The 288,358-nt window shown below is 38.7% G+C and overlaps 1 protein-coding gene across 1 annotated transcript; it reads right to left on the reverse strand.

Annotated features, from left to right (window-relative positions):
• Nucleotides 1-354: 354 nt before the first annotated feature.
• LOC149257138 (alpha/beta-Hydrolases superfamily protein) lies at nucleotides 355-152,437 on the reverse strand. Its single transcript, XM_089413647.1, has 14 exons — nucleotides 152,205-152,437; nucleotides 152,037-152,113; nucleotides 151,849-151,929; nucleotides 95,672-95,800; nucleotides 95,443-95,529; nucleotides 95,266-95,319; nucleotides 3,520-3,610; nucleotides 2,817-2,887; nucleotides 2,602-2,671; nucleotides 2,471-2,523; nucleotides 2,232-2,325; nucleotides 2,003-2,100; nucleotides 1,060-1,147; nucleotides 355-892 (listed from the first exon to the last, which is right to left on the reverse strand). The coding sequence occupies exons 1-14, from the start codon at nucleotides 152,299-152,301 to the stop codon at nucleotides 888-890; spliced, it is 1,095 nt and encodes a 364-aa protein (XP_089269773.1). The 5' UTR covers nucleotides 152,302-152,437; the 3' UTR covers nucleotides 355-887.
• Nucleotides 152,438-288,358: the final 135,921 nt, after the last annotated feature.

Raw genomic sequence — 288,358 nt, forward strand, 5'->3', positions numbered from 1 at the left:
AAAGAATACATGGAAAATATATATAAAAAAGAACGCGCAGTACACATTATTGCGTCAAAGAATAATTACATTAGATAATAGATGATGGCAAGGATGAACAAAATATGATTTATATAAATGAATGAAACCACAGATTTCCTGTACATGACAGTAGCTGAAGGAAGTAGCAATGGCCAAATGATACGACTCCAAGCTCTAAGTTTCTGCAAACAGCAGTTAAAGGAAATGCATATAGCCGATTTTAATACGACTCTAAGTTGTAAGTTTCTATAAACAGTATCTTTTTTCCCAAACGAATTAAAAAACAAAAACAAAAAACATTGATGTAAAGTAAATTCACCCTTCACCCACACGTTTAAAGAAAAAAACATTTGAATGTTTTCACATCTATTAATGTTGCCCTAAATTAATGTTCATTCATGCTCAGCGAAGTATGTAACATAATTCCACCCAATAAACATTTGAATCTTTTAACATCTCTGCTAGGATTGCTAGCATTGTCATGTGGGAATATCCACCCTCTATAATGTTCGTTCCAGCTGACTTAGCCCTATTAGCCTTCTCGGGCGCCATTTTGGCCAAGGGACAGATGTACGATTTTCTGAACAGCTTCTCCCCCCCCCACACATATATATATATATATATATATTATGAGAAAGTACGTAACATAAATTCGCGCAAGAGACATTCGAATCGTCATATGGGAATACCCACCTCCATAATGTTCGTTCCCGGTTGATTACGCTATTTTGTTGCAAGCAGATGGCAAGTGGATTTGTAAAACACCCTAATTGCATTAAAATTTATTTTTCTGTTAGTTATACTGCAACGTCATGGTTGAGAAGCCCAGTAGTGGCCACTTCCAACATCGTCTCTCCCAGACCATTTCATTCTGCAAAGCACATACGTTCAAAATAAGTATCTGTTCTTTTTTCCTGAACAACCATACTCCAATTGAAGCTAGAGTGCCTTCACATATCTTGAGAATATTGATTTATGTTGATAAATTAAAGATAATAATAGAAGTTGAGCCTTTAGCATGAAAATTAAGGCATATACCTGCGACTAAAAATCTGTCGAACCAATCACTTGCTTCCCTAACCATGAAAGGTGTCATACAGTGCTCAACACCAGGTTCGGCAATGAACTGGAAATTTAAAGCACATCAACTATCATTTGTTTTCGTTTTATCGTAAAACAAATGATATATATAACAATCATACAAGCAAATGACAGATTCATTACTGTTTATTGAGATTGCTGCAAATAATGCTAGGCAAAGAGGTTAATCTAAAATCTGATATAGCATCAAGAGTCATCCCAACAAATTCTGAAAGCAAGTTCAAAACAGAAACATTTTCTGGTAGTCATGAGGAACTACAGCGAGAAAATTTATGTTTCCACCTTTATCCAAACCTTAAAATTGATTTGACAAATAATATGCTATAGGAACTGCTAGAATGGAAGCCATATTTCTTGGTACAAAAGGAAACCTTTGTAGGAAAGTAAAGAGGGGCCTGTAGTCCGGAAAATTCAGGAAGCATCTATTATCAGCTATTGTGGGTAGAATGCACCCTAAAGGAATATAGGATAAAAGGCTTTCAACTAAACTGGAAAAATTCCTTAACTTGACATGTTGACGGATATGTATGCTTTGATAGAAACAAAATGCGTAATGGAGGAAGAAGAGAAAAAACAAGCATGTGTCTCATATACAGTGATTGAAGAGCGCATCAAAAAAAATTGTACGAACATTTGCGGGATTGGATTTCTACTTTTGGTAGAAACAAAATCCATAATGAAGGAAGAAGAGAAAAAACAAGTATGAGTGTATCGTATGCAAAGTGATTGTAAAGCGCATCAAAACAAAATGTACTGTCATTTTACAGAATTAACATGTACTAATCATCAACAGACTTCTAGGTAAACTAGCAAATTAACCAGGTTCCTGTCAGAGGCAAGAACATAATGAAATTCCAACAAATGAAACTTATAAACACACCTTGAACTTCTCTGAAACATTAGCCTTACTGTAGACCTCAACAGCTCTCGAGCACATGTCTTCCAACCCTTCTACTGGACATCGAGGATCCTCTCCACCTGCCAATATAAGCTGCCACAACTTGAGTAGTGCTTCAGAAGGTAACACACTCCTGACCCATTTCCATCAGACAGTCAGAAGGCATGCAACTAATAATCTTGCAGCAACATAATAAAGCCAATCAGCATACCATTGAGGATCAAGAGTGGGCGAGGTGCAATGGATGGAACTGAAAATGGAGCATCAAATTTATCTGCTAATCCAGGTGCTATTCTGTCCCAAATCTGATTCATAGAATATTTAAGTAGCATCAGTGTTTGAAAAAATGCACAAATGGTTTTATAAGCAACTAGACCAAGAACACCAGGAAAGCATGTCTAGACTATTTTGCTAGAATGGATAGAAAGATAGCTTAAGCCTTAGACATACAGCTTGCACCACTTCAGCATCAATGGCAGCCTTGCCAAGGTTACTTCTGGCCTCTGAAACCAAAGGAAAAATTTTTAAAATAATTGAGCACAATATTAAATCAAATCCAAAGGAAATGAATCTAAGCTCACCTTCAAATACATCCTTTATACTTGCGACTCGGGCATGCCATTTATTGTTGTCTATGGCCCATCTAAAACCCTGCACATCTTTGGCAGACAGTTCTTAAACAGATCTAGATGCCTCAAATAAAGGCTGAGCAATAAAAAAATGAACTCTAAGAGGGTCTTTGTTCAAAAAAAAAATCATCTCTTCAAACTCTAGATAAAGCATGCCCAACAAATACCTGAACCCCAATAATTGGAACTGCCACAGCATATCGTGGGTCAGCAGCAGCAGCAAACCAGGCATGCATTCCTTCAAATCATGCCAAGTTCAAAAGTAAGAATAACTAAATACAGAAAACCAATTGTCCAGATTCAAACATATGGCAATAATATGACATTCATCCTATGTCAAACCTCAAAGCATTTCAAATGCACTGTTAATATATATCATCAAAAAGACATATTGCACGAAACTTCTAGAAACCCAATGTTTTGGAATGTACCCGTACCCAAAACTCCGAAACTCGGCTGAAACTTGACTGAAACTCGACCATTATGTAATCATCTATGAAAGTTAATAGAGACTTGGTTTTCCTTTTGAATTGTCATCTATGGGTCTTATTCATTTTTTTCTTGCAAGATAATGTGTTATTCACTTATTTATAAATTCCTTTTTATATATATAAATATATATGACGTTTCAGCCAACATTTTGGCTGTCGTTTCCATTTTTGGGAGGTGACGTTTCTAAATGTACCTGTTTTGGAAACTCCGAAACGTTTCGACGCTTCATGCAACTTAGCATTAAACTTGGTGATCTTATGTGATTTCTATTACTAACAGATTGAATTCAAACCAAGGCCTTAGACATTGTTATCAATGTAAAAGCATCCAACATAAGGAAACCAAACTGAACGCATTGCATGAAGAGGAAATTCCCACCTCCTAGTGATTCGCCAGTGATCCCTATGTAAGAAGGGTTAATGTCTGTCCTTGCAGAAAGGTAGTCCATCAACTTTATCAAGTCCCACACCTACACACCATAAAATATAAATAATGAACAATCTAACATGAAAGACAATGCATACAAAGATTTGCAATTCAAAGAACTCATAGTACATAGATATAACTATGGAGATCATTAAAAAAAAATACAACTTTCTCCTCGGAATACTGAAAAATGAAACTGAGGTAACTGACATTGGAATGGAAAAAAAGAATAGATGTGCTAGTGAACAACAGAAAACAGAAGACTGACCAAGTGGCATAGTCCATGGATTAGACTAACCTGCAACGAACACTGAAAAAGAAGAAAAAGATGACAAATGGCAATGTTGATACAAGAGAAAGATGTATGCCATTCCACATACTAGAAGAAAAAGAGTGTATTTAGTATTTACAAAGCATTCCAGAGGATATAATAATGCATTTAATAGGATCTACCTCAGGGTAGCAATAAAAACAATTTATCAGACATGGAGTGGTGATGTATATGGGAGAATGAGGCAAGGATGCAGTCGTCATAAGGGAAGGAATAAGAAGAGAATTTATTTTGAGTGGTTGAGATATTCTGGTTATAGGAACTGTCAGGTAGGAAGATGCCATCGAGAGAGCCAGCAACAAGATAAAGGAGAAGCAAGTGAAGGGATAGCTCATCTCCCATGATTCTTGAAGAACTAAGAAAGCAAGGTTTTACGAGTGTGCCAAGTGGAATCAGTGTTCAAGAGGAGTGGTTCTACAGACGCGTAAGGCAAGCACAGAGGTAATCCATGTGAAAGGTGATTTGGAAGTCCAGGACCCCAAGGGATATAGACCTGGTCAGGACATTTACATTATTGTATTTCCCATGAAGCAAAAGGTTCACCAATTTCTTGGAGGTTGGGGGGTCTGCCTAGAAGAGAAGGAAAAACATAAAGAAAAAAAACTGGAGGAGATTGCAGACAAAAAGGCTGAAGGATCTTGACCTGGCAGTGGTTATTTTTCTGAGAGGCATTCCAAAAACCACGACTTCATCAAGAAGGTCGTTAACATAGTGGAGGGTAAGTTGGACACACCTTTGAAAGAGATCAGTTAAAAGCCTATTTACATTGAGGAAAAGGGCATTGATGACTCTACGATTATTGCTAGTGCTTCACTTTGGTCCTCGAGACCCTCTGTTTCTGGTTTAAAAAGTCTACTTTGAAGATCCTTTTATTGGTCTTCCCCTAAGTCACCTTACACGTGGACACGTGACACGCAAATACGAGTCTGACATGGGACACAAAAACCCCCCAGAACATGATATGTAGGACACGTTATATATATATATATATATATATATATATTACACAAATTCTCATGATGATACAAATTCAATCATACATGTACATTTTAACATTATACATATAATCATAATAACATCAATGATACAAGTTTACAACTAGCACTTACTACTACATCAATGACGAACACAATAAATTGACATTCGACAAACAAGAGAAATTAACCATAAACTGCAGTTTTCTCATTAAGTCATCAAAATCAAAATGTATTACGTAGGAACTGAGTCTTGACTCACTCCTAAAGACTCTTGACTAAGAATGCCAATGGAAAATAACAAATACAAAACAAGGTAGACTCTAGAACTCGGAACTATAGAACAAGAAGGAAGCATCTCATAGGCTGCTGCCAGCAGGCTAAAGGCTATGCCTATAGCTCATCAACATCAATACCACCACTTCTCTCTTCTGCATCCTCCTCCTCTGTATCCAATGTAATCTCTGCATCTGTTGTGTGGAGGATGACCCCTCAAGAGTATCACCACCATCAAAAGTGATAGGCTCTAGCACTATCTCATTAAGATCCAAGTTGGCCAATGCCAACTCAACATAGTTGTCTAGACTCCAATCCCATATCATCAAGAAACACATCCCACATCTTTTTCTTTCCCTTCAACCACTCCACCCTTTGCCTGTAAATAAGGCAAAGGTTGGTGTGCACATACACCACTATCTCTTCCCTGGACTGGCAGACCCAAATGAAATTGAAAAAGGGGGCATTACCAATGGTGACATTCTTCTCCTTTTTTTGCCCCTTCCCTACTGCCCTTGATTGAGCCATGAATGCTGTAAAAATAAAGAAAAAATGCACTGCAGTAAGGTTGTGCATGTAAACAAAAAGGACATGTAAACTGTTGTAGCAAAACTTGGAAGAAAAATGGAAGGGAAATCCACTTATCTATAGCTTGAATCACCTCCAAAACACTCCTATCTCCTTTGTTGGTCACTCCCACAGTCCCACAACACCCAAACAGTGAATGCAAATGGACAAATGCGGCCCAATTCCAGCTTTTATCAAGCCCGCAGGTCACTTTTCGGCGGACACGTGTCTGAAAATTGCGATTCTCTCTAGGCACGAATCAAAATCTCTCATGACACGAATCCTGAAATTCAGACACACACCAACAGTGAATCGGATACGTGTCAACAATGAATTGTGTCCAACACGCTGGATTCGCAACACGGGGGGGGGCGAATCTGATGACTTAGGTGTTCTATGCTAGAGCAATTTTTTTCAATTTTTTTTTTTAGATTAGCAATCACATCAGCATAAAGTAAACTGCAGATAGAACATAAACATAAATCGCAGAAGACAAGCCAAGACAAGAGAACGCAAGATGTGGCGCTAGCCAGGGACAAACTGCACAATGTGGGGAAACCCTTGATCAATTCTTCTTTAATGTTCTTCAAAGTTTAGCAGAGAAAGTGAGAGAGATAGTTCATTTACAATAGAAGTCAACACTTTGACTTTTGATATTTATAGAGATCAGTTGAAGACATATTGTTTCAACTGATTATCTAAGGTGACTTCTTCATCTATCATAGTGCTGCATCTCGTCCATTTGCTGCACCTTACCATGTAGCACCATCATACTGCGTCATGCATCATCATGCTGCTCATGATCACTATGCTGCCCATACATCATGTTGTCCATGATATCATACATCATGTTGCCCATGCATCATGTTGCTCATGATCTCATCTATCATGCTGCCCATTCATCATGCTGCCCATGCATCATGATGCTGCCCTTTACTAACATGCCCATCATCCTAGTGCTGTACCAAAATATCACTGAGCTGTTCTCATTGATCCACGAGAGGTTCCAGCACTGTTGGTGCAACCCTCTTGCCTCTTGAATAGCTTGTCCTTGAGGCTGCACCACTGTCAAGTCCATGCTGTCTAAAGTTCTTCTATGACAGCACTTAGTCACCGTGAATAGTGTATCTAACAGTCTCCATGACCTGCATATATATGTCTCCATGAGCAGCGTATAACTGTGGATAGATGTGAGATTATATCTTCCTCTTGACAGCAGTTAGGGCTCTTTTTAGAGCTTCATTATATAGCGTATTAAGGCAGCGAATTAAGCCTCTCCTTGCAGCGATGTATAATCTTATTTAGAACAGCGTATGACAGTGAATAAGGTCAGCGTATTGTTCACATTACCTCAACCTGTGTAATGCCTCCTATAGCTGTAGATGGACCCCTTTATGACTGCGGCTTAGAACAGCGAGTTAGGGATCTCATTTAGATGGCTGGGACTTGTGTTTAAGTCTCCTCTTGACCTGCGTATAAGGCCCTCCTTCGTGCTGTAGATTAGGCTCCTCTCAACAGCAGTTAGGGCCTCCTTTAGTCCACGGATTAGGGCTTCTTTAGACTGCGTATTGCAGCTCCCCAAGACAGCAGACAGATCTCCTTCAATTTGTGGCTAGTGCTCTCCATTTGGCTGTGGCTAGGGCATCATCCTCTCTGCAGTTAGATTTACTGTGGCTAGGGCATCGTACTGCAGCTAGGGCATCATACTAGGCCAGCGTACTCTTTTGTATCTCTCCTCCAAAAACCCAAGACGTGGAGAAGAGATCACATAAAGAGTGTGTGCAAATGACTTCAAATCCTCTTCTATTTATACTAAAACGAAGATGATGAATAGACATTACTATTGGGCTTCTGAGCCTACACAAGTTGCTGGCCGACTTAACAATTTATTTTATAACATAAATAAATTCATAACTTCATAAATACTTATCGGAATCGGATGATCTTTAGATCAATCCTACACCTCTCTACGAGAGGGATCCAATAAAAGTATCAGCTGCCATAAATAAGCTGACCCACATGGAGTTTGGCCCTAGTTGCCAATTTTAACAAATTCAGACACTCACCAACAGTGAATTGGATATGTGTCAACAATGAATTGTGTCCGACACGCCGGATTCGCAACACCGGGGGGGCGAATCTGATGACTTAGGTGTTCCCTTATGACTGTAATGACAAATGAAGTAGCCCAAATATTTGGCCATTTTGTTGTCATAAATACATGGTAAATAAAGTAGGAAACGAGTAAATACTATCTTCTTTTCAGTCCGGTTATAAATGACAGGACTGATATGTCAAGAATTGTAGTCTATGGTGGCAAAAATCTCATCTCAAATTCTTATCTTAGAGCTCCCAACTATGTTTGTAAATATGTACTTCACCCAATTTGGGCATGAATACACAAGCACCTATGTTGCAGGAAACGTGGGGGGGAGGTGCGTTTCCGGCCGGAAACGGGAGCGAAACGCGGTAACGCATTTGGTACGGCCGTGAAACGCGTTTCCGGCCGTACTACCACGTTTCCCGAAACGGAAACGTGGCCAGTACGGCCGGAAACGCGTTTCACGACCGTACAGCCCACGTTTCCCCAAAAACTTGTGTTTTTTTTAATTTTTTTTACGCTGTCTAGTGAGTTCTAGAAGCCTGTCTAAACTTATAAAAGAGAAGTTTGTCTCATTCTCTCATCACACTATTCAGCAAGTCGTTTCTCTTGGAGACTGGCAGTTGTTTCTAGGGTGTTTTGAGCAGTGAGCAAAGTGGCAAGCTCTTCATCAGCAGAAAGGAATTGGAGCACTTATGGTTTTATTCATTCTGTGAAGCGCAATAGGTTGGGCTCACAGAAAGCAGAGGATCTTGTTTATGTGCACTCCAACCTTCGCCTTGCATCTCGTAGGGGTCCAGAATACAACAGTGGTCCTTCTAAAGAATGGGATGTGGATGCAGAGCTCTCTCTTGCTGCATTGAATATTGAGGCCGAATCTGGAAGTGGAATTGGTGCATCATCTTCTTCAGCACCACCATCCAATGTTGAGCATTGTGCTGCTTCTATTTTTGATGAGGATTGTTATGATGAGGATTAGTCTTTTGTCTCTATAGTTCTTGCAGCCTTATAGTCTTTGTTGTACTTGCAGCCTCATATACTAATATAAATAAAGGCTGATTTTGAGATTTTTCCCTTGGATATATAATAAAGGTTGCTTTGGGATTTTCCTATATTTTTATTTTCATTATGTGATCATTCATGACTCATGAATAAATGTGATGTAAAGTTAATCTTAATGTTTAAATGTAATAAATTATAATGTATCATTAATGCTTTATGATTGCACATATATATAATAATTTTTAAATATTTTTAATATATATACATGTATATATATATATATATATATTTATATATATATTCACGTTTCCCCGTTTCCTAAATTTGGGGAGGTCGCGTTTCGTATCGCTTCCCGTTTCGGAAACTCGTTTCCGTTTCCCCGTTTCATGCAACTTAGACAAGCACTTAAAAAAAAACCAAAATTTCAATCAACATCAATGAAAAGGCCTAAATGAATATAATTGTAATTCTGCAATAGAAACTACCACTCCACAAGATAACACAGTCAAATTAGATGGTTAAACTATTACACTCTTTATTCAAAGATCATAGTTTGTTCAACAAAACCGAGATTTTTGGCTTCCATCTAAATGCCAAGATTTGTTTGAATGCCCATTAATCTCTCTAGCTATGAATCAGAGGTTTGCAAGACCAAATACTGAACTAGAGTAGTAGTCGGAAGCTTGAAAACCTTTGGAAGTATGAACGCAAGGAAAGTTCATTGCATAATTATAGAGCAGTTCCAGTGAATGAAAAAAAGAACAATTAATGAAATTTCCAGCGGCGAGGAGGATCAGTGTTGAGGCAGAGAGGAGCAGACCTAACCTACGTAGTGCCTGATCATCTTTCTCAGTCAGGAAGGATCGACATTGTGGCCAGGAGGTGCAGATTTTACCGATGCCGGGATTGCACAGAGCCTAGAGGCTCAGACCTTCAAATTGCTGAGGCATAGGAGGCTGTGGGTGAGTTGCGAAACAAAGCTGGTGGGGAATTGTGGTCAGAATAGTACCTAACAAGGCAAGACCAAGGAGGAGGGAGTTGCTGCTGAGGATTTCTAGCCAAGAAATCTGGATCAGTGGTGCAGTTGCACAAACAATCGAAACGGGGCATCTCAACATTGTCAGAGGGGTTTCCAGAAGGGAAATCGAGGCTCAAAGGGAATCAAACCGAGAACTTCCAGACGGGAAGTTGAGACTCAATAGGAGTCGATCAAAGGACTTCTAGGAGGGAAGTAGAGAGACTTGAAAGAGTCGAAAGAGGAGCAGTGAATTGGCAGTGAATGGGCTGAGAGATCAGGATAGACTGGACGGAACTTCCAAGTTTGTAGTTTGGAAGGCCAGGATCTTCTCCATTCTAGACAGGTATCGCATCAAACACTTCACCTTGAAAATGATAGCAATCCCAGTTGACCCAGCCGAAAATGAGAAGTACGAAGAGGTAATGGCCAGGGATAATTGCATCATCCTTGATGGGGTCAAGGATCATGTGGTACCACATAGTGCCGAAAAGGGTATGAAAAATGAGATGTAGGATGCCCTGAAGAAGTTGTATCAGCATACTTCCGTGCAGAGGAAGATGCTTCTAGAAAATCAACTGCGGTTATACCAAATGCAAAGGGGAGCGCAGATAGATATCTTCCTCCGACAATTGACAGAGATTCGGGACCAGCTGACTTCCATAGGGACCACACTAGATGAGGAGATGTTGGTGAGGACCGCACTTAATGCAGTCTCAGAGGATTGGGAGGTATTTGTCCAGAGCTTACTGGGCAAGTCGAACCTTCCGGATTGGGAGGAACTGTGAACGACTCTTTGTCAAGAAGAGATGAGACAGCTAACCAAGGCAAGGAGTAGCGGTAAGGGAGTCAGAATCAAGAAAGAGGAAGAGGAGGATGTTGCTCTAGCATTTGTAGGAAAGCAAGAGAAACAGAAGAAGAAGGACCTCTCCAAGGTCAAGTGCTTCCATTGTGGGGAACTGGGTCACTATGCGAACCAGTGTCCAAGGAAGAAGAGCAAGGGAGAGGCTTCTGAGACCAAGGCAGCGCCAGCGAGGGCGGAGAAAGAAGTGGAGACAGATGACGATTGTGCCATGAGTGCTCATGGCCCACTTGAGAGGAAGTGGGGAGACATCGAGCTGTAGTCAGACATACTACAGGCAATGAGGGGCAGGATCTTCGAGGTACCCAACCTCTTGGATTATACCTTGCTACGGGAGCCCCGAAGAAGAGTAGTAGGACTGGCAGATGTTGGTAGAGACGGATGCGGATGAAGCGGCAGAGAGTGCTACAGTGTAGGAGTCTCGGGACAGCGCAGAGGCTAGCAAGATGCAACAGTGCAAGAAGCAAGGGAGTATTGCACCAGTGCAGGATGGCACGAAGAGGTGTGCAACAGTTCGAGATGCATGAAGTTGTTGCAGCAACGCAAAGGTCAGTAAAGGGAGCAATTGCTAGCAGTAGAAGGAGCTTCACAATCGGGAGAGTCTCTAGCCTGACAGGGATGTCAGAGTTGGGTGGATCAGTTATTTCCTTCTCAGTAACTGGGTTCCAGTGCAGCAGTTAGCAGTGGCAGTGCTATGGGCAACACGATGCAGCGTGGGGAGAAGGGGATGCAGTGCAATGCAGGAGTGGCAGTGGCCGGACCATGGGCAGCAGCACGAATGCAGAGGGAGCTGTCGTACAAATGCAGCAGTGGCAGTGGCAGGGCCATGGGCAACAGTATAGGATGTAGCAGTGTAGAGGGTGTTGGGCAAGGAGGCCTAGCATTAGCACAGGGACCGATGCTGGATGATCAGGGTGATACTCAGTGAGGAGTATTACTAGAGCACAGTCCTCACTGAGAGGGAGTGTTGATTTGGGGTAGCATCGGATGTGCTCTAGCCATGAAAATTGGTGGAGGCTAAAGCACATGATATCTCCAAGACCCAGAAATGGTTTGGGCAAATTCTAACCAGTGTGGGAGATATTAAAATAATTAATATTTTTAATGGAGTTCCTAAGTCTAAACTTAGGAAAAATAAAATATTAATGGGTATTAATATAAAACTGGGTTAGGAGGTCATGGATCAAGCCAAATCTAATCTTAGCCGTTGATTAAAGATTTAATCTCGGTCGTTGATGGACCAATGATAAAAGTATAAGAGGAGGCTTGAGGGTCAGTTGGAGAACACACCAAGAGAGATCAAGAACTCGATTTTCTGGGGCAAGGTTTGCTGAGGAATTTGAGTGAGTGATCAGAGTTGTAGCTAAGGGGCAGTGAATACATAGCAGAGAGGCAAAGTGAGTACCGGGAGGATCAGTGCAGAAGCCGGGAGAGGTTGACATAGAGCTCGCTAGAGGCCACGCAGAGGCAGCCAGAGGCCATGTAGAGGCAACCAGGAGCTGCGCAAATCCAGAGAAGGGCCAGCGTGTGAGACGTAGAGGCTCCAGAGGCTGACGCAGAGCCTAGAGAGGTTGACGCTGGACCAGAGAGGCTGACGCTGGACCAGAGAGGCTGACGCTGGGCCAAAGAGGCTGACGCGGAGCCTAGAGGCAACGCTGGAAGATTTTTCGTGGGACAAATTGGGAGCTGGAGAGCCAGATAGGGTGACGCAGTCCCTATTAGAGCGACGCAAAGCAGCAAAAGCTGCATTGTTGTTGTGGGATCGTTCATCCGGTGATTTAGCTGGAATATATGTCTCCGACTGAGAGGTACTATTGCCAAGGGTATTCTCTGTTGTGTGAGTCATTTCTAGCACCCAGGTTGTATTGTGAAACTGCATAATAATAAAACCCTCTGAATAGCTGCACTAGTTTTCTCGCATTGGGTTTTTCCAGGGACATTAATCCAAAAACAATGGTGTCACTTGTGTGCTTGTTTACTTTCAGTTGCTAATTTGTACGTGTTGATATTGTGCTTGTATTTATTTTCAATATTTACGTGGTAAATAACTTGTTAAGAAATTGAACAAGTAGGAAGAAATAAATCAGATAGCATAGGAAGAATTTCTAACAAGTTAAACTTAGAAATTCCAACATGGTATCAGAGTGTGGTTGCAAATCACAGGATAACTGAAGGCATCAGCCGAGCAGAGCAGCAGCAGTAGAAATAGTTGTCCTGAGTGACAGAAGTTGTTCTTAGCAAAAAGCAGCAAGGAAGGGGTGATGCAGAGAGCCTGCGTTATCAATTCGAACTAGGAGGAGGATCAACGTTGAGGCAGAGAGGAGTAGACCTAACTGTTGAAGCCCCGAAAATCGGGTCTACAACAAGGTGGGATACCCACCCGGTCCGGACCTTGGTTAGCAGCTCCTTTTCCGTTTGGTATAGTGGGTGCGACTGGAGATATGGGACTAGTTTCCCAATTTATGTGTGTGTGTATTGAGAATTGATATTTTCTTTCTAATAATTTCTAAGTAAAATACTTTTATTCTAAATCTAATGTAATTGTAATCTAATGAACAGAAATATCTGATTCTAAAACTAACCCGAGATTTAATCTTTCAGTTATGTGATCTAAAATGATTTCAAATGGCAATTGGTAATAAAAATCATTCAATTGCTATGAGAAAAGAATTCAATAAAGATAAACCATTTCGTATAAAAAGTTAGATGAAACGATTGTGGAAAACATATCGCATAATAAGTTACTCATATATTAAGCATAAATAAATAGCTATCACCGTACAGAAGTGCCAAATGATAACTCAAGCATTCAAGCATTCATATATAAATAACAAAACATGAATATCACTTTAACACATAAGCAGAAATCATTAAGAGATAAAAGTACCATTTATAACTAGTTCTACTCATGAGCTTCAACAATAATGATTTATCTCTTCTTAATCCAACATCTACTAAGAGTACAAAAGTGCAACATCAGTAGTAGATATTAAACGCAGATATCAATAACTCATGTTCCATTCATTCATCAAAACCTCCTCGGAGGGTGCAAAAGTGCATGTTCTGAGGACAAGTTTTTGACAAATTTCAGGACCCTTCTCTAAATGCATAACAAGGGTTTAAATACTACTAGCTAAATCTAAAAATAATTTATTACAAAAATGTAGGATGCGGTTTATATGACCATCCTCATTTCAGGCAAAAATAAATCAAAATTAAAACTAAAACTGAATCTAAAACTAAAACTACCAACTAACTATATATGTATCTATTCCTTGTAGTCGCAAGCGTTCGGCATTTGCCTGAGGAGAGTTGGCTGGCCGACTTCCGACTTTAGCTGTCCTGCGGAAACGGAATCGTCAAGTGCTGGCGCCATCTTCTCGACATAATTAATGATACATTTAAGAGTCATGCACTGGCTGTGTGGTTTTACCAAGTACATCCAGTAAGAATCCCAATTCAACTTGGTTAACCTTTTGATGGACTCTGCTTTCTCTTGAGCCTTCTGTCTCCAGCTTGCCTGTAGATGCTGTACATTTGGTAAGTACTTACATACCACTTGAGGATATCCTTGATAAATACCACTGGTTTTTAGAATTCAGGTTTTGCTTTTCGCCTTTAGCACTTTTTCTTACAAATTTTCGGGCTTACAGGCGATTGAGGGATTAGAGGCTTTTCTTTTCGAGGGGTTTTGCCCAGCGATGCGCGATTAGTGCTAATCGCGCATCGAAAACTGCCTCCGTTTCTCGATCCATGCTTCCCTGGTGCGATTTTCGCCTCTTGCGCGCTTTTTGTTAGAGGATATAAACCTTAAATTTTGTGGAAAGAACGACTCCATGAGTTCTTGGTTCTGAGTTTTAAATTCTCTATTCATGATATCAGCATTATCCAGTACCCATTTGACCATGTCCGTGTATGGAAGATTTTTAGGCCTAGACGTTATTCGGTGCAAGAACGAACATGCTAGTTCTGTAATAGATGCCTCAGACGACCCGCGTGAATCTGCAGTTGCTGTAACCTCCATTACTCTGGGATTTTCTTCCTCAAGTAGGCTGTGCATGCTTTCCCAAGTAGTAACACCGGCATCTCTGTTGCAGGTGGTGTCTGTGTACAAGGGCGTCATTTCTTTATCTTCAGAACTTGGAGCTTTACCCTTCTTTCCCATAATATTCTGAACACTGCTATGTATACTTCTCTGCTCTTCGCTCCTGTAGTTTACAAATGAGGTAAGAGTAATGATAAGAAAAAGGTGACGGGAAAGCTTTAAATGCCAAAAACATATAAAATATATCACCCTACGTGAAATGGCTCTTCGATCAGATCAAAACCATATTTCATTAATGATTGCCAACTAACTTATTAATTAACATTAACATGCATAACTGGGCATCGATTTATGGAAAAAGCTTTTTCGAACAACGAGCCCTGTAGATCTGCGATAAGGCGATTTTGCGATTTGCTTCGCAATATCGCGGATCGCAATATCCTACTCCGTTGCGTGTGGCAATCATCCATTAACGTGTTTTCTGCGAAATGCGATTTGCGAGACTCGCCATCGCATATCGGCGGTTTGAGGCATTTCACCTTAAGTGATATTTGAGGCATGCGATGCGATAAGTGTCTTTTAATGCGTGATTTCGCATCGCAATTTCACAATCTTAGGATTCTGCTTGTAGGAAAGTATCCATTACCTTTTTGCGATGCAACGCTCTTTATTGAGAAAGTGGATTTATTCGAACTTATCATAAAACTTAAGTCTTTTTAGATTTTTCAGGTATTATCCTAAGTTTATAATAGTAAGTTTTATTCAAAAAGGAAATACAAGCACTAATTTATTTATTTTTATTTTTTTAATAAGGGTCCCCACTTATTTAGTATTAGTGATAAAACTAAAAAAGAAGGGGGGTTGTTGCTGGCCACAACATTAACCTACACAATGCCCAGTCATCTTTCTCAATCAGGAAGGATCGACGTTGTGGCCAAGAGGTGTAGATTTTTCCAATGCCGGGTTTGCGCAGAGCCTAGAGGCTCAGACCTTCAAATTGCTGAGGCATAGGAGGTTGTGGGTGAGTTGCGGAACATAGCTAGTGGGGTACTGTGGTCAGAACAGTACCTAACAGGGCAAGACCAAGGAGGAGCGAGTAGCTGCCAAGGATTTCTAGCAAAGAAATTTGGATCAGTGGTGCAATTGCACAAACGATCGAAATGTGGCATCTCGACATTGGCAAAGGGGTTTCCAGAAGGGAAATCAAGGCTCAGAGGGAGTCAAACCGAGAACTTCCAGACGGGAAGTTGAGAGACTCAACAGGAGTCGATCAGAGGACTTCTAGGAGGGAAGTAGAGAGACTTGAAAGAGTCGAAAGAGGAGCAGCGAAATGGCAGTGAATGGGCTGAGAGATCAGAATAGACTGGACGAAGCTTCCAACTTTGTAGTCTAGAAGGCCAGGATCTTGTCTATTCCAGATAGGTATCGCATCAAGCACTTCGCCTTGAAAACGATAGCAATCCCAGTTGAACCGGCTTAAAATGAGAAGTACGAAGAGGCAATGGCCAGGGCAAAGTGCATCATCCTTGATGGGGTCAAGGATCATGTGGAACCACATATTGCCGAGAAGAGTACGGCAAATGAGATGTGGGATGCCCTCAAGAAGTTGTATCAGCATACTTCCGTGCAGAGGAAGATGCTTCTAGAAAATCAGCTGCGGTCATACCATATGCAGAGGGGAGAGCAGATAGATATCTTTCTCAAACAATTGACAGAGATCTGGGACCAGCTGACTTCCATAGGGGCCACGCTGGATGAGGAGATGTTGGTGAGGATCGCACTTAACGCAGTCTCAGAGGACTAGGATTTGTCCAGAGCTTACTGGGCAGGTCGAACCTTTCGGATTGGGAGGAACTATGGGCGACTCTTCGTCAAGAAGAGATGAGACAACTAACCAAGGCAGGGAGTAGTAGTAAGGGAGTCAGAATCAAAAAAGAGGAGGAGGAGGAGGCTGCTCTAGCATCTACAAAAAAGCAGGAGAAACGGAAGAAGAAGGTGTTAGCCTCCTGTTGCAACAGGGTTTCATCTTTCATGATTGACATTTTTACATGCCAAATATGTCATACTTTGCAGGCTACAATGTTCCATATTTCCACAGGATACCATGAAGTGTGCTTAGTCCAAATGCCACTGCTATATTCCAATTTTGATGAGTTGTTCCAGTTTTGAAGAGTTTTTTAAGGGAGGTCCAAACAGTCTAACCTTGGTCTCCCTAGGTTTCAATTTCCTGTTTTAGAATGTAGAGAATGCATCTGACCAAACAGTTTAATCTTGGCAGATCTGTAGATAGGTAGAGAATCAAAGGGACCCAACTGCTTAATCTGGGCCTTGGCAGAAATAAGTGTAGATTTAGATAGGAAACATTCAAAAGAAAAATTGTAAAGCTAGGTCTGCAAGTCTAAGTGCACCCAAATCAAAAGAAGAAAAAATGTTAGGTGAGTAGGCTGGGTAGGTAGCTGTGAGGTTGCAGAATGATGATTTATGATCAATTTTGTGTTACAAAATGTTTTCTCTTCAGATCGCAGTTGCAGACAGTTTTTCATCTGGAGGAGCTCGAGCTAGACATAACTAACTTCCCCTTCTTCTCATTTCCCAAGTCACTTACTAATTTCCCAAAGAGGTCAAGATCTGCTTGGTTCCTCTTAGTTCATCATCTTCCATGTCATTTGCCTTAGTGGAGATCTGCTTCGCTCAAGGATTTCATTTCTTTACAAATTCTTTTCCCCAAAATTAGAGGCAGAAATAGCCAAGTTGAAAATATCCATCCCCCTCTCAAAACTTGCCAAACACGATGTATATAGGCAACAAATTCAAAGGTCACTTCAAATTCCAGAAAACAAAGACGATGTAAATGTTTTGGATGATTCCCCTGAACTGTTGTTTGGCCCAGAAGTCAATGGAAAGTCAACACATGGACCTGTCCCACCCTTTTATGTCAGTTTGCATATACATGACAAAGTTTTGCACAATGCTATGTTTGACTCAGGGGCATCGCACAATCTAATGCCCAAAGCAGTTATGGAAAAACTGAACCTTGACGTTACAAGACCTTACAAAGACTTGTACTCATTTGACTCAAGTCAAGTGAAATGTCTAGGCCTCATCAAAGACTTGTGTGTTTCCTTAGTTCAATATCCAAATAAGACCATCCTCATGGATGTAGTGGTTGTTGACATTCCACCAAAATACGGTATGCTCCTATCAAGATCATGGGGAGCAAAGCTTCAAGGATCCCTTCAATTAGACCTTTCCTATGCCACCATTTCAGTCTTTGGGCAACCAAAGAGACTGTATAGAGAAACGCTGATGAAATATGTGGTGAGTAGTGAGAGCAAGCCTGAAAATTTTCCCATTTATTCAATCCATTCTGATATGGATTCCTTTATTTTGTTTAATGATGATACAAATTCTCCAATCGATAATGAGCCCTTGGCTCTAGAACAACAAGCACACATCAATGAAGAATCAGTTGCACACACTAGTGAAACTGTCACAACAGTTAACACAACCAGCATGGTAGAAGAACATCCCCAAATAGAAATTGTAAATCTTCCCAATCCTAAATTAGCTGAAACTCTTAGTACAAACCACAAGCAAGAAATCACTTGGTATTTAGAGTTTGATGGCTCTGTTAACAAGTTAGGAGCAGGGGCAGGTGTCTGGATTCACAATACATATAACAACCATGCAGAAGGTCATGCCTACAGGCTGAATTTTAAATGCACAAATAACATGGCAGAGTATGAGGCTCTGCTGTTAGGCCTTAAACTGCTCAAAGCACTAGGAGCTGCTAAAGTGTCTATTTTAGGAGACTCTGATTTAATCATACAACAGATGAAAGGTAATTTTGTTACCAACGACAATAGAATGAGAGCCTATAGGACTGCTGCCACTAATATACTCAATGCATTCACTGAATTCAAGCTTGACAAAATTTCAAGAGAACATAGCATTCATGCACATAGCCTAGCCACCTTTACTAAGTACATACAAGCTTCCTTTTGACCCAAACCATCACTTCACAGCTGAAATAAAACATAGGCCCACTGTCCCAAATAACATCATAGATTGGCAAGTGTTCGAAAATGACGTCCAGATCAATAATTTCCTTACCCTTGAGCATGAATTTTCAAATATCAACATTGACTTGGATGCTATGACAGATTCGGAATAGCAAACAAATGAAGGTCAGCAAGCTATAATAGCTGCAACAGCCAAGCAAATCCTGAACCGAACTGCTTTTGACAAAGAAAACATAGAACAGCTGAAACAAAAGCATTCGGAAGACATTGCCAAAGAAGAGGCAGAGATCATTGACTTGAAGGATAACTTTCTGCCTGCTGGCCTAACCCCATTAGAAGACATGTTTGATGCCAATGACGTTCCTAGAAAGCCAAAATTGCAACCCATTAACACTGATATAGAAGAACACAATATTGGGACGGCAGAAAACCCTAAAACGATCCAACTATCCAAAAACTTGCCACCCGATCAAAAGCCCAAATACATTGACTTGTTCAAAGAGTTCCAAGATGTATTTGCTTGGAGCTATGAGGATTTGAAATCCTATGACACCTCGGTGATTCAACACACAATCCCCTTAAAACCGAACCAGAAACCCTTCAAACAGAAACTTAGAAGAATCAACCCTATGCTTCTTCCCCCAATTGAGAAGGAAGTAAAGAGGATGTTTGAAGCAGGCATCATAGCACCCATCAGATTTTCTGAATGGGTATCCAATCTTGTTCCTACAAGAAAAAAGACAGGCGAAATCAGACTTTGTGTAGATCTCAGAAATTTAAACCAAGTCTCCCTAAAAGACCATTACCCTTTGCCTAAAATGGACCACATCTTGCAGAGAGTAGTGGGGTCATCTAGAATCTCTTTGTTAGATGGTTTTTCAGGTTTCAACCAAATACTTGTTCACCCGGATGACCAGGACAAAATTGCTTTTACCACACCGTGGGGAACATTTAAGTATGTAAAGATGTCATTCGGACTTAAAAACGCTGGTGCAACTTTTCAACGAGCAATGGATATTGCATTTGCCAAAGAAATACATGACTTCCTAGTTGTCTATCTTGATGACTTGACCCCATTTTCCAAATCTGATGAAGAGCACCTCAAGCATCTTAGGCAAATTTTCATGACATGTAGGAAATATGGCATTTCCTTGAATCCTAAGAAGTCCCTATTTGGCCTAGAAGAAGGCAAGTTACTTGGCCACATTATATCAAAAGATGGGATTAGAATTGACCCTGAAAGAATCCAAGCCATCCTCCAAATTCCATATCCAAGAAACATAAAAGAGCTGCAAGCATTCCTTGGAAAGATCAACTTCCTAAGAAGATTTATTCCAAATCTAGCTGAGTTGATACGATTGTTAAGCAACATGTTAAAGAAGGATGCCAAGGTAAGATGGTCCCTGGAAACCAAGCAAGCATTTGAAAGTATCAAAGCTGCATTAACCCAAACCCTTGTACTCACCAGCCCGCAGTTTGAGAAAGATTTTATCATATTTTTGTTTGCGTCTGATCACACAATAGCCGTTGTCCTTTTGCAAAAGGATGAACAAGGAGCTGAAAGGCCAATCGCTTTCTTCAGCCGAGCCTTAAGAGACGCCCCTTTAAAGTACCCAATCATGGAAAAACAGGCTTACGCACTTGTTAAAGCCATCAAGGATTTCAGAGTGTACATTTTATGTTCACATGTGATTGCCTATGTCCCACACGCTGTTGTAAAAGACATATTGACCCAAGAGGGATTAGAAGGCAAAAGAGGCAAGTGGATTGCAAGCATCCTTGAGTATGACATAGAAATAAAACCAACCAAGCTGATAAAGGGACAAGGTTTAGCCAAACTGATGTCCGAAACAAATTTTCAAGCCTTAGACATTAGCCAACTGGACAAAGAATCGGAGCTGGCGACTCCACAGATCAGTGAAATATTTCTGCAATGCCCTTGGTACACTGATATTTGCTTTGTATTGTTAAACCTGTGTGCTCCCCCAGGATTGTCCAGGACCAAGAAAAGATTTTTGAAAATGAAGGCTTTAAAGTTTTGTGTAATAGATGGTGCATTATTTTGGAGAAATCATGAAGGCATATTGCTTAATTGTTTAACCATGAATGAAACTAACAATGTCATGAAAGAATTCCATGCAGGTGACTGTGGAGGACATCTATACTGGAAGTCCACTGCTGATAAAATTCTAAGGGTTGGTTTCTATTGGCCCTCTCTTTTTGCAGACATAAAGAGGTTTGCCATGTCATGTCACAAATGCCAAATCTTTGAGGGCAAGCGAAAGTTGTTACCCCTGCCCCTGAAACCCATCTCAACCGAACAACCTTTTCAACAATGGGGTCTTGACTTCATTGGAGAAATCCATCCCTCTTCCTCAGGCCAGCACAAATGGATCCTAACAACCACTGACTATTTCACCAAGTGGGTTGAAGCCATTCCCTGCAGACAAGCCAATGACACCATCATTATCCAATTCCTTGAGTGCAATATCCTTTCTAGATTTGGCTGCCCTGAGAAAATCATCACTGACAATGCCGCTGCCTTTAAATCCAAAAAGATAATCAATTTCTGCCACAGATTTCATATTACCTTGGGCCACTCTACAGCCTATTACCCTCAAGGTAATGGCTTGGCCGAATCATCTAACAAAAGCCTCATCAACATCATAAAGAAAGTGCTGGAAGAGAACAAGAAGAACTGGCACAAAAAGCTGGTAAATGCCCTATGGGCAGACAGACTCTCGAGCAAAAGATCCATTGGGATGAGCCCTTATGAGCTAGTATATGGCATGGAGGCAAGATTTCCTTCATCCCTGGGCATTCCTACTATCAAATTGTTACAAGAAATTCAGGCTGAACCAAATGACATTCAAAGAAGGATTAATCAGACCATTCATCTTCAGCAAACCAGAGAACAAGTTTATGACAGAGCTCAAATTTTGCAAGAAAAGCTTAAAAAAATGTTTGATAGAAGAGCTAAGGCTGAGGATTTCAATGTTGGTGACAAAGTTCTGAGGTGGGACTCAAGAAGAGAAGACAAAGGAAAACATGCAAAGTTTGATTTTTTATGGAAAGGTCCATTTGTTGTTTCTGCTGTTCAGGGAAATAACACATATTTTCTCAAATCTGTAGAGGATAGTTCTGCCGAAGAGGGCCCTGTCAATGGCCGTATGCTGAAGCATTACCATGACCCCTTTTAAGGGACACAATGCAGTATTGTATATATCTTTGTACAGTCTTATTTGTATATATCAGCACTTTGTTTTCATTTTTATAAGCAGGCCGATTGTTTAAGAAACAACAGTAAACTTTGTAAAGATACAACCGATGCAAGTATTCCAGTTTTTAAAGCTATGTTTCTACACCAGTTTTCAGCAAAGTATTAAGAGGAAAAACTGTCACATTACAAGCAATTCATGGTAGAAAAAGAAATGTTTACAGTCAAAGCATTGTACATAATCATCAAGCACGCAGAAGAAAGCAGGCGATGCCATACAGTTCACAGTAACTCAGTGGAGGAGAGAATGGTTCAGATTTCAAAGTTTTACATTTTTAGCAGCCAGAACAAATGTTTCCAGTCTACAACAACCATAGAAGATCAAGGCAGTCTGACCTGCTGTTCTTGACTTTTCACAAGGAAAAACCATCCCTAAGTAGAGCCACTGTTAGCCTCCTGTTGCAACAGGGTTTCATCTTTCATGATTGACATTTTTACATGCCAAATATGTCATACTTTGCAGGCTGCAGTGTTCCATATTTCCACAGGATACCATGAAGTGTGCTTAGTCCAATGCCACTGCTATATTCTAATTTTGATGAGTTGTTCCAGTTTTGAAGAGTTTTTTAAGGGAGGTCCAAACAGTCTAACCTTGGTCTCCCTAGGTTTCAATTTCCTGTTTGAGAATGTAGAGAATGCATCTGACCAAACAGTTTAATCTTGGCAGATCTGTAGATAGGTAGAGAATCAAAGGGACCCAACTGCTTAATCTGGGCCCTGGCAAAAATAAGTGTAGATTTAGATAGGAAACATTCAAAAGCAAAATTGTAAAGCTAGGTCTGCAAGTCTAAGTGCACCCAAATCAAAAGAAGAAAAAATGTTAGGTGAGTAGGCTGGGTAGGTAGCTGTGAGGTTGCAGAATGATGATTTATGATCAATTTTGTGTTACAAAGTGTTTTATCTCTTCAGATCCCAGTTGTAGACAGTTTTTCATCTGGAGGAGCTCAAGCTAGACATAACTAACTTCCCCTTCTTCTCATTTCCCAAGTCACTTACTAATTTCCCAAAGAGGTCAAGATCTGCTTGGTTCCTCTTAGTTCATCATCTTCCATGTCATTTGCCTTAGTGGAGATCTGCTTCGCTCAAGGATTTCATTTCTTTACAAATTCTTTTCCCCAAAATTAGCCTAAGGTCCCTTACCTTAGCGCTTGCTTATCATTTCCATATTAACTACTAACTCTAGTATATAACTCCCTATCAGTTTTCCCCTTCCCCCACTAAAAACTATGTATATAAAACTCCCCTATGTAAATATCCCCTCCCTGGCAATATAGCCATATTTCTCCTAAGTCAGGGAAAGAACAGTCCATCAGGGGCTGTTTTTAGCCCATCCGTGTCATAGCAGGAGTTAGATGACACCTGGTCATGCTAACAACCTCTCCCGCCCACACAAACCTCCAAAAAAAAACCATATTTTCCCCTTATTCCAAAGTTTCACCCCTGAAAATATTAATCCGCGCGCATTAATCCACATAACCCACAAACCCTGCCATTTCCCTAAGTTCTAAACCCACCGCCGCGCCATATTAAAATTGGAATATTCCCTGAATATTCTCGCCCCTTATCCCTCCGTTGCCTCGTCCCAACCGCCAACCGTTAGATTGCCCGCCCCACAGATCTACGGTGGGCGGGCCTTCCTGTCCTCCGACGCGCCCGAAGGTTAGCGTCCAGGAGATGGGCGGTATTGCCGCCGTACTCCCGCCACACGTCACCTCCTGGGCTGTGGCGGAGCCCCCTCTGACAAAACCACTCATGCCCAAAGGCAGTGCGCCCCAAAACCGGAAACCGCCTCCTGCCCAGTGACGTCACCCGCTTGCGTCACCCCCCTGCCCAGTCACCATGACACGTCATCTGCCTGCCGCCTCCTGCCATTGTACCGCCGAGTCACCCCACCGTGCTGCCACGTCACCTCCGTACGTGATGATGTCATCATGCTAACGTCATCCCGCCATGTCATCGCTGACATCATCCGCCGTACGAGGTCCCACCTGCTGACGTCATCATCAGTTTTTGGCGCGAAGGGCGAAAATCGCACTCCGGAGCCCCGAATCAGTTTCTGAGGCAGTTTTTGATGAGCGATTTGCGCCTCATCGCTGGATAAAATAGGCCTGAATGGGGAATCTTTAGGGAATCTTTTCATTACGCAGCCCCTAGCAAGCCCGAAAGGCGCCGAATGACCTGTTTTCCTTCGCAGAGCATTCAGGAAGGAGTCGAAGACAGTTTAAAGGAAGACAGAGCCGAACAGCGGCCATTAAATGTTGATTTAACGCATAGCACAGGAGAAGAGCGACCCAATTCATTTGCCAAAGAGTATCAGATGGAAAAGAAGAGCCAAAGAGTATCAGTCAAGATTTTTTAGGGGCTCGAAGCACCTGAACATTGATGAGCCCCCCAAAAAGTCAAATCAAGAGGCGTAAGCCCATCATTGCCCTCAAATCACAGTTAAAGCTTTAAATGCAGACAGACAGCAAAGAAGCAGAAACCCATACACATTTATTGCAGAAAACACTGCACCAAGCCACCGAGGACTACATCATTTACTCAGTTTTGATACGGCAGCCCTCAGCGCAGCCCGAGATATTTTTATGCATTTATTTCTGGATAGGATTAGGTTAAAGTAATCATCTTTCGTTCAGACCTGTTTAGGTCAAGTTGTAATAAAAGCAGTTGTAGAGAGTTTTTCCCTATATATATCGCTCTCTACATTGTTTCAAGCGGTTGGTCAATTGAGAATTTTCACTAGAGACTCGCATTGTATACCTGAGTTTTTCTATAACCAAAGATTGTTGAAAGCTTGGAGAGCAAACTGCCTGTTGTTAATGAATGTTTTGAAGATATGAAGATGGAATTCTTGTGCTGCAGCCTGAAACAATAAGTGCATCTTACCTCTGTTTTATTGTTCACCACTATCTAAATAGCAGAAAGAAAGAATAGCTTAGAATTTGTTTAAATACACTCTATGCTCAGTTTCTGCTATTTCCTTATGTTTTCCTCTGAATGAATTGGTTATGAATATGAATTCCTCCTGGCTCATATTTACCCCGATTCACCTGTGTTTGCCAATTATCTAGGGATTCTTAAATGCCCCTAGGTAGAGCTCTGTTACCTCCATCTGTTAAGCTGATTGAGAGATTCTTAACTGCCTCTCATTACTTAGCATTCATTCCATCATTTAAACCTGAAACGTTGTTTCATGCGCAGCTATCTTGCTCCACCTTCCCTTATTGTGACCAAGGAAATGCACCAGCAGTCCTCCTCCTCGACTCCACGCCCAATGGTTTGAAACCCTCAGACTATGCTCTGCCTCTCTACCTGAAACATCAATTTTCCCACCAAAACAGAACAAAAAACCCCTGAACCCAATAGCTAGCCTAAGATCATTTTCAACAAAGCTAAAATCCCAAAGAGAGAGCCCTCTCTGACTGCAGGTGGGCTAGAACCTGCAGTCCAAAGTTGGTTTGTGGTTACCTCGGCCGTATCCTTTCCGGAGCTTAAGGACAACCTGAGTGATAACAGAAGGACCTATCCAAGGTCAAGTGCCTCCATTGTGGGGAACTGGGTCACTATGTGAACCAGTGTCAAAGGAAGAAGAGCAAGGGAGAGGCTTCTAAGACCAAGGCAGCACCAGCGAGGGTGTAAAAAGAAGTGAAGATAGATGACGACTGTGCCATGAGTTGTTGTGGCCGACTTGAGAGGAAGTGGGGAGACATCGAGCTGTAGTCAGACGGACTACAGGCAATGAGGGGCAGGATCCTCAAGGTACCTAACTTCTTGGATTATACCTTGCTACGGGAGCCCCGAAGAGGAGTAGCAGGACTGGCAGACGTTGGTAGAGACAGATGCGGATGAAGCAGCAGAGAGTGCTATAGTGTAGGAGTCCCAGGACAACACAAAGGTTAGTAGGATGCAACAGTGCGAGAAGCACGGGAGTATTGCACCAGTGCAGGATGGCATGAAGAGGTGTGCAACAGTGCAAGGTGCATGAAGTTGTTGCATCAACACAAAGGTCAGTAAATGATCTAATATTCACCCTATGAGTGACATCAGTTAAAGATTTATTGTTTGAAGGTATTACAGACTCATGTGCTGGTGTGTGTTCTGTGTTATTGAAGCAACGGATCGATCAGATTGCCAATACACAGACAATAAAATGGAAAGACAGTAAAGAAATGCAGTAAGCAAACACAAAGACACAAGAATTTTAATAAGGAATTCACCCTATTCTCCAGGGCTACATCTCCGATCCAGCTTTCAGTGGTGGCCTTATTTTATTGTGTCTTTAAGCAAAGAATTACAATACAGGGACTCAATGTGAGTTCTCCTAAAGCAGGTTTTTCTTGGCAGGGTGGTTCTTGGATTCCCCAAGCCACTGGAATACACAGACTCTTCTTCTTCCTACCAGCTCTGTGACCTTCTGGTCTACAGTGGCAAAAGCCCAATGTGGTGCTCAGCCCGGACAGATTCCTCTATGGAGTTGCTTGAATCTCTCAAGCTCTCTGGTGCTTGATGTTGCCGCTAGTCAGCTCGGCCCTCTATCCTCTTTTTGCTTTTGCTTCACTGTCTTCTTTCTCTGTGTATTCCATCCTCCTCTCGGGATTCTGGTCTCTCTGTCTTCTTTTTTCGTCTCTCGCACTGTTCCCCGACTTTACTTGCTATTTTCTTCGCTGTTCATGGCTTTGAAGCCATTTGAACTCATGCCCGTTCGATTCCTCTTCCGCCTCTGTCGATTCACCTTCTGTAGCTGCGCCTGGAGTTCCCAGTTCAGCGTCATCATGAACGCTCAGGGAGTGGCCACATGTCCTCCTCTAAACAGCGCCAGCCTGCTTCGTCGGTTCGTTTCTTCAGTTACGTCGTGGATGCGTTCTTCCTCCACCGTGGCGGTCAAACGGATTCCAAATCCTTCTAAAACGCGGCTCATTCCTTCATCAATTCCGCTTCCTCCATCGGGCTCGATCTCAGCTATCCGATCTGGGGCCTCCAGATCCGATGCCATACGCACGTCCCGCGCGGTTGACTTGCTCGACCGATAACGCGCGATCAACGATGGTTTTCTCTCACCTCCGCTTGCCACGCGTCGATCGTTGAGTGGGATCGCTCCGCTTCCATCCAAAACCACTTACCATTTGAGGGCGCCCCAATCAATACCGTCGGTTTCTAGAGCGCAGGTCCCGCCTTTGTCCTTTTAGCGTTGTTCGCCTTTTTCGCCCGCGGTTCTCCAGTTCCCCATGCGTCCGTGTGCTCGAGCTTCCTCCATTTCGGTCCTGTTCGCCCAACGAGTGCATCAAAATCCACCTCCTTTGCCCGATCCAGGGCTCCCAGGGGCTACTTTGACCTCGCGCAGTCTCCATGGGCCTCAGTCAGCGCGCTTCGACCGAGGTCCTCGTCATTCCACGCTGGCTTCCATTGCCACTGGTTCAGAGGTGTTTTTTGACCGCAGTTTTCTGAATTCTTTAGAGATTTGTCCCGACCTGATACAGTCATGGTTCTTTGACAATCTTTTATGGATCCAATTCGGATCAGTAAAGGGAGCACTTGCTAGCGGTAGAAGGAGCTTCAGCATCGAGAGAGTCTCTAGCCTGACAGGGATGCCAGAGTTGGGTGGATCAGTTACTTCCTTTTCAGTAACTGGGTTGCAGTGCAGCAGTTAGCAGTGGCAGTGCTATGGGCAGCACGATGCAGTGTGAGGAGAAGGGGACGTAGTGCAGATGCAGGAGTGGCAGTGGTAGAGCCATGGACAGCAGCACGGATGCAGAGGGAGCTGTCGTACAGATGCAGTAGTGGCAATGGCAGGGCCATGGGCAGTAGTATAGGATGCAGCAGTGCAGAGGGTGTTGGGCAAGGAGACCTAGCATCAGTACAGGGATTGATGCTGAATGATCAGGGTGATACTCAGTGAGGAGTATTACTAGAGCACAGTCCTTGCTAAGAGGGACTGTTGAATTGGGGTAGAATCAGATGTGCTCTAGCGATGAAAATTGGTGGAGGCGCTAAAGCACATGAGATCTCCAAAACCCAGAAATGGTTTGGGCATATTCTAAACGGTTTAGGAGATATTAAAATAATTAATATTTTTAATGGAGTTCCTAAGTCTAAACTTAGGAAAAATAAAATATTAATGGGTATTAATATAAAACTGGATCAAGCCAAATCTAATCTTAGCCATTGATTAGAGATTTAATCTCGGTTGTTGATGAACCAACGAGAAAAGTATAAGAGGAGACTTGAGAGTCAGTTGGAGAACACACCAAGAGAGATCAAGAACTCGATTTTCTGGGGCAGGGTTTGCTGAGGAAATTGAGTGAGTGATCAGAGTTGCAAGTGAGGGGCAGTGAATATGTAGCAAAGAGGCAGAGTGAGTACTGGGAGCATCAGCGCATAAGTTGGGAGAGGTTGACACAGAGCCAGCTAGAGGCCACGCAGAGATAGCCAGAGGCCATGCAGAGGCAGCCGGGAGCTACACAGAGCCAGAGAAGGGCCAGCGTGTGAGACACGGAGGCTCCAAAGGCTAATGTTGGACTAGAAAGGCTGACGCTGGGCCAGAGACGCTGACGCAGAACCTAGAGGCAGCACTGGAAGATTTTTCATGGGACAGACTGGGAGCTGGAGAGCCGGATACGGTGACACAGTCCCTATCAGAGTGACGTAGAGCAGCAGAAGCTACATTGTTGTTGTGGGATCGTTCATCCAGTGATTTAGCCAGAATATCTATCTCCGACTGAGAGGTACTACTGTCGAGGGCATTCTCTGTTGGGTAAGCCATTTCTAGCACCCATGTTGTATTCTGAAACTGCATAATAATAAAGCTCTCTGAATAGCTGCACCGTTTTCCCACATTGGGTTTTTTCGGGGACATTAGTCCAAAAACAACAGTGTCACTTGTGTGCTTGTTTACTTTCAGTTGTTGATTGTAAGTGTTGATACTGTGCTTGTATTTATTTTCAGTATTTACATGGTCAATAACTTGTTAAGTAATTGAACAAGTAGGAAGAAATAAATCAAATAGCACAGGAAGAATTTCTAACGGGTTAAACTTAGAAATTCCAACGGATATAGGGTTGGAGCCCTTGAGGTTGGTGCCTCAAAATTGACAAGGTTGGAACCTTAGAAGTCCAATTCGGTGCTTGGAAAATACATGTTGGAGCCTGGGAGATTGAAGATCGGTATCTTCATCTAGGGTTGGAGCCCTACATATATTGTAATTGATTTATTGTAAAGAAGAAATTAATAAAAGCATTTATTCTTATTTTTCATTTTGTGCTCTAAATATAAGTGATCTAACTGGTAAAAGTAACAATTGAAAAGAAATATTGATTCACCCCTCCTCTCAGTATTTCCAACAATTAGGATCAGAGCCAGTACCTTCACTCAAAGCCTAACAACTTGAAGGTAGATCCTTAGAACACAAATGGCAAAGACAAAGGAAGAAAACCTCCAATCCTCCTAAAGATGTCTCTTCCTCAACCATGAAAACTGAAAACAAGCAAATTGGGAAAGTTCGATTGTTCAATGGAAACTTTGATGTATGGAAGTTAAGAATGAGAAATTTCTTAATGGCTCATGGCATTGGAGTATGGGAATCAATGATTATTGATAGCACTATGGATGGTGAATCCAAGGAGTACAATACAAGAGCAATGAAGACAATTTTGAATGGGCTACCAAATTATATAAAGGCCAATTTGGAAAAATGTTTGTCAGCAAAAGATATATGGGACAAACTTCATGACCTTCACTCAAAAGGAGCATTGACTATGACCTCTAGTCAAGAAGATGATGGAAAGAAAGAAGGAAATCCAGAACCCATCAAGGAAGCTGAAAATAAGAATGATGACATCAAGGCCAAAGAAGACCTAGAAGAAGAAGAAAACAAAGAAGACTTTGAAGAAGATCTCCTAACTAAACTTATAGCTGCCATGGAAGAGATTAACAGTTTGAAAAAGGAAAATGAGGAACTTAAGAAGAAAGCACAAGATGGTGACCAAGACAAGACAAGGAAGGAAGTTGACCTTTTCAAGCTTCAAGTACAAGAAAGAGATGAGGATCTCACCAAACTTAAGGAGGAATTTCATCAAAACAAAAGAAAGCATCATGAAGAAGTCATATCCATGACAAATAAATTGGATAAGGCAAAGAAAAGGGAAGAAACTTTTTCAAGCCACCTTGAACAAAGACTCAAGAACTTGAACAAACTTGAAGCAGAGATGGGTCAATACAAGGAAGACGTCTCCTCTCTTAGATCTCAACTAGAAGAAGCAAGGAATGAAGCACAAGGAGCTGAGAAGGTGATGGAAGCTTTGGCATTCATAGAAAGACAAGTTGATGAAGCAGAAAAGGAGAGAAACACCATGATATGCCAACTAGAAGAAAAGGAGAGAAACACCATGATGTGCCAAATGGAAGAAAAGGATGATGACATCACCAAGTTAAGATTAGAAATCACTTCTCTTAAGACCCAATCATGTGAAGCAACCAAAATGAAGGAAGAAATTGTCTTTCTTAAAGAGGAAGTTGACTTGTGGAATAAGAGCTTGAAAAGTTCTCAAACCCTAGATGACATCCTAAGTCATCAAAGGTCTCCCCTTGATAAATCAGGCCTTGGCTATGCAGTGAATCATCAAGCAAGAATGATAATGCTTCAAACAAGAAGGATGTGATGAAGACAGAAAAGAATGTTGATGCTCCCAGTTCCATCAAAGGCAAGGAGAAGAGTCAAGACAACTATGGAAGAAATCCTACTCCAAGGAGACTTCCAGAAGCTGTCAAGAATATAAAAGGCAATGACTATCATCAAAGAATCCCAAGGCAAAAAGACTTCTGAAGTACATCAATGAAATATTCATCTCCCAGGTACCAAAGTATATTTCTTGGTTATTGCTATTCTTGTACAAACTTTGGGCATATGGCAAAAGATTGTAGGGCATATCACAAACACAAATATAATGGTCCCCGTCAATGTCCTAGAAGAAATTTTGCAAGAAGAAGTCATGATTACTCATTCATAAACAAGATGGAGTGCTTCAATTACCATAACATTGGACATATGGCATGTGATTGTAACTCGACTTTGTAAAAATTTATGAATCTACACATCAGAAATCCGACTACAATCATTGGTTTACCATCTCCTACTTGTTTTTACATTCAACAACTTATTTAATTATTTAAATAGCGATGAAAACACTATTCCAGACTACACACACATACAGATCATGAACTGAAATGAAATGAGACAAATACACAAGGGACACCGTTATTTTTGGACAATCGTCCCCGGAAAAACCCAATGCGGGAAAACCGGTGCAGCATATAGAGGGTTTGTATTATTAAGTAGATTTTTGAATACAACTAGGGTGCTAAAATCCAACTCACCCAACAGAGAATAAACCCAGCAGGAGTACCTCTATCCAGAGACAGATGAATAAACCCCACAAGTGACTGCGTTGTTCCCAGTGCTGGGCAGCAATGGCTGCTCCAAGCTCTGCACTGGAACTGTGTCACCTCCTCTAGGAGCTGCGTCACTGTGACACTGCGTCAGAGCTCTCCCTCTGCGTCACTGCGTCAGAGCTCTCCCTCTGCGTCACTGCGTTAGAGCTCTCCCTCTGCGTCACTGCGTCAAAGCTCTCCTGGTGCTTATTTGCCTCTCTGTTATGTATTCTCGGCCTTGGACTGAAGTCCCTCTACCGAACTGCCCCTCACTGCAATAGATCACTTGTTCGATTTTCTCAACAAACCACGTCCCAAAAAAATCAAACTGACTGGTCTCTCAAGTGTGTCTCCAATTGACCCTCAAGCCTCCTCTTATACTTTTCTTGTTGATGAATCAACAACTGAGATTAAGTCCCTAATCAACGGATAAGATTAAAACAGATTTGATCCCCGTCAGTTAGAAACTTCTCACCCATATTTTTATTAATACCTATTAATATTTTTATTTTCCTAAGTTTAGACTTAGGAACCCATTAAAAATATTAATTATTTTAATAACTCCTCATCCTGGTGGAATTTCTCCAAATGATTTCTAGGTTCTAGAGATCTCATGTATTCTAGCCCCCCTCCACAAAAATTCGGAGCTAGAGCACATTTGATGCTACCCAAAATCAACAGACTTGGGTCCCTACACAAGCTAGAATCATGACAACCAAGCCAGAAAAAAAGTTACACAAATATGGAGAAAGAAACAAATTGGATCTGGAAGTTTCTTGGACACTCTAGCCAACAACACATGTTGTTGATTTGATGAAGACATCAAGATATGATATCCCAAGTGTTTGATGATGAGACTCTGCTAAAAGGGAGACCATGCATATAGTTAGGGGGAGCTTGGGATCATTCTTGCAGAAGCTATCCGTGAAAGGGCCCTATGAAATCCTTGATGAGTCACTCATGGACAATTATCCCTTGATAGATCATCTCTCGGGAGAAACTCCATTGAAGAACATGATCCCTTACTCATCGGATGGACTATTGTTCAAGATTTCTTCCATTTGAACACTAAGCAAGTAATCTTTCTTGAGGTAGAGGAGTTTATGCAGATAGGGGGAGTTGGTTCATCACATGTAGAAACTATTGAAGTTTCTAACTCTACTTAGTTAGAAACCCTCCATGTACTTTATCTGATTTATTCCTACCTACTAGTTATTTTCCTTAACAAGTTATTTACAATGTAAATACTGAAAATAAACACTAGTGCATGCTCAACATATTACGGATCAACAACTAAAAGAAACAAGAACAAACACGCCACATGACACCATTATTTTTGGACCATTGTCCCCAAAAAAACCCAATGTGGGAAAACCGGTGCAGCTATCTGAGGGTTTTCTTATTAAGCAATGTCAGAGTACAATCTGGGTGCCAAAACTGGCCTACGCAACAAAGAATTTCCTTAGCAGCTACACCTCACAGTTTGAGAGAAATCTCTTGGCTGAAACCCCGGAAAATCCTTCCAGCAGCTCTTCAGCACAAAACTGCTCCTGCAACCCCAGCGTCTGCCCAATCTGGACTGCGTCAGCCCCTCTTTGTCTCACGATGGCCCTGCGTCAGCCTTTCATGGACTGCGTCAGCCCCAAGAGGCCCTGCGTTAGCCTTTCTTGGACTGCGTCAGCCCCAAGAGGCCCTGCGTCAGCTACGCTGGCCCCTCTGGTGCTTTGCATAGCACTTAGCTACCTCTGCGTGGCCCTGCGTGAGCCCTTGTTGGCTCTGCGTCACTCTCTTTGGCTGTTGCGCTGCTCTCCCGACACAATCTCTACCTTCTCTATTTCTCTGTACTCAATGCCCCTTAGCTACTCTCCTGATCACTGATTCTATGTCTCTTAGCAAACCCTGCTCTAGAGAATAGAATGACTAATCACTCTGGTGTGTTCTCCAAGTGACCCTCAAGCCTCCTCTTATACATTTCCTGTTGACATCTCAACGGCCGAGATTAAGTCCCTAATCAATGGCTAAGATTAGATCTGGCATGATCCATGTCTTTTGGACCACTCTAACACAGATTCATATTAATACACATTAATATTTTATTTTCCCTAAGTTTAGACTTAAGGACTCCATTAAAAATATTAATTATTTTAATATCTCATGATCTGTTTAGAATCTACCCAAACCCTTTCCGGGTATTGGAGATCTCATGTGCCCCAACCTCTCCATCAAATTTCGTGGCTAGAGCACATCTGATGCTAACCCAAATCAACACTCCCTCTTAGCGAGGACTATGCTCTAGCAATACTCTTCACTGAGTATTACTCTGATCATCCGACATCAGTACCTGTGCTGATGCTAGGCCTTCCTGCCCAACATGTTGTACTGTTGCCCATGGTTCTGCCACTGCCACTGTTGCATCTGTACGACAACTCCCTCTGCATCGTGTTGTTGCTGGTCCTTTCTCCTAGCACTGCATCCGCACTGCACCTCCTCTCATCATGTTGCATCATGCTGCCCACTGCTGCATTGCAACTCAGTTACTGAGAAGTAACTAATCCTCCAACTGACCTCCCTGTTGGACTAGAGACACCCACTGATGCTAAAGCTCCCTCTGCCGCTGACAAGTGCTCCCTCTCTCTGACCTCTGCGCTGCTGCAACAACTCCCTGCATCTCACGCCATTGCACACCTCGTCGTGCCTTCCTGCACTGGTGCAACACTCCTGTGCCTCTTGCACTGCTGCAGCCTGCTAGCTCTGCGCTGTCTTGGGACTCCTACACTGTAGCTCTCTCTATCGCTCCATCCGCATCCATCTCTACCCACTCAGCCAATCCTGATACCTCATCGGGGCTCTCGTAGCAAGGTCTAATCCAAGAGGATGGGTACCTCAAGGATCCTGCCCCTCATCGCCTGTAGTCCGCCTAACTACAGCTCAATGTCTCCCCACTTCCGCTCAAGTGGTGTGTGTGCACTCATGGCATAGTGATCGTCTATCAAAACTTCCTTCTCTGCCTGTGCTGGCATTGCCTTAGTCTCGGAAGACTCTCCCTTACTCTTCTTCCTTGGGCACTAGGTCGCATAATGACCCATCTCCTCACAGTGGAAGCACTTGATCTTGGAGAAATCTTTCTTCTTCCGCTTCTCTTGCTTTCCCTCAGATGCTAATGCCACATCCTCCTCCTCCTGCTTGACCTTGATCCCTTTGTTGTCGCTACCTGTCTTCGACTGCCGTCTGATCTCTTCCTGGCGATTAGCTGCCCACATCTCATCCCAAGGTGGGAGAGTCCCTCTGCCTAGGATACTCTGGACAAACACTTCCCAATCTTCTGAGACGGCATTCAGGTCTGTCCTCACCATAAGCTCCTAATTCGGTGTCACTCCTATAGCAATCAACTGGTCTCAGATCTCATTCAGTCCTCCGAGGAAAGTGCCAATCGATTGACCCTTCTTCATTTGATACGACCTCATTTGGGTCTTGAGCAGCGTTCTTCTCTGCACAGAAGTATGCTGGTACAAGTTCTTGAGAGCCTCCCACATCTCAACTGTCGTTTCCTTCTCGGTTATATGTGGTACCACATGATCCTTGACCCCATCAAGGATAATGCACTTGGCCCTCGCCATCACCTCTTCGTACTTGTCACTATCATTGGGGTCGACTGGGATAGCTATAATCTTCAAGGCGAAGTTCTTGACACGATTCCTGTCAAGCATTGATAAGATTTTGGGCTTCCAGACTAGGAAGTTCGATGCTCCGTCCAATCTATCCTGGTCTCTTACCCCATGTAGTGCCATGACGCTCCTCTACTTCCCTCCTGGAAGTTCTCTGTTCAACTCCTTTGAGTCTCTACTTCCCGTCTGGAAGTTCTCTTCTCGACTCCCTCTGAGTCCTGATTTCCCTCCTGGAAATCCTTTTGCCGCTTGTCGAAATGACCCCTACACTGATCGTCTTGTTCAACTGCACTGCTAATCCAGGTTCCTCAGCTAGAAACCCTCGGTAACAACTCCTCTGGCCCTACTCTGTCAGGCACTATTCTGACTACAGTACCTCACCAACTCCACTCTACAATATTTCTGCAGCCTTCTAGACTCCAGCAACTACCTCTCTGTGAATTGCGTCAGCCCCTCTTTGCCTCATGCTGCCTCTATGTCACCCCAGATGGCCCTGTGTTAGCCCTGGGATGCCCTGCGTCAGCCCTCTGGCCCTCTGCGTCAGCAACACTGGCCTCTCTGAGGCTCTGCGTAGCTCCCGGCTTCTTCTACGTAGCTCTGGCTAGCTCTGCATCACACTTCTTGGCTTCTGTGTTGCTAGAAACAACTTCTGTCACTTCGGGACAGTTGTTTTTTGCTGCTATTGCTCTGCTCGACTAATGTCTTTTAGTCCCCCTGTGATGTGCAATTACGCTCTGATACCATGTTGAAGTTTCTAACTCTACTTAGTTAGAAACCCTCCATGCACTTTATCTGATTTATTCCTACCTACTTATTATTTTCCTTAACAAGTTATTTACAATGTAAATACTGAAAATAAACACTAGTGCATGCTCAACATATTACAGATCAACAACTAAAAGAAACAAGAACAAACATGCCACATGACACTATTATTTTTGGACCAATGTCCCCAGAAAAACCCAATGTGGGAAAATCGGTGCAGCTATCTGAGGGTTTTCTTATAAGCAATACCAGAGTACAATCTTGGTGCCGAAATTGGTCTACCCAACAGAGAATTTCCTTAGCAGCTATACCTCATAGTTTGAGAGAAATCTCCTGGCGGAAACCCCGGAAAATCCTTTCGAAGTTTCGGCAGCTCTTCAGCACAAAACTGCTCTTGCAACCCCAGCATCTGCCCAATCTGGACTATGTTAGCCCCTCTCTGTCTCACACTGGCCCTGCGTCAGCCTTTCTTGGACTGCGTTAGCCCCAAGAGGTCCTGCATCAGCTCTGGGAGCCTCTACATCAACTACAATGGCCCCTCTGGTGCTCTGCGTAGCACTTGGCTACCTCTGCGTGGCCCTGCGTGAGCCCTTGCTAGCTTTGCATCACTCTCTTTAGTTGTTGCGCTGCTCTCCCAACACAATCTCTACCTTCTCTGTTTCTCTATACTCAATGCCCCTCAGCTGCTCTCCCGATCATTGATTCTATCTCTCTTAGCAAACCCCGCTCTAGAGAATAGAATGACTGATCACTCTGGTGTGTTCTCCAAGTGACCCTCAAGCCTCCTCTTATACTTTTCCTGTTGACATCTCAACAACCGAGATTAAGTCCCTAATCAACGGCTAAGATTAAATCTGGCTTGATCCGTGTCTTTTGGACCACTCTAACACAGATTCATATTAATATACATTGATATTTTATTTTCCCTAAGTTTAGACTAGGGACTCCATTAAAAATATTAATTATTTTAATATCTCCTGATTTGTTTAGAATCTGTCCAAACCCTTTTTGGGTATTGGAGATCTAATGTGCCCCAACTCTCCATCAAATTTCGTGGCTAGAGCACATCCAATGCTACCCCAAATCAACAGACACATCTACCATGGACCTCATTGCTAGAAGGAAGAGCATCATGAAGTTGGTTTTGGGTAGCATCGGATGTGCTCTAGCTCCAAAATTTTGTGGAGGGGCTAGAACACATGAAATCTCCAAGACCGAGAAATCGTTCTGTGAAATTCTACCTGGATTGCTTTTTATTAAAATAATTCATATTTTTAATAAGGTTCTTAAGTCTAAACTTAGGAAAATAAAAATATTAATGAGTATTAATGAAAATATGGGTGAGAAGATTCTAAGTGACAAAGATTGAGCCTAATTAAATCTTAGCCATTGATTAGGGACTCAATCTCAGTCGTTGATTCATCAATAGGAAAATTATAAGAGGAGGGTTGAGGGCCAATTGGAGATACACCAAGTTGATCAGTCAGTTCAATTTTTCTGGGGCATGGTTTGCTGAGAAAATCAAACCAGTGATTTGAGTTGCAGTAAGGGGCAGAAGCAGAGATTTGGATTGAAGAGGAAGTTCCGAGCTAAAGAGTACGTCGTAGAGAGGCAGCTTGAGCATTAGGGAGGCAGCACAGAAGCCTATGCAGCCTAGAAGGGGCTCACGCAGAGTTGACACAGTCTAGAGGGGCTCTTGCAGTGGCAGTGCCGAGTATTCGTCAGTAGTTCAAGATTTTGCTGGAGAAGCAAGGTTTTGAGCCGGGAGGGTTGAACAACAGTCTTCTTCCAGCAAATTGATCCAGCAAAAGAGGAGATGCAGTTTTCTAGCGGCAAGATGCTGACCCACGCAGTGATTGCATAGGGACTTCGCAGTGTTTGCCGAGAGGGTATCAGATCACTCATTGGATCAGTTGTGACTTGGGGAGCGAGGTAAACCCTAGAATGTATTTCTTTTTGCTGTGATTTCTCTGTGAGGTTCGCCAGTGTGAGAGCCAACCTGTTGTACTTAGATTTTGCTTGCTTGATAACACAAACCCTCTATCTGCTACACCGGTTTTCCCGCATTGGGTTTTTCCGGGGACGTGTTGTCAAAAACTAACAGTGTCCCTTGTGTGTTTGTCTCATCTATTGTTTTAGTTTATGATCTGTATGTCAGTGTAGTCTACAGTAGTGTTTATATCATTGTTTATCTAATTAAATAACTTGTTGAATGAAATAATAAGTAGGAGATGCTAAACTAGTAACTGCAGTAGGGTTTCTGTTTGTAAAGATTCGGAATTTTTCACATGGTATTAGAGTGATTGCATCATAGGATACTGAAGCCATCAGCTGGGAGATCCAGCAAATCTGCTGCAGAGAGGCAGCTGTCCCGAGTGACAACATTGTTCCAGAGCCTAAAACGTAGAGGAAGGGTGATGCAGTGTAAAAGAAGTGAAGCAGAGGCTCACGCGGTGCCTGTGTCAGCATTCTGAGCCAGGAGAGGGTGACACAGTAACTGAGAGGAGCTCACATAGTGACTATGTCTCTGGGCCAACACAGAAGCAGAGGGGCAGATCGGGCTCACGCAGAGCCTTGTCATCTTTCTGGACCAAGAAGGAGTGACGTAGTGGCCAGGTGGAGTTGATCTAGCTCACACAGTGGCTGCGCAAAGCCTGAGGAGCTCAGATTCTTCAGTTGTTGGGGCTGAGGGAGCAGTGCAGATCAAATTTGAGGGGTGGGTGGGATGTTGTTGCTACTGTTGCGGAACAATGTCTGAGGAGACTGAACCAAGGTAGAGGGAGTCACTGCCTTAACAGATTTCTTGCCAAAAAAATCTAGATCTAGGTTGCGAAGCAGCAGCAAAGGAGGATCGGAGAGGGGTGATTCGACATTATTTGGCAGAAGGATTTCCGTGAAGGAAATCAGGACTCAAAGGGAGTCTAGAGGGAACTTGTCCCTTAGAGGATTTCTAGCGCTAAAGAAATCCATATCCGAGCTCTGCTAGGGAAGCAGCAAAAGAAGGAGAAGAGAACCTGTTCGACACTCATTTGAGCAGAGATGGTAGTAAATGGACTGAGGGATCGGGACAAATTGGATGGAGCATCCAACTTTGTCATCTGGAAGGCCAGGATCCTGGCAGTCTTGGACAAAAATCGCATCAAGGATTATGCCTTGAAGATGGTTGTTGTTCCAGTCGATGCTGATCCTCTCAAGAAATACAAGGAGGCTCAAGCAAAGGCGAAGTGCATGATTTTGGACAGGGTCAAGGATCATGTGATCCCACATATTGCTGAAAAGGATACAGCAAGGGAAATGTGGGAGGCCTTGATCACCTTGTATGAGGGAACTTCCGCTCAACGAAAGATGTTGCTTGAGAACCAACTGAGATAGTATCAGATGCAGAAGGGAGAAGAAATCGATCCTTTCCTTCTTAGGTTGCAAGGGATCCAAGACAAGCTAACCTCCGTAGGGTCTACACCAGATCCTGAATTCATGGTCAGGACTGCTCTGAATGCAGTCACTGAAGACTGGGAGACCTTTGTCCAAAGCATCATGGGCAGGGCTTCTCTCCCCAATTTGGAGGAGCTGTGGGCAGCGCTTCGACAGGAAGAGATCAGACGATTAACCAAGGCAGGAAGTAGCGACAAAGGAATCAGAGTCAAGGAGGAAGAGGAGGACGTGGCTCTCGCATCAATGGGATAGCAAGAGCAGTAGAAGAGGAAAAAGAAAGACTTATCCAAAGTCAGATGCTTCAGATGTGGGGAACTGGAACATTTCGCAACTCAGTGCCCTCGGATGAAGGGCAAGGAAGAGAAGTCTAACTCAAACATTTCTCCAGCGAAAGCTAACAAGGAGGACGATGATGAGGATTTCGCCATGAGTGCTCATGCACCTCTAGAGAAGAGGTGGGGCGATATTGAGCTGTAGTCGGGAGGACTACAGAAAGTCTGAAAACTTCGTCCCGAAGTTAGAGTTTTAGGTTTAAGGTTTTAATGGACATGACTTTTTCTATCCAGGTTCCCAAGCTATTCTAAAATCATCCTATCCTTCCTAATCTCTTCTGCTCCCATCCTATCCGTCCTCTACCGGAGTATGCCATGGCGTCAGTTTCACTGACCTGACCATTCATAAACTCTAAGGTGACAGCGTCGGCTATACCGACCTGATTCCCAGTAGGCATCCGGTAGTCATCATCACACATCTAGGGGAGCGTGATCCGCACAGTCCTCCCATGACTCCAGGGTTCGAAGGATAAACGGTGGGCAACACCTCCACCCCTCCTAGTAGAATCTAGGCTTAATACCCTATCATAGAATCACTTGAAGCTTTAATTGTTCTGAGATTCTGTCATCACGTGGTCATCCCGGTAACTGTCTATTACCTGCAATCACACACTTATCCATGCATCCGTAAAATGTGCATCAGCATATTCAAAATAACTCACATATTATTCCCTTATGAATTCATCTATGATACTACAGTACAACATATTTTGCCATATTCCATGCATGTCCTTTGACTTTCATCTAGAATGTATACACTTCCTGATTTCTAACCCATTGATCATATTGACATAAATAAGTAAATCAGATCCATAATATCTTAATTTCTATCAGAAGAAAAATTATTCAACTGTCTTAACTTTACTTCGACAACTATAATTTAGTAAAATGAACCACATATATTGTTTTGGTATCCATGTACCAGCAGGAATTAAACATATATTATGCCACAAAATTTCATGTTTATCCATAATTATTCAAAATGTTTCTGAGTCTCTGATTGTAGTGCAGTAAATATATACTAAACATAGTGTAAAGTTCTTCAAAATGGACATAAATTAGGGTATCTCTTACATATGTCCTCTGTATTTTCCCAAGTTGCTGATCCAGGACTATACTTGTCCCATTGGACCTTAACTTGGTCCACCAGGCAGTTCCTTAGCTGTCGAACTCTACGTTCCAGTATACGTAACGGTTCGACTGTTATGACTCCCTCGTCCGATACCTGCAATTCCTTCCATTGAAGGTTATGAGATAGATCAGCTATATAATGCCTTAATACAGAAACATGAAATACATTATGAATTCTATGCAGGTGAGGTGGCAGGGCAAGACGATAGGCAACAGGTCCAACTCTTTCCACGACTTTAAACGGTCCAATAAATCGGGGTGACAACTTTGTCCCTTTTCCGAATCGAATAGTACTTTTATTTGGTTTGATGCGGATGAAGACTTGATCCCCTACTTCATACCTCCTATCAATTCGGTGAGCATCATCATAACTCTTTTGTCTATCCTGTGCTTCCTTTAATCGTTGTCTAATTTGTCTTACCTGCGCTTCCATTTCATGGATTAATTCTAGTCCTATTATCACTCGATCTTCTAACCTGTCCCAACTTAACGGTCTTCTACAAGGTCTGCCATATAAAGCTTCAAATGGAGGCATCCCAATCGAACTGTGGTAACTGTTGTTGTATGCGAATTCGACTAAGGGTAAATACTTTTCCCAGTGTGATTGCTGATCCATCACATACATTCGCAACATGTCTTCAAGTACTTGATTTACTCTTTCAATTTTCCCATCAGTCTCAGGATGGTAAGCAGTGCTTAAATTTAGCTAAGTACCTAAGGCTGTTTGCATGCAAGTCCAGAATCTGGAAGTGAATCGCGAATCTCTATCGGATATAATCTTCTTAGGTACTCCATGAAATCTGATAATTTCATTTATGAATACTCGAGCTACGTCAGCAACATCGTAAGTATCTCTTACCGGAATGAAATGGGCGCTTTTAGTTAATTTATCCACCACTACCAGAATGACGTTGTGTCTTTGAGAAGTAAGAGGTAGTCCAGTGATAAAATCTATAGAAATGGTCTCCCATTTAGACATAGGAATGTCGTGGGGTTGTAAGAGGCCCGCTGGGTGACAATGATCTGCCTTTACTTGCTGACATTCCAAACATTTTGCAACAAATTGAGTGATATCACGCTTCATGCCTGCCCAAAAGAAGAGTTTCTTGGTATCCGCATACATTTTCCCTACTCCAGGATGAGCACAATATACTGCTTTGTGGGCTTCCCCAAGGATGGTATCTCGAAGATCTTTATCATCAGGAATATACATCCTTCCATGGAATCGTAAGATCCCATCGTTTTCTAATTCATAACCCTCAAATTTAGATTCTTTTGCCCTAATACCCTCAAGACTTGCTCTCACCTTTAAATACCAGCTGTCTCTTATAAGATGATCCAGTACTCGTTGTCTTAAGTCTACTTTAATGGGTATGAGAGAGAATATCCGAGGTCTCCTGCTTAAAGCATCTGCTACTACGTTTTCTTTTCCCTTAATGTATGATATTCCGAAGTCATACTCACTTAGGAATTCACTCCATCGCCTTTGCCTGGCATTTAAGTCTCTTTGGGTGAACAAATATTGTAGACTTTGATGGTCGCTTTTAAGTGTAAAACTTCGTCCCACTAGATAGTGTCTCGAAATCTTTAAAGCTAGCACTATAGCGGCTAATTCTAAATCGTGAGTAGCATAGAGCTCTTCATGAGGTTTTAACTTTCTGGAAGCATATGCTATCACTCCCCTATCCTGCATCAACACTGCACCCAGCCCTTGCTTGGATGCATCAGTACATTCCGTAAAGTCTTTGCCCATATCAGGGACTCTTAGGATTGGTGCACTGGTGAGTAGTCTTTTGAGTTCAGAGAATGCTTTATTACATTCCTCGGTCCATTCATACTTAACACCTTTACGCTGAAGGGTCATAATTGGCTTTGCGATTTTGGAGAATCCCTCCACAAACCTTCGGTAATAACCGGCTAAACCCATAAAGCTTCGTATCTCATGTGCATTTTTCGGTATTGGCCAATCTATGATCGCTTTTACCTTCTCAGGATCTACGGAAATCCCTTCACCTGATATGATGTGACCCAAATAATGAATCATTTCCTGAAAGAAAGAACACTTGGATAGTTTTCCATACAACTAACGTTCTCTAAGGCAGGACAATACTATCCGCAAATGATCTTCATGCTCTTTCTCATTCTTGGAATAGATGAGAATATCATCTAAAAAGACTTGCACAAATTGATCAAGGTATTCACGGAAAACACTGTTCATAAGATTCATGAATACGGCTGGCGCATTTATTAACCCAAATGGCACCACAGTAAATTCATAATGTCCAAAACGTGTTCGGAATGCAGTCTTAGAAATATCATTTTCGGAAATCCTTAGCTGGTGATATCCTGATCGAAGATCAATTTTTTAAAAGACAGCAGCTCCTTTCATTTGATCGAAAAGATCATCGATTCGAGGCATAGGGTATTGATTCTTTATTGTAGCTCAATTCAAGTCTCGATAATCTATGCATAATCTTAAGGATCCATCTTTCTTCTTCACAAAAATTACAGGAGCGCCCCAAGGTGATGTACTGGGCCGAATATGCCCTATATCGAGTAGTTCCTTCAATTGGATTTGCAATTCCTGAAGTTTTGGAGCTGTCATTCTATAAGGCGTTTTAGAGATCGGTTGGGTACCTGGTTTTAATTCAATAGTGAGATCCAATTCTCTTACCGGGGGTAATCCAGGTAGTTCCTTTGGAAATACATCCGGGAATTCGGCTAACACTGGATATTGTTCTAAGGATGGCCCTTTTTCTTGGCTTACTTCTTGAATTGCATAAGCCTGACAACCTTTTCTTAAACAACGCTTTACCTGCATTGCTGAAATGTAGCGTAAAGAAACTTCCCTCTTGATTCCTTGAATTTGGATTACTTCTCCCTCATCATTTATGCCCAGAATCCTTTTCCCATAACAATCCACCCAAGCTTGGTGAGCTTCTAGCCAATCCATACCTATGATAAGATCATACGTTCCTAAAGCTGTGACATAAACTTTCAGTTTAGTCGAACAGACCCCTAGGTCAATTTTGCATTGATCCACACTTAAGCCCACAGTTTGGAGTTCTCCTGAGGCCATTTCCACTTGGTGGAAATCATTTTGTCTACGAGCTGCCAACCCACATTTGTTTAATGCATATGACGAAATGAAACTATCTGTGGCACCTGTATCAAATAAAATTTTGAGTTTTATACCGTTGATAATACCTAAAGATTCCACTACAGTGGATTGATGGGCTGCTTGGTCATGGTTGACTACCACATGAATTCTATGATTACCTCGATTGGTTGATATCGGCTCCTTTCCAGTCCTATGCAATATATTTGATGAAGCTTCTGGGCAATCACGCTGAAAATGCGGTCCCCCACATCCCCAACAATTGAGCTGTGTTGATCCTCTTGAATCAAGGTGTGAATTTCTAGAGAACGAGCTTCGTCCTCACATGTTGATTCCTCTCGCACTTCTTCCTCTACCGGCAGTCCCTCGCGATGCCCATGGTCTGGTGTTTGATGATTCCGCGGCTATAGTGTTTACTGCCATGGGAGCTCTTGTCCCCACATTCGGGGTAAACCTGTTACCATAAGGTGGCCTCGAGCTACCTCCTCTGAAGAAGTTTCGGGGAGCCTTCCCTGGAAATCCTGATTGTAAAGGCCCTGCTGGCCCCATATCTTTTTTGATTCCAAGGTGCTCTTCTGCATAACGACCACATTCGACTGCCTCGGCTACTGATGATGGTTTCCACATGCTTACCAAGGCTCTGATGCGAGGATTTAACCCAAATATGAAGCGTTCAGCTTAACGTTCATCAGAATCTAAGTAGTGAATGTATTTTACAAGCTCCATAAACCTTATCTCGTACTCTTCCACTGTTTTATTTCCCTGAATTCATGTATGAAAGGCTCTGGCTTGCTGTTGTTGAAAGTATGGAGGTAAATACTTTGCGCGGAACCTTTCCTCAAATAGTTCCCAAAGGACATTATCCGATGTAAGGTGCAGCTGCTTTTCCAGATTTCCCCACCAAATCAAGGCACTTTCCTTTAGTTGAAACACGGAAATTTTTGTTTTTGCTGAAGACGAATATTCTCTTAACCTAAAGCATCGGTTCATTCCTTCCAACCATGCTTCAGCGCGTTCACCTGCTCAACCTCCTGAGAATTCTGGGAGTCTAATTTTCTGAAGCTCCCTAGAAATGTCTTCTCTCGATCTTCTGGGCTCAAAATTATTTGGTTCTGCTGAACTGATGGCTACATGTTGAAATTCCCCTTTGGTTTTGGCCTTAGTTGATTCTTTTAATGTTTCCAATAAGGCTTCCAAAGAATTCATTATCACAGTCAACTCTGGCGCTGGGTGATTGATGTTGATGATGGTCTTGGCAGTGAGGATGGTGATGGGGATGATGATGGCGACGGTGGCGGCATTAATGGTGGTGATGCTGCCTGATCACGTCGTCGTCGCTTATACGTCCTTACCATTGTAATGGTTCCTGAACACATAATAAAATTCCGTAAAAATTAAGGTGGACAACCGAATTTAACACACAATTTTCTTTTGCAACTTCACATTCATAAACGGGTATAGTTTTGCTATTTTTACCCGCTAGGCGGATCTTACTGGTACCGAGGTCAAGGAGGGTGGTCTCGCGACCTCCTTGTCGTAATGCAGGGTATTCTATCATAATATGAATAATGCAGAAGTGTATGGTTATTAGCTCCTAAGGTAAGACATCTAAAGTTTATTCACCTAATAACATCCATGATATTCTGTATATATTACTTGGGTACGGATTAAATCTATAAAAGGAAGGGTTGTTTTGGTTCCATATTAGTTTGACCTTTAGCCGTAAAATTTTACCATAGATATGTCATGATGAAAATCTAGAAGAGATACAGTTCAGCAGTATATCATAAATAGTAGATTGGTTTTAAACGGAGGAAATAATTAGGATAAAATGTGATTATGAATTTTTAGAACTAGTTTTGTTTTAAGAATGACTCCGTCAAAGGATATAATTAGTATAATTTTGTTCTCTAACTGATGCTTTTGAAAAGTAGTTTTGTGAATTGCACATAACACTTTAATGGTTGATGTAAGTGCAAATTTGACTGCAATAGGATTCATGGAAAAATTTTGTGCTACATACCGGAGAACCACACTCATAGGCAAGGAATAACTAGTCTAACAACGGGCTACTCTCAGATAGTCTGTACAAGTACTGTGCTTTAAAATGATGATGACTCTTCTTGTTAAGGTTGTAGTGAGCTACGCTGACCTGTAGTAACACTGTAACCATGCTCATTGTATAGAAAGCTGCTTAACTTACTTATGTAAATACCGTCACACTAGTTCAACAGTGAATCAGTAATATGCAGTTACTCATACGTAGAAAGGTGATGACTATATTAGTATCTCCATTGATACACTCTTACTTGTGTTATAAGCGTAATGATTGATTACTGTGAATACTTAGCTCCATATCCTGTTGCTAACACTAGTGATTACATATATGGGATTTGATCATAACTATTAAGCACCGTATTATAACTAAGGATATAGCAACTATTTACCGAGTACTGTTACCTTTAGATACCTGTAGCTTAAACGTATCCCTATAGATAAGTACTACATGTTATCTTATCAATAAAGGTCAGATTTCACAATATTTGGCAGAAAACTTGCATAGATATTACCTGAGAAATTTAGTTGTTCCTGTCAACTGGAAACTGGCAATCCTAGGAGGCTATGAATGATCAACAACATATCCGGGAACCTATCAAGTTAGAATCGATTACTGTCAAGGAACAAAAAAAAGAACCTATTTAGAAGGGTTCACCTCCCTTTGGAAGGGGTGTATAACAACTTGCAATGGTGACTAGGCTAATGCTTGTCTTGGACAGTTGACTGCATTTAAAGTTGATCTAGCAAAACAGATAACAACTACAATATATGAGTATAGAGAAGATGTAGGTTTCGTCCAGACTTGGATGCAAGGTTCTATAAGCAATGGCTTTGTTTTCTGCTGAAAAAAATGTTTGGAAGCTGCTACATTGAAGAAGATTATTCCTCTACCAGAAAACCCTTTTGAAGGTTTTGATGATGCTTTAATTGAAGAGATTGATGCCCTTTGTAAAAAAAAACTTCTGTTAAATCAAGAACAGGTATCAGTCAGGCTTTGATCGTACTGGGAGGAAACCAGGGCTGGATGCCTTCTGGTAATCCTGTGTTTGCTGAAGCAACAAATCAACCCCTTTCATCAAATCAGTCGAACGGTTTAGTAGTTTATTCATGCAGTTCAGGTGCCTCATCAATATCTGCATCTGATAGCCTGCCGGCATATCTGCAGTCTTTGCACGATTGGAAATTTTGTTACAGTTCAAGGAAAATATACCTCATTTCCGATTCAGGTTTATTAGTGTGCCTTCATGCTTTCCTGTTTGAATGCTATCGGTATATTTTGAAAATACGTTAATACTAAAGCTTAGTGGCTCTGTTTCCCTGTTGTTATTCCATGTGATAATAGCTCCATTCGTATGCTTTATACAATAATCTAAAGGTTGGTGACAAATTCATTAGCTTCACCCGAGAGTTAAACTTTCATAAAATCGAATCTGATTGTCCATGAGAAGGAAACTCGAGAACACCGTAGCTATATAATGTTAAGCACTTCCAGGCAATCGTTTAAAATTAAATGTTGTCCTGGAACACATTCGTATACAAACAGAGAAACCAATCCCTTCTACACCAATACTTTATAGCCCAGAGTACATGAGTATTAATTAGGGAAACCCCCCCGCAGGTGACATACGATCATCTGAAAAGAGTGGGGCAATGGGATCCTAGGTGACAGTGGTTCGGAATTAACAGAGACCCTGTGCTCATATGAAAACTAATAAATAAAGCATAAATCGACAATCGCATTTCCTTATTTAAAATTAAAAATGAGAAAATTTGAAGCAAGGTTTCGAAAAGCACGAGAAACAGCCGTAGGACGGCGCGGCGAGCTCTGCACACATTTATGGCACACAGCACCGCCGCAAGGAATATCGTCCCGCAATTAAATTTCCTACAGGTTGCTGCTCACCGTTTTTGACTTCTTCCGAACTTTGAAATCCCGCTTGACCTTGCGAGCCACCCAACCAGACATTGAAGGAACACAAAGGAGGCTCCGGTCAAACACGGGATGATTGTTCTTAAATTTCCGTTCACTGAAGCTCCACTCTGAAATTCCTTTGTCCGAACCACGAACTTCTAAATGCAATAGTGGCTAGCTTTAATTTATCGTCACGGACGCGGCAGGAAACAACGGTGTATTTTCAATTCTCTCGGATATTTTCAACTAAAACCCAAATATTTGCTGAGTTTGCGTGAGGAAATTGAATCATGCATCACCAGCTGAACTTCATATGAATGGCACTAAAGGGTGGTTGTTTTTAAGAAAACGAAGCCCTTTTTCGCTTCTCAGAAATGAGGGAAAATCTCGACAGACGCACAAATTGACGAAATTCAAGGACGCGAGCTGCTGTAGTGTCGGAATGATGCCCTAAGGCTAGAATCCAAAGCACAGGAACAGAATTATTTCGCTTGCTTTATTGCAGCTACAGGTGATACAACTGACAGGGAAAGGAAAGAACGCAGGCAAGGGCAATTAAAGAAATCCATTTCATTCACCATATACCAAAGAACAGCGAATTGTGGGCCTGTAAGGTCGAAAAGAGTTTGAACAACTAGCTCTGATACCATGTGTAGTAATCAAAAACTTGAAAACAGGAACCGTAAAAAAATTTGATTTGTACTTACCTGAACTGCTATCTGATCCCGTGAAGTTGATGATGTTGCTGCTGTTTTGCTCCAATTACCCAGGGAGACCAATTCCACCCAGCCTGACTGAGTAGAGACTGGCTGCTCAATCCAGCAAGCTTCTCACAGAAGCTCACTGTCCCCCGTGCCCAGAACCTCAGACGGATTAAAGCTCTTCCAATGGCAGACCTCTCTCACTGCTGAATTTCCTCCTCCTGGTTTCTAACTCCGTTGTTACAGCCCCTTTCTCGGTTCAGACCTCCGGTTTTTATCTGCGGGCCTGGCGGTGGCCGCCCTCCTACCTGCAACCACCGCCTTCCCTCCTCCCGACACGCCTTCCATGCATTTACGGCTCTCAGATATTTTCCTTGCTGTCATATGCGCTTTGTTATAAATATCCTGCTGGTTTATGCGTCCCCTTTTATATAAGGGTGCTTCTTTTGATTTTATTTTTATTATATAGTTTAGTTTTATAAAGTTTAATTTATATATTTTATAAAGTTTAAAATTTATATTTATAAAACTTAATCATATTTATTTTAAAGTTCATCATATCTGTTTTAATATAAGGATTAAAATTTATATTTATAAAGCTTCATCATATTGATTTTAAAGTTCATCATATCTATTTTATTATAAAGTTTAAAACTTTATATAGTGGATTAGTTTAGATGGGTCGTTACAGAAAGGGGTAGGATCCTTGAGGTGCCCAAACTCTTGGATCACATATGGCTACGGGAGCCCTTAATGACAACAGTAGTATGACAGGAGTCAGTTGGTGCGAGGGATGATGGAGCGACAAGGGCAGAGCTAGAGTGCCAAAGTCTGAAGCAGCGCAGTAGAGTGTTGAGCAGTGCAGGAGGCACAAAGCAGATACAACAACAACGCAGTAACATCAGAGGGTCACCACAGATTAGCAGCAAAGGTAGCTTCATCATCACGGGGTATCCAGATTCTAGACTGACCAGCATGTCAGCTTTTGGGTAGCTCTTCAGTTGCTTACTTCTCAGCAACTGAGTTGCAATGCAGCGATTAGCAGTGGCAATGCTATGGGCAACATGATGCAGCATATTGTGAGGGAGTTGTAGTACAGATGCAGCAGTGGTAGTGACAGTGTCATGGGTAGCAGTACAGGTTGCAACAGTGCAGCGGATGAAGGGCAGCAGGCCGAGCATCAACAGCACAGAGGATCGATGTCGTGGATCACTGTGATACTTCTACTGGGAAGTATTGCTAGAGCACATTCCTCGCTAAGATGGAGTGTTGATTTTGGGTAGCATTAGATATGTTCTAGCTCCGAAATTTTGTGGAGGGGCTAGAACACATGAGATCTCCAAGACCCAAAAATCGTTTGGTGAAATTCCACCCGGATTGTGTTTTATTAAAATAATTAATATTTTTAATGAGGTTCCTATGTCTAAATCTAGGAAAATAAAAACATTAATGGGGATTAATGAAAATATGGGTGAGAAGCTTCTAAGTGACGAAGATCAAGCCTATTTAATCTTAGTCATTGATTAGGGATCTAATCTCAGTTGTTGATTCACCAACAGGAAAAGTATAAGAGGAGGCTTGAGGGTCAGTTGGAGATACACCAAGTTGATCAGTCAGTTCGAATTTTCTGGGGCATGGTTTGCTGAGAAAATCGAACCAGTGATCTGAGTTGTAGTGAGGGGTAGAAGCAGAGATTTGGATCGGAGAGGAAGTTTTGAGCCAAAGAATACGTAGCATAGAGGCAACTTGAGCATCAGGGAGGCAGCGCAACTTGAGCATCAGGGAGGCAGCGCAACTTGAGCATCAGGGAGGCAGCGCAACTTGAGCATCAGGGAGGCAGCGCAAAGGCCTGCGCAACCCAAGAGGAGCTCACACAAAGCTGACGCAGTCTAGAGGGGCTCTCGTAGTGGCAGTGCAGAGTATTCGTCAATAGTTCGAGATTTTGCTGGAGAAGCAAGGTTCTGAGCCGAGAGGGCTAAACAACAGTCTTCTTCCAGCAAATCGATCCAGCAGAAGGGGAGACGCAATTCTCTAGAGGCAAGACCCTAGCCCACGCAGTGATTGCATTGGGACTTTGCAATGTTTACCGAGAGGGTGTCAAATCACTCATTGGATCAACTATGACTTGGGGAGCGAGGTAAACCCTCGAATGTATTTCTTGTTGCCGTGATTTCTCTGTGAGGTTAGCCGATGTGAGAGGCAACCTGTTGTACTCAGATTCTGCTTGCTTAATAACACAAACCCTCTATCTGCTGCACCAGTTTTCCCGCATTGGGTTTCCCAGGGACGTGTTGTCCAAAAATAATAGTGTCCCTTGTGTGTTTGTCTCATCTATTGTTTCAATTTATGATCTGTATGTCGGTGTAGTATACAATAGTATTTATATCACTGTTTATCTAATTAAATAACTTCTTGAATGAAATAACAAGTAGGAGATGTTAAACCAGTAACTGCAGTAGGATTTATGTTTGTAAAGATTCATAATTTTCACACATGACAGGGGGAGTAACATACCTATGAAGAACTATTATTGATGAAGAAAATATGATGAAGAGAAGCAGCTTAATAGGGGGAGTATTTGGGCACCCCGTTTTCCATTGATGTCAAAGGGGGAGAAAATGTTGGAAGGGAAAGAATATTGCCATCAATGACAAAGGGGGAGACTGTTGGTCAAGGTTGTCATTGATGTCAATATGGCATTGTTGGAGATGGCAAATACTCTTGTGATACATGCCTTAAACCCTTTCATGATGTTTCCCTAACTACATGACAAAACCCTAAGTACATGTATGCCCTAGATTGGTGATGCATGATCTAAATGCCAATAATACTCTAGAAAATGGCTTAGCCCTAGCACATTGATGCAAGTCCTAATACTTATGATGCCCTTAAGATACATGAATGGAAGCCTATGTGTATGAAGCGCTAATCCTAATGAAGAAGCCCTTGCCCTAATGTCCATGAAAAGCCTTAGATCATTGATGATGAAACCTTAAATGAAGATGCACATGAATACATATTGAAAAGGCACCCTAATCTTGTCGATGCCCATGATACCTTTAAAGAAGCCCTAATCCTAATCAACTTGATGACCTAATTCTATAAAGAAGGAGCCCTAAACATTGGATGCCTCAAACTAAAATCCTAATGGTTGCCATAAATAAAATAATAATGACAGTCTCACAAAATAATTTTATTGGTGGTAAAATTACCCTATTTAAGGATGTGATTGGCATAGGAGTGTAGAGGATTTTTTCCTCTTTCTAACGAGCTATTACATGCCCCCAAATTCCTTACCGTTGAAGAGAAATCAATTTTTGAAATCAGCATATGTCAAAAATTGTCAAACTGTCCAAGCCAACTTGAGTAGGCTCATAACCCTTGGCAAAGAGACGTGTCCCATCAGAATATGGAAAAACCACTATAAATATAAACCTATATTTGTTCATTCAAGCTCAGATTTTTCGGTGGGGACAAGACAAGAGGTAGAGAAGCAGACGCAACTTAGAAAAGCAAGGAAGACAAGTTTGTGGAATTATTCTTGGGTTAAATAGTCTCCCATAGGTTTGAGCTAGGAACAGAAAAGTTGTCGTAGTTGTCGTGGTCGAAGTTGTCGTAGTTGTCGTGGTTAAAGCTGTCGTGGTTGAAGTTGTCATAGTTGTCGTGGTTGAAGTTGTCATAGGTGTCGTGGTCGCAGTTGTCGTGGTTGAAGCTACCGTGGTCGAAGATGTCGCAGCTGCCGTAGTTGTCGTGGTCGAAGTTGTCACAGTTGCCGTAGTTGAAGTTGTCGTAGTTGCCATGATTGAAGCTACCATGGTCGAAGCTGTCGTAGTTTCTGTGGTTGAAGTTGCGTGGTCTAAGTTGTCATAGTTGTCGTGGTTTAAGTGTTGAGTCATTGGGATTGGACAAATAAAGTTTGTTGAAGTCTTCTCTTGAAAACAGAATAGGGCAAAGTTGGAGAACTTTGTGAAGCAACATATTGAAGATTTGTGGAGATCATTGAATACCATGATGCATTGAAGCCATAATGAGGTAACCTTGGAGCTTTTGTTTGGGTGACATGAAGAGCAGTGGCGATACCTTCTAATAATACAAGGTTGTCATTGATGACGTGATGTGGAGACTAAGGGAAGGCATAGCTAAAGATTGACAAGGCTTGTTGAAGAAGACATTGGGAGTCGTGAAGTATAACCAAATACATCTTGACGAAGTAGAGTAAGAGTTGGAGCCCAAGAGGTTGGAGCCTTGAAAAGACAAGGTTGGTGCCTTGGAGGATAGGGTTGGAGGCCTAGAGGATCAAAGCCCTCAAGAAACTAGGTCGAAGCCTGAACCAGATATAGGGTTGGAGCCCTTGAGGTTGGTGCCTCAAAATTGACAAGGTTGGAGCCTTGGAAGTCCAAGTCGATGCTTGGCAAATACAGGATGGAGCTTGGGAGATTGAAGATCGGTGTCTTCATCTAGGGTTGGAGCCCTACATATATTGTACTTGTTTTATTGTAAAGAAGAAATTAATAAAAGAATTTATTCTTATTGTTCATTTTGTGTTCTAAATATAAGTGATCTAACTGGTAAAAGTAACAATTGAAAAGAAATATTGATTCACCCCTCCTCTCAGTGTTTCCAACATTGGGTGGATTGACATTTGCATGGTTTAAATTTTCACACTTTATTCACTTACATGCATGCTTTAAATTGAAAATTTATACAACCTCATTATCACATTTCATTTTTAAGTTAAATTTTGTTACAGTTTCATTTGAGCTTTGCATTCTCTATCTCATTGTTGCTTGGAGCCACAAGCTTACACTTTACTTTGGGCAATTCATCCTTCACATGCAAGCATTTTATATTCTTAACAAACTTTGATTTATTTCCATTTACCTTGGTAAATTGTTTCATGAGCACTTGAATACATGCTTCATTTTTATGCTACATTGTTATCTTGAATATTGGAGCAATTTATTGTCATTGTCTATTTGAAACAAATTTTACTTTCAAGCAAATTACTTGTATCATTTTAATTCATTGATGAGACACATGCAACACTTGTAAGCTAATTTTATTCCTCTTGTTGACCACTATGTGTCAACGACCCATAGCAGTACACTTCCTTTTTTCGCAAAAGGTTAATCGTCATGTCCGTGCCATTCGACTATCATCATCAGCCTAATCATGTTATATTGTAAACCCAGTCTACATGTGTAAATTTTAAATAATCTCAGTAGATCTATGTCATGTATGTAATTGCCTAGGTAAGCCTAATTTTCTACTGATGATCTACATTCCAAAAAGTTTTTTGTCTCACCGATCCATGATCAGAGTTTTCCTTTAGCCTAACCCAAAGCCGGAATGGATTTTGTCATTAGAATCTTAGGGGAGTCCTAATGTGCTAGATCAAGTCTATGTAAAAGTGATTTGGGAATAATCCTAACTATTTGGTTAGGATATTTTATTACAAATTGCTTGATCTGCTGGATTATATTTGTGTCGCAAGACTGGGTAGTCTGTGAGGGTCTACATCAAATGGGTTTTCCCCTTGAGATGTAAAAATGTAAAAATCATGATGTAAAGTATCTTGACGGTTAGAAAAATATTTTATCCTCATAAGTCCTAAGTCGTAAGTCCTAGGTCCTAGGTAATTTTAAATTTTTCCAAAGGCTAAGATCAAGGGTCCTTTAAAAAAATAAATTTTAAGAGGTCCAGGGACTAAGGTTAAATGATTATTTTGCTAAATTTAATGCCCTTGGTCCCTAGGGTTAAGTCAGTCAAAATTTTGAGGAAATTAATTCAAAAATTAAATTTTTGAATTAATTAAAATGCATTTAAATGATAATTTCGAATTTCCTCATTATTTTAATTTCAACGGATGAAATTAAAAGATTTTTTGATCCTCATCAACGGTCGAGATCGCTTTGACAAGGATCCCTCGAACTAGCCGTTGAGAAATTTTTCTTTAAATAGGAGTTCAGTGGTCAGTTGAGATCATTCGATCTTGGAGTCGTGTGCTAAGGAAAGCTCTCTTGTAATCGTTTTTCATGTGCAAATAAAGAAAGACTTTGGGGTTAATCTCTGCTGGTGTTACTCTTCGTGGAAATGTTGTAAGATGTTTTATTTTCATGCATAGATTTATTTTCAGCCATTGATGATAGCTTATTGAAGAGTGATTTAAGCACAGGTATCTTGTTTGGTCACTGGGGTTTGAACGATAGTTTAATTTCTAAACATAATGGTAGGTATCTCCATTAAGATCTGAATTTTATTGTTGTTTTCTCTCTCTATGTTAATGGTTGAATCAAGTTGTGCAGGAAATCCTTGATTTTGAGATCACCAGGCGTTTGGGGAAGTCTTCAGTTGGACCAGCGAACTCGTGGATAGTATTTTCTGAAGAGCCCAGCTAGTTTTGATCCCAGGTTTATCATTAAAACCTCTGTTGTGGATGCATGAAGGGTTTTCTGAAGCACCTCATCTTAAAATTTTAAAAAAATATGTGTGGCATAATGACAAATTTGGCTGCTTAGAGCCTTTTAACTTGTGAATACTGTAATTATTTAGCTAGTTTTTGGGGTTTTTAGTTTCATCCTTGCATATATTGTTTCTAGGCGTTTTGTTTTGCCATTGCAGGTTGCAGATCTGAAGGTGAGGATCAATCTTGAAGCCATATCTAGGCCCTGGAGGGTAAGATCTAACCTCAGAACCAGTTTTTTTTTGCAGGAGTAGAGTTCTGCTACTTGGGGTTTCATTTTTGTTGCGGGAAAATTTTTCGAATTTTCTTTTTTAAACAAGTTGTGTTAAGCTCTCGCTGGCCATCAACTCCTTCATCTCCCTATGCAGATTAGCTCTCCCATCAAACCTTCTGCCTGTCTGTGATTCCTTTTCCCATCTACGTGCTACCAGCAAAACCATCCAGCTCGACGCAGTCAAGTTTCGCTCACCCTCAGCGTGATGCCTCCTCTACGTTACCAAACCTGCAAAAAATCCTACGTAAACTCTCCAAACCCTCCTCATTGTACCTGCGTTCCAACTCGCAGCCACGATTTTCCTTACGCAGCCCAGCTGTCCTACAAAAATTCCTACGCAGCTCTACGTTGCCCATCCACTAGCCATCCCACGCTACCCTTGGCCTCCAACGCATTTTCCTTCCGCATTCAACCTGCAAATAAAAATTCTCATTGCTTCCAAACGCATTTTTGTTGCTTACACTGTGCCTCGGCCTGTTCCTTCCCTCCTCTATCGAGCCACCATTCTCTCCATACCTCACTCCCTCAGCCTCCTGCTACTCACTTGATTATCCGTGCCCACGCAAAGCTTGCTCCCTATCTCCACGCGTTGCTCCCTCACCGCTGCAGCTATCTGCATCCCCTCTATGTGTGAGTTCCACTCTAATATGCTGCCTGCTCATCCACGTTGTCCCTTCATCGACCAAACCTGCAAAACACATAGACACAAACAATGAAACATTTTGGCTTTTATGCATTTAGTTAGGGTTAGTATTATCAGATTGCATTCGATTTTTACGATAACGTATTTTTTTTATGAAGTGTGTTTTATTATATATATAACAACAAAAAAAACAAAAAAACAAAAAAATCGATTTTTATTTCATAGTTATATATTTGATATGGTTGAGTTATTAGCTTTAGAAATAGATTTTTTTATTTACTTTTGATTTTCTTTAACTTTTAGTTTTAGCTTTAGATATATTTAAGTTTTGTTTTGTTTTATTTTTTGATCTTAAAATAAATCAAAAATCATAAAAAATATATAATCAAAAAAAAATCAAAAGAACAAAAAAAAATTAAAAATAAATAAAAATAATATATTGGATGTGCTTGGTCGCTTTAAAATTTAAAGTCTTTTGTTGATCATTTATTGCATTAAGTCTTCCTTAGCAAATTGGGAAGATGATTTTCTAAGTTTATGGATTTAAAGCTTCCTTATGTTAAAGATTTTTGCGGAATTTACAGTTAATTATGCTTAGATTCTTATATCTAATGATTAACAGTGGTTAGCATTTGAATTTCATGGTTGAGTAATGAATTCGCATCTTTAGAAATTTATATGCTGGAGCTTTACTAAGTCATTGAAATTGATCATTATTGCTTGAATATTTTAATGCTCATTGTATGCTAGACATTTCAGTAAGTATTTTCAAGCAATTGTTAAAAGGTTTGTTCATATTTCTATTTCCTAAACAGCAGCAGCAAACTAGTTACTCAATTTTCACTTCATCTAGCGAAGGCACTAGTCTTAAGCATTTAAAGATCTAATCAAATTTTAAATATCAATCAACTGCTTGATTACCCACTGTGTCTCCCAAGCTAGTTGTTTCCCAGTTGGTCTTCCTTTATCCCATAGGGTCTACCGCCCTTAGCCTAGGGAGACGGCTTAAACGCAGAGATCGGGGATCAGGGTGATAGCCCTCGATCTAAGCGTTGTTGCGATGCTTAGACACTCTGTGCGACAACATTTTTTGGCGCCGTTGCCGGGGACCGATTTATTGGGCCTGGGCTTCATGACATTCATCATTCATCTTTCATCTTTCATTTGAGCCGGCAACGACAACATTTTTTGGCACCGTTGCTTGGGATAGATTTTTTTTCTATCCTTGGTTTCCTCGACATTCATCTCGTTTCTTTCCTCTCTTCCTTTCCTATCTTTGACTCCTTCCTTTCGAGTTTTTCCATGTTACACTTTCTGTCAGGGTGGCGACTCCACTTCGTTTACCTTCCGCAAGGGTGTATACTAGAAGACATCCGAGCAGTTTGGTTAATCCTGCTCCTAATCCTGCAAGGGCTCTCATAGTACGATTACACAAACTCTCTTCTCGTACACTTTTTGTTAACCTCGGACAAGAAGCCCTCTCTGATATCCGCTTGCTTTTTACTAACCCGGTCCAACACGACGTCATGGATATATTTGCCCCTTGCGATTTTTCTAACATTCAAGGTTATCCCAATGATATTCCAAAACATGGGATGGATAAATTGCCTATCTTTCAAGGAAATAATGCAATTAGTGCTAATTCGCATCTGAAAGCTTTTAGTTCATGGCTTGGAAAATATGCAAGGGCTACTGATTTTAATCATGAAGATGTTAAAATGACCCTTTTTGTTCTAACCTTGGAGGGCGATGCTTTAGATTGGTTTACGGAAAAGCCTCGAGATTCATTTGATTCCTTGCAATCGATTGTTAATGCCTCTAAAGAAAAATATGGAGATAAGAGAGAAGGAAGACACCTTGTGAAAGCTATTAGCATAATCAAAAAGAGATAGAATGAAACCGCTGAAAAATTTAACAAGAGGTTTAATGATATTATTAAAGAATTACCTCAAGATTATAAACCTACCGACAAATCTCTTCGAGATTTTTATATTGATGCCTTTAGCCCTAAGCCCTCTTATGAGTTGAGACATGCTAAACTTCCTGATTATAGGGATTGTCAAGCTTTAGCCGTAGAGCTTGAAAAGGATAAGGCAGCATCTGGGAAGTCTGAAATCCCAGGTTTTGATAGGCACTCAACGAAATTAAAAGAACCTAAAGGAAAAGAGGTTCAAGAACCTGATAACAACCTTGTTCAGAAATTGCTGCAAAAGATTGAAAGCATGGAGATTAACCAAGCGAAATTAACCTCTAACCATGCTAAGGAAATAGCTACTTTGCAGAATAGGTTGGTCCAAATGGAAAGAACTCAAACACGAAATTTCCAGCCTAGAAATAATAATAATAATCGGAATAATAATTGGCAAAAGAAGGGTCAATCTAGTGGGCAAAGACCACCTAATCCGCTTGAACATACTAATTTGGTCGATGATGCTCCGCCTTATTATCGGGCTTGTGATTCTCTTCATGAAGACCCTACTTGCCCCATCGTTAGAAGAATTTTTGATAATGGAATGTTTGGGGCAGGTAATCAAATAAATGTAGTGGGTAAAGAGTTTCCTTTGTCTATGAAAGACTGGATGGAAGTTAAGGAAAATAGTCGAGATGTTATGCATCCCTCGTCAGCTTTTAGTATAAATAATTTTGAAAATGAAGATGATATTATGGCTAAATTATATGGTGAAAAACCTTCTCCAGAGCAAATCATGGAAATTGCTAGAGATAAAGGTTTAACTTATCAAAGAAGGGATAAAGATCAGAGCGGGAATCAAATTCCCCCTCGAACCTTTAACCCAGGTTCAAACTCTGGATTAGATGTCGATTTGGGAAGTTGGTTTAATAATGCGAAAATCTGGGTTCCTGTCTCCGAGATTGTGAAAATCCCTTCCCAAAGAGCTAAGTTACTAAAAGCTATTGAAGGTCCTCAAGCAAATGTTTCTCAACAGAAAGCCCCGGAGGTTGATTATCACGATGCTCCCATATATTTGCAAAGTTTAGATTCAGATAACAAAGATCATCAGCCTTTCTTTATCACTTTGATGGTTAATGGGTATAAATTGAATAATTGCATGCTAGATTCTGGTGCGTCAGCTTGTGTCATGACTAAGAGGGTCATGGAACAACTTAATTTAAGAGTTTCTAGGCCTTACTACAATATATGTGCCATGGATTCTAAGAAAATTGAAGTTCACGGTCTGATCAAGGATTTACAAGTTCATTTATCAGTTTACTCTAACATTATGATTGTTATGGACATTGTTGTTGTTGATGTGCCTGACGCTTGGGGTATGCTTTTATCTAGAAAATGGGCCTCTGATATAGGAGGGAGTATTCAAATGAATTGGTCATATGCTATGATTCCTTCTCCTAGAAGTGATGGATTTGTGAGACTTAATAGAGAGCCCAAGAGAAGATTTCATGTTGAAGACCCTAAGAGACCTCATAATGAAATAATTATAGAACAATCTGACATTGGGAATTATGCTATCATGTCTAATTTCATAGTTCCTCCCGATGATGAGGTTGATAAAACGGTTGGGGATCTCAATGATAAAGTTTGGTACATGTATTTTGATGGTGCATCGTCTAGGCATGGTAAAGGTGCAGGAATAGTATTAAAATCTCCCCTTGGTCATATTTTCAAGTTTGCCTATCGATTGGAATTCGAAGCAACCAACAACGTTGCTGAATATGAAGCTTTGTTGTTGGGTCTTGAGTTGGCAAAGGCTTTAAGAATTAAGTTGCTTAGCATCAAGGGAGATTCTAACTTAATTATCATGCAAATTAAAAATAAATTTACATGCAAAAATCAAAGGTTAAAGAACTATCGAAATGTTGTATGGGATACTATGGAATACTTTGATGCCCTTGACCTTGAGGCAATCCCAAGAGAGCATAATAGTTCGGCGGATGAGCTTGTTGTAGCTGCTTCTACTTTGCAGTTATCTGATGGGCTGATTAAGGATAAGATAAAAATGGAAGTTATATTTAGACCTTCTATTCCAGATAACTCAGAGCATTGGCAAGTTTTTGATGACGAGAAACAGGTGGTTCGTTTTCTCGATAATTTGGATGAGTTTGAAAATTTTCGGATAGATTCCAAGGAGGATGGATCCGATGATCATGAAGATATCATAAATCCTACTCCTAGGAATGTGGTTGCTTTAGAACAGCTCTTTGATTGGCATGATGCCACAAAGTTGAAAGAGGAAAATAAAATGGATCCAGGCGAATACATCGAGGTGAACATTGGTACTTCTAGAGATCCAAAGATTATTAAAATCGGTAAGGGAACTAATGTTGAAGAAAAAAAAAAGTTAACTAATTTACTTCGTAAATATCAGGATGTTCTAGCATTTTCTTATGATGAATTAAAGGGTTATAGGGAAGATGTCATGGAGCATACTATCCCTTTGAAAGATGAAAATGCTAAACCCTTTCGTCAAAAGCTTAGGCAGATTAATCCTAAGTTAGCCCCTTTGGTTCAAAATGAGCTTTCAAGAATGCTTGCAGCAGTGATTATTGCTCAGACGAGGCATTCAACATGGTGTTCCAACCTAGTGATTGTTAGGAAAAAGAATGGTACAATAAGACTTTGTGTCGATTTTCGAAACCTTAATCTAGCATGTAAGAAAGATAATTACCCTTTGCTGAACATGGAGACTATGTTGCAAAGGGTAACTGGTTCTGGAATGATGTCATTGCTAGATGGTTTTTCTGGATATAATCAGGTATGGGTTAAGAAGGAAGATCGTCACAAAACCACATTCACCACACCATGGGGTACTTTCAAATACATTAGAATGCTATTTGGATTAACAAACACTGCAGCTACATTTCAAAGGGCTATGGATTATGCCTTCAAGGGTTTAATTGGGAAATTTATCGAAATTTATCAAGATGATCTTACTGTTTTTTCTAAGGATGGTATTAGTCATATAAGTCATCTTAAACAAGTTTTTGATAGATGTAGAGACTACGGGATTTCTTTAAAGCCGGCTAAGTCTATTTTTGGAGTAACCAAAGGGAAATTACTTGGTCACATCATTTCTAAAGATGGAATCAAGATTGATCCTGAAAGAGTTGAAGCAATCCAAAAGATTCCTCTTCCCCATAATCTTAAAGCCCTTCGGTCTTTCCTTGGAAAAACAAATTTTCTAAGAAGGTTTATTCCAAATTACGCAGAAGTAGCTAAGCCTATTCAGAGTCTTCTGAAGAAAGATGTAAAATTTGTTTGGCAAGAAGATGGCGAAAGGGCTTTTCAGGAAATCAAAGGCGTTATTGCAAGAGCCCCTGTTTTAGTAAGTCCTGATTACTCTAAGGATTTCATGATTTTCTCTTTCGCTTCTGAAGGTACTGTTGCCGCACAGATTGTCACGACAACGCTCAGACCTGGGGCTGTCACCCTGATCCCTGATCTCTCCGTTTAAGCCGTCCCCCGCGGCTAAGGGGGGTAGATCCTATAGGAGAATGAAGACCAATTGTGGACCAGTTGGGTTGGGAGACAGAACAAGGCGATTTAGCACTTGATTGATTTAGAAATTAATGTACCAATGCCTTTAATGATTAAATGATTAAATAATTGTTTATCAAATGCTGTAGAAATATGAACTTTGTAATTCCACCATTAACAATCATTTATCAAATAACCCAAGCAATGCAAGATATCCAGTAAATTCACAACGCTTATAAATGATCCAGCGGTTAAACTTCCAGAAAAATTAAATGCTTTAAATGATCGTAAAATTTAAATGTTGACCAGTTACCACTTTCACATAGCTAACTTCAAATAAACGTTTGAGTGCACTTAACTATAGAGAAATGGAACATAGATACCACAAAAAACACAAAAAATGAAATTCCAATTTTCAGTTAAGCTTTTCCAAAAAAAATTATTTTTTATATATTTTTTTATATTTTTAAAAATTGTAAGTTTGAAATAAAACAAAACTAATTTAAATCTAAACTAAAGGAAATTAAAAAAAATTAAATAAATCTAATCTAAAAAAAAATTATGATTTTTTATTTTTTATTTTTTTATTGATTTTTTTATTTATTCTAAAATAAAATAAAACTAAACTATAACCAAATCTAATTATAAGACCTAAGCTACAGGAAAATAAAAATAAAAATCTTAACACCTTACTAAAAAAAACTAAATTAAATAAATTCAAAGTCTAATTCTAAAGCCAGATCCTAAAAAAAAATCATGTTTTTTTTATATTTTTAAATAACACAAAACTAAAATTAAAATCTAGACTAAAAACTAAAGTAAACAAAACTTAAAACTATTAAAATCAAATGAAAATCGATTTATATATTTTTATAAAGATTCAGAATTTAAAATCTAAAACTAACAATAATCTAATTTCTAAAACTTAAATTTAAAAAACCTTAACCCTAAGTCCTGACTATGATAATATACATCAACGCATATAACTGCAATCCTAAGCTAAACTGAAAAAACAAAATCGAATGGGTTCACGGGGTTTATGATGTGCGTGTGCAGGTGCATTTAAAGCAAAACAAAAGTTGTTGAAGGGGCGAGAAGAGACGCATGGACAAGCAGGGGCAGAATAAGCTGCGTGGAGGGAATTCGCATGGCAATGGCAGAGCTGCAGATTGGAGCGATGGACGAGGAGCTGATAGCGCAAGGGAGCAACAATCCAAGAAAATCGAGGTGTCTTTTGATGCCTATACACACAGGTCAATTCAAGGAAAAGAGTGACAGCGGAGGAGGATTTATTTTGCAAGGCCGACTGCTACGTGAGGTGGATAGAGCCACGATGGAGCTGAGGATGGCACACAGAACTGTGCGAGGGTTTGAGGAATAGCAACGCGCTGGTAATATGGCAGCGTGAAGGAGAGAGTGATGATGCCGCAGAGGAACAGTAATGAATGCGTGAGGGTGGCTGAAGGCAGAGGTGTGAGAGATGGTAGCACGGAGATAGACTGCGTGAGATAAATTTCGGTTCCTGCAGATTGATGAAACGTGGATAGTTACAGGTTTTGAAGGGAGAGCTGAGCGATGATGGAGAAGGAGCTTCATGTAGAGGAGTGGTATGGCTTGGACAGCCTTGAACCTCTTCAGAAACTTAAAAAAAGATTTAACTCCCTTTGCTTTTGATGAAAACCCTGCAATAAATTTCCAGATTTGACAGTGACTGAATTTGAAACCCTCGAACAGCAAAACGGTGACCCGGCAAAAACTGGTTGTGAGGCCAGAACTTACCCCCCTAGGGCCTAGATATGGCCTCCAACAAGAATCTCTTCCTGCAACCTGCAAAAAACAGAAAAACCAGAGGCAAGATATGCAAGGACAAAACCCAAAATTTAACTAAATAATTACAACTTTTCACAAAATAATGACTCTAAGTAGCCAGATTTGTCAATAATCCACAGAAATACTTTCAGAATCTCAGATTTACTATGAGATACTTCAGAAATCTCTCATGTATTAAAAAATAAACTTAAATGTTAGACCCAGAATCGAAACTGGCTGGGCTCTACAAGAGAATGCTTTGCGGGAGTTGGCTGGTTCAGCCGAGAACTTCCCCAAACGCCCGTTGTTCTTCACAATCTAAATTTCCTGCATAGCTCACTTCAACTATCAATAAAGAGGGGAAAACAGTAGTAAAACCCAAATCCAATGGAGATACCTGCCATTATTTCCAGAAATTTTATTACCATTTAAACCTTAGTGAGTGAACAAGATACCTATGTTCAACATCACTCTTCAACAAGATATTACCAATGGCTGAAAATAAATTTATGCAGAAAATGAATGAAACACCTTACAACATTTCAAGAGAGTAGCACGAGCAAGATTTCAACCCCAAAGTCTTTCTTTATTGCACAAGAAAAATATTACAAGAGAGCTTTCTTCAGCACAAGACTCACAGATCGAATGATCTCAAATGACCCCTAGCACCCTATCTAAAGGAAAAATTCCCAACGGCTAGTTCGAGTGATCCATGTCAAAATGATCTCGTCCGTCGATGAGGATCAAGATATTTTTTAATCTTATCCGTCGAATTAAAAATTAAAATTTTGCATTTGTTTTCTCAAAATTTCAACTTATTTTATTATTTTATTATTTTATATTATTTTATTATTTTTTTAATTATTTTATTTTTATTTATTTATTTTATATATATATATATATATATTTTATTTTATTTTTTTATTTTATTCTATTTTTTTATTTTTAAATTTATTTTTTTAATTTCTTTAATTTTTTTAATTTTTATTTTTTGGATCCTCGAACTTAGCCTTTGGAAAAATTACCTAGGACTTAGGACTTATGAGGGGATTAAAACATTTTCTAACCCTCGAGACACTTTACATCATGACTTTTACAATTTTACATCCGAAGGGGGAAAACCCATTTGACATAGACCCTCATAGACCACCCAATTTTGTGACCAAATATAATCTAGCAGATTAACACACTAGGATTCCCCTAAGATTCTAATGACAAAATTCATTCCGGCTTTGGGGTTAGGCTGAAAGAAAACTCTACCGATCATGGATGGGTGAGACAAAAACCTTCCGGAACGTAGATTATCACTAGAAAATTAGGTCCACCTAGGCAATTTACAGTGTTGTGAAAAGTGTGAAAAGCGCGATTAAATCGCGCTTTTTTCCTAATGCCGATTTAATCGCGCTTTTTATACCAAAAAAGCGGCTATATTTTTTCCGAAAAAAGCTCAGGGTGTCGGGGCAACACATGTTATAATGAAATTTTGGGTTTTTTTTTTTAGTCATTTGGACAGTGGGCGCGCGCAGAAGGAGGAGGAAGTCTTGGAGAGAGGAGCTAGAGGGTTTGTGACCAAATCTAAGTGCTTATAGGACAAATTCAAGAGGAGACCACCAATTTCTCCATTGAAACGGTATGTGGATTAAATTTTTTTTGTTTTCCTTGTTTAAAAACATTGTTTTTCATTGTTTTTGGTTGGGAAACTTCATATGGGCACCATTTTCCTTTTGTTTTCATTGTTTTTAAAGATTTTTTTGTATTTTTTCATTGATTTGGGATGGGTAACTTGGACACATGGACAGCAAGAGAGATATGAAAGATAAAACATGCAATACATTTTTATTAACATGAAATATACATTTATAGTACAATATGTGACTCTTGGGTTTCAGATCCCAAGGTCTCTTGGACTGCTTTGGTCTATTCAGCTTCCACACTAACCCATTTAGGATTAGGTGTCCAACATTCCCCCCCTTAATCCGAAGGGTTATGTATGAGTCCAAGAAGAGAGCTATAATACAAAATGTGCAAAAAATGCATGGCAGCACTACGCTGAATGTGCTCTATGAAATGTTGGTATAAAGGGCGGTGGTTTAAGGATGACCACCAACACTGGAACGCTTAGTGCAGTTCCCGGAACTCTTCCAAAACTGGCAAGAAACTGAAGTTTTCTGCTAGAGGAAGTGATCCTATTGTTTTAAAGAGGGAAACCTTCAACAATAAAAGGGAGGTCTCACCCCGCATAAAAGGTAAAACTTCAACCTGAAAAGGGAAGTCTCAACCTGTGATAGTTTAAGGATAACCAACAACTCTGGAATGCTTAATGCAATTCCTGGAACTCTCCCAAAACTGGCAAGAAACTGAAGTTTTCTGCTAGAGGAAGTGTTCTCAATTGTGTTCCTGGAATTCTTCCAAAGCTGGCAAGAAGCTGAAGTCTTCTGCTAGAGGAAGTGTCCCAGATTGCCAACTGAAGGCATGTTCACGGGCATCTTTGTCTCTGGCTACAACTCTGAAACTGGTGTGGCAGGTTGTGGCTTTGAAGCTTGTAGATGACCATCATTTCCCCCCTTGTCAGATACAAGGTGAGATGATGGAGAAAACTCAACTGCAAGACTGTTCAATATTCTGGAACAAGTTCTGACATGTGTTTGAAATATCTTCTTGGTTGTTGATGCCCATTGCCAAGAAGCGATCCATCCAAGATGAATCTTTGTTCTTGCAGGACGTTTGTCTCTGAAGCATCTGTGTGAAGAATCGCTGGTTTTATGACAGTGCGTACATGGATGAAGATCAAAACAGTGATCTTTCAAATGGCCAACTCGGTCACAGTGTTGGCATTTCACGATCTGTTGTTGTTGTTGTTGCTGTGGAAGAGGGGCAGAATCTGGAACAGCTGAAGGTGAACTGTCATGAGTAGGTGAACTGTCATGAATGAATCCAGCACTCTGAAATTGAATGGGCTTGGCGTAGTCTGGAATATGAAAGGACAAGTCCTTGTCATATCCAAGACCAGTTATGTGCTTGTTGTGGACAAGTTGTTCCCAAGGTCTGATGATGGACTTGGGAAGTGCACACTGAGTTTCTGCATCTGCATGTACAACTGTTGCTTTATTTGAATGAACTGTAACATTATTGACTTGCTGTTGATAGGTGGTTGTTTCAATGTTCTGAACAAAAACAGGTTCAGAATGATGTCTTCTTTTATGTAGCTCTTCTTGCTGTAGCTGTGATTCAAGCTGCAAAAAGTCGATCTTTTCCTGTGCATTACGTAGGCAGCTCTGAATGTCACAGAGAGTGTCTTTGTTGATGTTGACTATGTTTTCGGCACTAGAATGTATTAGTGTGTTCAATAACTCTAATACTCCATAAATTCTTCCCATTTTGTCAAGAAATCAAACTCTGTTAAATACACTTATTTTAACCTCTCTCTTTTTTTCAAAGATATTAGAAGTGGCTCCTCTTTCGATTTGCACCAAGTTCCGGCTGAATGGTAAAATCATACAACTTTTGGAATAAGATGATAACTTCTATATACTTTAATACTCCTTTAGGCAGAATAATTTATCTTCAAAGCTATCTCAATCCAAATTCATAAGAAATATCAAAGATATATGTGAACAAATTATTTTCATCTTCATGGCATTTTTGTAATTATTGTCTTTCTTGTCAAAGGTATGATATGAAAATACTGTAACAGCACCCACTAATACATCATGCTCCTCCACTGTACAAAATATAATTGTGGAAACAACAGTCATCAATACATCTTTCCCCTTTTACGTACAAAATCAAATTGCTGAAACTGCAAGCACTGATATATCTCGTCCCTCCAAGTTACAAAATCAAAATATTGAAACTGTAGTCACTTCAGTTGAAACTAAATCTAAACATGCATCCGTGTATGCTGAAAAGTCGGAAACAGTTGATGAAATTTGGATACTTTGAGACCACCAATCCAGCTCATTCAGTAGCTTCTCCTTTTGGAATGGAAGCGGGCAAGTACATTCGGTATATAGCAGAGCAGGTGGAAGTTCTGGAACGTCTTTACAATGACAGCCCAAAGCCCAGCGCTCTGCGTCGCCAGCAACTCATCGTTGTATGGAAATATATCACAAATTCAAACAAAACAATTACCGTTATCAATGTCAGTAGCTATGGCTCCGGTGCTCTTAAATTTATGCCCGGATCAGAGAAATTTAACTCACCGTAGCGCAGTAATTTGTGAAATGGTAGCAAGAAATTTGATACTAAACTGCTAGTCAAAGTCTCAACGCGCAGGAGTGGCAGAAAATTCAACACAACCATGAACACAGGGCAAGAAAGTACAGATACACAGGTTTTTATATGACCGCATTAGGATTAACGAATATATTAATGAATGCAAGATTCACACCGCACCAAGGCATTCAACGCATACACAATTCATTGTTTTCAGTCCCTAATAAGAACTTGTTCCAACGTATTTTGGCCTTCAAGAAAAGTCAGCATACCTAAAACCATGTCTAGGTCTCCATATACAACGTATGCAATGTCAAGACAATGCAAATTGCATAGTCTGGTAATTCAGGCTTCGCCCGCACCTTAAACCGAATCTTTTGCTGGTTCTAGGTCAAAAGCTACTGAAATTGGACGCGATTCGATCGGAATGAGTTCAGGCTCACATAGAATCCACAAGTTCCCACGCACGATCTCTGAAGTGCTGGAAGTAGTTATTATAACCATGAAACCGCTTCAAGCTAGAACAGTAATACATTTGTGCAAACTACAATACCATTTGATATTATGATCTTCATGAACATAGCATTTCCAAATGGAACAATTACCATGAATTCTTTTGTCAGCAATTGCAAACTGAGCACGTAGTTTCTGTACTTCGCTTATGATAGGAAGCAAGTTCTTTTCCATTGCCTGCATTTGATGGATTTGTTCATTGTTTGCAGCCTTCTCATATTCAAATGCATTCCTCGAATTCAGGAGGGAAGGCCTTTCCATGAGGAGAAACCACTAATAGCTCCACTCCATTCCCATCTACTTTGCAAGCCCCATCAAAATGTAGAGTCCAGAGGCCTTTTTGATCCAATATTTCACTGTAATTTCACATGGGTACCATTATACCAGTGCATAAACTTCACAGACTTTCTTTAACACACCCCGGGCTAGGACAAGAAAAGAGGCAGGATGGCTCTATACCGTGAACATTTCCTTACAAACTAAACCAATTGGAAAAGACGTGGAACTTTAATCAGCCGTAGAGGTATCAAAACCATGCATATCAGTTCAATAACATAACCATGCGTATCAGTTGTCTCAGATATTCACGCATCAACAAGGAACGCTGTGTTAAAAATTCATTCAACGCAATTCAACTTTGGACGGGCATATACCATTCAGCGTTACAACACTACAGGTATATCGGAGTGCAGTACGCCCTTCAACGCATTCAACAGAGCGCATACCATTCAGATCCAGTGCTGTGGAAGTCCGTGGAAAACTTGTGATTGCGCAGTTGTCTGTTTCATTTCTTTTTATTTATTTTTTTTTTTTCCAGACCATGCCACACATAAAAGGTTATTAAGCTTAACTCAATGCAGCATATCCATACAACTCACAGTGGCCATTAAGGAAGAGATCAATCATACTTCAAAGGAGCACACGTGCTATCCAACATATAGCATCGCACTTCAGAATTAACTCAAGAACTTCAACATAAATCGATGAACGCATAAAATTTAATCCTTAATTAATGCATCAAGGACTGCAATGCATATATATGAACCAAAATATAAAAACTTCTTTGCATATGAGGTCAATCAACGCACAGAATTTCACCGAGAGAGCTTGGGATTTGACTTCACAAGTCTGCTTTCACAACCAGCAACGACACTATCAGAACCTTCAACAATCAATTCTTCAAAATCAAACTCGAAAGGCCATCATCCATGGTTGGCTGTCCATTGCAAGTAACCACCATTTGGCAAGTCAGACCAGCGATATTCACTGAGCATAATGGTTGGAGGGCGGCCTATTCAGAGAATAAAACGTATACTGACACCATCTGCATGGAGCAGGCTTCAGGCAACAGCAGTGTATTATATGGGAAATGAGCAGCGTATTATATGGGAAACTAAATTGCTATGGGCAGCGTATTATATGTGTACCAGCAGCGTATTATATGTCAGAGCAGAGCAGAGGAGCAACGCTTTTATATGCAGGTGAATAATAGACAGAGAGCAGTGTTTTGTATGCAAGTGGAGCAGCTAGGAGCAGCGTTCAGGCCAATGGAAGCGTCAGAGCAGGAGAATAATGTCATAATTTTCTATTTGGGGAATGCGCGCAGAGAAAGCAGCTAAAATACTGCTGATAAAACATTCATGAAATGCAGAACTGACTTGCACAGAAAAGCCATAAAACAAATGGCTGAAATTGGAGCAGGACCAGCAATCGCCTGCTCTGATACCATGTTAAACACACATGGACAGCAAGAGAGATATGAAAGATAAAACATGCAATACATTTTTATTAACATGAGATATACATTTATAGTACAATATGTGACTCTTGGGTTTCAGATCCCAAGGTCTCTTGGACTGCTTTGGTCTATTCGGCTTCCACACTAACCCATTTAGGATTAGGTGTCCAACAGTATGACTATGGGAACCAATTTTTTTTTTATTTATTTATTTTAACATTGTTTATGTTTTTTCATTGTTTTTGGCATTTGCCATTTGGTTGGGTAACTTGGGTTTGGAACTTTGGATTCTGGAAATTTGTAACTTGTAATTTTGTAAATGCTAAATTGTAATCCTAAATTCCTATTTCCTAATCCTTATTTTCCCATAGGTTTGCAAATTCAAAGTTCAAAAACAAACATGCCAAGGAAATTGGATCCTTTCTGGGAATATGGTGAACCTAAAGCTCCGAATGATAGAAAAAACTTGAATTGCAAGTTGTGTGAAAAGGAGATACACGGGGGGGTGTACAAGTTGAAGTTTCACCTTGCACAAATCCCTGTACATGATGTGGGGCCCTGTATAAATACAAATTCTGAACTTATCCAAAGAGCAATGAGAGCATTGGGAGAATTAAAGCACACTAGAGAGGCCAAAGAAGAACTCAAAAGGCAACTAAAAAGGTCAGCTGAAGGAAGTGGGCCAAGTGGCACTGGTTCTACTGCAGCGTCAGTCAATCCGGTAGCTGCATCATCATTTTTTGTTCCTCGAACCACACTTGGTTCACCATCTATCGGTTCAATGCTAAAAAGAACAAGCTGACAGGTTGATGGCAAAATTTCTCCTCTAGAGTGATATTCCTTTCAGCATTGTAAGGAATAATCCATTTTTCCAACCTACTGTTGATGCTATTGCCAGTGTTGGCCCAGGGTACAAAATCCCTTCTTATCATGATTTCAGAGGCCGGATTCTTCAAGATGAAAAGCGTGATTGCAACCAAAGATTGGAGGATTTTAGGGCATCATGGGCACAAACAGGATGCACTGTTATGTCAGATGGTTGCACTGACCAAAAGGGGAGAACCCTTATAAACTTCTTGGTTAGTTGTCCCAAGGGGACTATGTTTATCAAATCTGTTGATGCATCTCATCAAATCAAAGATGCAAGAACTTTATGTGATTTGCTGGATGTGTTTATTTTGGAGGTGGGTGAACAACATGTTGTCCAAGTCATAACGGACAATGCTGCAAACTATGTTGCTGCTGGTAGAATGCTTATGGACAGGAATCCTACTTTATTTTGGACACCTTGTGCTGCCCATTGTATTGATTTGATGTTAGAGGACATAGGGAAAATTCTCTTTGTCAAAGATATTGTTGACTCATCAAAAAGCATCACAAAATTTATATAATCATACATCTAAGCTTAGCTTGATGAGAAGATTCACCAACAACAAAGAGTTGGTGCGCCCCGCCATTACACGATTTGCCACGAGTTTCATATCTCTTCAATCCCTCTTGAATTCTATGTGGGATGTGAAGAGAATGTTTCTTTCAGAGGAGTGGCGTGCTTTGTCAATGAGCCGCAAACCAGAAGGAGAGGCCGTATGGAGACTAGTTTCATACCAGGAAGACTTCTGGGCGGGAGTGCAGGAGTTGTGCGCCGTTACTGAACCTTTGGTAAAGGTTCTTCGGTTGGTTGATGGTGAGAAGCCCGCAATGGGCTATTTGTATGAAGCCATGGACAGGGCCAAAGAAGCCATTCAGACCTACTATGATGATAAGGGAGATGATGGGTTTCAGAAACAACTCCTTCTATGGGGAGTGATAGATGAGCGATGGAACAACACACTCCATCGTCCCATTCATGCTACTGGGCTTTTCCTGAACCTTGCATTTTCTTATGCATGTGGGTTTGATTTTGATGCTGAGATCATGGATGGATTCTTATCCTGTGTCCAGAAGATGGTGCGATCTCCAGAACAACGTATAGAGATCTCTAAACAAATTGAGACATATAAGATGGCAAGTGGCACATTTGGCTTTGAGATGGCTATCACTAATAGGACGATTAAAATGCCAGGTATTTTTTAGTTTGTAACTTTGTTTCAAATTTCATTGTCTCTTCAAATTCCATTTTTTTCTTATGTTTATTTAAAATTTTATTTGTAATTTTGTTGTAGATGCATGGTGGAAAATGTATGGTGGCAGAGTACCCCTTTTGCAAAAGCTTGCCGTACGCATCCTCAGCCAAACATGCAGCTCCTCAGGATGTGAGCGCAACTGGAGTGTATTTGAAAAAATACACAACAAGAAGCGCAACAGGTTAACACTTAAACATTTAAAATATTGCAAATTTCCAAATAAATTTTTGAATTCATTAAACAATATTTTTTATAATATTAATTATTAATTATTATTTCATGATCTTTGTACAGGTTGGAGTCCCAGCGACTTAATGACATGGTCTACGTCTACTACAATCTTCGATTGTGGGTGAGGCAACTTGAGAGGACACCTGATGTGGATGCCATCTCATTGGATGGGATTGACACCACTGCTGCATGGAGGGTTGAGGCCGAGAGGCCTCTCATGGATTCTACTGATGATTGGTGAGTGCCGGATGTAGTGGAGGGGGAGGAGGAGGAGGCGCAGGAGGAGTAGGTGGAGGAGGAGGAGGTGACACCCCCTACTTGGGCTACCACTACCACCAGTAGAGGACGTGGTCTACCTCCTGTAGCTCCTACTTCTAGTTCTTCAGCTTCTAGAGCACATCAGACTCCACTGTTATTTCCACCAGCACAGGCACCAGCATCTACATCTAGAGGGAAAGGGAAAGCTGTGACATTTTCTCGCAAGAGGGGCAGAGGAAATCAATAGGATTAGACTTTCATTTTATTGTATATGACATTATGACATGATGAGATACATTATCATATTTTTTGTTGATATTTTGAGGCTGCGCTGGGACTCAGGAGTCAGGACTTACTATTCAGGACATGATTCAATGTTATGTGTGATTTTAGCACTAGAAATGATATTAAACATCTTATATATTAGTTTTTTTATCATATTTATGTGTCAATGTATTTATTTTATGTTGTAGATGGTTTAGATATTAAAAAAATTGAAAAAAATGAAAAAAAATGAATATTTTTGTACCAAAAGCTTTTTTCCTGCTTTTTCCGCTTTTTCCCCGATTTTTCCGATTTTTTCTGATTCGCTCCCTGCGCCGATTTAATCCTGCTCGCGTTTTTCACAACATTGAATTTACATACATGACTCATATCTGCTAATATTATTTGCAATTTACACATGCAGACTGGGTTTACAACATAACATGATCAGGTTGATGATGGAAGTCGAAAGGCACAGACACATCGATCAAGCGCTATCCCTTTTGCGAAAAAATGGAGTGTATTGATATGGGTAGTGGACACGTAGTGGTCAACATCTGGCTCTACTTGGGGACATGTTGCTGCACTGTAGGAATGTGAGAATCCAGAATCTGCACCCACGCAACACACAACCAAAAATAACTAGCATCCATCCAAAAATCATCATATAACATTTAAGCACATGAAAGATATAAGCTCTTCATTTATTAACAAGGAAAGTAAATCTAATCCTAAAACAGAAATAAAACGTTGAAATGACAAGGAGTAGGGTTAGAAATACAATACAAAGGATGCCCCATGGCATCAGATATCATCTTTGAAGAACAGCTTGAGCATTTGGCCATTCGCAGGTAGATCAAGTGTTTCGCCATCCAATCTGCTCAAGTGGAATGAGTTTGGTCCAGCTATATCTCGAATGATGTACGGTCCCAGCCACAAACTGTCGAACTTCTTATGTTTTCCTGGTTTTTCACTCTTGTGATCCCAAAGAAGTACCATATCTCCCACCTGCAAAGATCTAGATCGGGAGAATTTATCAAAGTTTTTCTTAATGTTAGATTGATTTTTACATATAGCATCAAAAGCTGTCCTACGAGCTTCATCTAACTCCACAATCTGATCTATTCTATTCTGAACAACATCTTTATTAGTAGAAAAAAGTTGAAGGAGCTGATAAGCTGGCAATTTCAGATGCACAGGTAAGGTTACATATAAGCCATAAACTAATTCAAAGGGACATTTACCAGTAGCTTTCTTCTTAGTGATCCTATCTGCCCATAAAGCATACTTGATTTTGTTATCCCACGATCTCTTATTATCTCCTACTGTCTTCTTGATAATGGTTATGAGATATTTGTTACTTGACTCAGCCAGACCATTACCCTGAGGATAGTAATTTGATGAATGAGATAAGATAATGCCATATTTGAAATAGAAAGATGAAAACTTTGAAGAACTAAAAGCCTTGGCATTATCAGTAGTGATCTTAGCAGGGATACCAAATCTAGTAATGATATTATTTTCAATGAAATCCATAATAACCTTTTCAGTGGCATTCTTAGCAGAAATGGCTTCAACCCATTTAGTGAAATAATCAGTGGCAGTCAAAATCCATGAGTAGCCATTGCTAGAATTTTCATGAAACTTCCCGATGAAGTCCAAATCCCAATGCTGAAAAGGTGCCTCTACAATGACAAGTTGTAGGGGCAGGGCAGCAAGCTTCTGTTTCTCAGTGAATAGTTGATAGGCTTGACAAGTTCTAACAAACTTATGCACATCAGAAAAAATTGAAGGCCAATAGTAACCAGCTCTCAGAATTTTGTGGGCGATAGTTCTAGCAGCATAATGACCGCCACAAAATCCTGAATGAAACTCAGAGATTAATTTCTTGGACTCAATGTCATCAACACACCTAAGCACTATGCCCTCTGGATTTCTCCACCCAAGGCCATCCTTCATAAGGTAATACTTAGTGGCTTTAGTCTAAAAACCCTTCTCTTATGTGCAACTAAATGGCTAGGACATGTAAAAGATTCATCAAGTAATAAACAATGTCCTTGTACCACATGTTCTCCTGATCTTTGCAACTTCGGTGAAGATAGATCGCTAAGACAAAACAAACCAAGAGTCTTTTCGTTACTTTCAGTGAACATTTGAGCCAAACCTTGGCCTTTGACTAGCTTGGTGGGTCTGATCTCTAAATCATATTTTTGTATTTTAGTAACCCACCTAGCGCGAGTCCCTAAGCAGTCAATTTGAGTTAATATATCTTTAACAGCAGAATGTGGGACGAAAGCAATGATTTTAGAATAACCCACATAAGTTTTGAAGTGCTTAAGAGACTTGACCAAGGCATAAGCTTGCTTTTCCATGGTATTGTACTTTAATTCGGAATTTTGAAGTGCTCTACTCATGAAAGCAATAGGCTGCTCATGACCATCTTTATTCCTTTGTAACAGGACACCAGCAATGGTATCTTCGGAAGCAAAAGAAAAAATCATGAAATCCTTGGAATAATCGGCACTGACTAAGACAGGAGCTCTTGCAATAGCGCATTTGATTTCTTGAAAAGCCTTTTTGTCGTCTTCTTGCCAAACAAATTTTACATCTTTCTTCAGAAGACTTTGAATAGGCTTAGCTATTTCTGCGTAATTTGGAATAAACCTTCTAAGAAAATTTGTCTTTCCAAGGAAAGACTGAAGGGATTTAAGATTATGAGGAAGAGGAATCTTTTGGATTGCTTCAATTCTTTCAGGATCAATCTTGATTCCATCCTTAGAAATGATATGGCCAAGTAATTTCCCTTCGGTTACTCCAAAAACAGACTTAGCTGGATTCAAAGAAATCTCATATTCTCTACATCTATCGAAAACCTGCCTAAGATGATTTATATGACTGATACCATCTTTAGAAAATATAGTAAGATCATCTTGGTAAATCTCAATAAATTTCCCGATTAACCCCTTGAAGGCATAATCCATAGCCCTTTGAAATGTAGCCCCAATGTTGGTTAATCCAAACGGCATTCTAATGTATTCAAAAGTACCCCATGGTGTGGTGAAAGTGGTTTTATGACGATCTTCCATTTTAACCCATACTTGATTGTACCCAAAAAAACCATCTAGCAATGACATCATTCCAGAACAGTTACTCTTTGCAATAAAGTCTCCATGTTTGGCAAAGGGTAATTATCTTTCTTGCATGCTAGATTAAGATTTCGAAAATCGACACAAAGCCTTATCGTACCGTTCTTATTCCTAACAATCACCAGATTTAAACACCATGTCGAATGCCTTGTTTGAGCGATAATTCCAGCCGCAAGCATTTTCGCAAGCTCTTTCTAAACCAAAGGGGCTAACTTAGGATTAATCTACCTAAGCTTCTGGTGAAAGGGTTTAGCATTTTCATCTTTTAAGGGGATAGTATGTTCCATGACATCTTCCCTATAGCCTTTTAATTCATCATAACAAAAAGCTAAAACATCTCGATATTTGCGAAGTAAATTAGTTAGCTTTTTTCTTTCCTCCACACTAGTACCTTTACCAATTTTAACAATCTTTGGGTTCTCAGAAGTACCAATGTTTATCTCGAGATATTCGCCTGGGTCCATTTTATTTTCCTCTCTCAACTTCGTGGCATCATGACGATCAAAATGTTGCTCTAAGGCAACCACATTCCTAGGAGTAGGATTTATGATATGCTCATGTTTTAAAGATCCATCCTCTTCAAAATCTATCCGGAAATCTTCAAACTCATCCAGACTATTAAGAAAACGAATGACTTGTTTTTCATCATTAAAGACTTGCCAATGCTCTGAGTTATCTGGAACAGATGGTCTAAATATTACTTCCATTTTGATCTTATCCTTAATTAGCTCATCAGATAACTGGAAGGTAGTAGCAGCTACGACAAGTTCATCTACCAAACTATTTTGCTCTCTTGGGATAACTTCGAGGTCAAGGGCATCAAAATGTTCCATAGTAGCCAACACAGCATTTCGATAATTCCTTAGTCTTTGATTTTTACTTGTGAATTTATTTTTAAGCTGCATGATAATTAAATCAGAATCCCCCTTAATGTTAAGCAACTTAATTTTCAAAGACTTTGCCAACTCAAGACCCAACAATAAAGCCTCATATTCAGCAACATTGTTGGTTGCTTCAAATTCTAATCGATAGACAAACTTGAAAATGTGATCAAGGGGAGATTTAAGCACTATTCCAGCACCTCTACCATGCCTAGACAATGCACCATCAAAGTACATGTACCAAACTCTATCATTGAGATCCTTAATCTTATCATTAGGAGGAATTATGAAATTAGATATGATAGCGTAATTCCCAATGTCAGATTGCTCTTTAATTATCTCGTTGTGAGGTCTCTTAGGATCTTCAACATGGAATTTTCTTTCGGGCTCTCTATTAAATCTTACAAAACCATCACCCCTAGGAGAAGGAATCACAGCATATGACCAATTCATTTGAATACTTCCTCCTAGATCAGAGGCCCACTTTCTAGACAAAAGCATACCCCAGCCATCAGGCACATCAACGACAACTATAGCCATAACAATCATGATGTCTGGGTAAACTGATAGATGAACTTGTAAATCTTTGATCAAACCATGCACTTCAATTTTCTTAGAATCCATGGCACATATGTTATAGTAGGGTCTAGAAACTCTTAAGTTAAGTTGTTCCATGCCCCTTTTAGTCATGACATAACCTGATGCACCAGAATCCAACATGCAATTATTCAATTTATATCCATTAACTAACAAGCTGATAAGAAAGGTTGGTGATATTTGTTATCCGCATCTAAGCTTTGCAAATATATGGGAGCATCATGATAGTCAACTTCCCGAGTCTTCTGTTGAGAAATATTTACTTGAGGACCTTGAATAGCTTTTAGTAACTTATCTCTTTGGGAAGGGATTTTAGCAATCTCTGAGACAGGAACCTAGATTTTCGCATTATTGAACCAACTTCCCAAATCAACATCTAATCCATAGTTTAAACCAGGGTTAAAAGTTTGAGGGGGAATTTGATTCCCGCTCTGATCTTTATCCCTTCTCTGATAGGTCAAACCTTTATCTCTAGCAATTTCCATGATTTGCTTGGGAGAGAGTTTTTCACCATATAACCTAGCCAAAATGTCATCTTCATTTTCAAGGTTATTTATACTAAAAGTTGATGAAGGATTCATAACGTCACGACTATTTTCCTTGCCCTCTATCCAATCATCCATAGACAAAGGAAACTTGTTACCTACTACATTTATTTGATCACCTGCCCCAAACATTCCGTTATCTAAGATTCTTCTAACGATGGGACAAGTGGCCTCTTCATGAAGAGCATCACAAACTCGACAGTAAGGAGGAGCATTATCGACCAAATTAGTAAACGGATTAGGAGGTCTCTGCTCACTAGATTGACCCTTCTTTTGCCAACTGTTATTTTTGTTATTATTATTTCGAGGTTGGAAATTTTGCGTTTATGCTCTCTCCATTTGGACCAACCTATTCTGCAAAGTGGCTATCTCCTTATTATGATTAATTTCCATGGTTTCAATCTTTTGGAGCAATTCGAGAACAAGTTCGCTTTCAGGCTCTTGAACTGCTTTTCCTTTAGGTTCTTTTAGTTTCGTAGCAGCCCTATCGAAACCTAGGATCTCAGACTTCCCAGATGCTGCCTTGTCCTTTTCAAGCTCTATAGCTAAGGCCTAGCAATCTCTATAATCATTAAGTCTAGAATGCCTTAATTCATAAGATGGCTCAAGACTAAAGGCATCAATGTAAAAATCTTGAAGAGATTTGTCGGTAGGTTTATAGTCTTGAGGTAATTCTCTAACAATACCATTAAACCTTTTGTTAAAGTCTTCAACAGTTTCATTCTCTCTCTTTTTTATTATACTAATAGCTTTCACGAGGTGTCTTCCTTCTCTCTTATCTCCATACTTTTCTTTAAAGGCATCGATGATCGATTGTAAGGAATCAAATGAATTCTGAGGCTTTTCAGTAAACCACTCATGAGCATCGCCCCCCAAGGTTAAAACAAAAAGAGTCATTCTAACATCCTCATGATCGAAATCAGCAGACCTTGCGTACTTAGCCATCCATATACTAAAATCTCTCAGATGCAAATTAACACTAACCGCATTATCTCCCTGAAAGCTAGGTAACATATCTAACCCAAGTGATGGAAGCTCATTGGGATACCCTGGAATGTTAGAAAAATTGCAAGAGGCATACATATCCATGATGTCCTGCCCAACTGGACTAGTAAAAAGCAAATGGATATCAGAGAGGGCTTCTTGTCTGAGGTTAACAAGAAGTGTACGAGAAGAGAGTTTGCGTAATCGTACCCTGAGGGCCCTTTCAGGATCAGGAGCAGGATTGCACAGACTGCTTGGATGTCTTCTAGTATACACTCTTGTAGATAATATATGAAGTGGAGTCACCACCCGGATAGGAAGTGAAACACGAAAAAGCTTGAAATCAGAGGACCAAGGACAGAAAAACTCTATCCTCGACAACAGCGCCAAAAAATGTTGTCGCACAGATTGTCACGACAATGCTCAGACCGGGGGCTGTCACACTGATCCCCAATCTCTCTATTTAAGCTGTCCCCGCGGCTAAGGGGGATAGACCCTATACGATGAATGAAGACCAACTGTGGACAAGTTGGGTTGAGAGATAGAACAAGGTGATTTAGCACTTGATTGATTTAGAAATTAATGTACCAGTGCCTTTAATGATTAAATGATTAAATAATTGTTTATCAAATGCTGCAGAAATATGAACTTTGTAATTCCACCATTAACAATCATTTATCAAATAACCCAAGCAATGCAAGATATCCAGTAAATTCACAATGCTTAAAAATGATCCAGCAATTAAACTTCCAGAAAAATTAAATGCTACCACTTTCACATAGCTAACTTCAAATAAACGTTTGAGTGCACTTAACTATAGAGAAATGGAACATAGATACCACAGAAAACACAAAAAATGAAATTCCAATTTTCAGTTAAGCTTTTCCAAAAAAATTTAGTTTTTATATATTTTTTTATATTCTTATAAAATTCTAAGCTTGAAATAAAACAAAACTAATTTAAATCTAAACTAAAGGAAATTTAAAAAAATTAAATCCTAAAATTAAATAAATCTAAAAATCAAAGCGAATCTAAAAAAAATTTATGATTTTTTATTTTTTTTTTTTTTATTGATTTTTTTATTTATTCTAAAATAAAATAAAACTAAACTAAACTATAACCAAATCTAATTATAAGACCTAAGCTACAGGAAAATAAAAATAAAAATCTTAACACCTCACTAAAAAAAACTAAATTAAATAAATTCAAAGTCTAATTCTAAAGCCAGATCCTTAAAAAAAAAATCATGTTTTTTTTTATATTTTTAAATAAAACAAAACTAAAATTAAAATCTAGACTAAAAACTAAAGCAAACAAAACTTAAAACTATTAAAATCAAATGAAAATCGGTTTATATATTTTTATAAAGATTTAGAATTTAAAATCTAAAACTAACAATAATCTAATTTCTAAAACTTAAATCTAAAAAACAATAACCCTAAGTCCTGACTATGATAATATACATCAACGCATATAACTGCAATCCGAAGCTAAACTGAAAAAACAAAATCGAATGGGTTCACGGGGTTTACGCTGTGCGTGTGCAGGTGTGTTTAAAGCAGAACGAAAGCTGTTGAAGGGGCGAGTAGAGACGCGTGGACAAGCAGAGCAGAATAAGCTACATGGAGGGAATTCATATGGCAATGGCAGAACTGTAGATTGGAGCGATGGACGGGGAGCTGATAGCGCAAAGGAGCAACAATCCAAGAAAATCGAGGTGTCTTTTGATGCGTATACACACATGTCAATTCAAGGAAAAGAGTGACAGTGGAGGATGATTTATTTTGCAAGGCCGACTGCTGTGTGAGGTGGATAGAGCCATGATGGAGCTGAGGATGGCACATAGAACTGTGCGAGGGTTTGAGGAATAGCAACGCACTGGTAATATAGTAGCGTGAAGGAGAGAGTGATGATGCCGCAGAGGAACAGTAATGAATGCGTGAGGGTGGCTGAAGGCAGAGGTGTGAGAGATGGCAGCATGGAGATAGACTATGTGAGATAAATTTCGGTTCCTGCAGATTGATGAAACGTGGATAGTTACAGGTTTTGAAGGGAGAGCTGAGCGATGATCGAGAAGGAGCTTCACGCAGAGGACTGGTATGGCTTGGACAACCTTGTACCTCTTCAAAAACCAATGTTGTTAAAAGCACGAGCGGGATTAAATCGGCGCCGGGAATAAAGCGGAAAAAATCGGCAAAAGCGGGAAAAAAGCGGAAAAAGCGGGAAAAAGCGGGAAAAAAGCATTTGGCACAAAAATATTCATTTTTTTTCATTTTTTTTCAATTTTTTTAATATCTAAACCATCTACAACATAAAATAAATACATTGACACATAAATATGATAAAAAAACTAATATATAAGATGTTTAATATCATTTCTAGCGCTAAAATCACACATAACATTGAATCATGTCCTGAATAGTAAGTCCTGAGTCCCAACTCAGCCTCAAAATATCAACAAAAAATATGATAATGTATCTCATCATGTCATAATGTCATATACAATAAAATGAAAGTCTAATTCTATTGATTTCCTCTGCCCCTCTTGCGAGAAAATGGCACAACTTTCTCTTTCCCTCTAGATGTAGAAGCTGGTGCCTGTGCTGGTGGAAATGGCAGTGGAGTCTGACGTGCTCTAGAAGCTGAGGAACTAGTAGTAGCAGCTACAGGAGGCTGAGGTAGACGGAGACCACGTCCTCTACTGGTGGTAGTGGTAGCCCGGGTAGGCGGTGTCACCTCCTCCTCCTGCTCCTCCTCCTCCTGCTCCTCCTCCTGCTCCTGCTCCTGCTCCTCCTCCTCCTCCTCCTCCCCCTCCTCCTCCCCCTCATCCTGCACTAACCAATCATCAGTGGGATCCATGAGAGGCCTCTCGGTCTCAACCCTCCATTCAGCAGTGGTGTCAATCCCATCCAATGAGATGGCATCCATATCAGGTTTCCTCTCTAGTTGCCTCACCCACAATCGAAGATTGTAGTAGACATAGACCATGTCATTAAGTCTATGGGACTCCAACCTGTACAAAGTTCATGAAATAATAATTAATAATTAATATTATAAAAAAATATTGTTTAATGAATTCAAAAATTTATTTGGAAATTTGCAATATTTTAAATGTTTAAGTGTTAACCTATTGCGCTTCTTGTTGTGTATTTTTTCAAATACACTCCAATTGCGCTCACATCCTGAGGAGCTGCATGTTTGGCTGAGGATGCGTACGGCAAGCTTTTGCAAAAGGGGTACTGTGCCACCATACATCTTCCACCATGCGTCTACAACAAAATTACAAATAAAATTTTAAATAAACATAAGAAAAAAATGGAATTTGAAGAGACAATGAATTTGAAACAAAGTTACAAAGTACAAACTAAAAAATACCTGACATTTTAATCGTCCTATCAGTGACAGCCATCTCAAAGCCAAATGTGCCACCTGACATCTTATATGTCTCAATTTGTTTAGAGATCTCTATACGTTGTTCTGGAGATCTCACCATCTTCTGGACACAGGTTAATAATCCGTCCACGACCTCAGCATCAAAATCAAACCCACATGCATAAGAAAATGCAGGGTTCAGGAAAAGCCCAGCAGCATGAATGGGACGATGGAGTGTGTTGTTCCATCGCTCATCAATCACTTCCCATAGAAGGAGTTGTTTCTGAAACCCATCATCTCCCTTATCATCATAGTAGGACCGAATGGCTTCTTTGGCCCTGTCCATGGCTTCATACAAATAGCCCATTGCGGGCTTCTCACCATCAACCAACCGAAGAACCTTTACCAAAGGTTCAGTAACGGCGCACACCTCCTGCACTCCGGCCCAGAAGTCTTCCTGGTATGAAACTAGTCTGCATACCGCCTCTCCTTCTGGTTTGCGGCTCATTGACGAAGCACGCCACTCCTCTGAAAGAAACATTCTCTTCAAATCCCACATAGAATTCAAAAGGGATTGAAGAGATATGAAACTCGTCGCAAACCGTGTAATGGCGGGGCGCACCAACTCTTTGTTGTTGGTGAATCTTCTCATCAAGCTAAGCACAGATGTATGATTATATATAAATTTTGTGATGCTTTTTGATGAGTCAACAATATCTTTGACAAAGGGAATTTTCCCTATATCCTCTAACATCAAATCAATACAATGGGCAGCACAAAGTGTCCAAAATAAAGTAGGATGCCTGTCCATAAGCATTCTACCAACAGCAACATAATTTGCAGCATTGTCCGTTATGACTTGGACAACATTTTCTGCACCCACCTCCAAAATAAACACATCCAGCAAATCACATAAAGTTCTTGCATCTTTGATTTGATGAGTTGCATCAATAGATTTGATAAACATAGTCCCCTTGGGACAACTAACCAAGAAGTTTATAAGAGTTCTCCCCTTTTGGTCAGTCCAACCATCTGACATAACAGTGCATCCTGTTTGTGCCCATGATGCCCTAAAATCCTCCAATCTTTGGGTGCAGTCACGCTTTTCCTCTTGAAGAATCTGGCCTCTGAAATCATGATAAGAAGGGATTTTGTACCCCGGGCCAACACTGGCAATAGCATCAACAACAGGTTGGAAAAATGGATTATTCCTTACAATGCTGAAAGGAATATCACTCCAGAGGAGAAATTTTGCCATCAACCTATCAGCTTGTTCTTTTTCAGTTCTTTTTAGCATTGAACCGATAGTTGGTTGTGAACCAGGTGTGGTTCGAGGAACAAAAAATGATGATGCAGCTACCGGATTGACTGACGCTGCAGTAGAACCAGTGCCACTTGGTCCACTTCCTTCAGCTGACCTTTTTAGTTACCTTTTGAGTTCTTCTTTGGCCTCTCTAGTGTGCTCTAATTCTCCCAATGCTCTCATGGCTCTTTGGATAAGTTCAGGATTTGTATTTATACAGGGCCCCACATCATGTCCAGGGATTTGTGCAAGGTGGTACTTCAACCTGTACACCCCCCCGCATATCTCCTTTCCACACAACTTGCAATTCAAGTTTTGTCTATCATTCGGAGCTTTAGGTTCACCATATTCCCAGAAAGGATCCAATTTCCTTGGCATGTTTGTTTTTGAATTTTGAATTTGCAAACCTATGGAAAAATAAGGATTAGGAAATAGGAATTTAGGATTACATAATACAAATTACAATTTAGCATTTACAAAATTACAAGTTAATTATTTCCAAAATCCCAATTTCCAAACCCAAGTTACCCAACCAAATGCCAATGGCAAATGCCAAAAAACAATGAAAATTCAAAAAACATAAACAATGTTTAAAAAAAATGAAAAAATAAAAATAAAAAATTGGTTCTCATAGTCATAACAAATTACCCATCCCAAATCAATGAAAAATTACAAAAAATTCTTTAAAAACAATGAAAAACAAAGTTTTTAAAGAAGCAAAACAAAAAAAAATTAATCTACATACCGTTTTTATGGACAAATTGGTGATATTGTCTTGGATTTCTCCTAAAAACACTTGGATTCGCTCCCAAAGTCGACCCAAACCCTTCAGCTCTTTCTTCTTCCTCCTCTGCGCAGCGACAGTAAAAAATGACTTAAAAAAATTCGTTTTTCCTTATTAAAAGCCCACTGCCCGCGCCCTCGGCGCTTTTTTCCGTTTAAAGCGCGCTTTTTTCGGAAAAAAGCGCTATAAAAAAAAACCGGCGCTTTTTTGGGATAAAACGCGCGTTTTATGCGGTATGGTGAAAAAAGCGCGATTTTATCGCGCTTTTAACAACACTGTCAAAAACTTAAAAAAAAAATTTAACTCCCTTTGCTTCTGATGAAAACCTTGCAATAAATTTCCAGATTTGACAGTGACTGAATTTAAAACCCTCGGACAGCAAAACGGTGAGCCTGCAAAAACTAGTTGTGAGGCCAGATCTTACCCCCCAGGGCCTAAATCTGGCTTCCAACAAGAATCTCTTCCAGCAACCTGCAAAAAACAGAAAAACCAGAGGCAAGATATGCAAGGACAAAACCCAAAATTTAACTAAATAATTACAGCTTTTCACAAAATAATGACTCTAACTAGCCAGATTTGTCAATAATCCATAGAAATACTTTCAGAATTTCAGATTTACTATGAGATACTCCAGAAATCTCTCATGTATTCAAAAATAAACTTGAATGATAGACCCAGAATCGAAATTGGTTGGGCTCTACAAGAGAATGCTTTGCGGGAGTTGGTTGGTTCAGCCGAGAACTTCCCCAAACGCCCACTGTTCTTCACAATCTAAATTTCTTGCACAGCGCACTTCAACTATCAATAAAGAGGGAAAACACAGTAGTAAAACCCAAATCCATTGGAGATACCTGCCATTATTTCCAGAAATTTTATTACCATTTAAACCCTAGTGAATGAACAAGATACTTGTGTTCAACATCACTCTTCAACAAGCTATTACCAATGGCTGAAAATAAATTTATGCAGAAAATGAATGAAACACTTTACAACATTTCACGAGAGTAACACCAACAAGATTTCAACCCCAAAGTCTTTCTTTATTGCACAAGAAATAGATTACAAGAGAGCTTTCTTCAGCATAAGACTCACAGATCGAATGATCTCAAATGACGGCTAGCACCCTATTTAAAGGGAAAATTCCCAACGGCTAGTTCAAGTAATCCATGTCAAAATGATCTCATCCGTCGATGAGGATCGAGATATCTTTTAATGTTATCTGTTGAATTAAAAATTAAAATTTTGCATTTGTTTTCTCAAAATTTCGACTTATTTTATTATTTTATTTTTATTTTTTAAAATTTTAAATTTTTTTTTAATTTTTTTTATTTATTTTTTATTTTTTTAACTATTTTTTTATTTTATTTTATTTTATTTCTTTTTTTTTTTTTTTTTTTGGATCCTCGAACTTAGCCTTTGGAAAAATTACCTAGGACTTAGGACTTATGAGGGGATTAAAACATTTTCTAACCCTCAAGACACTTTACATCATGACTTTTACAATTTTACATCCGAAGGGGGAAACCCATTTGACATAGACCCTCATAGACCACCCAGTTCTGCGACCAAATATAATCTAGCAGATTAACGCACTAGGATTCCCCTAAGATTCTAATGACAAAATTCATTCCGGCTTTAGGGTTAGGCTAAAGGAAAACTCTGCCAATCATGGATCGGTGAGACAAAAAACCTTCCGGAACGTAGATTATCACTAGAAAATTAGGTCCACCTAGGCAATTTACATACATGACTCATATCTGCTAAGATTATTTACAATTTACACATGCAGACTGGGTTTACAACATAACATGATCAGGTTGAGGATGGAAGTCGAAAGGCACAGACACATTGATCAAGCGCTATTCCTTTTGCGAAAAAAGGGAGTGTATTGCTATGGGTAGTTGACACGTAGTGGTCAACAAGTACCATTGCTGGTGTCTTATTGTAGAAAAATAAGGATGGTCACGAGCAGCCTATTGCTTTCACGAGTAGAGCGCTTCAAAATTCTGAATTAAAATACAATACCATGGAAAAGCAAGCCTATGCCTTAGTCAAATCTCTTAAGCATTTCAAGACTTATGTGGGTTATTCCAAAATCATTGCTTTTGTCCCACATTCTGCGGTTAAAGATATATTAACTCAAACTGATTGCTTAGGGACTCGTGCTAGGTGGGTTACTAAAATACAAGAATATGATTTAGAGATTAGACCCACCAAGCTAGTTAAAGGCCAAGGCTTGGCTCAAATGATGACCAAAGGTAATGAAAAAGTTCTTGGTTTGATTTTTCTTAACGATTCATCTTCGCTTGAGTTGCAAAGATTAGGAGAGCATGAGTGGTACAAGGATATTGTCTATTACTTGATAAATCTTACATGTCCTAGCCATTTAGTCGCTCATAAAAGAAGGGCTCTTAGTTTAAAAGCCACTAAGTATTGTCTCATGAAGGATGGCCTTGGAGGGAAGAAATCTCAAGGGCATAGTACTTAGGTGTGTTGATGAAATTGAGTCCAAGAAGTTAGTGTCTGAGTTCCATTCAGGATTTTGTGGTGGTCATTATGCTGCTAGAACTACTGCCCACAAAATTCTGAGAGCTGGTTATTATTGGCCTTCGATTTTTTCTGATGTGCATAAGTTTGTTAGAAGTTGTCAAGCCTGCCAACTGTTCACTGGGAAACAGAAGCTTGTTGCCCTGCCCTTACAACCTGTCGTTGTGGAGGCACCTTTTCAGCATTGGGGTCTGGACTTCGTCGGGAAGTTTCATGAAAATTCTAGCAATGGCTACTCATGGATTTTGATTGCTACCGAATGTCACTGAAAAGGTCATTATGGATTTCATTGAAAATAATATCATTACCAGATTTGGTGTCCTGGCTAAGCTCACTACTGATAATGCCAAGGCTTTAAGTTCTTCAGAATTTTCATCTTTTTGTTTCAAATATCGCATTGTCTTATCTCATTCATCAAATTACTATCCTCAAGGTAATGGTCTTGCTTAATCAAGTAATAAAAATCTCATAACCATTATCAAGAAGATAGTAGGAGATACTAAAAGATCTTGGGATAGAAAAATCAAGTATGCTTTATGGGCAGATAGGATTACTAAAAAGAAAGCCACTGGTAAAAGTCCCTTTGAATTGGTTTATGGCTTGTATGTGACTTTACCTTTGCACCTGAAATTGCCAACTTACCAACTCCTTCAGCATTTTTCCACTAATAAAGATGTTGTTCAAAATAGCATTGATTAAATTGTGGAGTTGGATGAAACTCGTAGGACAGCTTTTGATAATATGTAAGAGTCAATCTAACATTAAGAAAATCTTTGATAAAGCATCTCGATCTAGATCTTTGCAGGTTGGAGATATGGTACTTCTTTGGGATCGCAAGAATGAAAAACTAGGAAAACACAAGAAATTTGACAGTTTGTGGCTGGGACCATACATTATTCGAGACATTGCTGGACCAAACTCATTCCACTTGAGTAGATTGGATGGCAAACCACTTTACTTACCTACGAATGGCCAAATCCTCAAGATATTCTTCAAAGATGACATCTGATGCCATGGGGCATCCTCTGTATTATATTTCTAACCCTACTCGTCTTTTCAACATTTCATTTCTCTTTTAGGATTAGATTTACTTTTCATGTTACTAGATAGTTAATAAATGAAGAGCTTATATCTTTCTTGTGCTTAATGTTATATGATGATTATTGGATGGACGCTATTTATGTTTTGTTGTGTGTTGCGTGGATGCAGATTCTGGATTCTCACATTCCTACAGTGCAGCAACAGAGCCAGATGTTGACCACTACATGTCAACAACCCACAGCAATACACTCCCTTTTTTCGCAAAAGGGTAGCGCTTGATCGTCATGTCCATGCCATTCGACTATCATCATCAGCCTAATCATGTTATATTGTAAACCTAGTCTACATGTGTAAATTTTAAATAATCTCAGCAGATCTGTGTCATGTATGAAATTGCCTAGGTAAGCCTAATTTTCTAGTGATGATCTACATTCCGGAACATTTTTTGTCTCACCAATCCATGATCGGTAGAGTTTTCCTTTAGCCTAACCCCAAAGCCGAAATGGATTTTGTCATTAGAATCTTAGGGGAGTCCTAGTGTGCTAGATCAAATCTATGTAAAAGTGATTTGGGAATAATCCTGACTATTTGGTTAGGTTATTTTATTACAAATTGCTTGATCTGTTGGATTATATTTTTGTCGCAAGACTGGGTAGTCTATGAGGGTCTATATCAAATGGGTTTTCCCCCTTGAGATGTAAAAATGTAAAAATCATGATGTAAAGTGTCTTGAGGGTTAGAAAAATATTTTATCCTCACAAGTCCTAAGTCCTAAGTCCTAGGTCCTAGGTAGTTTTAAATTTTCCAAAGGCTAAGATCGAGGGTCCTTTAAAAAATTAAATTTTAAGAGGTCCAAGGACTAAGGTTAAATGATTATTTTGCTAAATTTTATGCCCTTGGTCCCTAGGGTTAAGTCAAAGTCAAAATTTTGAGGAAATTAATTCAAAAATTAAATTTTTGAATTAATTAAAATGCATTTAAATGATAATTTCGAATTTCCTCATTATTTTAATTTCGACGGATGAGATTAAAAGATTTTTTGATCCTCATCAACGGTCGAGATCGCTTTGACAAGGATCACTCGAACTAGCCGTTGGGAAATTTTTCTTTAAATAGGAGGTCAGTGGTCAGTTGAGATCATTCGATCTTGGAGTCGTGTGCTAAGGAAAGCTCTCTTGTAATCGTTTTTCATGTGCAAATAAAGAAAGACTTTGGGGTTAATCTTTGCTGGTGTTACTCTTCGTGGATGTTGTAAGATGTTTTATTTTCATACATCGATTTATTTTTAGCCATTGATGATAGCTTATTGAAGAGTGATTTAAGCACAGGTATCTTGTTTGGTCACTGGGGTTTGAATGATAGTTTAATTTCTGAACATAATAGCAGGTATCTCCATTAAGATCTGAATTTTATTGTCGTTTTTTCTCTCTATGTTAATGGTTGAATCAAGTTGTGCAGGAAATCCTTGATTTTGAAATCACCAAGTGTTTGGGGAAGTCTTCAGTTGGACCAGCAAACTCCCGGATAGTATTTTTTGAAGAGCCCAGCTAGTTTTGATCCTGGGTTTATCATTAAAACTTCTGTTGTGGATGCATGAAGGGTTTTTCGAAGGACCTCATCTTAAAATTTTAAAAAAATATGTGTGGAATAATGACAGATTTGGCTGCTTAGAGCCTTTTAACTTGTGAATACTGTAATTATTTAGCTAGCTTTTGTTTTTAGTTTCATCCTTGCATATATTGTTTCCGGGCATTTTGTTTTGCCATTGCAGGTTGCAGATCTAAAGGTGAGGTTCAATCTTGATGCCAGATCTAGGCCCTGGAGGGTAAGATCTAGCCTCAGAACCAGTTTTTTTTGCAGGTGTACAGTTCGCTACTCAGGGATTCATTTTTGTTGCAGGAAAAATTTTCGAAATTTTTTTTTAAACAAGCTGTGTTAAGCTCTCGCTGGCCATCAACTCCTTCATCTCCCTATGCAGATTGGCTCTCCCATCAAACCTTCTGCCTGTCTGCATGATTCATTTTCCCATCTACATGCTGCCAGCAAAACCGTCCAGCTCCACGCAGTCAAGTTCCGCTCACCCTCAGCGTGCTGCCTCCTCTATGTTACCAAACTTGCAAGAAATCCTACGTAAACTCTCCAAACCCTTGTTGTACCTGCGTTCCAACCCACAGCCACGATTTTCCTTACGCAGTCGAGCTCTCCTGCAAAAATTCCTACACAGCTCTACGTTGCCCATCCACTAGCCATCCCACGCTGCCCTTGGCCTCCAACGCGTTTTCCTTCCACATTCAACCTGCAAAAAATTCTCACTGCTTCCAAATGCATTTTCGTTGCTTACACTATGCCTCGGCCTATCCCTTCCCTCCTCTGTCGAGCCACCATTCTCTCCATACCTCACTCCCTCAGCCTCTTGTAATTCACTCTATTATCCCTACCCACACAAAGCTTGCTCCCTATCTCCACGCGTTGCTCCCTCGCCGATGCAGCTCTCTGTGTCCCCTCTACCGGAAATCTAAGACGCTGCCTACTCATCCACGTCATCCCTTCATCGACCAAACCTGCAAAACACATAGGCGCAAACAGTTAAACATTTTGGCTTTTATGCATTTAGTTAGGGTTAGTATTATCAGATTGCGTTCGATTTTTAGGATAGCGTACTTTTTTTTTATGAAGTGTGTTTTATTATATATATAAAAACCAAAAAAAAACAAAAAAAAAAGAAATCAAGTTTTATTTCATAGTTATATATTTGATATGATTAAGTTTTTAGTTTAGAAATAGATTTTTTTTATTTACTTTTGATTCTCTTTAACTTTTAGTTTTAGCTTTAGATATATTTAAGTTTTGTTTTGTTTTTTTTTTTATCTTAAAATAAATCAAAAATCATAAAAAATATATAATCAAAAAATAAAAATAAAAGAATAATATACTGGATGTGCTTGGTCGCTTTAAAATTGAAAGTCTTTTGTTGATCGTTTATTGCATTAAGTCTTCCTTACCAAATTGAGAAGATGATTTTCTAGGTTTATGGATTTAAAGCTTCCTTATGCTAAAGAATTTTGCGGAATTTACAGTTAATTATGCTTAGATTCTTATATCTAATGATTAACAATGGTTAGCATTTGAGTTTCATGGTTGAGTAATGAATTCGCATCTTTAGAATTTTAATTAATGGAGCTTTACTAGGTCATTGAAATTGATCATTATTGCTTGAATATTTTAATGCTCATTGTATGCTAGACATTTCAGTAAGTATATTCAAGCAATTGTTAAAAGGTATGTTCATATTTCTATTTCCTAAACAATAGCAGCAAACCAATTACTCAGTTTTCACTTCATCTAGCGAAGGCACTGGTCTTAAGCATTTAAAGATCTAATCAAATTTTAAATATCGATCAAGTGTTTGATTCCCCCGCTATGTCTCCCAAGCCAGTTGTTTCCCAATTGGTCTTCCTTTATCCCATAGGGTCTACCCCCCTTAGCCTAGGGAGACGGCTTAAACGGAGAGATCGGGGATCAAAGTGACAACCCCCGATCTGAGCGTTGTCGCGATGCTTAGACACTCTATGTGACAACACCTCTAATTGAAGTTATAATTGCAACTTATGTTGAACACTATTTCATTTTCAAGCATCGCAAATCAATTTCATTGAAGCATTTGCATGTAGCATCACTTTAACTTGGGGAATTAGCACAACTTGCACTTCATATAGGAATTTTAGTATAGGAAGGCCCCAAGCCTCATTAAAATTTTACCTCCAACATAAATTGGTTGAAGTAGACATCTTAGGGATCTTCTACTCCTCTATTGACTCCTCACTATGAGATATGTATATTTGGGCGAGGGTGAGGTCTGAGGATTGAAGAATTAAATTGTAATCTTGTTGTAGAGATAGTTAATAAAATTAATCAAGAGCATTTTCCGTTACATTTACTTTACTTGGCTCTTGATGGTTTGAGTTTTCATATGCAAAGTCTATTCCAAAAGCAAATATTGTAATTTTTTCAAACAAGTGCTTTCTTTTCATGCTTCAAGTCTAATTGCATATTGATGTCTTAGTTTAGCATTTCCTTTCTTTTACATTTCGAAATTAGTTACTAATTTTTGGGTTTTGACAAGATATGTTTCACATGTTTTGATTCATAAAGTTGATTATCTCAAAAGCATTTTGTATCTTACATATCTTGTGCTAACAATTTTTGTTTACACTTCAGGGTTACTGTTAATTTGGGGTAGCATCGGATGTGCTCTAGCCACGAAATTTGGTGGAGGTTGGGACACATGAGATATCCAATACCCAGAAAGGGTTTGGGCAGATTCTAAACAGATCATGAGATATTAAAATAGTTAATATTTTTAATGGAGTCCCTAAGTCTAAACTTAGGGAAAATAAAATATTAATGTGTATTAATATGAATCTGTGTTAGAGTGGTCCAAAAGACATGGATGAAGCCAGATCTAATCTTAACCATTGATTAGGGACTTAATCTCAGCCGTTGAGATGTCAACAAAAAAAGTATAAGAGGAGGCTTGAGGGTCACTTGGAGAGTACACCAGATGATCATTCATTCTATTATCTAGAGCGGGGTTTGCTAAGAGAGATAGAATCAGTGATCGGGAGAGCAGTTGAGGGGCATTGAGTACAGTGAAATAGAGAAGGCAGAGATTGTGTCGGGAGAGCAGCGAATCAGCCAATGAGGGTGACGCAGAGCTAGCAATGGCTCATGCAGAGGCAGCCAAGTGCTGCACAAAGCACCAGAGGGGCCAGCACAGCTGACGCAGAGGCTCCCAGAGCTAACGCCGAGCCTCCTGGGGCTAACGCAGGCCAAGAAAGATTGACGCAGGGCCAGCGTGGGACAGAGAGGAGCTGACGCATTCCAGATTGGGCAGACGCTGGGGTTGTAGGAGCAATTTTGTGCTGAGGAATTGTCGGAAGGATTTTTCGGGGTTTCGGCCAGGAGATTTTTCTCAAACTGTGAGGTATAGCTGCTAAGGAAATTTTCTGTTGGGTAGGCCAGTTTCGGCACCCAAATTGTACTTTGATATTGCTTAATAAGAAAAGCCTTAGATCGCTACATCGGTTTTCCCGCATTGGGTTTTTCCTGAGACATTGGTCCAAAAATAATGGTGTCATGTGGTGTGTTTGTTCTTGTTTCTTTTAGTTGCTGATCTGTAATATGTTTAGCATGCACTAGTGTTTATTTTCAGTATTTACTTTGTAAATAAATTGTTAAAGGAAAAATAACAAGTAGGTAGAAATAAATCAGAAAAAGTGCATGAAGGGTTTCTAAACTAAGTAAACTTAAAAACTTCAAAGTTACTTTGTTTTCTCTTTTGAGAGCATTACATTTTACTTTGAGCAAATATATCTTTTGAGCAAATTCCTTACAAGGCACTAGTTTTATGTTTTTTCTCATGTTAATAATTGGCATTGTTATTTCAAGTTGCTCACATCATATTTGCTCATAAATCCTTAAAAGTAATCAATTTTCACTATAACACTCTCCTAGAAACTCACATCTTTTAACTTAACTTTTCATTAGGGACCACCCCCCTTAGCTAACCTAAGAGATAGCTCAAACGGAGAGAGTAGGGATTAGTGTGACAACCCTTTCTCTGAGTTCCCTACCACCAACCACACCTTGTGGGGTTGAAGGCTTTTCTCACTGACTTGTAGGTGGGTGTAGGCGGCAGGGGTCAACAGGTTCTAGAATGCTGACACATGTCCACAATCAAGGTGCACCCCACCTTGATCAACACATAGGATAGGACCATGAAAAATCACATGTTGGAACTAGGTAGAGCAGATACCTCAATTGTTAGAGTAGGCTGCATCACAAAAAATCAAAGTACTCAAAATCTCCTTAAAAATGAAACCCAGCTTTACTGTTACAAGAGGGACCCAGGATACCTGCTATTTCTAAAAAAGGAATTAAGCATTGAAGCACAACCTCTCTAATTGTCACCAAAATTGGCACCTATGTTGTCCACCATAAAAGGGTATTTAGAAAAGGCGTGAACAATCTGAAAAAATGATAAAAACAACAAAAACAGTAAAGCACATTTCCTTTGATCATCACCAAATGCCCTTTTCAATAAAGGGTATCCAAAAATGTGATCAGTTTCAGAAGAAATAGACTTTATAAAAATAGAAAGTTACACAAAAGCAACTCTAGAAAACTGAAAATACACTTTTGTGGCTCGTCCTCCCATGCATGTATCAAATATTGCACGCTCTGTAATTGCCTTTAGTTGCTGTCAGCACTGTAAAGGAGTTGCTTTGCACTCCCAAATTTTATTTGCATTGAATGTACACTTTAGTCCCACTGGCCTACTTTTGTGATTATTTGTTGTAAATTACTAAAATTATCATGTCTTATTATGTCACATTCAGGCACAGGCAACCTGCTAGACTCAATCAAATTGTCGATGCAATTTGAGCACATTCTATATTACAACATTTTGATCTAACTAAGCTTTGGCTTGCATGCAATAAATCCCATCTGCCGCATGAGCTCATCAATAGGGTTGAACTATACAGAAAGTAATCACTGACAGTTGACTCAAGGATGAATCATGCATAAGGGGTCGGATGTTGTGGGTAGAGATTCCATAGGTCCTAGCTTGAACCACTCTATCAATGCTGATATCAGCTGCAAGATCCACACAAACATCTGATTTATAGTTGTTTGAGAGTTACTACATTCAATTAGGACCATGACTACTTCTCTAATTTGTCCAGCATGCAAATCCTGCCACATGCTTATCTAGGCATATGTTATGGACAATTGCAATTAAAGGGACACTCTTCTACCGTAACCTGATTGTATAAATTGGGCATGTATCAACCCACATAGGTTTAAAATTTAGATTATCATTGTTTTAAATTATATTTAACTGTAAAAAGATGTAATGTCCATTCTATGGAGAATTCGATGAGAGCCAAGGAGATTACCCTGTAATTCTATTCTTTCACACGAGCTAAGAAAGAAAAGTCTGAAGGGTTGTTGCCCTTGGAAATCCACAGTTTTTCCAGTTTATGGGATTGAGCAATTCAGAATCACCCTGTCTATTCAGTTTTGTCTTGTGCTCTATTTGCTTTAATGTCATTTAACATTCAATCACTTACATAGTTAGCACATTGCATTAACACCAATACTCTCTCAAGATATCACAACCTATCAAAACTATTCACTCTTATTAGGAGAGTTCTAGGTAGGAGTTATTCCAACCTATGAACACAATTTACTCTAATTAGGAGTGTTCGGGCAGTACCTTGAGAGAAATAAAGATTAGCTAGGTTGTAGTGCAAATTTAAGCATTTGCATTGTGATTTTGTTTGTATAATTTGATCAAGTATTTTTTCCCATTATTAAGGCCTGAAAATGGCGTGAAATCAAAGAAGCATGGTTCCATGAAGACTTCAGAATAATATCCAACACAAGTAAACAAACAAAGGCAGAAAAAATTTGAAGTTTGAAAGGACAGGAGATTGGAATTACCGTGTCAAATATAAACGGCATGGTCTCGCCAGTTTTCCAAGAAGAAACAAGAGCCTGCAGCCAGAAAATGACAGTCAGTCCAACAAAACGTAACAACATATGTCATTTATAATTTCCGACAAATAACCATATAGCAAGTCCTAATAAAAGTAAATAATGCACAAACTCATTCGTTACATCTCTATATGCAGTTTTATATGTTGCCCGTTCACCATGATAACGAGAATCCACTGCAACTGCAATGTATCCCCTTGAAGCATAGGCCTGCAGAAAAGATTGCAAATTTCTGATAACAGTTCTGGCAATCATAAATGTTTTTTCCAACTATACAAAGCCACCTTCTACCTCAATTTAAAGAATTCTCGCCAAACTAAGTTGCTATGGAAACAGAGGAAATGTTATCTACCTCCAACAATGGCCGCAACCACTCCTTGCATTTGTACGAACTGTGCAAACACACCACAGCAGGTCTTTGTTTTACCTTACTGTCTTTTAGTTTCAAAATAAGTACTGGAAGACGACCTTGCTCACCTGCCTGAGAGTCAACAGATTTAAATTTAGGCAATCAAAGCAATTTGAATAATTCTACTGATAGATCAACTAAAAGTGCAACAGCTGGTCAATTAATTTGTTGCGATTTTGTATTGAACTATTCAAGTGTATGTTCAATTGACTAGAATTTACTAAGGCAAGGTACTTCAAGTTATCCATAATCAAATATGTCAAATTAATTTGGTAAAAAATACCCTTTTCTGATTCAGGGCTGCTTCAGATAACAAAATTTAGAACCTTAAATCCATGTCGATTCTGCTATCCATTGGAAGGAAAAGATGAATACCAATAATATCTGGACCAGTGTACACACTCTACATAGTGAAAAAGGACGACTGACAAACCCTAACACACCATGGGAAGCGCGAGTACGTGAAGTCTACAATTAACTCATAGTTAAAGATGAAGAATAGACATTATTCAAGTGCCAAGCTTATAAAATAAAATGAAAGAACTACAGATTCACTGTATGCAATACAGCTCCAAACTGATGATCAATGATCATGTTGGTTGATGTAGCTCGGACAACTGTGCTGGCCTCAGGTGGTGTCAATGAGGCTAAGAACACAACAGCAGAAAATATCTCCAAGCCTAAATTATTTTTTTGAATGGAAATGTCTTAATTAAATTAATTAATCAGTTTTAATTATTTTCTTAAAGTTTTAACTTAGGGAAATAGATTAATTAATTAGTAATAATTGAGACATGGTCGATTTTCCTTTCAAGATTTCTAGAAAAGTTTCTAAGTGATCTTAACCATTGATTAGATCATTTCAGATCTGGATCTTGGCCGTTGATTTCTCAATGCAAGATTACAAAGGAAATCGATGGGAAGCTTTGAAGATCATAATGATCATTGTGTGAGGATTGACATCAGTGAGGGTTTCAGTAGCAATTAATGCAGTAAATATTTTTGGGGTTTTATTTCATCAAAATTCTTCTAGTTTCCGAGATCCAGAAGAGGAATTCTCCCAGTGGTTTTCTGCAGCCAGGGAGGCCAAGTTATTGAGGTTGTGAGGATTCCAGGAGAGACCGAGTTTTCTCTGAAAGAGGTTGAGAATGCCAATAGGAGGGCCATATTGTTAGTTTTTGTAGCATCGGATGTGTTCTAGTCACAAAACTTTGCGGGGAGGTTAGAATACATGAGATCTCCAAAACCCAAAAATCATTTATGGAAATTCCACCTAGATATAACTTAATTAGATTACTAACCTATTTTTTAATGTTTCCTAAGTCTAAACTTAAGAAAATTGGTTAATTAATCAGAACTAATTAACTCTAAGTGAGAATTCTCTAGAAACTCACACCGATCGACTCCGAGTTGATCCTAGCCCTTGATTAAGTTTTAATCTTGGTCGTTGGTGCTCCAACAAAGAATTAGAAGAAGAAGTCGATGGGCACTTGGAGAATACACCAAAGACACTTGGAGAATTTGATTTTCCAGACTAGCAGCAGTCAGTTGCCAGAGAGTTCAAGCTTTAGTGAAGAAGCAGAGTCAGTGAGGGGCAGGGACAGTGAGGCTGGAGGAAGATTTCCAGATCTAGATAGTACTTTACAGAGAGGCAAAGATAGCCACAGTGAGGCTGACGCAAGGGTTGCGCAGAAGCCTCTATTAGGCAGTTCGATTTGCAGATTCGGGAAGTCATTTAAGAGTTCCGGTGGCAGAAGAATTTCGTAGAGATCAAGAGAATCGTTTCCAGAGTTAGTGGCAAGAAGAAGAGGCAGCTCAGTGTGAGATCCAGGCCATATGGAATAGTGCATGCACAGAGCCCATGCAGAGGGCAATGCAGGGAAATTCGTAGAGGGGTTTCAGAGGCCAGTCTTCAGTGCCAGATTCCCTATGGGGTGAGGAAAATTCCTCACTAGATTTTTGCCAATATTTTTCTCTGTAGGATTGTCATATTTGGCATCCAGGTTTTTGTACTTAGATTTTCTCACTACTGCATAATAATAAAACACTCATCTGCTGCAACGGTTTTCCCAAGATGGGTTTTTCCGGAGACATTTGTCCAAAAATAACGGTGTCATCTTTATGTGTGTGTATGTGTGTGTGTGTGTGTGTGTTAGTATGTTCTCAGTTTCTAGTGCCATTTTCTTCTGCAGTTTATTTGTAAAAATCACAGTGTGAATTATTTGATATTTGTTGTAGCAAATTGCAAATAAATTGTTAAATAAATTAACTAGGAGAATAATTTTCAGTTGTTGTGATAGATGAAATTTTCACATGGTATTAGAGCCAAGTTATCAGCCAGGAAGCTCAAAAGCGGAGTAGAGGGTTTCGTTGTTCAGAGGGAGCAGCAAGCCGAAATTCTCAGAGACTGCGCAGTACCCAGACAGGCAGGCCGAATTACTGGGGCAAGAGTTTTATTTTCAGTTGCAGGTTGGTAGAAAAGTCGAGTTGCCGGGATAGTTACAGCTATCAGAGGGAGCAGCAACAGCTCAGATTTTTTGCTGAGCAGATTTCTGGTTGACACAGAGTGTTTTGTAGCAGCAAAATCAGCATCGAGTGGAAGAGAAATTGCACACACAGAGGGAGATTTCCCTCAGAGGGTTTCTAGCCAAGAAATCCAATTTTCTCAGTTGCAGTAGTAGCTAGCAGATCTACGCATTCCAGGAGGGAGTGCGAGTAGCAGAGCAGCACCAAGCAGAGGAAAGAGTGAGTCTCTAGACCACATCAAAGATGGCCACAATAGAGGTCAGTGACCAAGACAGATTGGATGGTGCCTCCAACTATGTCATCTGGAAGGCAAGGATGTTATTCCTTCTAGATGAATATGGTTTGAAGACCTATGCGGAGAGTGTGGTAGCACTACCCAGGATGTCGATTAGTAGAAGGAGTACAAGATGGAAATGGCGAAGGCCAAGAGGTTGATTTTGGATGGAGTCCGAGATCATCTCGTCTCACATGTGGCAGAGAAGGGAACGACCAAGGAGATGTGGGATGCCTTGTCTGAGCTGTTTCAAAGTTCTTTTGAGCAACGAAAGATGTACCTCCAGGAGAAGTTGAGGAACACCAAGATGTAGAAGGGCGAGAGCATAGATGCCTTTCTCACTCGGATTCAGGAAGTCCGAGATCAGTTGTCAGTTGTTGGGTCAACACCTCAACCCACAGAGCTTGTACAATTGGCACTAAATAATGTCTCAAAGGATTGGCAAGTATTTTTCCAAAGTATCTTGGGCAGAGATACCTTGCCAAGGTGGGACAGGATGTGGTCCGATCTACAGCAGAAAGAGTTGAGGCAGGCTCTGTTGAAGAGCACCATCAGTGGCAGCAGCAGTAAGGGCGTGAAGAGTGAGGAGGAGAATGTGGCCCTTGCATCTAAGGGTCCTAGTCAGGCACAGGGGGAGCAAAAGAAGAAGAAGAAGGACCTATCAAAGGTCAAGTGCTTCAGATGTAGTGAGTTCGGTCACTACAGCACGCAATGTCCTCTCAGGAAGAAGGACAAGTAGGAGAAGCAAGACCAGGCAGCAGTGTCCACGGAGATTGACAAGATGCCCTCCAAGTTGGAGGAAGATTTTGCTACGTTCGCAGATATACCTCCAGGAGTGAGGTGGGGTGATTTGGTGTTATAACCCCAGAGAGCTACAGAGATGAGCAAGATCCATCGAGGAGTCCACCTCATAGGATCATTAGCTAGCTACGGGGGCCCACAATATTCAGTAGCAAGATGGACCAGTGTTAGAGGTGCAGTCAAAATTCCAGAGTGACAGTTGCAAACTAGCAATAGTTAGATGCTGAAGAGAGCAATGCAGAGTTGGCAACAGTGCAAAGTGGCATAGTGCAGAGTCAGCAGCAGCGCAGATTCTTCAGTGACAGTGCAATGGCTAGTATCAGTTAGGACTCAGGAGACAGATGCATCATACTGAACACAATTGATTCAGCATTTCGGATGCTTCCCAGTTGCAGTTGCAACAACAACAGATGAGGGAGTTATAGTGCAGATGCAGGGTTGGCAACAACATAGCAGTGTCAACAGCAGCACAGATGCAACACTAGAGTTGCGCAGTGGTTGGTGGGAAGTATGGCCAAACATCAGCAGCGTGACAGGAGATGATACAAAGACAATGTTGTAGCAGGGTATGGAGCACTAGAACATAGTCCTTGCTAAGAGAGAGTGTTAGTTTTTGTAGCATCAGATGTGTTCTAGTCCAAAACTTGGTGGAGATGCTAAAATACATGAGATCTCCAAAACCCATAAATTGTTTCTGGAAATTTCACCTAGAGATGACTGAATTAGATTATTAACCTATTTTTTAATGTTTCCTAAGTCGAAACTAGGAAAATTGGTTAATTAATCAAAATTAATTAAGTTTATGTGAGAATTCTCTAGAAACTCACACGGATCGACTCTGAGATGATCCTAACCCCTTGATTAAGTTTTAATCTTGGTCGTTGGTGCTCAAATAGAGGATTATAAGAAGAAGTCCATGGACACTTGAAGAATACACCAGAGACACTTGGAAAATTTGATTTTCCAGAGTAGCAGTAGTTAATTGTCGAAGAGTTCAAACTTCAATGAGGAAGCAAAGACAGAGACGGGAAGGGACAGTGAGGCTGGAGGAAGATTTCCAGATCCAACGAGTACATTACAAAGAGGAAGAGATAGCCATAGTGAGGTTGACGCAGAGGCTGCGCAGAAGCCTCTAATAGGCAGCTTGACTTGCGAATTCAGGAAGTCATTTCAAAGTTCCGATGGCAGAATAATTTCACAGAGGACAGGAGAATTGTTTCTAGAGTCAGTGGCAAGCAGAAGAGGCAGCGCAGTGTGAGATCCAGGTTGTACAAATTAATGCCTACGCAAAGCCCATGCAAAGGGTGACACAGGGCAATTTATAGAGGGGTTTCAGAGGCCAATCTTCAGTGTTGGATTGCCTATGGGATGAGGAAAATTCCTCACTAAGTTTTTGCCAGTATTTTTCTCTGTAGGATTGCTCGATTAGGCATCTAGATTTTTGTACTCAGATTTTCTCACTGCTGCACAATAATAAAAGTCTCATTTGTTGCATCGGTTTTCCCAGGTTGGGTTTTTATGGGGACGTTTGTCCAAAAATAATGGTGTCATTTTTATGTGTGTGTGTGTGTGCTAGTATTTTCTCAATTTCCAGTGCTATTTTCTTCCACAATTTATTTTTGAAAATCACAGTGTGAATTATTTGATATTTGTCGTAGCAAATTGCGAATAAATTGTTAAATAAATTAACAATTAAGAAAATAATTTCGAGTTGTTGTGATATATGAAACTTTCACACTTACGAGTTACCAGCATAGCCAAGAGGCTAATTCCATCCAAGTCGTGAGCATCAAAGAGATGGAGGAGCCGCACGTGTGAAGTCGTACAAGTCGTATTTGCCAAAAGAGGTTGTGTCAGGTTGCAGAAGGAAGTTGTGAGCCTTCCAATGGTCAGATCGACCAGAGGAGACGAAGAGATATTCTGTCGGAGCTTTGTTGGGGTTTGGCAAGTAGTATTGTAATATTCATCAATTGCAGAATTTGCTGACAATTAATATGTTATATACCTAGGGGGATAATATGGGGTGCAAAGGGAGGTACCCAAGGGAATAATGTAATAATGGGATGGGCTATAGTAATAAATAAGGTGGTTAACCCGTATCATGTAAGGGACCACAAGTAGTTAGTAATAATGTAATGGGCCCATGGTATTAGATAGATGGTATTGAGGGAACCATGGTATTGATCCATGGTATTGTATGTATGAGGCCTATATAGAGGCTAGAGACTCCCCATTGAGGGATGTCAAGGAATATTGTATGAACAAGCATATGGCTTGTGGAGTGTTCTCCTTCCTTAAAAAGTGAATGTATGGTGTTGCCCTACCTTAAGGGGTTTGATCAATAAAAAAGCATTTCTATCTATATTCCGATCTTGTTATACCACTTGTTATAGATCTGATATTTTCAGTGTCTTATATTTTCATATCAGATCTATAACAAGTGGTATAACAAGATCTGAATATAGATAGAAATGCTTCTTTATTGATCAAAACCCTTAAGGTAGGGCAACACCATACATTCACTCCTTAAGGAAGGAGAACACTCCACAAGCCATATGCCTGTTCATACAATATTCCTTGACATCCCTCAATGGGGAGTCTCTAGCCTCTATATAGGTCTCATACATACAATACCATGGGTCAATACCATCTATCTAATACCATGGGCCCATTACATTATTACTAACTACTTGTGGTCCCTTACATGATACGGGTTAACCACCTTATTTATTACTATGGCCCATCCCATTATTACATTATTCCCTTGGGTACCTCCCTTGTACCCCATATTATCCCCCCTAGGTATATAACATAATAAAACTCTCAGATATGAAGAATTGGTTTTCCCTTCCGGGTTTTTCCAGGAATGTTTTGTTATGAAACCAGCTCACAAAAAGATAGAAAAGATAGTTGAACGCCTTAGAATTCAGCCTCTTCGAAGGGGCAACTTCCTTTACATTACACAAATGAACAATTCTTGGATGATTCAAATGACAAAACCTCCTTTCTATATATAGGAGCCTAAGGAGTCATAATATAACCCAGCCGACCTAACAAAAATAATATAAAGCCACAAAAATAACAATAGAGGGATTCTATGGGGCACAGTAATAACAATATGGGGACAATAGGGGCACAACAATATTAATAAGGAATACAACTACAATAGTAATGGGGTAATCACTAGTATTATACGAACCTAACATGCCCCTCTCCTCCAAAAAAAGTGTTGTCCTCAATGCTTGAGTAGTTCTTGATGCTTCTGTATAAAATTCTCATCCTCCCATGTGGAATCTTCAGTGGATAAGTTCTTCCACTTGATGAGATACTCCGAAATTGATCGATTTCGTAGCTGCCGAGTTCTTGTTTATGTGACTGCTTCTGGTTCCAATATAATTTTTCCTTCCTCGTCAAGTTCTAGCAATATTGTTTGAACTGGGAGCTTGTCGCCTATAACATTCTTTAAACATGAAACATGGAAAACTGGGTGCACTCAAGAAGCTACAGGAAGCTCCAATTTATATGCCATCGTACCAATCTTTTGCAACACCTTGTACGGACCATAATACTTTGGTGATAATTTATTATCCTTCTTAGCTTGCTTGAAGGACATTTGTTTATATGGTTGTAGCCGTAGGAATACCCAATCACCTACATCAAAACTTCTTTCGCTGCGATGTTGATCTGCCTGTTGTTTCATTCTATTCTGTGCCAACACGAGGTTATCCTTAAAGAGTTGGAGGACTTGTTGTTGATGTTCAATGTGATGTTCCACTGCTTGAACCTTAGAATTTTCTCTTAAATATGATGTGATGGATGGTGGTTGATATCCATAAAGTGCCATAAATGGGGTCATTTTTGTTGTTGTATGGAAGGAAGTGTTATACCACCATTCAGCCAGAGGCAACCATTTGACCCATTGTGTCTATTTATCAGATACAAAGCAAGGAAGATATCCTTCCAAACATTTGTTTACTATCTCAGTTTGCCCATCAGACTGAGGATGATAAGATGAGCTATGAGCTAACTGAGTACCAAAACAAGAAAATAATTGTATCCAAAAATTTCCAGTGAAAATGGGATCTCTGTCACTTACAATAATCTTTGGATTTCCATGTAGCTTTTGAATTGTTTCCATAAATGCAGTAGAAACGATACTGGCTTTAAATGGATGTGATAATGCACAAAAGTGTGCATACTTGATAAGTCTGTCAACTACCACCATGATGACACTCTTTCCCTCAGACTTGGGTAAACCTATGATAAAATCCATTGAAACCTCCTCCCAACGTTGGCTTGGAATGGATAAAGGTTCTAATAGACCCGGGGTCTTAATTGTTTCAACTTTATTTTGTTGGCAAACCAAACATTCCGCCACAAACTTTTGAATATCCGATTTAAGGCCATCCCAAAAAAATTCTTTCTTAACCCTGTGGTAAGGTTTTACGAATCCTGAGTGCCCTCCTAAGGGAGAAGTGTGCAATTCCATAAGAATCTTTTGTTTGAGTTGGGAATTCTTACAGAGGTATAAGCGATCTTTGTACCATAACGAATCATTTTTCCAGCGAAATTTATCAGATGTACTGGAATCTTGTTGTAAATTTTGAATAAGTGCCCACACTTCTTCATCATTCTTCCATTCCTCCCTTGCTTCGTTTATCCAATCTGGTTGGATAATAGAAGTGGCAGACAACAATGCTTCCACATCCTCATCCTTTCTTGAGAGTGCATCTGCCACCACATTTTGCTTCCTTTTTTTGTAGATGATTTCAAAGTCATAACCCAACATCTTTGTGACCCACTTTTGTTGCTCTTCAGAGAATAATCTTTGTTCTAAAAAGTATTTAAGGCTATCATGATCTGTTTTTACCTTGAAGTGTCTTCCCATTAGGTAGGGTCGCCATTTCTTAAATGCATGTAATATTGCCAACATTTCCTTTTCATAAATAGCTTTGTGTAAAAAATTTCCCTTGATTGGACGACTTTCAAAAGCAATGGGTCTTTCATCTTGCATTAAAACAACACCAATTCCATTTCCTAAAGCATCATATTCCACAACAAAGGTTTTTGTGAAGTCCGGTCTAGCTAAGACCAGTGCTTGGCACATTGCCTCTTTAAGATGTTCGAAGGCCTTTGTTGCTTCTGGAGTCCATGAAAATGCATCTTTCTTCAATAATATTGTTAGAAGTGCTGTTATTCTCCCATAATTCTTAACAAACTTGCGATAATACCTTGTCAACCCCATAAATCCTCGCAGATGCTTTATGGATGTGGAGATTTTCCATTCCCTAATGGCTTTAATTTTGCTAGGGTCTACCTTAACTCCTTAATGAGATACAATATGACTCAGATATTCCACCTTTTGTACTCCAAAGAAACATTTGGATCTTTTTGCATATAATTGTTTCTCCTCCAATAGTTGTAGCACCCTGTCAACATGTTCAACATGATCCTTCCAAGACTTGCTGTAGATTAGTATATAATCAAAAAATACTAACACAAATTTTCTAAGAAAGGGTTTGAAAATGGAATTCGTCAAACCTTGAAATGTAGAAGGTGCATTGGTAAGGCCAAAAGGCATGACCAAAAATTCATAATGACCTTCATGAGTTCTGTTGTCGCGCAAACTGACACGACAACGCTCAGACCGGGGGCTGTCACTCTGATCCCCGGTCTCTCCGTTTAAGCCTGTCTCCCACGGCTAAGGGGGGTAGACCCTGAGGAAAGATGAAGGCCAACTGCCAAACAGTTGGGCCGGGAGACGAGATGCACTAAAAAGGCTCTATTGATTTGATAGACCAGTGCCTTAAGAGATCTATATGATTACTAGCTAGATGATCGAAGAACATGAACCACGGCCAGCAATCATCAGATAAAGAGAGCAATGCTTTAAATATTCAGTAAAACCACAACGCTCTTCAAACAACGATATCCAGCAAACTAAAAGAAATAAATTGCTTCAAACAACAGAGAAACCAGATATCAATTTCGTGCTCAAATCTCAGCGTGAAAGATACAGCATGCATAAAAAAGGGCTGAAACTGGCAGAATAAGCTTTCCACAAATTTTTAATTTTAAATATTTTTTTTTTTTTTTTTTTTTTTTTTTTTTTAATTTCAAAACTTAAAATCTAATTAATATAAAAATAAAATCATTTAAAACTCTAAACTAAACTAAAAAAAAAAAAAAAAAAAATTTAAATCAAATTACAAAAAAAAATCAAATTAAAGTCTAAGTCTAGAACCTAAACATTTTTGTTTTTTTTTTTTTTTTTTTTATATGATTTAAATCTAAAACAAATGAAACTATAAACTAACTTAAATTCTAAAGCTAAAATCTAAAATGTAAAGCATAAACATCTACTTGCAGACAAACTATACGCTATCCCTTACAATCATAACCTAGCCAAGAAATAAAATTTAAAAAAAAAATATACAAAGGCTGCACCCTAAATTCACCTACGCTAACCTGGGAATGACATGCTACCACGGGCTCAGGCTCAGCGTGAAACACAAAAATGGAGAACCCTACAGCTCACGATATGCCGAGTTTCAGGCTCAAAGAAAAATCGGGAAAGGGGGTGAGACCTACGCTGAATGAGCTCACCCAACTGCAAGAGAAATAGAACGGCAGATTTATGATGAAATCGATAAACTGTAACCACACGATATCTTAGCCGCCGGCAAAAAAAAAATGCGTGACCCAGGCCTATCCAAACGTGACCAAAACATGCGTTAAGATGCAGATATCGTTAAAACAAATACGCAGGGAGATTCGAAATAGCGGGAGCAAGCCAGACCAGCACCGAAATGGTAACGCAGCAAGGGCGGAGGATAATCGACTTACAGCCAAGCCGAAGCCGCAAACGACTATGACGCAGAGAAAACAAAAACAAAACAACTGCAATGAGATGAGACTCAGCCTCAGAAATTCGGAAAGGATGCTTAGTGACAGGTTTCGGATATGCGACGAAGGCTGTAAAGGCAAATGCTGATACGGCAGAGAAGTAACGACCTTCGAAATGCTGGACGATGAGACTCAGCCCCTAAAAAAAACGAAAACGATGCCTTCGGGAAAGCACAAAACGATTGGGAACCGATTTGAAATGTGGAGAAGTGGAACATAAACCCTACGCACGCCCAAGCCCAAAAAATTTAGACAATACGCAGACGCATACGCTAACAATGGAGACTTCGACCTGGCCACGCGAGAAAACACTGAGGAAAATCAAATGCGATTCATGACAGCAGGTCCTTAGCTTCTGAGAGGAGAAATCGATGCATAAATGAGAGAAAAAGACAGCCTTTTGGAGCAAATCGATTTAAGCTTGCTTGGTTTGATGAAATTGCTGAATAAGTTCCACCAGAAATCAAATCATAAGCTACTCAAATCTGAAACCTAAACTGTGTATACATTCACACTTCCATTTTGTTTCAAAACTTTCTCTGTCATATTCAGTGTTGTGCTTGCAGTTTTAAAAGAACAGCAGGGTTTTGTAAATACCTGGGATGGTTTGGAACCTGCAGAACGCACCTTTTCACGCTTGACTTTCACTCTGGCGCAATGTGTTTTCAGCAGCAGCATGGGCCTTTGAAACCCTGGAAAACAGAAAAACAAGAGCCTAGCAGGGCTATGCAAAACTTCAAAATACAACCCTTCAAAAGTAACCTAGAATCACAAAATTTTACAGCCCCAGAACAGCCAAATTTAACAATAATTGCAGCAATATTTTCGAAACATCAGAAATTTGAACTGTACTGTGAACAGAAAGAGAATCTCTCATGTAAAACAGAAAATAAAACTCTTAAAGATTAACCCAAGGCACAAATTAGCTGGGCTCTGCACAGAACAGCCTGTGGGAGTCGGCTGGTTCAGCTCAGAACTTCCCCAAACGCCCACAAATAGCCTTCAGCTAAAATTTTCCTGCACACCTCAAGCAGACATCAGCAAAGAGGGCAAGAAATGCTGCTAGATTTCAAGAAATAATGGAGCTACCTGCCATTATTTCAGAAACCCTACAACATTCAAACCCTAGCACGTGAGCAAGATACCTGTACTCACAATGCTCTGAAAAACCAGCTATTTTAACTGCTGAAAACTAAAACATGCAGAAAAGCAATAATCTCACAGCAATTCCAGAGAGTAACACCAGCCAGTTTGAACCCCAAAGTCTTCTTTATTAATCAGAAATCAGATTACAAGAGAGCTTTCAGTACAGACTCACAGATCAGATGAAACTGAAAATGACCACCTAAGACCCTACATAAAGGAAATGATCCCAACGGCTAGTTTTGGGTGATCCACAAAAATATTATTATTTTATTGCTTAGGGTTTTTGCTTTATGCTTTTTTTTTTTTTTTTTTTTTTTTTTTACTTTATTTATTTATTTATATGAATTTATTATTTTTATTCATTAAAAAAAATTTAAATTTATTTTAAGATGGATCATCAAACCCAGCCGTTGGAATCATCACCTAGCACCTAGGACCTAGGACTCATGAGGGGATTTACAACATTTTCAACCCTCAAGACACATTTCATCATGATTTTTTACAATTTTTACAATTTACATCTCAAAGGGATGAATCCACTTAATACAGACCCTCATAGACCACCCAGTTCTGCGACACAGCTATAATCTAGCAGATTAACATGCTAGGGTTCTCCTAAAGTCCTAATAACAAAATGCATCCCGGCTTTGGGGTCGGGTTTGAAGGAAAACTCTGCCGATCCATGGATCGGTGAGACTAAAAACCTCCCGGGACGCAGATCATCATTAGAAAGTTAGGTCCACCTAGGCAATTCTACATACATGACTCTGATCTGCTTAGATTATTTACAATTCAAACATGCAGACTGGGTTTACAACAAAAATGATCAAGCTGTCGATGACTGTAGGCTGGCACGGACATGTCGCTCAGGAGCTACCCTTCTCTGCCAACAGGAAGGAGGTGTACTGCATGGGTAGTTGACCAGTAGTGGTCAACATCTGGCTCTACTTGGGGACACGTTGCTGCATTGGTAGGAATGTGAGAATCCAGAATCTGCATCCATACAACACACAAATAAAAATAAGTAGCGTCCATTCCCAAATCATCATATGCATTAAGTACAGGAAAAATAAAAGCTCTTCATTTATTGACTAACTAATAACATGAAAAGTAAATCTAATCCCAAAAACAGAAATGAAATGCTGAAAAGACAAGGAGTAGGGATAGAAATACAATACAAAAGATGCCCCACGGCATCAGATATCATCTCTGAAGAACAGCTTGAGCATTTGGCCGTTCACTGGTAGATGAAGTGATTCACCATCCAATCTGCTCAAGTGGAATGAGTTTGGTCCAGCTTTGTCTCTAATGATGTACGGTCCCAACCACAAGCTGTCAAACTTTTTATGCTTTCCTGGTTTTTCATTTTTGCGATCCCAAAGTAAAACCATATCTCCAACCTGCAAAGATCTAGATCTAGAGCATTTATCAAAGCTTTTCTTAATATTAGATTGATTTTTACATGCAGTTTCAAAAGCTGTCCGACGAGTCTCATCTAATTCCACAATCTGATCTATCCTATTCTGAACAACATCTTTATCAGTGGAAAAATTTTGGAGAAGCTGATAGGCTGGCAATTTTAGGTGCACAGGTAAGGTAACATCCAAGCCATAAACCAATTCAAAGGGAGATTTACCAGTAGATTTCTTCTTAGTAATTCTGTCTGCCCACAAAGCATACTTGATTTTGCTGTCCCAAGACTTCTTGTTATCTCCTACTATTTTCTTGATGATGGTTATGAGATTTTTATTACTTGATTCAGCCAAACCATTACCCTGAGGATAGTAATTCGATGAATGAGACAAGACGATGCCATATTTGAAACAGAAAGATGTAAACTCTGAAGAACTAAAAGCCTTGGCATTGTCCGTAGTGATTTTAGCGGGGACACCAAATCTAGTAATGATGTTATTCTCAATGAAATCCATAATCACCCTTTCAGTGGCATTCTTAGCAGGAATGGCTTCTACCCATTTAGTGAAGTAATCAGTAGCAGTCAAAATCCAAGAGTAGCCATTGCTAGAATTTTCATGGAACTTGCCTATGAAGTCCAGACCCCAATGCTGAAAAGGTGCCTCTACAATAACGGGCTGTAGAGGAAGGGCAGCAAGCTTCTGTTTCCCAGTGAACAGTTGACAGGCTTGACACGATCTAACAAACTTGTGCACATCAGAAAAAATCGAAGGCCAATAATAGCCAGCTCTCAGGATTTTGTGGGCAGTAGTTCTAGCAGCATAATGACCACCACAAAATCCTGAATGAAATTCGGAGATTAATCTTTTGGACTCAACATCGTCAACACACCTAAGCACTATGCCCTCTGGATTTCTCCATCCAAGGCCATCCTTCATAAGGCAGTACTTAGTGGCTTTTAGTCTAAGAGCCCTTCTTCTATGAGCGACTAAGTGGTTAGGACAAGCAAGATTTGTTAAGTAGTAAACTATGTCCTGGTACCATTCATGCTCAGCTAACCTTCTTAATTCTGGTGAAGAAAGATCATCAAGGCAGAACAAACCAAGAGTCTTTTCATTACTTTCAGTTAACATTTGAGCTAATCCTTGGCCTTTGATCAGCTTAGTGGGTCTAATCTCTAAATCATACTCCTGTATCTTAGTAACCCACCTAGCACGAGTCCCTAAGCAATCAGTTTGAGTTAATATGTCCTTAACAGCCGAATGTGGGACGAAAGCGATGATCTTAGAATAACCCACATAAGTTTTAAAATGCTTAAGAGACTTGACCAGGGCATAAGCCTGCTTTTCCATGGTATTGTACTTCAATTCGGAGTTTTGAAGTGCTCTACTCATGAAAGCGATAGGCTGCTCGTGACCATCTTTATTCTTTTGAAGCAAGACACCGGCAATGGTATCCTCAGAAGCGAAAGAAAAAATCATGAAATCTTTGGAATAATCAGGACTAACAAGGACAGGAGCTTTCGCGATAGCAGACTTGATTTCTTGGAAAGCCCTTTTGCCCTCTTCTTGCCAGACAAATTTCACATCCTTCTTCAGAAGACTTTGAATGGGCTTCGCTATTTCCGCATAATTCGGGATAAATCTTCTAATAAAATTTATCTTTCCCAGGAAAGACTGAAGGGACTTGAGGTTATGCGGGAGAGGAATCTTTTGAATTGCTTCAACTCGTTCAGGATCGACCTTGACTCCTTCCTTAGAAATGATATGACCCAGAAGTTTCCCTTCAGTTACCCCAAAGACAGATTTAGCCGGATTCAAAGAGATGCCATATTCTCTGCATCTATCGAAAACTTTCCTAAGATGATCTATATGGCTGATACCATCTTTAGAGAAAACAGTAAGATCGTCTTGGTAAATTTCGATAATTTTCCCGATTAATCCTCTGAAGGCATAATCCATGGCCCTCTGGAAAGTAGCCCCAGCATTCGTTAACCCAAATGGCATTCTGATGTATTCAAAAGTGCCCCATGGTGTTGTGAATGTGGTCTTGTGTCGATCTTCCTTTTTAACCCAAACTTGATTATACCCAGAAAAACCGTCTAGCAATGACATCATCCCAGACCCAGTTACTCTTTGCAACAAAGTTTCCATTTTTGGCAAAGGGTAATTATCCTTTTTGCACGCTAGATTAAGGTTTCTAAAATCGACACAAAGTCTTATTGTACCATTTTTCTTCCTGACAATCACCAAATTCGAACACCATGTCGAATGCCTAGTTTGAGCGATGATTCCTGCTGCAAGCATCTTCGCAAGCTCTTTTTGGACCAGAGGGGCTAACTTAGGATTAATCTGCCTAAGTTTCTGCCGAAAAGGTTTAGCATTTTCGTCTTTTAAGGGAATAGTATGCTCCATAATATCTTCCCTATAGCCCTTCAACTCATCATAGGAAAAAGCCAAAACATCTCGATATTCACGAAGTAAATCAATTAACTTTTTCCTTTCCTCCAGACTAGTACCTTTACCGATTTTAACCATTTTCGGATTTTCAAAAGTACCAATGTTAACTTCAAGGTACTCGCCTGGGTCCAACTTGTCTTCTTCTCTCAGCTTCGTGGCATCATGCCAATCAAAATGTTGCTCTAAGGCAACTACATTTCTGGGAGTAGGGTTTATGATATGTCCATGATCTAAAGAACCATCCTCGCCAGAAACTATCCGGAAATCCTCAAACTCATCCAAACGATTGAGAAAACGAACGACTTGTTTTTCATCATTAAAAACTTGCCAATACTCTGAGTTGTCTGGAACAGATGGTCTGAATATCACTTCCATTTTAATTTTATCGTCAATTAACTCGTCAGACAACTGGAAAGTGGTAGCAGCTACGGCAAGCTCATCTGCCAAACTATTTAGACTTCTAGGAATTGCTTCAAGGTCAAGGGCATCGAAGTGCTCCATAGTATCCCACACAGCATTTCGATAGTTTCTTAATCTCTGATTTCTACATGTGAATTTGTTCTTAAGCTGCATGATAACCAGATCGGAATCCCCCTTGATGCTAAGCAATTTAACTCTTAAAGCCTTGGCCAATTCAAGACCCAACAATATAGCTTCGTACTCAGCAACATTGTTGGTTGCTTCAAATTCTAAACGATAGGCAAACTTGAATACGTGACCAAGGGGAGATTTAAGCACAACTCCCGCACCTTTACCATGACTAGAGGACGCACCATCAAAATACATATACCAGACTTCATCCCTAAGATCTTTAATCTCATCATCGGGAGGAATTATGAAATTGGACATGATAGCATAGTTCCCGATGTCAGATTGTTCTCTAATTATTTCATTACGAGGCTTCTTAGGATCTTCAACATGAAATTTCCTCTCAGGCTCTCTATTTAGTCTAACGAAACCGTCACCGCTAGGAGAAGGAATCATAGCATATGCCCAATTCATCTGAATGCTCCCTCCTAGATCAGAAGCCCACTTCCTAGATAACAGCATACCCCAAGCATCAGGTACATCAACGACAACAATATCCATAACCACCATGATGTCTGGGTAGACCGAAAGATGAACTTGCAAATCCTTAATTAAACCATGTACCTCGATCTTCTTAGAATCCATGGCGCATATATTATAGTAGGGTCTGGAAACTCTTAAGTTAAGCTGTTCCATAACCCTTTTAGTCATAACACAAGCAGATGCGCCTGAATCCAACATGCAGTTATTCAATTTATACCCATTGACTAATAAGGTGATAAAGAAGGGTTGATGATCCTTGTTATCAGCATCTACGCTTTGCAGATAAATAGGAGCATCATGATATTCAACCTCACGAATCTTCTGCTGAGAAGCGTTGACTTGAGGACCCTGAATTGCTTTTAGTAACTTGTCCCTTTGGGAAGGGATCTTAGCGATCTCAGACACGGGAACCCAGATTTTAGCATTATTAAACCAATTCCCCAAATCGACATCTATTCCAGAGTTTATACCAGGGCTCAAAGTTCGAGGAGGAATTTGATTTCCGCTCTGATCTTTATCCCTTCTCTGGTATGTTAAACCCTTATCTCTAGCAATTTCCAGAATTTTCTCAGGAGAGGGTTTCTCACCATATAACCTGGCCAAAATGTCATCTTCGCTTTCAAGGTTATTTATACCAAAAGCAGATTGAGGATTCACAACATCATAGCTCCTTTCCTTAACCTCTATCCAATCATTCATGGGCAAAGGAAACTTGCTCCCTACTACGTTTATTTGCTCACCTGTCCCAAGCATTCCATTATCGAGAAGTCTTCTGATAATGGGACAAGAGGACTCTTCGTGAAAATCAGCACAAGCACGACAGTAAGGAGGAGCATCATCCACCAGGTTGGTAAGCGGATTAGGGGGCCTTTGCTCACTAGATTGACCCTTTCTTTGCCAGTTACTATTTCTGTTATTATTATTTCGAGGCTGAAAATTTTGCGGTTGCGCTCTTTCCATTTGAATCAACCTATTCTGCAAAGTGTTTATCTCCTTGTTATGGTTAATTTCCATGGTTTCAATTTTCTGAAGCAATTTGAGAACAAGTTCATTTTCAGGCTCTTGGACTGCTTTTCCCTTAGGCTCCTTCAGTTTTGTAGCAGCCCTGTCATAACCTGGGATTTCAGACTTCCCCGAAGCTGCCTTGTCCTTCTCAAGTTCTACAGCTAAGGCTTGGCAATCTCGATAATCAGTAAGTTTAGCACGCCTTAACTCATAAGATGGTTCAGGACCGAAGGCGTCAATATAAAAATCTTGGAGAGTTTTATCTGAAGGTTTATAGTCTTGAGGTAATTCTCTAATAATACTATTAAACCTTCTATTAAATTCTTCAACAGTTTCGTCTTCTCTCTTTTTCATCAGAGTAAGAGCCCTTACAAGATGTCTTCCCTCTCTCTTATCTCCAAATTTTTCTCTAAATGCATTAATGAGTGATTGTAGAGAGTCAAAAGTATTAGGAGGTTTTTCTGTATACCAGTCATGAGCATCACCTCCTAAAGTCAAGACAAAAAGGGTCATCCTGACATCTTCATTATCAAAATCAGGAGATCTAGCATACTTAGCCATCCATATGTTGAAATCTCGCAGATGGGAATTAACAGTAATGGCATTATCTCCATGAAAGCTAGGCAATTTGTCTATCCCAACAGATGGAATATCATTGGGGGCTCCAGGAATGTTAGAAAAATCACAAGGGGCAAACAGACTCATGGTGTTGCGCCTAACTTGACCCCTAAAGAGCAGATGAACGTCAGAAAGGGCTTCTTGTCCAAGATTTGTAAGGAGTGCACGAGAAGCGAGTTTGTGTGATCGCACCCTGTAAACCTTTTCAGGATCCGGAGTGGGGTTGCACAGACTGCCTGGATGTCTTCTAGTGTACACTCTCGCAGATAATAATGGAAGTGGAGTCGCCACTTGAACAAGAAGTTAAGCACAGCAGAGCTTGAAAAACAAGGACCAAGGACAGAAAAACTCTTTCCCCGGCAACGGTGCCAAAAAATTTTGTCGCGCAAACTGACACGACAACGCTCAGACCGGGGGCTGTCACTCTGATCCCCGGTCTCTCCGTTTAAGCCTGTCTCCCACGGCTAAGGGGGGTAGACCCTGAGGAAAGATGAAGGCCAACTGCCAAACAGTTGGGCCGGGAGACGAGATGCACTAAAAAGGCTCTATTGATTTGATAGACCAGTGCCTTAAGAGATCTATATGATTACTAGCTAGATGATCGAAGAACATGAACCACGGCCAGCAATCATCAGATAAAGAGAGCAATGCTTTAAATATTCAGTAAAACCACAACGCTCTTCAAACAACGATATCCAGCAAACTAAAAGAAATAAATTGCTTCAAACAACAGAGAAACCAGATATCAATTTCGTGCTCAAATCTCAGCGTGAAAGATACAGCATGCATAAAAAAGGGCTGAAACTGGCAGAATAAGCTTTCCACAAATTTTTAATTTTAAATTTTTTTTTTTTTTTTTTTTTTTTTTTTTTAATTTCAAAACTTAAAATCTAATTAATATAAAAATAAAATCATTTAAAACTCTAAACTAAACTAAAAAAAAAAAAAAAAAAATTTAAATCAAATTACAAAAAAAAATCAAATTAAAGTCTAAGTCTAGAACCTAAACATTTTTGTTTTTTTTTTTTTTTTTTATATGATTTAAATCTAAAACAAATGAAACTATAAACTAACTTAAATTCTAAAGCTAAAATCTAAAATGTAAAGCATAAACATCTACTTGCAGACAAACTATACGCTATCCCTTACAATCATAACCTAGCCAAGAAATAAAATTTAAAAAAAAATATACAAAGGCTGCACCCTAAATTCACCTACGCTAACCTGGGAATGACATGCTACCACGGGCTCAGGCTCAGCGTGAAACACAAAAAAAAATGGAGAACCCTACAACTCACGATATGCCGAGTTTTAGGCTCAAAAAATCGGGAAAGGGGGTGAGACCTACGCTGAATGAGCTCACCCAACTGCAAGAGAAATAGAACGGCAGATTTATGATGAAATCGATAAACTGCAACCACACGATATCTTAGCCGCCGGCAAAAAGAAAATGCGTGACCCAGGCCTATCCAAACGTGACCAAAACATGCGTTAAGATGCAGATATCGTTAAAACAAATACGCAGGGAGATTCGAAATAGCGGGAGCAAGCCAGACCAGCACCGAAATGGTAACGCAGCAAGGGCGGAGGATAATCGACTTACAGCCAAGCCGAAGCCGCAAACGACTATGACGCAGAGAAAACAAAAACAAAACAACTGCAATGAGATGAGACTCAGCCTCAGAAATTCGGAAAGGATGCTTAGTGACAGGTTTCGGATATGCGACGAAGGCTGTAAAGGCAAATGCTGATACGGCAGAGAAGTAACGACCTTCGAAATGCTGGACGATGAGACTCAGCCCCTAAAAAAAATGAAAACAATGCCTTCGGGAAAGCACAAAACGATTGGGAACCGATTTGAAATGTGGAGAAGTGGAACATAAACCCTACGCACGCCCAAGCCCAAAAAATTTAGACAATACGCAGACGCATACGCTAACAATGGAGACTTCGACCTGGCCACGCGAGAAAACACTGAGGAAAATCAAATGCGATTCATGACAGCAGGTCCTTAGCTTCTGAGAGGAGAAATCGATGCATAAATGAGAGAAAAAGACAGCCTTTTGGAGCAAATCGATTTAAGCTTGCTTGGTTTGATGAAATTGCTGAATAAGTTCCACCAGAAATCAAATCATAAGCTACTCAAATCTGAAACCTAAACTGTGTATACATTCACACTTCCATTTTGTTTCAAAACTCTCTGTCATATTCAGTGTTGTGCTTGCAGTTTTAAAAGAACAGCAGGGTTTTGTAAATACCTGGGATGGTTTGGAACCTGCAGAACGCACCTTTTCACGCTTGACTTTCACTCTGGCGCAATGTGTTTTCAGCAGCAGCATGGGCCTTTGAAACCCTGGAAAACAGAAAAACAAGAGCCTAGCAGGGCTATGCAAAACTTCAAAATACAACCCTTCAAAAGTAACCTAGAATCACAAAATTTTACAGCCCCAGAACAGCCAAATTTAACAATAATTGCAGCAATATTTTCGAAACATCAGAAATTTGAACTGTACTGTGAACAGAAAGAGAATCTCTCATGTAAAACAGAAAATAAAACTCTTAAAGATTAACCCAAGGCACAAATTAGTTGGGCTCTGCACAGAACAGCCTGTGGGAGTCGGCTGGTTCAGCTCAGAACTTCCCCAAACGCCCACAAATAGCCTTCAGCTAAAATTTTCCTGCACACCTCAAGCAGACATCAGCAAAGAGGGCAAGAAATGCTGCTAGATTTCAAGAAATAATGGAGCTACCTGCCATTATTTCAGAAACCCTACAACATTCAAACCCTAGCACGTGAGCAAGATACCTGTACTCACAATGCTCTGAAAAACCAGCTATTTTAACTGCTGAAAACTAAAACATGCAGAAAAGCAATAATCTCACAGCAATTCCAGAGAGTAACACCAGCCAGTTTGAACCCCAAAGTCTTCTTTATTAATCAGAAATCAGATTACAAGAGAGCTTTCAGTACAGACTCACAGATCAGATGAAACTGAAAATGACCACCTAAGACCCTACATAAAGGAAATGATCCCAACGGCTAGTTTTGGGTGATCCACAAAAATATTATTATTTTATTGCTTAGGGTTTTTGCTTTATGCTTTTTTTTTTTTTTTTTTTTTTTTTTATATATGAATTTATTATTTTTATTCATTAAAAAAAATTTAAATTAATTTTAAAATGGATCATCAAACCCAGCCGTTGGAATCATCACCTAGCACCTAGGACCTAGGACTCATGAGGGGATTTACAACATTTTCAACCCTCAAGACACATTTCATCATGATTTTTTACAATTTTTACAATTTACATCTCAAAGGGATGAATCCACTTAATACAGACCCTCATAGACCACCCAGTTCTGCGACACAGCTATAATCTAGCAGATTAACATGCTAGGGTTCTCCTAAAGTCCTAATAACAAAATGCATCCCGGCTTTGGGGTCGGGTTTGAAGGAAAACTCTGCCGATCCATGGATCGGTGAGACTAAAAACCTCCCGGGACGCAGATCATCATTAGAAAGTTAGGTCCACCTAGGCAATTCTACATACATGACTCTGATCTGCTTAGATTATTTACAATTCAAACATGCAGACTGGGTTTACAACAAAAATGATCAAGCTGTCGATGATTGTAGGCTGGCACGGACATGTCGCTCAGGAGCTACCCTTCTCTGCCAACAGGAAGGAGGTGTACTGCATGGGTAGTTGACCAGTAGTGGTCAACAAGTTCTAAATGCTGTTTTCGGAATGTTTTCAGTCTTCACTCTGATTTGATGATATCCTAAACGAAGATCCAACTTGGTGAAGTAAATTGATCCATGCAATTCATCCAGTAATTCATCAATGACAGGAATGGGAAACTTATCTTTAATAGTGAGTTTGTTGAGCTCCCTATAATCCGGACACATGCGCCATGATCCATCCTTCTTGTGCACCAATACTACTGGAGCAGAGAGAACTTTGACTAGGTTGAATTATACCAGCCTCTAGCATTTCTGCAACCATACGTTCAATTTCACTCTTTTGGGCATAGGGATACCTGTACGGCCTAATGTTTGGAGTAACACTTCCTGGAATCAGATGAATAGCATGATCATGATCACGAATAGGTGGGAGACCTTTGGGAGTCTCAAATACCTTGGAATGATTTTCCAAGACTTTTTGGAGATCTGGAGAAATAGATGATTCCAATGTGGAAACATCTAGCGAACATAATTGTGCAATTACACCTTTGTTGCTTTTTTAGAAGCTTTGTCATACCATTAGAGCTGATTATCTTTTCCGGTTTCCCTGCAATACCCTTAATTCAATTTCCTTTCCTTCCGCAGAAAATTTCATGAAAAGTTCTTGAAAATTAAAAGCTAGTGTACCCAAGGATTGTAGCCATTGGACTCCTAGTACAACATCAGCACCTCCCATTGGAATGGAAAGCATTGGGCTAGTAAATACATATTCTCCCATGGATAGCTTGTAATTATGGCACTTTCCAGAGAAATTTATCGTTCCTCCATTTGCAATCATCACTTGACACTCTGGTGTTGGATGTAGGAAGCAATTCAATTCTTTTGCTATCTTACAATGAATAAAATTGTGGGTACTTCCTGAATCAATCAACACTATTACCTTTTTCTTCTTGATTTGTCCTTCTATCTTGATGGTTTGAGGAGTGGTAATTCTAGCCAATGCATTACAAGATATGGTCGGATTCATTTCTTCTTTATCTAGGCTTTGTTCCTAGAGTGTATCCTCTTCTTTTAACATTTCTTGCTCCTTTTCTTCTTCCTCTTCACAATCTATGTAGAATAATTTCTTCTCATCACACTTATGACCTTTAGTGTATTTGCTATCACAACTGTAACAAAGCCCCTTTGTCTTTTTTCTTCCAATTGTTGTGGTGTCGACCTTATAGGTTGTGGAAGACTAGGGGCAACAACACTTCCATCTTTATAGTTGTGAGTGGTATGCTTCATGGTTGCCATAATTTTGCTTTTCATTTTTCTTGCTAACCTGAATGCCTTCTCTAATGAATCAGGTTCCCAAAGGCGAACATCATGTTGGATATTATCCTTTAAAGTCCCTATGAACACATCAATCCTATGCTCCTCTGGAATATTTTTTACCCTTATGTTCAATTTTTGGAACTCCTCAATGTGCTCCATTATTGAACCCTTTGTTTGAGACTTATCAATTGGCAAAAAAAGAGTTGCTTTTTGTATCCTCATAATGTGCTGTCAATTCTTCCGTAAAAATTGCCCACGTGATAATTTTCTTAGGAGAGCAAAGCCATTGATACCATACATACTGATTTGGTTCCAAATATAAAGTTGCAATACATACCTTTTGTGTGTTTTGCACATTATTGAGATCGAAAAATTGCTCCATCTGTAATATCCATGTTGCGGGATCCTTGCCATCAAACTTCCTCATATCAATTTTTGGAATATGGTGGGTCTTCGATCCAACATTAGAGTCTATGAAATCATGATTAACATTTCTTTTGTTCTCATCATGAATTTTCTTTACTACCATTTCATCATTAGTAAACATTTCTTGTAGAAACTTTGTTAAATCTGTCTTCAAATCTTCCATGCCTGTCTTCAAATCTATCTTCAAATCGTTCATCTTAGCTTCCACGTCATTCATCTTAGCTGCTACGTCTTTCTTTAAACATTCCATCTTAGCTTCTACGCATTTTTTTAAACCATCCATCTTAGCTTCTACATCTTTCTTTAAACCATCCATCTTAGATTCTGTTCCTTTTTGTGCAAGTGACACTTGTTGCACTTGGTCTCGTAATTTTGATATATCATGTTGCATTTCTTCCTCTTCTTCATGAGTCATGCTAGAGCTTTCAGGTTGCTTACTAGGTGTTTGCATTTTCTTTCCTCGGGGCATCAATTACCGATAATAATTCTTTACTATGCCCTTTGAATTCCTTCAAACTAATTTTTCAAACCAAGCTTATGCAAAAATTTAAAAAAAAAAACTACACACATTTTTTTACTTTGTAGGAGTTTGATATTGAATCTGATGTATCTCTGTAATTTCAAATCATCCAGTTTTAAAATTGCGACCTGCGGTAGCCCGTTGAGTCCTCTTTTCAATGCCACCAGTCTGATCCAAATTGGATTCTCCAAGGAAGAGTTATGCACAATCTCCCAAGATGACCTGATTATAGACCTTTCCAGAAGGGTGAAATTGTATGAAGTGCCACGTGTCACTGTTTCGACCTTTGGCTTTGAAAAATATATCCAAGAAACTATAGTTCGTCCTCTTTCTGTACCTTCTTACGAAATTTCAATCCGCTACTCAGAGAGAAAGCTATGATGATTTTCCCCAGGTGACCTATTTGGAATGTAATTTAGTAGTTTGCAAAAAGACCAACTTCCTCGAATCATATCTCCGTAAATATAGTGCGAAAAGCTCTGAAATTCGGACCCGAGGTTCAATGCGATTTCGTCTCAAATGGGTTTTTTTTAGCTTCTGAAACGTCGCACAAAAAAAGTTATAGCGAAAATGCCATGATAACCTATTTGGAGTAGCGAAACCCTAGAATCCAAAGCTCTGATACCAAATGTTATGAAACCAGCTCACAAAAAGATAGAAAAGATAGTTGAACGCCTTAGAATTCAGCCTCTTCGAGGGGGCAACCTCTTTTACATTACACAAATGAACAATTCTTGGATGATTCAAATGACAAAACCTCCTTTCTATATATAGGAGCCTAAGGAGTCACAATATAACCCAGCCAACCTGACAATAATAAAACCACAAAAATAACAATAGAGGGGTTTTATGGGGCACAGTAATAACAATATGGGGACAATAGGGGCACAACAATATTAATAAGAGATACAACTACAATAGTAATGGCGTAATCACTAGTATTATAGGAACCTAACACGTTATGCCAAAAAATAATTGTTGGTTTTCTTTCAAAGTTTCCACATTTTATTTTTGTGAATATTGAAATCGCGTTTTTATTCAGTATTTGCAGTTAAATAATTTTGCTCATAATTAAATACATTGGATAATTACCGATTGATTGCAATAAGAAATATTTTTATTGCTTTTTCACATGGTATTAGAGCATATTTGAACCGCAGATGTTTTATCAAAGTAGATCAACATAGGGGTTGGAAGAGGAAGCCAAGGGTTTACTACCTAGATCAATTTTTGGAATTACTTGGAGGAATTTTACCAATGTTATTTTCTACAAGAAGGAGGCCAAATTAACTAGTGTGAATTGCTAGTTTATCAGTGTGTGCTGTCAAGGACACGTTGTCATTTGTCAGTTGTCAGGCCGATTTTCTGGAGGTAGTGCGAGTGGGTTTCTCTAGTTGTTGGAGGCAGAGAAATTCGTTAGAGTGATTTCCTAGAGGCAATGTGAGTTTCTAGGAGGGACAGTGCGCAACTCCAATGGACATTGTGAGTTCACAAAGGAAGTGTTAGATGCCCAGTAATAGCCGAGATCACTTGCAAAGGAAGACCATGAGGTTTTCCAGGTATTTTTGCTAGCTGGTAGAAAAGATATTTATTTTTTATTTTCTCTTGAGGGCTTCAATAATGGCTTCAACAAGATTGAGGGACCAAGATAGGTTAGATGGCGCATCTAAGTTTGGTGTCTGGAAAATCTGGTAATTGCTTATTTTGGAAGAGCATGGGTTGAAGGAGTTTGCTACGGCACATATTGTTGTACCAACAGATCCTATCATGTTGTATGAGTATCGAAAAGATGATGCCAAGGCCAAGTGTATTATTCAAGATGGGTCAAGGACCACATAGTTCCACATTCAACAGAAGAAGATACAACCAAGAAGATGATCCTAAGAGAGAAGGTCAGAAGCACCAGACAAAATAAGGGAGAAAACATTGTCAGTTATCGCACCTGCATCAGGACAGTCAGAGATGAGCTAGCAACCATTGGAGAGAAGGTCGATGATGAAGAGCTTGTGATAACAACCCTGAAAGGGTTTTAGAAGCCGTGGGATGTTTTGATGCAAGTGGTTAGTGGAAGATCTGATTTTCCCACTTGGGAATGCTTGTGGAACGACTTCACACAGGAGGAGCTTCGACTGAGCCTTGTGAAAGGAAACAATAGTACTAGTAGCAGTTCCGAGCAGAAGGGAGATCACAGCAAGAATATTTCTCTTGTGAGCAAAGGGAAAACCGAAGAAGGGATCCCACAAAGGGTCTTCTTGACCACTACGTGTCAACAACCCATAGCAGTACACCCCCATTTTTCGCAAAAGGGATAGCACTTGATCAATGTGTTTGTGTCGTCTAGCTATCATCATCAGCTTGACATCCAAGACGTTATGTAAACCCTTTTCTGCATGTGTAGAATGTAAATAATCTCAGCAGATCTGTGTCATGTATGTGATGACCTAGGTAAACCTACTTTTCTAGTGACAATCTCCATTCTGGGAGGTTTTTGTCTCACCGATCCATTCTCGAATGGTCGGCAAAGTTTTCCTTCAGTCTTACCCCGAAGCTGGAATGGATTTTGTCGCTAGGATCTTATGCAAGTCCTAGTGTTCTAGATCGATTCTATGTAAAAGTAATTTGGGAATAATCCTAACTATTTGGTTAGGTTATTTCAGAGTTGCGGGGGAGCACCCCCCCCCCCTTCGAACCCGCTCCCAATCCGCACTCCGGGCGGGAGCGACTCGTGAGCGGGTCGGGAGCACGCTCCCGATAAAAAAATTTGTGTTCCCTGCCAAAACAGAGAGCGACTTTGGGAGCGTCACTCCCAGAGCGAAAATTAAAGCCTGGGAGCGATCAGGGATTGATCACTCCCGGGCTTTTAATTTTCGCTCCAGGACCGAAAAGCGCAAAAAAAAAAATCGCGGACGCCAAACAAAAATTAATTTTAAATTTTTTTTTGTTTTATAAGGGCTTCGGGGGCATTTTGTATTTTATTGTGACTTGAATGAGTTGAGGAGAGCCAAGGAGATTGTGCAAAGGAGCGAGGAGCGAGCGCCGAAGAGCAAGGAGCAAGCCTGCAAGGAGGTTAGTAACTTATTAATTTAGTAGTTTAAACTTTAGTTACTTACTAATTTAGTAATTTAGTTTAGTTTAGTTAGTAATTTAATAAATGTATAACTTATTTAGTAAATGAATCATGAATCTAAATAAATTAAATTAATAAATAGTAAAACTAAATACATTTTTAACTTTCTCATTCCCATTCCCATTCCCATTCCCATTAAATTTTGCAAATTCAAAAGCCTACAAATATCAAACATCATGGACCTGGTTATATTTCTTGGCATTTTCTTCTGCTTGGTCCCTTTTTTGGTTATTATGGTGCTAGAGAGTGGGAAACGAAGAGACCAAAATGAAGAGGGGGATGAAAACGCTGGAGAAAGTGGATTTGATGAAAACCCCGGTGAGGAGGAGCTAGAGGAGGGTGAACATGACTCTCAAAAAACTAAACAAGACCAAACCCCATTGTGGAAATATGTTAACAGGCCCGAAGCAGGGAAAGGGGGTGGAACCACTAAATTTCATTACCCCCATTGAAACAATAATTACACAGGTTCATACACCCGTGCCAAAAAACATCTCTGTGGGAAAAGGCCATGGGATGGATATAAACAAATAGGAATCAACACTTGTGCAGCTATGTCAGCAGCAGATAGAGCCAAATACATAAGGGAAGAGGAGGACGCCCAATACAAATCTAAAAAATCAAGGGGTTTCTTTGAACCAAGCTCACAATCACAAGCACAAAGAACTCCTTCAGCATCCTCTCAAGGCAGTGGATATGAAGGCATAGGATCACCAGCTCTAAGGCATAGAACCATATCAGATTTCCTTGATGAGGGGTGTAGGAATGACTTGGATTCAAAAGTTTACAGGTTTCTCTATGCATGTGGGATACCATTCAATGTTCTTCGCTCACCTTATTGGCACGAAATGGTTTCTGCCATAAATGATGCCCCTAAAGGATACAAGAGCCCTGAGTATGACAAGGCAAAAGGCATTGGACTTGATCATGAAAAAGCAAAAATATCACATTCTTTGAATAGAATGACAAGTTCTTGGACTGACCATGGGGTGTCCATTGTATCTGATGGATGGACAAATGTAAAAGACAAGCCATTGATAAGTGTTCTTGTTGTGTCTGTTAGTGGTGCCATCTTTCTAAATGGATATGATTACTCAAAGAAGTTCAAGACCGGCATCAACATTGCAGAAGCATTACTTGAAACAATTGACCATATTGGGCCATACAATGTCATCCAAGTCATCACTGATAATGCTCCTAATTGTAAGGCAGCAGGAGTAATTATTAAGGATAAATACCCCAACATATTTTGAACTGGGTGTTTGGTTCACACATTGAACTTTTTGATGCATGATGTTGTTAAGAACAAAAATAAACAATACAAATGGATTGATGATTTGTACAAGAAAGGCAAACAAATGATAAAATTTATTACAAATCATAGCAATACCCATGGCCTTTTCCGCAGTCACTCAAGATTGGAGTTGTTGAAGATTGTGAGGACTAGATTTGGTAGCTATTACCTCACCTTCAGGCACCTTTTGAAGGCAAGGGAGTCATTGGCTAGCATGGTATCAACTTTATCAAGTCCACACTGGCAGGTATTAAAGGAAAGGGCTACAAATGCAGCTGACAAGCAAGGTTTTGAACTAGTGGAGGAGGCCGCTCTTGATGGTATGTTTTGGTCAAGTGTGAGGCAAGTATTGGATTTCACCAAGCCCATTTATCACATGATTCGGTTTGCAGATACAGATAAACCAGTGATTGGCGAGGTGTATGAGGCTATGAGCAGATGGATACCATGTTGGGGCAAATAAAAGATATTGTTCATAACAAAGATCCCGACTTGTACAAACTTATTCACGATTGTGTGTGTGTACCGTGGAATAAACTTAATCTTCCACTACATTGCTTGGCGTATATCCTTACGCCAAAATACTACTCTACATCTTGGTTGGACCAACCTGCACCAGGGGGTGGGATTAGGACCAAACCCCATTTAGATGCAGAGGTAACTAGAGGATATTTGGATGCATTAGAAAAGTTGATACCTAACAGGGAGGAATGTGCAACTGTGCGCCTTGAAATAGGCAGATACTTCAATGGCACTGGATTGTTTTGTACCTTCCATGCAATGGAAGACAGAGACAGATTTGATTCTCTCACATGGTGGGAAACATATGGCGGCCAGGGACTTTTGCCAAAATTGGCAAAAAAAGTTCTATCACAGGTTGTAAATACTTCTTTTGCAGAGAGGTGTTGGAGCACCTACAGCTTCATACATAAAGTGAAAAGAAACAGACTCAATGTAAACCGGGAAGAAAGCTTGGTTTATGTGCACTATAACTTGAGGTTGTTGAGTCATTACTGTGATCAGGCTTATGAGGATCCAACATACAAAATTTGGGACAACCACCCAGAGGATAACAATTTGGAGGATGGCACTATACATCTTGAAGAACTGGAAGAGGAACTTAGAAGGGATGAAGATGAAGCAGCTGCAGCAGCCATGCCACCTCCACCATCCAGTAGCAGTGCTCGAGTTCCGAGTCTTGTTCCTTTGTTGTCGCCACCTCCATTTACACCCTCACGTGGAGGGCATGTGCCTTCTAGTTCTAGTCGTTGGTCTGTGCAGGAGACTCCTAGAAGACCACCTCGACCTGCTCATACAGGAGACTCTCGTGGCAAGGGCCACATGTAGATTTACAGTTTACCTGTCTTTTCTAGTTTCTATTAGTTTTCATAACTATTGAGTCTTGAGTTCTTGACTCTTTCATATCATAATAATATTTTTTGTAAACAATATATGACTGTGACAATGAAAGTTTGAAGTTTGAAGATGGCAATTATAACTCATTGGTAATGATTGTGAATTATGAATATGATGCTTCGTGAAAGACTAAATTTGTTTCATTTCATTTCATTATTCATAATTCATTTTATAACATTTCATTTCACGTTAACAGTTAGAACTTAGAAATATCTAAGATATTATTTCTTGTAATGGTTAAACTTAGCTTACAAGTACAACTTTGGTGATCAATGATGATAAATGTTATATATTGAATTTTCAATTTTGAAAGTTTGAAGTTGAAACTTTAAGATTGAATTTGATGAATCATGATTCACGAGACTCAATATGTTGTAGTTGTAATATGTATGTTACTAACTTGTGGAGATGGTTGATGAAGATTATAAATTCTAGATGATTGATGTGATATGGTTCAATGATCAATCTATGTTTTTTTATGTTTTTTATATCTAATTCATCATTCTACATGTTTTTGTTGACATATATGTATCAAAATATAAAAAATATATATATTTTTAAAAAATCGCTCTGGGATTCGCTCCAAAACCGGGAGCTTCTGAAAATGTCGCTCCCGCTCCCAAGTAACACTGGGTTATTTTATTACAAATTGCTTGGTCTATTGGATTAAATTTGTGTCGCAGAAATGGGTAGTTTGTGAGGGTCTATTACAAATGAGTTTTCCCCCTTATGATGTAAAAAATATGAAAATCATGATGTAAAGTATCTTGAGGGTTGGAAAAATAATTTATCCCCTCATAAGTTAATTAATTAAATTTTCTAGCCAAAAATTAATTAAAATCCTAAGCCAGAAATTTAATTAATTCTAGGTCCTAGGTAAATTTAAATTCTCCAAAGGCAAAATTCGTCGGTCCTTAAAAATTAAATTTTAAAAGGCCCTGGGACTAAGGTAAATTAATTAGTTTGTTAAATTTTAAACCTTTGATCCTTGGAGGTTAAGTCAAAGTCAATTTTTTTGGAAAATTAACTCAAAAATTTAATTTTTGAGTTAATTCAAATGCATTTAATTAAAAATTTCGAATTTCCCCAAATATTTAAATATTTTTACGGATGAAATTAAAAAAAAAAAAAATTCATCAACGGTCAAGATTGCTTTGACGAGGATCACTCGAACTAGCCGTTGAAGGATTTATCTTTAAATAGGAAGTCATTTGTCAGTTGATCCGTCCGATCTTTTGATCGTGTGCTTGGCAAGAAGCTCTGGTGTAATCTTTTTTCTGGATAATAAAGAAAGACTTTGGGGTTAAATTCTGTTGGTGTTACTCTTCATGGGAATACTGTAAGATGTGTTGTTTTCATCAACGTTGCAAAAATTGTTATTAGAATTAAATCGGCAAGGGGAAAAAATCGTAAAATACAAAAATATTCATTTTTTTCAATTTTTTTAATATCTAAAGCAACTACAACATAAAATAAATACATTGACAAATAAATATGATAAAAGAACTAATATATAAGATGTGTAATATCATTTCTAGTGCTACATCACACATAACAGTGAATCATGTCCTGAATAGTAATTCCTGACTCCTGAGTCCCAACTCAGCCTCAAAATATCAACAAAAAAATATAATAATGTATCTCATATCATGAGTCATAATGTCATATACATTGAAATGAACCAAATAACTAAAGTCGAATACTACTGATTTCCTCTGCCCCTCTTGCAAGAAAATGCAATAGCTTTCCCTTTCCCTCTAGATGTAGATGCCGGTGGAGTTGGTAGTGGACTCTGTTGTGCTCTAGAAGCTGAAGAAGTAGAAGCTAGCGTAGGTAGACCACGTCCTCTACTAGTGGCAGGGGTAGCCTAGGTAGGTGGTGTCACCTCCTCCTTCTGTTTCTCCTCCTCCTCCTCCTCCTCCTCCCCCCCTCTACGCCTTCCACTACCTCTTGCTCTAACCAATCATCGACAAACTCCATGAGAGGCCTCTCGGCCTCAACCCTCCATGCAGCAGTGGTGTCAATCCCATCCAATGAGATGGCCTCCATATCAGGTATACTCTCAAGTTGCTTCACCCACAATCGAAGATTGTAGTAGACGTAGACCATGTCATTAAGTCGCTGGATCTCCAACCTGTACAAAGATCATAAAATAATAACTATAAAAAAAAAATATTATTTAATGAATTCAAAAAATTAATTGGAAATTTAGAATATTTTAAGTTGTAAATTTAACCTGTTGCGCTTTTTGTTGTGTATTTTTTCAAATACACTCCAGTTGCGCTCACATCCTAAGGAGCTACATGTTGGCTAAGGATTCGAATGGCAAGCTTTAGCATATGGGGTACTCTGGCACCATAGCGAGTCTACAATGCATCTACAACAAAATTACAAATAAGATAAACATAAGAAGAAAAAAAATAAAAGTTGAAAGTTGAAGCAAAGTAAGTTATGAGCTTGAAGAGACAACGAAATTTGAAACAAACTAAAAAATACCTGGCATTGTAGTCTTCTTATCAACCACAGCCATCTCAAAGCCAAATGTGCCACCTACCATCCTGTCTATCTCCATTTCTTTGGAGATTTTTGCACATTTTGCTGGAAATCGCACCATCCTCTGAACAGAGGTTAAGAATCTATCCATGATCTCAGCATCAAATAAGAACCCACATGGGTAAGAAAATGCGGGGTTCAGGGAGATCCCTGCAGCATGAATGGGACAATGGAGTGTGTTGTTCCATCGTTCATCAATCACTTCCCATAGGAAGAGTTGTTTCTGAAACCCCTCATCTCCCTTATCATCATAGTAGGCCCGAATGGATTCTTTGGCCCTGTCCGTGGCCTCATACAAATAGCCCATTGCGGGCTTCTCACCATCAAATAATCGAAGAACCTTTACCAAAGGTTTAGTAACGCTGCACACCTCCTGCACTCCCGCCCAGAAGTCTTCCTGCTATGAAACTAATCTGTATATGGCCTCTCCCTCTCGTTTGCGGCTCATTGTCAAAGCACGTCACTCATCTGAAAGAAACATTCTCTTCACATCCCACATAGAATTCAAGTGGGATTGAAGAGATATGAAACTAGTGGCAAATTGTGTAATAGTGGGGCACACCAACTCCTTGTTGTTGGTGAATTTTCTCATCAAGCTAAACACATATGTATGATCATATATAAATTTTGTAATGCTTTTTGAGGAATCAACAATATCTTTGACAAAGGAAATTTTTCTTATGTCCTCCAACATCAAATCAATACAATGCGTAGCACAATGTGTCCAAAATCAGTGTTTTATGACTCCGACCAGGACTCCGACTCGGCCGAGGATCGACTCCGACTCCGACTCCGAATCGGTAATGACTCGGCCTAATCGATTTCAATGACTCGGTCGTTGTAAAAAATACATTAAATATTTATTTTTTTATAAAAAAACATAATTTTAAATATTTTAAACATAATTTTAAATATTTTAAACATAATTTTAAAGATTTTCATTCATGTTTCCAAACACATAGCATTATAATATAGATGGAAGACAACATATGATCAAAGTAGGCTCATGGAGCTTCAATTTCCAAGAGGTGAAATACCTAAACCTTCCATCTCTTCCACGGAAGGTCACAAACTTGGTATCTAGAGATTTACCATTGATCCTCTATGCAATGATTAAAGTCATTCAAAAATTCAAACCACAGCTGGCACTCAGACACAAATGACCTAAAAACCAGGTCAAGTCAAGACATATGTGGTCTGACCCACAGACCACTGTCAACTGGGCACTCTCCAGTAGAATGCCAAAGTTGTCCATTTCAGCTCTTTTTCTGTTTTTGTGAAGGGATTTTTGATTGGTGAGACCAAACTCCAACAAGTAGCTAGGACACAACTACAACATACCTCTACTATTTTTAGGGTAAACTAAATACTGCAGATTTTCAACAGCAATAGCATCTCAGGCACATTTTGTGATTTTTGTTGAACTAATTTGGGGAGCTAGGGCACAAATTTGCACTTCTCAGGCTGTTTTCACCAGCTAGTTGTTAAGGCAAAACTTTATGATCTGATTTTCAAAGAATCAAGCTTCATCTTGTCACTTCTATGGCAGCTAGAGCACACTTTCAGACCTGATTTTTCACCAGAAAGCACAGCTATAGAACACTTTAAGCATATTTTCAGCGTTGGTTTCTTCACAACCAAGTTTTTCATTGCTAGGGCAGCATTTTTGTTAAGTTTCCGAGATCATTTTGAGTTGAAATAACTCATTTTCAGATCCGATATTCTGAGCAGGAGAAGGGCATTCAGCTGGCCCTCAGTCCTGATATATTTCGAAAATATCAACTTCAGATTTGACATTTCTCAGACATGGCTCGTAAGATTTATAATTATCATTTTCCCATTATTGCTTCATACCATGGTTCATGGCATACTTTATGCATTGTGTACTTCATAATAAAATTACAGACATCCAAACAGATTAATTTCACACCACAAATCCAAAAAAAAGTGAATAAAATTTATTTTTTACGCTGCCCAGCCGTTTTCCAATGACTAGGCCTGGTCAATACAGACTCGGCCTGGTTGACCGAGTCATTGATGACTAGGCCGAGTCATTGGATGACTCGGCCTGGTCATCAATGACTCGGTCAACCGAGCCGGTTTGCTGGCCTGGTCACACATTTTTTTACCGGCTCGGTTTGACTCGACCGTTTCCGAGTTGAGCCGGCCTGGTTGTAAAACAATGTCCAAAATAAAGTAGGATGCCTGTCCATAAGCATCTTGCCAGCAGCAACATAATTTGCAGCATTGTCTGTTATGACTTGGACAAGATGTTCTGCACCCACCTTCAAAATAAACACATCCAACAAATCACATAATAATTTTGCATCTTTGATATGTAAAGATGCATCAACAGATTTCATAAACATTGTCCCCTTGGGACAACTAACCAAGAAGTTTATAAGGGTTCTTCCCTTTTGGTCGGTTCAACCATCTGACATCACAGTGCATCCTGTTCGTGCCCATGATGCCCTAAAATCCTTCAATCTTTTGGTGTAGTCAACCTTTTCATCTTGAAGAATGCAGCCTCTAAAGTCATCATAAGAAGGGATTTTGTACCCTCGGCCAACAATTGCAATAGCATCAACAGCAGGCTGGAAAAATGGATTATTCCTTGCAACGTTGAAAGGAATATCACTCCAAATGAGAAAATTGCCCAACAACTTGTCAACTTGTTCTTTCTCTTTTTTTTAAGCATCGAAGTAATAGATGGTTGTGAACCAGGCATGGTTCTAGGAACAAAAAATGATGAGTTAGCTACAGGGTTGGTTGCAGACATTGATGTTGAAATAGAACCAGTGCCACTTCCATATTCACCTCCTAACACCCTCCCTGCTAGTTGCTTCTTCAGATCTGCTTTGGCCACTCTGTCTTGCTCTAATTCTTCCAATGATCTCATGGCTCCTCGGATGATTTCCGCATTTGTATTAGTGCAAGGCCCTACATCATGTCCAACGATTTGTGCAAGGTGATACTTCAATCTATAAACCCCCCCTGACATATGTTGCCCACACAACTTGCAAGACAAGTTCATTCTATCAAACCCTCTATCAGGTTCACCAAATCCTCACTGAGGGTCCAATTTCCTTGGCATGTTTATAACTTGGTTGAACTCTTGAGTTTTAATGTAAGATGAAGTTTGAAGTTGAACCTATGGCACAATAAGAATTGCAAGTTAAAAAATTTAAAATAAAAAATTATATACATGACACAACACATTGAATTTTTGACCCAAAAAAAAACCTCAACACAATCCAAAATGAACCCTCTCCACTCTATGCAACAAAAATAAAAATAAAAACACCATCAAATCCACTCAAAAATCATTGATAATCAATGGGTTATAGAAACTCAAGCAAAAACAAGAAAAAAACCAAAACAAAATGGCAAATTTGGCGCCCATACCTAAAAACCACGGTTTGCCGAAGAAATTTGATCCAAAGACAAAGTTCTCTTGCTTAGGATGCTAAAAGCTCTCATTTTTCTCCTCCTCTGCCCTAGTAGACGCCTTCATCTCCTCCTCAGCTCTCAAACAACTCTGTTGTCTGCTAAAAATGACAAAAAAAACTCATTTTTTTCCTCATAAAACGCATTGTCCCGGAGCCTGGCGATTATTTCCTATCGAATCGCAATTTTTCAACAATTTTTTGGAAAAAGAATAGTAAAAATGGGAAAATGAAAAAATCGTGATTTTTTTATGTTATCTCGATAAAATTGCAATTTTTGCGACACTGGTTTTCATGCATAATTTTTTCTAAATCCAATGATGATAGCTTCTGAAGAGTGATTTGAGTACAAGTATCTTGCTCAATCGCCGGGGTTTGAATAATAATTTAAATTTTGAACGTAATAGCCAGTATCTCTATTTCTCTGAATTTTATTATTATTTTCTTGCTCTTTTTTTTATGGCTAGATTGATTTTTGCAGGGAAATCTTGATTTTAGATCCTCAGGCGTTAGGGAAAGTTTTCAGTTGGACCAACCAATTCCCAATCTGTGTTTTCTAAAGAGCCCAGCTAAATTAGCTCCAGGCTTATCATAAGATTTTTGTTGGTGATACATAGAGGGTTTCGAGTTAGCACCTCTTTTTACAATTTTAAAAATCTAATTTTTTGTGAAAATTTTGATAAATCTGGCTATTAAGAGCCTTGGATTATTAGATCTGGGAGAGGAGTTGGACTCATACTCCTCAAACCTGATAGATCTGTAAATTATTTGTATAGATCTGTTATTTACTTGTGTAGATCTGAAATTTTATAACATAATTTTGAATTTTAACACTTGGGTTTTTTGGATTTTCTCTATTTTTGTACATATTGGGTATTGGGTTTTTCTCTTTTCACTTATGCAGGTATAGATCTGAGAAATCAGCCAAGGAAATCTTCAGATTTGAACCAGAACTAGACCTTGGGGGGCAAAATCTAGGCTCAAAAATTGTTTGCAGAAATAAATCTGAGAAATCATCCAAGGAAATTTTCAGATCTGAGATTTTTTCAAGGAGATCTAGGGGTTTTGAGATATCCCAGACCTAGATCTTGTCCCAAATATTTTTGCATGGCTAGCCATTAAAGATTTTGCAAAAAAATTGAAGATTTGAAGCAAAATAATTTTTCAAAAAAAGAGTTTCAAGTTTTGGGGCTCCTAAGCCCAGATCTACCTTCTCCTAGCCCAACTCTAGCCCTATTGGGCCTAGTGCTAGCCTTCATTGGCCCTAGATTCCCCTTGCTCCATTTCTAATCTGAATATTTAATTTTCTGAAGCTGATCATTGGTGATTTTTTTGCAGAAAAAATTGGTAAAAATTTGTGTTTCAGGTATTGGAATTTTTTTGGCAACTTAGGCAAGTGATCTTCAAGGCCTAGGGCCTAAGGGTTTGATCTCTAAACCCTATTTTTCCTCACTGTTTTGCACAGCAATCATATACCTTTCTAATGGTGGCAAAATTTCATGTGGGTTAGCCTAAAATCAGTTCCTAAGTTGTCTAATACATTAAGGAATTAATTTATTGAGTTGGGAATCCATCATTAAGCCTATTTCATATTTTAATTGTTGACTGTAATAAGTATATCAGATCTGATATAATTTTGGAAATCACATCATAACAGGCTGAAATTTTTTGATAATTCATGTGGGCAAGTTTGGAAAATTTTCGGTAAATTTTTGGTATAAAGATAGCATTGATAGCTTACTGTTTTCATTGTCATATTGTTGTTGTCATAACATTTGTTTGTTGTTGTCCTAAACAATTCACTGTTGTCCTAAAAAACAATTCTCTGAAAGTTAGGAGTTTTAATATCATTGTGGAAGTAACTATCATAAGAATCTAGAAGGGTGATCTTCTTGATTGCAGCAAGCATTTCCCTACTGTCATAAAGTCTTTTTTGCTGCTCTTTTTTATCACTGAAACATATTGGCTGCCATAGATTAAATTTTGAAATTTCAAGTGATTTGAGTTCATAACACAATTCAAAATTTGTTTGACATGTTTGGCTTAGTTTGGCATTTTAATTTTACTCCTGTCATTAGAGAATTTGTTGTTGTCCTAAATCTAATCTTTGAAAATAAGTGCTTTTGGATGACTGTTTGCATAAGTTCAGGTCAACAAATTTTTGGTACAATTATTGGCAATAAAATCCAAGTTTAAACTCCTATTTTCTGAGTTTCTGAATCACATACACACAAGCTCATTGCCTAAAGGAAATTCATTTCACACACTTGGAACAGATAAGTCTAATATTTTAAATTGCCCAAAGGTTTTCTTGTTTGGTGAATGGTAAATATTTTGAAATCTATTGAGCTAAGTATCATTGAAAAGGCTTGCATTCGATTTGGATCTAATAGAAAACTTGGGCTATTTGAATATCTCTTAAGTAGTTTTGGAATTTTCAAGTAATTGTCATTGAAGCATAAATTGGATAAATGCTCTAGTTCTCTTTCTTGACATTAATATCATTATTGGCTTGTGGTTATTATAATTTTTTGGCATATTAGTGATCTTTCTTTAAGAGCATATATCTTGTGTATCTTATTGGCACTTGAGATATTTGGCACTTTGTCTTGTATAAGATTGTCTCTTCATTTCATTAAGTACTCTTGTCATAAAGTTAATCAATACTAAGTACTTGAGTCTTAAACGATCTTACCTCAAGACTACTCACTCATCCCTTTGCTAATCGCATCTTGCATCTCTTTTCATCATAATAACATTTTCCTTAGCAGCAGTTGTCCATCATGTACTTGGTCCTAAATTTCTTAGCAAGATAGTTGACTCCACAAGGCACTGGTATCAATTGTATAAATCGAATCATTTAAGTCTTGCTAGATCTAAACAAGTATTTGGTCGCTCAACTATGTCTCTCGGACTGGTTGGTTCCCAACTAGTCCTCCTTCATTCCATTTTCGTAGGGTCCACCCCCCTTAGTCTATTGTAAGGAGACAATTTAAATGGACAGATTGGGGATCAGGGTGACAGCTCCCGATCTGAGCCGTTGTCGCGGTGCCTGGACATTCTGTGCGACAACAAGTCTAACTCCAAGGAGGAAAAGAAGAAGGACATGTCGAAGATCAAGTGTTATAGTTGTCATGAGTTTGGCCATTACTGTAGCAATTGTTCGCACGAGAAGAAAGGTGACAAGAAGGGCGAGAAGCAGACAGCAGCAGTCGCAAATGATCTTTCTAGACAGATAGAGGATGAGTTTGCACTCATCACTTGCAGTAGTAGTCCAGGAGAGTTGTGGCATAGTGGAATGGGCCATGGGGTACTCAAGGTGACAGGTGTTCTAAATGTGAGCACAGAGCACAATGGTGTCGAATGTAGAACACCTTCTTCACAAGAGGGAGTGTTGGTTGATGTAGCTCGAAAAGGTCTTCTAGCCTCAGGGGGTGTCAATGAGGCTAGGAACACAAGAGAAAAAAATATCTCCAAGCCCAAGTTATTATTTTGAATGGAAAAGTCTTAATTAAATTAACTAATCATTTTTAACTATTTTCCTAAGTTTTAACTTAGGAAAATAGATTAATTGATTAGTAATAATGGAGACATGGTCGATTTTCCTTTAGAGACTTCTAGAAAAGTTTATAAGTGATATTAGCCATCGATTAGATCATTTCAGATCTAGATCTTGGTCATTGATTTCTCAGTGAGAGATTATAAAGGAAATCGATGGGCAGCTTTGGATATCATAATGATCATTATGTAAGGATTGACACCAATGAGGGTTTCAACAACCGTTGAAGCAGTGAATATTTCTGAGGTTTTCTTTCATCAGTATTCTTCCAATTTTCAAGATCCAGCGGAGGAATTCTCCCAACATTTTTTTGCAAACAATGAGGCTGAGTTATTGAGGCTATGAGGGTTCCAGGAGGTCGTGTAGATTTCCAGGAGGGTCGTACGGGTTGCGAGCATAGTCAAGAGGCTAATTCTGTCCAGGTTGTGAGCATCAGAAAGCCAGAGGAGTCGAACATGTGAGGTCGTATTTGCCAAGAGAGGTTGTTTCAGGTTGCAGAGGAAGGCCATGAGCCTTACAGTGGTCAAATCGACCGAGGTGAAGAGATTTTTGCTGAAACTTTGCCAGGGTTTGGCAAGAAATATTGTAATATTGATCAATTGCAGAATTTGTTGAAGGTTAATAAAACTCTCAGATCTAGCGAACTAGTTTTCCCTTCGAGGTTTTTACAAGGACGTTTTGTTCAAAAATAATTGTGTCCATTTTGTGATTGGTTTTCTATCAGAGTTTGGGAAGGCAAGAACTGGTTCTTCACTTATTTTCTTCATCAACTCTTCAAAGACATTCTATTGACCCTTTCCCCACTCGAAACTCTTGCCACTTAGTCTCATTATTATTGTGTAGAGCAGCGCAGTTATTGCTAAAAATAAATCTATGAATTTCCAGAAGTATTGTGCTACCCCATTGAAACTCCTGACTTCAAAGACATTTGTAGTCACCGACCACTTCATGATGGCCTTCATCTTTGCTGAATCTATCTTGAGCTCCCCTCCACCAATCACATAGCCTAAAATTTAAATACACCAGAGAGTGTTATGCAAACTCAGATTTCTTGAGATTTGCCAGTGATTATTGCTTCTTCAAAGTCTTTAGCACTCACATCAAGTGTGAAATGTGCTCCTCCTAGGTAGCATTGTAAACCAATATATCATCCAAATAAACTAGATTAGGGAATAGTACATCATTCACTAATCTCATGAGAGTAACGGGAGCATTGCATATACCAAATGGCATGACTAACCACTCATACAAACCTTGTTTGGTTTTGAAGGTGGTCTTCTAGGTGTCTTTTTCCTTGACTTACACCTAGTAATACTAACAAGTGCCTAAATTGGAACATTTTCAGCACCCGTCCAATACCTTTTTCCCATCATTTTGCCATTTTTCATCCCTTCCTAGTACTTTTTTCATCCATGATTACCCCATTTTTGGTGAAGGTATGAATAATCTCTTTTACGCCACTTTTACACTTGTGCTTATGCATTACGATGTGAAAATTGCCATATTTCATACTGACACTATAAAATAAGAGTGAAAGTCAGGTGTTACAACTCCATTCCAAGCACTGCAACTCCGGTTATAACACGTAGTTGTTGCAACTCCAACCCTAGTCATCGTTGCTGCAACTCCCACACTACCACTTACAAAGATAATGATGTTGCAACTATTATGTGACCTAATGAAGCTATTACAACTCTTGAATTGCCACTTTGTTGCTAAATTTCCCGAACTTTGCCTTGCTACAACTTTGTAATACCTCGCCAGCGCTTTCGTCAACGCTCCAACTGTATAGTCAACACGAGTTTCTCACAAAGGAAGACGATGGAGGAAAGTGGGTGATCAATTAAGGAGGACAACTCACCTACCAACGACACCTAGCTAATCCAAGTCAACATTTGTTCAACAAATACCAATTTCTAAAAACACTGTTGTAAAAGGATAAGTTGCCTGATTCTTTAAGGCTAGCTATGTGATCTTTCACTCAGTTTAGATAGTAACATTTTGTATAAATACCCAGCTTCTTTCTAAACCTAGGGAGAAGAAAAATATTGTTAAAGCGCACTACATAATTTCTATATTTCTTGCAATAAAAAGTCTCTTTCGCTCCAACTATTCAATGGTATTCTCATGATCGGGTGAATTGAAGATTTAACAATACCTCATCTAAGGAGGTAGGGCACCCTCCTTAACCTGGTACTACTTGTAGCATTAGCATATAGTTAGTATTTATAATTTTTTTAATTCGTAGTTAATCACTCTTGTTGCAACTCTGTTATTTTCCTTTTGTTGTAATTTTGATAGTTCTTATGTTGCATTTTCGTTGACTAACTATTATTGCAATTCCAGGTTATACAATTCAGGTATTAGCTTCAAGGTTAATCGATTATCTAATTAATTTCGTGCAGAGTTGTGTATTTCTGGGAATTTCAACTATTGTTGAAACTTGCCTATAGCTTATTTTTGCTCTGTTTTCAACACAATAACAATTTAATGATTGGGAATTGTGCCAATCTAATATCTCAATGTCTGCACTTTATTTCTGAGTTATTTGTTTGTCATTCATTGCATCATAAGCACATGCTATTAGATAATTGTTACAACAATCAAGAATATCATCGTACTCGAACAAGTCACTTTCTGTAGTTGGTGTGTTTACTTTTTGCATGCGTGTTTACTTTCATGCAATTGTGATTTACCTTCCTTGCAATTTACTTTCCTGCAAAGAGTGCTTTATTTCTTGCAAGGTGTGGTGTGTTTGATTAGATCAGTGACCTTTGGAAGCATCTTTATATTCTTCGGTGGCAACATTTAGATTACTACAACCTCAGGACACATAGTCGATTACATTAGAACATATGGTGCACAACAGTATGCAAGTTCCAAACGAATCCCAAATTGACAATTAAATGAGCAAAATTTTGGTCATCTTCCTGAGTAATTAGAAGGATAATTAAAAGGATTGTCAAATACCTTGATTTTAAATCTAGCTTGGTGAAGTATTTCGTTTGTTGCCATGAATCTGACAAATCATCAATCCTAGGTAGGGGGTACCTGATCTTGAGCATAATTTTGCTTAACGCTCTGTAATCAATGCACATTCTCCAAGTCCCATCCTTCTTTGGCACAATTGTGATGGGTGATCCACAAGGTGAGGTACTTGGTTGAATCACACCCCACTCTAAGAGTTGTTGCAACTTGCAACTACTACTTCATTTCGCTTACCTCCAGAATGGACTATTTGCATGGCACAATGTTTAACAATGGAGAGTTCACCAACAACTGAATCTCATGATTCACTTCCCTCTTGGTTGGTATCCCTTTAGACTCTTGGAACACTCCCCTGTATGCCTATAGTAGCCCTTCTAGTTGTTGTTTTTGCTCTTTAGTACACCCCTTCAGGGATTCCTTTGCCCATATTAACTCCTCACTAGAATGGTTTTCTCTTAAAAACAATAAAACATATTTCTTGTTAGAACTAACGAATTTCTTAGATTTGTTGGCAATTATCAGTGAAATTCTGGACTTACCCTTGTGCATGTTGACAATGAATGATTTCCCATCCTTGATGAGGCAGTACTGGTTGGCTATCTGTATGAAGATTGCATCTTCATATACATGTAAGGACTCCCAAACACAACTCCACATACATTAAGTGGAATTACATCCAATTATACTTTATCAATAAAATTAGCACTAATAGCAAATTTTATCCTACACAGTGTTGTTACCTTGATTTCCATATTCGTATTCACCCATCTTAGTGGATATGAGCTAGGATGATCCGGAACCTCAAATCCAAGTTTGTTGAGCAAATCCATTGCTATGAGATTAGCTTGTGAACTTGACAAGGCATCAATCTTGGTCTTCTTGACATATATCTTAAGGTGGAAGAGATTGGTCATCTCCTTCTCTTCCTTGTGATGAATGCTACTTAGATTCACCTCCTTGTGATGATTTGCAGACTATCTTATACACATCAGAGTTGCTTTCCACCTAATTGCTTGAATTTGTGGTGAGAAAATTCTTTTTCTTACCATCCTTCTTCCAATTCTTCAAGTTTAGCTTTGGATGCAATTTCTAGCACTTCTCCTTTGTGTGGCCATCAATGTTGTCGTGATTGCAATGATTGCTAGAATCCTGGCACTAAAGAACGATGGCTATTGTCTTCTTGTCCTTTCCCTCTTTCCACTTCATCTTCCCTTCCTTGGAAGCTTCCTAGTGCTCTTTCTATTTCGAACCACTTGATTTCTTTTTCTTTTGGCCTGTCCTTTAGGTACTGCAAATATACACAAGCCTCATCCACTTTTCTTGGATTGAGCAACATCATATGTTTCCGTAGATGGCTATGGAGTGCATTTGGACTCTTGGGAGAGATACCCAACATGATGGCCATCTTCCTAAATCTAATGGTGCACTCTTGTACACTCTATCATTGCCTCTTCTTGAAGTAGTGCCATTGGATCTTTGGTCATATACATATCTAATAGGGTAGAATTGGGACTTTATGTGTATTTTAAATTCCTCCCACTTAGTTATTGGGAATCTCCTTCCATTCTAAGTGTCTCTGGATGGATTTTCCACCAGGTTAAGGCATGGCCCCTAAGTTGCAGGAAACGTTGGAGAAGGGCCCGTTTCCTGTCAGAAACGAGGAAACTCGTACCGTACGGCCTGGAAACGCGTTTCCAGCTGTGCTGGCCCATTTCTCGAGGAGGAAACGTGGCCAGTACAGTCGGAAACGCGTTTCCAGGTCGTAAGACAGAGTTTCCTCTTCTAAATTGACTTTTTCTTGTATTTTTTTTTTTTTTTTTTCACTTCTAATTTTTTATTGGGCAACTAAAATATCTTCTAGATGCCTCTCAAGTTATAAAAAAGAGGATTTTTTTGAGTGGGGCAGCCTAATGTTCAAGCCTATGGCCCTAGTGTTGATATGCAGTTCATGGTAATGTTAAAGTGACATTCTCCTTTATTTTTCATTTTCATCCTTTTACTTAAATTTTTAACATTACCATGAAATGACTCAGGATGTTTGAGAGTGGTTTCGCCCTCATTGGATTTCATATGGAGAAAGTAGAATTTTAGATCTCACTCAAAATCCAGCAAACTTATCTATTTTTCAAGATTTTAGGATTGGGGGGATTACAATGTTTCCATTGGATTTTGTCATGTACTAGGGTATGGAACTTGTATTTAATCAAGAGAACCAAGCCCTCTATGCAGGGGAGACTCCCAATAATCAAGAGCACGTAGGATACTAGGGTATGGAACTTGTATTCAATCAAGAGCACTAAGGTTGTTCGACTATGTAGGAGGAGACTCCCAATCAAGCATGAGACAAGGAATTAGAAATTTCTTGTGGCTGATTTTGGATATTGTTATTTTCATTATGTGATTATTCATGAGTAAATGTGATGTAAATTTAAAGACTTATAGTTTATGCATTGACAATTTAATCATAATGTAATAAATTAGAATGTATCATATATGCTTTATGATTGCACATATTTCTTAAATGTCCTAATATATATATATATATATATATATATATATATATATTGTGTTTCCCCGTTTCCAAAATTTGGGGGGCTCACGTTTCGTACCCGTGCCCGTTTCGGAAACTCGTACCCGTTTCCCCGTTTCGTGCAACTTGGCATGGTCCTCTAACTTCAGCCTCCCAAATGATATCTTATGTTCCTCAACCAGCTGGTGAAAGTTAGGTTGGAATCACGATTGCCATTACACCAAAACCCACAAGTGTTAGTAAACAATCACATCACCAAAGTTAATGGATCCTCGATAGGTGGTTAAGCACACAAAACACATGGGGAGAACTAGATTTTCTAATGCCCAACCATCTCCCCCCAGTGTGACCCGGGTGTGTTTCAGACTTGAGACCTTTGGCTTTGATACCACTTGTTGGAATCACGATTGCCATTACACCAAAACCTGCAGATGTTAGTAAATAAACACATTTCCATGGTTTATGGATCCTTGAGAGGCGGTTAAGCACATGTAGCGAAACACATGGGGAGCATTGTGTAGAAAAGTGTAACTAGGTTCGATCTTCATAATGACATGTAATTATGATTTTATGTAATGAGATGCAAAGAAGAAAAACAAAATTATTGTATTTCTTGCTTCACAAGTTTCATGAGCAAGAGATTTTATTTTTGAGTCAAGACTCCCATTGAGAGTCTTTAGGAATTATTTGTCATATAGTCATAAAATGATAGAGTCATTGTCATGTAATGAAGTCATGTTACACTTTGTAAAAGGTCAAACTTGTCTATGTAAAGTATCCTCCAAGACCTTGTCACTTATCCTCTTCAAGTCGGCCTATAACGAAGAAAGAAATTGCTAGAAGAAAACACTTTGTAAAAGGTCAAACTTGTCTATGTAAAGTATCCTCCAAGACCTTGTCACTTATCCTCTTCAAGTCGGCCTACAACGAAGAAAGAACTTGCTAGAAGAAGTCGGCCTCCCTACTTGAGATCATGTCGGCCTAAGGGACATGAGAAGATGTGTATAAGTAGCCACACTCAACCTCACTTAGAGGCAAGCAACTCGACAAGCAATTCGATGAAGAGAAGTGCGAAGAAGAGGCCTACAAAGCAGAAGTGCGAAGAAGGGATAGGAAGGATTCTTCTAGGTATAACGAAGGAAGGATTCTTCTGGGTATAGCGAAGGAAGGTTTCTTCTGGGGATAGTGAAGGAAGGATTCTTCTGGGATTAGCGAAGGAAGGATTCTTCTGAGGTTTGTCTTAGGTTATATATTCTCTCCAACATGCAAAGGAAGAAGGAACGAAGACATCACAAGAAGATCGAAAGAAGAACCTGTTGGTAGCCGAAGAAAAGCAATATAGGTCTCAATTAAGGAAACTAGGGTTTCTAATCTAGGGTAAACCTAAGAGACCGAGATTCTCTAGGATAGAGATCGAAATAGAGACCGAGATTCTCCAGAGGAGACCAGTGAGAGCCTAGAGATGGAGATTCTCTAGGGGAAGTCGGGAAGAAGCAGTGTGAAGGATAGAGACCGAGTTTCTATAGAAAGCCAAGGAAAGCAGTTCGAGATCAAGAAGGAAGTCGAGACAGGGAAGAGGCCGAACATCAACGATAGTGACAAGGTTCTTGGGAGGATACTAGGGTCAAGGTTCTTTGTCATGGTCTTGGTATTCGTCAATTGAAGATCTATCAGAAGAATTTCTGATCGGGTTTTCCTCTCAATAGGTAAGAGGTTTTGGCCCTGGCTGACAAGCCTACATACTGTGTCACTTGTCTTCTATTGTGCATATTGGTAATTGTCTTGATGAAAAGAACACAATAATAATATAACGAAGAGAATACTATAAGCTAAAAGGTAAAAGTATATCACAAGCAATTATCAAGCAGAGAAATCTTTTAACTCCTTATGCCCTAGATTTCTCAACATGGTATCAGAGCTTAGGTGTTGAAGTCAAGAAGGGGCATTCAATCAAGAAGACATCAAGCCTCGAAGAAGAATCATAGCACATTCAAGGGCTACCAAGGGCAAGATCTTCAAAACCCTAGATCGAAGAAATCTACACCAGCAAGAGTCTTGAAACCATCTTCAAGAGAGAAGGAAGACTAGAACATTCAAGAAGGATCGTGAATCAAGCTCTCTCATCAATTCCTCAAGAAGCAAATCCTCTATCAACATCAAGATTAAGGAGGAAGCAAGCATCAATTTCTCAAGTAAGTCTATGACTATATCTGATCATATCAAAATGTCTTTTTGCAAGGAAAGCAATAAATTGTTTGGCACTGCAAATTTCCTTGCATGGAAGAAATGACAGACCTAAATCTTATTGAGAATGAGGTCATGGATCACATCAAGGGGTCTGATAACCCAACCTCCAAAGGAAGATACTCCAGCATATGCTAGATTCATTAAGGGAGAAGTGAGAGCCGAGAGGATCCTTATAGAATCTATAAAAGACTCTCTAATCCCATATGTATCAAAGTTGGAAACTGCAGAAGCTATATATGACAAATTGGTAGAGTTGTTTTCTATAAGTACTGCAAGAGAAGTAATCTCATTAAGGCAAGAACTCTACAAACCAAAGATGTCCAAGGAAGATGGAATAGCCTCATACTTCATGAGGATATCAAAAATTCGAGATCAACTACAAAAGCTAGGAGAAGTTATGTCTGATAGAGAGATGACCACAGTGGTACTGAATGCACTACCGAAAGAATAGGGTAACTTCACTTCAAGTCTATATGGGAAGAAAGAGACTCCTCCATTTCAAGATCTATGGTCACTCTGTAAGATCGAAGAAACCAAACTAAAGGCAAAGGTTGATGTAGGACCAAATGAGCAGAATCAAGCATATGTTGCTATGACAAGAAGAAAAGGGAAATTTGGAAAGTTTGGTCCTCAAAAGAAAAAGAAGAACATGGCTAAGGTAAGATGCTATGGATGTCAGGAACTTGGGCACTATAGAAGAGATTGTCCTAAACATAAGAAGGACAAGAGGGATAGGGAAGAAGCCCATATTACTGAGGAAGTGAAAGAACTTGAGACAAAGAAGCTTAAAAAGGAAGAAGTAAAAGATCTCTACTATGACTGAGATGATCTTCTTCACTAGAAGGTACTTTTCACTTGTAATTTATAGATAGGAAGCAGTGTAAATAAGATAGGATGCATCAGATTAGAAAATAGCATCGTGATAGAAGCATTAGAAGTAAGAGTTGACATGGGAAGCAGAAAGAATGTCTGGAATAAATTCTATTGATTACAAAGAATAAGAGCTCTTGGAAACCTCATTGAAATCTCAAGTGATACTTATAGAAAGAAGTAGAGGTCATCATCGACTGGGATCATCATACAATAGTCAATAAGGAAACATCTGTTAGGTGAGGATATGAAAGATCCTCAAGTTTCTCTGATGGAATCCTTATCAAAGGATTCACCGATCTAGAAAGGAAGCAAATGTTTCATCAAGAATTCCAACTCGTGGGATTCAAGGGATGATGGTATGATGACATAACAATGAAGCAGGTCTAAAGGATAAAGCTCTTTCATTCAAAGGAAGTTGTTGCAGGAAGTCTGGATGACCCAAAAGAAAGATGAGGTATGTATGCTTACATAGGTTATTATGAAAGTCATGTCATATGGTTGCAGATAATATGGATCACTATTTCCATCTTGGGAAACATGATCAAAGAAAAGGGGATCTCCTCCTCTAAAAGTTGCAGAAAGGCATAGGTCACACTAGATGAAATCAACATAATATGTTCTCATATGAAGCATAAGGGAGCTGACTACAATTAAGGAACTCTGATTGGAAGCTCCTGGGAATGAAGAGTGTGAGGAAAAGGGGGAAGAGATCATGAGATATGCAACAATGGTAGAAGGCATTCAACATCCGAGACCAAGAATATTTGACTAGGATATCTCCCGGAAAGATATAAAGACTCTGATGAAAGTCAGAAAAAGATAGAGACCCTTGACAATGGATATCTTTGGGAGATGTGTCAACATGTATGCAAGATGTTGATACCTACAGGAAGATGTCATGATGAAAGACCATCACAAAGGACTGCCAAAGGGAAAATCTGTGGATGACTTCCAAGAGGATCATATAGAAGGATGTAAGATCCTTTCAAAAACTATGGCATGAATAATGTTATGAAACCAGCTCACAAAATAGAAGAAAAGATAAATCAACGACTTCAAAATTAGCCTCTTCAAGTGGGCAACCTCCTTTACATTACACTAATGAATATTTCTTCGAGGATACAAATGAAAATACCTCCTTTCTATATATAGGAGTCTAACGGGTCACAATATAATCAAAGCCGACATAACAATAATATTGTAAGGGAACAACAATAACAATAGTGGCTTCTATGGGACACAATAATAATAATATGGGGACTACATGGGCACAACAATACAATAAGGGGCTTGCATTAATAACAATAAGGGGCTGCACTAGTATTATAGGGACCTAACATGCCCCTCTCCTTCAAAAAGTGTTGTCCTCAATGCTTGAGTAGTTTTGGATGCTTTTGTATAAAATTCTCATCCTCCCATGTGAAATCTTCAGCGGGTAAGTTCTTCCACTTGATGAGATACCCTGAAATTGATTGATTTCGTAGCTGTCAGGTTCTTGTTTCCGTGACTGCTTCAAGTTCCACTATGATTTTTCCTTCCTCATCAAGTTTCGGCAATATTGTTTGAACTGGGAGATTGTCACCTATAACCTTCTTTTGGAAAACTGGGTGCACTCAGAAAGATGCAGGAAGCTCCAATTTGTATGCCATAGTACCAATCTTTTGCAACACCTTGTAAGGACCACAGTACTTTGGTGATAATTTATTATCCTTCTTAGCTTGCTTAAGGGACATTTGTTTGTATGGTTGTAGCCGTAAAAATACCCAATCGTCTACCTCAAAACTTATTTCGCTGCGATGTTGATCTACCTGTTGTTTCATTTGATTATGCACCAAAGTGAGGTTATCCTTTAAGAGTTGGAGAACTTGTTGTTGATGCTTGATGTGATCTTCCATTGCTTGAACCTTAGATTTTTCTCTAAAAGATGATGTGATGGATGGTGTATGATATCCATAAAGTGCCATAAATGGGGCCATTTTTGTTGAAGCGTTATACCACCATTCAACTAGAGATAACCACTTGATCCATTGTGTTTTTTTATTAGATACAAAGAAACAAAGATATCCTCCAAACATTTGTTCACTATCTTCGTTTGTCCATCTATCTTGAGAGTTTGAGGAGTGGTAATTCCTGCCAATGCACTACAAGATATGGTCGGATTCATTTCTTCTTTCTATGGGGTTGGTTCCTAGTGTTTATCCTCTTATTTTGACGTTGTGTGTTCATTTTCTTCCTCCTCTTCATAATCTATGTAAACCAATTTCTTCTCAACACACTTATGGCCTTTAGTGTATTTGCTATCACAACTGTAATAAAGCCCTTTTGCTCTTTTTTCTTCCAATTGTTGTGGTGTCAGCCTTGTAGGTTGTGGAAGGCTAGGGGAAGCAACACTTCCATTTTTATAGTTGTGAGTGGTAGGCTTCCTTGTTGCTATAATTTTGCTTTCAATTTTTCTTGCCAACCTGAATGTCTTCTCCAATGAATCAGGTTCCAAAAGATGAACCTCATGTTGAATGTTATCATTTAAAGTCCCTATGAGGACATCAATCCTCTACTTCTCTGGAATATCATTTACCCTTATATTTAATTTTTGGAAGTCCTCAATGTGCTCTTCCATTGAACCCTTTTGTTTGAGATTTATCAATTGGCTAAAGAAGGTGTTGTTCTTTGTATCCTCATAATGTGCTATCATTTCCTCTGTGAAAATTGACCAAGTGACAAGTGGTTTACAAGAACAAAGTCCTCTATATCATACAAACTGATTCGGTTCTAAATATAAAGATGCAATACGTACCTTTTGTAATAGTTTCACATCATGTAGATCAAAATATTGCTCCATCTGTAGTATCCAAGTTACCGGATCCTTGCCATCAAACTTCCTCATATCTCTTTTTCTTTCTTTTAGGAGCTTGATCTTGAAACGATTTTAACTCTGTAATTTCTGATCTCCAAGTTTTGAAATTTCGTCCAGTGGTAGCCCTCTGAGTCCTCTTTCCAACACCATAGGTTTGAACGAGATTGGATTCTTCAAGAAAGAGTTATGCCCAAATTCCTACGATGACTTGATTATAGACTGGTTCAGTAGAGCAAACTTGTATGAAGTGCCACGTGTCACTGTTTCGACCTTCGGCCCTGAAAACGATATCCAACAAACTACAATCTGTCCTCTTTCTATCACATCTTACGAAATTTGAATCCAATGTTCAGAGAGAAAGTTATGATGATTTTACCAAGGTCACCTGTTTGAGATGGAATTCGGGAGCCCGCAAAAACCCTAACTTCCTTGGATCGTATCTCCAAAAAAATAGCGAACCAACTTTTGAAATTTGTACACAAGGTGCAGCATGCTTTCAGCTCAAATGGGTTTTAATTTTAGCGTCCGAAGCTTCATAGGAAAAAAAGTTATAGTGAAAATGCCACTGTGACTTGTTTGAGATGGAATTCTGGACCCTGCAAAAACCCTAACTTCCTCCGCTCATATCACCGAAAATATAGCGAGAAAATATCTGATAATCGGACACGAGGTTCAGCAAGCTTTCGGCTCAAATGGGTTTTAATTTCAGCTTTTGAAACATCGTAGAAAAAAAAGTTATAGCGAAAATGCCACGATTTGTTTGAAGAAGTGAAACCCTAAAACCCAAAGCTCTGATACCAAATGTTATGAAACTATCTCACAAAATAGAAGAAGAGATAAATCAACGACTTCAAAATTAGCCTCTTCGAGGGGGCAACCTCCTTTACATTACACAAATGAACAATTCTTCGATGATACAAATGACAAGACCTCCTTTCTATATATAGGAGTCTAACAGGTCAAAATATAATCAAATCTAACATAACACTAATATTGTAAGGGAACAACAATAACAATAGTGGCTTCTATGGGGCACAATAATAAAAAAATGGGGACTACATGGGCACAACAATACAATAAGGGGGTTGCACTAATAACAATAAGGGGCTACACTAGTGGTATAGGGACCTAACAAATAAAGCAGCATAACATGAAGCAAAGCCAAATGAAAACTGATGGATCACTTTCTGATGAAAGGAATGAGGACATAACTGACTCATGAATGAAAGTGATGGATGGTCTGTGCCCTATGAAGAAGTCCCAAAAGATGAAGACTCCATGACAAGAGAAATTCATGACATCGAAGGAAAAGGAGTTCTTCAAGCAACTGGTTGTCCCATCATCTCCACCTGAGGAGCTGTTGTAGGTCCCTAGTTAAGAGGGAGCCTGGAAAGAAGTTTCTTACTTGGAAGAAACTTGGAAATTCCTAAGCCAAGAGAGAGTTTAGGTACATTCCTTTTGTAGGAATGAGTACATTGCTTTATTGAAATATGTCTTCCCTATTTGAGAGGGAGAGATAAACACGTCATTTTGGTCTTCACTTGGGAAGACAAAATGGAGGATTGGGTAATCATTTGGCATCCAATACTCTTTGAGGATGAGATAGGGCATCCAAGAGAAGAGTGATCGTAGAGAACCGATATTCTTTGAGGACTGGGAATCCAAGATAAGAATAGTCCTGATGGAACACACCTTGAGTACCCAGGTAGGGTATGTTCTAGGAGAGACAATGATGAGTATGTCTATAAATCATTGGTCTCACAAGCATTGAGCTCGAATCTTGTGGAGAGATAGAGTTGTTAGTCAAGGCCTTGGTATGTGACAATGTTGGTTGATATGATGCTATACAAATGAGTTACCAATCATAATTCTTCTTATGAGAAATTATTCAGATTGAGAATGACCAAGTACCATTATAAATACCTCCCTAGTTAAGAGGGAGTGTTGAAAAGTGTAACTAGGTTCGGTCTTCATAATGACATGTAATTACGATTTTATGTAATGAGATGTAAAGAAGAAAAATAAAATTATTGTATTTCTTGCTTGCTTCATGGGTTTCATGAGCAAGAGATTCTATTTTTGAGTCAAGACTCCCACTGAGAGTCTTTAGGAATTATTTGTCATCTAGTCATAAAATGATAAAGTCATTATCATGTAATGAAGTCATGTTACACTTTGTAAAAGGTCAAACTTGTCTATGTAAAGTATCCTCCAAGACCTTGTCACTTATCCTCTTCAAGTCGGCCTACAACGAAGAAAGAACTTGCTAGAAGAAGTTGACCTCTCTATTTGAGATCATGTTGGCCTAAGGGACATGAGAAGATGTGTATAAGTAGCCACAGTCGGCCTCACTTAGAGGCAAGAAACTCGACAAGCAATCTGGTGAAGAGAAGTGCGAAGAAGGGATAGGAAGGATTCTTCTGGGTACAACGAAGGAAAGATTCTTCTGGGTGTAGCGAAAAAAGGTTTCTATTGGGTGTAGCGAAGGAAGGTTTCTTCAGGGGATACCGAAGGATTCTTCTGGGATCAGTGAAGGAAGGATTCTTTTAAGGTTTGTATTAGGTTATATATTCTCTCCAACGTGCAAAGGAAGAAGGAACGAAGACATCACAAGAAGATAGAAGGAAGAACCTATTGGAAGCCAAAGAGAAGCAATATAGGTCTCGATTAAGGAAACTAGGGTTTCTGATCTAGGGTAAACCTAAGAGACCGAGATTCTCTGTGATAGAGACCGAGATTCTCTAGAGGAGACCAGTGAGAGCCTAGAGATCGAGATTCTCTAGGGGAAGCCGAGAAGAAGCAGTGTGAAGGATAGAGACCGAGTTTCTCTAGAAAGCCAAGGAAAGCAGTTCGAGATCAAGAAGGAAGTCGAGACAGGGAAGAGGCAGAACATCAAGGGTAGTGACAAGGTTCTTGGGAGGATACTAGAGTCAAGGGTCTTTGTCATGGTCTTGGTATTCGTCAATTGAAGATCTATAAGAAGAATTTCTGATCGGGTTTTCCTCTCAAGAGGTGAGAGGTTTTGGCTCTGGCTGACAAGCCTACATACTGTGTCACTTGTTTTCTATTGTGCATATTGGTAATTGTCTTGATGAAAAGAACACAATAATAATATAACAAAGAGAAGACTATAAGCTAAAAGGTAAAAGTATATCACAAGCAATTATCAAGCAGAGAAATCTTTTAACTCCTTATGCCCTTGATTTCTCCACGCATTGGATTATCCAATGCCCAACATGTTAAAGTAAACTTCTAACTACTGCAACCACTGATTTAATTTTAAAGCATCAATCTCACCTTGATATGGCTTGATGTCGACCATCACTTCCATGTTGAAAATGGACTATGAATGGGTAGTGACACTCAAACTTGGCTACTCTTTTTCGGGTTTTTCTCTAGACTCATCCTCTGAGTCTTCTTGATCCCTCGACTATCCCTCTGATCTGAGCTCTAAGTTGGAACCTCCATCTTCTCTAATTACAAGCTTGTTTGTGAGAGCCACCATAAGGAAATTCATATTGCAGTCGATATTTGCGACTTGTGCTTCTAACCTCAAGAATCTCTCCTCTATAGGATCTTTAAGGTTATTATGAATAGATTCGTCGGCCATGGATGGGATTTTATGACTTCCTACTTAAATCAATTCTTGGATCCTTTAAAAGTTCCCACAAAATTCTCAAAGAAACCTACTCTGATACCAATATGATTTATAAAATACCATGGATATTCCACTAGACAAATTGTCACAACAAATTTAATAAAAATTGATTGAAATCTATACTAAGAGGGTTAATTTCCTTAGTTTCCAAATTTATTAAGTATTACTTTCTACTCATGCACGTAATAAATGAAATACGTAAAATATAGAACAATAAAATACAGTCATACGCCAAACACAATGAAACCAAGATATGTCATGGGAAATCCTTATGGAAGAAAACCTAGCTGGGAGGTCAAGCTGCTCTACTCTCTCTTTCTCTCTAATGGTAATATTGCAAGTACGAAAGGAGAAGGCACTCTCTATGGAGTTACATGAGATTTGTGGCCTGATACATTGCTACAGGCATTAGACCCACTATGTTAGGCTCTCTCACTCTCACCTTCAAGTTGTTTTTCTCCATTGTGGAACAAGATACAATCAAAATGAATGGAACCCCTTTCCTCATAGTGGCATGGTTATAACATAGCCCGATAGCCAACCAGGGGTAGAGATTGACTCCTACAATTCTCAACTTAAGTTACAACTTTGAACCTTCTAGAGTCTTTTTCATAGTCTTCATGTGGCTAGCCCATTTTCCATAAGTAACAGCAGATGATGTGGCATTCTTTAAAATTATGGTGGTCAATCACAATGGGTCAACTTTCGAAATGCATAACTTTTGCATATGAACTTCAATTGACGTCTTTCTTACACCAATGGAAAGGTCTCTGAGTGTAGAATAGTATCACGGGGTCCTGCGCTTAAGAGACAAAGTTTTACCCCTAAAAATGTCATCTAGGCCTCAGACTGGCCCCGGATGATTTCAGGCCCTAATTCTCCAAACTAGTTCCTACCAACAAAATGCTCCTACAAGTTGATTCCTCCAATTTTCCCACTCTATAAGCATCGATATGGATGATAAATTATACAATGATTCAATCCAGATTCCAACTTGGTGACTTGCATTACAAAGCCAACATTTCTGTTCAGATAATGCCTTATACACCATCTTTATCTCACACTTGTCATATATGTGGAATATTCACAACACAAACCAACAGTGATGTTAATCTCGTGAGGTCACTTACCTCGCACGCTAAGACAAAGTGACTCTTATATAGCATTCTGGGTTGGGTTGGGCTTAACTGACTTTTAGATGTTGAAGTGTCAATCCACATCTGAACCCTGTTGTTGCCCGTCATGAAGAGGGCATGTGGATGATTGGTTGAGTAGTCCAGGGGCCGGGGCATGTCCTGGATTCGTTGCTTAGCTTGTCCCATGTTTTCACATCAGGCAAATCGGAACAATTAAAGCGATTATCTAATTTATATTCAAACAAACACATGAATGAGAAATTCACTTCACCTCTGTAATCAAATAGAGATTCTCTTCTTCTAAAGCAGACTCCAAATTAGCAATATTGCTCCGAGGACAGGCCGCCATTGCCTACAATAGAATTTTGGTGAGAAGATATATCTGAATTCTATGTCATAACCATAAAAAAGTATAAAGATATTATAGATCTTTCACGTATTCAGATGCGATGAAAGTACCTTGCAGAATTTTGGGATGGGATGCGCCTGATATATGGGGTTTGTAACTGGTTTTGCTGGCTCGACGCTCAGTGGCACTGAAATGTAGTTATCGATTTACTCGGTTGATTTAAATTTTATGGCAATGCTATGGTAAGGAAAAAAAAATGAATGGATGAGGAGACTCGCCTATTCCTGCACGTCTGCTGGCCAACACTCTCAGAAATTCTCTTCTCATGTCTTGAGCACCGTCAGCAACGCCAACACCAACATCATTGTCTGCCATTTTCTCGCTCGAGGAAGAGTGTCGAAATCCAGATGGACGAGATGTCTCTGAAACACAATCGTTGAAATGTTTAATGAACTCCACTCCAATGAAATGTAACCAGAGTTGCTGCTCCGGTGAATTGAGTTCATGGTCACTCTTTGACGAGTTGGTTGATCTCAAACCGAGATGCTTCACGTGCTAAGTAAGATTTAATATTAATATGATTCACCTTAAAAATAATTTTAACCTCCTTAGGTTTAAAAATGATTTTTTTTTTTAATTTATCTTTCTCGAAAAATAATTAGAAAACAAAAATATTAGATAAAAAATAAAATTTATAAGTTATGACATTTACCAAGCGTAAAATTATTTCAAATTATTAATTTAATTTATTTGTAATAATTAAATTGTAAATTTATTTCAAATTAATAATTTAATTTATTTGTAATAATTAAATTGTAAATTTATTTCAAATTAATAATTTAATTTATTTGTAATAATTAAATTGTAAATTTATTTCAAATTAATAACTTAATTTACTTGTAATAATTAAATTGTAATAAATTAAAGGAAATTTTAAGAATGTGAATTTATTTTTAAATTTAAAAATCTCGACATTGAAATAAAAAATATAAATTTTGATTTTTTTAAATAAAATAATTTTATTATATAAAATTTAAATAAATTTAACAAATATTTTTTTTAAAATGAACTCCACTCCAAATATTAACCACGATGAATCATACTAGTTGGTTCGAAACGCGTCGACAAAGGTCTTTCTATATGTGATTTACGCCGAAGTTCTGCTTATAACTATTATGGATCACAGAAGCCTCAATTCAACAACTTTAAAATTTTCTTTATAATAAATATCTTCACTTAAAAAGAACATATAAACACACCCAATCTATATACACCTACCTACACCAGAGGTATGCTCGTTTTAACTAGTAAATATATTACCAAATGAATGCTAAAAAGATATATGAAATGAAATGAAATGATATTTTAAGGTCCATGAGACTAAAAATAGTCTATGAGACCATTAGTTCCCTGTTTTTCGCTCTTTGAAATTCACTCCTTTTCCGATTCAAATTGATGATGCGCTGACCCAACCTTCCAACAATCCCCTCGCTAAAAAGACAATGCCAAGAAACTAATGTTAACATGTTCTCATAACTTTCTCTGATGTCTTTGAATGCATCACATTCCAAAATGAAATGTTTTTCCAATTCCACAATGCCAGACGTGCAAAATGTACAAGTCCTTAATAGAGCAATAAGAACCTTTGCCCTCCACGAAATGCTAGCTCCAATGAACTCTTTTTGTTGTAAATCACAGGTAGGGTTGAATTCCTCAATGTAATATTTCTTCTTTCTACCCAACTCTTTTCCCCATACCTTTTTACTAAACTTCTCCATAACAAAATCCTTTAGCTCCTAGCTGTTTGTGGGATAGGCATTGAGGTAGATATTCCATTTTTGCATCCATGTGCAGTTTTGTTTCATCCATGTTTTCTTTCTTTCAATGATGCCTTCATTGAAGATAACATTAGGCCATCTACCTACTCTCATTTGTTCAATTCTTTTTAGGTATCTTATGAGCAACACCATAGGAATTGCTTCAATGGAAGTTGCTCCTGTTTAACTCAACATTATCACATAAGGTATCGAACTTTTTATTTTGAACTTGCTCATGATCAAATGTTTTTGGATTTTCTCAATTTGTTTCCATTTTGAGACGAAAGTGCTGCTAGCCCACAATTCACACCCATATAGCATCACTGGACAAACTAGGAGTCCAAAAAGCACTTTAATCATTTTCCAATCCCATAACTCGGCCTCTCTACATCTATTTTGAAGAGCATATATTGCTTTCCACACTCCTAAAATTTTCTTCTTTCTGCAGTCCTCCCAATTGAGTTTGTTGTTGAAATCAATCCCAACGTACTTGTACTCCTTTACTTCTTCAAGAATGTTGTCTTCAAAGAAGAAAGTATGCTCAAGGGCATATAAGTGCATTTGCAATCCATAGGCCGATTTAGAAATCAATACAATATCATCACCGTTTAAAAGAAGCTTTATCACAAACTACCCCAACTAAACACTATCCTCACCTTGCAGATTTAGCCACTCTTCCAATTTATCAATTTATAGACCAAAAAGAGTGAGAGATAGAAGGCAACCTTGCTTAACTCCAACATCACTTTTAAAATTTTATGAAATACCAACTGAAGTTTTAATTTTAACTTTCACTTTTTCATATCACCATATCAATAAATATATACAATAATATTTATGCCATATGTCACAGAGTTACCTCTTTAATCTTGTGAATGGGAGAGGTGCCTCTTTAATCTTGTGAATGGGAAACGCCACTCTCACATATATGTCATACTTTTATTTTTTATGTGTCACAGGTATATATGTTTTTTTAAATATATTATATTCCATTTTAAAATAAATAATTTATTCTAAATTTTATATATGGGGATATTTTTAATGTATAGATGTGAGATGTACTTATGATAAAATTCAAGTATTAGTATGCAACTCATTAACCTTGTGCGTGGAAAACGCAACTCTGAGGTATATGTGATATTTTTTTTTTATATGTTAGAGGTATATATGTTGGGTATATTTTTTTAATATATTATATTCCATTTTAAAATGAAATAATGTATTCTAAATTTTATATATATGGTGATATTTTTAATGTATTGATGTGAGGTGTAATTATGATAAAATTCAAGTATTGAATAGTTGTGTTATAAAACAATTAAATATTTTAAGATTTTATTTTTTATTTTTTATAATTAAAATTTAGCTAGATTATTTTTCTTAAAATTGTTATTGATACAATTTTTTTAAAGAAGATTGTAATTTTAATATATAATATTTTTAATTTCATGAATTTAAATGTCAAAAATGTCAATTTCTCATAATTTTATTTTAAGTAGTTAGGAAAATGAGAGAGTTGGTTGATGTTACTAGATTGGATAAAAAAAATTAAGGTAAATATTTATGGTAAGTTTATTTGGTGTTTGAAGTGAGCTTTTTAAGTTACAAAAAATAATGGGAAGGGAAATTGGTATTTTTGGAGAATTTATTTTTGCTTTAAAAACAACAAATCTATCAATTCAAAATTGCAATTTCAACAAAAGTTTAATTATCAAATCTTAAAATGGGGGGTGGACGAGTGGGAACAGATCTTTCATGGCCAGGGAGTTGGATAAGAAGGTATCAAAAGATATCTTAAAGATGAGTTTTCAACACATTCTAAGGGATAATGACCAAAAAGCAGATCAATGTGTCAACCAAGGTTGCAATTTGAAGTTTTGAGAATTGATGGTTAATGGTCAATTGATAGCATCCTCCATCCTTTAGTGGATTAAGCATGAATTCTATCCTCAAATATCAAAACTTTTTGTGGGGCGGTGGGAACTGCTAGTCAACCTAGATATGGGGGGAATATGTAGTAATCAAGGATTGTATTTTGAAGTAGGTTATATGCACTACAGGTTTTGTTTAATTTTGGGGCTATATTGGAAGGCATTCATCTCCAAAGATCTGTATATGCTTAGTATTGGTTATATTCCTCTTCGGAGGATAATTTTGGTTCAAGAGTTTGTAGATGATACTGAATTTATATATATATATATATATATTAAATAAAAAAGTAACTCCCAACGTATAGTTGTAATTTTACATTGATACAAATGTTCTCATTACAATCAAAAATAAAAATAAACATAAAAAAGTTATTTTGATTTGGTCAAAGGATCTTAGCTTGAGTGGTTTCTTAAACAATTTGATCCCCAGTTGTGTGGATTCAAGTGCATTTATGAAATAGTTGTACTCGTGCAATTTTGGCATTCAATAGTTTGAACTTATCGATTCCTTAGAAATTCTAGTTCGAGTTAAAAATAAATAAATAATTGTTATTTCAATTGATAAAATCATTATTTTAATATAAAATGGATTGAATAAATGCTTTTAATATATTTTCTTAAGATGATCATAATTTTAATATATAATATTTACAATTCTATCAATTTAAAATGATTTATGCTCAAAAATATCAATTTCCCATCACGTTATTTCAAGTGCCATAGTCTAACTAGCCGGAGGAATTGCCCAGAAAGTTATAGAAATTCTGGTCATATTTAAAGAAAATCCGGCAAGGATTTTTGTAAATCCAAGTTATAGTTGTTAAACTTCAAAATTTTAGGTGTCCTAAACGTTTTTGATGGTGTTGAATCCATTTCCACCATCAAAAACACGATTCAAACGCTATCTCTACAAGATTTTTTGAATTTTTTTTGCCCAAATTCCGGCGACTTTTGACCGTCCGGGCAATTCCTCCGCCTCGTTAGACGACTCCATTTCAAGTTGTTGGAGAGAGAGAGAGTGGGTGTGTGTTGATGTCCCAAGGTTCGAAGCAAAAAACATGTTATATCAAGATTTTAAATTAAATATTTATAGTAAGTCTATCTAGTACTTAGGGTTTGCCATCTAAAATCTAAAGTTCTAAGAATTTAATCTTTTTTTTGTTACTTGAAATAATGGAAAGGGAAATCGGTATTTTTTTGAGAATTCATTTTTGCATTAAAAACAATAAATTCAACAATCCAAGTCCCAAGGGTTAGCTTAGTTGGTTGAGTTCTCGTTGTTAAGTACCTCGCTAGTTGGGAGGTCACAAGGTCAAATCTCCTCGAAGCCCTTAGGGTTAGGCCTTACTTGTTTGGCCGACAGATAGATCCCTTCGGGTTGATCTGCCTAGATTTTTCCCGTGGATGTAGCGGCCACCCAGTGTCGTGAACTACCCTTAAAAAAAGAACAAATTCAACAATCCAAAATTTCAATTTCAATAAAGGTTTAACTAGTCAAATCATAAAACATTTAACCTTATTTTCTATCTACTACCATATCAATGAGTGAAGATATTATCGAGATATTTGACTTTTACCACTACTACAAGCACAAATTGAGGTATTTTCTTTCAACATAGAGAATGTTTTTAAACCTATTACCTCTAGGAAGTGTTATGCATACCCAAAGGCAATGTTAAAATACAAAATTTTAAAAACAAGTATGAAATCTCAACATAGATATATGTGATTGTAGCAAGATAACAAGTCACATTGCATTAATAGGAATGATGTTCTGAATACAACCCACACGGTTGTTATCCACACCCAAAGACAATGTTGAGGCTCACAATTTAAAGAGGGTTACTAATATGAAACAAAATCCCAACATACGAACATGTGACTCTAACAAGATAACATGTAACATTATATTGATATTAACCACAATCCAATGATGGCCCATAAGGCATGGCATTGGGATTTCCAATGATGTTAGTATTGAAGTGAGGAAGGTGTCATTCACCAATACCTAAGTGACAAAGGGAAAACAATAAGAAATGGCATCTAAGTCACTATCAATGCTAGTGTCACAGTGATGGTGGATGTTACCATGAGACAAAGAGTAACTCATAAGGCATGGCACCAAAATGCACCCACAACCATGAATTGAAGAGCCAAATATGACCATAAGGCATGAAACCAAAATGCACCCACAACCATGAGTGGAAAAGCCAAATATAACCATCAAGGCATGACATTGAAATCATTGGTGATATTAGTACCAAAGGAAGAAGGCTAAACATTATAATGATTTCTATACTTTGTAGTTTGCCATCACCAAAACCCAACCAAGCAATCTTTGTTGAAATTGCGATTTTGGATTTATGGAATTGTTGTTTTTAATGTAGAAATGGATTCAATGCCACCATATCCCTTCTATAATAGGATTTTGCAATGCTAATATGTAGTATATGTGATTCCATCAATCTAATTATTACTATCAGATTTCAAGCCAAAAATGTCAATTCATTTAATAATTCATCAATGATAGAAATAGGAAACTTATCTTTGATTGTCATTTTGTTGAGCTATCTGTAATCTAGACACATATGTCATGAATCATCCCTTTTTATAACCATCACCATTAGTGAAGAGAAAACACTCTGACTAGCTTGAATGATGCCAACCTCTAACATTTCTTGGACCATACATTTAATCTCACTCTTTTTTGCGTATAGATACATGAAAGGCCTAATGTTGGTGGTACACTTTCAAGTTGCAAAAGAATACCATATTTATGATCTCAAAAAGTAGGCAGAAGACCCTTAGGCATCTCTCCAATACCTTGGAATGATTGTTGATAACTTTTTGGAAATCTACTAGAGCAAAGGATATAGACTTTTTAACATCTAATCAACACATTTGTGCAATTACATCATGGTGTCCCTTTTTATAAATTTTGTCATGTTATTAGAGTTTATCGCTTTAGAGGGTTTCCATGGGATACTTCTAAGCTCAATTTCCTTTTCTTATAAGGAAAATCTCATGGAAAGATCTTGAAAATTAAGGGCCATTGTTCCTAGTGATTATAACCATTGGATCCCTAATACAACATCAACACTACCCATTTGGATTGCAATCATGATACTGTCTAATAAATACTCCTCCATATTCATCATAATACTATGGGACCTCCTGAACAATTTATGGCACCTCCATCTATAACCATTACTTGAAGCAAGGAAAATTTTAAGGATGGAAAATTTTCTTGAAGTTTAAAACATTGGCGAATCTCACTAATCTCTAATATGCAAACTATAAAATGTTTATTGATGTATTTGTAAAATCATTCAAATTTTTAATGATTTTACATATAGCCTCTATATAATTTTGGCGATTTTTAAGGTAAAATAATTTTATATTCTAAAATTTGGGCGAATTGTCTTTTATAAAATTGGAAGTTGGCGAATCTTTTTTGTGGAAAAATCATGGAAAATTAGCCCACTGGGCGAACATTAGCCCCTAAAATTTTCCATGACTTGAAGTTTTGGTGTTGGTTATACAAGAAATTGAGAAGTTTTTCCAGTCTGTAATTAATGAAGTTATGGGTACTATATGAATCAATCAACATTGTTACCTTTTGCTTTTTGACATATCCTTCTTTCTTAAGGGTTTATGGAGTTTTGATCCCTGTCAATGCATGACAAGATGTTATTGGAGTAGTCTCTTATATGTATAGAACTTGAGACAATTCCTATTCTTAGTCATCTTCCTCTTCACAGTCTATATAGAATCATTTCCTCTCACAACATTTATGCCCCTTATTGTACTTGTTGACACAATTGAAACTTAGTCCCTTTGTTTTTTTTCCCTACATTTGCTAAGGTGTCAAGCTTTTTGGTTGAGTGAGGTCAGGAGAGGGAGCATGATGTTCTCTATATTTGTTAGTGACCACTCTTCTAGTAGCCATATTTTTACTTTCAACTTTCCTTTCCCAATTGAAAGTATGCTCTAGGGATTTAGGATGAAAGAGACATGCCTCATGTTGGATGATTTCCTTTAAATTTTCCATAAATAAATTTAACAAAATATCCTTTAAAATGTTCTTTTCCTTGAGAATCGACCTTTGGAATTGTTGAATGTGCTCTATAGCTGGAACTTTTTGAAGAAGATTTACCAATTAAATAAAGAATGTATTGTTCTTAAGCCACATAATGTGTTATCAATTCCTCTATAAAAATGGACCAAGATACAAGAGAATCTTATTTTCCATTTGCAAAGCCATTGATACCATACAAATTCATCTTATTCTAAAAACATATATGAAATGCTTAACTTTTACAAGTTTGTTGCGTAGTGTATATCAAAGTATTGCTCCTTTTATAATATCCATGTTACAAGATTGTACCATCAAACTTCCTCATATTGATATTTGGAATGAAGTAGTTCCTTGATTTTGACTTGAACCCTTGACAATTTGGATCGTGATTCTGGGATTCAATATTTGTACTCTCTATTTGTGATAAAGTACTAATTATATGTGATTGAGCCTCAACATCATTCTTCTACTTATTTTCATGATTCCTTTGGAGATTTTATAAGAGAATGTTTCTTGTTCTTGATTGTTTTCATTCATGGATTTTTTTATGTCTTCCTCATTCCCATTCATCTTTTTTTCCATTTCATCTATCATTTCCCTTTTAAGTTTTTTATTATTTTCCCCAATATTTTGTTCCATATTTCTAACAGATCCTTTCACCCGTGACAATTCAACTTTCATAGTATTTCTTATTTTCTTAAACTAAATTTCCAACGTGGATAATTGGTACTTGAAGTATTTCGTTTCTTCAAGGGTCATGCATGAGATTTCAAGAGGTTTAATTGGTGTACTAGCTTTGGATATTTTTTTGGAGCCACGTGAGAAAATAATAATAATACCCCTCTTTATCACAACCTCTTGTCACTAAATAAATTGGATCTTCTAATCAAAAGTTATATCATTTGTAAATCCTGTACCTTTAAAACCTTAATTTGGAGACCTTTGTCTTCACACACACACACACACACATATATTTGAGCCCTTATGAATATGAAATTTTGGCTTATAATACTCTAATATGTCTTCTTTGTAATTCTAGTGGTGTGGACAAAATTTGATATTTTGAGTATAATTTATCCTAACTTTCCCAAAACTCATTGATTTTTTACCTCTTCCCAAAAGTAAATGTGTAAGGCTTTCCATGTGCCCAACAAATATGATTATAAAAATTTTCCCTTATGGACTTCCATAGGTCTCATCAGATATATGAAAACTTCACAATCTGAAGTGCACCAGAAAAAAATTATAGTGAGAATGCCAAGATCTCTCTTTTGACACCGATTTCAAGCCCATTTACGAACCCTAGCTTCCACAAGGTATATATCTAAAATTTTATTGAACCAAAATCTAAATTTTTTACACATTTAGATGTTTTCTAAATCTACTCTTTATTTCATAATTTGAATCTTCCTAGGAAAAAAAGTTATACCGAAAATTCCAAAATCACTTGTTTGAAACTGATTTCATCCTATTCACAAACCCTAACTTCCATAGAGTATATCTTTGAAAGTATATTGAGCCATAATAATAAAAAGAATTAACAGACATGCCTTGAGATATCTTCTCCATCCACTCAAAATTTCATGGTATAAAACATCCCAAAAAAAGTTATAGTAAAAATTCCAAGATGAATTGTTTGAAGTAGCAAAACCCTAAGATCATGGTTTGATACCAATGGTTATGAACCATACACCTTAAAATTATCAGTAGCTAATAATTACAGTCCACTTTGAGGGGGAAATCTCCTTTTATAATTAACACAATATCTAACACAAGTTTTTGATGATCCTCAGACTAGGTCTCTTTAGTATATACATAGGAAACAAAGGGTACAATTATAATGAAAGGTTCTAGCCAACATAAAAATATAACAATAGAAATGTATTAACTCAATATATAGGGCTTAAAAAGGGGTTTTAGTGTTAACATTGGGCTTGTCTATTTCTCTTCTCATTATTCAATGCAAACAAAAGAAAATTCCATTTGATCCATACTGGATCGTTATATTATTTTTCATCTATATTGATGCTTTTGGATTGGAAATTTTTTAGGAATCAACTCACATGATCATTTTCACCAGTGGGTACTAGTTTGGATAATTAGGGTTTTAAACCTTCTAGAGGAATTTTGAGAAATTCCTAAAGCTTTTTGGGGAAAAAACTATCGTGAACACTAGATCCCCTTGCATTATTCTACACTTAGACACCTTTCCAATGGTTTAAGAAATACCTCAAGCGAAGTCTGTATACAAAAGTTATGTCGCCTAGAATTTGGCCTTCTTCTTTTGTCCACCGTTATTCAAGAGGATTCCATGTCAACCCCATTACTCATAGAAAAGGGTGTAGCCCTATGACCATAATGAAGAATACTCTGCAATATTTAAGTTATAACTCATATTGAGGGTTGAATGGACAAAATTAACCCTTAATTGGCTATTAAGCTAGGAGGAAAAGGGGTTCAATTCTATGCTAGTGCATTTTGTTCCATAGCAGAGCAGAGTAGCTGATAATGGATAGGGGGAGAAGGAAGAACATAGATATTTTATGTTTTGTAGCAACCCACGGGCCACATGTCTCACTCCTTTGTATTTGCACCATTTCAATTCAGAGAAAGAGAGAGAATAATAGCCTCACCTTCCAACTGGGTTTTTTGTTGAAAGGGTTTCCCAGGCCATATCTTGTGTTATTGTGGTTTTGTGGCTAATTATTCCATTTGTTCTCTATTTTTTGTATTTCATATATTGCATGCATAAGCATAAATAATAATTTAATAAATCTAGGAATCTAAGGAAAATTAACCCTCATAGTATAGATTCAATATTTTTGATATATTTTATCATATTTGTTGTGATGAACTTTCGAGTGGAATATCCACAGTAGTTATGGATCACCATTTCATAGTGACTTTAGAATTTTGTGTATCAAAGTGATAGAGGATGCGAGTGCATTAAATAAAGTACGTCCACCCCAAATCCAACTTCCAAGCGTGGGTAATGTATTTTAAACCATCTATGTCTCATTATTGTTATGCTCATGTAAATATTCAAATCACATACACATAGCAACAATATTAACACAAAAAATTTAGAAGAGTATTGTTGATGTGAAATGGAATCTCAACATATTGATATGTCATTGTAGCAAAATACCTTGTAATATCACATGGAGAACAACCACAAGCCAAACACCATCTATAATACATCATAATTAACTTGATGGGGATGTTAATACTTGAATGAGGAAGGAGGTTGTCACATCAAATTGAAAACTTACACCCGAAAACTAATGCATGAAACAAATAATGTTCACCCCAAGCCAACTTCTAGGTGCAAGTAATGCATTTTAAATCACTTTTGATTCAAAGCACATACACATAGCGACAATTTTAAAACTCAAAATTTAGAAAAGGATTATTGATGTGAAATGGAATCTCAACATATTTATATGTCATTGTAGCAAACTAAAGCATGAAACACAGAATGTTCACCCTAAAGCCAACTTCTAGGTGCAAGTAATGCATTTTAAATCATCTTTGTCTCATTATTGTTATACTCATATGTCGATTCAAAGCACATACACATAACGACAATTTTAAAACTCAAAATTTATAAGAGGATTATTGATGTGAAATGGAATCTCAACATATTTATATGTCATTGTAGCAAAATACCTTGTAACTTCACATGGAGAATAACAACAAACTGAAATATGTCTATAATGCATGAAATTGAAATTCATGATAATGTTAATACTTGAATGAGAAAAAATGTTATCACATCAAATCAAAAGCTTATATATCTCAAAGACAAATTCTAAATTGACAAAAAATAATTACAAACAACTTTTTCAAGAATATCTAACAAACTATCTACTTGTCATTATTAGTTTTAAATAGCTTCAAAATAAAGTTTTAAAATGTCACATTACAACGGGAATAAGGAAAAAGGTTTGGTAGTGAAATCCTAAATAGTTTAGTTCAAACTTTATGAAGGACATATCATGCAAAAAATATCACTTATACCAAGTGGTTAGTATGGTTTGATCATTATATTTGAATTACTCATAAATTGGTTACGTTGTTTTCTAACTCCACATAGAGTGGTCTTCTTGTAACCTTTGTCATCATAATTTTAAATATATGGTAATTTGATATTGCTTTAATTTTTAGATAAATGTTCTTATTAAGTTTTATGTCGAATTTCATATTGTTCTTAAATATAATGTTGAGCTAATCAAATAGCGTAACAACCTCATTTTGAACTCCGAGATTACTGTAATTAATTATGTGGTTTTGATGTAGATCTTCCAAATTAATCACAATGAGAAATTTTTGGCCGACATTTCGAACTAGCTAATGTGGTTCATCTTCAACCACATTAGCTCGTTTGAAATTTCGATCCAAAAATTGCTCATTGTAACTAATTCAGAAGATTGACATTAAAGTATTATGAATTATAGAAGCCTAAACTCAGAAATTATGTTGTTAAATCTTGTAGTGACATTTAAATGTTGTCATTACAACAAACCAAACTAGACAATTAAAAATGTTTTGTATCTAAATATTCCTTCGATAATTAAAAATGTTGAAAAATTGACTAGGAATGTGAGCACTGACTATGATACCATTAGTGGGAATTGGTGAGGCTAACAGGAAATTAGCCATGCCTATTATTGCCGAAAAAACCTCACCCTAGAGATCATTACAAGTTCGCATTAAAATTTGAGGTTTTGGTTTTCACACCAACCGACAAGTCATTGGATAGTTGAAGCAACCACCTACCACATTTATTAGTAGGGGAGGGGTGGTTGTGGAGTGTTGGGTGTGTGTTATATTCTTTTCTCGACTAGCCCCAATATTGAAACTGGGGGGTTAGAGGGGGGCCAGCTAGCCCCCCTTGTCGAGGGGTTTGAGGGGGGTTGTAGCCCCCCTCTATGGGGTCCGGGGCAGCGCCCTGGGGAATTGTTTTTTGGACCCTATATTAGGTGGGTGGTATGGTTTTGTGCATGGTTTTTGCACATGGTTTTGGGCATGATGGTTTTCTGCCCATGGTATTTTGTAGATCCAATCAAGGGAACTATTGTTATGTTCTAATCTAGGGTTAATGGATTGGGGTTTATGGATGCTTCAACATGTATATATATGTATTGTAACATTGAAAGGAATATAATGAAAAATCAATCTGGCAGTCCTGGTTTTTGGATCTAGGGGAAAATCTCTATGTATATCTATTTTATGTTTTATGCTCTCGCCATTGTTTATTTTCTGTTTTTAGAATTCGTATGTAGGTAATTTATGTACGGGGTTAAAACCTACATGGAGTACTCTCATAATTCAATGGGAAGCATGGGAAACTACCATCTTGGAATTTAAGATTTGACCCATGAATGGTGTGGGAAAATGGGACAAAACTTATGGAATATACATCCACATGGATAATCAAATCATACCTAGAGAGCAGTGGCACATGAGTCCGTGGAGTGGCAATTTCACAAGTAAAATTTTTCCATTCCCAAGTGGAAAGTTTACTAGGACATTTTGAGTGTTGATATAAAGTTTCGGGTACCCAAACATGTTAGAACAGTGCCAATTATGGATTGGAAAAATTTTGGTATGTTTTGGGCTCTCAAAAAATGAATTTGCATGTCAACTACTCATTAGGAAACTATAAAACTTACCTAAGTAGTAGGGTTCATGAATTGATGCATGCTATGTGATCATGAGGATAAATGGGAAAGGAAATCATTAGGGATTGTAGAACAACAAATGGATTTCCATATTTCTATGCAAGCCAACTAAGAGGCATTTAAAATATGTGGAGACCCTAGGCTCAATATGAAAATGAGTTCATTGATATTCTTGCAATTGTGAAGGATAGTTGGGTTCACCCATCCCAAATTTATAAGTATTGACAATTTCCCCTTGTGGTATCATATCATGATTGGGGGTGGCTAGTTGTAGAGAGTAGTGGTGCAACTAAGCCTAAGGTCGAGTCTCTTTCTCCTTCTCTTATCGACCTTGACTAACATTTTATGTGCTTTTGTCTTATTTCTTTTCCTTTTTCTTTTATTCCTTCTAGCCCTCTTTCTTTTCTCTTCATTTCTTCTCTTCTTATTCCTTCTCCCCTTTATCATGTATTCAATGTCTCTACTTATGCTCTGAAATTATATTTTAGAAAAATATACCAAAACCAGATTATGTTGATGCAATAAACAAAATAATACTATACTAACACACACTGAATTGTTGTGTTATCCCTTTGAAGTGGCAACTGATAAGTTAACTATGTTTTAGCAATTTCAAAGCAAAGTACAAAGAGGAAAATGAAGTTAAAACATGCCAAAATTTGTTAAATGAAAGTTTAAAATTTGAGTTTGTGTGCCGCAAGGACAATTCAATTCATAGTTTGTGAATTAATGATAATGTTTTCATAGTGTTTAATGTTGGACATGATAATTTGAAAATTAAAGGAAAAACATGGGAAATGTTTATTTTCCTATTAAATGGCCTATCTGTCTATCAATCATTGGGCATTTCATTAAACAAACCATATCATGATCTTCAGATATTGACATAAACTAATAACCTCCATCAATTGATGGAAATATTCACTTTAAATATCTAATGGTTAATTAGCTTATTGGAATATCAGGGTATTGGGCTATCAAGATGCTAAGATGCTAGCTTTTTGGCTATTGTGCCATCTACATTATTAAATCCTCAAGTTATTTCTTGATAATCAACGAATCAAGCTATCAAAGATTAGGATTTTATTTGATCGACTTGTTCATAGTCATTGGCTAATCTCCCCATACTGATGAAATTCGCTAAATGACTATAAATTGATGAACATTTTCTTGTCAATTGTTGTAAATTGATCTATTATCGAGACATTGATCTATCAAGATTTTAGGAAATTTCCTTTTTGACTTATTCATATCATTGTGTTATTTCCCTATATCGACAACACCTAATAGATTTCTACTAATTTATGAACATGTTCCCATTAATCAACTATGAAAATTGTTTGTTATTGGGACTTCCACATTTGTTATAGCTAAGGGTCCAATATGTATTTTTTTTTTATGCAATATTTATACAAATTAATATGAAATTGAAATATAAGCACTCAAGGCATTAACACTAAAACTTTAAAATATCAATCAATAGAGAAATCAATGAACATGTAAGAGAAAAATTCTATAGGGACTCCACTATCTTATTATATATATACAATAGTGTGGGTTTGTTGTACAAGCCATGACACTTAGATAAGTAAAATAAAAGGGGTGGTTGTTGAAGGAATCAACAAAATAATGACACACTAGGTGAAGCAATCATCTCTATCTAACATTCCCCCAAAATCTTATTCATACTTAACGTTAGAGAGCTGATATCACCATAAGTTTTTTTATTTTTTATTTTTTATGGGTACCACCACGTGTCCTTGAATTTGAAATCTTATTCCCACTAATAACTAAAAATTAGGTGATTAACAAACCATCTCTGTGAGCCAATTTACAAGGTTAATTTTCCATAGATTTCAATCCGTAAATGAATTTGCCTAATGCCTTCACTCTAGGTGAGTAAATCAATTTTATGTGTTTGTCCTTCATCTCTATTTAACCCAACATAGCTTCATTTCCTAGGAGCATCCATATCCCTAAAGATACCTTAATATCATACAAGCATAGAGTCGCTATAAGCAAATGTTCATAGCCCTAACAAGTTTGCTTGCATTTCCCACACTTTTCACAATGCTTTCAACTTCCTTTTAATTCCAATTGCAATTTTTTTTTGTAAGCTTGGTATAACCTTTCAATTACTTTTAAAAAATAAGCAGGAGAGACATAAGCAGCATCCAACGCCAAATGGTCTCAACCTACCCATAGGGAAGCCAAGTCTATTGACCATCTTGTTGCGTCATAAGCTAACCAAAATCTGAATAGTTTGAAATTGTCAAACAATGCATGGATAACTTGACAGTCTTTATAATCCCTATTGACTAGTAATATATACTAGATATGCCAAAATTATTTTCTATACATCTAAATACTACTAAACTTAAACGACCAAAACATCATGTTCAACAAGAAACAAATTAATCATCTAAAGATTCTATAGGAGCTAGGTCTTTGGTGCTGGAACCTGACAGTTCAGTCTGAGGCAGAAAAGGAGTATGCTTCTCTATGTGGGTCAGATGATAATTTTGTTGTTGGATCTGGTGTTGGATGAGTTGGAATTCCTCATGGAGAGCTTGAATTTATTTTATAGGACTTGAAGTGCTTGTAGTTATCATCATCAAAGCATTCGTAAGAAGAGTTTTCACAATCCAATATGTAAAAAGAGATTACTGGTACTGAGAACATTGGCCACAAGTGTGGCCTGGGTCTAGAACTCAGTCTCCCAACTCACCTAAAATTTCCTGGTCACTTATAGTGTTGTGATTTACAATGTCGGCTTCCCACTCCTCAGTTGTTTGGCAGGCTTGTGGGTGGGTCATTATTCTATATGCTCTGGTTACTGCCGAGGTGGACCGAGACCTAGTATCAGGCCCATGAGATGTTAGAGTGTGCCTTAACCACCCCCATTGCCTCGACCATGACCTCTCCCTCTAATTATAGGAGGAGTGCGACCTTGATGCATTGTCAAGTGAGCCACACTGCACAGAAAATTAGGATAAACCCTGGGTGTAGGTTGTTGGGAATCACGATTGTCGTTAGACCAAAACCCACAAGAGTTAGTCAAAGATCACATTTCCAAAGATAAGGATCCATGAGAGGCAATTAGTCCATGTCACAAAATACACGGGGAGCATTGGTTTATCCAATGTCCAACAATCTCCCCCCAACGTGAGTCGAGTGTGTATCGAACTCATAACTTGGATCTGATGCCACTTGTTTGGAATCATGATTGTCGTTAGACCAAAACCCGCAGGCGTTAGTCAACAATTGCATCTCCAGATATAAGGATCCATGAGAGGCAGTTAGTCCATGTCACGAAACACACGGGGAGAATTGGTTTATCCAATGTCCAACATAGGTATCCAGATTTTATCAACTGCAGAGTAATGATTTGGAGGTCGCCCGAAGAGGACACGTTCACTTTTTAGATAAATTAAGGCACCTGCATAGGCGACAGGAGCATAGACATGATAGAAACATCCATTAAACCATATTCGAAGTAAGATTTCCTATTTTCATCTCACAAAAAGATAGAAAAGAGAGATCCACGCCTTAGAATTCAGCCTCTTCGAGGGGGCAACCTCCTTTACATTACATAAATGAACAATTCTTCGATGATACAAATGAAAATACCTCCTTTCTATATATAGGAGTCTAAGTGGTCCCAATACAATCAAAGCCTACATAACAATAATATTGTAGGGCACAACAATAACAATAGTGGGCTTCTATGTGGCACAATAGTAACAATATGGGCACTACATGGGTACATCAATATAATAAGTGGGTTATACTAATAACAATAAGGGGTTACACTAGTAGTATAGGGGCCTAACATGCCCCTCTCCTTCAAAAAGCGTTGTCCTCAACGCTTGAGTAGTTCTTGATGCTTCTATATAAAATTCTTGTCCTCCCATGTGGAATATTCAGCGGGTAAGTTCTTCCACTTGATGAGATACTCTGAAATTGATCGATTTCGTAGCTGTCGGGTTCTTGTTTCTGTGACTGCTCCAGGTTCCAATATGATTTTTCCTTCCTCTTCAATTTCTGGCAATATTGCTTGAATTGGGATCTTTTGCAACTTTTGACTAAGTGGCCATACTTCTTCGTTCTCCTTCCATTCTTCCGTTGCTTCGTTTATCCAATTTGGTTGGATAATATAAATAGCACAAAATAATGCTTCCACATCCTCATCCTTGAAGCGTCTTCCCATTCGGTAAGGTCGCCATTTTTTAAGTGCATGTAGTATTGCCAACATTTCCTTCTCATAAATAGCTTGCTTGAGATGTAGCAGTAAAAATACCCAATCACTTACATCAACACATTTTTCACTACGATGTTGATCTACCTGTTGTTTCATTTGATTTTGCACCGAAATGGCGTTATCCTTTAAAAGTTGGAGAACTTGCTGTTGATGCTCGATATGATCTTTCTCTGCTTGAACCTTTTTCTTCTTGATATGTCCTTCTATCTTTTGAGGAGTGGTAATTTCTTCCAGTCCTTTACAAGATATGGTCGGATTCATTTCTTCATGCTCGATTTGATCTTTCACTTCTTGAACATTTTTCTTCTTGATGTGTCCTTCTATCTTGATAGTTTGAGGAGTGGTAATTTCATCCATTGAATTACAAGATATGGTTGGATTCATTTCTTCTTTCTCGATGTGTTCTTCCACTTCTTGCACCTTTTTCTTCTTGATATGTCCTTCTATCTTGAGAGTTTGAGGAGTGGTAATTCTTGCCAATGCTTTACAAGATATGGTCTGATTCATTTCTTCTTCCTCTGGGGTGGTGTCCTGACGTATATCCTCTTCTTTTGATGTTTCTTGATCCTTTTCTTCCTCCTCTTCATATTCTATGTAAAATAATTTCTTCTCAGCACACCTATGACCTTTAGTGCATTTGCTATCACAATTGTAACAAAGCCCTTTTTCTCTTTTTTCTTCCAATTGTTGTGGTGTAACCCTTGTAGGTTGTGGAAGGCTGGGAGAAACAACACTTCCATATTTATAGTTGTGAGGGGTATGCTTCCTGGTTTCCATAATTTTGCTTTCCATTATGTCACAAAGCCCTTTTACTCTTTCCAATTGTTGTGGTGTTGCTCTAAAGAAGGTGTTGCTCTTTGTATCCTCATAATGTGCTATCATTTCCTCCGTGAAAATTGACCATGTAACAAGTTTTTTACGAGAACAAAACCCTTTGTACCATAAAAATTGATCTGGTTCTAAATATGAAGATGCAATACATACCTTTTGTAACAGTTGTACACCATGTATATCAAAATATTGCTCCATCTGAAGTATCCAATTTACCGGATCCTTGCCATCAAACTTCCTCATCTTGCTTTTTCTTGATTTTAGGAGCTCTACCTTGAAACGACTGTAACTCTGTACTTTCGGATCTTTAAGTTCAAAAATTGTGACCTGTAGTAGCCCTCTGTGTCCACTTTCCAATGCCACAAGTCTGATCCAAATTGGATTCTCCAAGAAAGAGTTATGCACAATCTCCCGCAGTGACCTGATTATAGACTAGTTCAGTAGAGCGAACTTGTACGACGTGCCACGAGTTACTGTTTCAACCTTTGAATCTGAAACACACATAAAAGAAACTACAGTCTGTCCTCTTTCTGTACCTTGTTACGAAATTTTAATCCGATCCTCAGAGAGAAAGTTATGACGATTTTTCCCAGGTCACCTGTTTTGAATGTAATTCAGGAGTCTGCAAAAAGACCAACTTCCTCAGATCATATCTCCGAAAATATTGCGCAAAAAGCTCTGAAATTCGAACCCAAGGTTCAGTACCAATTCTTCTCAAATGGGTTTTTTTTGTGACTTCTGAAACGTGACAAAAAAAAAGTTATAGCGACAATGCCACGATGACCTGTTTGGAGCAGCGAAACCCTAGAATCCAAAGCTCTAATACCAAATGTTATGAAACCAGCTCACAAAAAGATAGAAAAGAGAGATCCACGCCTTAGAATTCAGCCTCTTCGAGGGGGCAACCTCCTTTACATTACATAAATGAACAATTCTTCGATGATACAAATGAAAATACCTCCTTTCTATAAATAGGAGTCTAAGTGGTCCCAATACAATCAAAGCCTACATAACAATAATATTGTAGGGCACAACAATAACAATAGTGGGCTTCTATGTGGCACAATAGTAACAATATGGGCACTACATGGGTACATCAATATAATAAGTGGGTTATACTAATAACAATAAGGGGTTACACTAGTAGTATAGGGGCCTAACATCATGATTGTCGTTAGACCAAAACCCGCAGGCGTTAGTCAACAATTGCATCTCCAGATATAAGGATCCATGAGAGGCAGTTAGTCCATGTCACGAAACACACGGGGAGAATTGGTTTATCCAATGTCCAACATAGGTATCCGGATTTTATCAACTGCAGAGTAATGATTTGGAGGTCACCCGAAGAGGACACGTTCACTTTTTAGATAAATTAAGGCACCTGCATAGGCGACAGGAGCATAGACATGATAGAAACATCCATTAAACCATATTCGAAGTAAGATTTCCTATTTTCATCCTGGAAATGAGAATTACCCCCTCCAAAAATGCATGAGGGTTCTTAATGTGAAGGTTTTTAAATTCCTCATGCCAGTAATACATTGCATTCATTGACCTAACAGGAGCCCACTTACCAGAAAATTGCATAAATCTAGAGATATCAATAGAAAAATCTAACTAGTCATCAATTGAAAGACGAGGTTTGTTGACTTCCCTCGACAACTAAGTTTCCAGGTTGGATGAATTTCTAACATTCCCTAGGATATTTTGGTTTTGGGGGCTCTCTACTTTCAATTTTTGATTGGGAGGGTGAGCTTCACCCCCTCCCTTCCTCAGGGGCTCATAAGGAGCATAATTCCACAAAGCGAGACTAGACCAACCAAACCCAGCCATACAGAGAACACAAAATTAGCAATAAACATTGGGCTCATGCGGTGACTGATTTTGACATACCGAAAAGGTCTGAGAAGGAGAGGCGATGACTCCATGATTGCTAGAGTTGGATTTCCCCTTCGAAGAGCTACTCTAGAGCAGTACCACCAAGAGCCTGTGAGACCAACAAGTTTTCCTACTACTGCAAGTTCAAATGGATCAAATTCCAAATGCCCTACTATGAGACCAACGAGTTTTCCTACCATTGTAAGTTCAAGTGGACCGAATTCCAAATACCCTAGAGCCTTTCCCTCACTCTGATTTATTTTCCTTACTGTTCCTTGCATGCTTGAGTTTGTGTAGGTGTGGCCACGCCACCACCCTTGCTATACTCCGATTAATTGCATGTCAGCAGTCTCAATCCCATCATGCTTCTTCTTCCTTTGCTCACGCCAATCGGGGATTTTTCAATCACACTTTTAATTTATATATAGAGTTACATTTTCAATTGGGTGTATAGGAAGTGGAGAGATATTTGAGTTGTTTTGATTTGCTTGGAGAATTACTCTCTCCCAACGTTTTAGCCTAAGGTTATTCCCACAACCAATCATCCTAGATATAAAATATTTAATGCGAGCTAGGTGAAGCTAAAATAAAAACACTCGTAAGAAACCTAATGTCTATTGTGCTAGAGTTATATATAAAAATCCTTGGAAGCGTAGGTATTCCACCATAAATGTAGAAATTTTGGCCATAGGTCAAGAACTTTATGAAAATGATTAAGTATGATGCTTTTGTTTAGGATATCAACAATCATAAAAAACAACCCAAACGTTACCAATTTCATTTTCTTAGGATTAATGGCTCTATACAAAAACATCTTATTCTATAAAGAAAATAAACAAACTAAACAAAACAAGGAAAATGAAAACTTTAGAAATCCTAACTGTACAAATAAATAGTTATCAACTAAAAAGCATGACTAAAAAAAAGTAAAAAAACGAGCCTTGGAATTCATAGGAAAGGAAATACAAAATAAACAAGAATATCCCAACATTGTACAAGATTTAAATCTAAGCATGAAGAATAAAACATATCATATGAGGCTTAAATTTAAATCAATGAAAAAAATTATTCATCATAAAAACCATTAAGATCCAAGGAAGTTGTCCACAATTAAACTTTGATAAGGCACACATAAAAATTGAAAAACAAAAGTAAAAAAAAATGGTGAAGTGTGCTAAAATGAGCCAAATAAATCTACATTTCAAACCTCATATAACTTCAATATTTCACTAACCTTCTTACTTTTTTTGTATCTGCGTTCTTACTCCCTAAGACAATTCAATTTGTCTACCATCAAATTTGTTTACCATCATAAAAATTCAATTGTGTTTATTTCTTAAACTCTAGTTCTCCTTGAATTCAAGGTTGTCATGAATATGATAAGTTCAAACACATACATTTTTCTTACCACAAGGTACTAGATCTCTTTTTATTATCTAAACAGGGGAGAGGTCAGTGGTATGGATCATTATAAAGTCTTATAATGAATGTGATTTGTTACTCTTAGTTAAGCACCAAATATTTCAAATATCAAGAAGGCATATGATGCAAAATGGTAAGAATTAACTAGGGGAAGGTGAGATTACTCCCCCAATAGCATTGGATTCAATATATTTGCATAATGTTGTATCATTCTCTTACAAGTACCTATGGAAAAGAGTATTTTACTCTTAGAACATAAAACAATCACCACTTAGAAAATATGCAACTCTCTCAAATAATTAATCTTTGGTTAATGCACTTTCATAAGTGACGATTTCTTCAAACTCCTCCCAAGGCTGAAATGAGAATGTGAGAGTATAAGATTTAGCACTAAAAAAGATTGACTGATCAATTCTCCTAGAAATTCATAAGAATTCATTTTAAAAAGATTCTTATGTGGACTAAAATTAAGACCTTTATGCCTACTTAATTAATTGATGAAGAAAGGTAATCATTTTAAATATGGCATTTCTCATTTATACCTTATCATTACTTTCATCTTTCTTTTGTATAATTTAATTATACTCTTTGAAGAAAAAATCATTTCCAACATTATTTAGCTACTCATATGGCAGATCTACTAAAGCAATAAGAAAAACTACAAAACCAATAAAACTAACTAAAAAAGACAGAGCAAATAAGAGTAACCAGATAATAAAAAATAAATACAAATCTAAATTAAATGAAAAGTAACAAAGTGAAATAAATATCCAAACCAATAACTATGAATCAAGAAAAAGGTCCAAAAATAATCTCAAACCAAGAAGAGTAACGATATAATAGAAAATAAATACGAATCTAAATCAAATGAAAAGAAACCAAGTGAAATAAATATCCAATCCAACCACTACGAATCAAGAAAAAAGTCCAAAAATAATCTCAAACCAAATAGGCATATTTTAGGTAGAAATATGTAATATTTGCTTTTAAAGCATAGTTCGAAGTTTGTAATTATAAATCCAAAAGTTAAGAATATTTCTTCCCTCACAAACAATGATAAGTGCATTGTTCTTATACTTATTTCAAGGTTGTTTTTTCAAAACAACCCATTGTTATTTTGAAACTAAGTTTATCAAATTCTTTATAAATTATGACAATCTAATCTCTTTTGAAAATGTAAAAAAATTCAAAAAGTTTATTGCCAAGATATTTACATTTGTAAGTTGTTTTTGAAAGTGTGTTTGAGATATAAAAGTAATATGATGAAAGCAATAAAAGTTTTACCATTTCTTTCAAACTAGATCATATAACCTTAAACAAATATGCATTTCTTTTATTAAAGCTAAGTTTAATGAAAGCATATATATGAAAGAATATCAAGATTAAAAAAAGCAATAAAACTAAGCTAAGTCAACTAAACTAAGATAACTAAATTACTCCTACATTATTCAACACAATATTGACTGAAAAGGAATTAAGTAAGATCAAAATGCTAATCCAACCATTCATGTAACTCCAAACATGTAATCATATGTACATCATAAATAATTAGTAGGAATTCAATAATTTAACATAAATAAATAAATAAAATTACATTATTAAGCCTTCTATTCATCATAAACAAGATAACAACATTATTATTTATAGGTAATTTCACCTGAAAAGATTCCTTGAACCTTGATTTAGTTCTATTTTGAAACTCATCATGGTAAATATAAAGTTGGTGAAGGCTAAACATAGATGGATAGGATATCTACTGAAAATGGTGTTGTCTATTGAGGCCACAATTTCACCAGAATCCGACCATTTTTTTCTTCAAAAATTTGACCATAGGAGTGTTTGAATTGTTTTTTTTTATGGTTGAAATGGATTCAACACCATCAAAAACCCCTCGGGCACCCAAAATTCTGAAGCTTGACAGTTATAGCCCAGATTTCCCAAAATTTCTGCTAGATTTGTACCAAAATCATGCCAGAATTTCCACTATTTTCCAGGCAAAATTGTTGCCTCGTTAGACTACTCTAATGAAAATTATCTAAAGGAATCCCAAGTCCTATATCATGTGGAAGAATCTTAAGTATTGATGACAGTTTTAATTATGTTTACAACAAATAAAATATTGACATTACTATACAATAAAAACCTCTTCAAGAATGGTTCTTCCAACTAATTCTCAATTGGGTCATCAAAATTAAGTTGTAAGTTCAACAGTGATTGCAAAGGATTTGTGAATGACTAGTATCACTAATAAGAATCAAGTGGAACAATTTCAAGGACTAAATCTTGTGGAAGAGTTTTAAAATTCATGGTATCATTAATCTTAGAAGACAAAGAAAGACGGTGAAGCATAATCAGTGATTGGAATTGCAATGCTTCATTATCTTGCTAAACCCTTCCAGGTTTATATTTCAGATCACCATCAACTAAGAATAAACAAATTGGATTAAATAACATACAATAATAATCTTCCATAAATTCATAACATAAAACATTAGTACTAAAATACCAACATTAATTATTCAATAGCTCAAAACTTGCAATATGTATACATAAAAAATAAGTATAGAAAAAAAGGAAAATATACACTAAAAATGTACAATTTTTTTTTCATTTTCATTTACATGAAGTTCACCATCATAATGGAGCAATGAAAACTTACCCATGGAAAACTCTTCCAAACAAGCCTCAGTTGAGATATTGAGATCATAATGAACATCATTAAACACATGTGAAGAGTTCACAGGATTAGCATATACCTCATTAGGGTAATGAGTTCCAAATTTAGAATGACATTTGGGTTAAGGTTTTTTCTCGAAAAGAATGTGGTTATCTTCAAATATAAAAGAAACAAAACTTGAATTGGTTACAATTATTTCCTCATTGTGTAGTATCTCATTTTGTATTGTAGACTCCCCTTTGAAATTGATAACATTAGAATATGAGGTAAGCATCATCATAGGGTGAAGTACCTCATTGTTGTCAATGTCCAATGGATCATCAAAAATAATTTCCATTCCTTTCATGTCATAAGATGAATTAGAATGACCCACATCATCATATTGACTAAAATAATATACATGTGATTTGTCAATACTAGCCATACAATGATCATTTACCACCTCATAATCCTGAACTAAATTAATTGAAGATTCATAATTACTTAGTTTTAGAACGGTTTTTTTCCAAAAAGAAAAAAAAATGTATTTAATATCGAAATATATATTGTGTGGTCCCAAAGGACTGTTTCAAAAAAGCTTTAAATATTGATCAAAAAATAAATTGCGAAAAATGATAACACAGTTCAACATCATTTCACCTCATATAGGTCATTGTTTTGCCATAAAATACTGTTTTTTTCAAAAAATTAGAAGTGGAATTCCTTTCCATTTATTTCTTGATCATCCCATAATTCATATAGAACAAATGGACCAGCTTAAAATTGTATTGCCTCTTTAAAAAAAAATTCGCTTGCTAGTTCAACTCTATATGTATGCGGGTATAAGAAGTCCATTCAAACAACCCCATTTTTGTAGAGATGTCCATGAGAATATGATTTATGTTTGGAACATTAACCTCTGCATTATTATTTTCGCATTCAATGACTAGAGTCAAATCTCCAAGGACTTAAATCTTTCTCAAACCAATAAGTCTAGTAGTGTACAAAAGGACCCATAAACCTGTAAATTCAGCTTTAGTGTTTGTATCATGTCTTGGAGCATACTAGAGAAGATAATGATGATGTTGGTTGATTTAAATAACTACTCCTACACCACATCTTGGGGGGTTCCTTTGGATGGCATGACACAGGGCTACCCCGTGTATACAAATAAAAACCGCAGGGCTACCCCGCATATACAAATAAAAACCCACACTTTACTTTGATAGTGTTGGACTTACCCTCTCATATCGCGCTTAACTCTATTACAAACCATTTATAATAGAATCCTTTGTAAACATACCTTTTCTTCTTTTAACACGGCCTCTGCACAGTTATCGATGCATGCCTTTATCGCAATCGGAGTATCGGCTCTCCACGGCCACACTACACATGAACCCTTCCACTTCTGATATGCGATAACGCCAGACTTCTAAAATAATAAACGGTGTCTAATTCCTTATCGGGTCCGCTCCATCGCTCATCGTATTATTTCTTTGCCGATAAAGCTCCATTGATTGTTGGCGATGCGATAACTTTGCTTTATCGCAATCGCTTATGGCTAAGCTGGTGGCTCAAGGTACATCCTCCATCATTGATCTAAACTTCTGATCCAATGGTCCCCGTTCAGTCGCGGGATCACAATCACTCAGGCCTTGAGGCCGGGGTTCTTTGGCTCCACTGCTTTCCTCTGATGCGATATTAAAACTCTGCTCCAGTCTTCATGATTTAATCCTGGATGTTGGTCTTAAAGATCCAGCAGCTGCGGAGTATTAACGCTTCTCTTCTCTTCACTTATGTTTACACCACTCTTCAATGTTTTCTTTGTGGTGTTGGTTTATTTTGGGGTTCCTCGTCCTTTCGCCATTCTGTAATGCGACTCCCTCCTGAGCTTAACTCTGCCTGTGTCTTTATTCACTATCATTCCAGAGTAATTTTTGGGTTCTCCAATTGTTCAACGACCCATTTCCAATACTCTGTCTCACTCTTCTCCTCTCAGTATATTCGTTGAGTTCCGCCTGCATACATATATATTATGAAAATCTATGATTCATTGCAATTTATCAGTCAATACACGAAACACACATTTGTACAGTTTGAGATTAAATCACGGTATATTCATAAATGAATGATTAAAAATTCAGTTTCTTTGTCTCTCTTGGCGGACTCTGCTAATTAGTGGCCTCTATTCCACATTCTGCCCGTAGGCTTACAAACACATTCTAATCTTGGCAAAGAAGAAGAACCCCTCTCCTTCCTCGTTCTTTTTCTTTTCAATACATTATTAGCAGTTTCTTTTATAGTTGAGGAACTGTTCCTAAGTTATTTTTCAGTTTCTCAACGGTTTCCTCTAACAGTTCTTAATTAATCCTAACTTAATCTGTTTGCCTAATTTAAGAACCAACAATGGTTGTGTTAGCCTTAATTTTAAATGAAACAAACTAAAACAAAACAAAACAAAATATTTCCCAGTTGTCGCCTCTTCATTTGGATGGTCATGCATCAGGCTCCCGGGGTAAATTCTTCTTGTGCAAGCACACGATCCCACTGTTGAGAATTTTCTCCAACCAAACTCCTCAATAAATTTCCTAGACTTCAGTTCACCACTTTGGTTTAACCATCGGTCTGCAGATGATAATTTGAACTGAAGTTTAGTTTGGTGTCTAATTTCTTCCATAATGTTCACCAAAAATGTCCTGTAAATTTAACATCTCAATCTGAAACAATAGACTTTGGCAAGCCATGTAATCTAACTATCTCGGTAAAGAACAAATGCGCTACATGTGTGGTGTCACTGGTTTTCCTGCATGGAATTAAATGTGCCATTTTGGTGAAACGATCCACCACCACCATGATGGAATCGAATCCCTATTGTGTCTTCGGTAGACCTAAGACAAAGTCTAAACTGATTGAGTCCCTGATCCAGGTGGATATTGGTGGCCACCTGCCAGGTCCACATGGACCCCCACCATTGTCTTTCTCAGCATTTTCAGTTTCCTTAATTGTAGCACAGTTTACTATTTTTAGCAGTTTTTCGGGTCCTGAACTTCCGGAGCCGTTTTGAGGCCCTAAACGACGTTTTTTTTTGGATTCTGGGGCAACATGGGTCCATGGACCGATGTTGCCTCCCAAAGTGGTAGTACTCGGATAGATCTTTCTAACGAGCTATCGTACGCGTCAAACGGAGCTCGTATGCCAAAGTTACGACCCCGGGAAATTGATGTACCAATTTACCCAAACGGGGCCCACAATTTGGCGTTTCATCTTCTAGGGTTAGGTTTTGGGATGTGAAGGGTTTTCCATTGTTTCTCAACAATAAATAGGCCTTCGAGCCTCATTGTAAGACAGTTCAGAACAGTTCAGAGGCATGTAGCCATCACATCTCTTCTCAGAGATAAGCTACCATCGCCCTAGCTAGTTTATTGCCATTTCTGTTTGTAAGCATATTTCAGTATTTTCCATTAATGAAATGAAGTATTATTTCCGCTGCATCTTTGTGTATATGGTTATCTCTGTAATTTGTTGCGTTCCTGTTTAAATCCGGATCAGTGGTATCAGAGCGGTCTGCTTTTTCTTTGTTTTTCTTTGCATGTCCCCAACAAGGTCGGGATATAAGGAGTTAGGGCTTGAACTGGTTGAACCTTTGCAAGACCAGCCTCGCAAATCCCGACGGCCTCCCATGGTGGACGAGAAGAAAGACGAGGGGGCAGGAGATCCCATCAAAATCTTGCTCGAAGAAGCGCTCGAGCGACAACGGAACGCGATGATGGACAGCTTTGCGCAGATCCTTCAGCGGCTACCCAGAAGCGGCGCATCGGCTTCCAGCAGCTCCTCTGGAAACGCCACACCCTTTAAGGTACAAGTTAATTTTGAAATCCCCATATTCGAGGGTCAGATAGACGCCGATGCCGTAGATAAATGGTTAAATCTGCTAGAGGGTTATTTTTCTGTTCATGAATTTTCGAGTCGGGAAAAGATTGTTTTTGCTCTTCTCAAAGCAGCCCCCCACGTCAAGGACTGGTGGGAAACCTACTGCGAGCAGAAGGATGAAAGTACTGGCTCACTATTTTCAGCCGCAGCCACCTGGGATTCGTTCCGGGATGCCATCAAGGAGCAGTACTACCCTGTCGGAAGCTATGAGGATGAATACATAAAGTGGACCACGCTGCGGCAGGGAAGGGACCAAGACGTGCCGGAGTTCACCAATCTTTTCCATACCCTTCGCACAAAGTTGGGTATCAAGGATTCGGAGCAACATTTGATACTCAAATACCGTGGCTGCCTGCATAAGTACATCCAGGAAGAAATACAGTTCCTAAACATCCCCTCGCTCGGCGCAGCATACCGGTATGCCGTCAAGGTCGAGCAGAAGTTTAAACAAAAGAAGCGGGACTTTGGATCTGCGAATCCAAAGCAGGGGAAAGGTGCCCCTAAACCACAGAACAAAGGACAAAGCCAAGGCGGGACAGCCCAAGACAACCAGCCAAAGCTGCAAGCAAAGAGCAACGCCGCGAAGCCGAGAAAGGACACTGGAAAATGGTGCGAGTTCCATAAGAGCTCCACTCACAACACAAGTGAGTGTCGGGCCAAGCAGTCACTGGTGGCTGAGCTAAAGGTTTCAGAATCAGATGCATGTTCCAACTCTGAGTCAGAACCCGATAAGGGGTATGAAAAAGGGAAGCAGATCATTGATGCGGATCCCAACGCCACTGTTGCTACCGCAAAGATCCAGAAAAATGAACCCGAAGATCCAGAGGAGGAGGAGCGTCTCTTCCACTCCCAGATGTGGGTAAAGGGCTCCCCGATACAGTTCATTGTTGATAGCGGAAGTCAAAAGAACCTCATTTCGGCAGAGGTCGTGAAGCGGTTGGGCTTACCGACCACAGCACATCCACAACCATACACCATTGGGTGGCTTCACCAAGGGCGAGATCTTCGCGTGAGCCAACAGTGTCGCCTTCCATACAACATCAAGCCCTTCACGGATGAGGTATTGTGTGACATTGCTCCCCTTGAAGTTTGTGATGTATTACTAGGACAACCATACTTGTGGAAGCGACATGCTGTGTATGAATCAAGGCCCCGTGCTGTTATTATTACATTGGGAAATAAGTTGTTCAGGATACCAGAGGTAGCACCACCTACCGCCATCTCTTTGATTACTGCAAAACAATGCAGTAAGATCATTTCCAAAACCAGGAAATTTGTTTTCCTGATGATACGCCCTCAAGGGAAGAAGAAGACAGTGGCCGCGGCCTCCAAACGGGGTCCCTCTGCACGGCAGCTACAGATGGACAAGATTGTGGAGGAGTACGAAGACATCTTCACCTCCCCGGCAGGGGTTCCTCTGCACTGTCAAGTCAAGCACTCCATCGATCTGACCCCAGGGGCGCCGCTACCCAATGGACCAATTTATCGGCGCTCCATTCTGGAGAACAATGAAATCAAGAGGCAGATTCAGGAGCTCCTACAGAAAGGTCACATCCGTCCGAGTTCTTCGCCCTGTGGGAGCCCGATAGTGTTGGTACAGAAGAAGGATGGGACGTGGAGACTCTGTATTGACTATCGGGCACTGAACAAGATCACTGTCCGTAATAGGTACCCGATCCCACGGATTGATGACCTCCTAGACCAACTAAAGGGGGCGAAATATTTCAGCAAGATCGATCTGAAGTCAGGATATCACCAGGTACCAATTGAACCCTCAGATGTGTGGAAGACTGCCTTCAAATCCAAGGAGGGCCTCTTCGAATGGTTGGTCATGCCTTTCGGATTGACGAATGCTCCTGCAACCTTTATGAGGCTAATGGATGACATCTTGCGGCCATTCACCAACTCCTTTGTAGTAGTATACTTGGATGACATTCTGATCTTCAGCCAGAGTTGGGAAGAGCACCTCCACCACATCTGACAGGTTCTCCAAACACTGCGGCAACACAAGCTATGTGCCAATTTGGAGAAATGCACTTTTGGCATGACCGAGGTTCAGTATCTGGGATACATCATTGATGAACAGGGGGTGCATGTCGATCCAGCCAAGGTCCAAGTCATTCGGGATTGGCCCTCTCCAACCACTCTAACAGAGCTCCGCAGCTTTCTAGGTCTTGCCAACTTCTACCGCAGGTTTGTGTTGGGATTTTCTCATATTTCTTGGCCCTTGAGTCAAGTCACCAAGGGCGGGCGAAAGCAAAATTCTTTTGGTCTGAATCTCAACAGAAGGCATTCAGGGAGTTGAAGGATCGCCTCTGCACGGCACCAGTGCTCGCGTTACCAGATTTACAACAACCATTTGAGGTCGAGACAGATGCCTCTGACTATGCTATTGGGGCAGTCCTTACTCAACATGGACATCCAGTGGCATATCACAGTGAAACACTTTCAGACACAGTCCGGAAGTACCCCACTTATGATAAAGAGATGTATTCCATTGTACAGGCCTGCCGACAATGGAAGCATTACATTTTGGGGAAGGAAACGGTCATCCACACAGACCACCGACCTCTGCAGTTCATACAGACCCAAGGGAAATTGCAGAATGATCGCCATCAGAAGTGGTCTACATACTTGCAACAGTTTCACTTGAATATCAAGTATAAAAAGGGCAGCACCAATAATGTTGCAGATTGCCTCAGTCGACCACCGATCATGGCGCTAACCACCGTGCTCGACTCTTGCGGGCACGAGACTTCTGATTGGCCACTTCTCTACAAAAGCGACCCAGAATTCGGCCACACATACTAGACACTCTTGGAGGGTCGGCAGGTTGCAGATTTTCACCTCCAGGATGCCCTATTATGCCACCTCGGTCACCTCTGTGTTCCTTCAAGCGAGCGTGCCAAGATGATTTGGGAAGCACACTACAGTCGGGCTGCTGGGCATTTCGGGGTCGAGAAAACAATGGCAGTACTGCAAAACTATTTCTATTGGCCGAATCTTCGACAGGATGTGGGGAAGTACATCCGATCATGTACTGCCTGTGCCATCGCCAAACCGACCATTAAGAAGCAAGGCCTCTATACCCCGTTGCCTACCCCTATTCGACCTTGGGAATCCATCTCCATGGATTACATGTCAGGCCTTCCTTCCACTAAGCATGGAAATGACTGTGTTTTTGTGGTCGTCGACAGGTTCTCAAAGATGGCCATTATGATGGCCTGCAAGAAGAATATCACAACAGAAGCCACTGCTAAACTCTTCTTTGAACGAGTGTGGGTGCACTTTGGGTCCCACAGTCTATCATCTCAGATCGGGACAGTCGGTTTCTCAGCACATTTTGGTCCAGTCTCTGGTCAATGCTGGACACCAAACTCACGAAGTCCACAGCCTTCCATCCTCAAACTGATGGCCAGACAGAGGTTGTCAACAGGATGATTGTGCACATTCTGCGCATGTATAACTCAAAGCATCCACGCACATGGGACGAGAGCCTCCCCTATGTTCAGCACAGCTACAACCGAGCTCTTCACAGCTCCACTGGCCATAGCCCTTTTCAGGTGGGTTTGGGATTCCAGCCACTATGCCCCATTGATGTGGCCATGCCACTTGCAGCTACTCACATGAATTCAGCTCATGTCCAGTCCGAAACAGATAAGGCCACCAGCTTCATTGAGCGCATCCAACATATTCGCCAATAGGTCCATGACATTCTTGAGAAATCAAATGCCAAGTACAAGCAGCGACATGATCAACACCGGGTGCCACACAAGTTTCAAGTGGGCGACAAAGTCTGGTTGCATTTGCAAAAGGAACGCCTTACTGGAGCCTATCGGAAATTGAGACCACTCCGATATGGTCCTTACACCATTACTAAAGCTATGGGAGACAATGCATTTGAGCTCAGCATTCCCCCATTCCTTGGCCTGCACCCAGTGTTCAATGTGGACCGCCTTCGGCCATACTTTCCACCATTGCTAGACACATCCGACATTGCAGAACAACTCAAACCCACAAAATTAAATCCAGAATGCATGGAACAAGCTGCAACTGATCGGATCATGGACACACAGATCAAGAACACGCGCCAACAGCATATCCAACTGTATCGAGTTGTCAAAGCAGGCCAACTCCTTCAGCAGGGCAAGTGGCTCACCAGGGAACAAGTTCAGCAGAAGTTTCCTCATCTCATGGAGGAGCTCAACGCAATGGGGACCATTGCTTCCTAAGGGGGGAGGAATGATCCAGGTGGATATTGGTGGCCACTTGCCAGGTCCACATGGACCCCCACCATTGTCTTTCTCAGCATTTTCAGTTTCCTTAATTGTAGCACAGTTTACTATTTTTAGCAGTTTTTCGGGTCCTGAACTTCCGGAGCCGTTTTGAGGTCCTAAACGACGTTTTTTTGGGATTCTGGGGCAACATGGGTCCATGGATCGATGTTGCCTCCCAAAGTGGTAGTACTCGGATAGATCTTTCTAACGAGCTATCGTACGCGTCAAACGGAGCTCGTATGCCAAAGTTACGACCCCGGGAAATTGATGTACCAATTTACCCAAACGGGGCCCACAATTTGGCGTTTCATCTTCTAGGGTTAGGTTTCGGGATGTGAAGGGTTTTCCATTGTTTCTCAACAATAAATAGGCCTTCGAGCCTCATTGTAAGACAGTTCAGAACAGTTCAGAGGCATGTAGCCATCACATCTCTTCTCAGAGATAAGCTACCATCGCCCTAGCTAGTTTATTGCCATTTCTATTTGTAAGCATATTTCAGTATTTTCCATTAATGAAATGAAGTATTATTTCCGCTGCATCTTTGTGTATATGGTTATCTCTGTAATTTGTTGCGTTCCTGTTTAAATCCGGATCAGTCCCATGGTTTGTTCAGAATGGGTAAGGGCATATACAACCCTGTGTTTTGGCTGTGTCCCTTTGCAAGCTGACACACTTTGCATCTAGTCACAAACCTTTGTACATCTCTGCGCATCTTCGGCTAGTAGTAAAAGTGGTTCAACTGATCCAAGGTCTTGTCTATGCCAAAATGCCCGGCTAAACCTCCATTATGCTTTTCCTGGATTAATTTCTCTCTCATAGAACATTTCGAAATACACAACTGCCCTCCTTTGAATAACAACCCTTCCTGCATATTATAGTCCAGCCATGAACTATTATCTCTCAACAATGGATTTTGGCAAGCTTCATAAGCTTCCTTAAAATCTGAATTTGCCTCATACAAGTCCTTAAGATGTTCAAATCCTAATACTTGTATTGTACTTTCCTGTAGGATCAAATTTCTCCTGCTTAACGCATCTGCCACTTTGTTGGCTTCACCGCTGATGTGTTTCAACACAAACGTAAAACTTTGCAAGAACTCCACCCACTTCGCATGTTTATGGTTCAGCTTATGCTGCTACATAATATACTGCAATGAAAAATTGTCCGAAAACAAGACAAATTCATTAGCCAATAGATAATGTCTCTAATGCTTTAGCGCTTGAACCACTGCATAAAATTCATTGTTATAAGACGTGTATTTCTACCTACTTTCATTTAATTTCTCACTGAAATAGGCTACTGGCTTGTCCTCTTAACTGAGTATGGCACCAATGGCTGTCCCACTGGCATCACAACGAACATGGAAAAGTTTGTTAAAGTCTGGTAATCTCAAAATCGGTTTTTCGGTAATTTTCCTTTTGAGCAGCTGAAAACTCTTCTCTGCCATTTCTATCCAATGGAAAGGTTGATTTGTTTTCTTAATGGTGTCTATCATGGGTGCACAAATCCCACTGAAATTTTTAATAAATTTCCGATAAAAGCTCACCAATCCATGGAAACTCCGTACCTCAAACAAACTTTTGGGAGATGACCAGCTAACTATGGCTGCAACCTTTTCCGGATCCATATTTAGTTCATTCTCAAAAATCATAAATCCCAAATAAATTAACTCTTTCTTGAAAAAAGAACATTTCCTCAAATTTATCAATAATTTATTTTGCTGCCATTTTTCTAATACATACCTCACGTGTCAAAAATGTTCTTCCTTCGTCTTGTTGAATATAAGTATATCATCCAGATATACAATTACAAATTTACCAATGAATTCCTTCAGCATCTCGTTCATCAACCACATGAACGTGCTAGGGGCATTGCTCAATCCAAACAACATAACCAGCCATTCGTACAAGCCTTCATTAGTCTTGAAAGCTGTCTTCCACTCGTCACCTTCTCGAATTTTGATTTGGTGGTAGTCGCTTTTTAGGTCTATATTTGAAAAGTATGCTGCTCCACTCAAATAATCCATCATATCATCCATCTGAAGTAAAGGGAATCTGTACCTGATGGTGATCTTGTTAATGGCCCGGGAATCCGTGCACATTCTCCACTCACCTCCTTTTTTTGGAGCTAAAACAGCCGAAACTGCACAAGGGCTTAAACTCTCTTGAATCAATCCTTTATCCAACAACTCCTGCACTTGCTTCCAGATTTATTCATTATCCTTCGGACTCATCCGGTAGGAAACCTTGTTTGGAACACTGGCTCCTGGAATAAAATCATTATGGTGACTAATGCTCCTCTTCGGTGGTAATTTGTCTGGTAGATCATCTACCACAATATCACTAAATTCTTGCAGCATGTTCTGTATCTCTTTAGGTAAGGCAGTGACTTCAGTATGGACCAATACTGGTTTTGGCCTTCGCACAACTACATACTTCACCTCATCATCCCCCATTTGTCACAAAAACTCTTTTTCACCTTACAGTAGTGCCTTTGTCCCATTGGTTTCTGCAGCATCCTCTTCCTTCATGGGCACTAGGGTATGCTTAATCCCATCTTTAACAAACTTGTAACAATTTGTTGTCTCGTCATGGACGACCTTCCTATCATGCTACCATGGTCTGCCTAACAGAATATGGCACACGTCCATAGGCATGATATCGCAAGTCACCTTGTCGTTGTACTTGCCTATCTGAAAATCTACCTCGCACTGTTCATCAACTAACAATTGGTGTCCCTTCTGCAACCACGACACCTTATATGGAGTTGGGTGTTTTGCTTTCTTCAAACCCACTTTCTCCACCATCTATGTAGCTACCAAATTATTAGTGCTCCCACTATGAATAATCAATTTATAGCATTTTCCGTGTGACTTACATACAGTCCGGAACAATGCTTTCCTTTGTGTCTGATCAGCTACCTCCTTAGCTGGTTTTAACAATACCTTGTTCAACACCAAGGCTTCCCAATCTATGGCATATTTTCCACCTCCTGTGGCGGTGCCTCCGCTTCATCCGGCTGAGCAACATATGCTCCCCTCTGCCCAATTTGTTCATTTTCAGGACATTCAAAAGACTTGTGTCCCCACTTATGAGACTTGTAACACTGATAGGCATTTCCTCTGCCTCTACCATTACCTCTTCCTCACTGGTATGCCCTTCCTCCTCTGGTGTTACCTTCCCTTTGACTCTGTCCCGAAGCCTTCAAGCTACTGCCCTCTTCATTGCTATTGGCAGTCCTACCTCTACCATAACCATGTCCTCTTCTAGCATTTTATTTCCTAGCAATCTTTTATTCTGCCTTCAAAGCACTCTGATAAGCTTCCTCCATGGTCCTGGGGGAAAGAATACTAATTTCGTCGAGGATCTCCATCTGTAGACCATTTACAAACCTCACCGTTTTCTTAGGGGTATCTTCAACATAACCAGCTCTTAGGTTAATTTTATAAAACTCTTCAGTATATTCCTTCACAGTCATCATTCTCTACTTCAGGTTCTGTACCTGTCTGTAAAGGGAAATTTGATAATATTTACGTAGAAACTTACTCTTCATTCTAGCAGCCATCTTGTCCCATCTTTTAATCAATGGTTTGTTTAATCACCTCCTTTCTACCTGTACACTGTCCCACCATAATGCCGCATGTCCCTTCAATTTGGTGACAACAAACTTGATCCTCTTGTCTTTGCTGATTTCTTCATACTCAAAATATTTGTCTAGTTCACTTATCTAGTCTAACAATGCCTCTGTGGACAAACTACCATCATAATTAGAGAGCTCCGGTTTCGGCTTACTGCTAGCCAACAAAACTGACCTCAATAGCTTAAGTTCTGGTCCTTCGTCATCTGACCCATCTGTCGTGGCTATGTTTTCCTCCTCACTGTCATCTCCACCTTCCGGATCTCTACGCCTTCCTACTTCCACCGCTGCCAAATGTGCAGTTAAATTCCTAATTTCTTCTCGTAACCCTTCATCGGCTACTCTTCTAATGGCTCTTCCTCGACCTCTTCTTCCTACCTCCATCTTTACTGAGGGAAAGGAAAAACCTACTCTGATACCAAATGACGCAAGGCTACCCCGCGTATATAAATAAAAACCGCAGGGCTACCTCGCGTATACAAATAAAAAACCACACTTTACTTTGATAATGTTGGACTTACCCTCTCATATCGCACTTAACTCTATTACAAACCATTTATAATAGAATCCTTTGTAAACATACCTTTTCCGCTTTTAACACGGCCTCTGCACAGTTATCGATGCATGCCTTTATCACAATCGGAGTATCGACCCTTCCACTTTCGATATGCGATAATGCTGGACTTCTAAAATAATAAACGAAGCTTAATTCCTTATTGAGTCCGCTCCATCGCTCATCATATTATTTCTCCACCGATAAAGATCCATTGATTGTTGGCGATGCGATACTTCGCTTTATCGCAATTGCTTATGGCTAGGTTGGTGGCTCAAGGTACATCCTCCACCATTGGTCTAAAGTTCCGACCCAATGGTCCCCATTCAGTTGTGGGATCACAATCGCTTAGGGCTTGAGGCTGAGGTTCTTTGGCTCCACTGCTTTCCTCTAATGCGATATTAAAACTCCGCTCCACTCTTCATGATTTAATCTTGGCTGTTGGTCATAAAGATCCAGCGACTGCTGAGCATTAACGCTCCTCTTCTCTTCACTTAGGTTTACGCCACTCTTCAATGTTTTATCTGTGGTGTTGGTTTATTCTGGGGTTCCTCGTCCTTCCGCCATTCTGCGATGTGACTCCCTCCTGAGCTTAACTCTGCCTGTGTCTTTATTCACTATCATTCCAGAGTAATCTCTAGGTTCTCCAATTGTTCAACGACCCGTTTCCAATACTATGTATCACTCTTCTCCTCTCGGGATATTCGTTGAGTTCCACCTGCATACATATATATTATGCAAATCTCTGATTCATTACAATTTATTAGTCAATACATGAAACACACATTTGTATAGTTTGAGATTAAATCACAGTATATTCATAAATGAATGATTAAAAATTCAGTTTCTCTGTCTCTCTTGGCGGACTCCGCTAATTAGTGGCCTCTATTCCACATTCCGCTCGTAGGCTTACAAACACATTCTAATCTGGCCAAAGAAGAAGAACCCCTCTCCTTCCTCCTTCTTTTTCTTTTCAATACATTATTAGCAGTTTCTTTTACAGTTGAGGAACTGTTCCTCAGTTATTTTTCAGTTTCTCAACGGTTTCCTCTAACAGTTCTTAACAAATCCTAACTTAATATGTTTGCCTAATTTAAGAACTAACAATGGCTGTGTCATCCTTAATTTCAAACGAAACAAACTAAAACAAAACAAAACAAAAAATATTTCCCAGCTGTCACCTGTTCATTTGGATGCTCCTGCATCATGGCACCATTGAAGAAGCCCCAAGGATCTCTTTATCTAGATTTGGCATGACCAACACCTAAGATTTCTTTCTCTTTGGATCAGCCCAAAATTCTTTAACCATATTCTCTATGACTTTGCTTGTGATCTTAAGAGGAGGAATGTAACTTGATTACGTTCCCATCAAATGTTATGTACAAAAATATTAGGGAGTGTCTTGAAGCTTTGAACATAACTATCCTCTTTCCATTTCTTGATAAAATCTTTAAGGGATGGATTATTTTGCGCGTTGAATAAGGATTAAATGCCTGGTCCAGTGAGTGTTTCAAATTTAGATTTACAAAAAAACAACAGTTGGGACCAAACCACCCTTGTTTCATAAGATTGTCCCACGTGAGAAATTTATTACTCAGGGCTAACCAAAGAGTAAATTTGAATTTAAGTGGGTAATAATGTTTCAAAATGAAGCGCCACTGCCATTTCTGAGTTTATGCAAGATTATTATCAAAATAAGCTTTATAACCTAGATTTGCATTGTATTCACTAGAGGACAAGTTTTTTACCAGATCAACTAGTTTGGATCATCATCTATAAGACAAATAGGGGAAGAAACCAACAATCTTAAATAGGCACTCCATTATGAAGCCTCTGGTTTGCAGAGAGATAGGTCAATTTTCGATTTCCAAGAACTGTTTCCCATAGGAGTGTTAAAAGGAGATATTGCATGAGCCAAAACATTAATCCCTGCATCATGTAGAAGTCTAATGCAATTATGAGAAAGAATGTAACTTTCACTCCCACTCGCCCAAGGGTTGACTCTCATATGAATGGATCGTCCATTTCCAATCTTCCAAACTGTTGGAAAATGTAACTAGGTTCGATCTTCATTATTGTACTTTGTAGGAATTTACAGGGTAAGTTCCTCAGATAGAACACCAAAGGACACCGCTCACAAACAGATCACAGATCAATACACCAGTACTTTTGACGTGGTTAAAACCCTCAAAGAGGGAAACAGTCCACGGCCTGAGCCAACGCGGCCACTTCAGGCAATTTATTAATAAAAGAATGAAAATTTACATAAGCTTCTCTCATGAACAGTTAACCTACAAATGACCCTCCATGCTCTTTAAATAGAGATCATGGACCAATCGGGTGTTAAGCCACGGATCAAGTGTCGATAATACCGAGGAGAGAATGAACCGTCGGATCACTACATATCGTAACCGTCGGGTTGTAAGTTACAAAATGTACATGGTAAAGAAACACACTTTACCTAACTCTATACTAGACCAAGTTATACTTAACTATTTCCTATGTGTCGGAATATCCTAACATCCCCCCTTAAGAACAACTTGGGATAGGATTGAAGGATTTACAAATACGACACAGTAGGAGAAGGAAGGAGGCACTAGAGCCTATCCCCCCTTAGTGACAACTTCCTGAACTCCAACCATAAATCGAAGTTTAGTGAACTTCGCCTCTGTGATAGCCTTTGTAAAGATCTTTGCAACTTGATCATCTGTTGAACAATATTGCACTTCAAGAACATGGTCGTGAATGAGCTTTCTGATGAAATGCATGTGCAGTTCAATGTGTTTGTTGCACTGATGTTGGACTAGATCTTTGCATAGTTGAATGGCACTTTGATTATTACACCAAAGTGTAGTCGGATGCTACTGCTGAAATCCAAACTCTGACAGGATCTGACGAAGCCATAAGGCTTCCTTACTGGCTTCTACAGCACCACGATACTCTGCTTCTGCTGAAGAAAGAGAAATGGCACCTTGTTTCTTGCAAGCCCATGTAATAGGTCCTGAACCAAGTGTTAACACCCAGGTTGTTCCCTATGACTCCCAAGGGAATACGGCCGGGGTAACCACTAACCAATCTTTGGATCACAGTTTCTAGCCAAACTGTAATCAGAGAGGGCTCTCTCTTTATGATTTATCTCTGTTATGATGGTGTTTTAGGCTAGCTATTATGCTCAGGTTTTGGTTTATGTTTTGGTTGAAGGATTTCTTTCAGGTCTTATGATATACTGTTTAGAGAGTAAAATATCATTGGGCAATGGAGTCTGGAGTTGTGAAATGCTTAGAAATGAAGGATTGGTGGTGCTCAAACTGCAGGGCCAATTTTGTATTTCAGACAAACAAATTTAGCTTAAATGGTGATGTATGTCAACCAATAGAAAGCAATTAAGAATTTTCTATTAAGCTGGTGAGGTGAAAGTGAAACATGTTGCACAGGAGCAAACTTGAATTCCTGTGACAAAGGCCACTGTGAAAGATGTATTCTGAAAGTGCAGCAATTAAGAATTACACTTATCAAGATTGCATCTGAAGAAAACATTGATTAACAACACAGATTGAACTCAGGGTATTCATTGAATAAATCCTGAAAGTTATTCTTTTTCCTTGTTGCTAAATATTTAAAGTTAGATTGGATTTTAACAAACAAAATACATAACAGAGAGAGTTACAGAGACTTATTGTATGATGAAATACACAGGAATCCAGCAGTTTCCAACAGACACCAGTACGCATTCAACACTTCAGACATCCGAGAAATTCCATCACTTTGTTTATTAACTTCTGAAAGGATTACAGCATAAGAACTTCTTCAGGAGAAATCAACAACAACCCTTGCAAGCTCATGCGAAGGGGACTTTATAAGAATGCTTATACAAAATATCTCAGGCATTGAGTCATCCGAGAGAGAAAATATCTTCATAAATTCGTACAGAAAGTAGAAAAGAAGTTATTACAACTTTGAATGCAACATAAATGCTCTTTATGTCTGTCAGAGGATAATTTGACCTTTGGAGGTCATTGAGTCGGTTGAGCCGTTTGCTTTAACGCTGAATAATGTGTCTTTATTTCTTGCTGCGCTGTATTTTCTCGGCCCTGCCACCTGTAGTTTTCTATTTCTGCTTTGTTGGCCGATACATCTGCTGAGTTGGCTCAGCTTTAATCCACAATGCATGCTGATTTTTGTTAAACTGTGCTCTGCATGACAACTGATACTTTTTAAGAAACAAAATTGGTGAGTGGCTCACTGTCTACAAAATCTTTTGTATTGCATTTGTCCACCAGTCTTGCGTAGGGAGTTGATGCCTGAGAATAGCATCCATTGTCTCCTCTGCCTCTGTATACTTGTAGAAATTGGGAGCCACCCCAAACAGGTGATTGATCTCATTCATTATAAAAAATAGATTCTCTACCCTGTTATAGAGAGTATGTCCTGTGGCTGGCCCTGTTTCCTCTGAGGTGCTGGGCTTCTCATTGATCTGACTAGTGGCAAATGTATTGACCCTTTTAGCATACTGGTCATGTGTGAACAATCTCCCTGCGCTGTTCAGTAAGCCAGGGAGCCCTCTGCTTTCTAACACCTGAAACTTTTCCAAAAACCTGTTCACCTCAGTCTGCATATCCTGGGTTCTTCTTTCCAATGTCTGCACTAAGTTTCTCAGTGTGAGAACCCTTTTGACCATTTGGATAGTCTCAGTTCTGTTTGTAATTCCCATGGTAGCTAACTGAGAACTTGTTTTATGGTTAAGTACATTGATCATTCTGGTGGCCACTTCAGGCATATTGCTCAATAAGGCTCTTGATCTGTGAACCTCCTTCTGTGCCTTTGGGATGAGCTCTAATTGCTCATGGATTGTCTCGATATATTGCCATTGCTCATTGATAGATTTACCAATGTTAGCCCACAGCACTATTTTAAGCTCAGCCACCACCTTATCCAACTTGAGCTCATTCTCTAGCTCTTTGATCTTGTCTTTAAGGGCTTTGATTTCCCTGCTCTTTTCTGCCACTTCTCTCTTTGATTTATCATGCATGTCATTGATTTTGGCTAACTTTTCCCTGGTCTCATTTAACTCTGTCATTTGAGCTTCCAGGATTTGGATTTCATTCTTCAGCTTTTGCATATCCAGGCTTTGGGCCTGCTCTGTAGTTGTTGGCGCTGCTGAAGTAGATGTTGCTGTCTGTTCAGTCTGTTGAGGAGGAGGAGCAGTGATAGGAGCAGTTTCCTCAAGATTGATGATCTGAGGAGGAGGCTGAGAGGTCTGACCCTCTTCTCTTTGTTTCAATTCTGCTTGCAGGGCCGCTTGTGTAGCCTCAGATTCTCCCAATTTCTCTTGTGCCTGAACAAGCTGTTTATAAATGGAAATCAACAAATCAGTGGTATCCTGCTCATGCCTTTGTTCGGCTACGTCATCTGTCTGAGGGTGAATGGTAGCTGGGAGTTTGATTTTCTTCCTCAAGGCAGCCATGTCAGCATCCCTCAACTTCAAGATTTCCTGTATTCCTGAAATATCTTTGGGATCATGCCCAATTTCAATGATTATGTCCTCCAAGGACCTTATTCTGTTGTCCTTCGCCTGGGATGATGCCCTCTCCAATTCCAGTTGAGAGGCTGTGGCATTAAGGCTGCTCTTTAGCTTGTAATTTTCTAATGTTTCGTCTGCCAAGGAGGCATACACCATCTCACCAGTCTGTTTATGCAGTTCAATTTTATCCATTGGGTGTATGTCTTTGGCCAGGACCTCCAGGTTGGTCCTGAGGTAATCTGAGGCAGATTGGGGATGCAGTGCTGTGGGCATAAAATGACTCATGATCATTTTGCCTTCACTTACATTAAAGGCAGACATAAGTCTTTGCTGATTGGTGGGAGCCATGTTTAACAGATGATTGTACAACTGTATTTTGATAGGATCACTCCTCCTTTTGATGTCTATAAATTGCTGTTTGATGCTTACTTGTCCTTCTTTTTGCTGGCTGGAGGAGCTGACCTCCCCTCCCATAGTCCTGTCCTGTTCCTGCTGGAAGGAACTTGCTGAAGCTTCTCTGCTGGGTGGGCCCATGCCCAATGCTTGTCTTATTGCTATGTCATCCTCCGAAAAGTCATTCAATCTTTGTCTTTTCTCTCCCTGGTTGATAGATGAAGTCAGAGGAGTTTCTCTATCCCTTTTTCTGCTTAAGTCCTCCTTCTGTGGAGTTTGGAGGACCGAGGCATCAGTGGTGACTTCTGGCCTAGGAGGCACTATGTTCTGAGCCTGTTGCTCAGTGGAAGTTGGAGTATCAATTACTCTTTCCTGCTGTAAGGGCTGTTGTCTGTCATGTTGCCCTTCTTCTTGCTGCAATCCTTGTTGCTGTTGTTGCTCTGCCTGCTGCTGCCTTTCTTTATCTGCCTGCTCTTGAGTCACTGGAGGTGACTGCTCCTTCTCTTGATGTGGTTGCTCTGTCTCCATTTCCTTTTCTTTGCCTTTGCTGGATATATTTTCAGTGGCCTTGGTAGTTTGCTGTTTGGCAGTTGAGGAGGATGCAGCTGCTCCCGCTTGTGTGCTTGGAAGTGTGAATACCTGTGAACAAAGTTCAAGGTCAGCCATCTTCCTTAGATTCCTTAGTGCCCTCTGGTTTAGCTCTTCTTGTGACATGGGCTCTTCTAAGGTCCCTCTCCTCCATTTGTCTTGGTTTGCATATTTTTCAATGTGAGGGATACTATGGTGATCATAGGCAGATAACTTATATTTGAGCCTCCTCATAGTTATAAAATGATTAGGGTCATAGGGAGCCCATAGGAAACTGGTTTGCAGGCCAAGGGCCTCAAGCATTCTCTCTGCTTCCCTCCATCCTTGCTCCCTCTCGTTATAGATAAAATGGCCAAGTTGGCTTTTCACCTTCAACTGTGCTTTTTTGCCTTTTCCTGAAAAGTGAAGCACATCAACTCTGCCAAATTGCCTAAAGTACTCTAGGGAAAATAGCCTCATAGGCACATACTTAGGTAATCTGAATGGAGGTAGATCACACCCATATATCCTGATGACAGTGTGGTTTTGGTAGAAGTACCAATCCCCAATGCTGTAAGCTTTGGACAGCTGAAGAATTCTCTGCATGTCATCAGTGAGTCTCAGAGGAGGTGAGCTCATCAGCATTGCCATAGCTGGATGGATGAACAGATCCATGAATTCACAGTAAGTGTATGGAGACTCAGGTCTAGTGTGGAAGACAGAAGACCAATAGACCACTGATCTGGGATTGCCTTGGGTATCCATTCTTTTGATTGAAAAATGAAATTTCTCATGTTGATGGTACAAGATCAAATGGTAAATGTAGGAGGTGTATCTGAATATCCTATCTCTCCTCAAATTCATCAATTGCTCATGAATCTTGTCTGATATGTAGGTGGCATAGTCATAGCAGATTGGTGACTTGCCAGGAGCAAACATAAGCATCATTACCAGCACAGTTGCATCAATATGCTCAATTGAACTATATCCCAAGATGGGAGAAATCATATCTGCAAGGTCTCTGCCCAGCTCATTGAGATATACATGAACAATTGGAGGGTACATCACAATGTCAGAGTTAACGTATAATTGATTAATTTTGATAATTTGAGCATCTGTCAGTTTATCCCCTTGTTTTATCAGGTTCACTAGTGACAAAGGGACCAACTTCTTCTGAGGGTTGAAGCAAAGCATGTCTCTGATAGCTTGAGGGGTAACATAGAAAAGTACTGAACCAGATGGGTCAACAACAGCCCTCTGAGAAACATCATATTGTTCAGCACACAGGTGGATTAGTTCAGGGAACTGGTTGACCTGAGGGAGCTTGAAAATAGGGAGGAAAGAGTCCCATATGCCTAATATATCTGTCCCTTTTTCATGCTTGGCTTTCAACTCATTCAACAGATGAATGTGGAACTTGCTGCTCATAAACATTTCTTCTGTAATTTGGTAATCCATATCTGCCAAGGCTTGCCATTTCAAGTTCCTTTGAGGGGCATTCAGAGGCTGAACATTTAGTACTACAGGTGTCTCCATTGCACAAGAGGATTTTGAATTGAGTGCAAAGTGGTTTTAATCGAGCAGGAGAGTACAGAGGAATGTCTCTTTACCAGGGAGGTGAAATTATCAGGAACAGAGAGTAGTTCTAGTAAATAGCAATTGAAATACTATTTGTAGTGCAAAATAGGACAAATGTTTGGCCTCACTCTGTCTCTCTCAGTAGTTAAATTCGGTTTGAATGAGTCTGCCGCGATTGCGCAGACAGAGCTTGGTTTTCAATGAAAATGCAGGTAAACAAGGCTCGGCTAGTATTGTTCGAGTTCACAACTGTCAAAGGGGCAGGTGCAAGGATTTCTGCCGGTGAATTCAAGAGTTTTTTCTGTTATAAGCTCTTTTGAGGAAATAACAGACAAAGCAGGTACGTGAAGGATTTATAGCGGAAAATACCTGGTGAGGAGTAGGCAATGGTCACGAATGACAGTGGAATGGCGCGCCGCCGGTCTCCTGGTCAGGTTCTGCAGGTTGGCGGACTTTGGACGTGAAAATCGCATGCAGGTGCAACAAAGTCTATTGTGAGAAAATGGGAAAAACACGAAATTTCACCATAATATTGGTTTTTTTGGACTTTGGCGCGTTTTTCTGCTGACGTCAGCATGATGTCATAGGTGGGGTCAGGGTCGGCTGACGTCATCGGTGAGGTGGCGGGCTCTGATTGGACCACGGGGATGGTGAAGTGGCAGGACAGATCGGCAGATGGTCGGGCGCAACGGTTGACGTGACGGCATGGTGGCAGTGACGTGGGATGATGTGGAGGTGACGTAGTATAGGCGGAATAGCCGAAACCGGAAACAGCCAGCGGTTTCATATCGCACCGCTTATGGTACGGGGGGGAATCTGTCAGACGTACCTCCGACGAGCTGTGGCGGGGACGCGTGGCTGCCGAGTGACGTAACCTTTTTACGGACATCGGAAGATATCCGTCGGATGTGAGACCCGCTCCGATATCAACGATGACCGTCGGATCTGGAGGGCCCGATCCAACGGCTGTCGGGGGAGTGATGTGATCGGTAGATATGGCGGGTAAACAACGGACGTCGGAGCCGCTCCGATGCGATAAGAGCCGTTGGATGTTCAAGCTCCGATCGGACGGCGGTCGGGTCGATGACATGCATAGTGGATATGGCAAAGGCGCGGCATTATTTAATAGTTATTTTCGGGATGCGCGCTTAGGCGGAGGATCATCGGGGTATAGTGTTTTAGTAAGGTTTTCAATGTATTTTGAAAAAACAAATATATGCGCCGAGACTTTGGTTTAAGCGGCGGAAATGGGTTTTTTGGATCTTTTTATGATTTCAAAGGGGTTATGGGTAAAAAGGGGCTTGTATAGGGTTTTTCTTTGCAAATAATGGTTTAATGAGTGGAATGATTTGAAGCAAGGGGGGAAGATGAGGTATAGGTTCATCCAAGTGGCCAGATGTCACTTTGATCCCTAACATAGGACTTATTGGCTATAATGCCAAGGGGAGGGGTATTTATACAAAATTTGGGGTTTATACACCATGGTGTTTAATATTAGTAGGGGAAAGGTGATATAGGGGATTTATATAGTAAAGTTAGAGTTAATATGGATGGGGGGTGGATGAAGGGGGAAAACACTAAGTCTGTTTGTGAAATACTTGGCTTAAAGAGTAGATCAAAATGAAAAGATTTTTACACAAGAAATGTGGCTTTTGAATGAACAAGAACCACCATGAAACCATAATCTTCTTCCATGAATCTCAGCTGATGGGGGGATGTTAGTAATGAAATGGAAGGGGGAGGGAGGGAGGTTAGTCATGCTTCCTGCTGCAACTTGATGAAGAAGAACACCTTGTCAATTGATTGACTTTGCTTTGGTAAACACAGTTAACACATCTGCAATGGTAAAGATAACCTTTCTGCAACCCCAACTACTTACCTAGCTACTTTGCCTAGCATTTTTTATTTCTTCTTGGAGGGTGCACTTGGACTTGCAGACCCTTACTTGCCTTTTCTTTTCTTTGGCCTTTTCTTTGTTATTTCTATCTACTTCTACCCTTATTTCTTCCAAGGTCCCAGATTAAGCTGTTGGGAGCCTTTTCTTCTCTACCTGAACTACTTGTCTGCCAAGATTAAACAGTTTGGACAGACTTTCTTCTCTAATCTACAACTGCAAATTTAAACCATGGAATGATCCAGATTAGACTGTTGGACCATCCATCAAAATTTTAAGTCCATACCAAGCTATAAGCATAGATTGGATTCTCTTGGAAATATGTGATCTTTGAATCATCAAAGCAGAGCATATTTGGCCCTTTCATAGCCAATCATGAAATATGAAACCTATTGGTATAGGTAGCTAACAGTGGCTCCACATGGGGATGGTGTTTCTTTTGAAAGACCAAGAACAGCAGGTCAGATTGCCTTGCTCCTTGATTGCTCTTATCCATCTTGTAGTTTGCTGCTTTGAAGTGCCCAAATTGTGTGCTTTTCTTCTTGGTAGACCTCTAATTCTATTTACCTTCCGCTGGCAGTCAATAAACTTGAAAAAACTGCATTTTTACAATCTAAACAGAAAATAATATATACATCTGCATATATACAAGGGAACCCGAACTGCACTCATGGGAAATAGTCAAAATAGTGCTTCAGCATCCTGCCATTCACAGGACCTTCATCCAAGTCAGTTTCACTAAGACTTTTTAGGAAGTAAGTGTTGTTACCTTGCACTGCTTGGACAACAAATGGTCCTCTCCATAAGGAATCAAATTTTCCATGTTTTCCTTTGTCTTCTCTCCTTGCATCCCACTTGAGGACTTTATCACCAACATTAAAATCTTCTGCTTTGGTTCTTCTGTCAAAGGCCTTCTTTAGCTTTTCTTGTAATACCTGAACTCTGCTGAAAACTTGATCTCTGGTTTGTTGCAGACATATGATTTGATTTATCCTTATTTGCATATCATTTGGTTCAGCTTGGCTTTCTTGAAGAAGCTTCATAATAGGCACTCCTAAGGATGAGGGGAACTTGGCCTCTAATCCATAAACCAACTCATATGGACTGGTCCCAATTGATCTCTTGGTTGTTAGTCTATCTGCCCATAGGGCATTCACAAGCTTCTTATGCCAATTCTTTTTGTTTTCTTCCAGTACTTTCTTTATAATGTTTACAAGGCTTTTGTTTGACGATTTAGCAAGGCCATTTCCTTGGGGATAGTATGCAGTAGAATGGCCCAAAGTAATATGAAATTTGTGGCAGAAGTTCACCATTTTCTTGGATCTGAAAGTAGCAGCATTGTCTATTATTATTTTGTCAGGACAGCCAAATCTGGCCAATATGTTGTTCTCCAAGAACTAAATGATTATTGAATCATTTGCTTGTCTGCATGGGGCAGCTTCAATCCACTTGGTGAAATAGTCTGTTGCTGTTAGAATCCATCTGTGTTGTCCTGAAGATGAGGGATGAATTTCCCCAATGAAGTCCAAACCCCATTGTTGAAAAGGTCTCTCTGTTGCAATAGGCCTTAAAGGAAGTGGCAACAATTGTCTCTTTCCCTCAAACACTTGGCATTTATGACATGATGTGATGAATTTCTTGACATCAGAGAACATGGTGGGCCAGTAGTATCCAGCCCTTAGTATTTTATCCACAGTGGACTTCCAGTACAAGTGTCCACCACAGTCTCCTGCATGAAACTCTTGCATGATATTGTTAATTTCATTTTCAATTAAACAGTGCAGCAATATACCTTCATGGTTTTTCCAAAGCAAATTGCCATCCATCACACAAAATCTTGAGGTTTTCATTTTTAAGAATCTACACTTAGTTCTGGACAGTCCTGGGGGAGCACACAGGTTTTGTAACACATAACAGATATCAGAATACCAGGGGGATTGTTCAAAGGCTACATTGATCTTTGGAGTCGCCAGCTCCGGTTCACTGTCCAGCTGATTGATGTCTAAGGCTTGAAAATTTGTATCTGTCATTAATTTGGCCAAGCCTTGCCCTTTTATTAGCTTTGTAGGTTTTATCTCAATGTCAAATTCCAAAATGCTGGCAATCCATTTTCCTCTTCTGCCCTCTAGATTTTCTTGGGTGAGAATGTCTTTGACAATAGGACTTGGCACATATGCTATAACATGGGAATAAAGGATGTAAATCCTAAAGTCTTTAATTGCTTTGACTAAAGCATAAGCTTGCTTTTCCATGATTTGATACCTTAAAGGTGCATCTCTGAGAGCTTTGCTAAAGAAAGCAATTGGCTTCTCATTTCCTTGGTCATCTTTTTGTAATAGAACAGCAGCAATAGTATGTTGGGAGGCAAAAGAGAAAATGATAAATTCTCTGTCAAACTGAGGATTGGTCAAGACTGGGGTTTGGGTAAGGGCCAATTTTATACCTTCAAAGGCTTGATTGGCTTCAACAGTCCATTTGACTTTTGAATCCTTTTTTAGCATGTTATTCAATAATCTGATTAGTTCTGCTAGGTTTGGGATAAACCTTCTTAAGAAATTGATTTTTCCCAAGAATCCTTGCAACTCTTTGACATTTCTTGGGTGAGGCATTTGTAGGATAGCTTGTATCCTATCTGGGTCAATTCTAATGCCATCTTTAGAAATGATGTGGCCCAATAGCTTGCCTTCTTCTAAACCAAAGAGGGACTTCTTAGGATTCAAGGAGATTCCATATTTTCTGCATTTTAGGAAGATCTGTCTCAGATGTTTTATATGTTCTTGGTCAGATTTTGAGAAAGGTGTAAGGTCATCTAGGTAAATGACTAAGAAGTCATGAATCTCTTTGGCAAAGGCAATATCCATCGCTCTTTGAAATGTTGCCCCTGCATTTTTCAATCCAAAAGGCATCTTTACATATTTGAACATTCCCCATGGGGTAGTGAATGCTGTTTTGTCTTGATCATCAGGGTGAACTAAGATCTGGTTGAAACCTGAGAATCCATCAAGTAGAGAAATTCTGGAAGCCCCCACTACTCTCTGCAAAATGTGATCCATCTTGGGTAAGGGGTAATTGTCTTTAAGGGATACTTGGTTCAGATTCCTCAAATCCACACACAGCCTAATTTCACCAGTCTTCTTTCTTGTAGGGACTAAGTTGGAGATCCATTCAGAGAATCTGATTGGTGCTATGATGCCTGCTTTGAACATTTTTTGTACCTCTTGTTCCATTGCTGGGAGAAGCATAGGATTGATTCTCCTCAGTTTTTGTTTAAAGGGCTTTTGATCTGGTTTGAGAGGGATAGTGTGTTGGATTACAGAGGTGTCATAGGACTTTAGGTCCTCATAGCTCCATGCAAAAACATCCTGGAACTCTTTGAAGAGGTCAATGTATTTGGGCTTTTGGTCAGGAGGTAAGGAAGCAGACAATTTAATTATCTTGGGCTTCTCACTTGTACCTATGTTGCACTCTTCAATGGCTGCATTTAAGGGCTGCATTTTTGGTTTTCTGGGAATATCATTTGAATCAAAGATGTCTTCTAGTGGAGTTAGGCCTGTTGGTAGAAAATTGTCTTTCAGCTCTATGATTTCAGTTTCAGCATTGGCCAGTTCCTCACAATTGATTGATTGAATTTGCTGAATGCTGTCTTTGTTGAAAATAGTTGGATTTAGCATTTGTTTTGCTGTTCTAGGTGATATTGGCTGAGTAGTCTGTTGAAACTGTATTTGTGATGGACTTGCTGACTCAAGTATTTGTGATTGACTTGCTGACTCAAGTATTTGTGATTGACTTGCTGTCTCATTGTCAATATTTAGTCCTGCAAATTCTTGCTGCAGAGTTAAAAAATGGTTTATTTGCTTGTCATCCTCAAATACTTGCCAATCATTAACATTGTTTGGAATGGAGGGTCTGTGTTTTACCTCAGCTGTAAAACAATGATGGGGCTCAAATGGCAACTTGCAGGTACTTGCAAAGGTGGCTAAACTATGAGCATGTAGGTTGTGGGTTCTGGGAATTTTAGCAATTTGGAATTCAGAGAAAAAGTTTAGTACCTCAGCAACAGCAGACCTGTAAGTCCTTAGTCTTTTGTCATTGGTGACAAAGTTTCCCTTTACTTGTTGGATAACTAAATCTGAATCACCCATGATTGAAACCCTGGCAGCTTGTAGGAATTTTACCAACTTGAGTCCTAGTAAAAGAGCTTCATATTCTGCCATGTTATTAGTACATCTGAAATTCAATCTATAGGCTCTGCCTTCTGCATGACTATTTTCTTTATTGTGTACCCAAACTCCAGCCCCTGCCCCTAATTTGTTGACTGAGCCATCAAATTCAAGGAACCATAGAATATCTTGTTGGGAAGGAGATTTTATGATCTGTTCATGGGCTGGTAATGTAAGTAGCAGTTGTGGTTTTTTCTCTAGCTTGTCTTCTAGGGCAGTCTCCTTGTTTGATTGGATTTTCTTGACAACTAAGGCAGTAGCACCATCTAATGTTTGATTGACTGTTGTTTCATGAGTGATACTACTTTCATTGGCATCTTCCTCTTGTATGAATATCTTGGTTTCAACCTCACCTTTTGAGGGAGTAGTGGTATCATTGAAGAGAATGTATGAGTCTATGTCTGAATGGACAGCATATATAGGAAAATTTTGAGGTTTTTCTTCACTGCTGACCATGTACTTCATTAGTGTTTCTCTGTACAGTCTTTTTGGTTGCCCAAACACAGAGATGGTGGCATATGACATGTCTAATTGTAGGGAACCTTGGAGTTTGGCCCCCCATGATCTTGATAACAACATCCCATACTTAGGTGGGATATCAGCAACTACCACATCCATTAGGATTGTCTTGTTTGGGTATTGAACCAGAGACACACATAAGTCTTTTATGAGACCTAGACACTTGACTTGGCTGGAGTCAAAGGAAAACAGATCCTTGTATGGTCTTGTTATGTCTAAATTCAATCTCTCCATAACTGCTTTTGGCATGAGATTGTGAGAGGCACCTGAGTCAAACATTGCATTATGTAATATTTTGTCATGAATATGTAAACTGACATAGAAAGGCAGTACCCCTGTGACTACTGTTTTTCCATCCACTTCTGGGCCAAACAGGAGTTCTGGGGTGTCATCCAGCACATTGACATCATCTTTGTTGCTAGTGAGTTGAAGGGACCTTTTGATTTGCAATTTATAGATGTCATGCTTGGCTAATTCCAAGAGAGGAATAGCTATTTTTATTTTGCCAATTTCAGTTTCTAAGTCAAAGGGTTTTTCAGATTGGGCCTTGTGGTTGTAGGTGACAGTCCTTTCCTTGTTCATTAAATCTCCTTCTAGATTTTTATCTTGACTTTGAGATTTATCCTTTTTACTCATCTCTTGAGGAGTAACATTTAAATTAGGATGAGAAGATGAAGTGTCCAGAGACTGCTGTCTTAAGGATAGCGGTTCAGTGATCTCTTCAACAATCACTTCTTCTGTAGGTAAATTTATTTTGTCATTAGGTTCGGAGACTATAACTCTTTCAGGCTGCTGATTATCCTTTTTCTTTTCGGGCTGGCTGACATTCACAGTTCTGCTCCTTAGCTTGTACTATTTATGGACTTCATAAACAACAGTGTCATAGCCTTGTTTAAAGTCAAAGGATTCCCCTGATTTAGTTTGGAACAATTTGATTTCCTCATCCTCATGATCTTCTTGTGTTAAGAAAACTTGACTTTCACCATCTAGACCTATTAAATTGATTTCCGGATCTTCATTGGGCTCTGCTGATGTGGAAGTTTCTGCATAATTTTCTTGGAAAGGGGGTCTTATTTCTTGTTCAGCACTGGTTTTGCCAATGCCTGGGTTTTGAGTTCTCCTGAAGTTTGGATTCCTAGGAGGGTTGTTTTGTGGTGCTTCCCATGATGATTTTCTTTCAACTGATTCCACTCTATCACCTAATCTTTTCATTCCATTTAGTATGGCATCAAGCTTTTGATCAAAGGCAGAGGGTTCCTCTTTGAAAACAATCCTCTTTTCCAACCTTGCCCTGTTTCTTTTGGCAATCAGGTTGGCTTCCACTGTGACAGCAACCCTTTGGGCCTCTTCAAGGGATTGACAGTCTCTTTCCTTCAACTGATAGGCCATGTCAGGGTCGAAACCATCAGGGAATTTGTACAAGGCTAAATCAGGAGGAGGCCTTAAATTTTGTGGAATTGAGTTATATACATTGTTGAATCTTGCACAATACTCCAAAACAGTCTCTTGGGGACCTCTTTTGATAGTGTCATATTCCCCAAGTATGTGCAGAGGATCTTTCTTCTTCTCCCATCTACTAGTAAAGGCTTGATACAGTTCAGCAGGAGTTGTAATGGAGTTTGCATTCAGGGATCTAAACCAAGTTCTTACATCCCCAGTTAGGCTTTGAACAAACATCCTCATTCTGACACTGTCATCATCTATTTCATAGGTCTCAAAATGGTCTTGCATCCTCTTGGCATGCTGGGCAGCTGTCAGAGGGCCATTGGAGTCAAAATATGAAATTTTGGTTTGGTAATCTTGGGGTAGAGCTGCAGCATTAGCTGGTATCTGCAAGGGTGCATATCTATTGGCCATATTTACAGGATTTGGAGGATTAACAGGGGCAGCTGGGATAATAGGAACAGTGGGTATCACAGAGGTAACAAGTAGGGGTGAACCTAAAGTGTTGTTTAAGGGAATATGTGCAGTGGATGAAGATATGAGAGGGGGACTTTGAGATGTGGATGGTGAACTAGGGGAACTAGGGGTAGACTGGAAAAGGACCTTGCATGGAGTAGGTATAAGGCTAGGATGATCTGGCTCTGAAGTCAAATCAGCAGGCTGCTCCTGCTTTTGCTGCCTCCTAATGTTTCTTGGGATGGTATTTGGATTATTGACAATGATAGGTGGATTAGGGTCAGGATTTGCCCTAGTATGCCGTGGATTTTTCTTAGGAGCCAGCTTCTAACTGTTTTTTAGGATTTTGTAGAAAATTTTTATATCCGCAAGGACTGGATGAAGATTTTGGAATGGCTATATATTCTCAGAGCTAAGATGAAGATTCCCTAAACAAGCTCCTCCCTAAAACTGTTAATGTGATACAGAAACAGATTAAAGGCCTCTTGACTTATTTCAGGCTTGATAGTAGCTTATGGAAGATATATAGTAATTAAAAACCTCAAGCAGTCCCCAGCGGAGTCGCCAATTATGTTAACACCCAGGTTGTTCCCTATGACTCCCAAGGGAATACGGCCGGGGTAACCACTAACCAATCTTTGGATCACAGTTTCTAGCCAAACTGTAATCAGAGAGGGCTCTCTCTTTATGATTTGTCTCTGTTATGATGGTGTTTTAGGCTAGCTATTATGCTCAGGTTTTGGTTTATGTTTTGGTTGAAGGATTTCTTTCAGGTCTTATGATATACTGTTTAGAGAGTAAAATATCATTGGGCAATGGAGTCTGGAGTTGTGAAATGCTTAGAAATGAAGGATTGGTGGTGCTCAAACTGCAGGGCCAATTTTGTATTTCAGACAAACAAATTTAGCTTAAATGGTGATGTATGTCAACCAATAGAAAGAAATTAAGAATTTTCTATTAAGCTGGTGAGGTGAAAGTGAAACATGCTGCACAGGAGCAAACTTGAATTCCTGTGACAAAGGCCACTGTGAAAGATGTATTCTGAAAGTGCAGCAATTAAGAATTACACTTATCAAGATTGCATCTGAAGAAAACATTGATTAACAACACAGATTGAACTCAGGGTATTCATTGAATAAATCCTGAAAGTTATTCTTTTTCCTTGTTGCTAAATATTTAAAGTTAGATAACATATGGATTTTAACAAACAAAATACATAACAGAGAGAGTTACAGAGACTTATTGTATGATGAAATACACAGGAATCCAGCAGTTTCCAACAGACACCAGTACGCATTCAACACTTCAGACATCCGAGAAATTCCATCACTTTGTTTATTAACTTCTGAAAGGATTACAGCATAAGAACTTCTTCAGGAGAAATCAACAACAACCCTTGCAAGCTCATGCGAAGGGGACTTTATAAGAATGCTTATACAAAATATCTCAGGCATTGAGTCATCCGAGAGAGAAAATATCTTCATAAATTCGTACAGAAAGTAGAAAAGAAGTTATTACAACTTTGAATGCAGCATAAATGCTCTTTATGTCTGTCAGAGGATAATTTGACCTTTGGAGGTCATTGAGTCGGTTGAGCCGTTTGCTTTAACGCTGAATAATGTGTCTTTATTTCTTGCTGCGCTGTATTTTCTCGGCCCTGCCACCTGTAGTTTTCTATTTCTGCTTTGTTGGCCGATACATCTGCTGAGTTGGCTCAGCTTTAATCCACAATGCATGCTGATTTTTGTTAAACTGTGCTCTGCATGACAACTGATACTTTTTAAGAAACAAAATTGGTGAGTGGCTCACTGTCTACAAAATCTTCTGTATTGCATTTGTCCACCAGTCTTGTGCAGGGAGTTGGTGCCTGAGAATAGCATCCATTGTCTCCTCTGCCTCTGTATACTTGTAGAAATTGGGAGCCACCCCAAACAGGTGATTGATCTCATTCATTATAAAAAACAGATTCTCTACCCTGTTATAGAGAGTCTGTCCTGTGGCTGGCCCTGTTTCCTCTGAGGTGCTGGGCTTCTCATTGATCTGACTAGTGGCAAATGTATTGACCCTTTTAGCATACTGGTCATGTGTGAACAATCTCCCTGCGCTGTTCAGTAAGCCAGGGAGCCCTCTGCTTTCTAACACCTGAAACTTTTCCAAAAACCTGTTCACCTCAGTCTGCATATCCTGGGTTCTTCTTTCCAATGTCTGCACTAAGTTTCTCAGTGTGAGAACCCTTTTGACCATTTGGATAGTCTCAGTTCTGTTTGTAATTCCCATGGTAGCTAACTGAGAACTTGTTTTATGGTTAAGTACATTGATCATTCTGGTGGCCACTTCAGGCATATTGCTCAATAAGGCTCTTGATCTGTGAACCTCCTTCTGTGCCTTTGGGATGAGCTCTAATTGCTCATGGATTGTCTCGATATATTGCCATTGCTCATTGATAGATTTACCAATGTTAGCCCACAACACTATTTTAAGCTCAGCCACCACCTTATCCAACTTGAGCTCATTCTCTAGCTCTTTGATCTTGTCTTTAAGGGCTTTGATTTCCCTGCTCTTTTCTGCCACTTCTCTCTTTGATTTATCATGCCTGTCATTGATTTTGGCTAACTTTTCCCTGGTCTCATTTAACTCTGTCATTTGAGCTTCCAGGATTTGGATTTCATTCTTCAGCTTTTGCATATCCAGGCTTTGGGCCTGCTCTGTAGTTGTTGGCGCTGCTGAAGTAGATGTTGCTGTCTGTTCAGTCTGTTGAGGAGGAGGAGCAGTGATAGGAGCAGTTTCCTCAAGATTGATGATCTGAGGAGGAGGCTGAGAGGTTTGACCCTCTTCTCTTTGTTTCAATGCTGCTTGCAGGGCCGCTTGTGTAGCCTCAGATTCTCCCAATTTCTCTTGTGCATGAACAAGCTGTTTATAAAAGGAAATCAACAAATTTATGGTATCCTGCTCATGCCTTTGTTGGGCTACCTCATCTGTCTGAGGGTGAATGGTAGCTGGGAGTTTGATTTTCTTCCTCAAGGCAGCCATGTCAGCATCCCTCAACTTCAAGATTTCCTGTATTCCTGAAATATCTTTGGGATCATGCCCAATTTCAATGATTATGTCCTCCAAGGACCTTATTCTGTTGTCCTTCGCCTGGGATGATGCCCTCTCCAATTCCAGTTGAGAGGTTGTGGCATTAAGGCTGCTCTTTAGCTTGTAATTTTCTAATGTTTCGTCTGCCAAGGAGGCATACACCATCTCACCAGTTTGTTTATGCAGTTCAATTTTATCCATTGGGTGTATGTCTTTGGCCAGGACCTCCAGGTTGGTCCTGAGGTAATCTGAGGCAGATTGGGGATGCAGTGCTGTGGGCATAAAATGACTCATGATCATTTTGCCTTCACTTACATCAAAGGCAGACATAAGTCTTTGCTGATTGGTGGGAGCCATGTTTAACAGATGATTGTACAACTGTATTTTGATAGGATCACTCCTCCTTTTGATGTCTATAAATTGCTGTTTGATGCTTACTTGTCCTTCTTTTTGCTGGCTGGAGGAGCTGACCTCCCCTCCCATAGTCCTGTCCTGTTCCTGCTGGAAGGAACTTGCTGAAGCTTCTCTGCTGGGTGGGCCCATGCCCAATGCTTGTCTTATTGCTATGTCATCTTCTGAAAAATCATTCAATCTTTGTATTTTCTCTCCCTGGTTGATAGATGAAGTCAGAGGAGTTTCTCTATCCCTTTTTCTGCTTAAGTCCTCCTTCTGTGGAGTTTGGAGGACCGAGGCATCAGTGGTGACTTCTGGCCTAGGAGGCACTATGTTCTGAGCCTGTTGCTCAGTGGAAGTTGGAGTATCAATTACTCTTTCTTGCTGTAAGGGCTGCTGTCTGTCATGTTGCCCTTCTTCTTGCTGCAATCCTTGTTGCTGTTTTTGCTCTGCCTGCTGCTGCCTTTCTTTATCTGCCTGCTCTTGAGTCACTGGAGGTGACTGCTCCTTCTCTTGATGTGGTTGCTCTGTCTCCATTTCCTTTTCTTTGCCTTTGCTGGATATATTTTCAGTGGCCTTGGTAGTTTGCTGTTTGGCAGTTGAGGAGGATGCAGCTGCTCCCGCTTGTGTGCTTGGAAGTGTGAATACCTGTGAACAAAGTTCAAGGTCAGCCATCTTTCTTAGATTACTTAGTGCCCTCTGGTTTAGCTCTTCTTGTGACATGGGCTCTTCTAAGGTCCCTCTCCTCCATTTGTCTTGGTTTGCATATTTTTCAATGTGAGGGATACTATGGTGATCATAGGCAGATAACTTATATTTGAGCCTCCTCATAGTTATAAAATGATTAGGGTCATAGGGAGCCCATAGGAAACTGGTTTGCAGGCCAAGGGCCTCAAGAATTCTCTCTGCTTCCCTCCATCCTTGCTCCCTCTCGTTATAGATAAAATGGCCAAGTTGGCCAAGTTGGAATTAGTGAAACCAACCAATAGAGGAGATGCTTCAGCACTGTAATGAATCCCAAACTGAACTGTACCTCAAACATAACGAAGTATTCTTTTAGCTGCTTTCCAATGACTTGCACGTGGGTTTTGCATAAACTGAGCAACAAGGCCAACAACAAAGGAAAGGTCAGGACGAGTATGGGTTAGATATAAAAGTTTTCCTACAAGTTGACGGTATAAGGTAGCATCAACTTCAGGAAAATTACAAGTGGCTGAAAGTTTGACTCTAGACTGAAAGGGAGAAGGGGCTGGCTTACAGTCTTCCACGTGAAAATGGCGTAGAATATCACATGCATACTTGGACTGGGAAAGGGAAATACCTTCCTTGGATTGCAAGACTTGAAGACCAAGAAAATAATGTAAGTGTCCTAAGTCTGTCATTTCAAACTTCCTTTTAAGGCTAGTCTTCACATGGTTTATAAGGTTGGGATCACTACCAGTCAGGATAAGATCATCAACATAAAGAACAAGAATGATAAGAGACTTGCACACTTTCTTGGTGTAGACAATATTGTCAGAATGACACCTAAAAAATCCATTTTCTAAAAGAAAGTTATCCATTTTGGCATACCAAGCTCGAGGAGCTTGCTTGAGACCATAAAGGGATTTCTTAAGCCGACATACAAGGTTGGAGTCTGTTTGTATAAAGCCAATAGGTTGTTCCATATAGATTTCTTCATGCAAATCCCCATGCAAGAAGGCGGATTTAACATCCATCTGATGGACTTCCCATTTGAAAGAGGCAGCAAGGGAAAGAACAAGGTGGATAGAGTTCATTTTGGCAACAGGGGAGAAGGTTTCAGTGTAGTCAATGCCTTCAACTTGTGAAAAACCCTTAGAAACAAGACGAGCTTTATGTTTATCAACTTTCCCATCTGGTCCATACTTGGTTCTATAAACCCATTTGCATCTAACAAGTTTTCGTCCCTTTGGTAGAGGAACAAGATCCCATGTATCATTTGCCAATAATGAATGATATTCTTCATTCATAGCTGCTTCCCAATTTGGATGGCCCGAAGCTTCTGTAAAGGTGTCAGGATCATAATTCACTGAAGCTTGAGCCAGTAAAGAAGAGGCTCTATCAAACTGAGAACATGTACGTCTCTGATCTGTAGGATCACCGGCAAGATCACCTGCTGCATCCTGAGTAGCACAGACCCATTTTGGAAGCTGAGGAGCTGAAGGAGGATCCTGAGAAGGTGGGGGAGGATTTTCATCCTCGCTTTCATCATCTGAAGAAAAAATATTTTCAAAAGTAGAAGAGATAGGGAGAGGTGGCACATCCGCCGAACTAGGCTCGTAGGCCGATATATTTTCAGCAAACTTTACATCTCTTCTAATGATAACATTTTTGGACTTAAGTGGAATAAGTCTATATCCTTTGACATCTTCAGAATATCCAACAAAAATACATTTTTCACTCTTAGGTTCTAAAGCTTTATGTTTCTCATCTGGAATATGGGCCCATGCTTCACTTCCAAAAACACGAAAGTGACTTACATCTGGTTTAGTTGAGCTCCATGCTTCTTCTAGAGTGATATTCTTTAAAACCTTAGTAGGAGTGCGATTTATTATGTAATTTGCACAGTTAATTTCTTCTGCCCAATAATTAAGACTAAGTCCTTTAGATTGAAGCATACAATTAGCCATTTTCTTTAAGGTGTGATTCTTCCTTTTAGCTACACCATTTCGTTGTGGAGTATATGGTACAGTATGTTGCATTTGAATTCCATCCTCAGTGCAAAAGTTGATGAATTTTTTGTTAATATATTCTCCGCCATTATCAGATCTTAGCTTAAGAATTTGATGTCCAGATTGTTTTTCAACAAAGGCCTTAAAGGCCAAGAACATGTTAAATACTTCACTCTTGAGTTTTAAGAAGTATACCCAAGTGCGTCTGGAGAAATCATCAATGAAAGTTAAGAAATACTTGTAGCCAGAGAATGAAACAACTGGAAGTGGACCACATAAATCACTATGCACGAGCTGTAAAGGGGCTGAGGCGTGCCAAGAGGCACGTTTTTCAAAACTTTCCCGATGATGTTTTCCAAGTACACATCCGGAACAAACACCATCTCTGCAAGATACCATTGGAAGACCTGTCACCATATTTTCTTTACATAGATTCTGAAGAGAGCGCTAGTTTAAGTGACCAAATCGCTCATGCCAAAGTTTGCTCACTTCATCATTATGAGCAACAAATACCGAGGGAAGATTTGATGACCCAAAGTTGTGAAACTTATACAACCTTGTAGAATCATCAGCAATGCCAGTAGCTAAAATCTGTCTAGGATCTCTTAGGTCCTTAATTACAACATCGTGAGGTGAAAATTCAACGATTTTACCTTCACCTGAATGAGTTATCTGATATACAGATAGAAGGTTGCAGGATAAGGTTGGAACACATAATACATCATTAAACTAACCATTGTCTAGATGAACAGTTCCAGTCCCTACAACACTAAGAGATCTATCATCACCAACATTTATATTTTTGGTGTTACAATCATTTAAAGAAGAAAACATGGCTTTGTTTTTGGCCATGTGATAAGAAGCTCCAGAATCAATGAGCCACTCATGAGAATGAGAAGAAGAAGATACAATTAGTGCATAGCCAGACTGAGATGCTTGACAACCACATGCATAAAGTGCCATTCCTGAAGATGAAGTTGAAGTTGAAGAGTGCTCCAAATGGATGTTATGCTTCTTCATTGCTGCTTCCAAGGCTTCCATCTTCTTAAAGCATTTGGATTCTAAGTGGCCATCTTGATTACAAAAGTTGCAATGTCTATCAGTCTTCTTCCCTTTGTTTTTATTTGTCTTATCATTTTGTTGAAATGATTTTTCATTTTGAGGCTGAGATTGCTTAGGACCCTTGTTTCGTTTAGGACCATTCCTTTTAGGATACAACTTCTTAGGATTCTTTGGATTTGGTTGTTGCTGGGTGGCTAACGCTTTCTTAGAAGAGTTTCCAAGATTAAGAAGATCAAGGTGTAAGAGTTTTTCTTGTTCTCTTATTAAAAAATCACAAAAATAATCAAAGGAAGGGGACTTGTAGTCTTTTCCTTGAGAAATGAAGGCTTCTCTTGTAGAATGGAAGGTGGAAACAAACACAGAGTAGGCTGGTCCCAACTTAGTAAGAATGGAATAGATAAGGTTACTATCTTCTTTCTTAACCTTAACACCTTCCAAGAGAAGTCTAAGGGTCTTGAACTTGGACAAAAAATATTCAATAGAAGAAAAATTATTGGGGTCCAATGTAAGCAACTCATTTTCAAGTTGATGGGCTCTAAGTTAATTTTTGATTCCAAAAACTTTAGTAATCTATTTCAATGCTTCATCAGGTGTATCAAGTTCTGCAATATGGAATCTAAGATCTGGAGAAATAGACATCCCTATCAACCCACGTGCTTGATCTTGCCTATTTTCCCATTTAGCTGCCTTATCTTCATCTTTCGGTTTGGTTTTTTGGCCTGTGGCTATTCTGTAGAGACCTTTACTTCTAAGTAAATCCACAATGTAGGACCACCATTGGAAGTAGTTGGTGTTGTCAAGAATAACTTGGCATGGACTTTCCATTTTAACAGAAACTGAAGCTATAGACTAAGTGTTCCAATGGAAAGATCTCGAAAAATTAGGCTGTTTCAAAAAAACGGTTCTGGAAACGGCTTCCGGATGAAGAAGTTATGTCTTTTTGAAGAAAATTTGATGAAGATGCCGATGAAGTGCGGGAATGTGTGGAAAAGAAAAATCCGCCCCCACAAAAAGGAGACTTGAACTCAAGACCTCTACTCTCATAAATTAGCTTTGGACCAAGTGAGTTATACAAAAAGTTTGAGAGAGAGAGAGAGAGAGAGAGAGAGAGAGAGAGGGGGGGGGGTTGAAGATTTGGGTTGCGTGCTTGCTTTGAGAAAGCTCTTTTTCCCTACAAAACAAAAAAACACAAAACCCAACACGGACATACAAAAAAAACGAACCTTGCGGCTCGAAGTTAGCTTTAGCTGGAAACTAAATATTTTCCTCAATGTTTCTGATTTTCCGAGATCACACTAAGGCGCAGCGGAAAAGAGCATACGCATGAGAAAAATCCTTCCTTTCTGTTTCTGATTTGCCCAGATCGCACAGAGTCACGGGGCAAAGTGAATATGCAGAAATGAAAGGTATAGATCCGGTAATTAAAAAAAGCCAAATAAACCGAACCCGAAATAAACAGAGAGAAAATAACTGTAAACTGCAAATAAACATTGTATACCTCCAGATCTTAAAAATGACGCAGCTAGGGCTACCGGAAACCTTTTCGTGTGAAACGAAAGGGGTTCCTCACTGGAACAGATGCTCCCAACACAACAGAGTAGTCCTCCTGGCCCGAAAGCAGTTAGAAACAGTAGATCTAGGAAACGGTAGTCGGATGCAGTTCTACCGGCTTCAGATTTGGATCACCAACGGATGTGGCCCTCAAATAGCTCTGATACCATGTAGGAATTTACAGGGTAAGTTCCTCAGACAGAACACCAAAGGACACCGCTCACAAACAGATCACAGATCAATACACCAGTACTTTTGACGTGGTTAAAACCCTCAAAGAGGGAAACAGTCCATGGCCTGAGCCAACGCGGCCACTTCAAGCAATTTATTAATAAAAGAATGAAAATTTACATAAGCTTCTCTCATGAACAGTTAACCTACAAATGACCCTCCATGCTCTTTAAATAGAGATCATGGACCAATCGGGTGTTAAGCCACGGATCAAGTGTTGATAATACCGAGGAGAGAATGAACCGTCGGATCACTACATATCGTGACCGTCAGATTGTAAGTTACAAAATGTACATAGTAAAGAAACACACTTTACCTAACTCTATACTAGACCAAGTTATACTTAACTATTTCCTATGTGTCGGAATATCCTAACATACTTGAAGTCAAATTGTAATATATTTGTCAAAAAAAAAAGCAAAATAATTTTTATTATTATTTTAATTGACTTATTAAAGCTTGGGTTTCATGCTTGGGTCAAATGTATAGGTCAAGCCTCTATTGTAGGCTTTAGGTTATTGTCAAAATTAATTTGTAAAGACTCCTCCATCCATCAAAAGTATCCTTGTTGTTGAAAGAATCATCATCAAATCGGCTACCTTCAAAAGGTTACATGTTAGCTCAATTCAAAGTCGCTGGTATTCAAAGTCTCATATCAACTCATTTACGATGATCAAACCACTATAAATATCAACCTAAGTACTTCGCATAAATCACTGTACAGAACTCACATTTTTATGAGATGTTTTTTGATGAACACATAATTTCAGATAAGGGTTTTAGAGACACATGTTTCAATGTCACTACAGGAAAAAGGCTCAGATATTTTCTGAAGTATGATCCTATATAAAAAATGTGCTGTCAATGCAATCACATACCACTACAATGATAAGGGTTCGGTTTCACCACCATGAGAAATTTTTTTACTGTCAATACAATGATGTTATTACAATGGTGTTATCTCAATGAACAAGTCTCAGTATATCAGTGGATGAAGGAGTTTGGGATGGTTGCAAAGATGATCTCTTCAAAGATACAAGCGTGAAGGAGGATGACTGCTACAAGAGCCACTTGTAGCCAAGAATGATAGAGCCGAAGAATGACATACCAAGGTTGACTTGATGGATGGAGGTAGTCTTGAGTCTATGTTGTAAGTGTCTTGGTCGTCTCATATTGAATCTACTAAAGGAATAATTTGTGATTGGGTTTTCCCCTTGAGGGGGGTTTTGCCCTGAGAATGTGCCTACATCTTGTGTTCTCATCTACTTCTTTCTTGGCATTAATCTTGATGATAAGAATAGATAATTAAAAGATTTAATAATAATAATGAAAACATCACAAGTTAATGTCATAATAAGGGAAATTATTTAACTGCCACCTCTATGGATTTTCTAACATGGTATCAAAGTTATGGTCAAATTCAAAGGAATTTTGAAGAACACTTATACAATCTTTGAGGAAAGTTTTGTATTGAATATCTAGCCAACTTAATAAGGAGGGTATACCTCACTCCATAGTAAATCTAGGGTTAATTTGGTATATGCTGATTGAGGTATAATCACTCCTTCAATACCACCTAGAGAAAAGATTTCAGTCATCTAAGGAACATAACCTCTGTGATATAACAAGTTCTATTAGGTTCGTAGCATTTTTGGTAATGGCATAGTATCAACATTTTCAGAAAAGGAACAATCTCAACACTTCTTAAAGGCACAGGATAAGCACATATGCTTCCACAGTAACGATAATTTTGATATGTCACATGAATCGATGCTACTTCAGTCTCACAGTGTGGGTGCCATTTTAGTTCGATGCCACTATAGTGACCTCAGTTCAGAGATGTCACATTGACTTCAATATCGCAATGATATCAGTTCAGAGATCCCACAAAAAGATGATCTCAGTGATACATCAGAGTGAGTGATTCAGTTTTGATGTTACTACAATAACATAGTCTTGGTGATAACACATTGATATTTCAGTGTTGCCACATAAAGAAATTTTTGGTACCTACACAATGAGACAATTTAGATCCTTCCAGAGATTCGGTTCTTAGTATTTCGTGATGGAACAGTTTAATGAAAATATCACCTCGCTATATATTATAGACATGATTTCAACTTGGATGGAGTTCAAATATCACAATAACGCAATACAAATTAGGTGTCTTCACAGTAAGAAAGTTTAGGTGCCACCGCAGAAAATGAAGTTTTGATGTTATAACTATGATGAGGTCTCAGTACTATCACAGTCGTAGGTTCTCAATCTTGGTGGCATTGTAGTGATAAAGTATTCAATGCAAACTCAATAACAAAATCCAGTGACATGGATCTTGGTGTGAAAACACGTGAAAGGAGGATTTGATCCAAAGTCTGTCCTATGATAGGATAAAATTCAAATCTTGTGCGAGTTCAAGTACAAGGTACTAGATCTAGTAATTCAAGTAAGTGTTGTCAAGATGCACATACTAGTCGAATAAGTCATGAAATCAAAGGTGTGTAATCATAAGATATGTGTAGCATAATATTTTAACTTTTCTAATGATCATTGTTTATGACTAGTCTAGAATAAAGATTGCAACATGCATTCTTATCTTCTAGGGATTACAAGTAATCTAGGATGTAAAGTAGAAGTCCTTGTGTTGGAGCCCGCCTTTGTACCCATATGCACCCCTGTCTTTACTCTTTTTACCTACATATTACTCTCCTTTTACCTTTTTGTACTCCACCTTCACTGACAAAACCTTGACATTTTGACACTGGAGATAAAAGCACTTACCATTATTTTTAGTGTCTTTTATTAGGTTTAGGTAGATTCATAAGATCATGCTTATTGGGTTATTTATAACTAGATATCACTTAGACTCGTAGACTTGAAATCTGTTGACAGGTAGCTGGAATTTCAACATCTGGATAAAGACACATGGAGATAGACACCTCATCATCCAAAGTGTTGTTCACCATTATGTACCTAAATCTTGTTTTGTGATTTTGTACTCAACTAAGTAGTTGGTGTTCAATGACTCTCCATGGTTATGTAATTAATACAACAATCAACGATTCACAGGATATCTTGGGTTATCGGATACCAACATCTTCATGCCTAAGATGGAGAGCGGTTTTCCAAAACAGGGCACAACCCAGCTAAGGATCAATCACGAGAAGGATCAATCACAATAAGGATATCATACGACCCATAATAGTTTGATGTTAGAACTATTTGCTATGTATAGAGTAACTAGTTAAGTTTAGTCTTCATCGGTTGTCCTTTTAAGGCCCGATGCGTTTGGTGTTCAGCTAGCAATGAAAAACTATTGATTAATTTTGTAAATAATATTCTATTTAGGAGATTGCAGTATGCCATTTGTATTGACATTTGAACTCTAATCTAATTAAGCTCCAAGGTTAACTTTTCCTGTGAGTATGATGGTTGTGATTTAAATTTTATTCACATTGAGTTAATATAACTTGCTCCAAGAGTGGCAAGGGCCCACCACCTCTGGAAACAAGTCTTACAATTAGTTTAGATCTTAGAACTGTGTTGGTTTAACTAGTTTGTAGTGGAAATTTTGCGTGAAGAATGATTGAAAAAGTTTTGAATTACTAGATTGATTCTGTAATTAAATTCATATTGTGGTGTTGTAGATCTGAATTGACATAAATAATCTTATTTCTCATTTAATTTAAGCCAATCAAGGTCTTACTGAAAGATGTTTTTGGCATGTCATTGTTTCCTTCATGAAATCCTGCCATATAGAAGCATTTATGAAGTATTGTTAATTTGAGTTTATAACTGAAACATTGGAAAGAATTTAAGTTTATATTTTGCATGCTTCTGAACCTTGTAGTGTCATGTTTACATATGAATGCTCAAATATATCTAGCTTCACATTCCTTTGATTGCAAATACAATACAATGAGGGAAGGGTTGAATTGGGATTGAAGTTTGGTGTGCATCAATATAGGATTTCCTAAGTTTTATTTTGATAGTGTTAATTTAAGGTTCGATTTTCCTGAGTTTTACTTTGATAGTGTTAATTTAAGATTCAATTTTCCTGAGTTTTATTTTGATAGCGTTAATTTAAGATTCGATTTTTGTGAGTTTTATTGAAATAGCATTTTCATTGAATTTCCTTGGTGTGGAAATGAATAGAGGTTTGCATTTTGCTTATCAAGTCAAAAGTTGTAGATATGTATGACCTGAGATTTATGTCTAGTGTTCATGCGTTTCATTAGAATAGGATTCTTTGTTTTAGCATCAGAGTGTGTTAATTGAATTTTGCTTTTATTTGACATGGTTTTAATTCTGTAAGTAGTTTATAAGCATTTCGTAATTAGTATGTCAGTGTGATTTCATTGTCAAGAAAAGTTAGTGTTTCAAAGAATGATTTGTTTGGTTTAGTTTTTAAGCTCTGAGTTATAAGGGTAACCTGTAGCAAGCACTTCGTAGTTACAATTTATTTGCTTAGACAAGTGATTTCTCATATGCTTGAATATAGTGACTAGTAAGAAGTGAGGTTTGGTGAGTGAATTCTTTAGGATTTGGTAAGTGAGTCTTTTAAATGTTAGTGGGTGAATTCTTTAAGTATTGTGTTCTTTAGGTTAATAGATAGTGTGATTCTTTGCAGATAGAAGCTCTATTGTTTACAGAACAGAATGGTGTGCTCAATAATGTTTATGTTGGATTGTTTTGAGTAGATAGATTATTATTAAAAGGTTTGAATAAAATAGAATTAGGGTAAATAGGCTTATTTACTTCAACATTTTTAGAAAGAAAATCAAATACTCTATATTTAACTCTGAATCTGAATCAATACGCAATGTGACTCAAAGACTACAATCCTTGGTTGATAATTTAATATTAGGGGATTTAGAACAGCGAATAAAACTCCTAACATTTTTGGCGCCATTGCCGGGGAGTTGCAATTGGTTCAGGTAATAATTTCTTTCACATAGTTACAAAGATATTTGTAGGACAGAGGGCGGGGAGTGTACGGTAAGACGTGAGTGAAGAGCCACACATCCACTTTAGTAGGGGTTGCTACAAAGTCTAGTTGTCTTTGTGGGTCTTTATATTATTTCTTTTCTTATGCGTAGAAGTAAAAGTAGACCTAGAGATATCAAAGGTAGGTTTATTTATAGCACAAAATTGTTTTCATAAGTTTTTGGACTTGTAATAACACCACCAACTAATCCTGCTAATCGTTACGTAGGAATCAGGGAAGGAGAAGTACTAGTAGCAAAGTGGCATCAGAAATGAAACACCGCTTCAAGAAATAGTTGAGTGACCATGAACAATGCTACATGAAGTACAAATTATTGTGGGATCCACTACAGTCACACAACCAACACTAATTCCACAGGTGGAATCAGTAGTAGGAGGAACTCACAAAGACTTGGGACCTGAAAGCACTAAGATTCATTTAGTTGAATCCTTCTATATTCGAGTCAATTCTCTAAAACCTACTCCTGTACCTGCAGTAAACATGGCTAACGGAGGAGGAGGAGAAAACATAAATAATGAGGAAAATCAAGAAGAAACTTTATTCGGGGGAGGAAACAATTACTAAAGGGATGGACCAAGAGGCGAGCTAGAGGAGCCAGAGGAAGATGAAACAACTTTTGGATTTCCTATCCTAGACATCACTAGGGACATCCGAATGAAAAATATTCCATTGGCATCTCTTCCACTCTTTCACGGTATGTCCTTCGAGGACCTAGATGAATTTTTATTCAAATTTGATATTTTGTGTAGAAGTTACAACTATTATAATGATGCACATAGACTCAAATTATTTCTTGCTACCTTAAAAGACTTAGCCCAAAGATGGTTTATGAGCTTAGGGGAACACACCATTTACTCTTGGGACCAAATGAAATCTGTCTTCCTTAAAAAATATCAAGACTTATGCAAAAGTAGGGATATAAATGACATTTATAGGATGCAACGGATAGAAGATGAGAGACTAGAAGAATATCTAGAGAGATTCCTCTGCAACTATCATTAATCAAGAGGGGGTAACCTAGGTGAAAAAACCATTAGGACAATCTTCTTGAAGGGATTAAGGGAAGAATGTGTTGAGATACTTAACCTCTTGAGTGTCGGTGATGTCACTAAAAAACCCTTTGCTGAAGTAAATGAATTATGTTGCACCTACTCTAGAAGTCAGGCCAAGGTAGGTAGAAGACCCCGAGAAAAATCAAGAGATTATGTGCCCAAGAATTCAAAATATGTATCTAATGTTGTTACCAGGGTTGAGCTGGGAAATTTGTTGGAAAACTTTAAAACAAACATTTTAAATACCATTGGTGACCAACTAGACACTCTGAAAATCAAGAAGAAACAAGAGGAGGAGAGAGCTGCATTGGAAATCTTCTGTCCTAAATGCAAGCAAAAACATAAGGAAAGGGAATGCCCTATCAATATGGTTGAAGTATGTGGAATCTGTGCATTAGAACATGCCATTGAAAAATGCCCAGCCATCCCCAGTCCCCAAGCCATTTACAAAGGTGGTATGAAGACTAATGACCCATCTCAAGAAAATAAAAAGCCTCTATGGAGAGGGCCAAATCAAAACATGTATCAAGATCCTAATCCACAAGGCTTCATTCAAAACCAGTCATGGAAATTCTAGCCATATTACCCTCCTTGGAGTAACCAACAACCTCAAAATTCACCATGGAACCAAGGATGGAGGGGAAACTTTTATGGGAATACATTTTAGTCCCAAAATCATCTGTATCCTCAACATCAAGCCATGCCTAACATGCCTTACACACAAAATATCCCTTCGTTTCCACAAGGGTACAACCCAACTTACTATCAGCAACCCTAGCTGCCTCCACCTCCATTGCACCAACTTTTACCCTCAAGTTCTAACTCGCCACCTCAGCAGGCACCACAATCATTTAATCCACCTCGTCATACTTTGCTGCCTGCACAACCGTTGCTAACCCCAATAATAAACCTCCTCAACCTGTGCAAAATATGGAATTACAGCCTTTTCCTACCTATGTTATTACTGTTGTCCCCATAAATGAAATTCAATTAAGACTAGGGAAAACAATTAATAGGGAAAAGTCAGCTGTGATAATTCAAGAGGAGGACCCTCGAGAAAAATATGAGGACAAAATTCACTAAACATAAAATAAAAAAGATGACAAACAAGAAGAACTAAAAGAACCTCCTTACCCGGAAAGGTTACTTGTTAAGAAAACAGAGACCCCTATAGAATATGATTTGGAGACGGAACTGAGGAATGTTTTCATAAAGATACCTCTGTTACAAGCTATAAAAGACATTCCCATTTATACCAAAATCATCAAGGACCTTTGTATCAAGAAACCAGGGAGAAAGAAGAATAAAAATCAGAACGTTAAAGTGGTAAGTCAAATGACAGAAATGATATATGATTTACCATTAAAATACAGTGATCTGGGAAACCCTATGGTAACAATAGAAATTAATGGCACACTTTTACCGAACACTCTTGTAGATTTAGGGGCAGCCATTAATGCCATGACAGTTGACACTATGATATCCTTACAATTGCAAGGAGTTAGTCCTACCCCTATAGTGCTCGAATTAGTAGACAAATCTATTGTTAAACCGGTGGGAATCTTAGAAGATATAGTGGTGACCATAGCTTCCTGGTAGTATCCCATTGATTTTACTGTGATTTCCCCAAAAACCTCTAGGCCTAGACATCCAGTAGTTTTAGGGCGACCATGGCTGGCCACCATTATGCTATCATTAGCTGTAGGCATGGGGAAATGATTATTTCCAATGGGGTAATGGAAAAATTTGATGATGAAAGCCTGAAAAGAACATGGTAAAAGCATTTTTTGATCTAAGTGACAGGCTAACAAGTCTGACACTAACAGGTCCCACCAAGTGAAAAACTCATCATCAAAAGTTGTTCTATGCATGTCCCCGCCTCCAAGGCGTTTCATTAAGTCAGCCCATCTACCCATTCGTGGATCTCTAGGGTTGCTTATGGACAGAGATACTTTGGGATGTAGCACAGGTACCTTCTCGAAGAAGAATGAGCATAAGCTAGTCCCATATCCAAAATTCTTTGTTTGACCCTTTTGCATAGAGGTCAATTGGCTCTTCATGTTAGTCAGAAGAGGTGTGCACCAATCAAACACCGTGGTGAGACATTCCACTGCCAGGCTCATGGACACTCGTGATGCCTAATGCAGCAAAGCTGATCCATTTACGCATGCAATGGTAAATAGAAGAATCCTCAGGGATAAACTTTCCACATGTTTGATTGGAATTTGACTTCCAATCTTCTGTGGGTGTCCAGGACAGTATATATGTACATAGTCTTCTACTGAAAGACTACTTCTTGTCCTGCTAGTTGAATGCACAACCTCCCCTCTTTGGTAGAGACCTGTAATAAAGTAGATGTTTTCGACCTCAATTCATAGAGGCATCTGGTCTATCATGAAGGCATCATCCTCTGCACTCCAGTAGTGGATCAGTAGTTCGAGCAAGCGTGTGTTGGCTTTCATGTTTGGCATTTTGAAGAATTTCAATAAGTCACAACCTCTTAGAGCGTTTAGTGCATTTTGGTCATTCATCACCTCATTATCAATTGTGGTATGCTCTCTTTCCCTCCATGTGATGGTCATACTACAAAATAATTGAGTTTCAATCGTTAATTTTTATGTTTAAACTTTAACTTGCGTACACATGGGTTCCCTTTACACATAATCGCATGTAGGGTCGTTGTATACACGATTTGATCACATCTAACCTACGTGTACGCGGAGATGGATTTTTGGGCATAATTTCCCATAGTCAGAACTTTAAGAAAACTTCTAAAAACTATCACAAAACATTACAAGCATGATTTGACGGTTACTTGATAACTTTGGGGTGATTTGAACGGTCCAATTGTTCAGAGGAAATCTTGCTCTGTTTTTCTCCGCAACACTTTTCTCCAAACAAAAATGAAAAATTGTGAGTCCAAAAGTCATTATATAACTTTGAAATTGCATAATATTTTTTCAAAAATTGATTTTTGTCTCATGGATTTTTTGACCTGTGGGATTGGATTGTCGAGAGTGGGTTGTTTTTCAGGATATTTTTGAGACTTCTTCGAGATGTTATTTCAGTCCCATGACCGCTGACGTGTCATGGCATGTATCATTACTCACTGGCATTTAGGTTAGGGAAAACCATTTTTCGTTGCATCTTGCATACTAGCCTCCATTCAGCGATACATTAGCCATAAGGTCAACCCCATCGTATCTTGGTTAGCAAATCATTTTCACTCACCGATTTTTTAAATCATGATGCGATGTAGAGCCATCCTTTACATGGGCATCTTAGTTAGAACCTCGCTGACATTGGTTGCCCATGCTGCTATACTGAGTAGGCTCGGGAGTCCTCTTTAGTCCCGCCATGACTTATACGTTGAAGACACATTCTCCTTTCTTCCATGCTGATTTCTGGCCTTATACCCTAGATGCTCCTTTGTGTTGAGTTGTACTGCTACATTGCATTTTGACTATTTGCACCTTTTTGGCCTTGATCCGGCTTCACTTGGACTCGTGTTTAAGCCACTTATTTGACCACGTCTTCTACAAAATCAACCATGCAATCACTTAGATTTTTCAACTTGATTCATCCTTTTACCCGTGGAAAGAGCATCCCTTTGAGTGTCCTTGACCAATTTTGCCTCCCTACATTGAGCATAGGAATGTTCCCCTCCGAGGAGCTAGATCATCTATTTCTCTGACACTCATTCTTTCCACTGTACTATAATATTCTTTTATTCTTTTTCCAGCTTAAATAAAAAGATAAAAAAATTATATATTCCAAAAAGAGCGGGAATGGGACAACATTTCCATATTTTTTTGGCAGCTAGAGTCAGTCGTGTCACCCTTGAACAAAGCACTCAAAAGAAAGTCTCTCCTCCATTTTGGCGGGATTTAGTTTTACTTAGGTATGCCTTAACCTTGTTATTGAGTCAGTACTCCTCCGATTGGTTAACTCTTCCAATCATATGGAGAGTTTGCTCATGCCTCCTGCATGACGAACTTATACAGAGTTATCATATGTTGTCGTATAGTCATCATTGAGTCATGCTTTTGTTAAAGGGAAGTAAGCCTGAGTCGGCCTCTCTACGGTGTATCTTGTCCTCTTTTTCATTTGGCCATCCCTGGTTGTTAGTATCATGTTTGTCATCACATCAGTTATATTGGTCCTTTTCTCGTTCTGGTTTGAGAAGGTCACCATTGACTTCTTGCTGGTGGGTCTTGTCCTTATCGACGACGACATATTGCTCTGAGGGCAGGCCGAGAGCCACACCCTAGCCCTATTTTCATTATTGATAGGTCACCTTGTGCTCAACATCGATCAGTATCATGGGTCTTTGACTGAGTGGTTTCCCTTGTGTTCGACATCAACTTTCATTATCACACATTGGGATTCATGCAGTGCCTTGGTTTCCATTTGAGATTTTTGGTGGATTCCTCGCCTCTGTGTCAGCTTTCATTATTGGTTGGTTCAGAGGGTTTCTATCATGCACTAGCTACATCTTGTGTATGCCGGAAACATGCTTCGGTTGGGTTACTACATCTTTTTCATCTGATTCCTTCCACATTACTAGCCTACGGGTTACATTCATGCTAGATTGATGAAGGATGCCTCAATGCCTTCCTTCTAGCAGATCATTTCCTATCGACTATAGATCATTTTCTCTGGGACAAAGATCTAGAGTCCATTTGGCAATACCTTGAGGTTTGCAGTCACTAGTGGCAAATTCCTTCGCTATCAACGATGGGAAACCATCACTGTCCCCTGATTGATAGATTCTTCCAGGTGTTCGACTTCAGCTCATTTATTCGCACTTGTTAGATTGTACTGGGTACCTTGACTCTCATTATCATTATCGGTGAGTAGTCTCGCGTTTGTCAACGGTATACATCAACGACCGTTAATCAAACGTTTCTCACGTGGTCGACCTCAGATCATTTATTCCCATTGTGTAGAAATGTACCATGGCAGTCGGTGAAGACCTTGGGTTACATCAGCATGTTTTGGTTCACTTGTCAATTTCTCTTGTTACTGCTAGTTGCACCATCCACCTTATATGTTGCATTTCTTCACAGCGACATATTATATGCTGGTATCCGAGTTGCGATGTAGTATCATTTTATTCCATCGTGTTCATTTGGTACTATTGGGATCAGTTTTTGACATCAGTGATCAGCTTCATCCTTCAGTATCATTGATCGTCTTCTTATGTGTGATATTCAGATGTGTACTTCTTTTGATCATGATCAGATGATGCATCATGTACTCTTAGTTCTTTATACTTGTATACATATTGGATCCACTTGTACTTGATATGCGGACATGCTTTGCTTTTTCTGAGCATGGGTATGTCCGCCTCAGACAACAGTTTCTTTCTGCTAGTTTATTCCCTGTATGCTAGTTTTCTCTGAGATAAAAGCATGTACACGCGGGTTAGTCAATACCCAACCCACGTATATGTGTTAAAACACTTAAAAAATTAAATTTCCTTAATTATGGGCCGAGTTCATGGGTTTTACCTGTTGATTACCTCCTGTTGCCTGTGGCCCAACTATTTCCAAAATAAAAAACTAATTGGGAGAAGTATAAATAAACTTCTATGGGAAGGAGTAAAGGAGGAGAAGAGATAGAGTTATTATACTAAAATTATCCCTGACTGAATCTGATGAATCCCTGTGCCTCATGCACTTCCCCAAGCTTCAGGAAATCCTTGTTTCCTTGATTATAGATATTCTCCCTCTTGTTTGAGATATCATGGTGTTGGTTATGGAAGAATATTGTTGAAGGTTGGGATAGGACGAATCTGGAGGACAGTTCTGCTTGGAGCTAGAAGAAGAGACTCAGGTGAATTGTCTCCATGTTATTTATAGCTTACTGCAATAAAAGAAATGCTATCTTGTTTCCGAAATTAACTTTGTTTATGCATCAAATTATGTTGTAATTCATATATGAATGTTGCTTTGATGTACGATCAACCATTTGCTTATATGATATAAAGTAAATTTTGTGAATATGCTTTACTTCTATTGATCTGAATTTGAAACTACTTGAAATTTGTTTGCAAGGTATTCAATTCAGAATTAAACATGTTTAAAAGACTTCCATGTCTTGCAGAAAGAAAACACATGAAAATTTCAGCTGTTCATGACCCATTTAAGCATAGCAGAGTTTTTTCCTTTTACTGTTTAACACATTAAAATGAATTTTTTCTGCAAAATAAATCAACCACAAATGCAAAGAAGTTGATAAAGCAGTTCACCCCCTCCAGGGCTACGTCTGCTGGGTCCAAAGCTCCCAACCGGGCTTGTCCTTGTTTTTATTAAATGCTCAAATTGAAAATATAACTGAATAGAAGCATCTACAGCAGAAATAGATGGTAAAAATGGATTCAGAACACTTGAATCCTTCAGGATTGACTATTGGATCACCTCCAATGGATACCTGCAACCCTATCCAGTCTTCACAAAACTGGGCCCTAGTGGCTCCTAGAACTTTCACGGCTCCAAAACCTCTGAAAATGACCTCAAATGACTGTAATACCTATACCAATGGCTTCAGAAGGTCGAAAATACCCAAAATCAAATTTTTTTTTGTCCAAAACCGACTTTCCTAGCCAAAGTTATGGCCATTTAAAGTTTCTCCAATTTTTCCCTAGAAAAACTCCAGCTAACTTTAGTTAACTCCAGATAGCTCCGCCAATTATGGCAGGTCCGCCAAATTTGGCGCTCCTGCCAAAATTCCGCCAACTTAACTGTAGTTACATTTAATGTTTGGTGGTTGCCTCGGATTTCGTGCCTGGCGGAATATTCCTTTTTTATTTTTATTTTTTGAAAAATTAAAATTTCTAATGTTATGGACAAATTCTTCTTTTTGCCATAACTTCCTCATACGGCGACCGTTTTTCGAACAGTTTGTGGCGCCAGAATCGGGAAGACGAGAAATTTCTAGTCATTCAACTTTGAACTAGTTCTAAGCACTTTAAATTTTGAGCATTTTACGACACTTAGGACATGAGCACCTGATCACGCCTCTCCATTGGGAAGCTTTTGGACCCCAAAAGCCTTCAACTACCTGTTAAAGAGGTGAGGGTATAGCTCCCTCACTCTATCCACCTCCATCCACTTTGCCTTGTTCGGTTTTCTGCCTTTGAAACCAACCCGAACATAATCTACACTGCCCCTCCTTGAAGTGCGTGTCCTTCTGTCAAGGATTGTATCTTCTTTCAGCTCATCTAAGAATTCTGGCGAGAAATCTTCTATAGATGGCAGCTGAACAACATTTTCATGATCAGCAATCAAAGGAGGTTCATACAAACGTAAGTTCTCCACATTGACAACAGAATACAGTTGCATGTAGGAAGGCAAATCTAATTGAAAAGCATTATTTCCAACCTCCTTGAGGATTTTGAATGGACCATAACGAATAGGCTTCAGCTTTTTACCTTCTCCTTGCATCCTTTCCTTACTAATGTACAGCCATACCTCATCTCCTTCTTGAAACTTGTGATCGACTCTATGCTTGTCGTGTCTTTCCTTGTACTTGCCTTGACTCTTCTCAAGCTGTTCTTGAATTTGCTGATGTATTTGCTGAATTCTTTCAATGAATGAACGAGCTTTGTCAATGTCACTATGTCCCTCAATGGCAACATCTTTCTCAAGAATGAAATCAAGAGGTGATTTTGGCAAGTAACCAAAACAAGCTTCAAACGGTGAGGTGTTTGTGGAAGAGTGCTTGGCACGATTGTAAGCATGTTGTATGTAGTGCAAATGTTCATCCCAAAGCTTGGGATGCTTGCTGCAATAACCTCTCAAGAGGTGCACAATGGTTCTGTTCACAACTTCGGTTTGTCCATCTGTTTGCGGATGGAAAGCAGTACTTTTCTTCAACTTTGTGTCCATCATCTCCCATAGGTTGGACCAAAAATTCCCCACAAATCTGGAATCCCTGTCATTAATAATGGAAGTCGGCAAACCAAAGTGAATCCATACATGATGAAAAAATAATTCAGCAGTTATAGTTTTCTTACAAGGCATAAGTATACACATTTTGCTGAAACGATCAACTACTACATATAAATAATCATGCTGCTTTCGAGATTTTGGCAAACCTCCTACAAAATCCATAGAGATGCTCTCCCATGGTCTAGAAGGTACCGACAAAGGAGTATACAAACCAAGCTTCCTGTTGCTAGGCTTTCTTGTAGCACATAATGAACAACCTCTTATGAACCTTGAAACAAAATCTACCATGCGAGGCCAATAGCAATACCTTTGTAGATGTGCAACTGTTTTGCTCACACCAAAATGGCCAGCAATAAGAGAAGAATGAGCTTCTCTTATGACATTTATCCTCTCCCCCTGTGGTATACACAACTTGCCCAAATGAAACAACAAATTGTTATGCATGTGATAGTCATTTTCCTCTACATGATTCCCTTTACTCAAGTTAGCATACACATCTTTAAAGTCTTCATCAGATGCATATTGTTCTATGTAACTATCATGTACAATGGAAGCACTCTTAAGTAAAGTAACAGCACCAATAATAGGCCTTGAAAGCATATCAGCAACCTTATTCAAAGTACCTTTCTTGTACCTTATTACCAAATGGAACTGTTGCAAGAAGCCCATCCATCTGAAGTGTCGTGACTGTTGTAACTTGCTTTGTGATTGCAAGTACTGTAAGGGCTGATGGTCGGTATGTATAATAGTTTCTTTGCCCATCAAGTAGTGTTTCCACTTTTTGACGCTTTGTACCAATGCATACAACTCCTTATCATATGTAGGATAATTTACAACAGCACCATTAAAAGTTTCAGAATGAAAAGCAATAGGCTTACCATGCTATAGAAGAACTGCACCCATAGCATAATCACTAGCATCAGTTTGTATCTCAAATGGCTGTCTCAAATTCGGTAATGCAAGGACTGGAGCTGAACTAATCTTCTCTTTCAAAGATTCGAAAGCTTTTTTCTGCTTGCCTCCCCGTTGGAAAGCATGCTTCACACTTGTCACTGCATGCATAGGAGCTGCTATAGAAGAGAAGTTAGAGATAAACTTCCTCCAATATTGAGCTGCACCCAAAAAACTTCTTACCTCTGTTATGGATTTGGGAGTAGGCCACTTCAAAATAGCCTCAATCTTAGCAAGATCAATTCTCAAAGCACCTCCTCCTACTATGTGTCCCAAATAAACCAAAGAAGTCTTTCCAAATTCACACTTTGACATTTTAAGAAATAACTGATTCTTCTTCAAAACATCAAGTACTTTTCTAACATGCATGACATGATCTTCTCTAGACTTGCTAAAAATTAAGATGTCATCTAAGTAGACAATAACGCAATCATCAAGAAAAGGACGCAAGACATCATCCATTACCCACATGAAAGTTGCAGGTGCATTGCACAAACCAAATGGCATCACAAGCCACTCAAAGAGTCCTTGTTTGGTTTTAAAGGCTGTCTTCCAAATGTCACTTTCTTCAATTATTACTTGATGATATCCACTGCGCAAGTCTAGCTTAGTGAAATATCGAGCATCTTTCAGCTGGTCTAGCAAATCATCTATCCTTGGGAGTGGGTAATGATTCTTTACTGTTATCTTGTTCAAGGCCCTGAAATCAACACACATACGCCAAGTGCCATATTTCTTTGGAATCAATACAATCGGTGACCCACATGGCGAAGTACTTGGCCTTATGAAACCCTTGTCCAACAAGTCCTTGATTTGCTTCTTTATTTCAGCATTCTCCATAATAGACATGCAGTACATGCCTATGTTTGGAAGAGGACAATCTAGATGCAAATGGATTTCATGCTGAATCTCCCTCTTAGGAGGCAAACCTGTTGGCTCCTGAAACATCTCCTGATATGCATCAACTACATCATACAGATCTGATTTAAGTTTTGGATCACAATTGTCAAATGACTCATGATTCACATCAACCTTGGGCTTAATCATAAGAAGAACAAAATTCTTACTTGAATTGACCAGCCTTTTTACCTGTCCTGCATTCACCATCGCTATATTTGTCTTCTTGCGATGAGCTCTAACAATGAACTCCTTGCCATCTTTGAACAGATGATATTTGTTTTCATGGTGATGAAAGATAGCTTTCCTTTCAAACAAGTAAGGACTTCCCAAAACAATTCCCGCTATATCAAAAGGTACCACATCAAGTTCAACTGTGTCAATAAAATGTGCAGTAATTGCAAAGCGCAATGTGCACTTTCTTGAAACTTGTAAATTTGCATCCTTGCAAATCCATCCAAGTGGATATGGCTTCGGATGTGGAACGGTCTCAAGTTTAAGCTGCTTGACCAAGTCCTCTGATATAAGGTTTGCTTGTGACCCACTATCAAAAAGTGTGTCAATTTTAGTATGTTTTGAAATCACCCTCACATGAAACAGTTCAATTCTTTCTTCCTCATTAGGAGCTTGTACATGGCAGTTTGAGGTACTAGTGCTGGCTTGAGTTTCAATTTCTTTTCCCTTCAAGTTTTTCAAACCCATGGCTGCAATTTTGGTTTCATCACCTGAATCTTCCCCTAAATCTTGTGGTGTAGATGTAGTAGCAGTAGTTTTCTGTTTCCCTTTGGATTTGTTAAATTGAGGTATTTTTTCAGGATATAATTTCCAACAGTTTTTCTCCTCATGGCCTGGTTTAGAACAGTGTTTACAGATCACTTTCTCACTCTCCTGTTTGACAGATGCATTCTTTTTTCCCTTTCCCTTGGAGGTTTTCTCTTTGATTTTCCCCTTGGGGGGCTTGTTTCTACCCTCTTCAAATGTGTTTTTTCCCCTTGCCTCTAAATGGGTAGCTAGGACACAAACCTCGTCCAGGCTAGTAGGGTTAAACATCAAGATGGTGTGTCTAAGGTAGCTATGCAAGCCACCGATGTATTTCAGCAAGGTTTCTTGGGTCTGTAAATCTACCCCTAACAAGAGAGCTCTTCTCCTGAATTCTTGGGTGTAGTCTTGGACACTCTGACCCTTAAGTTGTCTGAAATTTTGCCAATTCATAATGGCCTTCTGCATGTGAGCAAGAGGATAAAACTGTTTTTTAATGGCTAACAGAAATTCAGGCCATGTTAAGGTAACCTTACCAAATTTCTTGATCTCCTCTTTAGTCTTGGCCTCCCACCAGACCAATGCTGCTCCATCCATTCTCAAAGAAGCCAATTGAATCTTTGTGGCATCATCATGCATATTCTGGATCCTCAAGTAAACTTCCAACTGCCTAATCCAGTTGTCAAGCTTTTCTGCATTCACTTCACCATTAAACATAGGTAATTCGAATTTTACATCAAGCTTCAAAAAAGGACTTTTCCCAGAGGATCTATGCTTATGAACAGAAGAAGACGAGGATGAAGAGGAAGAAGGTGAAGATGGGGGTGGTGGATCACCATTTCCTCCATGTCCTTTCTTGGAATGATCATCATCCTTCTTACCTCCTGAAGAGCCCTCTCCTTCATGTGGATGTTTGGACCCTTCTCCAGCCAGTTTCTCATTTCTTTCTTGGTACAATATCCTCACCATTTCAGTGAGGTCCAAGAAAGCCTTTCTAAAGACTCTTTCTTCTTCTCTTGGATCTGTCTCTGTAGGAATTTCTCCTTCATGTTCAGACATCCTTGAAGCTTCTGCTGAGACTCTTGAGGGTGAAATTGAAGGTGGAGGTGATGGCTCTCTGGCCTTCCTTGACTGAGGATTCTCTCGTTCTCTAGTCAACTGTCCTTCCCCTCTTTTAAGTTTCAACCTGGTAAGCATCAATACTTTGCAAGACAGTTAGAAGATCTTTGCACAAAAACCCTTGCTCTGATACCAACTTGATCTGAATTTGAAACTACTTGAAATTTGTTTGCAAGGTATTCAATTCAGAATTAAACATGTTTAAAAGACTTCCATGTCTTGCAGAAAGAAAACACATGAAAATTTCAGCTGTTCATGACCCATTTAAGCATAGCAGAATTTTTTCCTTTTACTGTTTAACACATTAAAACAAATTTGTTCTGCAAAATAAATCAACCACAAATGAAAAGAAGTTGATAAAGCAGTTCACCCCCTCCAGGGCTACGTCTACTGGGTCCAAAGGTCCCAACCGGGCTTGTCCTTGTTTTTATTAAATGCTCAAATTGAAAATACAGCTGAATAGAAGCATCTACAGGAGAAATAGATGGTAAAAATGGATTCATAACACTTGAATCCTTCAGGATTGACTATTGGATCACCTCCAATGGATACCTGCAACCCTATCCAGTCTTCACAAAACTGGGCCCTGGTGGCTCCTAGAACTTTCACGGCTCCAAAAACTCTGCAAATTACCTCAAATGGCTGCAAGACCTACACCAATGGCTTCAGAAGGTCGAAAATACCCAAAATAAAAAAAAAATTCGTCCAAAACCGACTTTCCTAGCCAAAGTTATGGCCATTTAAAGTTTCTCCAGTTTTTCCCTAGAAAAACTCCAGCTAACTTTAGTTAACTCCAGATAGCTCTGCCAATTATGGTAGGTCCGCCAAATTTGGCGCTCCTGCCAAAATTCCGCCAACTTAACTGCAGTTACATTTAATGTTTGGTGGTTGCCTCGGATTTCGTGCCCGACGGAATATTCCTTTTTATTTTTTTTTTGAAAAATTAAAATTTCTAATGTTATGGACAAATTCTTCTTTTTGCCATAACTTCCTCATATGGCGACCGTTTTTCGAACCGTTTGCGGCGCCGGAATCGGGAAGATGAGAAATTTCCAGTCATTCAACTTTGAACCAGTTCTAAGAACTTTAAATTTTGAGCATTTTACGACACTTAGGACATGAGCACCTGATCATCTATACTACTATATATGTTCGAATTGAATGATTTTCAGGTTTGAAGAACATCGGGAGTTAGAGAGGGTCTGAACCCTGTAGGACCTACTTGAACGAAGGAAATATGGGTACGGTTTCTCTTACATAGTTTGATTATATAAGAATTTTTCCTAAGTTGTATGAGTGTTTCTTGTTGTAGTTTGCTTCTACTCTGATGGGGTTCTAACCCAAAGCCCTAAGGTACTTATTCCTGAAACACTCAGAGGCTCCCAATTGCTCCTAGTATCAGACTGCACACTGCACACTGCCTAGTGTCAGACAGCGATTTCACTGCTTGGTAATCGCAAGGGTGTAATAACGAGACTGTTCGATACAACGAATGTTGGTGTTCTAATATCAATGACAAATTTTGAGGAGGATATGAGTTTGTGAATCAAAGGCAGATTTATTCTCTGAAACCTTGAATTTTTAACATATATGTTGTGTTTTTTTATCAGTCTGCTATGGTATATGCTGTGTGGTTGATACTCCCACCATACCTCCCACTGCCATATGCCCTCCCACTCAGCCGTTGGCATACACTCCAACCTCCACATACACCTCTGATACCACTCCCGGTTTCCGTGCAGTGGAATCATGGTGCCTCACACTACACGTTGCTCCCATATGCAGTCTTCACCGATACGCTGCTTCATTGACATTTGGATCTGTCTTGGCACAATGGCTCCATTAGTGCGATTGTGTTTTGGAATACGCTACTCCATGGTAATATGCAGACCTCATTACCTCCCCTCCACTCTACTCCCATACACACGTTTTTCATTACCTTGAAGAAGTTCCAGTATTACATTGCCTCTATATCCCCTCAGCATCACGCCTATCTGCTGTCATATGCATACAAGCCAACGTTTTATTCAATGCGTTGAATGTTGAACCAGAGATTTGAATGCGTTGAATGTTGAACTAGAGATTTGGGTATATGAGGAGTTGTTTTTGAGTTGCAAATATTCGAAGATGTGACCTACAATTTTTTTTGGCTTGTTGCAATTTCTTTCATGATTTTGTGCCCTTGTTTTGTAAGAAAATGTAGCTAGTTTCTTGGTTGTCATAAGAATTCAGAATATTGCTACTACACTGCAATTTTTTTACATCAAAAGACCATTGTTTTTGCCAGCAGAAGTTTTTTTTTTACAATACACAGGTTTTACAATGCATTCACTGATATCTGTAGTGGGACTGGTTCTCATTGGCAAGGAGAACTATCCAGAATGGTTGCGGAAAATCAAACACACTCTCTTTTTAACGAGGTGTGGAAAGGAGTGTGTGTTGGAGACAAAGACAAAGAGCTAGAACAACATACCTCAGACAAGGAATTCACCATTTGGGAAGATAAGAATAGCAAGGATTATGCATTGATTGCAGCATCAGTAAATGAAGAGGTGAGTCGCCATATTTCACCATTTTCAAATGCTTCCTAAGCCTTAAAAAAAATGAAGGAACTCTATGACTCACACTCTACACTTGAAGTTGTTCAGCTCATGATTAAAATTTTCACCCTTGAATTACAAAATGATGATCCTCTTGCTCTTGCATCAGAAGTAAAATCTATTATGCATGATATCAAAGTCACTAATGTTGAACTGGACATTCCTCTGATAGCTTTTCTCAAGGCACTTTATCCCACTTACTCAAATTATCTTGCGTTGGCATTATGATGTATGTGTTGTATTTAATGGAAACCCACTTGTAGCAGAACAACTCACTTGTATATGGTAACTAGATGAATCTACAAGAGAGATATCAAATGTGACAAAATGCATGATAGTAGTGTTTACAGATGTGATGAAATGCAGGGCAGCTTCAAGGAATCAGTTCATAAGGAAACTCACTCAGATGAAAGATCATAGTATAGTAGGTAAACAACAAAGAATTACAGAATGAAGAAAGAGAGGTATACGCAGGTTCACCATTGACCAAGATACGTATACACGTAGGTTCATTGTATACAAGTTGCATATACGTACACACACACTTTCACGAAAGGAAAAGAGCATATACCTTGGAAGATTGAATTTTTGGTCCGAAGTATTTGGTCCATGGTATTTTGATCCATGGTATTGGTCCAAGTTATTTGTCTGAGGTATTGACCCTAGGTGTTGGGACCAAGGTATTGGTCCTAAGTGGTTTTGGTCCATGGTATTGAGAAAGGCCTAAAACTATAAAAGGAGGAGAAGATCATTAGGCCAAGGTGTGCAAGTATCGAATATCTGATGAAGTGTGAGATCTATTATGCAAGTTATTGGGTTTTGGTGCATTACTGGATCTGAACCAAGGATGTACCTTAGCTAATGATGAGGGATCAGATCTAATGATAGATCAGGATCTTAATGTGTAAAATGAATTATCATTATGTGTTTTTTCTCATGTATATTATAGATCTGAATTTTGACGGATATATTTTTCTGTAAATGATATGATTTGGGTATAACTAAAGTCTATAATAGTTGCAGAATTCTTAATTTATATTTGCAGATATATATGAAAGTTGGCTTTGAGGAAAGCACGTATACACACAGGTTTGACACATGGAAGTAGTGTATAGCTTATAAAATATGTTTTAGTTGCTTCTGTTTGCTGTTGCAGTGTTCTGGGTTCTAGCTTGGGTTCTGGTTACTGTATTCTTGTGACAACATTCTGAATGATCAGATTGATGGGTTGTCAAAGTGATTGATTAATTAAGTTATGGTTGGTTCAAAAGAAGATTGGTTGATGCAAATATATTGGATGATTGAATGATGTTGTTGATGGATCCAGTCTGAAAATTTATGAAACGAGGTCCTTGAAGGAAGAAAGAAGGTTGGAGTCTTCTATAGGTCGGCACCTACTTACTAGAAAACATATTGGCTAGTACAAGAGCTAGGGGGTTGTAACTCCCTTCCAGTAGAAGTTGGAGAATGAGAGAAGGTTGTAGCCTTGTGTAGGTAGAAGCCTACGTACTGGTATAAGACTACACCAATACAAAAATTGTAAACAAAATTTTCTTATTATTAAAAGAAGACAGAGACGATAACAGCAGGTGGTTTTCACCCACATTGGTTTTCCACCTTATATCTTGGTGTTCATGTGTGTTGCTTATGTGTGATGCTTTATTCTTCTTTTATTGCATTGAATTCCTGATATACTGATTAAAGTTCAATACATGATAATTTGGGTAAATCAAAAGATCTCTGCATATACGCTGGTTTCATTAAGTACAGTTGCGTATACATGCTAGTTCACTGAGCTGAAGTAGCGTATACAAATCAGTCTTGAAAATTAAATTGTTAATATGATAATACTGATTCACCCCCCCCCTCAGTATTTTTTCCAACTATTTGTATCAGAGCAGGTCCTTCAGAAGAAGCTTAATTGCGTGAAGGAAGATTCATCATCATGAGTAATCAAGAAAGTGGGGGATCCATCAGACCGCCAATCTTTGATGGGAGCAAATTTGTTTATTGGAAGGTAGGAATGTTGGGTAACGAAGGCCCCAAGTAAGGGTTTTGGGGCTTAGAACCCATAATTTAGGGTAATGATATTGTAAAAGTTCCGCGAAGTGCGCGAGACGCGAAATGTAATAGATCGAGTCAAAGGGTTGTCCGCCCAAAAATGATATAAAATTATAGGAAGTGAGTCGGCCTGCCCATGGTCTGCAAACCATGAGAATGTATAAAGAGAGCAAGGCTCTAAGGGTAGAAGCAGCTTTTTGGAAGATATGATGTGTTATGGGTTGGTGAAAAGTAATAGTTTCTCTGTGTCTATAAGTTGGAGTCAAGGGTGTTAGTGGTTAGATAGAGGCTCCATAGCTATGTGCGCGGAGGCCTGGTTGATCCAGGTGGATATTGGTGGCCACCTGCCAAGTCCACCTGGACCCCCACCATTGTATTTCTCAGCATTTTCAGTTTCCTTAATTGTAGCACAACTTACTATTTTTAGCAGTTTTTCGGGTCCTGAACTTCCGGAGCCGTTTTGAGGCCCTAAACGACGTTTTTTGGGGAATCCGGGGGCAACACAAGGCCATGGAATGGAATGGTGTTGCCCGTTCCAAAAATGATAGTGCTCGGATAGATCTTTCTAATGAGCTATTGTACGCGTCAAACGGAGATCATATGCCAAAGTTACGACCCCGGGAAGTTGATGTACCAACTTACCCCCAAACGGGGCCCACAGTTTGGCGTTTCATCTCCTAGGGTTAGGTTTTGGAATGTTAAGGGTTTTTCCATTGTTTCTCAACAATAAATAGGCCTTCGAGCCTCATTGTAACACAGTTCAGAGGCATGTAGCCATCACATCTCTTCTCAGAGATAAGCTACCATCGCCCTAGCTAGTTTATTTCCATTTCTGTTTGTAAGCATATTTCAGTATTTTCCATTAATGAAATAAAGTATTATTTCCGCTGCATCTTTGTGTATATGGTTATCTCTGTAATTTGTTGCGTTCCTGTTTAAATCCGGATCAGTGGTATCAGAGCGGTCTGCTTTTTCTCTGTTTTTCTTTGCATGTCCCCAACAAGGTCGGGATATAAGGAGTTAGGGCTTGAACTGGTTGAACCTTTGCAAGACCAACCTCGCAAATCCCGACGGCCTCCCATGGCGGACGAGAAGAAAGACGAGGGGGCAGGAGATCCCATCAAAATCTTGCTCGAAGAAGCGCTCAAGCGACAACGGAACGCGATGATGGACAGCTTTGCGCAGATCCTTCAGCGGCTACCCAGAAGCGGCGCATCGGCTTCCAGCAGCTCCTCTGGAAACGACACACCCTTTAAGGTACAAGTTAATTTTGAAATCCCCATATTCGAGGGTCAGATAGATGCCGATGCCGTAGATAAATGGTTAAATCTGCTAGAGGGTTATTTTTCTGTTCATGAATTTTCGAGTCGGGAAAAGATTGTTTTTGCTCTTCTCAAAGCAGCCCCCCACGTCAAGGACTGGTGGGAAACCTATTGCGAGCAGAAGGATGAAAGTACTGGCTCACTATTTTCAGCCGCACCCACCTGGGATTCGTTCCGGGATGCCATCAAGGAGCAGTACTACCCTGTTGGAAGCTATGAGGATGAATACATAAAGTGGACCACGCTGCGGCAGGGAAGGGACCAAGACGTGCCGGAGTTCACCAATCTTTTCCATACCCTTCGCACAAAGTTGGGTATCAAGGATTCGGAGCAACATTTGATACTCAAATACCGTGGTTGCCTGCACAAGTACATACAGGAAGAAATACAGTTCCTAAACATCCCCTCGCTCGGCGCGGCATACCGGTATGCCGTCAAGGTTGAGCAGAAGTTTAAACAAAAGAAGCGAGACTTTAGATCTGCGAATCCAAAGCAGGGGAAAGGTGCCCCTAAACCACAGAACAAAGGACAAAGCCAAGGCGAGACAACCCAAGACAACCAGCCGAAGCTGCAAGCAAAGAGCAACGCCGCGAAGCCGAGAAAGGACACTGGAAAATGGTGCGAGTTCCATAAGAGCTCCACTCACAACACAAGTGAGTGTCGGGCCAAGCAGTCACTGGTGGTTGAGCTAAAGGTTTCAGAATCAGATGCATGTTCCGACTCTGAGTCAGAACCCGATAAGGGGTATGAAAAAGGGAAGCAGATCATTGATGCGGATCCCAGCGCCACTGTTGCTACCGCAAAGATCCAGAAAAATGAACCCGAAGATCCAGAGGAGGAGGAGCGTCTCTTCCACTCCCAGATGTGGGTAAAGGGCTCCCCGATACAGTTCATTGTTGATAGCGGGAGTCAAAAGAACCTCATTTCGGCAGAGGTCGTGAAGCGGTTGGGCTTACCGACCACAGCACATCCACAACCATACACCATTGGGTGGCTTCACCAAGGGCGAGATCTTCGCGTGAGCCAGTAGTGTCGCCTTCCATACAACATCAAGCCCTTCACGGATGAGGTATTGTGTGACATTGCTCCCCTTGAAGTTTGTGATGTATTACTAGGACAACCATACTTGTGGAAGCGACATGCTGTGTATGAATCAAGGCCCCGTGCTGTTATTATTACACTGGGAAATAAGTTGTTCAGGATACCAGAGGTAGCACCACCTACCGCCATCTCTTTGATTACTGCAAAACAATGCAGTAAGATCATTTCCAAAACCAGGAAATTTGTTTTCCTGATGATACGCCCTCAAGGGAAGAAGAAGACAGTGGCTGCGGCCTCCAAACGGGGTCCCTCTGCACGGCAGCTACAGATGGACAAGATTGTGGAGGAGTACGAAGACATCTTCACCTCCCCGGCAGGGGTTCCTCTGCACTGTCAAGTCAAGCACTCCATCGATCTGACCCCAGGTGCGCCGCTACCCAATGGACCAATTTATCGGCGCTCCGTTCTGGAGAACAATGAAATCAAGAGGCAGGTTCAGGAGCTCCTGCAGAAAGGTCACATCCGTCCGAGTTCTTCGCCCTGTGGGAGCCCGATAGTGTTGGTACAGAAGAAGGATGGGACGTGGAGACTCTGTATTGACTATCGGGCGCTGAACAAGATCACTGTTCGTAATAGGTACCCGATCCCGCGGATTGATGACCTCCTAGACCAATTAAAGGGGGCGAAATATTTCAGCAAGATCGATCTGAAGTCAGGATATCACCAGGTACCAATTGAACCCTCAGATGTGTGGAAGACTGCCTTCAAATCCAAGGAGGGCCTCTTCGAATGGTTGGTCATGCCTTTCGGATTGACGAATGCTCCTGCAACCTTTATGAGGCTAATGGATGACATCTTGCGGCCATTCACCAACTCCTTTGTAGTAGTATACTTGGATGACATTCTGATCTTCAGCCAGAGTTGGGAAGAGCACCTCCACCACATCCGACAGGTTCTCCAAACACTGCGGTAACACAAGCTATGTGCCAATTTGGAGAAATGCACTTTTGGCATGACCGAGGTTCAGTATCTGGGATACATCATTGATGAACAGGGGGTGCATGTCGTTCCAGCCAAGGTCCAAGTCATTCGGGATTGGCCCTCTCCAACCACTCTAACAGAGCTCCGCAGCTTTCTAGGTCTTGCCAACTTCTACCGCAAGTTTGTGTTGGGATTTTCTCATATTTCTTGGCCCTTGAGTCAAGTCACCAAGGGCGGGGCGAAAGCAAAATTCTTTTGGTCTGAATCTCAACAGAAGGCATTCAGGGAGTTGAAGGATCGCCTCTGCACGGCACCAGTGCTCGCGTTACCAGATTTACAACAACCATTTGAGGTCGAGACAGATGCCTCTGACTATGCTATTGGGGCAGTCCTTACTCAACATGGACATCCAGTGGCATATCACAGTGAAACACTTTCAGACACAGTCCGGAAGTACCCCACTTATGATAAAGAGATGTATTCCATTGTACAGGCCTGCCGACAATGGAAGCATTACATTTTGGGGAAGGAAATGGTCATCCACACAGACCACCGACCTCTGCAGTTCATACAGACCCAAGGGAAATTGCAGAATGATCGCCATCAGAAGTGGTCTACATACCTGCAACAGTTTCACTTGAATATCAAGTATAAAAAGGGCAGCACCAATAATGTTGCAGATTGCCTCAGTCGACCACCGATCATGGCGCTAACCACCGTGCTCAACTCTTGCGGGCACGAGACTTCTGATTGGCCACTTCTCTACAAAAGCGACCCAGAATTTGGCCACACATACCAGACACTCTTGGAGGGTCGGCAGGTTGCAGATTTTCACCTCCAGGATGCCCTATTATGCCACCTCGGTCACCTTTGTGTTCCTTCAAGCGAGCGTGCCAAGATGATTTGGGAAGCACACTACAGTCAGGCTGCTGGGCATTTCGGGGTCGAGAAAACAGTGGCAGTACTGCAAAACTATTTCTATTGGCCGAATCTTCGACAGGATGTTGGGAAGTACATCCGATCATGTACTGCCTGTGCCATTGCCAAACCGACCATTAAGAAGCAAGGCCTCTATACCCCGTTGCCTACCCCTAGTCGACCTTGGGAATCCATCTCCATGGGTTACATGTCAGGCCTTCCTTCCACTAAGCATGGAAATGACTGTGTTTTTGTGGTCGTCGACAGGTTCTCAAAGATGGCCATTATGATGGCCTGCAAGAAGAATATCACAGCAGAAGCCACTGCTAAACTCTTCTTTGAACGAGTGTGGGTGCACTTTGGTATCCCACAGTCTATCATCTCAGATCGGGACAGTCGGTTTCTCAGCACCTTTTGGTCCAGTCTCTGGTCAATGCTGGACACCAAACTCACGAAGTCCACAACCTTCCATCCTCAAACTGATGGCCAGACAGAGGTTGTCAATAGGATGATTGTGCACATTCTGCGCATGTATAACTCAAAGCATCCACGCACATGGGACGAGAGCCTCCCCTACGTTCAGCACAGCTACAATCGAGCTCTTCACAGCTCCACTGGCCATAGCCCTTTTCAGGTGGGTTTGGGATTCCAGCCACTATGCCCCATTGATGTGGCCATGCCACTTGCAGCTACTCACATGAATTCAGCTCATGTCCAGTCCGAAACAGATAAGGCCACCAGCTTCATTGAGCGCATCCAACATATTCGCCAGCAGGTCCATGACATTCTTGAGAAATCAAATGCCAAGTACAAGCAGCGACATGATCAACATCGGGTGCCACACAAGTTTCAGGTGGGCGACAAAGTCTGGTTGCATTTGCAAAAGGAACGTCTTACTGGAGCCTATCAGAAATTGAGACCACTCCGATATGGTCCTTACACCATTACTAAGGCTATGGGAGACAATGCATTTGAGCTCAGCATTCCCCCATTCCTTGGCCTGCACCCAGTATTCAATGTGGACCGCCTTCGGCCATACTTTCCACCATTGCTAGACACATCCGACATTGCAGAACAGCTCAAACCCACAGAATTAAATCCAGATTGCATGGAACAAGCTGCAACTGATCGGATCATGGACACACAGATCAAGAGCACTCGCCAACAGAATATCCAACTGTATCGAGTTGTCAAAGCGGGCCAACTCCTTCAGCAGGGCAAGTGGCTCACCAGGGAACAAGTTCAGCAGAAGTTTCCTCATCTCATGGAGGAGCTCAACGCAATGGGGACCATTGCTTCCTAAGGGGGGAGGAATGATCCAGGTGGATATTGGTGGCCACCTGCCAAGTCCACCTGGACCCCCACCATTGTATTTCTCAGCATTTTCAGTTTCCTTAATTGTAGCACAACTTACTATTTTTAGCAGTTTTTCGGGTCCTGAACTTCCGGAGCCGTTTTGAGGCCCTAAACGACGTTTTTTGGGGAATCCGGGGGCAACACGAGTCCATGGAATGGACTGGTGTTGCCTGTTCCAACAATGATAGTGCTCGGATAGATCTTTCTAATGAGCTATTGTACGCGTCAAACGGAGATCATATGCCAAAGTTACGACCCCGGGAAGTTGATGTACCAACTTACCCCCAAACGGGGCCCACAGTTTGGCGTTTCATCTCCTAGGGTTAGGTTTTGGAATGTTAAGGTTTTTTCCATTGTTTCTCAACAATAAATAGGCCTTCGAGCCTCATTGTAACACAGTTCAGAGGCATGTAGCCATCACATCTCTTCTCAGAGATAAGCTACCATCGCCCTAGCTAGTTTATTTCCATTTCTGTTTGTAAGCATATTTCAGTATTTTCCATTAATGAAATGAAGTATTATTTCCGCTGCATCTTTGTGTATATGGTTATCTCTGTAATTTGTTGCATTCCTGTTTAAATCCGGATCACTGGTAGAGTCGATAGCTGTGTGCATCAACCCCTGCAGCTGTGTGCGCAAGGCAAGAAGTGGATTGTACTAAACCGAAGATATTATTAAAGATAAGTTGGTTCTGAGACATTGTGTTGATTCTGAATTATTGTGGATCTATTTATATTCTGGGTTATATGTCTGTTATATGATATTAAGCCTGTCTTTATGAATGATGACAATGTGCACTCAGGTATTATTGTTAAATGTTTGCTTAAAGACCTTGTGAATTAAGTCTAATCTATAATAAATCAATATAAACAATAAGATTCGGGAAGTGACGTGCTCGGATCTATGCGAAGGATGGGGATCTGTATAGAGGAGCGTAGGAGCACAGAACAGTTCACGACTCTCTAGACCACATCAAGACATCCCAAGGGTATGGAAATCTAGTTCCAATACCCTCTCCTACTACCTCGGGTAAGACTTCAGTCCGCGCTCCACGAACTATTTCCGAAAGGGCTAATAGTGCGGGATTTGTTTGGCTAATAACTCTTCTGAATGTGGGTCATGCCCCAACAAGCCAAAAAAGAACCACAACCTATCTTCAATCTCTTGGAACAGATGTCTGGGAAATCATGGAAGGAGGATATACATTTCCATCAGCAATTCCTATAGATACGGCAGGTAAAAAGCAATATGAAACCAATGCCAAGGCTGTCAATACATTATTGGGAAGTCTTTCGCAATCTAAGTTTGTCAAAGTTATGCAGCTCAAATCAGCCAAAGAAATATGGGATAAAATAGTTCTAAGCTGCGAAGGAGACTCTCAAGTAAAATGTGATAAATTGAAAACTCTCAGAATTCAATATGAAAATCTCAAGATGCATAACGATGAAAGTATAGCTAGTTACTTCTTACGTATAGATGAGCTTATTAATTGCATGAAGAATCTGGGTGAAGAGATAAAGGAAGTTACCTTAGTTGAAAAAGTTTTAAGATCCTTATCTGCTAAATTTGAATCAAAAGTATTTGCCATAGAAGAAAAGCAGGGTCTACAGACTATTACTATGACACAACTTCACGGAATCTTAACTACCTTTGAGATGAGAAAAGGAGGTCCATTAGATAAGGGAGAAGCCACATTTAAAGCTTCAGCAAAAGGAAAAGAAGAACTCAATGAATTAGGACATATTTCAGAAGAAGAAGAGGAAGTAAACTTTGTTAAGAAGCTTCAACGGGATTCCGTAAGATTTAGAGGTAAACTACCTTTCAAATGTTTTGCCTGTGGTAGAGTCGGTCATTATGCTACCAAATGTCCCCATAAAGATAAATATGATAAAGGGAAGGAATCTGCAAAGTGGAATAGAAAACAAAGTGTAAGTAAAAGGAGCTACTATACTCATGAAGATAGCGATGGTTTATCAAATAGTGATGAAGATGAAAATAGTAATGACTATAGAATTTTGATGGCTTATGAAGATGATGATTTTTTGGATGCTTTAGATGAAGATGAACTTTATGAAAAAATATCTAAACTCAAAATCTATTTATAAGAAAAGAATATGATTATAGATACCTTGACATACCAACTTGCTAAAAGAGAAAAACACAATGAAAAACTAGAATGTGAAATTGTGGGTCTAAGAAAGGATCTTGAGAAAACAAAAGCTCTCAATCTTAGATTTGCTAAAGGATCAGAAACCTTAAATGAAATTATCAAAGTGCAATGTTCTCCTCTAAAAAATACAGGTCTTGGATATACTGAAGAAGCATCTCAATCATAGAAGTCATCAACCTCCACTAAAAGTTATCTTGATGCAACAAAGAGCAGTGAACAATTTGACAATCATCAACAAAGGAATAAAGTAGATCACCAGGTAAATCAGGCTCAATTTACTTCAAGGATGAACATAAGCCACAATCAACATCAGGTAAATCACACTCAATTTGCTTCAAACATCAATATCAATAGAAACTACAATCACCAGGTCAGTAGATTCGATAATCGCAGGAACTTCTTTAATGGTCAATGTTTCTCATGTCATAATTTTGGACACAAAGCTGCTCAATTTGTTGCTTACAAAACCATCATGACTAGAGAAGCACGAAATCAAAGGAATGTGACAGGGATCAAGAAAAGTTCCTATAATAACTTTTCTCTTCTTGAAAATGAAAAAGAATGCTCAATCTGTAACAACTTTGGCCATGAAGAATCTAAATACAGAAGTAAATTTCGGCAAATATCTCAAAAGGAGAAAACTCCATTAAATCCTAAAATATGGAGAAAGAAAGAACCACAAACATAAAGATGTGGTATAGCCCTGTATGTAGAAGGACAAGAAAACCAGTGGTACATCGACAGTGGATGCTCAAAACACATGACAGGTGACAAAGAAAAACTATACTCATATAATGCCTTAGAAAAGGAAAAGAGTGTCTCATTTGGAAACGACACTCCTGCTGTCAAAAAAGGTAAAGGCTCTGTTTTCTTGAAAGACAAAGTTAAAGTTGGGAATGTTATGTATGTTGATGGCTTAAAGCATAACTTGTTGAGTGTGAGTCAAATGTTGATCAATGAAATGTAGTAGTGTTTCGATCAAATGGATGTGTTGTTCGTGAGCTTGATACAGGAGAAACTCTGACCAAAGGTACAAGAACTCCAAACAACCTATACATACTCAAGGGATGACAAAAACAGTGCTATCTAAGCAAAAATGATGAAAACTGGCTATGGCACAGAAGATTGGGACATCTAAGCTTTTTTCAAATAAGAAAATCATGCAGATTCCAGGCTGTTCGTGATCTTCCAGATATCAACATTCTTGAAAATACTATATGAAAATCACGTCAATTCGGTAAGCAAACTAGATCTCACTTCATCGAAAAGGAAGGGTTAGCTACCTCTTGAACTTGTTCATATTGATTTATGTGGACCATCAAGGAAAAAGTCACCTCGTGGAGAAGAATACTTTATATTGTTCATTGATGATTTTTCCAGAATGTGTTGGACAGGTCTTCTAAAGCATAAACATGAAGCATTTGAAAAATTCAAAGCCTTCAAAGCTTTGGTTGAAAATGAATCAGATCGCAAAATCAAATGCCTCAGATCTGATCGAGGAGGGGAATTTACCTCGGATGAATTATTTGACTTTTGTGAACAACATGGAATAAAAAGGTAGTTCTCCACCGCAAGGACTCCTCAGCAAAATGGAGTGGTAGAAAGGATGAACAGAACTATTCAACAAATGGCTCATGCTATGCTAGATGAATCTGGAACTCCTGCAACCTTCTGGGGTGAAGCTGCATTCGCCACCGTCACTATTCTCAACCAAGCAAATGTTTAGGTAAACATCACTCAAACTCCACATGAACTTTGGTATGGTAAGACTCCTACTGTAAAATACTTCAAAGTTTTTGGAAGCAAATGTTACATCAAAAGGACTAATGAAAAACTTGGTAAGCTTGAACCCAAAGCAGATGAAGGTATTCTTCTTGGCTACTCTTCCCGAAGTAAAGGATATAAATGTTATAATAAAATACTTGGGAAAATTATTGAAAGTATTGATGTTGTGGTTGATGAAGCATGCAAAAATCCAAAACAGATAAAAACTGAAGATTATGACAATGAAGGAGATGAGGATCATTTTCCCACTTCAAATCACACTGATTCTGAAGAAGAAACCAATGAAACACCAGAAGAAGAGATAACAATAGAAGAAAAGACTCTGTCCAGGTATGTTCAGAAAAATCATCCAGAAACTCAAATTTTAGGCGAAAAAGGGGCAGGTGTGCAGACAAGAAGAACCATTGTCGAAGCCTCAAGCTATCTAGGATTACTATCTTCCACTGAACCAAAAAATGTAAATGAATCATGTAGAGATGAATGTTGGGTCAAGGCCATGAATGAAGAACTTGAGAAAATTGAAAAGAATAATACTTGGGAATTAGTTCCTAGACCTCATGATAAGAATATCATAGGAACCAAATGGATATTCAAAAACAAGTTGAACGAAAATGGAGAAGTTATCAAAAACAAGGCCAGACTCGTTTGCAAAGTATATGCTCAACAAGAAGGTATATATTTTGAAGAAACATTTGCACCTATTTCTAGACTTGAAGCCATAAGAATGTTTCTTTCTCTTTCTAGTTTTCAGAAATTCAAAGTATACCAAATGGATGTAAAATCTGCCTTTCTTAATGGAGACTTAGAAGAAGAAGTCTATATTGAACAACCAGAAGGATTCATTCTTGGAAATGATGAAAAACTTGTATGCAAACTCAGAAAGGATCTCTATGGTATAAAACAGGCTCCAAGGGCCTGGTATTACTGTCTTGACAAATATCTCCACCAACAGGGTTTTTCAAAGGGGTCAGCAGATAGCAATCTATATACAAAGATTGACACTGGTAAATTGTTAATAATTGTTGTTTATGTTGATGATATCATTTTTGGTAGCAATGAAGAATCCATGAGTAAGAATTTTGCTTCAGTAATGCAGCAAGAATTTGAGATGTCCTTGCTTGGTGAGCTTACCTATTTTCTTGGTCTACAAGTTCAACAAAATAAAGATGGTATTTTTCTCTCACAAACCAAATATCTCAAACAGATCCTAAAAAAGTACGGCATGGAAGATTCTAAACCAGTATGTACCCCAATGGTAACATGATGCAGTCTTAGCTCAAATGATGAATCAGCAATAGTACATCAACCAATTTACAGATCCATGATTGGAAGTCTGCTTTATCTAATAGGTACCCGACCGGACATCATGCATGCAGTGGGAATAGTTGGAAGATTCCAAGCAAATCCAAAGGAATCACACCTTCAGGCAGTCAAAAGGATTTTCAAATATCTTCAAGGAACATAAAACTTTGGTTTATGGTATCCTAGAGATACAAATCTTACACTTCATGCATATATAGATGTGGATTGGGCAGGAAGTGTTGATGACAGAAAAAGCACTAGTGATGGTGCATTCTATAGGGGTTCCAGGTTAGTGTCTTGGTTCAGAAAGAAACAAAGTTCAATTGCATTATCTATAGCTGAAGTAGAATACGTGGCTGCTGCATCTTGCTGCACATAACTACTTTGGATGATGCAAACCTTGCAAGGTATTCATATCACATGTACTCCACCCATCTCCATTCTATGTGATAATACAAGTGCCATTAGTATTTCAAAGAATCCAGTCATGCACTCCAAGACCAAGTAGATACCCATCAAATATCATTTCCTACGTGAACAAGTGGTTGAACAAAAGGTCAAATTGGAGTATGTTCCCTCCAAAGAACAGGTTGTTGATATATTCACTAAACCACTACCCAGAGAGACATTTGAATATCTCAGACAAAAGCTAGGAGTAGTTTCTACATCATCCTACTGTTAAATCCTATTTTTTAGAGAAAGGTGGTTATATGCGAGTTTCATGAGTGTTGTCGCATACATACACGAGTTTCTGTGGGCATAGTCGCGTATATGTTGGTTTGAAGAAAAGCTGTGGGCTAGACTCAGAAAAAAAAGGGGTCTGCTATGGTTCTATCAATTATTTGCTCTGTTTGATGATGGTTTCAATCTGCTGATATATTGGTCCTCATAAAGTTGTTGATCACTTGATTTATATTTGTTTGATGATGATGCTTTGATATCTCTTACTGACATATGCAATGATCAGATCTGATAGTGAACAGGTGGAATAGGTTCAGGGGGAGAACAGGGTTGATGATATTTTGAGAACTAATAATGGACATATACAGGTCGTTGATCTGGATAATGCTGCTGATGGTGCAGATCATATGATAGTTGTTGATGAATATTGTGGTCTTGTTTAAAATATTTGGTATATGTCTGGAAATGTCATGAAAAGACCTAATTTGTAACCCCACTATGCATGATGATGTAATATTTCTTGTTTTTGACATGTATAAGCAATTGGTATATTCCCACTTGGTTGGGTGGATGAGTCACATTTGGTATATCCCCACTTGGTTGGGAGATGGATGTATGTATGAGTCATTGGTGATAGGAAGGTCATTTGTTATGCATGTATAGAGTCATGTTCTTCTTTTAGAACATCTTTTTGCAGACTTTGCTTATGCTCAAGGGGAACATGAACTCGATCATGGGAACTCAATCAACACACTTCAACATATCAGAGAAGTAGCATGCACTCAGGGGCAGCATAACCCTTTACCCTTGATGTCAAAGGGGGAGAGTGACTTGTTGTGGTTGTTGTTGCCATCAAGTCCAAAGGGGATATTTTTGGCATTATGATGTATGTGTTGTACTTGATGGCAACCCACTTGTAGCAGAACAACTCACTTGTATATGGTATCTAGATGAATCTACAAGAGAGATATCAAATGTGACAGAATGCATGACAATAGTGTTTATAGATGTGATGAAATGCAGGGCAGCTTCAAGGAATCAGTTAAGAAGGAAACTCACTCAGATGAAAGATCACAGTATAGCAGGTAAACAATAAAGAATTATATAATGAAGAAAGAGAGGTATACATAGGTTCACCATTGACCAAGCTGTATATACATGTAGGTTCACTATATACAAGTCACGTAATACGTACACATACACTTTTATAGAAGGAAAAGTGCGTATGCCTTGGAAAACTAAATTTTTGGTCCGAAGTATTTGGTCCATGGTATTTTGATCCATGGTATTGGTCCAAGGTATCTGGTTCGAGGTATTGACCCTAGGTATTGGGTCCAAGGTATTGGTCCTAAGTGGTTTTGGTCCATGGTATTGAGAAAGACCTAAAACTATAAAAGGAGGAGATGATCATTAGGCCAAGGTGTGCAAGTATCGAATATCTGATGAAGTGTGAGATCTAGTATGCAAGTTATTGGGTTTTGGTGCATTGTTGGATCTGAACCAAGGATGTACCTTAGCTAATGATGAGGGATCAAATCTAATGATAGATCAAGATCTTAAGGCGTGAAATGAATTATCATTAGGTTTTTTTTCTCATGTATATTCTATATCTCTAACGAAGATATTATTATGTAAATGATATGATCTAGGCATAACTAAAGTCTGGAATAGCTACAGAATTCTGAATTTATATTTGCAGATATATAATCAGGTTGGCTTTGAGGAAAGTGCTTATACACACAATTTCGACACATGGAAGTAGCGTATACCTTGTAAAATATGTTTTAGTTACTTCTGTTTGCCGTTGCAGTGTTCTGGGTTCTGGCTTGGGTTTTTGTTACTGTTTTCTGGTGACAACATTTTGAATGATCAGATTGATGGGTTGTCAAAGTGATGGATTAATTCGGTTATGGTTGGTTCAAAAGGAGATTGGTTGATGCAGATATATTTGATGATTGAATGATGTTGTTGATGGATCCAGTCTGAAAATTTATGAAACGAGGTACCTGAAGGAAGAAAGAAGGTCAGACCCTTCTGTAGGTCGTCACCTACGTAATAACAAACATATTGGCTAGTACAAGAGCTAGGGGGTTGTAGCTCCCTTCTAGTAGAAGCTGGAGAATGAGAGAAGGTTGTAGCCTTCTGTAGGTAGAAGCCTGCGTACTAGTATAAGACTGCATCAGTATAAAAATTGTAAACATAATTTTCTTATTATTGAAAGAAGACATAGATGACAGCAACAGGTGGTTTTCACCCACATTGAGTTTCCACCTTATATCTTGGTGTTCATGTGTGTTTCTTATGTGTGATGCTTTATTCTACTTTTACTACACTGAATTCCTAATATACTGATTAAAGTTCAATACATGATAATTTGGGTAAATCAAAAGATCTCTACATATACACTGGTTTCATTAAGTATACTTATGTGTACATGCTAATTCACTGAGCTGAAGTAGTGTATACAAATAAATCTTGAAAATTAGATTATTGATCTGATAATACTGATTCAAGCCACCCCCCCTCCCCTCTTAGTATTATTTCCAACATCTTGAGTCATTACAAGCAAATGGAAACCTCAAAGATATTACCTTTGACTCCCTTGTGAAAATAATTTTTGAAAGAGAGAAAGATTTTGGGAAGAGGACAACTCCTCAGTATTTTGAAGAGGTTGTGTGTCTTGCACATAGAGAGAAGAATATTGCTCAAGATTCTTCCAAAGGAAGAGGTGGTCGAAGAGGAAGAGGAAGAAATTTCAGAGGCAGGGGGGGCAGACACTCTCAAGGAGAAAAGTCAGATTTTCATTGCATACACTGCAAAAGAGATGGATCACATGATGCATACACATGCAAGTTGCCTTGGGATAGAATTGAGCAGGAAAGAAACTAAACCAAAGGTAAAACTAATGACAAAGAGAAAGGTAAAGCACCTGAATCCGCTCACTATGTTGTGGCACAGTTTAATATTGGAGTAAATGAAGACTTATTTAATGCTTCACTTGCTTCTTGGAAAAATGATTGGTTGCTTGATTCAAGAGAAACTTGCCACATTACTTTTAGAAGAGATTTTTTTGAAGCTGGCAATGTTGATGGAGCAGTATACTTTGCAGACAAATCAAAACTCAAGCCATCAAGGCTTGGCACAATCAGACTTAAATTGCATGGTCTTCCAGACTTTCTTCTGCATCATGTTTTATATCTCTCACAACTAAGGAGAAACTTATTGTCCTTGGTCCACATCCACTAGCAAGGACCCTCCATTCATATGTTTGATGGCAAGCCTGAGGTAAGAAAAGCATCAGACCACTCACTTGTCATGTCGGGGATAGAAGAAGAAAGGCTTCTCAAGCTGCAGGGTACCTCTACTCGTGCACAAAATTTCTCATACAATTCTCATTATGAAGAAGGTACATTTCCATAAAGTTTATTATGGAATTCTATATTTGGACACTTAAACTATGACAACCTCTGTTTGTTGAAGAAAAATGGTGTTATTGGTTTGCCTACAATTCCTAGGAAACTTAAACAATGTGATGCCTGCATTCTAGGAAAGCATAGCAAACAATCTTTTCACGATTCACATTCCAGAGCACATAGAAAACTTGAACTCATTGATTCAGATTTATGTGTTCCAATGATTGTTCCTTCTGCAAATGGAAATAAATATATGATGACATATATTGATGACTACACCAGAATGTGTTGGGTTTATTTATTGAAGAACAAATCTGATGCTTTTCAAACATTCAAGAACTTTCATACATTGATTGAAAATGATGCACAATCTCATATTGGCTCTATTTGCACTGATAATGGAAAAGAATACACTTCAAATGAATTTGAAAACTATCTTGGCCAACATGGGATCAAACATCAAACAACTATGCCTTATAATCCCCAACAGAATGGAGTAGCTGAAAGAATGAATAGGACAATCTTAAATATGGTGCGCTCCATGATGTTTTTCAAAAATGTATAATTGATGTTTTGGGCTGATGCAGTTCCATGTGCTATATATGTAAAGAATAGATTTCCATCTAATGCTGTTAGAAACAAGACTCCTTATGAAATGTGGTATGAACACATTCTTTCGGTAAAGCATCTCAGGGTCTTTGGTTCCACCTGTTATGCCTTAATACCAAAGGTACATAGAAACAAAATTGGTGCAAGGAGTCATAAGTGTATCTTCTTGGGCTATTCAAACACCTCCAAAGCATACCGTCTATGATGAAGTCGATAAAAAGTTTGTTTTATCTAGAGATGTAATCTTTCCTGAATCATCCAAAACTAACAATGTTATTGAGCGACAACTTGATCGCTTGGATAGATTCACAAATGCAAAAACATTTCAAGAATTTGATAATCAGATTCCACATCTTGAAGGGGGGATTCCTATACTAGATCAACCTGTGGAATATTCTTCTGAAGCACTCTCTTCCCTGCATAAAACTCCAACAACAGATGATACTTTGAGTGATGTGATTGATAGAATTGGGAGACTCAATCTTGGTTCAGTCCCAACTCAATCAATAGAGTAGCCTGGAGCATCTCAGAAAGGTCCCCCAAAGTGGCTGACAAAGACACTTGAAAGTGTCCATCCTGATGAGGTTGGAAAGGCAGGAACTAGAAATTCAACCTAACAAAATTGAGGTGATGTAGATGACTTTGATTCACCTGTTGGTATGGATGTTTCTTATGATTGTGAATTTAATTTGTCTACATATTTTGAACCAACTTCCTTCAAAAAATTTGCTTCTCATGATGAGTGGAAAGAAGCAATGCAAAAGGAGTATGATGCCTTGACAAAGAATGGCACTTGGAAGCTGGTTGATCCTCCATTGGGAACCAAACCAATTAGCTGCAAGTGGGTCTACAAGAACAAGTATAAATTTTATGGCTCACTTCACAAGCACAAAGCTAGGCTTGTGGCAAAAGGTTTTGCACAGAAGTAATGGGTCGATTATGAGGATACTTTTTCCCCCACAGCGAAATGGGCTACCATTTGGACACTCTTTTCCCTAGTAGCTCAGAACGGTTGGAAAGTCCATCAAATGGATGTAAAAACTTCTTTCTTGAATGGAGATCTAAAAGGTAATGTTTTTATGTCCCAGCCTAAAGGATTTGCTGTGAAAGGACATGAACATAGAGTATGCAAACTTGTGAAATCCTTGTATGACCTCAAACAAGCATCGCGAGCTTGGTATGAAAAACTAAATGAGCATCTTTTGAAACTCAATTTCAAACATTATGATCTTGATGATGTAACTTTGTTTGTCAAGAAGGTTGGAAAAACAGTTGTATATCTTGTGGTATATGTAGATGATCTTTTGATGACAGGGAATAATGAGAGCTACATTGCATCCATAAAGAAGGAATTGAGGAAAGGTTTTGAAATGATTGATTTGGGCTATGTTCCTATCTTGGTATTGAAGTAACTCAACATCCGAAGTCCATATTCCTTTCTAAAAAATAAGTACATTGGAGATCTATTGAACAGGTTTGGCATGACTGAATGCAATCCTCTAATTACTCCAATGGAACAAAACTTAAAGTTCACATCCATTGAAGGAAAATAATTTGAGGATGCAACAAAGTATAGACAACTTGTAGGAAGTCTCAACTACCTGACTACTACCAGACCAGACATTTGGTTTGTTGTTGGAATCCTTTCCAGGTTTATGCAAAAGCCTTGTGAGGGATATTGGTCTGCAGCAAAAAGAGTTCTAAAGTACTTGAAGGGAACTCAAGACTTTGGACTCAAGTATACACAGGTGGTGACTTCAACTTGATTGGATACTCTGATTCATACTTCGATGGAGACAAAGAAATTGGGGTATCTACTTTGGGTTATGCTATGTGTCTTGGATTAGGAGCTGTCTCTTGGAGATCATGCAAACAATCAGTTCTAGCAGATTCCGCAACAGAGGAAGAATATGTGGTAGTAGCTGAGGCAAAAAAAGAAATTGTGTGGCTCAGGAAAATTCTGGAAGATTTGCAGGTAAAACAAGTACAATCTACTCCACTCATGATTGACAATACCTCGGCAATAAAGTTGGCCAAGAACCCAAAGTTCCATGATCGAACGAAGCACATCAATACAAAATATCATTTGATTCGACATCATGTTGAGGCCAAAACAATCCATCTTTTCCATTGTTCCACTAATGAGCATATTGTAGACATCTTCACCAAAGCACTTGGAAGAGAAAAGCTTGAAAGATTAAGAACGATGCTTGGACTCACCAACATCCCTTCAGATTAAGGGGGGGAATGTTGACACCTAATCATAGGGATTGGGTGAACACTGTAATTAGTTTAAATAAATAATAGAGGAAATGGAGAGTCATTGGGACATGAAACTGAACAGTCACTCTCTCTTGTATATAATATGAACAACCTAAATGAATAATACAATCTCATTTTTGAGGAGTTACCTCCTGGCCCGACAAACCATCTCACCAAATCACCTTTTAAGTGCTAAGCCTCCTACCTACCTTGCCCCTTTGGATGTCTGCAATCATATCTCATTTTCCCTGACCTAGCCTCTTGACCTAATATCCTCATCCAGCAATAACCCCACCAAATCAAATCAAACAACCTCTGCACATCATAACTAGCCTAAAACCCTAATGCATCCAGCTCTCTTGGCTGTGATTTTTTGGAGAGAGCCCTCTCTGGCTTGGTAGGGCTAGCTACCAAGTCAAAATATTGGTCTGTGGTTACCTCAATTGGACTCTTCCTCAACCTTGGAGATCTAGAGGAGTGATTGTATGATTTTAAACCATTCTTCAAACCATCCATCCTAGCTTCCAGTTAATTTTTGGTTACTCTTTGCGAGAATGAAATTTGTTGCACTTGGTGTCTTAATTTTGATATATCATGTTGCATTTCGTCCTCTTATTCATGTGTCATACTAGAGATTTCTATTGGATTATTCAATGTATACATTCTTTTGTTTCGAGGCATTTTAGAACAAAATAGTGATATATATTCTTTAATATGCCCTTTGAATCACTTCAAAATGATTTTTCAAACATAAGTTATTCAAATTTATAACAATACACACATTTTTCTTGCTTTTAGGAGCTCGATCTTAAAATTATTATCTCTCTATAATTTCGACCTCCCAAGGTTTAATTTTTTTCCCTATGGTAGCCCTTTGTGTCCTCTTTTCAACACCACTAGTTAGATCACGATTGGATTCTTCAAGATAAAGTTAGGCCAAATCTCCCAAGATGACCTTCTTATGAACTGGTTCAGTAGAGTGAACTTTTAAATAATTACATATGTCATTGTTTCAGCCTTCAAAACTGAAAATGGTACCAAAGAAACTATAGTCTGTTCGATTTTAGTGATTTTTTATGAAATTCAATTTGGATTCCCGGAACAAAAGTTATGATGATTTTCCCTTATACACTTGTTTGAGACAAAATTCTAGAGCATACAAAAACCCTAAATTCCTTGAATCATATATTTGATAATATAGTGAACCAAGATTTGAAATATTTATGTAAATGTTCACCAAGATTTCAATTCCATGTGGTTGGAATTTTAGCTTCTGAAGCCTCTTCGAAAAAAAATTTATAGCAATAATTCCAAGATTATCTATTTGAAGTAGCAAAAACCTAGCATCCAAAGCTCTAATACCAAATGTCATGTAACCATATCACAAAATATAAGAAACTATAGATCAACTACTTGAAATTAAGCTTATTCGAGGGGGAAACCTACATTTACATTACATAAATGAAAAATTCTTGAATGATTCAGATGACAACACCTCCTTGTTATATATAGGAGTTTAAAGGGTCACAACATGACCAAGACCTATATAACAATAATAATGTAAGGGCACAACAATAACAATAATGGGCTTCTTTGGGGCACAACAATAACAATATTGTGTTTCTTTTAGGCACAAGAATAACAATATGGGGGATACATGGGGCACAATAATAACAATATTGGGCTACACTAGTATTATAGGGACCTAATAGGAGACATTTAGCATCACACTAAGCTCATTTTTGTCTAGAATCTATTCATTAGTGAATAAATACTAGCCTTTATCATGTCTTAGATGAAGTGATGTGGTCATTGCTTTATGACTAGTGATGTCCTTGCAAAGACTCACTTCATCTCTTGAGATATATCTAAAATACATCATAAATACCAATGCACCATATATTAGCTTGATATTTTTATTTGCAGATCAAATATCTGGTCCGTAGATATAGTCATGGACTTGTAGTTCATGTACTTCCAAGAAATAAGGTAAAAATCCTTCATCTTAATTTCTAAGGTTAACTTCTGCTAAAGCTGAAGAAGGTCTTCCATGTGGTGATCTTGGTTTCTCCCTATGTCGCTTACTGCTGCTCTCTCTTACTTGAGAAATCCTTCTCATAATTTTGTTTTTGTTACAATGTTCTTGCAACCTTATTTAGGATATCATAATTTAGTAAACAAATTACAAAGACAAAGGGATATTAAGAAAAGAGAATAAATTAATCAAAGGAGAAGAATATAAGTTACTTATTTTTTGATGGACTCCCTCCTGATCCTTGCTTCCTTACTCAAATCTATTTGCAATCTCATCTTAGCCCTTAACATTAGTTATATAGTTTTCTTCCTTGTATAACTTTTAAGAGCTACGATTTCTTCATCCCTTATATCTTCCATTGACATTTAATATTCCAATTCTTGTATTATGGTTTTATCCTTCAAACCCTAGGGTTTACAGTAAGCCATCCTTTGCCTCCAATGTTTTCTAAAGGATTATTTACTTTTGATCATTGTGATCCTAAGCCTATAAATCAATTTTATTATTTATTTGCAAGTAAAAAAATTATAGTCCTCTACATTTATCAAAACAAATAGTGGTCTATGCAATATTTATCACACTATAATATTGTCCTCTCTCAAAGTTAAACTCCAAACCTCCCCAATAATGGACTCAGACATAGTCACAAAATTTTGTTGTGAAAAAATGAACTCGTTTAGTGGAGGTTTCAACTGATTACTTATCGTGCCAATTCATGGAACTTGTATTCCTTTTTTTAATGTTTGATCATTCATATTGTCATTAGGTTTCATTTATCTGTAGTTAGCACATCAGATTCTAACTATAATTAGAATGAAAGCAAGACCTAGACTTATCCTTCATAGTCAATTTTCCACAAAATAATTTGACCTTCAATCTTCTATGGGAAATAAGTGGGTTTGTCTCTGCATCTCTACTCATGTGGATGATCCACATGTCTACAATATCCATCACAAAATTTCAGGTCTATCACCTTTTGACCTTCACATATGTGGCTGATCCGAATGTCTTGACTAACCAACTTGGAAATTTGAACAATGACTAATCCTGATATATAATAGTGTTGCCATTATTGAAACTTGGTCTTTGCAACCAAACTTGCGCTATGCATTGCAACTTGCGATACAATGATCTGTCTTTGCTTTTTGCATGAGTATTCCAACTAACTCTTCTGAATTTGAAATTGTGACATTCTGACACACAAATGAGTTTGTTACCACTTATGTTTTGTTCTTGATTATGTTTGTGTTTATTGTGTAATATATGTAACCAGATCAAAATTTGAAATCAAATTTGTATATTCCATGTAAGTAAAGGGCCAATCTGACATGCCTTGTTTCATTTTGAAATACAATCCTCCATAGAGCTTGACGCCAAAATTACTCACAAATGTTGTGTCCAAAACAACTGCACCAACAATTCTTCAATGTATGTAATGCAATTAAACCTTTTTTTAGAGATCAAAACTGAGATCAATCACAATCAAATAAACCAAACTAATCACATCAACCATAGAGCTTAGAACCAATTGTTTTTCATGAATTATGCCCACGAATCATAATGATACAAGATATTTTAGAACAAAACAAATTATATCCATATGCCATACCTCAACAATTCTAGGAACTTTGTCATATACTCCTCATTTGCCATTGATCCCATCTTTAACTCATAGAATTCCTTGAATTTACTGTCATAGTACCTTTCTGACAATTAATTCTTCCTTAAAAGTCTCTTGAATTCATGCCAACACAACTACTTTGTCTTGATGTCTCTGACTCGCCAGTTGTTTTGTATCCAACATTGCACTATATTTCATTCAAACATTTGTTGTTGGACATGTAAGTGTATTATGACCAGGTTGACTCATAACTAGAACACTGATATACAACAAATGAGTATTCGAAACCAGTGAACTTCACTCCATATGGCATCCTATAATCTTGACTAGTTACATTATAACATAACTTCTATTTGTAATAATAACTCTTGGTAGTCTTTATGAGGGATAAAAAAAACGCTTTGTTTTAGCCTTATCTCCTTCTGAAATGTCTTTCTCCTCATGTTCTATAAGCTCATTCTCTTTTAAGATGACAAGTACTCTAGTTTCCTCTTATTGGAAGTAATGCTCCCATGTGTTGTTGTGAGTTATCATTGTGAGTTCCCAAGTGTCAGTTTAGAAGTTGTTTCCTATGTATGAGTTTTATTCATGATCTAGATGTGTGGAAGTTAGAGATCTATGTCCTATATATTTGTAACTATTATGATGAATAAAGATATAAAGTGTTATGTTTGGTGTTGTGTGTAATCTCTATCTGATCTCTCTCTATTTTTCTAACATAGTATTAGAGCCGGTACTAGCTTGACTCCCTAGAGGAGGGCCAGGAATATGTGAGGGATCTCGAGTGTTATTGTTTCAGTACATATTAGTATAGATGTATGAGAGTTTATTTTTAGTGTGTGATTTTTTTTGTGATCTTGTGTGTGTAGATTTGTTTGCTTGTTTGCATCTTCTTCAAGCAATTTCAAATCCTTCCATAATCTTGCTATCTGTAAAGTTTTTTTGTGATTATCTGCCTGAAATATGCAAAGTATTTAAATTCATGCCTAGATGGTTTTGTCAAAATTGTGTGCATTGTCATATTACAAATATGAAAAGTTGTGCTCACGAACTGTACATGCTGCTGCACGGATCTGGATTTGAGATATGGATCTGAGATCTGGTGCGGAGGAGTTTCAAGTGGCAAGTGATATATGTCAAAAGTGTTAAAATTGGAGGCAAATCTTAATTTTTCACTTCTACGAGGAAGAGATCTATGCGTCAGATGTTTCTGTTGCAGTCTTGTTCAGATCTCAAAGTTTGGAGTTTGCATTTTAAACTTATTGAGTTTGGTCAACTCAATATGTGAGTGTAAGTTTGTTGGAATTGACCACTCTAACAAATGCTTTGTGAAGATGAGAAAAATCCAAGATAAGGATTGAACCAATTGAACAACTTTTGACCTGTGATTGTGTTTTGTATTGTTTCGTATGTATGTTCCTGTGGTAGATATTTAATGATTATGAGAGAATTGATCAAATTTCCAACAGAGCACGGAGAAGGTTATGGTGTATGAGAAATGATGAATAAATATCATAGATTTGAAGTCTTTTTCAGTGCTCAGATCTATTTGTTTGGAAATATAACAAGTTTACAAGCTGTGGTAGGAAGTTGGAATGTTGGAATTTCTCATTTTAGATTTGAACTCATATATATATATATATATATATATATATATATATATATATATATATATATATATATATTTTATTGTGTGGTGTGTTGTAGTATTATTATGTTCAATTATATTTATAAAAAGGTTTGGTGGTTCTTAAACTAGAAGCCCCATCATCCAAAACATCAATTTTTGTTGTTAGTAAGTGATCAACTTTTGAACACATTTAATATTCAAGCCTCCATCCTAACAACTAACGGATAATTGAAAGTGAAATATCTGACAGTGTAGAAATTTCTCCATGGATTAGCTAGCTCTGATACCATGTAGAAATTCTCACTGTAGATCACTTGATAATGCAATATACTAAAGCAAAATACTTGATCTACTTCTACTATCAAACTTTGCGAAAGCTTAATCAATTTTTAGCAAGATCAAATAGAACACATATAACAGAGAAGAAGATTCAATGACACATGAAACATAGAAGAATACTCTGGGGAAAGCCTTAGCTAAAAAACCCAATCTCTGTATTATCATACAAGTTGAAATATCTTCGGGTTACACAAAGCTTTATCTCACAAGCTATCCATCTCTCAGTACAATCCCTCAACACTGCCAATAGATTGAATAGACACAACATATGCCTTCCTCCAATCCTCCAAGCCTCCTATTTCCTTGCGCAGTTTCTCCTGGGTCCAATGCTGCCACCTGTGTGAATTCACCTCTTACACAACTCACCAAACTCAGAAATAACTGCGCAAACCTGAAGGAGATGATTCCTTCTGCATGGATGAGTTTCCTATATAGCAAAAATCCTCCAACTGATAGTGCATTGTCCCTTCCTCTGATCTCAACTCGGTCTCTGTCTGAATTGACATGCATGAGTTATTTATGAGAGAATATTCAGTCATCCGGAGAGCAGCAATTACATGCATGCAAGCATTAACTAACTGAACTCACAATTAATTCAACAAATTGTTTGAACTAATCTAACTAGACTTGACTCAGTTAACTGAGCCAACTAATTACAACTCAATATTACAACTCATCCTTATCTCTTTAACTGATGGATAAATTCCTCAATCAATGGAGAAACTATTGCATGTCCCCACACAGACTTCATGTTTGATTTTCTACAACTAATTAACTCAAGGTGAAGCAATTAATTATTTTACAAACAGCTGCTTAGACCAAATTCGAATTTTACTTCTAAATTTTAGTTCAGGGACTAACTAAAATTGGAATCTAACCCGAAATGATATTTATAACAAAGCTATTTTTAGCACTTCCATTTTTCATTCCTTGTTTCTATGTCCAACACTGGTACCCGAACTGCTATTTATAGCAGTGCTATGTTTAGCACTTCTATTTTTAGCATTTCTTGTTGCCATTTTCAACAGACAGATGGTGGTTGGTCCATAAGGTGGTTCATTACTTAACAACTCTTATCGCGGAAGGCCCGATGAGTTGAGGTGTCAATATTTTTTATCTTACAAAGTTCATCAATGATGGTCAGAGGCGATTATGTTTTAAATGGAGGTCAAGTGACAACTTGAAGATGTGGTGGTGAAAGAGTGGTGTTTGTGAGATTCCATAGTGGATGGGAGTGCCGGTAAAGACCAGTCAGAAAGATATTATCCTTGTTGTTGTAATATGTGTTTTCAATGTTTTCCATGTAAGCATTAAGGGAGGGTATTGAAAGTAATGTTTCCATGTGTTGTTGTGAGTTGTCATTATGAGTTCCCAAGTGTCAGTCTAGAAGTTGTTGTTTCCTATGTATGAGTTGTAGACATGATCTATAAGTGTGGAAGTTAGAGATATATGTCCTATATATTTGTAGTTGTTGTGATGAATACAGATATCAAGTGTTGTGTTTGTTTTTGTGTGTAATCGTTGTTTGATCTCTTTATTTTTCTAACACCTCTAACATGTTTTCAATTATAAGGCTTGGAGAAATTTATAAAATAATAAAAAATAAAATACTTGTTGAACTCTTGTCTCTAATACTGACTTCAAATTACACTTGACTTTTTCAAGATACTATAGTGGCTTCTCTTTAACCTAGGCTCTAGGACCATGTTGATTTTTCTTATAAAACATTGATTTTCTAATCTTGATAATTAATTTTAATGATTTATAATTATGTCACATGAATCATTAAGAAGTTATACATAGAAAATATCAACAGTAGAACAATGATAACAATAGAATCATAAAGAGATGACCAAGGACAAGAAACACAAATTTACCTTGGGAAAACCCAACCTTGGGAAAAAACCAACAAACTTCTCTTCTTAGGAGAATTGAATCTCAAACAAGGTTTACAAAAAAAAAATATTTTCTATAAATCTATTCCAATTCTCAAGCCTTAAAAAATTCTAGTTTGTAACTACGGTAAAATCATCCAAAACAGAGAAGTCAATACTAGTCAATGTTGGTCGATACTGGTCAATAAAAAGTTGCGAACCTGCGGTCAAGGTCCCGAGGTCAACTCTGGTATGTAGTAAACATACTAAGGCAAAATATGATTTGCAATTATTTCGGTCAATAGTCAAACTCATTCCAACTTCACAGGAATCAAACTTCGGTCAACTTAGTCAGATTCAGTCTTCTCTTTCTCTGTCCACATATGTGACTACTTCAGATAAGATCTTGCTTGTTGATTGGATTGGATGGTCAAATTGGATGTATTCTTAGTGTATTTATAGTGGTCAAATGGGTGCCCCATTTTACCAAGGGTCACCTCCAATGGTGGGGCCAACTTAGGCTTCTTGGAGCCTATATAAACCAATGTAAAAAATAATTTTCTTTTAATATTTATAACTTATTTTTGTTGATTTGGAAGGCGCCTTGGCATGTGGGAATACCTCTCGATGCTACAAAAATCAACAAATATACCATTTGAAATGTCTTAGAGTAAGATTTCCAACCATATATATTATGCTCCTATTTTAGCAGGGTAATTGGAGTGAAAATGTATTCGAAGGTAGGGAATTTCAATGGGGTATCAAAAATCCAAAAATAATATTTCCAGAAGGCTCGAAATATATTATTTGACTATACAACTTTCTCTTTCATTTGGAAAACCTTTGGAATCAATAATAACCATTTTCAACATGATATTCTATATTAATGTATTTTTCTTAAAGAATTTTCAGTCTAAAAATAGTCAAAATATTCTAGACTTGAATATTTTACAAAAATATTGCCAAGTTTTTTTATGGTTGACATTTTAATTACTATTATTGTGTGACAATACTTCTAATATTATTGTTATTATGCAAAGGTGCCTCCTCCTCCATATCACCATGAATTAGTTAAGACTTTCATCTTTATGCCAACCCCACGTTAGTGCAAGTGGTTTTCTTTGGATTTTGAAGTAGCCTTAGGAAGTCTATTCTCTTTGGTGCTATTTATATTGTTTTTGTACAATAAGTATCTAGTCATAACAATGTTCTTAATGTGGGAAAGCCTCACTTTAAGGAGGGGGTCATGATAGGGTTTATTGACCTCTTAAGATCACAAGTTTTAACACTTCTAGACTTACTATATCTTTTTTCACTAATCTCTAGAGATTTTGTAACTCCAAACTTCACAACCATATAAGATAACAAGAGAGAGAGGTATCCCTGATTTATCGCTGTTTTCAAGTCCATAATAAGTTTTCCAATCTTCATTTATCATTTTCTCAATACTATAATTTTAGTTGACTTTGTGATAGAGATGAATTATTGAATATTAATATGAAGCCATTTCCTCCTAGTTATTATTATCATACAAAATTTGATTATCATAATATCTATTTTGCTAATATTAACATCAATATTATATTTGTTTATTTATTTTTATCTTTTGTAACTAGAGGAATCCGCAATTGGGTTGGTTTCGTACTCGTGTAACAAGAGGTTGATTCGAACCGCTACCACTATAACCCATAAGTCCCGTAACAGGGGGTTGATTCCAACCACTACCACTATAACCCTTAAGTCCCCAACCACTACCATTATAACCCTTAGGACATGGGTTGATTCCAACCACTACCACTATAACACTTAGCTTCTACTTATGTCCCTTCTACAGATTTGGGTAAATGGGGGATTTGAACCTCGAACCTGCTAGTACAAAACACTTTACTTTCACAGCCATCGCAAATTAAACTGCCGCAAAGACTAATATCAATATCATATTAAAACAATTTTTTAAACTATTTATTAAAAACTACCCACATGTAATTCCCTTCTCAAAAAATTATCATTTTCTATTTATAAAATATTTTAAAATCCGAGGCATTTTCTATTCCGACTCAATTCCAACATCGTCTTACCTCTATATTTCTGTTCAAATTCGAATTAAGTTATTGAAGATGAATAAAGGTTTTGTGGGTTTTTGTCATTGTTTTTAGAATGTAATATTAATAATCTAAGATTTTGATGAAGAATATTTAAGATAAGGATTAAATGAATTTTGATGTATATATTATATAATTAAATTATATGATATATGATTTATGTTTGCATAGATCTATCTAACTTAAGATTTATTATGCCTCGAGAGGATAAAATCCCTCGAGGTACAAACTTTTCCTCAAATTTTACACTCCAAAAAGAATATCGAACGAATTTTGCTGTGTTAATAGATTTTTAATTGTTTATTTAAGTTTTTGTTTAAGCCCACATTATTTATATGTTTTTTGTGGTTATTAAATTTTTTATTTTGGTCTACATAAGCTAAAATTTCAACTAGATGGACAAACTTTCAGATCTCCTCCTTACTGGATTGTAGAATGCGCCTCTTGGTGCAACAACTAAATTTAAATCATAATATTAATAAAAAGGAGGAAAAAATGGGTTCATAAGAATTTTTTAGAAAAGAATAAAAGTAATTAAATTTAAATTACAAAATTAATAAACAAGGGGAAAAATGATGTTCTATGTTATCATATATTTCAACATGATCTTCTATATTAACCTATTTTTTTAAGAGATTTCAATCTAAAAATAGTCAAAATATTCTAAACTTGAATATTTTACAAAAATATTGCCAATTTTTTATGGTTAACATTTTAATAACTAGTAATATGTAACAACACTTCTAATATTATTGTTATTATGCAAAATACCTCCTCCTCCATATCACCACGAATTAGTTAAGACTGTCATCTTTATGCCAACTCCATTTTAGTGCAAGTGGTTTTGGTTGGATTTTGAAGTAGCCTTAGGGAGTCTATTGTCTTTGGTGCTATTTATCTTGTTTTTGTACAATAAGTATCTAGTCATAACTATGTTCTCAATGAGGGAAAGATCCACTTTAGGGAGGAGGTCATGATAGGGTTTGTGACATTTTAAGATCATAAGTTTTAACACTTTTAGATTTACTATATCTCTTGAGATGTTGTAACTCCAAACTTCGCAGCAAAATAAAATAACAAGAGACAAAGAGATGTCCTAATTTATCACTATTTTCAAGTCCATAATAAGTTTTCCAACCTTAATTTATTATTTTTTCAATACTATACTTATAGTGAGATTGTGATAAAGATGAATTACTAAATATTTGTGTGAAGTCACTTCCTTTTAGTTATTATTATCACACATAAAGTTAATGTAAATGATGTTTTTAGATTTGATTATTATAATATTTAATTTTTCTAATATTAACATCAATATCATATTTATTTATTTATTTTTCTTTTTTATGACTATAAGGGGTTGATTCAAATAGCTATCACTATAACCCTTATGTCTTACTTATGCACCTTTAGCAAATATGGGTAAATGAGGACGATTTGAAACCCTAACCTTGTAGTACATAACACTTCATTTTAGTCACCATGGCTAAGGCTAACATCAATATCATATTAAAACAATTTTTTTTTTTTTATTTATTAAAATACTACTAACATTTAATTTCCTTCCCAAAAATTTATCTATCTTTTATTTATAAAACATTTTAAAAGATTAAAACATTTCGTATTCCTATTCAATTCTAGCATTGTCTTATCTTTGCAATTTTGTTTTCAAATGCGAATTTAAGTTATTGAAAATGAATAAAAGTGTGTGGTGTTCTGTTTTTGTCTTTGTTTTTAGAATGTAATACTATATATATGAGATATATATATATATATATCATTTAATTTAATTTAATTATGTAATATATAAATTATATAATATATGATTTATATAATTAAATTTAAATTACAAAATTAATAAAAATGGAAAGAAAAAATTGATTGATGTTCAAAAATTTTTTGTAGAAAAGAATAATAGACACTTTTAAAAATAAATTCTAAAATATAAAATAAATGTATCGTATTATGATTCTAACCACTATCACTGGAACTTTTAAGATCTTACATCTTTTTTGTAAATATAAATAAATGAACTATAACTTTTAAAATTTCATTTATATTTTTTTTAAATATGAACAAATGAGAAGATTTGAATCTTTTTATACATAAAACTTCATTTTTGAGATCATTACTAATTAAATTATATATAAAAAAATTATATATATATATATATATATATATATAAAAATATATATATATATATATATATATATATATATAAAAAAACTACTCAAGTTTAATAATTAAAAAAATATATATATATATATACTAAAAAACTACACAAGTTTAATTTCCTTCTTGAAAACTTATCCCGTTCCATTTATAATATTACCTCTTTAATTCTGTTCAAATTCGAATTTAAATTATTTGAAGGTGAATAAAGGTTTTGCGAAGTTCTGTCTTTGTTTCCAGCATGTGATATTATAAATCTGAGATTTTGATGGAGGAGCTAGATTATATATTTAAGATAAGCATTAAATGAATTTATCAGATTATATATTTTATAATTAAATTTAAGTCACAGCAGCAAAAGAAATGGAAGAATTTATAGAAGAGAATAAATGACAATTGCATAAAGAAATTGTAAAACATACATATTTTTCAGTATATAAGCATCTACATGAGCTGCCAGTTCATGAAACAGGCCAAGCTAGTATAACATTTAGAAGTAGTCTGAGCCTAGGCCGAAGCCAACCCAATGTTTAATATAAAGAAAACTACCACAAAACTTAGTTTACATAATTCTTTATTACAAGCCACTGAGTGATAGAGCCATTATTACATCATTCATTATTACAAGTAATATTTATATCTATATATATATGCAGTACAGAGCACTGGTGATATATATATATATATATATATGTATGGTACAGAGCACTCGTGGACAGAGTGAGATATTGAGATCTAGAAGTTGCCAGAGGCCTGATAGCGGAGGGAGCAGCCATCGTTGGCGGGGACTTTTCCGACGCCGACGAGGTGCGCCACGCAGAAATGGAGAAGCCCATCACTGACTGTGTGGAGACAGTTGGAGCACCTGGTGGTGGCGCTGGAACAGTCGGCCTCAACTTCGACAGTTACACCTCCCTTCTGTTCTTGATGAGTGGTATGGAACGTCCCCGTCTCGGGCGCCTGGCTCAGCACTGTATTTATTGCGTCCTCCACGTTCTCGTGGAACGGTTGCGCCGCATCCACCAACGTCGAGTTGCATCCCAAATGCAGATCTTGGAATGTAAACACCGATCCATAGAAGTTACTGTTCACCATGCCCTCCACGCCCATTATTGCCACTGATATCATTAAGATTGCACTCCATATCTTCATTTTTCTGAGTTCCTCAGCCACCAAAAACCTCTGATAATTACCCCAATCAAGGGAACGGATCATACATATAAGTAAACGCTTGCTGGTTCTCTGGAATGCCCACACTCTTTAAATATCCAATCTGATTACCAACAACATGTGACAAGAGAAAGTGGGTTCCTTTTTTCTATAATGGGCTCTGTCATGGCCACTTAAAGATTTTAAATTCAACTTGAACAGTGTGTTGCCGCTCTTATCCTCACTCTTCAAATTGGGCACTTAAATCCAACTTTATTGAGTGGGCCTAGTCACATCCACTAGTCTGTAATATTGAACCTTGGGAGGAGAGCATCAGGCTGTGAAAGTAATTCATCATGGTTTTTGAAAAGTTTCCACTTAGTGCGTGGTGCTGGTGCTAGTGTACTTGGAGATGCTAATCTCTTTCGATTGTATTATAATTTTTATAGTGGAGGTTGTAGTTGTGACCATGTTAACAATTATTTTTATCTATGTTTGATTACTGTTTTCCATCACAAGCATCTGCAGGGTGACAAGTGGAATCCATTTTACTTCGGTTTGAAGACGGTTTTCTTTCATTGGTTTGTTTGGAAATATCTGCACATTATGAGAATATCAAAAGATTGAAACACTAGTAATATGTACGCCTATTAATTTAACGAATATAAAATAATTGTCATTATTTATCGAGTACACACTCTAACAAATAAGCTGACTTTGTTTAATAGAGATTCAATTATAATTAAGCATGAGGATGGGATCTTAACTCACTTGTAATTTTTATTATTTATTGAGTACATACTTTAACAAATAAGCAAATTTTGTTTAATAGAGATTTTATTATAATTAAGTATTAGGTTGGAATCTTAATTGGCCCCTTTAAAAATTAGAGTAATTTTCATTATTTATTGAGTACACACTTTAACAAATAAGAAGACTTTGTTTAATAGAGATTTTATTATATATTAAGTATTAGGATGGGATCTTAATTCATCTATTCTAAAAATTAAAGTGGGTTTTAAAGTTGGAGATAAGGAAATTAGTAGAGGATCACTACCAATTTCCATGTCACATTTTTTTATTGGATCTTGATTTCTTAGATATTGCATTAACATATGAGATGCTTATGTTTATCCAAAACAACCTTGGGCAACAACCAAACGGACCCTTCATCACCCAATTATGGGAGGATGGTTTGAACTCTATAATTGGGTGCTATCACTTTTTCCAAGCATGACACATGAAATATTAAGTGGAACTTAAAGTGGGTTGGAAGAACCAACTTGTAAGAAATAGGGCCGATATATTTGAGTATAGTATAGGGTCCATAAACTTAAGTGCTAACTTCATATTAAATCTTCTTGTTGTGGGATGAATTCTTCTAGAGTTGCAAGCCAACGAATAGTTGACTTCCTTCTTCAAATTGGTGCTCGGATCAATGTTGATTGAATTGTTACTTCATTCCATTTTGAGATAACAACAAATTATCCTTGAGTGTAGAAAGAATTTCAACATAGGTCATAAGCATTTTTTCCACCTATTGAACCGTAAACAAGCATATTATGTAAGAAATCAATGAAGGGGGATTTTATTCACACTTCCTCATAAAAGGACATTTTGGTAGCACCATAATAGATGTTGTTGTACCACCATTTGGCAAGGTGTAACCACGACACCTATTAACCCTACCTTTTTAAAGAAAAACAACATAAATACGTTTCCAAATGGTTACTAATTGCTTTCTTTGACCATCTATTTTGGGATGATATGTTGTGTTGATGTTCACTTGGGTACCTTGAAGTTTAAACGTCTGCTACTATAAATTGACAGTGAATGTAGGATCATGATCCATGACATCAAATTAGGCATGTTATGGGGTTTAAAAATAGTGATAATAAAGATTTGTGCCACTTTAGAGGCTTTGAAGGGGTGTTTTAAGGAAAAAAATGAGCATATGTAAAGGTGATCAACAACAACCATGATCATTGATTTGTTGTTGGCTTTTGGTAACCCCATAAGGAAATTCATGGAAATGTCAATCCATAGTGTGGTAGGAAGTAGTAAATATTGCAAAGTTCTTGGTGACTTCATTGTTTCCCCCTTGTGTTATTGTCGTGTGTCATATTCTACCACAAAGTTACATATATATATTTCTTCATGCTTCCCCAAAACAATGTATGCTTAATCTATTCATCTACTTTTTGAAACACTATATGACCCACTATGAAAGAAGATTTTAATCAATGACCACTAAATTTAAATGCTAAATTATTGACCTAGACAATAGTCCCTTTATAGTCTAAAGTGTCATTATACCAAGTATGCTTAGATGGTCATGTGAGTTGTTTATAATTGCTACAAAACTTATGACACCTTGACATCTTCTAATAATTATTGACATAATTCCTTTATCTATTCCAAGAAAGATTTCAAACTGGTATGGAACCATCGAGTAAGGATGCTACGTATTGAATACTTGAAGAATAAGTATCATTTTCATTTCATAGGTTGATTTTTGCAAATGTTTATCACACAATTTCTTAGGAGTGAAGGTCAAAGGGGATCAATCTTGCATTAACACTACCCTAATACCTCTACTAGAGGTGTCACATTCGAAGATGAAAGTCTATTGAAGATAGGCATGGTGGAAATATGGAGAATACAAAAAAAAAATTAAAGCTTGAAAAGCATGACCTGCCACATCATTTAAAAAGCAAGATGGTGAGGGGAATTGTGATTTTATCACATCTGTAATGTTAATTTATGGAGATATAATGATGTCCACTAGTGTATAATATTACACTTGGAGGATGAGAGTACGAGGATGTTAAAATCAATTCATTATGATTAAGACAAACATTGGCATGCCAATTTCCTTTGATCCCACTCGATATGTGGTGCAAATGTACTTGTAAATGTTTATCTCATTGGATTCGATAGTGATTTTTATAATGAAATTTGTATTTATGAAATGTTACTATTAAGAATCCGTTTATTATAGTGCTTGGTTTTTTTCCAATATATATTCTTTCGAAAATATCTAGTTGGGGACATAGTGGGGAATCATAATTTTATATTACAAAATAATCTTTTATTAATTGATATAGGCATGATATTTATCTCCATTAAATTTTTTAAATCTTCTCCATTGGAATGTTAGTGTTTGTGAAAATCATTTATCTTTTCTAGCATATGAGATTCACACTTAGCTACTCACATATGCATAACCACCACGAGTTTCCTCATGAGCTCCACCCCTGCAATGGAATCATGTGTAACCCACTCAATGATGTTATTAGGGCTCTTAACTAATTCCCTAATGTGATGGATCATATTCATATAACTTTTCTCACCTTTTCCTAGAGGTGGCACTACGCTAGGATATTTAGCACTAAGGTGAGTTCCTTAGATCCTATTTCCCTTTGGTCACCAATTTGACTCATTTTCACCTATTAAATGTTAGGTCCCTATAATACAAGTGTAGCCCCGTTATTATTATTATTATGCTCATATAGTCCCCATATTTTTTATTATTATGCCCCATAGAAGCCCACTATTGTTATTGTTGTGCCCTTACATTGTTATTGTTATGTAGGCTCTGATTCTATTGTGGCCCCTTAGAAAGGAGGTCTTGTCATTTGCATCATCCAAGAATTGTTCATTTATGTAATGTAAAAGAGGCCCCCCCTCAAAGAGGCTAATTTTTAAGACATTGATATATCTGTTCTTCTATTTTGTGAGCTGGTTGCGTAGCATTTGGTATCAGAGATTTGAGTTTTAGGGTTTCACCGCTTCAAACAGGTCATCTTGGTATTTTCACTATAAATTATTTTCTAGGAAGCTTCAGAAGCTGAAATTTTACCAGTGGAGCCGAAATCGTGGTTAACTTCGTGTAAAATTGCAGAGCTTATTCGCTATATTTTCAGAGATATGATCTGAGGAAGTTAGGGTTTTTGCAAGCTCCAGAATTCAATCTCAAACATGTATCCTAGGGAAAATCGTCATAATTTTCTCTCCAAGCATCAGATTTGAATTTCTTAAAAATTGACTGAAAGTGCACAAAATCTAGTTTCTTGTGCATCGTTTTTAGGGTGAAATGTCGAAAAAATTATGTGTGGAACTTCATACAAGTTCTCTCTACTGAACTAGTTTATAATAAGGTCATCAATGTAGATTGGACATAACTCTTTCTTGAAGAATCCAATCTTGGTATGACTTGTGGGGTTGGAAAGAAGAACCATATGGATACCATAAGACGAAATTTTAGACCTTGGTGATACAAAATTACAAAGCTACAACATATTCAATATCGAGCTCCTATAAAGCAAGAAAAAGGTGTGTATTTTTTAAAAAAAATTGCATAAGTTTTGTTTTAAAAATTAGTTTAAAGTGATTCAAAGAGTATAGTGAAGCATAAATATCAATGTTTGATTGAAAAATGACTCTAAGAAAGAAAATGTAAACACCTAGTAAGTAACTAGAAATATCTACTATGACGCATGAAGAAGAGGAAGAAATGCAACATGATATATCAAAATTACGAGACCAAGTGCAACAAATTTCTCTCTCACAAAGAGTAACAAAAAATGAAATGGAAGTTAAGATGGATGGTTTAAAATAAGACATGGAAGGTTTGAAGGATGGATTAAAAGCATACATGAAGGGTTTTAAGGATGGTTTAGAAGCAGACATGGAAGGTTTGAAGGAAGTTTTGAAAAAGTTGCTACAATAAATGCTTCCTAACGGTGAAAAGGTAATAGATGAAACTCGTGATGAGAACAAAATAAATGTTAATCATGATTTCATTGACTCTAACGTTGGATTGAAGACTCACCATATTCCAAAGATTGATATGAGGAAGTTTGATGGAAAGGATTTGGTAACATGGATACTACATATGGAACAATATTTTGATATCCATAATGTGCCACACACACAAAATGTACACATTTCAACTCTATATTTAGAAACCAATTAGTTTATATGGTATCTATGGATTTTTTCTCGTAAACAACTTATCACTTCGTCAATTTTTACAGAGGAAATGATAGCTCATTATGGGGATACAAAGAGCAACACCTTCTTTAGCCAATTGATAAATCTCAAACAAATGGGTTCAATGGTGGAGCACATTGAGGACATCCAAAAATTGAATATAAGGGTAAATGATATTCTAGAGGAACATATGATTGATGTATTCATAGGAAGTTTAAAGGATAACATCCAACATGAGGTTCGCCTTTGGGAACCCGATTCATTTGAGAAGGCATTCAGGGTGGAAAGAAAAGTTGAAAGAAAAATTATGGCAACAAGGAAGTCTACCACTCAAAAATATAAAGATGGAAGTGTTTCTACTCCTAGCCTTCCCAAACATACAAGGTTGACGCCACAACAATTGGAAGAAAAATGAGCAAAAGGGCTTTGTCATAGAAAATACACTAAAGCTCATAAGTGTGCTGAGAAAAAAATATTTTACATAGATTGTGAAGAGGAGGAAGAAAAGGAATAAGAAATTTCAAAAGAAGAGGATATACACTAGGAACTAACCCCAGAGAAATAAGAAATGAATCTGAGCATATATTGTAATGTTTTGGTAGGAATTACCACTCCTAAAACTCTTAAGATAGAAGGAAATATGAAGAAGAAAAAGGTAATAGTGTTGATTGATTCAGGTAGTACACCTAATTTTATTCATTGTAAGATATCCAAGGAATTGAATTGCTTCCTCTATCTAGAACCATAGTGTCAAGTGATGGTTGCAAATGAAGGAACTATAAATTGCTCTAGAAAGTGCCATAATATCAAGATAACCACGGGGGAATATGTATTGAATAGTTCAATTCTTTCCATTCCAATGGGTGGTGTTGATGTTGTACTAGGAGTCCAATCGCTATAACCTTTGGGTATGATAGCTTTTAATTTTCAAGAATGTTTCTTAAGTTTTTTTGGGAAGGAAAGGAAGTTTAATTAAGGGGTATTGCAGGGAAACTAGGAAAGCTAATCAACTCTAATGGCATGACAAAGCTTATAAAGAAATAAAAACTATGCATAATTGCACAATTATGCTCACTAATGGTTCAAACATCGAAATCATCTATTTCTCCAGGTCTCCAAAAAGTCCTGGAGAATCATTCTAAGGTATTTGAGACCCCCAAAGGCCTCCCACCTATTCATTATCATGATCATGCTATTCATTTGATTCTAGGAAGTTTTCCTCCAAACATCAGGCCTTACATATATCCCTATGCCCAAAAGAGAAAAATTGAGTGTATGGTTGCAAGAATTGCTAGAGGTCAGTATAATTCAACCTAGTCAAAGTTCTTTCTCTGCTTCACTAGTATTAGTGCATAAGAAGGATGGATCATGGTGCATGTGTCTGTATTATAGGGAGCTCAAAAAGCTCACTATTAAAGATAAATTTCCCATTCTTTTCATTGATGAATTGTTAGATGAATTACATGGAGAAATTTACTTCACCAAGTTGGGTCTTCATTCAGGATATCATCAAATTAGAATGAAGACCGAAGACATTCTGAAAACAACATTTAGAACTCATGAGGGTCATTATGAATGTTTTGTCATGCCTTTTGGTCTTACCAATGCACCTTCTACATTTCAAGGTTTGATGAATTCCATTTTCAAACCCTTAGAAAATTTGTGTTAATACTTTTTGATGATATACTAATATACAACAAGTCTTGGAAGGATCATGTTCAACATGTTGAGAGGGTGCTCAATGATCTGGGTCTAGTTGTGACAAAGGACCCTTCCAAGACCTTTTACTTCTGTGATGTGTTAAATTGCATTTTTAAAAGAACATAAATGAATACATCTGCATGTTGTAAAGAAGAGGAACATGACAATCATCAGCAACATAAAACTCAATATTTTGATAACGGAGTTTGTCTAGGAGGGACTACGTCTTTGGGTCTCGATGTCAAGATGGTGTAGGCCACTGCATTAAGTTTTTTCAATAGTGATGACGTACATAGAGGTGATGTCGCTATCATAAAAGGAAAATGCCCTCATGCAGAAGTGACTCCAAGAGATGTTTCGCTACAGGAACTCTTAGTCAAAAGGACTCCTATCAGTATGACATAAAATCATGCATGATGATAGTGAGCATCCCACCAACATGGCATAAAAGGGATCTCAATGCAAACATACATGGCGACACATGAGTATCCCATCAACATAACAACAAAGAGATCTCGAACAAAACATGACGAATCATGACAACAAGTACAACCCACAAATGATTCCACATCACATCAATCAGGAATCATGAAAACAAGTAAGAAACAAGATCCCACATCAAACATCAAACAGGGATCTGTGCAGCACAATGCATAGCAAAAGAAGTACACTACATATACCTCACATCCTGAGGTCATCTCAAGAAAAGGATGTCAAACTACTGAAGTTGGCCATACCATCAATCTTGCAGCATCGAATCTCATGGAATGACTACTCGCACATCAAATGCTGATACCTGCACTCCACTTAGAAAAGTGGCTGAAAAATGAATGAGAAAATGGAAAATCTGAATACACCATCAGATTTGTGGTGTCGAATAGTGCAAAATCAACTGTCAAATTTTTGAATTTTGAGAAAGTGGAATTCTGGGGCTTAAGGAATCTTTTAGATTCTCCCTAGATTCCTCAAAGATTCCCTCCTTTAGGTCCTCTGCAAATCTGCTGCTAAAAACATGAAACTAATTGCGCCGTCAGGTTCATGTCACTGAGAGGTGTAAGATCGACATAAAATTTGTCCAATTTGGACACTGCAAAAATTTCACCCCCTTGAGAATTTTGCCCAATCATGGTTCCGCCTGCAATAAATGAATTAAAAAAAATTACAGTCTCAGTTTCCATGCCCGCTCTTGGTTCCTCCATGTTCCCTCCATGCACTGACAAGAGGATCGGTTTATATAAGTTTTTTGGGCGAACTTGACAACAAAAGTTGTTCCGCAGATTGGCATAAAATCCGAGTAGTAAGGAGGCGATCAGGTGGTCAAACCTTGACCCCTCCATTTTAATACATTGTTTGTTTAAAAACTGAAATAATATATATATTTTTTTGTTGGGGGTTTGGGTCCGCATTGGGCGGTCCGCCCCATAACTCCCACAATTTTTTTTTTGGAGGCGCATTAAATGGTTGACATGGTACCGTTTGGATTTGGTGTGACATGGGGTCGCCGCACGGTGGCGGGCTAGCCCATGTGGCTAGCGCAGGCTTCGCTAGCCTCCCATTAATATGGTAGATGTATAATAGTGGCAAGGTTGGGGGGGTGTGGGCTGAGTCCACTAGTGGTGGCTCGCTCACCCCAAACAATTTTATGTATGGTGTGCGGTTGTGTGGGAGGGTTCAACGGGGTAATGGCCGCCGACCCAAAATAACATTAATTTTGGTTATGGTTGGTTGGGGGTTGGAGGGGGTCATGGCTCGTCGATCCAAAATATTTAATTTTTTTTTTTTGGGTCTTGGTGGTGGTGGCGGGGGTCATGGCCCCCCACCCCTTTTAATATATATTTTTTTGTTATTAAAAGCAATTAGCCATTTTTGAAAATTCGAAAAATGACTGCAGGAGACAAATTAATCAGGCCACAAATTATCCCAGAATCTAGCTCAGGTTGGTTGGAATTCGGTGGTTGGATTTTGTCCAAATTGCTGCCTCCTTAAGCCTGCCTAATCACCCAAGTCAACCTTGAACTTTGACTGCTCCTAACTTTTGCATACAGACTCAGTTTGATGGATTGTTCACACCACTGTGATCAGTATGATGAGATCTACGCTCTGGTTCTGGTTCAAAAGCATTCTTATCATTTTGATTTTTGAGCTTCCATAAGCCCTCTTTGTCCTGTGTGTGTCTCTGGAGCGACCTGGATCAATCCTCCCCACTGAGGAGCTTTTGGTCCTCCAAAAGCATGAAAAATAATCTACAACTTCTCTATACCTTGTCTACATATCAAGTGTCTTGAAAAGGTCTCACTTCCATCTCCTTCACCTTTGTTCTTCAGAGCCTTAAGCGACGAGCCGAAACCTACAATCTCTGCAACTTGCAGTACATTGTTTGTGCAAATTACATGCTTGACTTTCATGACCAACTAATGACCCAAGCATCCCATACTTGCCATGAGTTTATAATACATACTTAGTGGTCAAGTTTACATCAAGATGAACACAATACCCCAACTATGAAAACAAGGTCAACATATCATTGTTGTTCCAACAAGTGACGAAAAACACATCATTACTGCAACACATGATTTACAAAAATAACCCCAGCACAAGTGATGGAAACACAACATCACCTCGACAGTCTATCATGCAATTCAAAATAAGACCAGACATCATTGTTTCTTAACAAGTGATGGAAACACATCATCACTTTTACATTTTAAAATGCAACAAATGATTTACAAAATAATGACCATGACAAACTAACATGTCTAGAAACCATTTTTCACTTATCACTGTGAATGGGTCATCCCCTTGTGGTGGTTTTTCTCGTCGAACAATTTTTTCACCTAGTTCATGCATCGACACTTTATCTTTAAGGCGTTGTTCTAGATGGAGCCTCCAACATGCAGCCCTTTGATGGCCATTTCTGTCGTAATGACTGTAATACATCTTTTCCTCCATACCTACTTAACATGTTTCTTTTCCTGCTATTGAGAGGGTCTTTCACACCTCATCTTTGTTTGTGCTGCTATTATTTTCCAACACTTAGAAAATGTATGATTATGTAATCCACAAAAGGTACATGTTTTTCGATACCATGTTTTACGCTTATCATTAACAACATGATTATAATTGAAATGATCATTTGAATATTGAAACTAGTTATACCTTTCCTTGCCATCTCTGGTGTAAGTATGGCGATGAGAGCTTGCCTCGACTCTTTCCCTACATTGGGCACTGCCATGGGATGATGGGGATGTGTTCCTATCATTCTCTTTCGTCAACTATTTCGACGATGTCTCGGAAGAATATGACACCTTCGAGAATTCTCCCTCGGTGTATCTCAAGCCTGCAAATTTAGGTCAGTGCACAACCTCCAATGGTTGATTTATGCCTTGTTTATTAACACCAAGTTCTTTTTCCTCCTCGTGCCTCATCCTAGTAAGGAGCCTCATGTTTTTCCCTGTAATTGGGATGTCCACATCTCCAACAGAAATCATACTATGTGAAGATGAAACCAAAAGGAAATCAACATCTTTTACCTCCTCTGTCGATTTGGAAAGAACTGATGAGGGCTTCTCATCATTTGTTGTTGGTGGTTCGCTAACTATCTTGGCTCATTCCCCAACTTCCTTTTTGACATACCCAAGTCCTGTTCGACAGGGTAATTCTTCTACTTTGATGGGGTTGATAACGCCTTGGCCATTAACGCCCAATCCTTTTCCTTAAGACCCCATTTTCTTCAACATTTTGGAGCCAATTCCTATGGTATGATTTTCAAAAATAGTGAAATCATCATCAGGAAACATACATGAATTCAGAGAATTACTTTTTACCTCACATGGATCATGCTGTAGCTTTTTCAAGGTCTCATCCTTAGCTTGCAGTTGTCACAACAAAATATGTTTCTCCTCTTTCTCTTCATGTAGAAGAATCTTCAATTCAACGTTCTCGGTTTGAATATTTTGGTTGTTGCACTTTAGTTATTCCAGGGCCTTTTCCGTGGCTTGCAACTGAAGTTGCAATCGCTCCTTTTCCTCTATCTCTTTTTGTAGAGCTTCATATATTATTTCCACCCTTTTGGAAATTTTTAGCGTGGTCTCATACATCACTTTTTCATCCTCTGTCGTTGCACGTTTCATTGTTCACACTTGCAATTCACATCCATGCAAAGACTGCTCTGATACCACTTGATCCGGGTCTAGGTGTGACAAAGGACCCTTCCAAGACCTTTTACTTCTGTGATGTGTTAAATTGAATTTTTAAACAAACATAAATGAATACGTCTACATGCTGTAAAGAAGAGGAACATGACAATCATCAGCAACATAAAACTCTAGATGTTGATAACGGAGTTCGTCTAGGAGGGACTATGTCTCCAGGCCCTAGTGTCAAGATGGTGTAGGCTACTGCATTAAGTGTTGTCAATAGTGATGATGTACATAGAGGTGACGTCGCTATCATACAAGGAAAATTCCCTCATGTAGGAGTGGCTCGAAGAGATGTTTCGCTATAGGAACTCTCAGTCAAAAGGATTCCTATCAGTATGACATAAACTCATGCATGATGACAGTGAGCATCCCGCCAACATGGCATAAAAGGGATCTCAATGGAAACATACATGGCGACACATGAGTATCCCATCAACATAACAACAAAGAGATCTCAAACAAAACATGATGAATCATGACAACAAGTACAACCCACAAATGTTTCTGTGTCACATCAAGCAGGAATCATGAAAACAAGTAAGAAACAAGATGCCACATCAAACATCTAATAGGGATCTGTGCAGCACAATGCATAGCAAAAGAAGTACATTGCATATACTTCACATCCTCAAGTCATCTCAAGAAAAGGATGTCAAACTACTGAAGCTTGGCGTACCATCAATCTTGCAGCGTCGAATCTCATGGAATGACTGCTCACATGTCGAATGCTGACACCTACACTCCACTTAGAAAAGTGGCCAAAAAATGAAATGAGCAAATGGAAAATCTGAATACACCATCAGATTTGTGGCGTCAAATAGTGAAAAATCGATTGTCAAATTTCTGAATTATGAGAAAGTGGAATTCTGGGGCTTAAGGAATCTTTTAGATTCCCCCTAGATTCCTCAAAGATGCGATCTTCTGGTTCCTCTGCAAATATGCTGCTCAGAATAGGAAACTAACTATGCCATCAGGTTCGTGTCACTGAGAGGTGTAAGATCGACACAAAATTTGCGCAATTTGGACACCGCAAAAATTTCACCCTCCTGAGAATTTTGCCCAACCATGGTTCCACCTGCAATAAATTAATTAAAAAAAATTACAGTCTCGGTTTCTGTGCCCACTCCTGGTTCCTCCATGCTGCCTCCACGCACTGACAAGAGGATAGGTTTATATAAATTTTATGGGCAAACTTGACAACAAAAGTTGTTTCGCATATTGGCATAAAATTCGAGTAGTAAGGAGGAGGTCGGGTGGTCAAACCCTGACCCCTCCATTTTAATACACCGTTTGTTTTCAAACTGAAATAATATATATATTTTTTGTTGGGGGGTCGGGTCCACATTGGGCGGCCTGCACCATAACTCCTGCAGATTTTTTTTTGGATGGTGTTGTATGGCGCATTAAATGGTTGACATGGTACCTTTTGGGTTTGGTGTGACATGGGGGCGCCGCACAGTGGCAGCCAGCCCACGTGGTTGGCATGGGCTTGATACCTGCCGGCATCCCATTAATAAGACATATGTATAATAGTGGTGCGGTTGGGGGGGTGTGGGCCGGGTCCACCGGAGGTGGCTCGTCCACCCCAAACAATTTTATGTATTGTGTGTGGTGGTGGGGGAGGGTTCGGTGGGGGTAATGGCTGCCGACCCAAAATAACATTAAATTTTGGTTATGGTTGGTTGGGGGTCGGCGGGGGTCATGGCTCGTCAACCCAACATTATTTAAAATTTTGTTTTGGGTCTTGGTGGGGGTGGCGGGGGTCATGGCCCGCCACCCATATTTAATATATATATATATATATATATATATATATATATATATATATATATATATATATAGTTATTAAAAACAATTAGTCATTTTTGAAAATTTGAAAAATGACCGAAGGAGACAAATTAATCAGGTCACAAATTCGCCTAGAATCTGGCTCAGGTTGGCTAGAATCTGGTGTCCATATTTTGTCCAAATTGCTGCCTCCTTAAGCCTGCCTAGTCACCCAAGTCAACCTTGAACTTTCACTGCTCCTAACTTTCGCATACAGACTCGGTTTGAAGAACCATTCACACCACCATGATCAGGACGACAAGATCTATGATCTAGCCCTAGTTCGAAAAAATTCTGATCACTTTGATTTTCAAGCTTCCATAAGCCCTCCTTGTCCTGTGTGTGTTGCTGGAGCCACCTAGATCTCTCAAACTATTGGAGGAGAAAAAATTATATGCAAAAACCTCCAAATGTTTCTTTGGAGTACATATGGTGGAATATCTAGGTCATATTGTATCTCATAAGGGTGTTCAGGTAGACCCTAACAAAATTAAAGCCATTAAGGAATGGAAAATCACGACGACAACCATAAAGCATCTTGAAGGATTTCTTGGGTTGGCAGGGTATTATCGCAAGTATGTTAATAATTATGGGAGAATAGCAGCTCCTCTAACAACATTACTGAATAAAGATGCATTTTCTTAGACTCTAGAAGCAACTAAAGCCTTTGAACATCTTAAAGAGGCAATGTGCCAAGCACTGGTCTTAGCTATGCCAGACTTCACAAAAACCTTTATTGTGGAATGTGATGCCTTAAGAAATGGAATTGGTGCTACTTTAATGCAAGAAGGAAGACCCATTACTTTTGAAAGTCATCCAATCAAAGGAAAGTATTTACAAAAACCTATTTATGAGAAGGAAATGTTGGCAATAATACATGCACTAAAGCAATGGCGACTTTACCTAATGAGAAGACACTTCAAGGTAAAGAAAAATCATGATAGTCTTAAATACTTTTTGGAAAAAATATTATCTTCAGGAGAACAAAAATGGGTCACAAAGATGTTGGGTTATGACTTTGAAATCATCTACAAAAAAGGGAAGAAAAATGTTGTTGCAGATGCACTCTTAAGAAAGGATGAGGATGTGGCATCATTGATTTGTGACATTTCTATTATCCAACCAAATTGGATAACCGAATTAAGGGATGAGTGGAAGAATCACGAAGAAGTGTGGACACTCATTCAAAAGTTGCAACAAGATCCCAATAGATCTGATACATTTAGATGGAAAAATGATTCATTATGGTACAAATATTGCTTATATCTTTGTGAGAATTCCCAACTCAAACAAAATATTCTTTTGGAATTGCACACCTCTCCCTTAGGAGCGCACTCAATATTTTTAAAAACTTACCACAGGGTCTAGAAGGATTTTTTTGGGGATGGCCTTAAATTTGATATTCAAAAGTTTGTGGTGGAATGTCTAGTTTTCCAAAAAATAAATGGAAGACAATTAAGACCCCAGGTCTGTTACAACCTTTAGCCATTCCAAGTCAACGTTGGGCGGAGGTTTCAATGAATTTTATCATAGGTTTACCCAAGTCCGAAGGAAAGAGTGTCATCATGGTGGTAGTTGATAGACTTACCAAGTATGCACACTTTTTTTCATTATCTCATCCATTTAAAGCCAGTACAGTTGCTACTGTATTTATGGAAACAATTCAAAAGATACAAGGAAACCCAAAGATTATTGTTACCGACAGAGATCCCATATTCACTAGAAATTTTTGGACAAAATTATTTTATTGTTTGTGTACTCAATTAGCTCATATCTCATCTTATCATCCTCAACCTGATGGGAAAACTGAGATAGTGAACAAATGTTTGGAAGTATATCTTCGTTGCTTTGTATCTGATAAACAAACATAATGGGTCGAGTGGTTACCTCTAGTTGAATGGTGGTATAATACTTCCTTCCATATTGTAGCAAAAATGACCCCATTTATGGAACTTTATGGAGATCATCCACCGTCCATCACATCATCTTTAAGAGAAAATTCTAAGGTTCAAGCAGTGGAAGATCACATTGAGCATCAACAAAAATTTCTCCAACTCTTAAAGGATAACCTCACTTTGGCACACAATCAAATGAAATAATTGTTGAAAATGCAACAAGAAAATCCTAATTTAATTTGTCCTTGAATTAAATTGGGAATCAAAATTGTATTTCCACATCTCATGACAACTTGTAATAGTTAACTAAGTTAATTTGACTTAGTTAACTCAGTTAAATTTGATTTGGGGGTCTAACTAGAGTCATGTAGAGTGTCTCCTACAATTAGGAGCACTAGTTGAGTTTATTTTGAGTTGTAATTATTTAATTTAGTGCAACTGAGTTAAAGTGAGTTAAACTAGTTCCAACTGATGGAGGAATTAGTGGGAGATAGAGTAGTGAAGTGTAACCAGTAGCAGTGGGGTGTAACCAACAACAATGGGGTATAACTTACTGTAGCGGGCTGTACCTTAGTGAAGTGGGGTATAACTTGCTGTAGTGGGGTGTGACTTACTGCAGTGGGGTGTAACTTACTATAGTGGGGTGTAACTTATTTTAGTGGGGTGTAACCTACTGTAGTGGGGTGTAACCTGCAATAGTGGGGTGTAACCTACAGTAGCAGGGTGTAACCTATAGTGATAAGTAAAATGAAGATTCACTCTAATTAACTCATGCATGTCAGATTAGAGAAAGGCCTAGTTGAGATTAGAGTTTAGGGACAATATACTATCAATTGTACAATCATTCGAATTGTACAAGTGGTGCATGAAATCATAGGAAGGCCTATGAGGATTTCACAATTCATAATTGTTGAATTTCCAAATTAAATATGGGCTAATTCCCAAGGGAACAATATAATGAAATATGAGCTTGGTACGCAGTAGAATTGGCTAAGTATTGGCTTGGCTTCTCTGGGAAGTAGTGAGATAGATAGAGATAGTGTAAACATTGCTTGAGCTTGAGAAAAGCATTGTAATCTTCTCATATTTTCTAATTAATGAGATATTCAGATAAAAAGTGTTTTTAGTTGTGGATTTCCCTAGAAAATCATTGTGTTATGTGTATTTGAATTCTTTCTCTTATATGCTTCGTGATTTCATCGATCATTTATTGTTTTTGATGATGAGTAAAGTAGATTCAAGTCAATTGTTTTAACATATTACAGTCCACAGTTTGAATCTACAAGGAATTTATACATGGTATCAAAGATGAAATCACTATAGAAGAGGAGAATATAAGTTTGCATTTTGCAGGAGAAATCAAATTTGCAGTATCATACTTCAAAGCTAGCACGATGTCGTTCTAAGTATTGAGACTCGAATATGCCCTTGAGGGTATTTCAAGCTATATTTCTTGGAAGGACATGATGGAGGAAGTGTTGGAAGACACTAGGGTTAATGAATTCATAGACAAATATATTCCTAAGCCAGTTGATGCTCAATATCTAGCAGAGTGGAGAAAGTGGTTGGCAAAGGTGAGAAGGATTATCCTAGAAGGAGTTCGAGATCATCTTGTCTCGAACCTCTATGATAAGGAGACTCCATTTGCAATGTAGGAATTTACAGGGTAAGTTCCTCAGAAAGAATACCAAAAGGACACCGCTCACAACCAGATCACAGATCAATACACCAGTATTTTTGACGTGGTTAAAACCCTCAAAGAGGGAAACAGTCCACGGCCTGTCCCAACGTGGGTACTACAGGAAATTTATTAATCAAAGAATGAAAATTTACATAAGCTTCTCTCATGCACGGATTACCCGAACAATGACCCTCCATGCGCTTTAAATAGAACTCATGGACCAATCGGGTGTCAAGCCACGGATCAAGTGTCGGTAATACCGAGGTGAGAGTGAACCGTCGGATCACTACATATCGTGACCGTCGGATTGTAAGTTACAAAATGTACAACGGTAAAGAAACACACTTTACCTAAATCTATACCTAACTCTAAACTAGACCAAGTTGTACTTAACTATTTCCTATGTGTCGGAATATCCTAACATCCCCCCTTAAGAACAACTTGGGATAGGATTGAAGGATTTACAAATATGACACAATAGGAGAAGGAAGGAGGCACTAGAGCCTATCCCCCCTTAGTGACAACTTCCTGAACTCCAAGCATATATCGAAGTTTAGTGAACTTCGCCTCTGTGAGAGCCTTTGTGAAGATGTCTGCAACCTGATCATCTGTTGAACAATATTGCACTTCAAGAACATGGTCATGAATGAGCTTTCTGATGAAGTGCATGTGTAGTTCAATGTGTTTGGTGCGCTGATGCTGGACTGGATCTTTGCATAGCTGAATGGCACTTTGATTATCACACCAAAGTGTGGTTGGATGCTGCTGCTCAAAGCCAAACTCTGATAGGATCTGACGAAGCCACAAGGCTTCCTTACTAGCTTCCACGGCACCACGATACTCTGCTTCTGCTGACGAAAGAGAAATGGCAGCCTGTTTCTTACAAGCCCATGTAATAGGTCCTGAACCAAGAGTGAAGACATAACCGGCAGTAGACTTCCGATCATCAGGGTCACCAGCCCAATCAGAATCAGTGAAACCAACTAATAGAGGAGCTGCTTTGGCACTGTAATGAATCCCAAACTGTACTGTACCTCGAACATAACGAAGTATTCTTTTGGCTGCTTTCCAATGACTTTCACGGGGGTTTTTCATAAAACGAGCAACAAGGCCAACAGCAAAGGAAAGATCAGGACGAGTATGGGTTAAATACAAGAGTTTTCCTACAAGTTGACGGTATAAGGTAGCATCAACTTCAGGAGAAGTACAAGAGACTAAAAGTTTGACTCCAGACTGAAAGGGAGAAGGGGCTGGCTTACAGTCTTCCATGTGAAAATGACGAAGAATATCACAAGCATACTTGGACTGGGAAAGGGAAATACCCTCCTTGGATTGCAAGACTTGAAGACCGAGAAAATAGTGTAAGTGTCCTAAGTCTGTCATTTCAAATTTCCTTTTGAGGCTAGACTTCACATGGTTTATAAGGTTGGGATCACTACCAGTAAGGATAAGATCATCAACATAAAGAACAAGGATGATAAGAGAGTTGCCCACTTTCTTGGTGTAGACAGTATTGTCAGAATGACACCTAGAAAAGCCAGATTCTAAAAGAAAGCTATCCATTTTGGCATACCAAGCCCGAGGAGCTTGCTTGAGACCATAAAGGGATTTCTTAAGTCGACAAACAAGGCTGGAGTCTGTTTGTATGAAGCCAATGGGTTGTTCCATATAGATTTCTTCCTGCAAGTCCCCATGCAAGAAGGCAGATTTAACATCCATCTGATGGACTTCCCATTTTAAAGAGGCAGCAAGGGAAAGAACAAGGCGGATAGAGTTCATTTTGGCAACAGGGGAGAAGGTTTCAGTGTAGTCAATGCCTTCAACCTGTGAAAAACCCTTAGCAACAATACGAGCTTTATGTTTATCAACTTTCCCATCTGGTCCATACTTGGTTCTGTAAACCCATTTACATCTAACAAGTTTGCGTCCCTTTGGTAGAGGAACAAGATCCCATGTATCATTTGTCAACAATGAATGATATTCTTCATTCATAGCTGCTTCCCAATGTGGATGGCCTGAAGCTTTTGCAAAAGTGTCAGGATCATGATTTACTGGAGCTTGAGCCAGTAAAGAAGAGGCTCTTTCAAACTGAGAACGTGTACGTCGCTGATCTGTAGGATCATCGGCAAGATCACCTGCTGCATCCCGAGTAGCACAGACCCATCTTGGAAGTTGAGGATCCTGAGAAGGTGGGGGAGGATTATCATCCTCACTTTCATCATCTGAAGAAGAAATGTTTTCAAAAGTAGAAGAGATAGGAAGAGGTGGCACATCCGCCGGACTAGGCTCGCAGGCCGATTTATTTTCATCAAATTTTACATCTCTTCTAATGATAACATTTTTGGACTTAAATGGAATAAGTCTATAACCTTTTACATCTTCAGAATATCCAACAAAAGTACATTTCTCACTCTTAGGTTCTAAAGCTTTATGCTTTTCATCTGGAATATGGGCCCATGCTTCACTTCCAAAAACACGAAAGTGACTTACATCTGGTTTAATGGAACTCCAAGCTTCTTCTGGAGTGATATTCTTTAGAACCTTAGTAGGAGTGCGATTGGTTATATAATTTGAACAATTAATTGCTTCGGCCCAAAAACTAAGACTGAGTCCTTTAGATTGCAGCATACAATTATCCATTTCCTTTAAGGTGCGATTTTTCCTTTCAGCTACACCATTTTGTTGTGGAGTGTATGGAACAGTATGTTGCATTTGAATTCCATTTTCGGTGCAAAAGTTGATGAATGTGTTTTTAACATATTCTCCACCATTATCAGTTCTTAGCTTAAGAATTTGATGTCCAGATTGTTTTTCAACAAAGGCTTTGAAGGCCAAAAAAGTGTTAAATACTTCGCTCTTGAGTTTTAAGAAGTATACCCAAGTGCGTCTGGAGAAATCATCAATGAAAGTTAAGAAATACTTGCAGCCAGAGAATGAAGAAACAGGAAGTGGACCACATAAATCACTGTGCACAAGCTGTAAAGGGGCTGAGGCGTGCCAAGAGGCACGTTTGTCAAAACTGTCCCGATGATGTTTTCCGAGTACACATCCGGAACAAACACCATCTCTGCAAGATACCATAGGAAGACCTGTCACCATATTTTCTTTACATAGATGCTGAAGGGAGCGATAGTTTAAGTGACCAAATCGCTCATGCCAAAGTTTGCTCACTTCATCATTATGAGCAACAAATACTGAGGGAAGATTTGATGACCCAAAGTTGTGAAACTTATACAACCTTGTGGAATCATCAGCAATACCAGTAGCTAGAATCTGTTTAGGATCTCTTAGATCCTTGATTACAACATCATGAGGTGAAAATTCAACAATTTTACCTTCACCTGAATGAGTTATCTGATATACAGATAGAAGGTTGCAGGATAAGGTTGGAACACATAATACATCATTAAACTGACCATTGTCTAGATGAACAGTTCCAGTCCCTACAACATTAAGAGATCTATCATCACCAACATATATATTTTTGGTGTTACAATCATTTAAAGAAGAAAACATGGCTTGGTTTTTGGCCATGTGATAAGAGGCTCCAGAATCAATGAGCCACTCATGAGAAGGAGAAGAAGAAGATACATTTAATGCATAACAAGACTGAGATGATTGACAACGACATGCAGAAAGTGCCATTCCGGAAGTTGAAGTTGAAGTATGCTCCACATGGATGTTATGTTTCTTCATTGCGGCTTCCAAGGCTTCCATCTTCTTAAAGCATTTAGATTCTAAGTGGCCATCTCGATTACAAAAGTTACAATGTCTATCAGTCTTCTTCCATTTGTTTTTATTGGTCTTATCATTTTGCTGAAATGATCTTTCATTTTGACGCTGAGTTTGCTTAGGACCCTTGTTTGGTTTAGGACCATTCTTTTTAGGATATGACTTCTTAGGATTCTTTGAATTTGGTTGCTGCTGGGCGGCTAACGCTTTCTTGGAAGAGTTTCCAAGATTAAGAAGACCAAGGTGTAAGAGTTTTTCTTGTTCTCTTATTAAGGAATCACAAAAGGAGTCAAAGGAAGGGGCCTTGTAGTCTTTTCCTTGACAAATGAAAGCTTCCCTTGTAGAATGGAAAGTGGAAACAAATACAGAGTAGGCTGGTCCCAACTTAGTAAGGATGGAATAAATAAGGTTACCATCTTCTTTCTTAACCTTAACACCTTCCAAGAGATATCTAAGGGTCTTGAATTTGGACAAGAAATCTTCAATGCAAGAAAAATTATTAAGATCCAAAGTAAGCAACTCATTTTCAAGTTGATGGGCTCTAATTTCATTTTTAATCCCAAAAACTTTAGCGATTTTTTCCAATGCTTCATGAGGAGTCTCAAGTTCTGCAATATGGAATCTAAGATCAGGAGAAATAGACATCCCTATCAAGCCACGTGCTTGATCTTGTCTATTTTCCCATTTT

This window comes from Pinus tabuliformis, chromosome 6 (genome assembly GCF_031772625.1).
Source record: "Pinus tabuliformis cultivar Carrire ecotype Pingquan chromosome 6, CPIR1, whole genome shotgun sequence".
In the NCBI taxonomy this organism is placed as follows: Eukaryota; Viridiplantae; Streptophyta; class Pinopsida; order Pinales; family Pinaceae; genus Pinus; species Pinus tabuliformis.

Bases quoted from the DNA above. Each gene is read 5' to 3' on its own strand.
- LOC149257138 (XM_089413647.1), bottom strand. From the start codon at position 152,301: ATGGCAGACAATGATGTTGGTGTTGGCGTTGCTGACGGTGCTCAAGAC. The intron at 95,801-151,848 runs GTGAAGTGAATT...GTTGACTCTCAG, and splicing joins ATCTCTATTTGATTACAGAG to GCAGGTGAGCAAGGTCGTCT. The intron at 2,101-2,231 runs GTATGCTGATTG...TTATATTGGCAG, and splicing joins CCCACTCTTGATCCTCAATG to GTGGAGAGGATCCTCGATGT.